Source organism: Oryctolagus cuniculus, chromosome 12 (assembly GCF_051225735.1).
Source record: "Oryctolagus cuniculus isolate XC-2025 breed Fujian yellow rabbit chromosome 12, ASM5122573v1, whole genome shotgun sequence".
In the NCBI taxonomy this organism is placed as follows: Eukaryota; Metazoa; Chordata; class Mammalia; order Lagomorpha; family Leporidae; genus Oryctolagus; species Oryctolagus cuniculus.
This window is the reverse complement of record NC_142878.1, coordinates 63,898,398-64,129,935: the sequence shown is the minus strand read 5'-3', so window position 1 is coordinate 64,129,935 and position 231,538 is coordinate 63,898,398. Positions and strand designations below refer to the sequence as shown.

General features: G+C 47.5%; 8 protein-coding genes, 1 non-coding gene and 1 pseudogene across 31 annotated transcripts; 4 read left to right on the top strand and 6 right to left on the bottom strand.

Annotated features, from left to right (window-relative positions):
• Positions 1-7,399: 7,399 nt before the first annotated feature.
• On the top strand, positions 7,400-20,857 carry PPP1R14D (protein phosphatase 1 regulatory inhibitor subunit 14D). Its single transcript, XM_002717976.6, has 4 exons — positions 7,400-7,776; positions 20,112-20,195; positions 20,373-20,405; positions 20,559-20,857. Exons 1-4 carry the CDS (start codon positions 7,519-7,521, stop codon positions 20,622-20,624), a joined length of 441 nt encoding a protein of 146 aa, XP_002718022.4. The 5' UTR covers positions 7,400-7,518; the 3' UTR covers positions 20,625-20,857.
• A 1,106-nt stretch (positions 20,858-21,963) lies between these two features.
• On the bottom strand, positions 21,964-27,381 carry ZFYVE19 (zinc finger FYVE-type containing 19). 3 transcript variants are annotated; one of them, XM_089310070.1, is made up of 12 exons: positions 27,242-27,380; positions 26,506-26,611; positions 25,973-26,094; positions 25,744-25,797; positions 25,235-25,353; positions 24,992-25,137; positions 24,592-24,700; positions 23,523-23,732; positions 23,065-23,144; positions 22,688-22,786; positions 22,431-22,558; positions 21,964-22,354 (listed from the first exon to the last, which is right to left on the bottom strand). In XM_089310070.1, exons 6-12 carry the CDS (start codon positions 25,049-25,051, stop codon positions 22,276-22,278), a joined length of 765 nt encoding a protein of 254 aa, XP_089166196.1. In that variant the 5' UTR covers positions 25,052-25,137; positions 25,235-25,353; positions 25,744-25,797; positions 25,973-26,094; positions 26,506-26,611; positions 27,242-27,380; the 3' UTR covers positions 21,964-22,275. The 3 variants fall into 3 exon arrangements, with proteins under 3 accessions (XP_089166196.1, XP_008267407.3, XP_017203628.3); XM_008269185.5 differs by lacking the exon at positions 26,506-26,611 and having other exon boundaries at positions 27,242-27,381; XM_017348139.4 differs by lacking the exon at positions 26,506-26,611 and having other exon boundaries at positions 27,222-27,361.
• A 108-nt stretch (positions 27,382-27,489) lies between these two features.
• DNAJC17 (DnaJ heat shock protein family (Hsp40) member C17) lies at positions 27,490-65,674 on the top strand. 4 transcript variants are annotated; one of them, XM_002717978.6, is made up of 11 exons: positions 27,490-27,762; positions 52,931-53,000; positions 54,009-54,067; positions 54,301-54,388; positions 57,386-57,477; positions 57,717-57,813; positions 58,352-58,395; positions 58,727-58,801; positions 60,016-60,096; positions 60,547-60,657; positions 65,487-65,674. In XM_002717978.6, exons 1-11 carry the CDS (start codon positions 27,685-27,687, stop codon positions 65,607-65,609), a joined length of 918 nt encoding a protein of 305 aa, XP_002718024.2. In that variant the 5' UTR covers positions 27,490-27,684; the 3' UTR covers positions 65,610-65,674. The 4 variants fall into 4 exon arrangements, with proteins under 4 accessions (XP_002718024.2, XP_089166197.1, XP_089166199.1 ...); XM_089310071.1 differs by having other exon boundaries at positions 27,642-27,853; XM_089310073.1 differs by lacking the exon at positions 27,490-27,762 and adding an exon at positions 28,097-28,180.
• C12H15orf62 (chromosome 12 C15orf62 homolog) lies at positions 62,302-63,870 on the bottom strand. The gene has a single exon (XM_008269184.5). The coding sequence runs from the start codon at positions 63,413-63,415 to the stop codon at positions 62,843-62,845; it is 573 nt and encodes a 190-aa protein (XP_008267406.1). The 5' UTR covers positions 63,416-63,870; the 3' UTR covers positions 62,302-62,842.
• An 82-nt stretch (positions 65,675-65,756) lies between the features above and the next one.
• On the bottom strand, positions 65,757-72,074 carry GCHFR (GTP cyclohydrolase I feedback regulator). Its single transcript, XM_002717979.6, has 3 exons — positions 71,447-72,074; positions 67,551-67,645; positions 65,757-66,121 (listed from the first exon to the last, which is right to left on the bottom strand). The coding sequence occupies exons 1-3, from the start codon at positions 71,480-71,482 to the stop codon at positions 65,998-66,000; spliced, it is 255 nt and encodes an 84-aa protein (XP_002718025.1). The 5' UTR covers positions 71,483-72,074; the 3' UTR covers positions 65,757-65,997.
• Positions 72,075-80,436: 8,362 nt separating this feature from the next.
• On the top strand, positions 80,437-97,287 carry RMDN3 (regulator of microtubule dynamics 3). 9 transcript variants are annotated; one of them, XM_089310067.1, is made up of 13 exons: positions 80,437-80,498; positions 80,955-81,046; positions 83,030-83,222; positions 84,739-84,882; positions 91,252-91,525; positions 92,232-92,334; positions 94,685-94,745; positions 95,577-95,652; positions 95,742-95,819; positions 96,008-96,106; positions 96,292-96,345; positions 96,448-96,528; positions 96,657-97,287. In XM_089310067.1, the coding sequence occupies exons 3-13, from the start codon at positions 83,032-83,034 to the stop codon at positions 96,708-96,710; spliced, it is 1,215 nt and encodes a 404-aa protein (XP_089166193.1). In that variant the 5' UTR covers positions 80,437-80,498; positions 80,955-81,046; positions 83,030-83,031; the 3' UTR covers positions 96,711-97,287. The 9 variants fall into 9 exon arrangements, with proteins under 9 accessions (XP_089166193.1, XP_089166192.1, XP_002717834.2 ...); XM_089310066.1 differs by having other exon boundaries at positions 96,424-96,528; XM_002717788.6 differs by having other exon boundaries at positions 80,853-81,046.
• A 427-nt stretch (positions 97,288-97,714) lies between these two features.
• Positions 97,715-140,617, bottom strand: RAD51 (RAD51 recombinase). Of its 2 annotated transcripts, XM_008268782.5 has the most exons (10): positions 140,357-140,617; positions 134,049-134,137; positions 131,392-131,529; positions 123,213-123,330; positions 119,654-119,745; positions 109,545-109,639; positions 100,441-100,554; positions 99,254-99,383; positions 98,918-99,039; positions 97,715-98,511 (listed from the first exon to the last, which is right to left on the bottom strand). In XM_008268782.5, exons 2-10 carry the CDS (start codon positions 134,133-134,135, stop codon positions 98,388-98,390), a joined length of 1,020 nt encoding a protein of 339 aa, XP_008267004.1. In that variant the 5' UTR covers positions 134,136-134,137; positions 140,357-140,617; the 3' UTR covers positions 97,715-98,387.
• Positions 140,618-142,354: 1,737 nt separating this feature from the next.
• On the bottom strand, positions 142,355-142,537 carry LOC127484092 (small nucleolar RNA U3; annotated as a pseudogene).
• Positions 142,538-143,440: 903 nt separating this feature from the next.
• On the bottom strand, positions 143,441-223,325 carry KNL1 (kinetochore scaffold 1). 9 transcript variants are annotated; one of them, XM_008269188.5, is made up of 26 exons: positions 222,948-223,325; positions 216,877-216,930; positions 215,541-215,580; positions 212,497-212,556; positions 205,109-205,170; positions 194,880-194,932; positions 194,610-194,643; positions 188,191-188,228; positions 185,528-185,580; positions 180,117-185,000; positions 177,662-177,800; positions 177,218-177,285; positions 174,446-174,544; positions 172,900-173,015; positions 163,468-163,558; positions 162,710-162,826; positions 162,041-162,128; positions 155,959-156,036; positions 154,879-154,918; positions 151,236-151,337; positions 150,360-150,460; positions 148,544-148,612; positions 147,797-147,906; positions 146,675-146,793; positions 145,935-146,057; positions 143,441-145,073 (listed from the first exon to the last, which is right to left on the bottom strand). In XM_008269188.5, exons 2-26 carry the CDS (start codon positions 216,909-216,911, stop codon positions 144,959-144,961), a joined length of 6,834 nt encoding a protein of 2,277 aa, XP_008267410.2. In that variant the 5' UTR covers positions 216,912-216,930; positions 222,948-223,325; the 3' UTR covers positions 143,441-144,958. The 9 variants fall into 9 exon arrangements, with proteins under 9 accessions (XP_008267410.2, XP_008267411.2, XP_089166190.1 ...); XM_008269189.5 differs by having other exon boundaries at positions 147,797-147,876; XM_089310064.1 differs by having other exon boundaries at positions 194,610-194,672; positions 222,948-223,322.
• Positions 223,326-223,390: 65 nt separating this feature from the next.
• On the top strand, positions 223,391-223,472 carry TRNAS-GCU (transfer RNA serine (anticodon GCU)). Its single transcript has one exon. It is a non-coding gene; the product is annotated as a tRNA-Ser (tRNA).
• The last annotated feature ends 8,066 nt before the right edge of the window (positions 223,473-231,538 follow it).

Genomic DNA, 231,538 nt, shown 5'->3' with positions numbered 1-231,538 from the left:
TGCGGACCTTTTCATGACGTCCTGCCCCCCCCCCCCCCCCCCGCCTCCAGCCCTGTGAGGGCATTCTTCTCAGTTTGTCACCTGGAGCAGCTGTTCTTCCATCTTGCTGCCAAGGATCATTTTCCTTGCTGAACTGCAGCATCCCGCAGCCGCCCTCACCAATGGAACCTGGAGTCTGTCTCCCATTCTCTGGGGTGTCCGGGGTGTCCCACAGGCTCTGCATGGTGAGAATGAAGAAACCACCCTGAGGTTACTGGGAAGAAAGGAAGTTGTGAGTTAGTTCCTGCCTTCCCCAGCAGCTTATACACACCAGCTCCCCAACAGGGGAATATTACATCACCATGGAGTTATCATTACATCATTGTGCACACCCTTCCAAGCAGCTACATGTATCAAGCACTGACAATGCCCAAGCCCTGCCCATCTATCACCCTATATACTCAAAACTGACCAAGGGAGTAGGCACCATTTTTGTCCCCATGTTACACACATAAACAAACACGCTCAGGCAGGTGAACTTGGCAGGACATACAGCAGGTCAGAGGGAGAGTGGGGAGTGGAGCCTGCACTAGGCAACTCCATTGCTTTGGTCCCTAAACACTGGGTTTTATGGCATCTACGACTCTGACTTCATCTGGAAGGTCTGCCCTCAATTCAACTTGCCTGGACCAAAAGCTCATTATGGGGGTGTGCATTGTGGTGCACCTGCATCCCATCCTCGAGTGCCTACTTTGAGTCCTGACAACTTCCTGCGTCCTGCTACTGCTCCTGGAACACAAGAGGTAATGGTCCAAGTGCTTGAGTTCCTGCCACCCATGTGGGAGACTCAGGTGGAGTTCCTGGCTCCTGGCTTTGGGCTGGATCAGCTACAGCTGTTGTGGGCATTTTGGGAGTGAACCAGCAGATGAAAAATCTGTCACTTTGCCTTTCAAACAAATTAATTAAATCAATTTTAAAAAAAATGTGCTGTGAGTCCCCTCGGAAACTCATATTGGAATCTGATTGCCATCGTGGTGGTGGCGGGATGTGGCGCCTTTAGGGGGTGATGAGGTCGCTAAGAGATATCAATGCTTTGTGGGGAGGAGGACTGAGAGCAGGTGGCGCAGAGCCCGCGGGGTCCTCATGTTGTGCTGTTCCATGTGTGCCCGCTCACCCTTGTGCTCTCCACCCGTGTTAGGGACAATGTGTAATCCCCTGCCAGATGCAGCCACCTGATCGTGAACTTGCAGCCTCCAGAACCAAAAGCTGAATAAACTTTCCTTCGTAGGCTACCCCGTCTGTTCCAGCAACAGAACGCAGAGGAAGTGTCTCCTAGACAGGATTGCTAATGCTCTGGCAGCCCCCAGGCTGGATCCCTCCTTGTGGAGAGGTTTGCGATCTCTGTAAAGATCTTACAGGTCAGGCTGAGAGATGGGGTTGGGTGGGGGTTGACCTTGTGGGCTTCAGACTCAGTCTACTGGCTTTAGCTTTCAACTGCCACTTAGCATTGGTGTGGGCTTAGGCAAGGTTGTTTTGTTTTAAGATTTATTTATTTGGGGCCAGCACCATGGCTCACTTGGCTAATCCTCCGCCTGCGGCGCCGGCACCCCAGGTTCTAGTCCCGGTTGGGGCGCCGGATTCTGTCCCGGTTGCTCCTCTTCCTGTCCAGCTCTCTGCTGTGCCCAGGAGTGCAGTGGAGGATGGCCCAGGTGCTTGGGCCCTGCACCCGCATGGGAGACCAGGAAAAGCACCTGGCTCCTGGCTTCGGATCAGCACAGCGCGCCAGTCGTAGCAGCCATTTGGGGGGTGAACCAGTGGAAGGAAGACCTTTCTCTCTGTCTCTCTCTCTTTCTCACTGTCTAACTCTGCCTGTCAAAAAAAAAAAAAAAAAAAAAAAAAAAAAGATTTATTTATTTGAAAGGCAGAGTTACAGAGTGGTGGGAGAGATCTGCTGGGTCACTCCCCAGATGGCTACAGTGGCAGGGGATGGGACAGTCTGAAGCCAGGAGCTAGGAGCTTCTTCCAAATCTCCCAGGAGGGTGGCAGGGGCCCAAGGACTTGGGCCATTTCTGCTGTTTTCCCAGTCCATAGCAGGGAGCTGGATGGGAAGTGGAGCAGCCGGGACTGGCGCCAGCGCCCATATGGGATGCCGGCACCGCAGGCTGTGGCTTTATCCACTATGCCACAGCACTGGCCTGTAGGTAAATTTTTTAGCCTCCCTGAGTCTTGTCCTCCTGGCATCAGTGGTGGGGCTCTTACAGAGGTATTTCAAAACAATTTGTGGAAAATGGAATTGAAAGATGTTTACTCCTTCTCTTTCTGTAATTCTGAGTTCAAAATAAATAAATCTTAAAAAGATAAGTGCTTCAGGGCAAAAAATATTTGAAATCAATGCAGTCTTTTCATGAACTTTTTGAAGACTCCTTTGCATAGGAAAAAAAAATCTAGAAGGAAACTTGCCACAGTGTTAGTAATGGTGGGCTTTGTGTTGCCACAGTCCGGATAAGGTTAGGGTGTGCGTCGCAGAGTCCGTGTGCTAGGAGCTCAGTCCCTCGGCTTGCTGGTGTGGAGGTGGCAGAGTATGTGGAGCCTTCTGCAAGGTAATCGGGCATGGAGAGCTGGTGTCATATAGTGAATTCCGTCTTCTTTTTTAAATTAATTAATTTATTTGAAAGCAGAGTTACAGAGAGGCAGAGTCAGAGAGAGAGACACACACAGAGGTCTTCCATCCACTGGTTCACTCAAATGGCTGCAATGGCTGGAGCAGAGCTGATCTGAAGCCAGGAGCCAGGAGCTCCTTCCAGGTCTCCCACACAGGTGCAGGGGCCCAAGGACTTGGGCCATCTTCTACTGCTTTCCCAGGCCATAGCAGAGAGCTGGATCGGAAGTGGAGCAGCAAGAACTCGAACTGACACCCATATGGGATGCCAGCACTGCAGGCCATGGCTTTACCTGCTATACCACAGCGCCGGCCTCAAATTTGTTCTTTTTTTTTTTTTTAAGATTTATTTTATTTATTTGAAAGAGTTACACAGAGAGAGGAGAGGCAGAGAGAGAGAGAGAGAGAGAGAGAGAGGACTTCCATCCTCTGGTTCACTCCCCAATTGGCTGCAACTGGCCAAGGCTGTGCCCATCAGAAGTCAGGGGCCAGGAGCTTCCTCTGGGTCTTGCACGTGGGTGCAGGGGCCCAACGACGTGGGCCGTCTCCTGCTGTTTTCCTAGGCCACAGTAGATAGCTGGATCGGAAGTGGAGCAACCGGGACTTGAACTGGTGCCCATACGGGATGCCAGCACTGCAGGCGGCAGCTTTACCCGCTAACGCCATAGCGCCAGCCCCAAGAAAAGTTTCCAAAGTAAACATGTTTTTCTTTTCTTGTAAAAATTTTTGGCAAGAGAAAGAAAAGACATTTGCGAGTAGCCTAGTCCTGCTGGGCTCTGCCTGCTGCCTAGGGGAGATTCACCCTGCACCTGTGCCAGCCCGGGAGGCCGGGGAAGACACCCTCCCCTCTACCCAGCTCCGTGCCTCTTTGCTTCCCTGCCCTGCTGTGGCCCTGTGGTCCTGGTGGCCTTCTCCTCGCGTCTTATCTTGGGTCTTGAGTTACCTTATCCCGGGCGCACTTATTGATGAATGGAAATGCGTACAGAGGCCAGGGAGGGGCCGTGTGTCAGTGCTGAGAGGGAAGACTATAAAGAATGGGTGTGACTCATTTCTGTGCCATTGAGTTTGACAGTGTCCATGCCCTGTGCTCATGCAGAGTCTCACCATCCCCCAGCTTACAGACAGCGGGCTCAGAGAAGCTCTGGGCCTGAGCCACTCCGTCCCTGTGTAGGCGTCCATGAATCTGCATGTTTGTGTGTCCCCAGTCCATCACCAAGGTCTGTTAACTATTACCCCTAACTGGTTCCCCAGTCTGTACACCTCTCCCCATCACCTCCTCCCAGCGACACCTTCCCTGTCGAGCCCTGCCGCGGTGGGCTCCTGGCTGCTCCCCAGTCCTTCTATACCCTCGCACCCTCCTCCCGTACAGCAGCCTGGGTGATCTTTTTGCAATTGTGATTGAACGTGCCAACCTGCCCGACAACCATTGCTTAAGCCCTGATTGCCCAATGCCTTAAGATGGAGACAAAACTTAGCGTTTGCTCACAGGATGTTCCAGAGCCTCCACCTCTTCTCCTGCCTCAAGACTCCCTTCTCCCTCCACTTCCTCTCTACTCCAGTCCTGTCAACCCCCCTTAGTCCCTGTACTCACCATCCTCCTGCCACGGGGCCTTTTTTGCATGTGCCTGCCGTCTGTCACACCTTTCCTTCTCACCTCTGTGCCAATCCTTCAGAACTCAACCCAAATGTTATCACTCTTTGGGTCACTCCCTCACTAGGCATTCTCTCCTTTATTAAAAAAAATATATTTATTTTATTTACTTGAAAGGCAGAGTAATGAGGAAAAGGGGGGGAGACCAAGACAGAAAGATCTTCCATCTGCTGGTTCACTCCCCAAGTGACCACAACAGCCAGGGCTGGGCCAGGCCAAAGTCAGGAGCCTAAAACTCCATCCTTGTCTCCATGTGGGTGGCTTGGACCCACATACATGAGCCATGTTTCGCTGCTCTCCCAGGGAGGTGGAGCAGCCAGGACTTGAACTGGAGCTCATACAGGATGTTGGTGTTGTTGGCATAGGCTTTACCCACTGGGCAACAATGCAAATGTTTCACTAGGCATTCTTTTTTTTTTTTTTTTAATTTATTTGAGAGGTAGAGTTATAGACAGTGAGAGAGACAGAGAGAAAGGTCTTCCTTCCGTTGGTTCACCCCCCAAATGGCCACCACAGCCGGTGCGCTGCACCAATCCGAAGCCAGGAGCCAGGTGCTTCTCATGGTCTCCCATGGGGTGCAGGGCCCAAGCACTTGGGCCATCCTCCACTGCACTCCCGGGCCACAGCAGAGAGCTGGACTGGAAGAGGAGCAACTGGTTCACTAGGCATTCTTACAGCACTTTCTAGGTTTTCTTCAAGTCGCTAGGTGATTGCAGCTTGACGTCTATTTGGTTGATAATGTTTGTGTTCACAGCAGTTTGTGTTCTTGGAGTTCCCTGAAGGCAGGAACCCGTCTTTCTGCTTCTCCAGTCTGCAGCACTGAGGAGCACAATGCTAGGCTTGCTAGAGGAGCTCACGAAATCTTTGTTCAGTGAGAGAGCTGATGACTGACCAAAACCCAGGGACTCTTCCGATCTGCTTCCCTTTCCCAAAAGGGGCCCCAAGCCGCTGGGACCTAGGAAGGAGAAGAGGGAGGATCTGTCATCTGAATCCCTGCGGTCCCCGAGTGTCAACGTGACAGCTGAGTCTACAGCAGGCGCTTTAGGGGGCTTCCTCCCGGGCTCTTCCTCACCTTTCCAAAGAGGGCCAGGAGCGAAGCTCAGGGCCGGCCTCTGCTCCCCAGGCCGCGCCGCGAGGACGGGGAGCTGGGGAGGTAACGAAAGGAAGGGAATGAAGGCAGGTGAGAGGGGCCTCTGTTCTGGACACCGCGCCAGGTGTTCCCCAAGTCACCTCGTTGAGTCCTCCCTATATGCCCATTCCACAGATGAGAAAACAGACTCAAACAGAATGTGAGACCTGAGCAGGGTTGGAACACAGATGCAGGGCAGTGCTGAGTTCGAATTCAGATCTGTCAGTCTTCCTCCAAAGTGCTTCCAAGGTGCCCCACTTGCCTCCCAACCCTCAATCACCTCCTCTACCCAGTTAACTCAGGGTCTCAAATTCCCTGGTTAGAGACTCATCCTACAGTGAATCTTTTAGTTCTCTTTCAGAGTCAGAGTAGGCTGAAGGACGTTGATGTATTGGAGACAGAAACTCAGCATCACGGGGACGACCACTGCAAGGTGCAGAAAGACGCCCATGAACGCAAGTTGGCGTGTGGAGGTGAAGGCAGTGAGGGACTGGGGATGAGCGAGTGCATCGTCATCTTCCATGTAGAGGAGATAAGAGAAACCTTCTAACTGACACATTCAGAAAGAGATTACGCAGAGGTGACCACGGGAGAACCAACATCAGAAGCTGGGGGGGAGGGGGAGCGCTGCCTCTGGGGAGAAGAGAGAAACCATCATTTTTAGTTGTTTGACCTTTTGAGCTGTTCACTTTAAAAAAAAAAAATCAATGTTTGTCTGTTCTATAACTTCAAAAAAAAAGCTCAGAAACTTTTGTTATAAAGAACTAGGCTGAGGCCGGCGCCGCGGCTCACTAGGCTAATCCTCCACCTAGCGGCGCCGGCACACCGGGTTCTAGTCCCGGTCGGGGCACCGGATTCTGTCCCGGTTGCCCTTCTTCCAGGCCAGCTCTCTGCTGTGGCCCGAGAGTGCAGTGGAGGATGGCCCAAGTCCTTGGGCCCTGCACCCCATGGGGAACCAGGATAAGTACCTGGCTCCTGCTATTGGATCAGCACAGTGCACCGGCCACAGCGGCCATTGGAGGGTGAACCAACGACAAAGGAAGACCTTTCTCTCTGTCTCCTCTCTCTCTCACTGTCCACTCGGCCTGTCAAAAAAAAAAAAAAAAAAAAAAAAAAAGGAACTAGGCTAACAAAAAACTAAATAAACAAAAACGCGCTCCTTTTCCAATGCAAGTCCATCTACAAGTGCTAGCCCTTGACGCTGGGTGGAGGTCGGGGCTGTAGCTGTGTATGGGAGGGGTCTTCCTCCTCTGTGGCAGGAAGGACTTGAGGCAGCAAAGGGTCATGGGAGAATAAATGTGGCTTCCTACACAGTGGCTCTGGGGAAGGGGTGTGGACCACACCTGACAGATGGGGCCAATGGCAGCTCACCTTTGGCCACACCCAGGTACAAGGGGGTGTGGACTCTGGGAGGACCACAACAGCTATAAGAGTACTTCAGAACGTCTATGGGAAAATGGAACGAAAAGATACATTTTGGTACAAAAAAATGAAATCCATGCAGATTTTTCCATAATGTGCATCTCCACATTTCCATTGAAGACCCCTCACAACCACCCTCCAACTCCATCTACCAGCTGAGACTCTGCCCCTCCAGTGCCATGCTCAGAGCAGGAACCCCTGCCAGTTGGGGCTCCTGCTCCTGCAGGATCTGTCTCTGGCCGCAGCTCCTCGGGGCCCAGAGCAGATCTTGTCTCAGGAAGGTGGGCTGCAGAGGGGTCTCAAGCCAGTGACTCAGGCCCCAGTGATCGGCTCTGGTATCAGAGCTGGCCAAAGAAGGTGAACGTCTGCTTCCCTCAGGACCCACGCCCCTGGCTGCTAGACTTGTGCATGTCTGCTGTTTATGTCACTTTGCACAGTAGTAGGTGCAGAAAGAGAGGCTGGGGCACGGCTCTGGAGTGCCGCTTGCTGGCAGGCAGGAGCCAGGAGATTGGTATTGCCAGCCCCAAAGACCTGTTGATCTTTGACCCTGGCGCCTCCCAGGGAGCTGTGGCCCTCCCCGCGCCTGCCTGCCTTCCCCGCGGGCCTCTCCCTCATTCCCCTCGGTGCTCTCGCTCTGACTGGCAGTTTCCCCAGCTCCTTGCCCTGGCCAGTCCTTCCATGCTGTCTTCCAGACCTACTTCCTGCGAGTCTCCCAATCCAGACGGGGAGGACCCAAGTAGGAAGGTCCAGTGGACTTCTGAGAGGAGGAGGAGGACGTCGTCCACAGACTCAGAGTCAAGGTCCCACTCGGACCCCTCCAGGGTGCCCAGGTCCCGGAGGTCCAGCCGGCTGACGGTGAAGTACGACCTAGGGCAGCTGCAGCGCTGGCTGGAGATGGAGCAGTGGGTGGATGCTCAGATTCAGGAGCTCTTCCAGGTGGGTAGAGTGGTGGCGTGTGGGAGCAGACAGGGCTCTGCTCAGACAGAGGCAGATGCCAAGGCAGGGGCTCCCATGTGTCTTTGCTTGCTCTGCATCCTCAGTACACATACATGTCTACAGCTGCACTGTCCAGTGCTGTAGCTGTCGGCCACGTGTAGGTACTGAACTGAGCTAAAATGAAGCAAAGGGGCAGGCATGGTGGCGCAGCAAGTGAGGCCGTCAATTGCGATGCCCCAGTCCCATTATCGGGAGTGCTAGTTGGCATCTCAGCTACTCTGCTTCCCATCTAGTCTTCTGCCAGTGCATCCTGGCACTGCAGCAGGTGATAGTCCCAGGATTGGGGCCCCTGAATGGAGTCCCTGGCTCCTGGCTTCAGCCTGACTCAGCCCAGGCTGTCATGGGCATCTGGGGGAATGAACCAGGCAGTAGAAGAGCTCTCTGTCTCTGTCTGTTCCTCTGCCTTTCATGTCAATGAAAATAAATAAAAATGAAACATTTAAAAATATGAAATGCAAATAAAAACTGCGGCTCCTGAGTCGCACTAGCTACTTTTCAGGTACTAAAAGGCCTCACGGTGCTGGTGGCTCCTGCAGGGTCAGCACACAGTCGTTTCTGTCCTCCCCGAATGGACAGTGCTGGGCAGGAGAGTGAGAGTAACCACGGGGGTGCACTGCTGCCAGGCCCTGGCCCGCCTGACCCTGGCTCCGACGCACTGCCCTCAGCTGCACCCTGGGGAAAAAATGGGTCTCGGCCCTGGTCACTGGAAGTGGCATTTTCTTGCATGGATGTCTCCACACCCGGATCCTAGAGTAGTGACGGTATCACTTCAACAGCAGCAGTAACCTTTTGAGCACTTCAGCTGCACGCAGGGCCTGCCGTTAAGCGCTAGCATGCATTCTTTCATTCAGTCCTCCCCACAACTCCCCTGGGTGGGAGCTCTTTTACAGCTGGGGCAACGGAGCTTAGAGACAATGAGTAACTTGCCCAAGGTCACGTAACCAGGAAGCCACGGAACCCGGAGCTGCAGCTAGAGCTCTGGCTGCATAGCTCTGGCTCTTAATCAAACAGCCAGTGCTTCTTCATACCTGAACCACTTAAAAAATTATTTATGTATTTACTTGAAAGAGTTACAGAGAGAGAGGGAGAGACAGAGTGAGAGATCTTCCATCTGCTGGTTCACTCCCCCAAATGGCCCCAATGGCCAGGGTTAAACTAGACCAAAGCCAGGAGCCAGGAGCTTCATCCTGGTCTCTCATATGGGTGCAGGGGCCCGAGCTCTTGGGTCATCCTCCACTGCTTTCCCAGGTGCATTAGCAGGGAGCTGGATTGGAAGTGGAGCAGCTAAAACACGGACTGGTGCCCATATGGGATGCCGGTATTACACGGGGAGGCTTAACGCGCTACGCCACAATGTCGGCACCCATACCTGAAATACTTAGGGAGAATAATGCATGGCTCCATCTCAACTGGATTTTGCATCTACTAGGGTGGGGCCTGGACACTGGACATTGTTTGATAAGCTTCCCGTTGGTTCTGAGGTGTGGCAATGTGGAGAACCATTCCACCCCGTCAGGGTACCAGGAATCTTCCTCACCTACAATATACGGCCCTTGTTTCTCTTCCCTCTTGACACAGGTCCTGTCTTTTCTTTTGGGGACTGCAAAGGCATGTGATTCTTGTGTGCATAAGGGCTGCCGGCAGTGCTATGCCTAGGCCTGGGGACAAACGATACATGTGGCCCTGTGTGTCTAGAAGCTCTCTGGGCTCTGTGGCTACGTGGTCCAGGTGTTGATCTGAATGTCCCGGCAGCATCCTGAGCCCCCTAGTGAGGTGGGGGAGCAGTCCTCAGAGCTGAGAGCCAGAGGCCCACTCTCTCTCCTGCTGTGTCTGCTCCCTCTGCCCTCCACAGCTTCCAGTGCTGTCCAAGGGCTCAGTTGTGAGTTCCGATAGTTTGTTGTGTGCTTGCTTGGAAAATCTCATATTTCCCACACCCCAGGGCAAATCCTGCCAGGCAGCAGAGAGAGACAGTAGCCAAACAGCCTTGTTTTGCAAGGTGAAGTTGGAGGTGGGGGTAGGGAGAAGCTGCACGGAAATGAACCCGTAACATTAGAGAACAGAACGTGTGGCAGGACCGCTCCCAGGCCATGACCGGAATAAAATGACTGGCCTGTGGTTGCCATGGCAATTGTCCAAAGGTGCCAGGTGGCAGTTCCTCTCCCAGTCTCTGCTCCCTGCAGCAGGAAGTAGCTAAGTAGCTGGGCAGCCCCAGGTGCCTGGCCATCTTGGGCAGAGGGCAAAGCCACACAGTCTCAGCCGTACCCTGCTCCAGTTGGACCCTCAGAGAGCCCCGCCCTTCCGTGCACCTGCCTTGGACTGTCTGACCGGAATGGTTATGGGAATGCACCACTTCATTTGTTGTTTCTTGGGGCCCAGCCTTCCTTTGATGGAGGGCCCCACTGCTCCTGCTTGGGTGTGCAGCCTGACCTGGGGTCTTCAAAGGAACCAAGTCTGGGGACACAAACAAACTTGAAGCCCTGAAGCTGCTGTTGTCCTGGGGGAGTATGAATTAGACTTCTAAACAGGAATGGGAGCATCATCAGTTTCTCTGATTTTAATGAGATCCTCACTCAACAACGTGCACCCCTCTAATCTCCATCCTCTATTCCCTGCCTCCGTAGAGCCAGACTCCTTAAAGGATGTGCCCACACGGACAGCCTGCATTATCTGGCTTCCACGCCCATCTTTCCATGGAGCGCTCTGGCCAAGGCCACCAATCACCGCCTTGGGACTAAATATAATGTGTTAGGCATACCAGAGTTTGTTTGTTTTTAAGATTTATTTATTTATTTGAAAGGCGGAGTTAGAGAGAGAGGGAGAGACAGAGAGATCTTCTATCCATTGATTCTAGATAGTCACAAAGGCCAAGGCTGGGCTAGGTGAGGCTGTCTTCTGCATTGGTAGTGGAGCAACCGGGTGTTGAACTGGCGTCTATATGGAATGCCAGCATTACAGGCAGTGGCTTAACTCACTGCGCCACAGTGCTGGCCCCTAGCCCCCAGAGTTCTGATGCACTCCTTTCCTGTGTTTCCACGATCCTGTCTTTTCCTGGTAGAAAATCGGGATTTTGATTCATCCCATTTGATATGGTGACTTTATAAATAATGAGCTATTGGGGGCCTGTCCTGTGGCATAGCGGGTAAAGCCGCTGCCTGCAGTGCCGGTATCCCAAATGGGCTCTGGTTCAAGTACCGGCTGCTCCACTTCTGATCCAGCTCTCTGCTATGGCCTGGGAAAGCAGTGGAAGATGGCCCAAGTCCTGGGACCCCTGTATCCACATAGGAGACCAGGAGGAAGCTCCTGGTTCCTGGCTTCAGATTGGTGCAGCTCTGGCTGTTGCGGCCAATTGTGGAGTGAACCAGCAGATGGAGGACTTTCTCTCTCTCTGTCTCTCTGTCTCTCTCTGCCTCTCCTTCTCCCTGTGTGTAACTCTGACTTTCAAACAAATAAATAAATAAATAAATCTTAAAAAAAAAAAAAAAAAAAAACTTGAACCAAAAAAGAAAACCAAAAAAATACTTGAGGGAAAGAATATTTGGTCCGTGATTTGAGCCTGAACTCTCGGTACCTGTCTGCAGTGACAAGCTTACTCTCAATCATGCTCGTCCCTCAAAGTCAACAGAAGGTACATACACGTCTGCTGACTGTTATAAATGACACGGTGATGGCCCAGGGGGTAGCACTGATACTTCTAAAAGGCAAAGTTGCCATCTTCATAGTTTCTCTGTTCTTCTGCCTGCCCCTACCTTCCCACCTTCCAGTTACACGCATACAGCACTGGACCTTGTTCACAGGTTGCCAAGGCTCTGAGCTTCATTGTGGTTGGTTTATTTTACTTATATGTCTTCAACTAATTTTCTAAAAATTCAGTGTCAGATATGTTGTTAATTCCATCCAGTAAAGTTTTCATTTAAAATATTGTATTTTGGGGGGCCAGTGCTGTGGCGCAGCAGGTTAAAGCCCCAGCCTGAAGTGCCGGCATCCCATATGGGTGCTGGTTCCAGTCCCAGCTGCTCCTCTTCTGATCCAGCTCTCTGCTATGGCCTGGGAAAGCAGTAGAAGATGGCCCAAGTCCTTGGGCCCCTGCACCCACATGAGAGACCAGGAAGAAGCTCCTGACTCCTGATTTGGATTGGCCCAGCTCTGGCCATTGCAGCCTTTTGGGGAGTGAACCAGCAGATAGAAGACCTCTCTCTCTCTGTCTCTTCCTCTCTCTCTCTCTAACTCTGCCTCTCAAATAAATGAATAAAGATTTTTAAAAAATTATATTTTTCATCTCTGTGTTCTCTATTAGGTCTTTCTTGTATCTACCATTTTTCTCAGTACTGTGTTCATGTTTTCCTGGTCTGCTAATTCCATCATCTCTCTCATTTCTGGGTCTGCTTCTGCTGAGTGATCTTTCTCCTGGATTTAGGTTATATTTTCCTGCTTCTTGGCATGACAAGTGATTTTTTATTGGACCAGACATTGTGAATTTTATGTTGAGTAACTGGATTTTTATTTATTGATGGATTGATTTTTAAATATTTATTTATTTGAAAAAGAGCGAGCACTCTCATCCACTAGTTCACTCCCTAAATAACCCCAAAGGCTGGGGCTGCACAGGCTCAAAGCCAAGATCCAGGTTTTCACTTGGGTGGTGTGAACCCCATTACTTGAGCTATCACCATTGCTTCCCAAAGTCTGCATTAATAGGAAGCTGGAATCAGGATTCAGAGCCAGGCACTCCTATAAGGGACATGGATGTCCTAACCAGTATCTTAACCACTAGACTGAATAACCTGCCCTGAGTAATTATTTGTTTGTTTGTTTGTTTATTTTTAATTATTTATTTTATTTGAATGGCATAGTTACGGGGAGGGGAGGGAGGGAGAATCTTCCACCCCTGGTTCACTTCCCAAATGGCTGCAATAGTTCGCGTTGAGTCAGGCCAAAGCCAGGATCCAGGAGCTTCATCTGGGTCTCCCACTTGGGTGCAGGGGCCTAGGGACTTGGGCCACCTTTTGCTGCTTTCCCAGGTGCATTAGCAGGAAGCTGGATCAGAAGCAGAGCAGCCGGGGCTCTAACTGGCACCTATATGGGATGCTGGCATCACAGGCAGTGGCCCAACTCACCATTCCATAGAGATTGGGTTTTTGAAGTCTTCCTTAAAAAAATGTTGGACTTTGGTGTAGTAGATGCTTCAGTTTGAGGACCTGAGGCTTGCAGTTTAGTCTGGAGTGGCTTTAATCTAGGGAGTAACGCACCCCTAGCAAAGAAAGCAGGACCCCTTGGAGGTTTCAAGTGAGCTCCCATTTGATCAGTAATAGCTGGCGACTCTGGCTGGTTGGGTTGTGATTTGTGCTCTAGTCCGGTCTCGTGAAGCTGTGCCCTATGAATGTGCATCTTAGTGTGCAGCCGACTCAAGAGAACCTTGTGCAGACTTGTGGAGATCTCTTTCTTCTTAACTCCTTCCTCAGTGGAACTCTGCCCAGCAACTTCCGGCCACTTCAACCTCCCTGACTCTGATCTCTGCCACGTCAGTCTTTCAAGGCCACTGTGCTCTGCTCAGGTCTTTGCTTCTGCTCTGAGGTCTGGAAGTGGACTCAAGGAAGAAATACTCAGTGATGCTGGAGTTTGCAACCTACACTACCAGTTGTTCAATGCTGGATAATATTCTTCGTATATGTTGTCTGCTTTTCTAGTTACATAAGTTGTAAGACTAAATCTGGTCCTTGTTTCTGCATCATGATCAGAAGCATAACTGTGCCGGCGCTGTGGCTCACTAGGCTAATCCTCCGCCTTGCGGCGTCGGCACACCGGGTTCTAGTCCCGGTCGGGGCGCTGGATTCTGTCCCGGTTGCCCCTCTTCCAGGCCAGTTCTCTGCTGTGGCCAGGGAGTGCAGTGGAGGATGGCCCAAGTGCTTGGGCCCTGCACCCCATGGGAGACCAGGATAAGTACCTGGCTCCTGCCATCGGATCAGCGCGGTGCGCCAGCCGTGGCGGCCATTGGAGGGTGAACCAATGGCAAAGGAAGACCTTTCTCTCTGTCTCTCTCTCACTGTCTACTCTGCCTGTCAAAAAAAAAAAGAAAAGCATAACTGTTTAATTAATTATTTTAAAAAAATATTTATATATGTGAAAAGCAGAGTTACATTGAGAGAAAGAGAGAGAGAGAGAGAGAATCTTCCATCTACGGGTTCACTTCCCAAGTGGCTACAATGGCTGGGTCTGGTTCAGGCTGAAGCCAGGAGCCTGGAGCTCCATCTGGATCTCCCACATGGGTGCACGGAACCAAGCACTTGTGTCGTCTTCCACTGCTTTCCCAGGTGCATTAACAAGGAGCTGGATTGGAAGCAGAGCAGCTGGGACTGAACGGGTGCTCCTGTGTGGGCTGCCAATGTCCCAGGTGGCAGCTTGACTTGCTTCATCTCAAAGCCAAACCCTAGCTGGTGAATTCTAACTCAGCCTTCGGTTCTTCGATTAGAGTTCACTTCCTCCAGGAAGCCTTCTGGCTGACCAGACTTGGTCAGGTGGCCCTCTTGTGTGTTCCCATAGTAGCTTATCACCATGTATCATAAATGCCATTTCCCTTCGTAGCCCTCAGGAGCCTATAGGCTTCTAAGGGGCAAGATCATATCTGTGTGTCTTGTGGTTATGACCCCAGCACTCGTTACAGTGTTGGGCATGTAGCATGCACTCAGTAACTAAGCATCGAATGCATGAAAACTGAATAAGATGAGCTAGAGATCAAGGAAATATTGGGAAAAGACTAGAGCTAAGGATGAAAGGGCCAACTTAGGCATTATTTATTTTTAAAAAGGTATAGAGGGGCTGACACTGTGGTGTAGCCAGTAAAGCTGCCACCTGCAGAGCTGGCATCCCATATGGGTGCTGGTTCCAGACCCAGCTGCTCCACTTCTGATCCAGCTCTCTGCTACGGCCTGGGAAAACAGTGGAAGATGGGCCAAGTCCTTGGGCCCCTGCATCCACGTGGGAGACCAGAAGGAAGCTCCTGGGTCCTGGTTTTAACCCTGGGCCAGCTCCGGCTATTACAAGCATTTGAGGAGGGAACCAGCTTATGGGAACTGTCTGTCTTCCTGCTTCTCAAATAACTGACAAAAAAAGAAAGAAAAAGAAAGAAAGAGAGAGAGAGAGAGAGAGAGAGAGAGAGAAAGAAAGGAGGGAGGGAGGGAGGAAGGAAGGAAGGAAGGGGAAAGGGAAGAGAAGAGAAAAGGGAAAGGAAAGAAAAAAGAAAAGAAAGGAAAAGGGGAGGGGAGGGAAGGAAGGAAGGAAGGGGGGAGGGAGGGAGGAAGCAAAGCAAAGCGAAGTGATAAGGTAGCGGTTCTGGAAGTGCTGTCTGATGGCCCATAGAGGTTCCAAACACCCTGTCCGGGATTCTGTGCTCGTTTCCGGATAGTGGGAAGAAGTTTGCCATTTTCACTGTGCACTTATGAGGCAAAAGCAGTGGTGGCTCTTGGCATAAGTCAAAGAAATGGCACTCAAATGGTCTTCACTACCCATCATTGTCACTTAAGAAGTCCTCAGTTAAGCAGTAAAAATTCTGAATTTTGTTGACTCTTGACCTCACATCTTTTCAAAAAGTAGACAATTTTTAGAGCAGTTTTAGTTTCATTATGAAATTTGAGTGGAAAGTACAGAGTTCTTGTGTACCGTGTCCCCATACCAGCGAGTCTCAGCAGCCATTGATATGTTTGTCACTATCAGTGAACTTACCCTGACTTATCACTATTACCAGAGTCCATGGTTTAAGTTAGGGTTCACTCAGTGTTGCATTTTCCGTGGGTTTGGACAAATGTATATTGACACGTATCCATTGTTATGGTATCATGCATAGTTTCAATGCCCTAAAGTCTTGTTGCTCTGTCAACTCATACATCCCTTCTCACAGACCCCTGGCAACCACTGATTTTTGTTTGTTTGTTTGTTTTTAAGATTTTATTTATTTGAGAGAGTTACAGAGAGAGAGGGAGAGACACAAAGAGAAAGACCTTCCATCTACTGGTTCACTCCCCAAATGGCTGCATCAGCCAGGTTTGGGCCAAGTTGAAGCCAGGAGCCAGGAACCAGGAGCCAGGTCTCCCTCATGGTTGATAGGGACCTGCGCACTTGAACCATCATCTGCTGCCTTCCCAGGCACATTACCAGGAAGCTGGATCAGAAGCTGAGGACCTGGGGCGCAAGTATGGGATGCTAGCATCCCAAGCGGCAGCTTAACCCGCTGCACCACACTGCTGGCCCAGCCACTGGTCTTTTTATCTTTCTCCACAGTCTTGCCTTTTCCAGGATATCATATAGTTGGAATCATACAGTGTATACCCTGTCCAAGTTGGCTTCCTTACCTTAGTAATATAGATTTAAGCTTCTTCCGGGTTTCTTCATGGCATAGCTCATTTAGTTTCCACACTGAACAATAGTCTGTTGTCTGGATGTGCAGTAGCTTATCCATTGACTACTGAAGGCCACCTTGGTTGCTTCCAAGTTTTGGCAATTGTGAATAAAGCTGCCAGAAAACATCTACGTGCAGGTTTTTGTGTGGGCGGGTTTTCTACGCATTTGGGTAAATATCAAGGATTTGGTAAGAATATGCTTAGTTTGTAAGAAACTGCCAAACTACCTCCAGGGCAGCTGTAGCATTCTGCATTCTCACCGACAGTGAGAGTCCCTGTAGCAACGCATTCTCCCCCGCGCGTGGCGCTGTCAGGGTTTTAGATTTTGCCATTCTAGTAGGGTGCAGTGGTGTCTCATCGTTGTTTGAATTTGCAATTCCTGATAATGTTGAGCAGGTTTTTTTTTTTTTTTTAATTTTATTTATTTGTTTGAGAGGTAGTTACAGAGACTGAGAAGGAGAGACAGAGAGAAAGGTCTTCCATCCGCTTGTTCACTCCCCAAATGGCCACAGTGGCTGGGGCTGGGTCAGGCCAAAGCCAGAGGCCTGGAACTCCATCAGGGTCTCCCACATGGGTGCAGGGGCCCAAGGACTTGGGCCATCTTCTGCTGAAAATCTCTTATAAAATTTTATCATAGTGGGGTGGCACTGTAGCTCAGCTGGTTAAGATGCTGCCTGTGATACTGTCATACTATATGAGCAGGGGTTCGAGTCCTGGCTATTCCACTTCCAATCAAGCTCTCTGCTAATGTACCTGGGAAAGCAGCAGAAGATGGCTCAAGTACTCAGGTCCCTGCCATCCACCAGGGAGACCAGATGAAGCGCCTGGCTCTTGGCATTTGTTGGTCCAGTCCCGGCCATTGAGGCCATCTGGGGGAGTGAATCAGTGGATGGAAGATCACTCTCTTTCTCTGTAACTCTGACTTTAAAATATTTTTTTTTTGACAGGCAGAGTGGACAGTGAGAGAGAGAGAGACAGAGAAAAGTGTCTTCCTTTGCCGTTGGTTCACCCTCCAATGGCCACCGTGGCCGGCGCACTGCAGCCGGCGCACCACGCTGATCCGAAGGCAGGAGCCAGGTGCTTCTCCTGGTCTCCCATGGGGTACAGGGCCCAAGCACTTGGGCCATCCTCCACTGTACTCCCAGGCCACAGCAGAGAGCTGGCCTGGAAGAGGGGCAGCCGGGACAGAATCCGGCGCCCCGACCGGGACTAGAACCCAGGGTGCCGGCACCACAGGTGGAGGATTAGCCTATTGAGCCATGGTGCCGGCCTGAAATAAATTTTTAAAAAAATCTTTTTGGAAAGAGGAACTATTTGGGGCTGGCGCTGTGGCACAGCGTGTTAAATCCCTAGCCTGAAGCACCGGCATCCCATATGGGTGCTGGTTCTAGTCCTGGCTGCTCCACTTCCAATCTAGCTCTCTGCTATGGTTTGGGAAAGCAGTAGAAGATGGCCCAAGTCCTTGGGCCCCTGCACCCGTGTAGGAGACCAGGAAGAAGTTCCTGGCTCCTGGCTTTGGATCGGCACAGCTCCGGTCATTACAGCCAATTGGGGAGTGAACCATCAGATGGAGGACCTGTCTCTCTCTCTCTCTCTTTCTCTCTCTCTCTGTCTCTCTCTCTCTCTCTGCCTCTCCTCTCTGTGTACTTTCAAATAAATAAATCTTAAAAAAAAAAAAAAGAGGAACTATTTGTTTATTTGCAAGGGAGATAAAGTGAGCAAACTCCCACCTGCTCGTTCACTCCTCAAATTCCTGTGACTGCCTGGGCTGGGCTGGCCTGAAGCTGGGAGCCAGGAACTCAAATCTACACCTCCCGCGTGGGTGGCAAGAACCTAACTATTTGAGCCATCACTGCCTGCCAGAGTCTGCATTAGCAGAACGCTGGAACCGGAGCCAGAGTGGGTTTATCAAATGCAAGCACTCTGATCCGGGCTGTGGGCCAGATGCCCAGCTCGAAGAACAGCTTTACTGAGACATGACTCGCATGCCCTAGAGTTCACCTACCTCAAGCGTCGGCTTCACCATTTTTTGTGTCTTCATGGGAGTTACTCACAATCTCATTTTAGAACATTTTCTCCTCCCAGAAGAAACCCCACCCGTGCTAGTGCTCCCACCCCACTCCCACCACCACCTTCAGGCCTCGGCCACCACTCACCTTCCTGTCTCTGTAGGTTTTCCTCTTCTGGACATTGTCTACACATTGACCTATGTAACGCGTGGCCCTTTGTAACTGGCTTCTTTCACTAGCCTGTTTTCAAGGTTAATTTGGGCTGTAACTTGCATCAGCACTTCATACCTTTGTATCATCAAGTGATATTGTAAAGTTTTACAATATTTTATTCACTCATTCGTCAGTTGATGGACATTTGGTTGTTTTCCTTTCTGGCTACGATGAGTACTGTTGCCGTGACATTCCTGTGCAAGTTTTTGTGTGGACTTTTGTTTTCATTTTTCTTGGGAACAGACCTAGGAGTGGAATTGCTGGGTCACACAGCACACAGTAACTGTATTTAATGTTGTAAGGAACTGTCAGGGTGTTTTTCAAATCAGGTACAGCATTCTACACTTATCACCAATATATAGAATTTTGATATTAAATGTAGGTGCTCTTTTTATTCTTTAATTTTTAAAAATTTTAATTGGAGGCCGAGGTTGTGGCATAGTGGATTAAGCCATGGCCTACAGTGCTGGCAGTCCATATGGGCGCTGATTCGAGTCCTGGCTGCTCCACTTCCAGTTCAGCTCTCTGCTATGGCCTGGGAAAGCAGCAGAGGATGGCCCAAGTGCTTGGGCCCCTGCACCCACATGGGAGACCTGGAAGCTCCTGGCTCCTGGCTTTGGCTTGGCCCAGCTCTGGCCATTGCAGCCATTTGGGGAGTGAACCAGCAGATGGAAGACCTTTCTCTGTTTCTCCCTCTCTCTCTCTGTAACCCTGCCTTTCAAATAAATAAAATAAGTCTTCAAAAATTTTTAAATTAATTTTATTTCAAAGATAAAAGGGGACGGGAGAGAGGAAGAGGGTAGGAGAGAGAGATCTTCCTTCTGCTGGTTCAGTCTTCAAATGCCCACAAAATCCAGGGTTGGGCCAGGCTGAAACCAGGAGCCTGGAACTCATTCTGGACCCCACACATGGGTGACAGGGACCCAAGTTCTTGAGCCATCACCTTCTGCCTCCCAGAGTGCACATTAGCAGGAAGCTGGAATTGGACACTAGGCAGGCCCCAGTGCAGGCACTCCAACGTGGGCTGTGGGCATCTGAAGCCGTGATCTGATTGCTGTCCCACATCACACACCCCTGGATACTCTGTAAAGCACTATTTCAGGTAGAAGATGGTAGGGGTTCAGTAAATGTTTGCTGAATAGAAAAGTAAGGTTTTTTTTTTTTTTAAGTTTTATTTATTTATCTGAGAGGTAGAGTTGCAGACAGAGATGGGGAGAGACAGAGAGATCGTCCATCTGTTGGTTCACTTCCCAAATGGCCAGAGCTGAGCTCAACCTGAAGCCAGGAGCCAGGAGCCAGGAGCTTCTTCCAGGTCTCCCATGCAGGTGCAGGGGCCCAAGCACGTGGGCCATCTGCTACTGCTTTCCCAGGTCATAGCAGAGAGCTGGATTGGAAGAGGAACAGCCAGAAAACGAACTGGTACTCATACTGGATTCCAGCACCACAGGCAGAGGCTTGGCCTACTGTGCCGTAGTGCTGGCCCTAAAGTACTTTTACTTTCTGAGTAAGGTGAGGAAAAGGGCTGAATGTGGGAGGAAATTGGCGGGTGATGTGGGAAATTCAAGGGAGATGGGGTGGGAGATGGGTGAACCCCTGACCATAACCTCCACTCCAACACCAGCTGGTCAGGCCCCTCTGAGACTTGTTTGCGATTCCCAAACAGGATGAGTCAGTGACTGCTGACATTGAGATTGACCTGGAGGCTCTCATAGAACTCTCCACAGAGGAGCAGAAGACTCAGTTGGAGGTAGGCTCGGGGTGGAAGCTGGGCTCCCATCCAGGGCAGTCCAGGAACCCAGGCTCTGCCTACTTGGTTGGAGTGGGAAGTCCCAGTTCAGAGGACAGAATTCTTAGGCAACTGAGTGGGGGGCTCGGGCGAGAGCACTGTGGCTCAGGGACCCCATCTCTGCTCTTTCCCACCCAGGACCTTCTCCGAAACTGTCCCCGCCCCACGGAGGTAAGGGATGTGCTGCTGGCGGTGGGAGAAGGGAGCTAATGGAGGGCGAGGCTTGGCCCGGGCGCCTTGGTCCTTCCCCTGCTGTGGGGAGCTAAGGAGGGCAGTGCAGCACATGAGACCTCACGCCTGCTGTCCCTCGTGTGTCTTCCTCAGCATTTCATCTCAGAGCTGCTCAGCCAACTCAAGAAATTCCGGAGACTCAGCCGGCCTCAGAAATAAGCCTGGAGACACGATGCTTTGCCAGGCCTCCCTGAACCTCTGCATCCCAGCTGAGGGACACAGCGCCTCGGGACACGGGCAGAGGACACCGAGGACAAGGAGGGACATTTGTACACCCGGTCATGTGCACACAGCTGGCTTCTGTTGGCTGGGCTCCGAGAGCCACTTAAGGCTGTTCCCCAGTGCTTTTCTTGGCTGCCAAATGGATAAAACTTTTAGGAGCATCAGCTAAATGGAGTGTGGAGTATCTCTGTGCAGAGGAAGAGGGGAGGGAGAGGGTGCAGTGATACCCTGGAATGCCAGCGTCCTAAGTCACAAGGCTGTGCCCCACACTGCATCCATCCATCCATCCAAAGAGGACAGTCACAGCTCAGCTGCAGAGAGATCACAATCCAGCGAGGCCCAGCGGCCGTGCCAAGAGCCGACACACAGCATACTGGCATCACCAATGGGAGGGCCCAAGTGGCAAGGACTAGCTTCATATCCCAGAATGGAGTAACAGGAAAAATCTAGCTCAATCTGGGGCTTCAGAGAAGGCTAAACTTCTTTTTAAACAAAATTTTAATCATTTTCACTTTATTTGAAAGGCAGAGAGACAGAAAGAGATCTTCACCTGCTAGTTCACTTCCCAAATGCCTGTAACAGCCAGTGCTGGGCCAAGACAGAGCCAGGAGCCCAGAACTCAGCCCAGGTCTCCCAGGTGTGCAGCAGGGACCCAAGGATTTGAGTCATCACCTGCTGCCTTCCAGGGGGCACATTCGCAGGAAGCTGGATCAGAAGCAGAGCTGGGGACTTGAACCAGGCACTCCAATATGCGATGTAGGCATCCCAAGCAGCAGCCTAACCACTGTGCCAAAAGCTCACCCCAGACCTTCTTGTTCTCACAAATGAGGCAAGAAGTCTTAGGCTAAGAACTCTCCTTTGAGCTGGTTCCAGCTGGAGGCAGGAAGAGAAAAACCTGGGTGATGCAGAGAAAGGTGAAGGGTACAGACTGAGGTCAGGGGAGTTGTTGGAAGACAGACACCAGAGCTGGGTGACAGGCAGGCTGGAATGGAACTTCCTCCGAGGCAGGAAGCAGGTATGTATGCACGGTTTGAGTACCAGAGAAGCTGAGATCCAAGATGGTGCGGCCTGGTGGCTAAGCTGGGCTGCCCAGAGCCTGAAGCACAGTTCAGGTGCCTGAATATTCATGCTTACTTTGTAGGCCGTCACCAGGGTGGGTGGGACTGTTCCTGTCTGGAGAAGCTAACAGGATGGCTCCTTCATTCCACAGGACTGCCTTTATACCCTGCCCCACACTCAGGCCGCCTCTCGCCTCTCTAAGAGAAGAGATACCGGATGCAATGAATCAACACACTTTATTAGAGCCACTAGATGCCAGCGGCTGGCCCTGCGCCCTGGAGCCAGGTTCCAGGGCTGCTCCTGAGATCTGATCTTTCCCTGTTGGGCCTTTCACTTCCAGTCTGGCCTTCGCCTCCCTTCCGCTCCTCCAGTCGCTGTCTCTGATGGAGAACCTACGTGCTTCCAGGGGCTGGGAGGCTCAGGGAGGGCTGTGGCCTTCATGACGCTCTTGCCATGGACGCCCCGAGGCCGGGCCCGGAGGTGGGTGTGGCAGCCTGTAGTTCTGCTTTCCCAGGAGGCCCGGGTGTCCTCAGTGCACTCGGCCCGTGTGCGGGGGCCGGTAGGCAGATGTCTGGTGCTCTTTTAGCTCAAAGGCATCATGGCCCTCCCTGAGAAGGAAGGGGTGCAGGTCAGGGACCCAGGGTGGCTCCCGAGCCCTCCCCAGGACGTGGCGTCTGCACCCACCGGAAGCAGCGGGCACAGTAGAGGTCTCCGTCGCAGCCTGAGCAGCGCAGGGTGGCATCCTCGTTGCAGATGCAGCACCAGGGAAGCTCCTCGTCCTCAGCCTCAGGCGTGGTGGCCTTGGCCTGCGCCTTCAGGGACCAGAGGGGACAGGGCAGGAAGGTCCCTGATGCAGTCTGGGAGGCAGCTGGGGGAGCAGTCAGCCAGGCAGGGAGCAAGGCTGGGCTGCATGGCGCACGGCTGTCGGGGGGTTTCCTTACCTCAGGCTCTGCCCTACAGGCTTGGGCCCGGGGTCGGGGAGCCGGCCGTGCGGGGATGTTGAAGCCACTTGCCTCATCCAGGGCCGCTTCCTCAGTGAGCTGTGTGTAGGGCAAAGAGGTCCCACTCCCGGCCCCGCGCCCAGGCTCCCCCTCTGCCTCCCCCCTCAGCCCATCTTCCTTGATCTATCGGCAGTAGCTGCTGATTCCCATCTCAAGGGACGAGGGGCCAGGTCTGGGTCAGAGGGCCAGTGGAGTCCCCAGGGGGCTGGGAGCCAGGGTGGCTGCGCATGCAGCCCGCAGGTGGAGGCAGGGTGAACAGGGCCCGGTGGGTGGTGTACAAGGAGGCAGAGAGACAGGACGAGGCAAGCCTGGCCCACCTGCTGCAGGACCCTCTGGATGGCTGTCTCCTCATCCTCATCGTCGTCGCTGTCTGGAAGGCGGTAGTCCTGTAGGGTCACTAGAAGTGGGAGGGGGCCAGAAAGGGGGAGTGAGGGCCGGGGACTCCACCCGAGTGGCTGACTGCTTGCCTCCTGCGGCTGGTTTGGTTCCCGGGGCACCTGTTCCGGAGCTGAGAAGCCTCCGCAGCCCCTCTGATCAGAGCGGTGCCCTAACAGGCAGAACCGGGCCATCAGTGATGTGGCCTTGAGGGCTGGGGGTGGAGCTGGTTCTGCCTTAGTGCCCATATGGACCAGAGGCCCCCACCCTGATGGCTGCCACTGATTCCTCAGTCACTGCTTTGCCCCAGTTCTGCCTCCAGGCAGGACATGACGCAGCTCTGGGCACACGGACACCAGCAGCGAGCGAGCCCTGGCAGGGCAGCAGCGCCAGCCTTTACCTCTCTCTGGGTCCTGTCCCCGCAGCACAGCCAGCCGCTTGGCAAGGGCCAGGATCCGCTCCTGCCTCGTGTTCTCCTCCCGTAGCTCCATGGCTGCCTCGGCCAGCAGCCTGCTCTTCTCCTCGTCCAGGGATGAGCTGGCCTGCCGCTGGGGACGAGTGCTCTGGCTCCCTGGGCCACCCTGGTTGAGGTCATTTTGGGGACAGGCAGCTGGAAGGAGTAACGTGGTCAGGGAGCCAAGGCCTTCCAGGTCCTCTGCTCACTGAGCCCATTCCTCAACTACTTAACCACCATCACCAGCTTTCTGTTCAGCACAAGTGTCTGTGGTCCATCTTCAAATACACTGGTGTTTCCTCCTCTGTTCCAACTGTCTTTCTCCACCACCGCCACCCCCATTCACCTGACATTTTAACGTGTGGACCTTGGCCAGGAAAAAATCTCTCTTTCTCTTTCTCTCTGTAATCACCTTTCAAATAAATCAATCTTAGAAAAAAAAAAAAATGCTCTGGGATGTGACGTCATCCCAGGTTGAGAACCACTGCTCCGAAGGCTTTAAGCAGCACCATCCAACAGAATATTCTATGACGATGGAAGCGTCATTCCGCAGGTTCTCTGCCTACACGTACGTGATGGGAGCCATGAGCCAATTTTACATTTTATTTAGTTTTAATAAAGCTAAAGTTAAATAGTCTCTTGCACCTCCTTGTCGTCGTCATGATCCTCATCTCAGAACAACCACTGAGCACTTACTATGTGTGGTCCCCAGCACTGCTGGATTATCTCAGGTACACACCGTGAAGTCGGTTGCAATGGCCATACCTCCATTTCCTGACAGTAAAGTGAGACTGAGGCCGTGAGAGACACACGCCTAGGCTCCCAGAGCTAGTGTGTGGCAGAACCGGGAAGCGCTGATCTAAAGTCCACACCCTTAACGACCAGGCTAACCCTGGCTTCCTCGGGCAAGCACGCAGGAAACGGCAGCTGCTCCGGCGAGTGTCCCTTCCCCCGATTTACATTCACCTGGGGAAGGAGGGGAGGCAGGTCCCCGGGGGGCCGATGCAGGGCTTACCTGGGCTGTCTCGCTCCCAGCGCTCATCAATAGCCACCTCAGCTGCCAGCTGCGTTAGCAGGTCCTGTGTCTGCTGGGCCTGTGTCCTGATGTCTGGGCCCTGATGTGCCTGCCCAGACGAGGGGAGCTCAGTGGGGAGTGAGGTAGGGAGAGAGCCACACAGAATGGCCGAGAATCAGCCTGGGCTGGACCAGAGCCCAGGGCAAGGAGCCGAATCCAGGGCGTACTGATTAAGCAGGACTGGCGGTCCCCAACAGGACAGAGGGTCCTCTCTGTCCTGTTCCACCCGGTCCTGCTGCCCATGTCCGAGGCTCAGAAGGTAGAGGTGGGCATATGCATATCCGGGCTCCTGCCAGGCCCTTGGCCTGGGAAACTTTCCCTCCAAGGCTGTAGCACTCACCGGCTTGGGGGTCTGAGAAGGCGGAGCTCTGCCTTGCAGTAGAGCAAGCCGTGTCTCCATCTCCTGGGTGGAAGGGATGGAGCCCTGGGGTTCATCCTTGAGCGCGGCCAGCCGTGCCTCTATCTCAGCTTGCGAGGGCACCGACTCTGGAATAGGCGTGGAGGACCCAGGTAAGGACCGGAGGAACCCCAGTGTCAAAGCCTTGGACCATGTCCTTTAGGCCTCCTGCCTGCCCCCACTCACTAGGCTTGTTCTCCTGGCGGAGTCGGGCCAGGCGCTCAGCGATGACCTGGTCTTGCTGGGTGAGTCCTTGGCTCCGGAGGGTGCTGGACTCCTGCTTGGCTCCCAGGGCTGCCACGCGCCTGGCAGGATATGAGAGAGGCTCTCAGAGAGGCAGAAGGGAGGAGTGAAGGCACCCACTGACTGCTTCCAGTTCAGATCATCTCTGGGCACCTAGGGAGGCCTCGGATGGGCAGTCTCCTGTGGTCCTTGCTTGTGTCGCCCTGCTGCCCAAGCCAGCCGACCGGCCAGAGGGTCTGAGAGGGAGAGAGCCACCAAGGGCCTTTCCCAGAAGATGATGGGCTGCTCTCTGAGCACAGTGGCTTGAGAGGGGGCAACCTCCTGGCCCTATGCTCGTCTGATCTGGAGGCTGGGAGGGGAGGCCCACCCGTTGGCTCATTTCCTTTTTCTGTCTCTCCTTTCTGGGGCGACGAAAGGCCAGAATCCCGAGCTATTCCAAACCTGACACTTACTTCTTATAGTTTTGAGGTGGTGACCACTTGGAAGCATTGGCAGGAGAAGACCCACTATAGAGAAAAAAATCAAGAAATTTAGTGTCGGAAGTCCTGCCACCCCACCGGTCAGTGTCCACTGCCCTCAGACACCCCCTGGGTGACCTCCAGCCGCAGAGCACGAGGCTGTGAGGGCTGGCCTATGCCGCTGCCATGCTGGGCTGGCTCCTCACCCAGCCAGGCCTCCTACCTGGTGAGGGCCTCATGGCACTGCTTGCAGACTTTCTGTTGCGTATTCCCAGCACGAGGTACCACTGCGCTGAAGCGAAGGCAGCTGGAACAGAAGGCTCGCCCACAGTTCTTACAGCCACACTACAAGAAACACAAAGCAGGAGGATCCTCCTCCCGCCCGTACCCCGAAGGCTCTCCAAGCACAGAGAGAGGGAGAGAGGAGACACTGAAGTTGTGACGGGCTGCTTGGAGGAGGAAGAGGAGTGGGGTCCCTAAGGTGTACGGAGACAGGGGTGAAGGGGAAAGCAATTGCTCGGTTTCCAGCCTCACTCAAATCAAATAAAGCTTCATGCAAAATCCCCTGTTTTCTGATGTCTTCGATTCCCTGACACAGCACGCAAAAGATGGCCAGGCAAAGCCCTTTGCTTAGGGCCATGGGATTCTTTCACAAAGACAATGAGAGAGTTCCCGGCCTCCGCCTTCTCTGCTCCAGAGGGCAACTTGGCTCTGGATGGGGGGGATAACAATAGCTTGCATTTATTAAGCACTTACTGTGTGCCAGGCACTAAGCTCAGCACATAGCTTTCATCATCTGGCTGAATCCTCAATGATACACACACGTCATCTGACCTGATCCTGATGGCCACCAGTGTCACCACTAGTTTAGAGGGGGCAGAGAGGGTGCCCAAAGTCACCCCGTGAAGGAGCCAGCAGAGCTCCTTGACTCCCAAACCCAGGCATCTACTGTAGGTCTGCTTCCCTCGGTGCCATCCATGCAGCCCATCTGTTTCCATCACTTCCTGATTGAGGTGCCCTGGCCACAACCGAGGTTGCACTTAACCAGGGGAACTTAGCAGATCAGTGCTGAGGACAAGAGAGCCTCCCCCGCGCGCCCTGGGGGCGGGGGCGGGGGGGTAAGTGCAGGCTGCAGGATGGGACTAACTGGCACGGTGTGATGGACAGGGTCATCGGGCGTTACACAAGATCGGATGGGGAGAGGGAAACAGCCAGACTCTACACTAGGCGGAAAGGCACAACTTTCCAACAACGGCAGCAGCGTGCTTAACAACTTATAGGCTACGTTCATCTACAGCAACTCACTGGACCCTCACGAAAACCCCGAACGCGAGAGTGAGAGCCCCACTTGGGAGACAGATTCAATGATGTCATCAAAACCACACAGCTGGAAAGCGGCCTTGAAACCAAGTCTTCGGACTGCAAGTCCCGTGCTTTCCCCCGCACTCCGCGTCCTCCCTGGCCCTTCAGACCTCGGGGAGAGAAGACTCGCCTCCTTCTTGAAGAGGGTGAACTTGACAGCGCAGCAGTAGCATCTGTTCTCCATCGTGGATCCCGGCGCGTCACGATCCGCAAAGTGGAGGCCACGCCCACCCGGTCCAGGGCCCCTGGGACCCTCACCCTACGTCGCCTAGCCCCACACGCCCCCTTCAAGCGATCGGGCTGTGGCCTGGGGCGGGGACTCAGAACGCCCGCTCTACCAACTAGCCAGGGAGCGGCGGCGGCGGCGGCGGCGGCGGCGGGGCGGCGGCGAGTGCGGGGCTGCTGGGAATCGTAGTCCTTTCATGACTGCCACCTCCACCAGAGCCAGTCAAGCCGAACCTAGAACACAATTCCCAAGAGGCTAAGCGCCATCTGGCCCGCTCGCATCCGGCAGGCCCTGCGTGCGCTTAGACTCCTGGGAGTTGTAGTACGAGTCAAGTCAGGGCTGGAACCATGGCGGTCACCAAGGAGCTCTTACAGATGGACCTCTACGCGCTACTAGGTATTGAAGAGAAGGCGGCGGACAAAGAGGTGAGAACGGTGGAGAAGAAGGCCGATCCTGAGCGGTCTGGAGGCCCTTCCTGTGCTGGCGCCTCGCTCGCCGCGGGCACCTGCTTTCCAGGTTCGGCCGGGCCCTGGGCGGGGAGCGAGGGGCTGCCCGACGAGCTCGCAAGGTGGGCCCCCAGACCTTTCCTGGACGCTCTGAGAACCTCACGGGGAGGGGACGGGGAGCACAGAGGTGTCCTTGCGACAAGTGTCCATGCTCGCCCTGTGGCTTCTGCGTGGGAGAGGCCGCGGGGTGAGCCTGCGGGGTGGGGGAGGCCCAGCCTCCTCTCTGCGCCTGCGCAGTCTCAGCCTCTGCGTCCGCTTCGGGCTTGGCTGTGGCTAAAGGCGCTTCGTTTCAGTCTCTTTGGCAGGCTGATTTAGCTCCACCTGGAGTGGAAGAAAGGTCAGCCCTCGAGGTTTCTCCACTCCCACTTCATCACTTCTTGGCGGTGTGGCCTTTGACCCACTCTAGCCCAAGGGCGCTTTCGAAGTAGCAGGTGTTCAGGTATTGGCTTTCACAGCACCTGCTAGTAAATGGGCCAAGAAGGGAAGGGTCAGAAGGGCAAGGCGGGTGGCCTGGGGTTCCTCTTCCCATGGGGGCTGATGAAGGTGCCAGGGTGTGAAACCGTGATGAAGCAGGGGCTTATCGCCCCGCATCGCGGTAGTAATTCTAACACCGTAGCAAGGAGAGGCAGATAATTGATGGGATGAAAATTAATGCCCACTCTGCCCCTGTACTTCTGGATTTCCCTGCTCAGGGGCTGAGCGAGCTCTGAGAAGAGGAAACTGGGGCGGAGAAGCCAGGAGACCTAGAGAGTCCCTGAAAAGAGGTGTTGCCATCCTGCTCAGAACTGTCTCCTGCAGCTGCAGCTGAAATCTAGAGTGGCTGTGGGGATGTTCTACCCAGGCTGAAAGCACCTGCTCCACCTCTTATAATTCTTAATATTTCAGTATTAGTTGTGCCTAACACCTGCGTAATGCTTACTGTATGCCAAAGAGTATTCCAAGTACTCTATATTTGTAAGTTGTATAACTAGTACTTTATTAATAGTGAGAAAATATTTGGGACATTTCACACAAGACCCAGCCAGTGTGAAATCTGGAGTTTGGAACCCTGAAGTTGAGAACTCTTGAGGAAGACAACTGGGAACCGTTGAAGTGTATTATAGTATTAATCAGAGTGGTCACATAATAGGATTTTCAGTAAAACGTTCAACATCGGTGTGCGGAATGGCCATGGAGGGCAGTGGTGGGTGGCTGTTGTCCAGGCAACAGACTAAGCTGGGCACTGGTTGCTGAGAGTTCTCACTCAGGTGAGATAAGAATATGAGAGAAGGCTCTGCATGAAGGGTGACAGCCACTGCTGCCTTTTAGTAGGGGAGGCAAGTTCCGTGAACAACTAATTCAAGGGGCACGTGGTGCATTCCACAAGACAGATAAAGCAAAATGCTATGCATGTTCAGAGTAGGCCAGGATTGCTTCTGGATTGGGAGAAGAGGTGGGAAAGTAGGGAAGGCATTTGAGGCTTTGAAAAAGGGGCAGGATTTGGACAGGTGGAGGTGGAAGACTGGCATTCCAATAAAGGAGACAGTGTGCATAGTCCACTTTGTCTAGAGCACAAGCTAGGAAGTCATAGAAGGTAGGCCTTGAAACGTGGTGGCATCCTCAGAGGCCCAGCCTGTGGCCCTGTTTCTTAGTAACCAGTTCTCCTTTCCGGCACTTATTTCAGTTGGCAACCATTTGTTCATCTGTGTGATTCTTCGTCTCGTGCATACTCCCCTCTGTGCTCCGGTCTGGTAGATGATGACTAATACATAGTAGGCTCTCGGGAACTATTTGTTTAGTGAATGATGTAGCAGCTACAGAGATCACTGCAGCAACTTGACTTGAGAATCAGGAGACCAGGGGCAGTCACTGTCTCTCTCAGGACCTGACTTTCCCCAAATGGAAAATGAAGGAGTAAGGCGAACTGTGGTTTTAGGGATCCAATGGCCAATGGCCTTTTTAAAAAATGAATTAAGAATGCTTTTCAGGTTTTCCAAGATTGTAAAAACAAACACAACTCAATAACAAAAAAACAATTCAAAAAGTTTAAAAAGATTTATTTATTTATTTGAAAGGTAGAGTGACAGGGTGAGTGTGACAGCAAGAGACAGAGAAATCTTCCATCCACTGGTTCACTCTCCAGATGCCTGCAATAGCCGGTGATGGGCCAGGCCAAAGCCAGGAACCAGAAACTCCATCCGGGTCTCCCACATGGTGGCAGGGACTCAAGTACTTGGGCTGTCATCTGCTACTTCCCAGGCGCATTAGCAGGGAGCTGGATCAGAAGTGGAGCAACTGGCACTCAAATTGGCACCTCTGATAAGGCATGTGGATGTTGCAAGAGGTGGCTTAATGGGGCTGCCACTGTGGTACAGCGGGTTAAAAGCCTGGCCTACAGCGCCGGCATCCCACATGGGCACCAGTTTGAGTCCCAGCTGCTCCACTTCCAATCCAGCTCTATGCTATGGGCTAGGAAAGCAGTAGAAGATGGCCCAAGTCCTTGGGCCCCTGCACCTGCTTGGGAAATCTGGAAGAAGCTCCTGACTCCTGGCTTCAGATCCGCCCAGCTTCTATTATTGCAGCCACTTGGGGAGTGAACCAGCAGATAGAAGATTCTGATTCTCTCTCTCTCTCTCTCTTTCTCCCTCTCTCTGTAACTCTTTCATTTAAAATAAATCTTTTTTTTTTTTTTAAATTTTTTAAAAAAGGGGTGGCTTAATATGCTGGGCCATGATGCCTGCCCCAAATGTACCACATTTTGTTTATTCGTTCATCTGTTGATGGACATTTAGGTTGTTTCCACCTTTTGGCTGATGTGAGTAATGCTAGTATGAACGTGGGTGTACGGATCCGTTTTACTTTCCACTTTAAATTCTTTGGGGTGTATCCAGAAGTGGAAGTGCTGAGTCACGTGGTAATTCTGTGATTAACGTTTTGAGGAACTGCCTTACATTCAGCCTTCCCACCAACAGTGCATATGAGCTTCTATTTTTTTGTATCCTCAGCAACATTTCTTTCCTTTTTTATAAAAAAGATTTATTTATTTATTTGAAAATCAGAATTAGAGAGATCTTCTATCCCCTGGTTCACTTCCCAGATGACTGCATTTTTTTTATGTTTATGTATTTTCATTGTATTTGAAAAACAAAGAGAGATCTTCCCTCTGCCGGTTCACTTCCCAAATGCCCACAACATCCGGGGCTGTGCCAGGCAGAAGCCAGGAGCCTAGAATTACATCCAGTTCTCAAACGTGGGTGCAGGGACCCAAGTACTTGAGCCAGCATCTGCTGCCTTCCAGGGTGCAGTAGCAGGAAGCTGGATAAGAGGCAGAGGAATCAGGACTTGAACCAGGCACTTCAGTGTAGGATGTGTGTGTCTAAAGTAGTGACTTAACCCCTGTGCCAGACACCCACCCAATGCCTGGTCCTTCATAGATGGTCAGTAAATCCTTGCTGGGTGACTGACTGAATAAGGATTATTGTTTTGTTGTTGTGGATGTTGCCCTACAACCACCATATATTATAGAGCTGACCCCTGATCCTGGTGATGGGCTTATCAGTAGGATTTCTGGTAGTGAACACCAGCACCAGGGCCTCCAAACTTTTTGCATTGGCAGTGGCGGGGGTGGGGTGGGGTGTTCAGCTTCCAGCAGGTCCTCATCATACTGGATGAAGATGTCTTTGATCTCCACATATTTCTTTCCTTTTTTTTTTTTTTTTTTTTTTTTGACAGGCAGAGTGGACAGTGAGAGAGAGAAAGCTCTCCCTTTTGCCGTTGGTTCACCCTCCAATGGCTGCCGCGGCTGGTGCACCGCGCTGATCCGAAGGCAGGAGCCAGGTGCTTCTCCTGGTCTCCCATGGGGTGCAGGGCCCAAGGACTTGGGCCATCCTCCACTGCACTCCCAGGCCACAGCAGAGAGCTGGCCTGGAAGAGGGGCAACCGGGACAGAATCCGGCGCCCTGACCAGGATTAGAATTAGAACCTGGTGTGCTGGCACCGCAGGCGGAGGATTAGCCTATTGAGCTGCGGCGCCGGCCCAATCTCCAAATATTTCTGGTATCAGGCTGCAGGGGTTTGGAGATGGACTGGTGGTAGCATGAATCTGAGCCACATGACTACCACCCTTCACCCTTCACTTGGACATGGATGTCCACGCCAGCAAATTGTTCCGTGCCCAGAAGCAGAGCAGGCTGCAGTAGCTTGTACTGTGCCATGCGCGTGGCTCAGTCATCTTCAGGGGCTTCCTGTTCACCTTGATGAGGCCGTTGTCCCATATGCAGCACGTCCGAAGTCCTGAAAGGACTGTAGCGGGCGCTTGGATGGCATGGCTCCGGCCGCACTGCAGAGACCCTTGCAGCGAGACCCCACAACCTGAAAAGGAAACTTGGGGCCATCCAAACTGCGCAATCTGCACAGGTGCTATGTTTTTGTTTTTGCTTTTTGTGATTATTGTTTTCTTTTTTTTTAAAGATTTATTTATTTATTTGAAAGTCAGAGTTACACCGAGAGAGAAGGAGAGTCAGAGAGAAAGAGAAAAATCTTCCATCTGCTGGTTCACTCCCCACTTGTCCGCAATGGACGGGCTGTGCCAATCCAAAGCCAGGAGCCTGGAGCTTACTCCAGGTCTCCCATGTGGGTGCAGGGACCCAAGGACTTGGGCCATCTTCTACTGCTTTCCCAGGCCATAGCAGAGAGGTGGACTGGAAATCGAGCAGCTGGGATTCGACCCACTGCCCACATGGGATGCCAGCACTGCAGGTGGAGGCTTTACCTGCTATCCCATAGCACCAGCCCTAGTTATTGTTTTCTTAGGAGTATTATTTTATGACTAAGTGGAATTACTAGACCAAAAACAATTATTTTTACAACATTTTGATTCATAATGAAAATGAGTTTTATTTATTTAAAAGACATAATTTTTATTTTATTTAAAATTTATTTAATTAATTTATTTTTTTACCTAGAAACCTTTTATTTAAAGTATACAAACTTCATGCATTTCATACATACAAATTTAGGAACATAGTGATTCTTCCCACCCTTCCCTCCCTCTTGCAAGAGGCATAGAAATTTTGGGGCGGTTGTACTTTGACTTCCACCAGGTGGGTAGGAGGGCGCTGGCCTCCCTGCCCGCAGTCTTGTCTCAAAAGCAGGGTGCTAAGTGTGCAGTGCTGTACCCACAGCAGGAAATGCTGAACCTTTATGAAACCAACCTGGATACAGTTCTCCCTGGTTCTTTTTTGTTTCCTTTCCCTTTCTCCAGGTGTTTGTCCACAAACAACATTTTCTTTCTATTTTTAAAGATTTACTTATTTATTTGAAAGTCAGAGTTACACAGAGAGAGAAGGAGAGACAGAGAGAGATCTTCCATCTACTGGTTTACTCCCCGCTTGGCTGCAATGGACGGAGCTGTGCCAGTCCAAAGCCAGGAGCCTGGAGCTTACTCCGGGTCTTGCCGTGTGGCTGCAGGGTCATCTTCGGCTGCTTTCCCAGGCCACAGCAGAGAGCTGGATTGGAAGTGGAGCAGTTGAGACTCGAACCAGTGCCCACATGGGATGTTGACACTGCAGGCGGTAGCTTTACCCACTACGCTACAGTGTCGGCCCCTTGATGTATCTGTTTATTTAAAAAGCAGAATGACAGAGATACAGAGACAAATCTTTCATCTGCTGGTTCACTCCCCAAATGTGTGCAATGGCTGGGGCTGGCCAGCCTGAAGTCAGGAGTCTAAAACTCCATCCAGGTCTCCTGTGGGTGTCAGGGGCTGGAGTTCTTGGGCCATCATCTGCTGCTTTCTCAGGCCCATTAGCAGGAAGCTGGATTGCAAGTGGAGCAGCTGGGATTCAGCCAGCACTCCCCAGACCTATCATTTTGAAATGCACAGGCTAACATTGGTAATTCTCCTAGAAGTTCACATTTTCCAGTCAGCTAATGATTTCTTAGAAAAGCTCTTAGTATAGAAGATAACAGTTTTTATAACGACTCTTGGCAAGTAAGGCCAAGAACTCTTGCTTGGTGAGCATCTGTCACGTTGAGAATGGGTGGAAATCCTAACTGGAACATTGAGCAATGTTGGGGATTGTAAATGTGCCTTTATAAGCACCTTTGTACTTATTAGCAGTTATAATTAAGAAAGTGGACCTTGGAGTCAGATTGCCTGAATACTGACTGACGACTTACCTAGTCTGTGACCCTGACAAATAATTAACCTCTCTGCCCAAATGGGAATGACGATAGCATCGTTGTGAGGCTTGGTCCACCTAAGGCACTTAGCACAGTGCCTGGCACAGTGGGAGTGCTCACTTTCCCAGGTAACTCTTGCTGTTGTCATTGTGGTTCTGTCTCCTTCACACCTCACATGAGCCACCCCAGCAGTGTCCAACATTGCCCTCTATCCCTTCCCCCTTTTACTCATTCCGGTCCTGGCAGGTAAGTGCAGATTCACCTAACAGCACCCCGGTGATTTTCACTGGGGCGGTGGTCAGGGAAGCGGGAAGGGAATCATAAACAAAATGAGGCTCACAGAGTTCACTGTTTAGTTCCCTAAGTTAATGGAGCCTGGCGTTGTGGACAAGGTATACCACATGGCTGTGGTTGAGATGTTCCAGCTGAGTAAGCCATCACTCCTGCTTTCTGACAGCTCACATAGTGTAGTGAACAACGGGCCCTGAGGTAGAATGAAAGTGATTCTATAAAGGTATTCAAGGAGGGCCGGCGCCGCTGCTCACTAGGCTAATCCTCCGCCTGCGGCGCCGGCACACCGGGTTCTAGTCCCGGTCGGGGCGCCGGATTCTGTCCCGGTTGCCCCTCTTCCAGGCCAGCTCTCTGCTGTGGCCCGGGAAGGCAGTGGAGGGTGGCCCTAGTGCTTGGGCCCTGCACCCCATGGGAGACCAGGAGAAGCACCTGGCTCCCGGCTTCAGATCAGCGTGGTGCACCGGCCGCAGCGCGCTGACCGCGGCGGCCATTGGAGGGTGAACCAACGGCAAAGGAAGACCTTTCTCTCTGTCTCTCTCTCTCACTGTCCACTCTGCCTGTCAAAAAAAAAAAAAAAAAAAAAGTATTCAAGGAAAATACTGTAGGAATAAAGAGGAAGACATTCGTATGGTTGGCAGGATCAGGGCAGACTTTGGGAAGAGCTGTTTCTGTGCATACCTTGAGGGGCAAAAAGAATGTATCACAGCAGAGTTGGAAAGGATCTTCATGGTCTTTGACTCTCTTCATTTTTATTTAAAAATTTTAAAGGATTTATTTATTTATTTATTTGAAAGGCAGAGTTACAGAGAGGCAGAGGGAGGCAGAGAGAGATCTTCATCTGCTGGTTCACTCCCCAGATTGCTGCAATAGCTGGAGCTGGGCTGATCTGAAGCCAGGAACCAGGAGCTTCTTCTCGGTCTCCCATGTGGGTGCAGGGGTCTAAGGACTTTGGGCCATTCTCTGCTGCTTTCCCAGGCACATTTGCAGGGAGCTGGATTAAAAGTGGAGCAGCTGGGACTTGAACTGACACTCATATGGGATACTAGCACTGCAGAGGGTGGCTTTACCCACTATGCCACAGCACCAGCCCCTGTTTAAAACTTTTTAAAAAATCTATTTTCGGGACCTGCATTGTGGTATAGTGGGTTGAGCCACTGTTTGCGACACCACACTGGCATCCTATATCAGAGTGCTTATTCGAATCTTGGTTATTCTGATTCTGAACCAGCTCCCTGCTAATGTGCCTGGGAAAGCAGTGGAAGTTTGCCCAAGTGCCTGGGCCCCTGCCACTCATGTGAGAGACCCAGATAGAGTTCCAGGCTACTGGCTTCGGCCTGGCCCAACTCTGACCATTACAGCCATTTGGGGAGTGAGCCAGCAAATGGAATATCCCTTTCCATCTCTACCTCTCAATCATTCTGCTTTTCAAATAAATAAATCTTTTTTTTTTTTTTTTAATTTGACAGGCAGAGTTAGACAGTGAGAGAGAGAGACAGAGAGAAAGGTCTTCCTTCTGCTGCTTCACCCCCCAAAATGGCCACTACGGCCGGCGTGCTGCGCTGATCTGAAGCCAGGAGCCAGGTGCTTCCCCCTGGTCTCTTCCATGCGGGTGCAGGGGCCCAAGCACTTGGGCCATCCTCCACTGCCTTCCCAGGCCACAGCAGAGAGCTGGACTGGAAGAAGAGCAACCAGGACTAGAACCCACCGCCCATATGGGATGCCGGTGCCGCAGGCAGAGGATTAACCAAGTGAGCCACGGCGCCGGCCCTCAAATAAATAAATCTTTAAAAATAAATTTATTTTCGAGGCCAGCACTGTGGCGCAGCAGGTTAAAGCTACTGCCTGCAGTGCCAACATCCCATATAGGTGCCAGTTCGAGTCCCGGCTGCACCTCTTCTCATCCAGCTCTCTGCTATGGCCTGGGAAAGCAGTAGAAAATGGCCCAAGTCCTTGGGTCCCTGCACATGCTTGGGAGGTCCAGAAGAAGCTCCTGGCTTTGAATCAGCTCAGCTCTGGCCATTGTGGCCATCTGGGGAGTGAACCAGTGGATGGGAGACCTCTCTTTCTCTCTCTCTCTCTCTGCCTCTCTGTGACTCTATCTTTCAAATAAATAAATAAATTTATTTTCATCTGCTTGAAAGGCAGCGTGATAGAGCAGCAGAGAGCCAGAGGACCAGACAGAGATATGTTTTATCTACTGATTCAGCTCCCAGTTGCCTGTAACAGCCAGGACTGGGTCAGGCCAAAGCTGTGAGCTCATAACTCCAACAGAGTCCCACCCAAGTACCTGAGCCATCATCTGCTGTTTCCCAGAATATGTGTCAGCCAACAGCTGAGACTCCAACCAGGTGCTCTGCTATGGTGTGCAGGCATCCCAGGTGGTACACCAAACACCCATCTCTGTCTTCTTTTTACAGATAGGAGGATGGAAGTCCAGAGAGGTTGTAAAACCTGTCTTAAGACCATCCAGGAAGTGAATGTTGGGCCCAGAGCAGAGCCCTAGTTTTACATTCTTTCCAGTGCTAAGCAGCCTTTCTCTTCTGTCTGTAGAACCTTGCCTTCCATTGGAAGCCCTTTGAAGGACATGCAGCTCATTCTGTCTTGGCAGACATTACTTGATGAGTCCAGGTGCTTGAAAATGCATTTTGAGGCCGGCGCCACAGTTCACTAGGCTAATCCTCTGCCTGTGGCGCCGGTACCCTGGGTTCTAGTCCCGTTGGGACGCTGGGTTCTGTCCCGGTTGCTCCTCTTCCAGTTCAGCTCTCTGCTGTGGCCTGGGAAGGCAGTGGAGAGGGCCCAAGTGTTTGGGCCCTGCACCTCATGGGAGACCAGGAGGAAGCACTGGCCCCTGGCTTCAGATTGGTGCAGTGTGCCGGCCGTGGCAGCCATTTGGGGAGTGAACCAACAGAAAGAAGACCTTTCTCTCTGTCTCTCTCTCTCTCACTGTCTAACTCTGCCTGTCAAAAAAAAAAAAATGCATTTTCACTCACTCTTTTTCTTTTTTTAAAAGATTTTATTTTTATTTATTTGAAAGACAGTTACAGAGAGAGAGGTAGAGACAGAGAGAGAGGTCTTCCATCTGCTGGTTCATTCCCCAGATGGCCACAACGACCACAGCTGGGCGATCCAAAGCCAGGAGCTTCTTCTGGGTTTCCCACGTGGGTGCAGGGGTCCAAGGACATGGGCCATGTTCTACTGTTTTCCCAGGCCATAGCAGAGAGCTGGATCGGAACAGGAGCAGCCGGGACTAGAACCAGCGCCCATATGGGATGCCGGTGCCGCAGGGCTTTAATCTGTTGTGCCATAGTGCCAGCCCCATTGACCCACTCTTTCAAAGCTTAAATTTTGAGTCTATTAATCAGGGAGACAACCAGGCCTAAAAACTTAATACTGACGTTTTTAGGGAGGGAGTTATCTTATATCACATAAGTTCCTTTATCTGAGTGCTTGCTAATACATTTATTTAAACTACATATTCCTCATATGCCTTAGAATGTGATGCATCGACATTGTTTCTTACAAATGTAAGAAGAATCAATTTTGTAGACAGAAAAGGCTTGGAGGAGCAGCGTGAGCAGGCGGGAAGTAAAAACTGTCTGTTGTGACAGGGAATGGGGCATTACCCAGGGCCTGCTGGGATATGAAGAGATGGAGCTGACAAATGTGGTGGGTTTGGGTTCTAGGCCGTGGGTAGTTAGGCCTGACCCGAGGCTTCTGGGGCTGTTTCTGCATTTGAGGGGTGCCAGATACAGTCTCCAGTCTCCAAATGGAGGCTTTCCTAAAGCGTCTTATCTCCAAACTAGGCGCTGAAGCACGCAGCCTGGCTTCACACAAAAATAATCATCCCTTCGCCAAGGCCCTACCAGCACTGGGCGGATCTAGGAGCCAGCCTATAAGTCTTCTGGGTATCTTTCTGATGGTTAACTCTCTCCTAGCTGAAGCTGTCTGGCTGGGGCTCTGGAGTTTTGAAGTTACCTGGTTCCCTGCTAAGTCAAAGGAGTGATTCATGTGTGCCTGTAAGCTGTAAGCTATTCATTAGCATTCAACATAATACCTCACATTTATGTGACACCAAAGTGCTTTCACACAAATTATCTCATTTGATGTGATCTTCAAAACAAGCCTGTGAGGTTGACAGGGACTATTAGCTCCAATTTATAGATGAGAAAGCTAAGGCTCAAAGAGTTTAATTGATTTGCCCAGCATAAGGTGGCTTGTAAACGCAGAGCCCCTGCCCGAACCTGAATCTTCTGTTCTTTCGGGGCTGTTTCCCTGAGCCCATACTTCAGGAGCTCGTAAGACAACAAGCGATGGTCTATGGGCCTTGAGAGCCGCAGGACTCTGTCTGTGACACACCGAGAGTGTGTAGTTACCTGTGAGTGTAGTTACCCAGCTGGGGTGAATGCCAAACTGGACAGCTTGAGAAAATGTGTTGAAATTTATGGTAAAACTGCTCAGCACAGGGGCCAGTGTTGTGGTGTAACAGCTAGAAGCCGCCCATGTCACCCGCATCCCATATGGTTTCCTGGCTGCTCCACTTCCACTCCAGCTCCCGGCTAATGGCCTGGGAAAGAGCAGTGGAAGGTGGCCCCTGCACCCACGTGGGAGACCCGGAAGAAGCTCCTGGCTCCTGGCTTCTGCCTGGCCCAGCCCTAGCTGTTGCGGCCTTTTGGGGTACAGAAGATCTCTCTCTCTCTCCTCTCTCTTTCTCTCTGTTTCCGTAACTCTGAGTTTCAAATAAGTATATAAATCTTAAAAACAACAACAACAATAAAAAACCTACCTGGTACAGTTCCATTCCAGCTAAGGTTTTCAAAGCATTTTCTATTTGCATGATAACTTTTCTTATTTTTGCTGTTACCAATTTTTGTTATTTTCTTCAAATCAACTCCTTTCTTTTTTACTGGCATAAATTTGTCTATAAAGAAAACCAATACATGAAGGGGGAAAAAGAAAGAAATGAATGAGATGCAGGAAGTGTCGGGCTCCTACCCCACTAGGGGAGAGCAGAGACTGGGCAGAGAGAGTATCTCTGGGGCAGACCCAGCTGTCTAGGGGTTGAGTGACAGCAGACAGCAGGGAGAGGTGAGAGGCAGCCGGACCAGGTGTCTGGCAGCTCAGGAACAGGGGTGTGTGTCCAGGGGAATGTGCAGAATCTACAATCTGAGAGAAGAAAGTAGGAAAGGAGAGAGCTGAGAGAGCTGGCGCTGTGAGGTGTGGTTCCTCCGGGATCAGTTCAGGGCCGCCAGCAGGCCCCCGTTTGGGGAGTACTGGGCTGAGGGGGTGTGCTGGGGGGGTGGTGACTTGGGAGCAAGCCAGTTTCTGCAATGCCCAGGCATTTGGGGATTTCTTTGTGGTGCTCTCTCAGTGTGGGCCGTCAGCTACAAGGAACAAAAGTGACTTCTCTTCCAGGCAGCGGGAATGCCTAGGTCAGTGTCTAGAGCTCTGCGGTTTGTATCCTGCCTGTGACATCAGGCAGTCCCGCAACCTGGTGTTCCCCCTGGTGAGGGGATGAGGAAATGTGGGCCTCCCTGGCTGGAGCAGCAATGACTGCCCACGTCCCATTACTGGAACTGGGGCCTGGGAATGGGTCTGCAGCTGATTCACCCTGAGGTTTGTTCATTCAGTACCTGTTGTCATGCAGAGCTGCCTCCTGGGTGTCCTCCTTATCTGAGACCAACCTACTGGCCTGGCTTTGGAGAACCAGGCCTAATTACTGGTATCACTTACTTCCCCGGCTCCAAGTTCTATTATAAGAAAGGATGACAGCCTTTTAAAAAATAATGATCTCTTCTTTGTAGGGCACCTTTCTTTTAAGTTAATGATGGCTGTTTTCTATTTATTGGACCCCTCAGTGCCTTGCCTTTTTGAGTGAGTCAGGATCCTTGGAGCCTCTGCTGTGTCCGGGGCAAAGCCCAGTGGAGGCGGCTGGAGACGCAGCTCCGAGGCCCCTGCTGCGGGCGCAGGTTGCCAAGTGGTGGAACCAGTTATGGAGTTTCCGGGGAAGGGCCTGGTGGCTGCCAGTGGGTTACTCCTTCCTCCTCAAGATGCGGGCTGTGGGGGGATAGCGTTCCGTTCCCACCATGGTTGTCCTGACAGTCTGCTTTAGTAAATTCTTCCCTTTTCCAGTCCAATTTTTCTGGACGTGTTAGCAGGTAAAGGGGAAGTTGCGCGACAGTGGCAAGGTCTCCAAGGGTCAGGACAGCACCCACTTCCTTTTACTCCCCAGTGCGCCTGAAGTAATTGACATACTTGAGCCTCTTCTCATCGTGTTTGTTGGCACCTTTCATTCCACAGATATTTACCATGTGCCCACTAAGTGCCACATGCTGTTCCATGTACTGTTCTGGGCCCTTAAGAGCAGCAGGACTCCCTGCCCCCTAAGCACATTCACTGGAAGGGAAACCCCCATAGCTTCCTGCACCTGTGTGCTCTCATGTGCGCTACATTATAACCAGCTTCTGTGGTTTTCCAGACCTTGCCAGGAAAGAAACGGAGGTAAGAAGCATTCTTAGGGAAATGCCAGCATCTGGCACAAGGGAAGTGATGACAAAGCTAAAAAGTAGAGTGTAAGATCATCACCCAGGCAAGCCTCGGGAAAGCCCAATTCTCTACTGTCGGTAGCACGTGGATGTGCTGTTCTGTTCAGTAGTTCGTGTTTGGATCATAATCTTGAGGCCTTAAGATCGAATAATGTCACCTGGTACCCCAGGATAAGGAAAGGGAGGGTAGGCAGTGAGATGGTAGAAAGGTGGCAGGAGAAAGACCAAGCTCATGCCGGTGGAGTCTACAGTCATCTGAGATCTTTGTCGTTGCGGCCTGGGCCTTAGAGACAGCCTGGTCCTCTGAAAACCATGGTGTGGTCTGGGGTCTTTGGGTGGAAGCCTCTGAACCGTCGTCACACCATTCCTCCTCTTTGTGAAGTGTCAGGAAGGCAGTTGTTGCCCAGTGCCAGAGGTCAGGGGATTTAGAGGACGCTAGTAGGAAAAGAAGGAAAGCTGCACCGTCTAGGAGCCTTTGGCAGTTTTCCGTGGCTGCTTCAACTCTGACTAAGTGACTGCAGATCTGCAGGCATGGTTTCACAGAGGATCTTCCAGCCTGGAATTCCTGAGTTATCACAGTCCTGTCTGCATCCTGCAACAACACATGGGTGTTCCCTTTATTTGTTCTGCTGAAAGTCTCCTGCTTCCCAGCTTTTCTTTTTTTCAATGTTACATTAACCTTTCAGTCTTTTTTTTTTTTTTTTTTAAGATTTATTTATCTATTTGAGAGGCAGAGCTGCAGACAGAGAGAGGGAGAGACAGAGAGAGAGAGGTTTTCTTTCCACTGGTTCACTCCCCAAATGGCCTCAACATCTGGGGCTGGGCTGATCTGAAGCCAGGAGCCAGGAGCTTCTTTTAGGTCTCCCACATGGGTGCAGGGGTCCAAGCACTTGGCCATCTTCCACTGCTTTCTCAGGCCATTAGCAGGGAGCTGGATTGAAAGTGGAGCAGCCGGGACTTGAACCGGTGCCCATGTGGGATGCTGGTGCCTTAGGTAGAGGCTTAACCTACTTAACCACAGCACCAAACCCTTCCCCAACTTTTCATAGTTAAGAACAATACTGTTTGTGCCGGTGTTGTACAGCAGGTTGAGCTGCCCTTTGTGGTGTCCACATCCCGCATGAGAGTGCCAGTTTGAGTGCTAGCTGCACTTCCAGTCCACTTCCCTGCTAATGCACCTGGGAAGGAAGTGGGAAATGGCCAATACATGGTCCCTGCCACCCCTGTGGGAGACTGGGATAGAGTTCCTGGCTCCTGGTTTCAGCCTGGCCTAGCCTTGGCAGTTGCCATTAAGGGGTGAGCCAGTGGAAGGAAGAGCTCTCTCTCTTGCGTGCGCACGCGCGCTCTCTCTTTCTGTCTCTCTCCATCACCATGTCATCAAATAAATACATATTTAAAAAGAAAAATATTGTTGCACCTATTGACCCTGTATCCAGCCTCTTTTGGCTCATAAGGTAAGATTATTTGATAATAAACAATATTGATACTGGAAGCTTTATCAAAGGCTTGCTTTAGGAGAGTTGTATTTACATGATGAGAAGTTCATCAGGCAGCAGTCACTCCAGGAGGACTAGACAAAGCTGGGGATCTAGTTTGTAACATAAAGCACCAAACTCCAGGCCAGCTCTTTAAATGAAAGTCAAAACTGGCCAGGCCTTCCAGGCTAAAACTGAGGAATGGGCCCTGCCCAGGGCGGGCTTAGCAGCTAAATATAGTGATAACTAGTTCATCAGGACAGACACACTTGACCAGCATTCTTAGGTCATGGGGTTCCAGTTCACAGTCACACTGGAGGATCTCAGGCTACCTTACTCTTTGAACGAGAGTGTTTTAGAGAGCTGGGAGCTAACCAAGGATTGAATTGTAGGACTCATCTCCACCGCCTCCCCACCCCAGTGGGCCTGAAACCAGCCCTGTCCACCTAGAGAATCCAAATTGGATTGACTTGCTCCAGCTCTGTTCCCATCAGATGAGCATCCCCCGGGCTGGCGTGGCTGTTCAGCCCCCTTCCAGGAGCTGGGGTGGCAGGGGAGAGGACTAGAGCTTGTCCCAACTGCCTTGTTTTTGGCAGGTGTGTTATTTCCTATAACACTTCTAGCAGCCCAGATGTAGTGCTTACTCTTCCAACTTTGTAGTTGAAGGATCTAAGGCTGAGTGAAACACAGTAATTTGCCTAAGCTCATGCTATGAGTATGTGGAAGATTCTGAATTTGAAAATATATTCCTAAGACTCTAGAACCTTCATTCTTTCCATGAACTGTACTGCCTCCTAGCTCAGAATAGTAGAAAGGAGTTATACAAACTGTTCCTTACCAGTTTTTTGTTTTTTACTTGAAAAGTAATAGAAACTTATTGTAAAAAATAAATATCACCTAGAAGCCTCTCCGTCTGCACTGCCCCTGTGTCTTCCTCTGGTGAGAAGAGAACGTGTAGCTGCATTGGCCATCTCTGGTGCCACCCTGGCAGAGGTGTATCCCTGGGTGACAGCCTGCTGGACTCCCCATCTGGCCTCTGATGGCACGTGTAGTGGCCACTGTTCTGAGTTTGGCTGAAACAGAACAGTTTCAGTCTAAAATAATGACTGTGGGTTTTTCACTGAATGGATTTTCTGTATCATAATGAACCCTTCATTATTTCATAGTCTCCTCATTTATGAAATGAAAACATCAATAACTTAAGCCACATGGGGACTTTGGCTGTTATCCACTGGTTTCCCAGCAGATTATCAAGGTGCTGGAGTAGAAGTGGAGCAGCCGGGACTCGAACTGGTGCTTCGATATGGGATACTGCATGGCCAGCAGCAGCTGAACCTGTTGTGCACAACACCAGCAGATAGGCAGATATTTCCCTCAGTTTTCATTTCCCCTATCTTTTAATTTTGTTTATGATTTTTTAGCCTAAAAAAGTTATCAGAGTTTTCCTAGTTGAATCTGTTCATTGTACATATGTGTGTGATTTCTTCCCTTGCTCTATGCTTAGGAATTTCTTTCCCATCCTGAAAGTAGGTTAATAAGTCTCACCATTTTTTTCTTTTAAGAGCTTATAGTTTTATTTTTTATAATTAATGTTTGAGTGCATCTGGAGTTATTTTTTTAGAAGATTTTATTTATTTATTCGAGAGGTAGAGTTACAGACAGTGAGAGGGAGAGACAGAGAGAAAGGTCTTCCATCCGCTAGTTCACTCCCTAGATGGCTGCAACGGCCGGAGCTGTGCCAATCCGAAGCCAGGAGCCAGGAGCTTCTTCTGGTCTCCACACGGTTGCAGGGGCCCAAGGACTTGGGCCATCTCCTACTACTTTCCTAGGCCATGGCAGAGAGCTGGATTGGAAGAGGAGCAGCTGGGACTAGAACCGGTCCCCAAATGGGATGCTGGTGCTGCTGGCAGAGGATTAACCTACTGAGCCACAGCACCGGCCCCTGGAGTTATTTTAGAATATGGTTTGAGATGATGATCTTTTTCTCCACTTAGTGCAATAAATTTTGTTTTATTAATATTTTATAGACATTGCTTTCTTTTTTTAAAGATTTTATTTTATTTATTTGACAGGCAGAGTTACAGACAGTAAGAGAGAGAGAGAGGACAGAGAGAAAGGTCTTCCTTACGTTGGTTCACTCCCCAAGTGGCCGCAACAGCTGGAGCTGTGCCCATCCAAAGCCAGGAGCCAGGTCTTGCTCCCAGTCTCCCACACGAGTGCAGAGGCCCAAAGACCTGGACCATCATCCACTGCTTTCCCAGGCCACAGCAGAGAGCTGGACTGGAAGAGGAACAACTGGGATTAGAACTGGCGCCCATATGGGATCCGGCGCCACAGGCAGAGGAGTAACCTAGTGTGCCATGGTGCCAGCCCCATGCTTTCTTTTTTAAAGTACCCCCCCCCCTTTTTTTAATTGTTATTTGAAAGGCAGAGTTATAGAGAGAAGGAGAGAGAGAGAAAAAGAGAGAGTTATCTTCCATCCGCTGGTTTACTCCCCAAATGGTTGAGGTGGCTGTGGCTGGGCCAGGCTGAAGCCAGGAGCCAGGAGCTTCTTCCAGGTCTCCCACATGGGTGCAGGGGCCCAAGCACTTGGGCCATCTTCTTCTGCTTTTCCCAGGCTATTAGCAGGGAGCTGGATCGAAAGTGGAACAAGTGGGACTCGAACTGGTGGAGGCTTTATCTGTTACACCACAATGTTGGCCCCGTGTAATAAATTTTAATAGCAACTTTTACCATATACTGGGTTTTTTTTTTTTTTTTTTTTTTTTTTTTTTTTTTTTTATTTTTTTTATTTTTTGACAGGCAGAGTGGACAGTGAGAGAGAGAGACAGAGAGAAAGGTCTTCCTTTGCCGTTGGTTCACCCTCCAATGGCCGCCGCGGCCGGCGCGCTGCGGCCGGCGCACCGCGCTGATCCGATGGCAGGAGCCAGGAGCCAGGTGCTTTTCCTGGTCTCCCATAGGGTGCAGGGCCCAAGCACCTGGGCCATCCTCCACTGCACTCCCTGGCCACAGCAGAGGGCTGGCCTGGAAGAGGGGCAACCGGGACAGAATCCGGCGCCCCGACCGGGACTAGAACCCGGTGTGCCGGCGCCGCTAGGCGGAGGATTAGCCTACTGAGCCGCGGCGCCGGCCCATATACTGGGTTTTTACACTTATTAGTTTGTTTCTTGGCCAGATTCATATTCCATTAATTTTGGCTGCTGCTTTTCTTTATGATACATTTTTGTAGCAGACAGAAAATGTCAAGGTTCAAGTTCTTTGGGCTCGGGAACCCAGTAAGTTAGCCATGCTGGGTTATTGCCCTTGCATGCAGGAGGCTCTCCTCATCTGGCCCTGCTGAGAACTGACGCTGTGGTGCTTTCCCTTCTCATGGTTGCACTCTGTGTTGTGAATCACACACACCGTATGAATCACATTAACTTTCGTGCGTCTTCCACATCATTACCTGAGCTACCTTTATCATCTTTTTAAAAGAGATTATTTATTTGAAAGGCAGTTACAGAGAGAGGAGAGAAAAAAAGAGGAGAGAGACAGAGAGAGAGAGAGATGCCTTTCATCTGCTGGTTCACTCCTCAAATGGCCACAATGGTCGGGGCTGGGCCAGGCTGAAGCAAGGAGTTTAATCTGGGTCTCCCATATAGGCTGCAGGAGTCTAACTTGGTCCATCTTCCGCTGCTTTCCCACGTGCATGAGCAGGGAGCTGGATGGGAAGTGGAGCAGCCAGGACTTGAACCAGTGCTCATATGGGATGCCAGTGTTGCAGGCAGTAGGTTAACCTGACCTGCCACAGCTCTGGCTCCCTTTATCATTTGTAGTCCTTGTTTGCTTCTCCTCTTGAGCCAGATTGCAATACTTTGCCTGTTATGTATACCCTCATTGCTTAGAAGTTCTTTAGCCAATGACCGTGCAATAAAATCTGTTTTTTTGAATATTTCTTTTCTTACATTTTTTTTGATTGAAGTTTTCTAATGAATGAAAAACATCCTTTGACAAAAAAGTAATTTTTTTTTTTTTGACAGGCAGAGTGGACAGTGAGAGAGACAGAGAGAAAGGTCTTCCTTTGCCGTTGGTTCACCCTCCAATGGCCGCCGCGGCCGGCGCGCTGCGGCTGGCGCACCACGCTGATCTGATGGCAGGAGCCAGGTACTTATCCTGGTATCCCATGGGGTGCAGGGCCCAAGGACTTGGGCCATCCTCCACTGCACTCCCTGGCCACAGCAGAGAGCTGGCCTGGAAGAGGGGCAACCGGGACAGAATCCGGCGCCCCGACCGGGACTAGAACCCGGTGTGCTGGCGCCGCAAGGCGGAGGATTAGCCTAGTGAGCCACGGCACCGGCCCAAAAAAGTAATTTTTTTTTTTGAAGAGCAGAGTGACAGAGAGGGGGGGAGAGAGAGAGAGAGGGATCTCTTGTTTGCTGGTTCTCTCCCCAAATGCCTGCAACGTCCATGGTGGGGCAGGTGGAAGCCAGAAACATGCTCTCTGATCCAGGTCACCCTCACGGGTGACTAAGTCCCGGGAACTGGGGCCATCATCTCTTGCTCTCCCATGCACATTAGCAAGGGGCTGATCGGAAGCAGGGTGGTGTCAGGTGTGAGCGTCCCGAGCCGTGTCTTAACCTACTGCGCTACAATGCCTGCCTCAGAAACCATTGTTTTTGTTTCTGTGTCTTATTACAAGTGTGTCTCTGTCTTTTCACGTCCTTTTCTGTTCTCGGTACCTTTTCCTCATTAAAGCAAAACTTTTCTGTTTCTTCCCTAAGCTGGTCTGAGGCTTGAAGAGGGAATCTGCTCTTCTACCCCTGCCAGGCTCTCTACTACTTGCTTTTTTTTTTTTTTTTAAGATTTATTTTATTTTATTTTGAAAATTTATATTTATTTGACAGGCAGACTTCAAGAGCAAGAGACAGAGAGAGATCTTCCAATAACTGGTTCACTGCCCAAATGGCAACAACAGCCAGAGCTGGGCCAGGCTGAAGCCAGGAGCCTGGAACTCAACTCCATCTTCTCCCGCGTGCGTGGCAGGGGTCACCCTCCACTGCTTCCCCAGGCGCATCAGCAGAGAGCTGGATCAGAAGTAGGGCAGCTTGGAGGTGCTGGCGCCGGGCCATAGCAGGCAAAGCCACCGCCTGCAGTGCTGGCATCCCATATGGGCACCAGTTCAAGACCCGGCTGCTTCACTTCTGATCCAGCTGTCTGCTATGGCATGGGAAAACAATAGAGGATAGCCCAAGTGCTTGGGCCCCTGAAGGCGTGTGGGAGACCCGGAAGAAGATCCTGACTCCTGGCTTCAGATCAGCCCAGCTCCAGCTGTTGCAGCCCTTTGGGGAGTGAACCAGCAGATGGAAGACCTCTCTCTCTCTCTCTCTCTCTCTCTCTCTTTTCTACCTCTGCTTCTCTGTGACTCTGCCTTTCAAATAAATAAATACATAAATAAATCTTAAAAAATAAAAAAGACGCAGCTCAGACATTGCTTCCTCTGGGAAGCCTTCGAGGTTAAGTTGGTTATTGCCTTCTCTGTGTTCCCTCTGTGAGCGCTCTGAAGACACATACTGAAGGCAGATGATCGTCGTTGTCCTTGGTGGCGTCTTTGCTTTGCAGTGTCCTTCCCCTTCCGTTGCAGGGAACACGCGTGACTTTCCCTGTGTTCCATTTCCAGATCAGCCCTGCTTGTGCTGGGTGTCCACCTGCAGACCCGGCTGCAGGGCTCAGGTCAGGGCTGCATTCAGGGGCTCCAGGAGAGCTCTCCTGCCCTCGACACCCCTCCTGGGAACACCAGCCTCATGCTGGCTTTCTGCACTCACCTCTCTCCCCGTTAGTATCTAGCCAATGAGACTGGTCATCTTTTCTCAGGAAATATAGGATCTTCAACTCCTTACATATTATATTATATTATATTATATTATATTATATTATATTATATTACAGGCAGAGAAAAAAAAATAGAGAGAGAGAAAGAACTAGCTTTTGTCCTCTGTTTCACCCCCAGATGCCTACAATAGCCAAATCTAGTCTGAAGAACCCGAATTAGATCTTCCATGTGGGTGGCAGGAACTCAATTACTTGAGCCATCCCAGGGTCCACATTAGCAAGAAGCTAGAGGGAGTGGAACCCAGGCATGAGCATCTTAACTGCTAAGCTGAATGCCTCCCTCGCACCTTTAAAAAGTGGTTTGGAAATTGAGGCACAGGCTCAGCCTAGAGGGAATGGGGGACCAAGGAGACATCCAAGTGATTGGGGAAGACGTGTTTGGTTGTCATTATTGGAAGTGTGGGAGGCTGGACTGGTGAGGGAAGGGTGGGGGTCACTTAGGTGGAGAGAGGTAACCTGGGTGTGGTTGTTGCAGTTGCTTCAGATAAAATGGTGGTATCATTACAGACATCTGTCAAAGGAACAGATTCAGGAAAGAGAATTGATAAGGAAGCATATTAACATATGTAGATTGGCCGGTGCTGCGGCTCACTAGGCTAATCCTCCGCCTTGTGGCGCTGGCACACCGGGTTCTAGTACCGGTCGGGGCGCCGGATTCTGTCCTGGTTGCCCCTCTTCCAGGCCAGCTCTTTGCTGTGGCCAGGGAAGGCAGTGGAGGGTGGCCCTAGTGCTTGGGCCCTGCACCCCATGGGAGACCAGGATAAGTACCTGGCTCCTGGCTTCGGATTAGCGCGATGCGCCGGCCACAGCACGCTGGGCGTGGTGGCCATTGGAGGGTGAACCAGCGGCAAAGGAAGACCTTTCTCTCTGTCTCTCTCTCACTGTCCACTCTGCCTGTCAAAAAAAAAAAGTAGATTAATTTCCCATTATTATACATAATTGATTTTATTCAGTTTGAATAATCTTGTTCCCCTATTTAAGCAAACAAAATTTTTTTCTGATATAGAACATCCAAAATTAAGTATAACACACAAAACTTAATATCATCTCATTAGAATAAAACCCATGAAATATTTTCCAAAAAGAAAGGAAGATGAAGGGGGTCCCTCCACGCCACCTACTCCTGCTCCTTTGCTCCTGCTCTCTTACTGGTGCTCTCACTTTTCCCTTTTACTTCCCCTCTCAGATGTACAGAAAAGAACATAGGAACCAGTTTTTTAAAAAAAGAATTATTGGGGCCAACTCTGTGGTGCAGTAGACTAAACCTCTGGCTATGGCACCAGCATCCCATATGGGTGCCAGTTTGTGTCCTGGCTGCTCCTCTTCCTATCCAGCTCCCTCCTGTGGCCTGGGAAAAGCAGTAGAAGATGGCTCAAGTGCCTGGGTCCTTGTACCTGTGTGGGAGACCCAGAAGAAGCTCCTGGCTTCTGACTTCAGATTGGCCAAGCTTGGGCCATTGCAGCCACTTAGGAGTGAACCAGCAGATGGAAGATCTCTCTCTCTCTGCCTCTCTGTAATTCTGCCTTTCAAATAAATAAATGGAAAGAGAGAGAGAGAGAAGGGAAAGGGGAGAGAGAGAGAGAGAGAGAGAGAGAGAAAGGGGAGAGAAGAGAGGGAAGAGGGGAGAGGAGAGAGAGTTCTTCCATCTACTAGTTCACTCCCCAAATGGCAACAACAGCCAGGACTGGGCCATGCCGAAGCCAGGAGCCAGGAACTCCATCCAGGTTTCCCATGTGGGTGACAGTAATGGAAGATCTCCTTCCCTCTCTCTGTAACTCTGCCTTTCAAGTAAATAAATGAATCTTAAAAAAAATAAATAAATAAAGGGTCATAAAATATAAAAAATGTTAGAAAAAAAAGCTTACTTTAAAATGAGAGGGAAATGAAGCTGGGGTAATGAGAGAAAAGAGAGGGAAAGAGAAAAGATAGGGGTCTGAGGAGCAAAGACGACCTAGTAACTTCAGACGAACTAGAAAGTGGCCACCTCCCCTTCCCTTCCCATGCTTACTTTTTGACAGTGAAGCAGAGTGACTGAGAGATCACTGGGGTCGGGAAGGTGTGTGTAGGTGAGCAGACAGGAGGGTGGGAGGGCACATCTTTTTTTTTTTTTTTTTTTTTTTTTTTTGACAGGCAGAGTGGACAGTGAGACAGGGAGAAAGGTCTTCCTTTACTATTGATTCACCCTCCAATGGCCGCTGTGGCCGGCGCACTGCGCTGATCTGAAGGCAGGAGCCAGGTGCTTCTCCTGGCCTCCCATGGGGTGTAGGGCCCAAGCACTTGGGCCATCCTCCACTGCACTCCCTGGCCACAGCAGAGAGCTGGCCTGGAAGAGGGGCAACCGGGACAGAATCTGGGACTAGAACCTGATGTGCCGGCGCCGCAAGGCGGAGGATTAGCCTAGTGATCCGCGGCACCAGCCAAGGGAGGGCACATCTTTAACCTCACTGCCGGTCCTGGGAGCCTCTCTTGCTGCCTCCTGCTCAGTCGGGGAGCCAAACTGCTTGGGCTGCCCTGGCAGGTGAAGGTGTGGTGCTGCTCTGGCCCAGCAGGTGGCAGCATACCTCCATGTTCCTGGCCTAGGTGGTGCCTCTGCCGGAGGAGTTGAGTCAGACACCTGCCCAGCAGGCCCTTCTCTGGTAGCCACTGGCTGCTTGCCCCTGAAGGTCCTTTAGCACACTTGAGAGCTGAAGTATTTCTCTGAGAAGACTGGGAAGCCATTCTGCTCAGCTGTTCCTCCCAGGGGGCTTGAGCAGTAGGTAACCTGCACAAAGGCTCAGGAAGCCGAGGCCAGAGTCTGGGATTCTGTACTCCGTGTTCACTTGTATCAGCTATGTAGGTCATAGGTGAAACAGCCTGGTAGCTAGGTTTTTGTTTTGTTTTAAGATTTTACTTATTTATTTGAGAGGTAGAGCTACAGATACAGAGAGGGAGAGACAAAGAGAAAAGTCTTCCTTCTGCTGGTTCATTCCTCAAATGGCTACAACACCTGGAGCCAGGAGCTTTTTCCAGGTCTCCCACGTGGGTTCAGGGGTCCAAGCACTTAGGCCATCTTCCACTACTTTCCCAGGCCATTGGCAGGGAGCTGGATCAGAAGAGGAGCAGCTGGGACATGAACCCACGTCCTTGATGCCACAAGTAGAGGCTTAGCCTACCTTGCCACAATGCCAGCCCCTAGGTTTGTTTTATAATAAGAATATTTCTATAATAAGAAATTTTTTTTATTAAAAAAAACTTCTTGGGGCTAGCACTATGGCATAGTAGGTTAAGCCACTGCCTACAATGCCAGCATCCCAAGTGAGTACCAGTTCAAGTCCCCGCTGCTCTACTTCCTATTCAGCTCCCTTCTGATGCACCTGGGAAAGCAGCAGAAGATGGCCAGTGTACTCGGGCCATTGCCACCCACGTGGGAGACCTGAATGGAGTTCCAGTTCTGGCCATTGCAGCCATTTGGGGAGTAAACCAGCAGGTGGAAGATCTCTCTCTCTCTGTCTCTCCCTCTCCCTTCTTCTCTGTCATTCTGCCTTTTAAATAAATAAATCTTTTTTTAAAAAGTTTTTAAAATATGCATTTATTTGAAAAGCAGAGTGACAGAGGTAGGTAGGTTGCAAGGTCAGGCTGAAGCCAGGAACACAGAAATCCATCCAGCTCTCCTATGTGGGTGGCAAGGAGCCAAGTACCTGGGCCATTGCCTGCTGCATTAGCAGGGAGTTGGATAGGGAGCATGGAATAGATGGGACTCAAACTAGGTACTGTGGTATGAGATGTAGGTGTTGCAAGCAGTAGCTTAACCCCCTATGCCACAACACTGGCCCCTTCATAATTTTTTATTTTTATTTTTAAAGATTTATTTATTTATTTGAGAGGCAGAGTTACAGACAGAGACAGACAGAGAGAGAAGTCTTCTATCCTCTGTTTTACTCCCTAAATGGCTGCAATAGCTGGAGCTGAGCCAACCTGAAACTAGGAGCTTCTTCTGGGTCTCCCATGTGGGTGCGTTTTAAAGATTTATTTATTTGAAAGGCAGAGTGACAGAGAAGGGGAGAGAGAGATCGATCTTCCATCCCCTGGCCCACTACCCATATGGTTGCAATAGCTAGGTCTGGATCAGATCAAAGCAAAGAGCCAGGAACTTCATCCTGGTCTCCTACATGGGTGGCAGGGGTCCAAGCACTTGGGCCATCATCCACTGCCTTCCCAGGCTCACCAGCAGGAAGTTGGATGGAAGCAGAGCAGCCAGGACTCAGACTGACGCTCCAACCTTTCATAGGGTTTTTTTTTTTTTTTTTTTTTTTAATGAGCTTTCCAGTTGATGGAGATTTGACTGATGCCTGTGGTAGATAAAAATGGGTAAGCAGTGCTGCAGTGAGTAGTTTACCTCTGCACACCCAAATTCCTAGTGCTGCGTCAAAGGGAAAGTATGTTTTAAACTTGATGGCTAAACATTCTTCCAGAGAAGTTTGCCCAGTCACATGCCCACCGAGGGTTTGTAGGGAGTACCCATCTTCAGGGGGCTGTAGAGAAACCTCTGCCCTTCCAGGAACCCCTTGCCACATCTGTAGTGCTGTGGGAAGGGGCCAGGCCCATCTCTTGGGTGGCAGTGACTGGTGCCCTCCACAGGTCTCTGTCCTCCGTTGCAGACCTGCACAGTGGCTTTGAAGTGGCAGCCAGCAGCCTCTCTCTTAGGTGGGCCTCAGACTTCCTGTTGTCCCTGGGGTGAGAGTGAATGACCCTGTGTTCTGACTCTTCCAGGTGAAGAAGGCGTACAGGCAGAAGGCCCTCTCCTGCCACCCAGACAAAAACCCCGATAATCCCAAAGCAGGTGAGACCCTCCTAAGGCCACGGGGAAACAGAGACTTGCTCACCTGGGCATTGCATTTCCCGGCACACAGGTGTGTGAGTGCTATGGAGGGTGGCTGCACACAGCCTGGCTCTGGGCAGTGGGTGCCGGGGCTTCACAGGTTTGGGACGTCTGGCCAGTTGCTGTTGTACTCACCTTTCCTTGCTGGTCTGTCACCTGCTCTTGGCTTTTCTACCATCCTGTAGCTTCTTAGAATTGCCTTTCCTGGGCTGGCGCTGTGGCGTAGTGGGCTATGCCTCTGCCTGCAGTGCCGGCATCCCATGTGGGCGCCAGTTCTAGTACCCACTGCTTCTCTTCTGATCCAGCTCTCTGCTATGGCCTGGGAAGGTAGTAGAGGATGGCCAAGTGCTTGGACCCCTGCATCCGCGTGGGAAACCCGGAGGAGGCTCCTGGCTCCTGGCTTTGGATTGGCCCAGCTCTGGCTGTTGTGGCCATTTGGGGAATGAACCAAGATAGAAGACTTTTCTCTCTTTCTCCCTCTTTCTGTAACTCTACCTCTCAAATAAATAAACAAAATATTTAAAAAAAAAGAAAGTATTTTCTTTCTTTAAAAGATTTATTTATTGATTGATTTGAGAGACAGGAAAACAGAGAGAGAGCGAGAGACAGAGACAGAGGGAGAGGTCCCATCCACTGATTCACTCTCCAAAGGCCTGCAATGGCTGGGACGAGGCCAGGCCTAAGCCAGGAGCCAGGAACACAATCCAGATCTCCCACATGGGTAGCAGGCACACAACTACCTGAGCTTGGTAGGTCACTGTTGCTTACCAGAATGCGCATTAGCAGGAAGCTGGAATAGGGAGCAGAGCCAGACCCTGAGCCCAGGTACGCCAGTGTGGGAAGCTGGTGTGTCGCAGCGCCTCTTAACTTGTGTGCCGGAGACCTGTCCCGAGGTGGTCTTTTGAGGGAGTACACTGCCACCACGTGTAACCACCATTTTCTCCTCTCTCGTTTTGATCCTGTGCATAGCTGAGCTCTTCCACCAGCTCTCTCAGGCCTTGGAAGTGCTGACCGATGCTGCGGCCAGGGTAAGTGCGTCTTCCTTACCTGAACTGTCCTCGTGGTAGAGAGCGTCCTGCCCTTTACCTTCATCCTCTGCCCTCTGCCCTGTGGCACCGTCCTTGCTGTCTGAGCCCTGGAGACCCCGTCACCAGGCTGCTGCCCCAGTGGTCTGGGGCTAGGAAGCAGGACCAGGAAGATGACAGGCCTCTGTCTCTGTTCTCCGACTGAATTGCTGCTCCGTGTCCCTCTGTCCCACCAGGCTGCCTATGACAAGATCAGGAGAGCCAAGAAGCAGGCAGCAGAGAGGACCCAGAAACTTGATGAGAAGAGGAAGAAGGTGAAGCTTGGTAGGTCCCCCGGGCAGCTGCTGCCCTTCACCGTTTCCGTTCACCTCCCCCCCTTTCTTCCTGGACGTTCACTACAGCAGCTCCAGGCTTCTTGGCCCAGACTCGGGGCCAGACTCTGTTCTGAGAAGCTGGATCCTGAAGACACTGTCAGGAATGATAATCATGATAATCACCAGATTGCCTGTTGGCTGAGCAGTGCGACAAGAGCTTTAATTGTCACACCAACCCACTTTTATAGGCAGAGAAGCTGGGACACCAGAAGTTTAAGAACCTGCCGGGGCCGGGCTGTGAATTCATGGAGTGTGGGATTGGCATTGGCTTTCCCTGGGCCAGGCAGGGTCTTTTTATTTCTTCCAGGTTCACACCTGCCCAGAGATTTTACTAAAGCGGTGCAGCTCTTCTCTTTGCTAACAGCTTTATTACAATATTCTTTGCGTGTCATAACATCCACCCATCCCATGCGTGGTGTTCAGTGATCTTTAGTAAAGTTATAAATGGTGCTACTATGTTTGTAAATCAATTTTAGAACATTTTCATCAACCCAGTAAGACTGGTTCAAGCCTTATTTACTCATTTTTTCCCTCTGTATTAAATATAGATATTCAATATCTCTGTGTTAGTGCACATTCATACATGTACATGCATAAACTCATACATCCATTTCTTTCTCTTTTTTGTGGAGGTTTTTTTTTATGATCAATTCCAAACATAGTACAGGGAAGATGGAATGAATATGAAAAAATATTTTATTTCCCCATTAAACACTAAGTCATATTATTCAAAATGTGTTTCAAAATCCTTAGCCAGATAACCAATTCCAGTCACTACTTTAGTTTTAATGTTCACCAAGAAAATAGTCAAGTAACAGGAAGCCATTATGAGAAACCATCTAGAGAGAAGAGCTACATTGCTGTCTATAACTTAGCTTAGCAGATTATTCTCTCAATATTTAGCAAGTTTGCTTCCATTAGTTTATAGTGGCATTAAAATAAATGTATAATTTCAGAGTCAACATTCCTTTCACTATGAACATAAAACTTCTAAAGACGGCTGTGAGTTGGGGTACAGTAAGGACTGTGGCTATAGGGACTGTTCAAAGCCAGAATGACTGGCAGCCTTAGAAAGGCATGAACTGTATACACACTTTCAGTATGCTACTGTTCCCCACATTTTTTTCTTGGCGTACTTGTCTCATAATATGGTATAAATAATTTCCTCAGATTTGAAAAGATAGTCAAGATGAACACATTTTCATCTTCATTTTTTTTTTATTTTATTTTATTTTTTATTTATTTGACAGGTAGAATTATAGACAGTGAGAGAGAGAGAGAGACAGAAAGAAAGATCTTTCTTCCATTGGTTCACTCCCCAAATGGCCGCTAAGACCGGCGCTGCGCTGATCCAAAGCCAGGAGCCAGGTGCTTCTTCCTGGTCTCCCATGCGGGTGCAGGGCCTCAAGCACTTGGGCCATCCTCCACTGCCCTCCTGGGCCACAGCAGAGAGCTGGACTGGAAGAGGAGCAACCAGGACTAGAACCCACTGCCCATATGGGATGCCGGCGCCACAGGCGGAGGATTAGCCAAGTGAGCCACGGCACTGGCCCCTCATCTTCATTTCAAAATAACTCTAAAATGAAAAAGTGTCTCACATTTGTTAAATATGTTCTAGAGATGAACTTAAGTATTTTCTTCACTACATGTATAATTTTCTTAGTGCCTCATTGCAATCAGTTTGGCAATAAGACCTCTCTAGTATTCCATGAAAAACTGCATTCAATAGATTATAAGATTGTTATGTGTGCACCCAAATTCTTATATACTACAACAAAGTCTAAAAAATGTGTGGCCATTCATCAACACCTTTGCATCCATTGTTGCAAATAACCTCACATATGTATTTAATTCAAATTTTGTGGAGAAAGGGTACAAAATAAATACTACAGTATTTCTTCAACTCTATTTAATGCTGCCTAGAGTTAGATGAACAGATTAATATTACTAAGAGGAAAAATCAAATGGTTTTAAGGTCTGTTTTCCAAGTAGTTAGAAAAATTTCACAAAACAAAGAGCCTGTGCCAACACATCTTTCTTGTAGTGTAATATAATTGCTGATAGGAGGTAAAGCTGCACGCAGTTAATGCACACATGAGTATAAACAGGTATGAGACACCACTAAGTCACTGTCTGGTGAAAGACTTCTCAGCTGAAGTATCTGGGAACAGGATTATGGGAAGTGAGAAGGGGTGAACAGGTTTCCAGTGGGAATAACTTTTATGGGCCTTGCCATTAGCATTGACTTATATGTAACAGTCCACCAATACAAAAAGGGATATCCTTTCCAACAACATCCATTTCTTTATCAAGGGAAAGGAAGTTTGAGGTAACAGAAAGGAAAGTAGTAAGCCCCAGGCCTGAGAGAAGCGTCGTCACGGCAGCTGGCTCGGCACAGGCCCCGCAGCGAGTTTCTGTGAGAAGGTATAGGGTGCTCAGGGCTGTGGATGCTGCCTCCTTCGACCCGCCCATCCCGTGGGAGCCTCTGGATCAGGCCCACAGGGAGGCTTAGAAAGGAGAGCGGCGTAGGGGCAGAGGAGACGGCGAGAGCTCGAGTGCAGTGGTGGGGAATGAAACAGAGCCAGGGTGAGGCCTCAGGTCAGGCTCTGGTGCCTGACTGCAGGCACGAAGGCCAGGAGTCCTGCCTGGCTCTCTGCTGCTGCCGCAAGCACCTGCACCTGTTCCCGGAGCGAGCCAGCCTGCTTGTCGTGAGCCGTTCTCACCCTTCCAGCCCCCGGGCTGCTCTGCTGCCCGTCCTTCCTCTGTGCTGTGGCTCTTCTCCACGGGCGAGGACTTGGGGACATGTGGGCACTGAGGGAGGGGTGGGGTCCCTGGATGGCCTCGTCCCGCGCGAGGCTTCGGGAAGCACCAGAGCTGGGGTGGGCTGAGGCTGTGGAAGAACTGCGCAGGCCAGCAACTTGGTCATTCATTCAACCCTTGTGCCTAGACCTGGAGGCCCGGGAGCGGCAGGCCCAGGCCCAGGCCCAGGGCAGTGAGGAGGAGGACGAGAGCCGGAGCACCAGGACACTCGAGCAAGAGGTGAGCATCCAGGCACACTAGCACCAGGGCTGTGGGCAGGAGGAGGAGGAGGGATGTGGGTGGCTGGTGTGGCAAGGAGGGCCTGCTCTTTCCACCTTCCTCTGGGGCAGCGGAGTGCCTTGTCCCCCCGACAGGTTGCTGAATCCTAGCAGGTGGTGCCTCCCAGGGACCTTTACAAGGGGAGCCAACCTGGAGCTGGATCCAGGCAGAATTGTCACCCTCCACCCCCCACTCTGCAGATTGAACGCCTCCGAGAAGAAGGTTCCCGGCAGTTAGAAGAACAGCAGAGGCTGATGCAGGAGCAGATGCGCCAGGAACGGGAGCAGAGACTGAGAGGTGAGAGCCATCGTGCCCCGATCCGTGTGGCTCCGCAGTGCCCAGAGCGGCCGCACTGGTGCTCAGTTGAGTTGCTGGAACCCTAGGAGCATCCATAGCTCCTGTCACATGCCCCTGCCCCTTCTTCCTACCACTTCTCTTGGGCCTGTTTGCTTTTTTTTATGCCTGAGATGGCCTGGCTGTGGTTGTGTTGTTCCTGGCAGAGGTGGCTTTCTTATGGAGCAAGTCCCGGAGGGAGGCCTTGGGACACTTTTTCAGTGGAACTGGGTGGTCTGTCTCTGCCTCCTGCTCCCACAAGGTGTTCCTAGCCCTTCGTCTGGAGAACACTACCAGGTGACCTCCAGGAGGGCTGTGCAGACCACACCTGGGTGGCGGCTTCTCTGGGAGTGGGGGTGGGACTGCATCCCCTTGGCCCACCAGGCCCCTCACCAGGGCAGGTGTGACCTTGCTAGGTCCCTCTGGCCCTGGCCTGCATCCCCTCTGAGAGAACCTCTGACTCCCGTACGTTCTTCTTTTCCTCTTTTCCCAACATTTCTAGGAAAGGCAGAACATTGTGAAGCCAAAGGAACCCCTAAACTAAAGGTGAGCTGAGGCAGGGTCTGCGGGCCACCTGCCCCGCCTCCCCGCAGCAACAACAGAGGCTCCCGTGGCTCGAGGGGCTGCTGGAGGCCAGGACTGCCTCTCAGAGCTCCCCACAAAAGGCAAGGGCACCGCACACCCCGGAGCCCTCTGCGGGTGCGCCTCACAGCGCAGGAAGCGCTCTGGAGCGGGTGCCTCTTGGTTTTCAAGGGGACAGCCGGGTTTGGGTGGTGCGTCCCAGGTCACCGGTGCTCGGAGATGAGGAAGTGCCTGCTCACTTCTGGGGTCTGGTGCTGGTCAGCGCGGGTGGTGTTGAATGGTGCTGTCTTTTCAGCTAAAGTGGAAGTGCAAGGAGGACGGGTCCCAAGGTGGCTACTCCGAGGACGTCCTCCTGCGGCTTTTGCAAAAGGTCTGCCCCAGTGACTTCCCTTCTTCCCGTCCCCAGTCTGCATCTCCGCCCAACCCCAGGGTCCTCTGTGCCCGAACTCTCCTTAACATCTCTACCGGCTGTGTGTGTGTGTGCTTTTTTTTTTTTTTTTTTTCTGGGAGCGGGGCTGTCTTGGCTGATTTCTCCCAGGTCCTGGTCTTCCTTTCACTTGTGTTGCCACGTGTGTCTCTCCTCTGCCTCTGTCTGGCCCTTACCTCCCTTAGAAGCACAGGGCGTGGCTGAGTGTGTGTGTGGGGGGTGTCTGGCACAGGGCCCTCCCCCCACCCTTCCCCTGCTGTAGCCCACTGAGGCATCCATTGCCAGGACGCCAGTCCAGGTCGCCAATCTTGCCTTAGCTCTACTTTGCTGTCCTGTATTACTTGAGGAAAAAGTCTGTCTGGGACAGGTGTTCAGTGTAGCAGTTAAGGTGCCTGCACCCCGCGTCAGGGTACCTGGTTCAGTCCACTGCTCTAGCTCCTGATTCCAGCTTCCTGGTAATGTGGACTCTGGGAGGCAGCAGCTGAGGGCTCAAGCAATTGGGTCCCTGGCACTCAGGTGGGAGACCTGGATTGAGCTCCTGGTTCCTGGCTTTGGCCTCAACTTGGCCCAACCAATGTGGCGTTTAGAGTGGACCAGTGGAAGGAAGCTTTCCCTCCCTGTCTCTCAAATTTAAGAAAGGGAAGGAAGGAAAGGAAGGAAAGGAAAGAAGGAAGGGAGTTTAAAAACACTCTTTCCTTGGGCGGGCATTGTGGCATGGCAGGTAAAGCTGCCACCTGCGATGCATCCCATATGAGCACTGGTACATGTCCCAGTTGCTCCGCTTCCAGTCCAGCTTCCTGCTAGTGGCCTGGGGAAAGCAGTAGAAGACAGCCCTGCCACCCACATGGGAGACCTGGATGACACTGGCTCCTGGTTCCTGGCTCCTGGCTTCGGCCTGGCTCAGCCCTGGCTGTTGCACATCTGGGGAGTGAACCAATAGTTGGAAGATCTCTTTCTCTCTCTTTTCTTCTGTGTGTCTGAGTTTCAAATAAATAAATAAATCTTAAAAAACAAACCAAAAAAACCAAACGCGACCTTCCTATTTCTGCTCTGGCCAGCAATGGGGTTATCCGCAGCTACAAGTACTGTGTGTGCTCCCTGGGCTGAGCTGGGCTAATGGCTGAGCCATGCTTACTGGGCTCCCTTTGTCCCCACAGTATGGTGAGATTCTCAACCTGGTGCTTTCCAGTAAGAGGGCAGGCACTGCTGTGGTGGAGTTTGCGACTGTCAAGGCTGCGGTGAGTGCCTTGTCATCTAGGGCAGCAGCCCTATCCCACGGGCCCCAAGTTAGGCTGTCCACTCCCAGGGCATCTCTGGGTCTGTACAGAGCCAAGGCTCCCCCGGGGCCCCTGACCCCTAGCACAGCTGGGGGAGTGCTCCGGGATGAAGGGGAGGCCCAGTGACTTTCAGGTTTGGGACAGCTGGCTCCACACCCTCTACCTCACTCTCCAGGTTGGAGGCCCTCACACTGCCTTCCCAGCCTTGTGGTCCTCGCTCCCCCAGATGAGCAGGGCCTCCCCCGTCCCGAGAAGGGTTGGAGCTTCAGCACACCATCATTTTCAGCCTGTTGAGGTTGCCGGCTCTGCTCGCAAGACCAGAATGCTGGTTCCATTTTTCCTGTGGGCTTGGGGGAGCCGCTCTGTGGCTGATTTGATGATGGCACTAGGACCGGATGCTCTGTTTGGCAGGCGCTGGCTGTGCAGAATGAAGTGGGCCTCATTGATAACCCCCTGAAGATTTCCTGGCTGGAGGGACAGCCCCAGGGCGTGGTGGGCCCTGGCCACCCAGGACTGTCAAAGGTGAGGAGAGAGGCCTCACCCAGCTGGGCCTGCTCCAGGCTTGGGGGTCCTCTTCCTGTTTGGGCTTCTCTGGGGGCACTGTCTATCCAGATATAGCCGAGTGGGACTGGTCGGGCCACTAACCCAAGCTGGAGGCCTGTGGTTCTGTTGGCCTCTTTCCCCCCTGAAGGCCCTGCCTGTGGGCTCTACCCTACCCAGGGTTCTTAGGCTTTGCTTTCCCGCCACTTGGGGCTCCTGGTGGGCTCTCCTCCTCACCCAGAGGGCTCCTGCTGCCTTTGCTTGTGGAGGGAAGCAGCTGGGGCTTGGCTCACCCAGAGCTGCAGGGGAGGGGCAGGTGACCTCGGCAGCTGCGTCCTCTCCCAGCGCTTCAGTTTCCCAGGTGTGAATGTGCACTGGACAGGGGTGACCAGGGCTGTCTCTTCAGAAGCTGTCCTGCTGATGCGGGGCCACCGCCTGCCGTACTCATGAGGGATAGGCCTCCTGGCTGAGGCTAGCTCACTGCCAGCCCTCAGTCCTCAGCTTCCACGAAGGCTCACGTGAGAGCCCCTCCCCTGGCCCTGGCATTTTCCAGTCTGGAGGCAGAAGTGGGGTTGGCAGGGCTTGTGGCCACCCCACCCCCGTCTTGGTGATACCGATTGCTCTGGGGCAAGCTGCAGCCTGGCTCGGCCCTCTCTGGAACAGCCTGGGTGCCTGCGGTCTGCCTCCTCAGCGGGTTCCCAGGGCACTGCTCCCGTGGCCCTCCGCCATGCCCCAGCTCTCCTCCTGCCAGAGCGCTCTGTGAGTGTGCTCAGACCCCGGACAGCGGACCAACAGGAACTGGTTCGAGCCCAACTCGGGACCCAGTTTAGAGACTTCATTCCTACAACTAAGTCCCTGCATTCCACGGCCTCATGGGACACTCCATAGGCTGTGTTAGTTTTATTCTTTGGCTCCTCAAGCCACAAGGGAGGCTTTCAGCTTGGCACCTGGGCCAGGGGAGGAAAGGGGAGGCTATGGATAGGGCCTGTGGAGGCAGTGATGTTGCAGCCTGCCCTCCCCTCTGCCAGGCTCGAAGAGGCCTGGGTGTCAGAACCACATCGCCCCGGCCAGGCCGCGGGGTGAGGCAGAAGCACAACCTACGGCCCTGACCTGGCTGGCAGGCCCATCGTCAGAGGTTCGGGCAGGGCAGAGCTCCCCCAGTCCCGGTGGAGGGTTCTGGAGACCAGCTGTTGCCTCCTCATGGTTGAGAGTCTACCCCGATTCAGGCTTTTCTCCCAGGAAGGGCATCTGCCACTGTTCAGCTGCATTTCCCAAGAGCTCCATCACCAGTACTTATGGGAATTCCCCAAAGCACCTGATTACCAACCGTGCCTGTGGCTTTGGCTGCCACTGCCTAGAGCTGCCTTCCGTGGCACTGGGGACTGCTCTGGACAGCTGTGTTGACAGGCTGCTGATCATCTGAGTTATCACTTATGTCACTATTGGCCTGCCTTTGCATCCCCTGGATGCTTGTCCCTTCTACACGCCACTGATGGCCTAGGCCCAAGGCCAGTGCTGTCCAGTGAAACTTAACCCCAGGATGTTAATGTTCATCCTGTACCCTCTACTGTTGCAGCCATTAACCATGTGGAGTTGCTGGACATTTGAAATGTGGGACTGAGGAACTGAGTTTTGTATTTTATTTTATTTCAGTTAATTTCAACAGCCAGATGTAGCAAGTGGCTGCCACATTGGACAAAGTCAGGCCTGTCCCCCATCTCCCCTCAGGTCTTCCCACCCTCCTCTTCGGCCTGGGCTGGACCAGTTTTGCCCAGCATTGTGCGGGGACCTGTGTGTTGACAGTGGCTTCAGAAGGGGCCGGCGCACGGCACGATCGGTTGATCGGTTCTGCCCAGTCTGAGTCCTCCCATTCCGTGACTTGCCCTGTGCCACCCTCCCACTCTGCAGGCCTTTGCCGGGTTCCTGCGTTGCAGGGTGTGGCTCCCTTCCCTGGCTGCGCCAGCTTCCTTCAGGCCTCCTGCCAGGAAGTGGCCCCTCACCATTTCTGACTTGCCTCCGTACCTTGCTGGGGTGACCTGAAAGACCACTCAAGTCCAGGGGGCAGCCGTGGCCCTCGATTGCCATCCCTGCCTTTTCCTTAACCACGACTTGCGTCCGCAGCCGCTAGCCCCTTCATCAGCCCAGCTCTGCTCCGCCCAGCCCCCATTCAGGAGCTGGGCTCACTGGGAAACTGCTCCCTCAGCAGCTGCAGAACTTCCTCCAGGAGTGACACCCCCAGGTCCACCTTGAAGGAGAAGAAGGGATCGTTGAGGTCCGGGCCAGGCGGCCCCTGGAAGGGGGCAGTGTCCACAAGGTCCTCTGAGGAGTGGTGGAGGGGGGCTGCCAGGGAGAGCGCCGAGGGCAGGGTGGCCGAGTAGGCAGCAGTGTAGGCGGCTGGCGGCTCCAGGATGTTGGGGCAGCTGGAGCTCTCTTGGTAGAGGCGCGGGGGCTTGGGTGGGGCCAGCAGGGTGGCCCGGGGCTGCTCGTCCCCCCACAGCGGCAGGCGCCGGCCATCCGGCCTCCCTCGCAGCTCTCTGATGACCTCTCGGTTGCTGTACTCCTCGTGGTCACCGCCAGCCGTGCTGGCCTGGCTGAGCACACTGCCCTGTCGCCAGAGTCGCCGGGGCCGCCCCAGGGTCAGCCGCTTGAAGAAGGGGGCGTTGCGGAAGGAGCCTTTCCGCCAGGTCTCCATGGGACCCCGGGAGCCAGCAGGCGGGCCCTGCACCCAGAAGCCCAGCATTCAAGAGCAGCCAGCGACCACTGCGTCCCTCTGGAGCAGTGAAGCCAAGGATCAGGGAGCCACCCTAGTGGGCGGGAAGCAGGGGCCGCGGGGCTCGTGCTCTGCAGCCCTGGGCCAGCATCGTGGATGGTGAGCGGAGGCCCCAGGAGGAGGCTGCTTTTTTGTTCAGGAGAGCAGAGAGCGGCGATTTTCCCACGGGGCAGGAGTGGCCTGGTTACTTGATAGGGCAGTGGAAAAACCCCAGAGGAAGGAGCATCACTTACGGAGCCGGAGCTGGAGCCAGGCAGCACCAGGGTGGCAGGGACGGGTCTTCTTGGCAGCGGCAGCCGCAGCCACCCTCCTTGCACGGGCGGGAGCCGATGGGCCCCAGCTCGCCCGGTCCCCAGCCTGTGCAGGGCAGTGCAGGGCTGCGCCCTCTCCGCTGGCGGCCTGGGCCTCTGATGAGTGGCTTGGCTGTTTGTGGCAGCGTGCGGCCGTGGGGCCGCGTTTGTGTTCTCAGCTGACTCAGTCAGGTGGGAAGCCAGCTTCCTGCTCTGAGGTAATTGTGGCATCCCGTGCAGGGATGGGGCAGCCGCAACCAACACCCCAGGGCAGTGGAGCGCCCAAGATTCCTCTGGGGGCAGCCCTGCCCTGTGTCACCAGGCCACTTCCTGTCGCTTCCCAGCCCCACCACCGCGGCCCCCCAGCGTGTCTGGGTGGGAGGAGCCCAGGGAGGTGGGAGTTAATTGATGGCAGGCTAGGCAGGGGAAGGAAGAGACTTGTGGCTAGTGCGGCTGACTCAGCCCTGGGTGACAGGCGCTCTCATTTGCTGGGCCCGCAGGAATGGGGAGGGGGGAGCAGCCCCATAGCTCTACGGGCTCCACGCCTCCCAGGGCGGGGCTCTGGGCAGGCAGCAGGTGAGTCTGAGTTTTCTTGTCAGGGCGGCTGCCAGCATCCAGCTTGGTGGCTCAGCTTCCTCATAGTCCCTCACTTTGCCCAGGCAGCACCCTGGCAGGAGGGGGCGGCCAAGGCCAGACACCCCCCCACCCCCGCCGTCGTGTGCACACCCCTCCTCCCCTGCTGCTGGGCCTTTAGGGGAAAGGGCTGCCGGGAACTCTCAGCAGGCTCTGTCTGGGCCGGCACCGAGGCTGGGGGGGGTGGCTCCTGGGCTCCCAGCAGAGTAACACTTCCTGTTTCTCTACACCCCTGACCCCAAACCAGTTGGCCAGGGCCTAGCATCTGAACCCCAGCCACTCCCTTCCGATTTCCTGGCTCACTGGCCACCAAACTTTCCTCCTGGCTGTTGGGCGCCAGCGTGGTGTGCCACTGGGTGGAGCCACGGCACCTCCAAGCCCTGCCCTGGCTCGCCCGTGCTGGCTCTGGTGGGCGGCACTTACCCTAGAAGCCCTTGCGACCACAGGATTGTTTCGCGGGGAGGGAGGAAGTGATTTAATTTGCACTGCAGACCTTATCAGGGCTCTGCTGTTGAGCTGGTTCTCCAGCCCACAGCCTCGGCCCCCCTCCCCAGGTGGCTGTTTGTTATTCTTTTGATTATTAAAATACAGCACTCCTTAATCCACTGCACTGTGCTAGCAAGATCACAAAGGAGCCGGGAGCCCTGGTGTGTATTTTAGAAGGCACGCCGGCCTCACGCTGGCTTCCATCCTGGGGTGGGGCAGCGCCCTCTGTTCGGAGGGCAGGGCTCCCTTTTGCATCCTCAGCAGCAGCCAGGCCACCGGGAGGCCAGGCAGCAGGGGCGGGGCCGGCTGCAGCCGTGGCTGCCAGAGGTGGGAACCTGTGCGGGCAGAAGCCACGCTGGGCAGGTGAAGGGCCAGGGGGCCGGGCTGGAACCCCGGGAGAGGGCCGCAGCCGATGCAGGTGGGAGGGGCCTGGGGAAAGGACGTGGGGGATCTGGCCGAGGAGAGCCCCTGCCGCCTGGGTTCCAGACGGCTGCCCTTCGAGCTTTCCCTCCCGCCAGCCTCCTCCCTCCCGACTCAGACCGCAGCTCTGCCCGGGCCCTGTCCGTTGAGCCTGGAGTCTGTGGGGCTCTGCCTGGCTGCTGCTGACCCTGCCTTGTCCCCTCCTTCTCCAGGGCTCAGTGCGGTCGGAGAGGGACTACGAGAGCCTTGTCATGATGCGCATGCGCCAGGCCGCTGAGCGGCAGCAGCTGATCGCCCAGATGCAGCAGGAAGACAAGGAGGCGCCGCCCACGTAACTGCAGCACCGGCCCCCGACCCGCAGCCCCTTTCTTAAGACTATAATAAACTTTTGTTTTTAAAAGAGTTCTTCTTCCAGCCCCACCCCCGGGGAACCCTGGGAAGTGGATGCGAGGCGCAGCACAGACAGAGCAGAGGAGGCCCGCTGGGCAGAGCCTTTTATTGAGGGAGGGGGACTAGCTTCCAAGGACCCGGGCCTGGGGCGCCCTCCACTGGGGCCCAGCTGCTGACAGGGGCAGCCAACCCACAGAGCACAGCTGGTCAAGGCCAGGCCTGAAGCTGCAGGGCAGTTGGGAACACGGGGGCAAGGGCTGCTGCCCCCATCCCCCCAGGCCGGCTGAGTCGAAGAAGGAGACGACTGGAAATGGGGCAGCCCCTCCGTGAGAGTCACTCCTTGTGCAGGCACCACACCAGCGTCTGGCCCACTCCAGTCATGCTCAGCACCCGGAAGCCCCTGCGCTCCAGCTTGTCCAGGACGATGCGAGGAGGGTCATTGACGTAGTACTCAGAGCTGCAGAGACACCAGCGCGGTGGGTGAGGCGCTCCACAGAGCAGGCCCCTGCAAGCTGGGATCCGCTGCCGGCCAGGCCTGGCCAGAGCTCTCGTGGTAGAGACACACGGGCCAGGTGCTCCCTAGCGTGTTGCCCTGCCCCTCCCCTGCCAGGCCTGTCCATTGTGCCATCTCATTCATTCCTCCCAGCAACTTAATGATGCCACCATAGGAGGGTACTCAAGAGGTTTATGAAGCAAAGGAATGAAATGGGGCTACTGTGGTACAGCGGGTTAAGCCGCAGCTTCTGAGTGCTGGTTCTAGTCCCAGCTGCTCCGCTCTGACCCAGCTTCTTGCTAATGCACCTGGGAAGGCAGTACATGATGGCCCACGTGGGAGAGACCAGATGACGCTCCTGGCTCCTGGTTTTGGCCTGATCCAGCCCTGGCTGTTGGGGCCATCTGGGGAGTGAACAGCAGATGGAAGACCTCTCTCTCTCTGTGTCTCTGCCTTCCAAGTCATTCATAAAATTTTTTTTTTTAATTAAAAAAATCAGTATTTCTTGGTGCAAGAAAATTCTGAAATCCATGGATAGATTTTCTTATACATCCCATGACCTTTTTGAAGACCCCTGGTATTCTCGAGAAAACAGAGGAGTTGTGTGGGTTGCCCAGCGGCACACAGTAGACCGCATGTTGGTCTGACAGCAGCCGTGGGAGGCTGGCGCGGGTGCTGTTCAGGAAGAGCGGCTGCTCTCCCGGGGCGCCCTGGCGGGGCCGTCCCCAGCGCGGGGCAGGGTGGTTTCTCTCCTTTCGCGTGTAACTGACACTGCAGGTGCAGGAAGCAGATGAGGAGCGCAAGCCCCGACTGGGCTTCTAGAGGCAGATGCTCCACGGCAAAGCGAAGGGGCTGGCTTCTGTCTCCAACCTCGACCCTCGGGGCTGGGTTTGGCTCCCTTCTCTTTGCCTCCTGTGACCTGGGACTCCTTTCAGCAGCTCCTCTGGAGCTCTAAGCCTGTGTAGCCGGAGTTTCCCCTGCCTAGTGGGTAGGAAGGGGTCACGGCTTAGACACGGCGCTGGTGCGAGTGACGCCGAGGGAAGCAGCCCTGTCCCAGCCGAGCCGGACTCCTGCTCTCTGGTTGCTAGAGCTTAGCTTAGTGACCCAGCCAGCTCTTCAAGACAGAATCCTTCCTCACCGTGTCTTTGCCTGATGGGGGCTAGATGAGAGGGCAGGGCAAGGAGCAGGCTGCTTCCGGCAGCCGAGACCCAGGGAGCAGACTGTTGCGAAGCATGAGCCGCCCTGTGACGGAGGCCAGTGGGAGGCCTCGGGGGGGCATAGGGAGGCCATGGCGGACCCTAGAGAGGACAGGAAGCAGGCAGGGGTTGTTGCCCCTGGACCTGGTGGTAGTGTAAAGGGATCAGGGGCCAGTGTGGGGGCAGCAGCTACTTACAAGTTGTTTCCAAGGACAATTCTCTTGGCGGCTCCCAGATGCTGCATCAGCTCTGGATCCGAGTACTCATCGCCCACCATGGTGGGGCCCACCTCCTGCAAGGGAAGCCACGGTGGCTGTCAGGCCTCCACTCTCCTCTTCCCCTGCCTGCTGGCCCTGAGTGAGCTGCTGATCAAGGCTGCAGGAGACCAGGCCCAGCCGGCACGGGCTGGAGCCCCTCAGGGATGAAGCCGAGCAGCGCTGGGCCTCCCCAGCCCCGCTAAGCTGCACTGGGCATTGCACGGCTGTTGGCACCTTCATGCCAGGCACTGGCACCCACGTCTGTGTACATCAGCATCACCTGGAGGCCAAGAGGTGAAAGCGCATCCATGAACGCTCACAGCGGCACTGGTCGCAGTACAGTGGCTCAAAGGAGGAAACGGCCCCAGCGCTGTCAGCTGGAGTCTTACCTGGCAGTAGGCGGACTCAAGTACAGACACTGCAGTGTGGGTGACCCTGCCGACGCTGGGTAAGTCAAGTGAAGGCGGCAGCGGGAGACGGGAAGCAGACTTGTGGTTACCAGGGGGAAATGGGGAGTGGCTCACTGGGCTGCTTTTTAGGGAAAGTAGAGTAGCTGGCGTCTCCTCTAGCAGCATAAATTGCTTGTTTGATGGTGGGGAGAAATCCCCAATCCTTTTGGGTTACAAAAGTGAGCGGTCGGGGCTGGCATTGTGGCTTAATGGGTAAAGCCAGTGCCTGGATACCAGCATCTCATATGGGTGCCGGTTCAAGTCCCAGGTGCTCCACTTTCAATCCAGCTCCCTGCTAATGTGCCTGGGAAAGGCAAAAGATGGGCCAAGTGCTTGGGCCCTGCACCCAGGTGGAAGCCTTGAAACACGCTCCTGGCTTTGGTGTGGCCCAGCCCTGGCTGTTGTGGCCATCTGGGGAATGAACCAGCAAATCGAAGATCTTTCTCTCCCAACTATTTCTCCCTCTCTCTCTCTTTCAAATAAAAATTTTAAAAAGTGAGATGTGTTGTGGGTGCATAGTAGAAACTGAGTCTGAATTGCTTTCCTTCCATATCTGTGCACACATCATTGAAGCCATATTTTTTTTTTTAAAAAAAAAGAGATGGATAGCACCTGGGGGCACATTGCCAAGTATGGATTTCCCAGTCTCAGTGTGAGTTCCAGGTGATCTAGGAAGGGGCACAGGAATCTACTTTTTTTTTTCTTAATGTATTTATTTTGTTTGAGAGGCAGAGGCAGAGAGAGGGCAGATTCTTCCATCTGCTGGTTCACTCCCCAATGGCTGCAATGGCTGGAGCTGTGCTGATCCAAAGCCAGGAGCCAGGGTCTTCTTCCATGCTTGTGTCTTTCCAGAGAATGCAGGACAGCCCATTTGGGTATCAGCCAGAAACATCAAGCCTGCAACTGATAGTCAACCAAAACCAGCTGAACAAGACTGAGAGTCCACCTTGTTAGCAGATGCACCTGCCCTATTGTCCTACCCTGAGGAACTGCTCATAGCCACATTCGCTACTGCTTTAGACCCCACTAGCTCTGGTCAGCCACTCAAATGGCCCACAGTCTGTGTGCAGTCATGCCATTCCTGATACCATTGTTCCTCATTCCTACCCCTATCTGAGCAAGCACTCCTGTGGTCTCCCGTTTTGAGTGCTGGTTAGTCAATGATGGGTAAGATCCCCTGGGGGACAACCTAAGACAGGCACAGCCTCGTATGGAAACCACATGGAAACGGGGTCAATAATAGTATGGCCAAGAATCATGCCTCCCATTGCTCAAAAATAAATGAAAAGGGGGAAATGTGGTGGAATGAAAAGGCCATGCCAAGATGGCCACTGGCAAGCGAGCATCAGTTACTCAGGAATGGCTTCAGAAACCCCCTGGGAAACCACCTGGCAACAGAGCCTGCCTGGCAACAGGCTGTGATTGGATAGGGCATAAACCTCCCCTTGACTGGATTGGCTGCCTCAGCTATATAAGCTGCCGTACCAACTGAAATAAACGAGTCTGTGGGCTGCTCACTTCTGGCCTGCTTTCACCCAGCTCCCAGGGTCTGTGTGGTGACTCCACGCTTCTTGCCCCCACCACGCTCCTCCTCTCAGAACAAATCCACAGCAACACTTCCAGGTCTCCCACGTGGGTGCAAGGGCCCAATCACTTGGCCCATTCTCTGCTGCTTTCCCAGGCTGTAGCAGAGAGCTGAATTGTGAGATGCTGGTACTGTAGGTGGCAGCTCTACCTGCTACACCACAGCGATGGCTCCAGGAACCCACATTTTAAAATACTTTATGGGGCCTGCATTGTGGCACAGCAAGTTGCCACTTGTGATGTTGGCATCCCATTTGGGTGCCAGTTCCTGTCCCAGCTGCCTTTTTTTTTTTTGTTTTTTTTTGACAGAGTGGACAGTGAGACAGAGAGAAAGGTCTTCCTTTTGCTGTTGGTTCACCCTCCAATGGCCGCCATGCTGCGGCTGGCACACCGCACTGATCCGAAGCCAGGAACCAGGTGCTTCTCCTGGTCTCCCATGGGGTGCAAGGCCCAAGGACTTGGGCCATCCTCCACTGCACTCCCTGGCCCTAGCAAAGAGCTGGTCTGGAAGAGGGGCAACCGGGACAGAATCAATCCGGCCCCCCGACCGGGACTAGAACCCGGTGTGCCGGTGTCACAAGGCGGAGGATTAGCATATTGAGCCGCGGCGCCGGCTGTTCCTCTTTGATCTCTGTTTTTGGCCTGGAAAAGCAGATGGCCCAAGTGCTTGAACCTCTGCACCTGTGTGGGAGACCCGGCAGAAGCTCCTGGCTTCAGCCTGGCCCAGCTGTGGCTCTTGTAGCCATTTGGGGAGTGAACCAGCAGATGGAAGCTCGCTCTCTCTCCTCAATTCTGCCTTTCAAAAATAGTAAATTTCAAAAAAACAGTATTTTATTGGAGAAGTAGAGAAGCTTCCTGTCAGCTGGTTTGCCTCCCAGGTCCCTGCAGCACTGACTTCGGTCTCCCACCTGGAAGGCAGGGTCCATCTGCTTGAGCGGTCACCTGCTGCCTCCCAGTGTGGGAATTAACAGCAAGCTTGAGGCAGGAGCTGGAGCAGGGACCTGAGCCTGGGCACTCTGATTCGGGATGTGAGTGCCCCACTGGTGTCTGGACCACTCGGCCAGATACCCACCCCAGGAACCCCCGTTTCACCTACTGCCCTAAAGGCACACTGCCAACAGACCACCAGGTCCGCCTCTTCCTCTGCCCCGCATCCCCAGCGCATGGGGCTGTGCTGCACAAATGGGGTGGGGCCATCTGATAATTCTGAAGCTCAAAGGGGCCTCCTGGGGCCACCAGCACTCTCTCTACCCGGAGGAGAAAGCGGCGCCTGACTCCTGGATGGCGTCCTCCCCGCCTCTGTGGCCCCTTCTCGCCGGCCCTTCTTTTCCTCTCCTGAAGCCCCAGGGACCGTCCTTGCTGGAGGTGCCCAAGGACGCAGCTGGGGGCTGTGTGCACACCAGGGCTTTGGCACGGCTTTCAGCGCAGGAACGCGTCCTTTTCCTTCCCAACGCCTTCCCTCAGGTTTGTCCACTTTTTTCCTGCCGAGTAGCTCCGTGTAGGGGGCTGGGAGCTGCACGTGTGCCGGCAGGGCTCCCTGCGTCCCCCCACGGACGGCTAGGAGACTCGCCCCGCGGCGCGGACGCAGCACGCGGCCCAGCTCGGGGCCACGGAGACTCCGGGCCGACCGGAGCTCCCGAGTTGCGGAAGCGGGGCTTAGCCCGCTTCCCCAGCTCTCTCCGCCGTCGAGGGGGGCGTGTCCGCGCGGGCTCCGGATCCAGCCTGGGTGGGCACTGCCGAAGGTGCGACCACAGCTCCCTCCGCCCGGAACGGGTTCCAGGTGCCAGGGCAGCCGGTACTCACCGTGCGGATCTGAGTGCTGATGAGCAGGTAGGGCATGGTGCACGCGTCCCGGCCCGGCTCTCAGCTCCTCTCGCGTCTCCTCTGGACTGCGTCCCGCAGCCGGGATCCCGTTACTCCGGCGGCGCCGATCCCGGGGCGGCCGGCCAATCAGGAGCGGCCTGCGATGACGCGCCCGGCGCTCCACCTGCCCGGCCTTGGGGCTGCGGACTTGGACCCCGGGCGGAGTGCGGGCGGAAGGGCGCCTGTGGCTTGGAGGCGCGGTGTAGCAGCAGCCCCGATGTCCCGCACGTTGTGACCCTGCCCTCTCTGCCTGCAACCCTTCCGGACAGGCTCTGGAGTCCTGGCGACTTCGCTGGCCCTTGTGAGGCTGAGCACAGAGCTAGGGCGACCTCGCTGATGGTCCCGGGCTGCAGCCCAGCCGGCCCAGGGACTCTGCCTTGCGCTCGAGGGGCGCGCTCCCCAGATTGCGGAGGTACGGGCTGGGGGCCTGTGACTGGCGCCAAAACCCCACCCCGGGCGCCCCGCGCTGCCGTCCCCTTAGGTTGAGTCTGTGAAGGAACTGCGCGCCGGACCGGGTGACGAAACGGATGGAATCTGACCCTCCCTTGGGGCCGCTTCCCGCCGGGCTGGAGAGACGCGGCGCACGCGCGCTGGCCGGCCGCGCCCGCGGCCAGTGAACGCGGCTCCCCCGCAACCGGGCCCTCGGCGTCCAGGCGGCTGTCTCACAGTCTCACAGCGCAACCTTCCGCTGTGCTCGTAGTGAGCGGGTGTCAGGAGCAGGGGCTGTCACCGCACCCCGGCGCAGTGAGCGCGTCACCTCCTGCGGGCGCCTTGTGCCGTAACCGACCGGACAGCGCCGGGACTGCGTTAGGAGGTCGCACGGGGTTAAGCCCTGGCCTGTGGTCCTCCGAATCCCCGGTTCCTCTAGGGGCACCATGTCAAGCCCCAGCTGCTCCACTTCCGATCCGGCTCCCTGATAATTCACCTAGGAGAGCAGCGGAGGATCCTTGGGCCCTTGCCACCCGCGTTTGAGTCCTGGATGAAGTTCTGTGCTCCTGGCTTGGGCCTGGCCCAGCTCTGGCTATTGTGGCCATTGGAAATTGGCAATGACTCAGTGGACGGGAAAGAGCTCTTTTCTCTGTATCTTCCCCTCTGTGTTGCTCTGTCTTTCAAATAAATAAAATAAATCCTTTTCTAAAAAATAGTTGTTGGTTTATAGGAAGGACTTCTAAGAGTCCTTTTAAAGATTTATTTATTTATTTATTTGAAAGGCAGAGTCACAGGCAGAGGCAAAGAGAGAGGTCTTCCATCCTTTGGTTCACTCCCCAGATCGCCACAACTGCTGGAGCTGTGCCGATCCGAAGCCAGGAGCCAGGAGCTTCTTCCAGGTCTTCCACGCAGGTGCAGGGGCTCAAGGACATGGGCCATCTTCCACTGCTTTCCCAGGCCATAGCAGAGAGCCAGATTGGAAGTGGAATAACTGGGACTTGAACCGGTGCCCATATGGGATGCTGGCAACTCAGGCAGCGGCTTTACCCCCTACACCACAGTGCTAGCCCCAGTTTTTAGAAATTTGATTTATTTGAAGGCAGAGTTAGAGAGAGAGACACACACAGAGAGAACTCTTCCTTCTACTGCTTCACTCCCCAAATGGATGCAACAGCTCTGGGGCTGGGCCAGGACTCAGCCAGGATCCCAGAACTCCATCCGCATCTCCCACATGGGTGCAGGGACCCAAGCACTTGGGCCATCTTCCACTGCCTTCCCAGGTGCATTAGCAGAGAGCTGCATTGGAAGTGGAGCAGCTGGGACTCAAATGGGTGCCCATGTGGGATGCCGGCATTGCATTAATCTGCACAACACCGGCTCCAATAAAACTATAAACGATAAAATGAAATGAACTGCTTTGCAGATTACCAAAATAATCTGCAAAAACTGGCAAAGGAAATATTTTTCATCAATAAAATGAATATTTACAAATCGCTAAATATCAAGTATTGATGTCTAAACACTCTGTTGGGACTGACACAATCACATGTGCGTGCCCTCTGGTGCAGCCAAACCTGCCCTAGATAAGCCTCAGAACACACACACGCAGTGGGATACACGCACAAGAAGCGTCATAGCAGCGCTCTGCAAAAAACCGGAAACTGTTGCCCGCAGTGCCAGCATCCCATGAGGCTGCTGCTCCACTTCCCATCCAGCTCTCTGCTAATGGTCTGGGAAAGCAGCGGAAGATGACTCAAGTGCTTTGGGCCCTGCACCCAACACAGGAGACCCAGAGGAAGCTCCAGGCTCCTGGCTTTAAATCGGCACAGCTCTGGCCATTGCGGCCAATTGGGGAGTGAACCAGTGGATGGAAGACCTCTCTCTCTCTGCCTCTGTAACTCTGCCTTTCAAATAAATAAATAAATCTTTAAAAAAATAAAGAAAAAGAAAAGTGTAGACTAGTAGACAGTCACACAGAAGTGAAGATGTAGGAGCTGGTGCTGGCATCCCATATAGGCTCTGGTTTGAGTCCCAGCTGCTCCACTTCTGGTCCAGCTCCCTGTTAATGCCCTGGGAAAGCAGTGGAAGATGGCCCAAGTGCTCTCCATGTGGGAGACCCAGGAGAAGCTCCTGGCTTCTGGCTTTGGTCTGGCTCAGCTCCATCCATTGCAACCATTTGGGGGAGTGAACCAGTGGATGGAAGATACCTCTCTCTCTCTCTGTACTTCTGCCTCTCAAATAAATGAACAAATCTTAAAAAAGAAAAGAAAAGTGACGGTGCACTGCTTCCCTTATCAAAGTGCCTGGGTCAAGTCCCAGCACCTCTGCTTCAGATGCAGCTTCCTGCCAGTGTGCACCCTGGGAGGCAGCAGGGGATGGCTCAGGTGATGGGGTCTCTGTCACCCACATGGCTCCCGGCTTCAGTCTCGCCGAGTCCTGGCTGTTTTGGGAATTAGGAGAGTGAACCATGGATGGAAGCTCTCTGGCCCTCTTGTCTGTTTATATCCAGGGGGTGGAATTCCCCTGCTTGGTCTGCCTTTCAAAAAAATGAAAAAAAAAAAAAAAAAAAAGTGGCTTTGGGGATGCCGGGATCCCATGTCAGAGTGCCTGATTCAAGTCCTGGCTCCTCTGCTTCCACTTCCAACTCCAGCTTCCTGCTGATGTGCACCCAGAGAGGCAGCAGGCGATGGACAGCTTAAGGACCTGGGTCTCTGCCACCCCATGGAGGATCCAAATTCAGATCCAGGCTCCTGGCTGTGGCCTGACCCAGCCTTAGCTGTTTCAGGCATTTGGGAAGTGAACCAGTGGATGTGACCCAGCAGGCTAAGCTGCCACCTGCAGTGCAGGCATCTCATGTGGAGTCCCAGCTGCTCCGCTTCCGATCCGGCTCCCTGCTAATGTGCTTGGGGGTGGAAAGGAGAGGATGCACAAGTCCTTGGGTCCCTGCATGAAGCTCCTGGCTCCAGCCTGGTCCTGCCCTGGAGCCGTTTGGGGAGTGAACCAACAGATGGAAGATTCTCTCTCTCTCTCTTCTCCTTTCTCTGCCTCTCCCTCTCTCTCTGGAACTCTGCCTTGCAAATAAGTAAGATAAATCTTAAAAAAATTTATGTGGGTATCATGGCATAGCAAGTTAAGCCACTGCCTGCAATGCCGGCATCCTATATGAGTGCCAGTTTAATTCCTGGCTGCTCCATTTCTGATCCAGCTCCCTGATAATGGCCTGGGAAAGCAGCAGAAGATGGCCCAAGTGTTTGGGCCCCTGCACCCATGTGGAAGACCTGGATGAAGTTACTGGCTCCTGACACTGGCCTGTCTCAGCCCAGGCCATCGTGGCCATCTGGGTAGTGAACCAGCAGATGGAAGATTGATTTTTCTCCTTCTCTCTGGGTAACATGACTTTTTTTTTTATAAAGATTTATTTATTTATTTGAAAGTCAGAGTTACACAGAGAAGGAGAGGCAGAGAGAGAGAGAGAGAGAGAGTGAGCAAGAGAGAGAGGTGTCATCCATTCACTGGTTCACTCCCCAATTGGCTGCAACGCCCAGAGCTGAGCTGATCCGAAGCCAAGAGCCAGGAGCTTCTTCTGAGTCTCCCATATGGGTGCAGGGGCCCAAGGACTTGGGCCATCTTCTCCTGCTTTCCCAGGCCATAGCAGAGAGCTGGACCAGAAGTAGAGCAGCTGGGATACGAACCAGTGCCCATATAGGATGCCGGCACTGCAGGCAGCAGCTTTACCCTCTGTGCCACAACATGACTTTCAAATAGATAAATCTCTGAAAAATTATAACAAAAGTAAGGGCATGATAAAGTGTGTACATATAATAGGGAGAAATTCCTCTGAGAGAGAAGGGAGGTAGGCAGGGTAGAGAGGCTGGGGTGGGGATGTGATGGTCTCCTCCACTGAGAGACAGGGGCACAGGCTTAGAAACATATTGGGGTGGGTGTTGTGAGGCAGTGGGCTAAGCTGCCACTTGGGACACCCACATCTCATATCCAGAATATCCTGGCTGCTCTGCTTCCAATCCAGTTTCCTACTAGTGCATCCTGGGAGGCTTGACCCCTGCCACGAATACGGAAGACGTGGATGGAGCTCCTGGCTCCTTGCTTTCACCTGGCCCAAGCCTGGCTGTTTCAGGCATTTGGGGAATGAACCAACAGATGGAAGATTCCCTCCCTCCCCACCTTTCAAGTAGATGAAAATAAGTAAGCATTTTAAATATATATTCCTATCTTTATACATGTATTGTTAATGCTCTTCTGTAGCCACTATGTATATATGTATTTATTTATTTTAAAGATTTATTTATTTATTTGAAAGGCAGAGTTACAGAGAGGCAGAGGCAGAGGCAGAGGCAGAGGCAGAGGCAGAGGCAGAGGCAGAGGCAGAGGCAGAGAGAGAGAGAGAGAGGGAGGTCTTCCATCCACTGGTTCACTCCCCAGATGGCTGCAACAGCTGGAGCTGGGCCAATCTGAAGCCAGGAGCCAGGAGCTTCTTCTGGGTCTCCCATGTGGGTGCAGGGGCCTAAGGACCTGGGCCATCTTCTGCTTTCCCAGGCCACAGCAGAGAGCTGGATTGGAAGTGGAACAGCTGGAATTCAAACCAGTACCCATATGGGATGCCGGCACTACAGGCGGCAGCTTTACCTGCTATGCCACAGCACTGGCCCCACCGCTATATATTTAATACAAACACAATTTTAAAATAAGAATCTTTGGGGCTAATGTTGCGGCACAGTGAGTTAAGCTGCTACCTGTGGCACAGGCATCCCGCATCAGAGCGTCAGATTGAGTCTTGGCTGCTCCACTTCTGATCCAGCTCCCTGCTCCTGCGCCTGGGAAAGCAGCAGAAGATGGCCCAAGTCATTGGGCCCCTGCACCCGTGTAAGAGAACTGGATGGAGTTCCAGGCTCCTGGCTTCAGCCTGGCACCCCCTGGCCAGTGCAGCCATTCGGGGAGGGAACCAGGAGATGAATGATTCTCTCTCTCTTTCTCCCCCCTTCTCTTCTTCTAGACTGTTATTATGCCTTTCAAATAAATAAAATAAATCTTAATAGAATAATAATCTTTTAAAGTGTCAGGAGCCGAGGGTATTAGACCCAAAGGGTAAGGCCACCATCCCAAGGCGTTGGATTTGTCACCTGTCTTGGAACAGCCGGGTCGGTGATGTTCAGGGTCGAGGGCAGGACAGGAGTTGGGGGCCTCTCCTGCTCACCTGTCTCAGGCAGGCGGTGAAGCGGGAGGGGAGAAGGCGGTGGCTGTGCCTGTCGCGCGCCTCCCAGGCTGGGCTGCATTGGCGGAGCTCTGCTGATGCTCACAAGATAGCACCGTCCCCAGCCCGCGCCGCCTGCCCGATAGCATCTTTAATATCCAGGGGGAAATGAATTCCCCCGCTCGCTCCGCCTGCCTGGCCTGGCCTCTCGCCAGGATCACCACCATCAGTTCCGGCAGCACAGCCGCCTTCCCCAAGAAAAGGGGCGGGGCGGGGGACCGTGCTCGTGCGGCTGAGCTTTGCATCCTGTCTGAGGAAGGGCCTACCCCCACTGCCCCCCTCAGTGGCGCTTCCTCGCTTTGGTCCCCCGAGCCTGTAGCGCAGCGGCCAGGAGGTGAGTCAGCCACAAGCCGCGGCCGGGAAGGGCGAGCGGTCCCGGGCCCGAGCGTCACGGAGCAGAGAGTGACGGAGCCACCCATCGGAGCCTCAGGCGTGAAGGGGGATGCAGGGTGAATTCCACCACGCGGGCGGCTGGGGAGGTTCCCCAGAGGGAACGAGTTTATTTCTTCTAAAGTATAGTTCATATTTGTTCTTGTTAATGTAGTACTGTAAAAAATGGAAACGAGACTGGAAAAAGATACAACATTTCTTGCCACCAAAGCAAGTGTAGTTCAATCTCTTGGACTATCCCAAAAGGTGCGAATTGGACTGAATCTTAATGAAGAGGAAGAATTACCGAAGTTCTATTTCTGACATTGTAGGGTGTATATCAGAACTTTTACATTGCATTTTTTTTTTTTTTTGACAGGCAGAGTGGACAGTGAGAGAGAGAGACAGAGAGAAAGGTCTTCCTTTTCTGTTGGTTCACCCTCCAATGGTTGCTGCGGCCAGCATGCTGCGCTGATCCGAAGGCAGGAGCCAGGTGCTTCTCCTGGTCTCCCATGGGGTGCAGGGCCCAAGCACTTGGGCCATCCTCCACTGCACTCCTGGGCCACAGCAAAGAGCTGGACTGGAAGAGGGGCAGAATCTGGCACCCCGACCGGGACTAGAACCCTGGGTGTCAGCACCGCAGGTGGATTAGCCTAGCCAGCCTACACTGCATTTTTGAAAGGCAGAGTGAGGGAGAGGGAGAAGTTCACTCCCCAACTGCAGGCAACAGCCAGGGCTGAGGCAGGCTGGAAGCAGGAGCCAGGAATTCAGTTTGGGTCTCCCATGTGAGTGATGGGGCCCAACAGCTGAGACAACACACGTTGCTCTCCGGGATGCGGTACCAGGAAGTAGAGTAGGGGGACCAAGACCCACACGCACTGGGATATGCCAGGATAGGGAACCTGGGCGCCCAAGTAGCAGGGTACAGGGCTGCCCACAAAGCCCATGGCACCGCACCTGCTTTTCTTCTTAACAATGTTGCTTTGATTCCTTTTTTTTTTTTTTTTTTGACAGGCAGAGTCAATGAGAGACAGCGAGACAGTGTGAGAGAGAGAGACAGAAAGGTCTTCCTTCTGTTGGGTTGCTTTGATTCTTAACAATGTACCTCTACACTCAAGTGTGTAAACTATCTCCCAGTTAGAAGGTAAATGCATACAAGAGAGTCAAGAATTTGGGGAGGACTGGCCTAGATGGTTCGGCTGTTGCTAAAGTCAATTTTCACTTGTAAACAATGTTGATAAAATTGGAATTATAGTCCATAGTTTCTTTACCTGCTTTTTATTTTTATTTTTTTAAAGATCTATTTATTTGAAAGTCAGAGTTACAGAACAGAGGGAGAGACAGACAGAGATCTTCCATCTGCTGGTTCACTCTCCAAATGGCTGCAATGAAACCAGGAGCCAGGAGCTTCTTCCAGATCTTCCTTGTGGTTTGCCGGGGCCCAAGGACTTCAGCCATCTTCTGCTGCTTTTCCCTGGTCATTAGCAGGGAGCTGGATAGGAAGTAGAGCAGCTGGAACATGGACAGGTGCCCATGTGGGATGTCTGTGTGGGGTGTAAAGCTGCCATTTGCAATGCCAGTGTCCCTTATGGACACCGGTTCAAGTCCCTGCATCAGCGTGGGAGACCCGGAAGAAGCTCCTGGCTCTGGCCTTTGGGGCCATTTGGGGAGTGAATCAGTAGTTGGAAGACCTCTCTCTCTCTCTGCGTCTCTGTAACTCTGCCTTTCAAATAAATAAATCTTAAAGAAAAAGGCAGTTGCACAAAGTCACAAGAGTGAAATGGACCATACAGTGATCTGTGAGGGGCAGGGGTCGACACTCACGGTGGTTATGCAGACATTTGCTGACCCCGCGTCTGGCTGGAGCCTCTGCCCTCCTTCGGATCCAGCTCCCTGCTAATGCACCTGGGACTGCAGCAGGTCATAGTCCAAGGATTCAGGACCTTGCCATCCATGTGGGAGACTAGATGGAGTTCCTGGCTCCTGGCTTTAGCCTGGCCCAGCCCTGGCTGTTGTGGGCATTTGGGAAGTGAACCAGCCAGCGGAAGATCTCTCTCTCTCTCTCTCTGCCTTTTGAATTAGAAAACAAAACAAAACAAAACCAAAACCAAAAAATTATGGGCCACTGGTGGAAACACAAAAAAACTGATTAAAACACATTATAAATAAAACACAAACATCCCCCACTGACATTCAAACCGGTTTAAGCAACCGGATGTCAAGTTTCAGCCTCACCCCAAATCGCTATCATTAGAGAAATAAATTTCACAGATCCTATCCATTCTGGAAACGGACATTTCCAATTCCGTTCCTGGGTAAGGTACAACGCAGCGACGCTAGGCCCCAGACTGACGGCTCGGCGCTGGCCGTGCGCTGCTGAGCGGAGGCTCAGGTGCCAGCTGGCGGGAGCCGGCCCTCCGGACTCGGGCCGCCGCGAAAACCAGCCACAGGCGCGGCCGTCAGTCCTCGGTAAAAACCCACACGCTATTAAATTAAGCCGAAATGGACCGAAGTCCGAACGGCGATGCTGAGGGAGGCGAGCGAAGGGGTCGCGGTAGGCAGGAGCGGGACTGTGCGGGGCACAGGTGGCTGGTGGGGCTGAGGAAAGCGGACGTCGGCTCGGCCAGACCGCGGGCTTCCTGCTCCAGCGCCGGCCAAGTCGTCTTCTAGCTCCCTCCGCCTTCCTTCTCCCCCTGCGCTTCCCTCCTCCGCGGTTTCTCTTTCCCGCTCCCCGCAGACCACACCCCTCCGGCCGGCCCGAGACCCCGCCCCCCGGGGAAAAGTCCGGGCTGGAGGCGGAGCCTCGTGAGGTCATCTCCCTGCGCCCTCCTACGGTGAGTGGAGCTCGTGGCGCCGTCTCATTGACGTCGCGGTCATTGACAGCGTGAGGCAGCGGCGGCTGCTGCCATGGTGGTTGGCGGCCGGGTAAGGGTCGAGTTAGTTGATCTCCTGCCGGGCTAGGGGACGCCGGGGAAGCCAGGCGTTTGCAGCCAGGGAGGCGGGTTGTTGCTTGCAGCGTCGTGAGGCTGACTACGCAGGAGGAGGACTCTGTGGTCTGGGTCAAGGGGTGTGTTGGATGGGGGGCTCCGTTTGGGCTGGGTGAGGGGCGCAGTAGTCAGACCCAGGGACTGGCGGAGCATTAGGGTCCGGATAAGGGTGAGGGTAGTCGGGAGTTCAGGGTCTGGGCGAGGGGAGTCTCCTGGAGTGGGTGGCCCAGGCTCACGAATCTCCCTCCTCCTCCCCTGCCTGCCTGCTCCCGGTGGCTTTCGCGGGCTGCAGGTGCAACATGTCTAGACTGGGGGCTCTGGGCGGCGCCCGGGCCGGGCTGGGACTGCTGCTGGGCGCCGCCGCCGGCTTTGGATTCCTGTGCGTCCTTTACAGCCGGCGGTGGAAACGGACTCAGCGCCATGGCCGGAGCCAGAGCCTGCCCAACGCCCTGGACTACGGACGGACTCTAGAGCCTGGACGCCAGGGTAGGAGACCCAGGCCGCTGCAGACTGACGGGCCTGGAGGCAGGGGGAGGGAGGGGCTGCCCGAGGCTTGCACTTTCTTGGAAAACTCATTGAAAAGGAAATCTGTCCTCTCGCTCCGCGGTGCTCTTTCCTCTATGCAGTGGCTAAAGTGAAAAGGCGGCTTCGCTTTCGCTTGTGGTTCTGGCTGCAGGGGTGCTTCTGGGCATTAAAGGCACCTGTCTGTGTTGGGTGAGGTGTGGAGCAGAGGAAGAGCCCCAAAGAAGGCAAAAGGAATAGCTAACCTTGTAGGAATTAAAAGTCTGGATATTGATATTCTCCGAGGAAACTCGGAGGCAAATCCGTTTTTTAACTTTCTTAGGAGGAAATTGAGATTGATAAAGATTGTGTAACTTTTCTGAGGTCATCACAGAGTAAGTGAAGTGGCAAGGTTGGGCCCTCTCACCTGGTGCAGTGGACTTGCCACAGCCTGGTGCTGGGCACGCACGCTTCATGCAATGGAAGTGGAAGGTGCTGGAAGTCAGCCACGGCTGAAATGAGTAGTGCTCTTAGTTTTGCAAAACTTCGCACTCACTGGTTTGAGCCAAGCATCTACGACCGGTTCAAGGCCGCTGCCCTCCCCTCCCCCCACCCTTTCACCTTGGTGTGATGGGGGAGCGCTAAATCATCTCGCCCTGTGTTAATTGGGAATGAGTGTTTCCTCTAATCCATCTCACCTGGTTTGGAAGCGGCTTTAGAGTCAGCATCCGATTGCAGCAGCTGCCAGCGTTCTGTAAGCTGGCGGTAACCCAGTATTGCAAGGGTGCTGGTCTTGCCTGTCCCTTCCGTGGGATTTGTTTGCACTTCAGCAGTTTTTCCTCTACTCAGATCAGGAGAGAGTAGCCCCCTTGCCAGCGATCTCTCTTGCTCTGCATTGTTGAACATTGCTGGGTGTGTATTGTAGGCTGGCCTCAATTGTTACTGGATTTCCTTTATGCTTGCCTGGACACCCTTGAACTTGTGTGTCTTGCTCCTCTGGTTTTTTCTGGTTTTACGTTTTCCAGTCGCCATAGGCAGCTGCTAGCATTTCACTGCTGGAATTTACTGACCCCTGGATCCAGCGTCGGGGCAGTGGGGCTTGGTCGTGGCGTCTGGAGCGGCTTGGATGGACTTTCTCCAGGGCAGCTTTCTCTTTGCTCCTCTCTCATATCATTAAATGAGGCTGTCAGGAGCTCAGTTTTCCTTGTTCTGTTGAAGTGAGAGATGAGAATGTGGGTGCGCTGTGTGACTTTTGCAGTTTGGTGCGGGATTGATGGCCTGGTGTTTGGCCATCAGTAAGGTAAGGTCGTGTGAAGAAACTCGAGCAGAGCGGCTGCCCTTCCTCTAGGTGCTGGACTCCTGAAGCGTTTCACCTTATCTGCCATCTTGCACAGCCTTGCTCAAGGACCCCGGCGTGCAAGGCTCTAGGAGCGGAGGGCTCTTGTTTAGAAATTGGGGCCTTCTGGCCGGCGCCGCAGCTCACTAGGCTAATCCTCCGCCTTGCGGCGCCGACACACCGGGTTCTAGTCCCGGTCGGGGCGCCGGATTCTGTCCCGGTTGCCCCTCTTTCAGGCCAGCTCTCTGCTGTGGCCCGGGAGTGCAGTGGAGGATGGCCCAGGTGCTTGGGCCCTGCACCCCATGGGAGACCAGGATAAGTACCTGGCTCCTGCCGTCGGATCAGCGCGATGCGCCGGCCGCAGCGGCCATTGGAGGGTGAACCAACGGCAAAGGAAGACCTTTCTCTCTGTCTCTCTCTCTCTCACTGTCCACTCTGCCTATCAAAAAAAAAAAAAAAAAAATTGGGGCCTTCATCTTTTTCTGGGTAGTTGGGTGGGACTTGTTACCCTGACGTCGCCGTGAATGTCTGCTCACTGCTGAGGCTCGGGGTCTTCTCTACATTGCACTGCCATGTGACGGGAGCCTTCTGGAAGGCTGGGGCGTCACGGCCTCCTGTTCCCGTTCCTGCAGCGATGCTGCTGCGGGCCATCCCAGGGGAGGCTGGCGATGCTGCGGCGCTGCCCGGCCCGGCGCAGGGAGGGCAGGAGAAGGTGCTGGACCGCCTGGACTTCGTGCTGAACAGTCTGGTGGCGCTGCGGCGGGAGGTGGAGGAGCTGAGGAGCAGCCTGCAGGGACTGGCGGGGGAGATCGTTGGGGAGGTCCGGTGAGTACGCGGCCTTCTCGTCTGCTTTGTCTCCTACCTCCCAGCGTCCTCTTGCCCTTTGGACTTTTTAAGCCGAGGTGTGTTCCGGCCTTTGCTGTCTGTCTCTAAGGAAGAAGCCAGTTGGGTAACCGCCAAGCTAAGTTGTGGGGAAGCTGTGCGTTGGGTGCCTTACATTGCATACGCTGCTTCTGGGCCTTCAGGGTCTGTTGTGATGGCTGCAACCTTTGTACTGCCTAATCCAGTCCACCCACGCGGCTGGCCCAGGAGCTGCCGCTCTCACTGTCGTAGTGTGGAGGCCCAGGATTTTCTGTTCTTGGCCTTTCCCTCCTTAGATGATTATTTGAGCAGAGTTTACAGAGTAGTGGAGAGGAGGAGACAGAGCTTCCGTCCACTGGGTCACTCCACAAATGGCCTCAACAGCTGGAGCTGGGCTGGTCTGAAGCCAGGAGCTTCATCTGGGTCTTTCATGTGGGTGGCAGGGGCCCAAGGACTTCGGCCATCTTATGCTGCAGAGAGCTGGATCAGAAGTAGTTGAGACTTGAACCAGTGCCCAATTTTTATTTATTTATTTATTTATTTATTTATTTATTTATTTATTTATTTATTTATTTTTAAATAGTTGAAAGGCAGAGACAGATCTTCCAGCCACCGGTTCACTCTGCAAATGGCTGCAATAGCCAAGGCTGGGCTGGGCTGGGCTGGGCTGGGCTGGAGGCAGACCCAGCCTCGAACAAGTGCTCCAATAAAGCTGTGCTTGAATCTGCTGCTTCCTGACACCGACCCTTGTTCTTGGCACTCTTATTTTTTTTTTTAAGATTTATTTATTTGAAAGTCAGAGTTACACAGAGAGAGGTCTTCCATCCACTGGTTCACTCCTGAATTGGCCTCAGTGGCTGGAGCTGAACTAATCTGAAGCCAGGAGCTTCTTCCAGGTCTCCCACGTGGGTGCAGGGACCCAAAGATTTGGGCCATCTTCTTCTGCTTTTCCAGGCCATAGCAGAGAGCTGGATCAGAAGTGGAGATGTTGGGTCTTGAACCGGTGCCCGTATGGGATGCCGGCACTGCAGGCGGTGGCTTTACCTGCTACACCACGGTGCTGGCCCCATTGGCCCTCTTTTTTAAAATATTTATTTGAAAGACAGCATTAGAGAGAGTGAGGGTAGGGGAGAGACAGATCTTCTGTCCATTGGTTCACTCCCCATATAACCTCATTGGCCAGAGCTGAGGCGGACTGAAGCCAGGAGACTGGAACTCCATCTGGGTCTCCCACATGGCTGCAGGGGCCCAAACACTTGGGCCATTTGCTGCTGCTTTCCCAGGAGCACTAGGAGGGAGCTGGATTGGAAGTAGAGCTGCTGGGATTCAACTGGTGCCCACGTGAGATGCTCACGTTGCGGGCAGCTGCTTAACCCAATGCACCGGCTCCCCTTGGCCCTTCAATGAGCAGCAGCAGTGAGAGGCACGCCCATGGCAAGCAGAGGGGCTGAGTGGAGCTTTGAAATTGCGTATTTTCCAGATCGCACATGGAGGAGACTCAGAGAGTGGCTCGGCGGCGAAGGTTCCCGTTTGCCCGGGAGAGGAGCGACTCCACTGGCTCCAGCTCTGTCTACTTCACGGCCTCCTCGGGGGCCACGTACACAGATGCAGAGAGTGAAGGCGGGTAAGTTGCTGCTCCTGGGGCAGCTGTGGCTGCGGCCAGCTGGTAGAAGTATTACTCAGTTCAAACTGAACTGCTGTCATTCATTGTTGGAATAAGGTGAGGCCATAAAGCAAATTCTGAAGAGTTGAAGACAACAAAATCCCACCCAACTGATGTAATTTAGGCAAAGGGTGTTGTTAACAGTGGCTAGTGCTTGCATCTGTTTTCCTGAGTCCGCTTTTCTCCAGGTACTCTGGTAGACTTTCTAGTATTTTGGGTATTTGTCATGGCTTTGAAGGCATTCCTTTCATTTAACTTTTTTTTTTTTTTTTAAGATTTATTTTATTTATTTGAAAGACAGAGTTACAGAGAGAGAGGTCTTCAATCTGCTGGTTCACTCTCCAGGTGGCTGCAACAGCCAGAGCTGCACCAGCTAGAGCTGCGCTGATCTGAAGCCAGGAGCCAGGAGCTTCCTCCAGGTCTCCCACGCTGGTGCAGGGGCCCAAGGACTTGGGCCATCTTCTACTGCTTTCCCAGGCCACAGCAGAGAGCTGGATGGGAAGTGGATTAGCCAGGACTAGAACCGGCGCCCATATGGGATGCCGGCACTTCAGGCCAGGGCTTTAACCTGCTACGCCACAGTGCCAGACCCTTATTTAACATTTTTATTATTTTATTTGAAAGGCAGGCAGAAAGAGATCTTCCATCTGCTTCTTAACTCTCCTCAATGCCCTGAACAGCCAGGCCTGGGCCAGGTTGAAGCCAGGAGCCTAGAACTCAGTCTAGATCTCCCACATGGATGGCAGGGACCCAAGTCCTTGAGTCATCACTGCTGCCTTCCAGGGTGTGCATTAGCAGGAAGGCGGAATGGGGAAGGAGTGCAACCTGAATCTAGGGACTGGAGGGGATGTGGGCATCTCAGATGGGCTCTTAACTCCTGTGCCGACTGCTTGGCCCAGGGCCTTTGATTTTAAAACCCTAGTCCCATTTTGAGGCTTTGGTTCCGAGGGTAGTCCGATGCCGCCTGTGCAGCACCTGCCCTTGGCTGCTGCTAGCTCCTCTCGCCCTGTGGCCTGCAGGAGCTTTAGAGGCCGACCTCTCCTTGGTGGCCTCTGCTGACCCTTCTTCCTCAGAGCAGAGCGTGGAGCAGAGAGCAGCCCAGCTCAGCAAAGCCAGTGACTGAGGAGCCGCCCGGAAACCAGCTGTTCCAGTGGAGTCTGCAGGCTGTCCTTGAGCTCAGCATCATTAGTGCCAGCTGGTTCCTTCTCCCTCTGGGAGGCGCTGCGGGCACCGTGCAGTGTCTTCACGTCATCCTCACGGCAGCCATGACACAGGGACCGCTCGTGTTTCAGATGGAGCTTGAGGTTAGCCAGGTCTGATGGCCAGCCCGGGGTTGCACAGCTCCCAAGTGCAGACTGAGTTTACGATGAGTCCCATTCTCCTGACAGCTGGGAGAGTGTGCTCTGAGGACTGGCTCGATCATCAGGGCACTCAAGGCCTTTCACAGGGATCTGCAGCAAATAGCCCCGGGGAGTTCTTCCCATTGACACAGCTGCCTCGGCTCACTTCGTTCAGCCCTCGGACTTGAGTAGTCTCAGTTTTGTTTACTTGTTAGGCTGTTCTGCCTGTCTTCATCTGGTTTCCTAGGATTTTTTAATTTTTTTTTTTAAGATTTTATGTATTTATTTGAAAGACAGTTATACAGAGAAAAAGTGAGGCACAGAGAGAGGTCTTCATCTGCTGGTTTACTCTGCAATTGTCTGCAACAGCTGGAGCTGTACCGATCTGGAGCCAGGAGCCAGGAGCTTCTTCTGGGTCTGTCATGCAGGTGCAGAGGCCCAAGGACTACTGCCTTCCCAGGCCTCAGCAGAGAGCGGAATCTGAAGTGGAGCAGACGGGACTCGAGCTGGTGTCCATATGGAATGCTGGCCTGCAGGCGGTGGCTTTACCCACTATGCCACAGTGCCGGCCCCAGTTTTCTAGGATTAAGAGTAACTACTCTGCTTTCTCTGTCACTGTCAGTGGTCACCAGTGCTGGATTTGATTACTGTTCAAGTACCTTTTGAAGCAAGAAGTCTTGAGGAAGAGTGCTGGTCTCTTGTTGGTGACCACTGTGGCTTGGTCTTCTCGTCCCTACAATCTATCCTCAGGGACTAGCAGAAGAGGCCCTTTTCTGCTCAACTGACGCAGTAGCTCTGGGCCAAGAGATGATTCTAGAAGCTGTTTTGAGAGCAGGAGGCAAAAATCTAAAAAAAAAATTTATAGATTTGAAAGGCAGAGTGACAGAGACAGACACCAATCTGTTCTCTGCTTCACTCCCCAATTTGCTGAAACAGCAGGGCTGGGCCAGGCTGAAGCCAGGAACTCCATCTGAGTCTCCCATGTGGGTAGCAGGGGCCTGAGCACTTGGACCTCCCTCTATTGCCTTCCCAGGCACATTAACAGGGAGCTGGATTGAAAGTGAAGCAGCTGGCACTCAAACCAGCTCTCTGATATGGGATGCTAGCATCCCAAGTAGCAGCTTAAACTGTCCTACAATGTCTGCCCCCAAAATCAATTTGACACATCTGGATTCAAAAGAGAGGAAGGGGCCGGTGCTGTGACATAGTAGCTAAAGCCGCTGCTTGCAGTGCCGGCATCCCATATGGGCACCGGTTTGAGTCCCACCTATTCCACTTCCGATCCAGCTTTCTTTTTTTTTTTTTTTTTTTGACAGGCAGAGTGGACAGAGAGAGACAGAGAGAAAGGTCTTCCTTTTTGCCGTTGGTTCACCCTCCAATGGCCGCCGCGGCCGGCGCGCTGCGGCCGGCGCACCGCGCTGATCTGATGGCAGGAGCCAGGAGCCAGGTGCTTTTCCTGGTCTCCCATGGGGTGCAGGGCCCAAGCACCTGGGCCATCCTCCACTGCACTCCCTGGCCACAGCAGAGAGCTGGCCTGGAAGAGGGGCAACTGGGACAGAATCCGGCGCCCCGACCGGGACTAGAACCCGGTGTGCCGGCGCCGCTAGGCAGAGGATTAGCCTAGTGAGCCGCGGCGCTGGCCCCGATCCAGCTTTCTGCTATGACCTGGGAAAGCAGTAGAAGATGGCCCAAGTCCTTGGGCTCCTGCACTCGCATGGAAGACCCAGAAGCAGCTCCTGATCTCCAGCTGTTGAGGCCAATTGGGGAGTGAACCAGTGGATGGAAGATCTCTCTCTCTCTCTCTCTGTAACTGACTTTAAAATAAATAAATCGTTAAAAATAGGTGACAGTAGACATTTGAGACTTAGAAAATTCCTTTACAACCCAAGTAAGCAGCTCACACAGGTGGGGAATTGATGTTTGGACATTGTAAGGGGGTAGATGGGTCCATAGCTCTGCCAAAGATTAGCATACACAACTCAAGCTCTCACTGATGATTTTAAAGACTGTACAAACTTCTGGAGTCGGCAAGGGCCAGAGTGGTTAGCCCTGGAAGTTTGTGGGTGCTTCAGTGAGGTATTCACTGGGACAAGAGCCACAGGGAGGTGTGTAGGGCTGCCAGCCACCTGTGATGAGGCATAGAGAGTGGTTCCAGCGGGCTCAGCTCCTGAGCCAGTCTCAGGGTATGTGAAGGTCAGTGGCGGTACAAGATTACCTTAAGTGGCTGGTATCTGAAACAGTGGGTATGGTGAATAATTTGTTGCTATGGATGATGCCACATGGAGAGAATTCTGGGAAGAATCCACACACTCTGACAGAACTTTGTGCATGTGGGCCTTGAGGAAGGAGAGTTGCTTTGAAGGGTGAAGGGGGTGAGGTTGTCTTGTATTTGAAAGGGAGAGAGCAGATCTCCCACCACTGGTTCACTCCGCTGTGCCTCCAACAGCTGGGGTTGGGCTGGTTCAGGCTGAAGCCAGGAGCTCAGCCTGGGTCTCCCACGTGGATGGAAGAACCCAAGTGCTTGAGCTGTCGCAGGTTGTGCGTTAGCAGGGAGCTGGACTCAGGGGTGGGGCCAGGGCTTGAGCACAGGCACTCTGATATGGCAGGCAGGCAGACCAAGTCACATCTTAACTGCTGCACCCAACACCCACCCCTAACTTTTATTTGCAAGGCAGAGGCAAACAGCTCCCATTCGTTGGTTCACTCCACAAATGCCCGCAATAACTGGAGCGGAGAGGAGGCCAAAGCTGGGAGGCAGGAGCTCAATCCAGTCTCCCCGCGTGAGTGATGCAGGCACTGTGCCGTCATCCACAGGAGTGGCAAGCTGGATGGGAAGCTTGGAGCAACCGAGACTCGAGCTGGCACTGATAAGAGAAGCAGGTGTCCCACGCTGCCTGTGGGTTCTCCTTAAGGAATGGAATCAGCAGCTTGCCACTCTTGCCCAGAGTCCCTGGGTCTCTGGCCCACTTTGGAAGTGTGAGCCGCCTCAGTTCATGGGCCTGCAGGGCCTTGTTAAAGCTCCCTGCTCTTCCTCGGCAGCTCTCAAAGCCTTCCAGTCTGTTAGAAGGGCTGCCCCCTCTCTGGTGAATTTCCTCAAGGGCTGAGTTGGCAGTTCAGGAGGTCGGTGTGAGAATGGGATGGCGTGTGATGAATCTCTTCTGGCCCTGGAAGCCCATGGGGTGCACCTGTTGCACTGGGGCACAGCTCCTGAGATGGCCCTGGGTCCTCACTGCACCTGCCTCACATGGCTCAGCTCCCACCGTGTGCCAGCAGGTCCTTCCTGCTCCTTGGCTATTAAGTCCTGCCTTTAGGACCCAGAGGGAAGGCAGTGTTGCAGGACTTCCATTCTGGCTCAGCTGCCCTGGGAGCCTGCTGATGCCTGTGTTCCTGCAGGGCGAAGAGCTGTGGATTTTTCCTGTGAGAGCTGGAGGCACGGAGAGAGACTCTTGCTCGAATTCCTGATGGGCTAAAGCTGCCTTCAAGCCAGCAGGGAATAGGGTGTCCCTCTAGCAGAGGGAGAGCCTGAGGTGCAAGGTCTCTGCTCCAGATAAACTACTCGCCCACTTGGCCTTTGGGCCTGGCTGGGCGGAGCCGAGCGGTTGGAGGCTCCCGTTCAGGGTAGGCCTGTGAACTTGGTTGAGTTTGTCTAGGCTGCCCCTCAGCACCCAGTTGGTTATGAAATCTGGTGCCACTTTCCTTGTCCCTCCTGTTTCTCAAGTGTTAGTGTTAACCGCTAGCGGGGAAAGAGACTCGTAGATAACCTCTCGGAAAGCAAGGTTAAGGCAGGAAGGTTGCAAGTCCCCTGCAGATTCTTGTAGATGTTCCCGGCGCCCCCTTTCAGACTGGAAGCTCCTCTAAAGAAGCAGTCGGCGTGCACCGACTGGGCGCCAGGTTTGCTGGCTCACCTGGTGCCTTCCAGAGTCAGTGTCTCCTACAGCCTGTCTCTGGCTTTCTGGATGAGTGCGCGCTTTTGTGGGCAACATTCAGCCATAGTTTAGGCTGTCTTATGTTGACTTTCTCTGGTCTCTCCTCCAGCCCTAGGAAGCCTGTCCTTATCTCTCATTCCAGGGAGGAGAGCGCACCCCAAGATGGCCCTGTGGTCCTCCCCGTGCTTCAGCCCTGACGGAGCCTGCTCACTCAGCCTGGAGGCCTCTCTCCTGTCTGCTTCTGGCCCCTGAAGTCCTACCTTATCCCCTGCTCAGTTCTTGTCTTGATTTACTATCCAGACCAGCTGCTGTTAGAGGCCGAGATCCAAGAGAAACTTGGCTTCCGTTTTTGGGGGCCCCTAGGAATCACCTTACTCATGGCAGCCCCAGAGAAGCCTTCCGGGGGGGCGGGGGGAGTATTTCCTCCTCTTTGGCTTTCAGCTAGAGTGGTCCCTACCATGCTCATCTTTAAGTTCCCAAGTGCTGCTCCTGTTTGGGTTTCAGTCTGGTTGTTTACTCAGGTCAGAGGTACAAGCTGAATTGAGAAAGTGGATTATGTGTGGCTGCCTTGGCCTCTGGGGCTGGCATCCACCCATGTTGGTTTTGGCAGGTGCCTTGGGCTGATAAAGCAAAAACGATGAACAAATCCTTAGCCTGGTGATCAGTCTAGCTCAGATGAGCTCCACTTACATCTTAAGGTTTTTATCTTAAAGCATTTCTATTTATAAAAAATGTTTCCTAATTATACATTAAAAGATAAAGGAAGTTTTTTCCTCTGCTCTTTGAAATTGACTGGCAGCATTTTGTATGTATCTTCCTGGGCACTGTGGTGGTTTTTTGTTGTTGTTTTTTTGGCAGATTTGGTTGTAGCTAAGAGGGGGTTCTCACCTTGGCCCTGACAGGCTGGTTACTGTTCCTCTCCTGGCTCATTTTCCCAGCCCATAGTCCCATAGAAAGTTTCCTTTGAAGATTGGTACCTGCCCTGAAGAGGGAGGAGAGATTCTTGTCTTGTGCTCTGTACAGAGTGCCGCATGGAGTACCTGTCACTTATCTCTCTCTGCCAGTTACACAACAGCCAATGCCGAGTCTGACTATGAGCGGGACTCTGACAAGGACAGCGAGGACGGGGAGGATGAAGTGAGCTGTGAGACTGTGAAGATGGGGAGAAGGGATTCTCTGGAGCTGGAAGTGGAGGCAGAGGCAGCTTCGGGTCCTGCTGGAGACGCCTCGGACCTGGAGGATGTCCTGCCACTCCTGCAGCAGGCGGACGAACTGCACCTGGGCAGTGAGCAGAGCAAGCGAGAAGGCTTCCAGCTGCTGCTCAACAACAAGCTGGTGGTGAGGCCCCAGCTGCCGGCTGCTGCTCCCCCCCCCCCCCGGCTCTGACCTGCAGGGGACATGGGGAGGGAAACAAGGGTTTAGATGGCTGTCACCCGGGTTGTATATCTTCCCCCTGGAAGCCCAGCATGGACCCTGGAGACTGTCCCAGAGCTTCCTCTTCTGGGGAGGAGGAGCTAGAACTCTGCCTTCTGTAAAGGACTGCAAAAAGACCTTGACCTCTCACTGTGGGGGCAGGGAGGGGAGTGGGAAAAACTGGAGTCTCCCCTCCTCCCCATTCGGTTTCCCTTGAGGCAGAGCACAAGCTGCCTGCCCAACTTGAAATTTCCACAAGGAACAGCTGTATAGGGCATTCAGCCAGTTCTCTCCTTCTCGGGTTCACTGACAAAATTTATGTCTACCCATGAATAAGTGACCCCATCCCCCAGGTCACCTTTCCCTTGTCTTGGGCAGTTCCACTTTTCATGTCACCAAAAGCTACCTCTTGCTGTGCCTGTCGTCTTGGGGCTGACCTTTCCTCCTGGCAGTATTTGAAGGCCAGGATGCCCTCACCCCGCAATTGTGCAAGCTGTTGGCTTGAGACAATGTGTCATCAGGGAAAAGCTGGGCTCAGGGGCTGGCCTGCTGTCCCAGATTGTAATACATTGGCTTGGAAGGCAGGGTGCGGAGGGAAAAGGGGTCTCAACCCTTTCTGTTTGGTTTGCAGTACGGAAGCCGGCAGGACTTCCTCTGGCGCCTGGCACGAGCCTACAGTGACATGTGTGAGCTCACTGAGGAGGTGAGCGAGAAGAAGTCCTATGCCCTGAATGGTAAGTGTGGGCAGGTGCCTGGTGGGAAGATGACTGTGGAGGGGTGCGTGGGACGGGGAAATCACCCTTAGGGCAGCTGTGGTTCAGTTTTGAGAGACAAGCTCTATCCTCTCCAGGAAGGACTTTGCTTCCTCCCGGGATGGAGAGCAGACACATCTTGTCTCTGTACACGGTGACTAACACAGGGACACATGTTTTCGTGGGTTGTGTCACATTAGCATTATTTTCTGTTCTCATTCTCCCGATTACAAAGAGGGGGCTGAACTGTCTGTCTTAACCAAGATTCCTAAGTAGCAGTAAAACCCATCTGGGGTTAAGTCACAGAAGCTATGGGGCAGGTGTTGTAAGAATGTAATGAGTGGGCTGTTGCTAATCCTCCGCCTGCGGCGCCGGAACACCGGGTTCTCGTCCCAGTTGGGGTGATGGATTCTGTCCCGGTTGCCCCTCTTCCAGGCCAGCTCTCTGCTGTGGCCCAGGGAGTGCAGTGGAGGATGGCCCAAGTGCTTGGGCCCTGCACCTGCATGGGAGACCAGAAGAAGCACCTGGCTCCCTGGCTTTGGATCAGAGTGGTGTGCTGGTCACAGCGGCCATTGAGGGGTGAACCAACGGTAAAGGAAGACCTTTCTCTGTTTCTCACTGTCCACTCTGTCAAAAAAAAAAAAAAAAAAGAAAAGAAAAGAAAAAAGAATGTAATGAGTGGAGTGTGTGCAGTGAGCACCCAAGAGAGAATTTGGGAAGTTACTACTAGCTTGTTCCCGAGATCCACTTGACAAGTCCCTGGAAGGTGGGGTGCACCTGCAGAGTCAGGCTCAGAGCTTGACCTTGTCATAAGAGGATCTTAGAACTTCAAAAAGTTAACTAAAGTGGATTTGTCTACTTTCATCAGTACAGTCTTAGAAATGTTACTGAAATTTTAATACTGTGAATCTGACAACACTTAAAGATCCGCATTCTAAACACTTGTAGAATTCAGTTGATAAAGATGTAGCTTTTATTGATACCCTCAGAAATCCTTGTTAAGTCTTAACAAAGGGTGTTTAATTATTGTGTAAGTTTCTGCTTGCCCTCTTGAGCTCCAGGTCTTAGGATTCCCATCAGGTTTTGAGCTGATATTTGGACTGCTGGGTAACAATAACCTGTTCTTTGTCTCAATCATTGCCATTTCTTACTGATCACCAGAATGAACCCTGAAGGCAGAGGTGGGGATGTGGTTTGAGGAACAGGCAGAGCCAGCACCAGCACCCTGGCTTCCTGGGTTTAGCACCCCTGGGCACAGTACTCTATTGCTTGAGGTCAGGTGACTATCAAAGTATCTCTGAAGGCCCTACTCAGGGATTGTGACCTTGAAAAACCAGCCTATGGGTCTAAAGTTCATTTTGTTCTATCTCTAGAGGCTGGGATCGGAGGCAGTGTCTACACAGCACTGTCTGCCTAGACTGGCAGGAACTGGTTGCTTCATCCTTCCCTAGTTCCCTAATGAGATAGTACTTTGAAGGAGACAGAAATCCCGAGTCAAAGTCCCTCACTGGTGGAGATTTTGTTTGGGAAGGAATCCATCACCTCATCAGCTGTCCTAAAAATGTACCTGCTGTATAGATAATCAGCCGTAATTACCATCAAATATGAGATGGGTCAGGTTAGCCAGCCACCACACCAACCATCCCAGCTGTGCCATGTTCCTTGTGTTCCCCTATGAGACCTGTTTTTATTTAAGGAGATGTCCCATTTTGTAATGTGTTCTTTTCTCCACTGTGTGAGCATGATGGCTCTGGGCTGGTTCTTGAATTGCAGCCTCTTTACTCCACAGGTTCCTTGTGGGAGCCGTGATTTCTCCATGTTAGTCTTTAGTGCATAGAAAATTTGGGTAAGGTTAGCAAAAACTGTTTCTGGTCAGATCCCTGTTCATTGGGCTCTTGTGAAGTAGTTTTAGCTTAGAGGCATGATTCATGTTCTTGGATTTCAAAGCTGTGAGCCTTCTCCCCAGTCAAGTGCATTTGTAGCTGGAATTTCAGTTTGAGGGGTTAATGGATGTCCTGAAGTCATGTCACAACCCTCCAGAGTAAGGTCAGGGAGTTTCTTTTTGCCGTTGGGGTCTATACATTTGAAATGATAAAATCTACTTCATGCGTATCAAGTGGTGCTTGTAGCTGGGGCTGCTGCTGTGACACTGGATGGCCAAAGCAGAAATCCCATGAAACTGAATGCAGCTTGCTTTCTGCTCAAGTTCATGACTGTTTCCAAACGAGTCCAAGTTGGGTGTGGACTGGTGAGAGCTAAAGCAGTCATTTTCCCAACAGCCCTTCTGTGGAAGTATACCCGTGCCAACTCTGGATCTACCTTTGTTCTACAGGAAAAGAAGCAGCAGAGGCCGCCCTGGAGAAGGGGGATGAGTGTGCTGTGTGTCACCAGTGGTAATGACACCCTTGGGTTCTGGGCAGAGCCAGCAAGAGCCACAGGCGAGCCCTGTCTTTGCCCTGGCCATAGAGCATTCACTAGCGGGACCAGCAGAGGGCGCTCTAGCCTGTGTCTTTCAAAGGCTTCACACTATTCTCACCCTCACCCCCCTCCACCCCCAACCTGGGACCAAGGAAGTCTTATCTGGGAGGGGAGTTCCTTGGGGGTGAGGTGTGGAGGGGGAGTGTAAGCTTTTTTTTCTGCTGCGGCTTAGAGAACTGAGTAACTGTCTACGAGTCATTCTAGCTACAGAATTGGTGGGTTCTTGGCTCCTCAGGGTAGCTGGGACAGTTTGCAGCTCCCTTGTTCTGCACACGCACTCCTTGCCTCCAGCTGCTGTCCCTGGCTCATGATGGACCTTGGCTTCTTTGCTTGATTGGCATCAGGGAAAGTGGATGTGAGTTCACCCCTAGGAAGTTCACTGGTCCTCCCAAGTCCCAGTGATACACCTGTATGCATCCAAGGGTAAAGAAACCCTTTTAGTCCAGAAGATAAGCAAGAACTCCTTGTCAAGTTTTTATGACACTTGGGGCTATACTCTATTAGGGCCAGTCTGAGGGATTGGTCTGAGACCTTGTATTTCCTGTGGGGGACTCACCTAGAATATACTGGATAATGGTAAGCCTACCACTGTTTCTGAAGAATACTAGAGGGGATCATGCGTCTATGAAGATAGGGAATTCACATACAGGTAGAAATTCTGCTTCAAGCTCTAGTTGCGGGTGGAGCTAACCTTGCTGTGATAAAGCCAGTCCTTGTCCCTGAGCTTGCTGCGGCTTCCCCCGTAGGTATGCAGTGCTTTGTGGTCAGCTGGCTGAGCATGAGGGCATCCAGAGGCGTATCCAGAGTGGCTTTAGCTTCAAGGTGAGAACAGGCTTCTAGCGCAGGTCGCCTGCTCTGTCCCAGACCCCGTGCATCTCTGGTGCCCTTTCATATCTGCACTTCCCCCTCAGGAGCATGTGGACAAAGCCATTGCTCTCCAGCCAGAAAACCCCAAGGCTCACTTTCTTCTTGGCCGGTGGTGCTACCAGGTGAGTTACATTACAGGGCTTAACGTCAGTGGTCCTGTGACACTGATCACCTTCCTCAAATGAGCAGGGTCCTTGGTCTGGCTCAGTTGCCATTTATTTTAAATGTTCTTGTTATTGGTAGTTGACCTGTTAGACCTTAAGGTTGTTTCTTATAATCTTTTGTTTACACTTTGATCTTTTGGTGGCAGGTCTCTCACCTAAGCTGGCTAGAAAAAAAAACTGCTACAGCCTTGTTTGAAAGCCCGCTCAGTGCTACTGTACAGGATGCCCTCAATAGTTTCCTAAAGGTATCTGGGAGGGGTGGAGGGCAGCCTAAAATGCCAAGGACATTACTTAATACAAGAAATTTCTGGCATGGAGCAACTTGGTCTACACTATGGGAAATCTGGAAACCATTAAAGAGAACATAAAATCAACTCGAGCCTGACTTGGAACTGGGCACCTTACTGAAATGCATTCTTCCCTCTTTCAGGTTGAAGAACTACAGCCAGGATTTTCTAAAGCAGGAAGGGTGTATATTTCCAAGGTAAACTCACTCGCCTACTTTAACAGGGATGAACATATTCATACCCGTCTAGTCCCCAAATACTACTACTGCTCCCAGAGTTTCACTTTCATCTCTTGTCAGTGCTACAGAGAACTAGGGAAAAACTCTGAAGCTAGACGGTGGATGAAATTGGCCCTGGAGCTGCCAGATGTCACTAATGAGGTAGTATTTTTTGAAGAGCTTTCCAAATAAAATCATCACATGATCTTTTCAGGAAAGAAAATCTTCCCCTAGGAAACAAGACCGTCCTTGCACAGGCATACAGATTTAGATTTGTTTTGTCTCCCTAGGACTCGGCTTTGCAGAAGGACCTGGAAGAATTAGAAGTCATCTTAGGAGAATAACCACATTTCAAGGGCCTTCATGACTTGAGGGAAATCACAGCTTAAGGGAAAACTTTCCTTAGACCCCACTGAGATCATGAAACCAAGTGAGTGGTTTAAGGCATGTCTCAAATCCTGAGTCTGAGCACCACCGCCACCTGCCCGTCCCCAATTTGTTCTAATCTCTTGCCTCATCTGAAACTGGGGAAGTAGCTGTGACCTAGGTTTTTGCTATTATCCCCCTTAGTGAATTCTTGAAAAATCAAGATAGGTGGAGCCCTGAAGGCTGCTTGAGCTTTTCCAAATGCGGGTGAGGTGGATGAGCTTCAAAGAGCTATGGGAACAAAGCACAGGACTTGTAACGCGCTCATTTTTTTCACTGATTAATATTAAATACCTATAAATACAGTTCTAAGATACCCTATCAGGGCAAAAAGGAAGGTCAGAGCAGCCCTTGTCATCTACAACAGGGGGTCTACCTGAACTCTATGGCTGAGGGGCTGGACCACTTGACTTCCAAAGTCTTAGCAGAGGGTTTATAAGCGTTGCCTGGAATATATTTTGGTACAGACTTCAAATAAACCAAATTTGAAGTGACTGTTTTCCTTTCTCATTTATCAGCTCTTTAGGTCATTGCAGACAGGCAGAAAATTCAGCTTAAATAAGGTCTACCAGGTGTTCCTTCTCCTCTCCCGTTCATTCCTAGGCCTACCAGTACAAAGCCTAATTATACATAGAAGAAAAACACTCTCCATTACTTTAGGACTGAGATGGCTTTGTAAGAACCAGCCTTTCACTCCAGAATCTGTCACTGTGGTCTTGTTATCTGAGATACCCAGAAATAGTTAAGGAACATTTTGGGTGAGATCTGGATCAGAAGTCCTAACTAGTAAAGGCAGTAAACCCTGACTTCAGGAAAATACAGTATCCTGTAAACTTAGTTACATTTAAGTTCCTGGGACATTGACAAGGTAAGAAGAAAAATATCTCAAATCCCTGAAGCACAATAATATGGGTCAGTAGCAGACATTCACAACATGAGATTTATGAAATAAAACAAAGGCCACGGCATATGTTTTCCATTAGGCTGAAGGACACACATTAAATCATGTAAATGTAGGATTGCCTTTGAATGCAACATAACCCAATCACCCCCACCCAGTGCCAGAAGGGATACTATGGAAACTAGCTTGAAGTATTTAGCTTGCACAAGACTGTAGTAAATGTGCTGTCTAGAGTCAGACAACTACTGTGTTAGCAGTTTCACACTGAATCTACTTAGTCTGCCACTAAAATGCTTAATTCATAGCGAAAGACCAAGCAAGAAGATGGTAAAAGGCCAGCAGGCCCACATGCCAAGTTCCTTAACATTCTTAAGAGTTGAGGCATAAATTTAAAATTATTTCTGATTGGGAGACTCATCCCCTTTGCTGCACAGTTCAGGCATTATGCTTTATTACCATTTCTCAGAAGAGAGTTAGGTCTCCCAGCTTTAGTTCTCTTAGAGACCTATAATTGTCCAATAAACATTTCGGATCAGTTTGTGTGACACTGACCATCAGCTAATACAATAGGTGTTTTTCCAGAAGTCTCTTCCTGGCAGTCACAACAGGAAGACAGCTGTGAAGAATCCCCCAAGGAGCAGTCCTCTCGTTAGGCTGTAGCACTTAAGGTTTATCACCGGAAAAAAACCAATGTTCATTCTTTGGCATCCCCCACTCCATCTGCATTGATGGCAAACATGGCCTCAGCTTCAGGAAGACAAGGAGAGTCGTAGATTTTGCAGATTCTGGTTTCCCCTCTTCCTTTCCTCAGGTACAGTCTGCCCCAAAACAGAGCAAAGCACCAAGTTATTCAACAGCTCCCTTCCCAGCATGACAGACTACAGATCTTTTAGACATGTATACTTTCTAGCAGGACTTTGGCAGCCTTCTGTATACCTTAGTGTGCTTCTAATCTGGAGGAATCCAGCTCTGCTCCCGCAAAATGAAACTCTTATGCCTCTCCTTGTTATATCAATTATTCATATTTTCTACACTTACGGATTTTTAATTCTTTTATGAACTGAAAGCAAACACATGTACTAAGAAGAGCATGACAATGAGATTTTGCAGAATCTAATTAAGTCCTGGTGAAGCTACTGTTACATAAATGGAAATGTTACAACCATGCCTACCTCACAGCTAACATGACAACCCAAGAAATATCATCTACCTCATTTACCTTACCTGGTTGTTGATGCATGGGCTATGATATTTCCTCCAATAGGCTTTTTAGGATCTGCAGCAAACATGGCTGCTCCATCCACTTGGGCTACCACCTGGTTGGTGATGACCACTGCTACACCAAACTGATGGGGAAAGGATAAACATTACTTTTGGGCCAGACATTCCATGAACTTTCACACTGCTACCAGCCCCCCCCCCCCCCCCAAAGCAATGACTGACGAATATCTTTCCTAATAGCTTGATAATCTAAGGCACTGATTTCCTGGCCTCCTGGCAAGGCTCCTAGAATCTCTGAGCACTGCAAGTAAGCATTCCTTGTCTCGACCCGTAGCTTACCTCATCAGCAAGTCGCAGAAGCATCCGTAGAAACCTGGCCAGGTGCATCTGCCTGGCTGAGAGCTCACCTCGACCCGAGTAGTCTGTTCTGTAGAGGGCGGTGGCACTGTCTACGATAAGCAGTGCATACCTACAAGGAACAAAGACCCCATGAAACCTGTTTCTACCCTGTCAGATTCTGCTCCCTTCTTCATTACCCTACAACATCATAGTTTGACTTGGATGTAGACTTCTATTAAAGTATTTCTGCAGCATTCAAATCTGAAGCACTGTTTAATTAGGTAAAACAGCAAGTTCAGGTAGACATGGTTGCTTTTTCTTCTTTTTAAAATATTTATTGACTTTATATGTTGTTCTAGAATCAAGCAATAGTCTAGACCCAAAACAATATGGAATGGCCTCCTAGTTTTACATTTATGTATTTTTAAAGATTTATTTATTAGGGGGCCAGTGCTGTGGCATAGCAGGTAAAGCCACCACCTGCAATGCCGGCATCCCATATGGGTGCCAGTTCAAGTCCTGGCTGCTCCACTTTTCATCCAGCTCCCTGCTAATAGCCTGGGAAAGCAGTGGAAGATGGTCCAAGTCCTTGGGTTCCTGCACCCACGTGGGAGACCCGGAAGAAGATTCAGGCTTCGGAATGACACAACCATTTAGGGAGTAAACCAGTGAATGGTAGACTTCTTTCTCTCTGCTTCTAACTGCCTTTCAAATAAATAAATAAATCTTTAAAAAAATTTATTTATTTGAATGGAGGGGGTCGGGGGAGGGAGAGTGCCAGGGAGAAAGATCTTCTATCTGCTGGTTTACTCCCCAGATGGTTGCAGTGAGGACCCCAGAGTTCCCTCTGATCTCCCACGTGGGTAGCAGAGGCCCAGGTATTTCAGTCATCCTCTGCTGCTTTCCCAGGCGCATCAGCAGGGAGATGCATCAAGAGCAGAACAGCTGGAACCTGAACTGGCACTCCAGTATGGAACGCTGGTGTCACAAGCAGTGGCTTGGCCTGCTGTGGCACGATTCCAGCCCCCAGACTTGACTTTTAAAATTAGTTTGACCTAAACCACAAAACAGGGGCATCAATACAGGAACTAAACTTACAAGCTGCTAGCAATGTGGTCAAACAGCCTGTAGAAGATTCAGGGTAAAGTCTTTGGGAACACCTTTAGTGTTTTCTACTGAGCACAAACCTGGACTCTACCATCATGGCTGATGCTTGATACAGGAGCTGGGTCTGGTGGTCTGTGTTGAAGCCCCGAGCATAGGCTACATTATCCAGAACATCGCTGCCAGAGAGGCCATACCTAGGAGAGAGCAGAGAACAGTTTTGGGCTATATACAGAACTCAGACGGAAAATTCATCTCTAATGCTTACATTGCCTGGAAGAGCAGGTAAGCAGCGGCGTTGACAGAGGTTTTGGGGACACAGAATGTAACTTCCTACGTCAGGAAGCTTAGGCAAACTACGGAAAGATGATAGCAGCAACTACTTTGGAGTAGATCTACCTGATAAGATTTCAAGACAAATCACAGCTGTTCTTTGAGGACTCCTGAACTAGACTGAACATTTTCCCAATATAAGGTAACAATATACTACTGGAAAAACCCAAAGCGCGTGACAGAATTTGGAGGAACAAAAATAACAAATCAGAGATTAATTAAATCCACGTAAACTGTTAATATGAGAAATAAAACCTTCTAAATAAGGACTCCAGGCTGGCGCCACGGCTCAATGGGCTAATCCTCCACCTGTGGCGCCGGCACACCGGGTTCTAATCCCAGTCAGGGCACTGGATTCTGTCCTGGTTGCTTCTCTTCCAGTCCAGCTCTGGTGTGGCCTAGGAGTGCAGTGGAGGATGGCCCAAGTGCTTGGGCCCTGCACCCGTGTGGGAGACCAAGAGAAGCACCTGGCTCCTGGCTTCGGATTAGCGTGGTGCGCCGGCCGCAGCGGCCATTGTGGGGTGAACCAACGGAAAAAGGAAGACCTTTCTCTCTGTCTCCCTGACTGTCCACTCTGCCTGCAAACAAACAAACAAACAAAAACAAAAAACAAGGAAACAAGGACTCCAACCAATAAGTTCAAGAAAGTAAACACTTTTTTTTTTTTTTGCTTTTCTTGTTGGTAGCTGGTTTACATAGAGTATGTGACATTTATACATCTAATATAATTGACACCAAAACAAAATTCATGTCTGAATTTTCTTCCTCTGAATTTTTTTTTAAGATTTTATTTATTTGAGAGGTAGAACTACAGACAGTGAGAGGAAAAGACAGAAAGGTCTTCCTTGCGCTGGTACACTACCCAGTGGCCGCAACGGCTGGAGTTGCACCGATCCAAAGCCAAGAGCCAGGAGCTTCTTCCCAATCTCCCACACGGGTGCAGGGGCCCACGGACTTGGGCCATCTTCTACTATTTTCCCAGGCCACAGAAGAGAGCTGGATTGGAAGTGGAGCAGCTGGGTCTCAAACCGCTGTCCTTATGGGATGCCGGTGCCACAGGCGGAAGATTAACCTACTGTGCCATGGCGCCGGCCCCTCCTCTGAATTTAAAATCGGCAAATGAGTATCTTCTGTTTGTAATGTCACCTAAGACATGAATGTTCCAGATGGCTCAAACTGAATTTCTTATTAAATGTACCAAAACAGAACTCCATTTCTTCAGTGGAGGATGGTCAAGTCCTTGGGCCCCTGTATCCACATGGGAGACTTGGAGGCCCCTGGCTCCTGGCTTTGGATCAGTGCAGCTCCAGCCATTGAGGCCAGTTGAGGAGTGAACCAGCAGATGGAAGACTCTGTTTAACTCTTTCAAATAAAAGATTCAACGGAATGCCTGTACTTTGCCTGCATCCCATATAGGTGCCAGTTCGAGTTCTAGCTGCTCCACTTCTGATCCAGCTCCCTACTAATGTGCCTGGGAAAGCAGAAGATGGCCCAAGTCCTTGGGCCCCTGTACCCAAGTGGGAGACCCAGAAGAAGCTCCTGGCCTCAGTCTAGCCCAGCTCTGGCCATTGTGACCCTTTGGGGAGTGAAGGAAGATCTCTCTGCTTCTCCCTCTTTCTCTCTCTAAAAAAAAAAAAAAAAAAAATTCTCAAACAGATGTGATTTTCTCTCTCTGTACTACCAGGAAACATTTGGGCTTTCCATGGCATTTGTGAAGAGCTACTTTGAAATTCTTTTACTAATTACAAATTCCTCAAGGAAAAGAATGGGTCTTTCTACCTACCTAGTATGTTTTATATAGCTAGTAAATTCTGAATATAGCTTTTATCCACAACCAAAAAACAGAGATTTGTGTATCATCACTCTAACCTACGTAATGTTCTCATATTAATGTCACCTGCAATCACATCACAATAGTCCAAAGTATAACAGCGACCCTCTTAGTGACAGTTCAAAAGAGAATGTGTAAGTGAAGGCCAGGAGTGGTCATTGTGGCACAGCGGGTTAAGCTGCCACTGTGATGCACATATCATCTGGTAATAGAGTACCAGAAGTCTCAGCTGCTCCACTTCCGAGGCCAGGAAAGCAGTGGAGGATGGCCCTAGTGCTTGGGCCTCTGTTATCCATGTGGGAGACCCACATGGAGTTCCCAGGCTCCTGGCTTCTGTATGGCCCAGTCCCAGCTATTGTAACCACTTATGGAGTGAACCAGCAAATGGAAGCTATCTCTTTTACCTTCTCTAGCTCAATCTCTCTCTCTCCTCTTCTACTTTTCAAATAATTTTTTTTTTTTTTTTTGACAGGCAGAGTGGACAGTGAGAGAGAGAGAGACAGAGAGAAAGGTCTTCCTTTGCCATTGGTTCATCCTCCAATGGCCGCTGCGGCTGGCGCACCACGCTGATCCAAAGCCAGGAGCCAGGTGCTTCTCCTGGTCTCCCATGGGGTGCAGGGTCCAAGTACTTGGGCCATCCTCCACTGCACTCCCAGGCCACAGCAGAGAGCTGGACAGGAAGAGGGGCAACTGGGACAGAATCCGGTGCCCCGACCGGGACTAGAACCCGGTGTGCTGGTGCCGCAAGGCGGAGGATTAGCCTATTGAGCCGCAGCGCCGGCCAAAATAAATCTTAAAAAAAATGAAAAATACAAAATGAAACTCAAAGTACTGTAATTCTTTGAGCTATGTTCTATGTTTACAATTCTAGAATGAGGATAAGCAGTATGAGGATAAGCAGATGGCATGAAGATAGTTTTAGGATCCCAACCGAATAAAAGTTTTTTATATTTAAATCACAGAAGTATGAAGATTCAAGAGGCTTACATACAATTCTGAGCAATCCTACTAGTTTTGCTTCCAGAAACATTGATAAAATCTACTAAGAAGGGGAGGGTTATCTTTTTGGTCTCAGAACATAGATTTTTTTTAAAAATGATTTTTATTTATTTGAAAAGCAGAGTTACAGAGAGAGCTTCATCTGCTGGTCCACTCCCCAATGACCCCAATCGCCAGGGCAGGGTCAGAAGCCTAGAGCTTCATCTGGTCTTTTAGATGGGACTCACACCAGCACCCACAAAGGAAGCCAGCCTCGAAGGCAGCAGCTTAACCTACTGTGCCACAACATCGGCCTCAGAACATGACAAGTTTAGCAGAAAAATTTACCAACTCCTTTTTTTTCCAGCAGCACTCACAAAGTAGAATATATTCCAGAAGAAGGACATGAAATTTTCAATTCCTAAAATGTGGAAAAGGTTGGCTAGAAGTACCATCCTCTCTCCTAAAGTTTAGTGACCTTATTTTTTAAAATATTTATTATATTTGAAAGGCAGAGGCAGAGTGCAAGAGAGAGGTCCTCCATCTGCCAGTCCACTCCCCAGATGGCTGCAACAGCCAGAGCTGGGCCAATCCAAAGCCAAGAGCCAGGAGCCTCCTCCCACTCTCCCACATGGGCGCAGGGGCCCAAGGACTCAGGCCATCCACCACTGCCCTCCCAGGCCACAGCAGAGCGCTAGATTAGAAGTGGAACGGCCAGGACCTGAACAGGTGCCCACATGGGATGCCAGCGCTGCAAGCGGCGGCTACACCCACCATGCCACAGCCCCGGCCCCAAGTGAACCTTCTCAAAGGTAAGAATAGGTAAAGCCACCGCCTCCAGTGCTGGCATCCCATACAGGCATTGGTTCGAGTCCTGACTGCTCTACTTTCAGTCCAGCTCTTTGCTAAGGCACCTGGGAAAGCAGCGGAGGATGGCGCAAGTCCTTGGGGCCCTGCACACGTGTGAGAGACCCGGAAGAAGCTTCTGGTTCCTGACTTCGGATCGGTGCAGCTATTTGGGGGAGAGAACAAGCAGATCAAAGACCTCATTCTGTCTCTACCTTGCTAACTCTTTCAAATAAATAAAATATTTTAAAAAACCCAGGGGCTAGCGTTGTACTGTAGTGTGTAAAACCACTGCCTGATGTCATGAACCCAGGTGGGCTTTGGTTCAAGTTCCAGCTACTCTGCTTTTGATCCTGCTCCCTGCTAATTTGTCTGAAAGCAGTGGAAGACGGCTCAAGGACTTGGACCCCTGAACCAATGTGGGAGACTCAAATAAGGCTCCTGGTTTTTACCTGGCTCAGGCCCAGATACAGCTATTTGGGGAGTGAACCACTGAATGAACGATCCCTCCAACTCTGCCTTTCAGATAAATAAATAAACCTTAAAAAAAAAAAAAAAAAAAAAAGTAAGTATAACTTAGAAATTCCAGGGGCCTGGCGCTGTGGTGTAGCAGGTAGCCACTGTCTACAATGCTGGCATCCCATATGTGTGCCAGTTCGAGACCTGGCTGCTCCACTTCTGATCAGCTCTCTGCTATGGCCGGGGAAAGCAGAAGATGGTCCAATTCCTTGGGTCCCCACACCCACGTGCGAGACCCACAAGAAGCTCCTGGTTACGATCAGCATAGCTCTGGCTGTTGTGGTCATTTGGGGAGCAAACCAGTGGATGGAAGACCTCTCTCTCTGCAACTCTGCTTTTCAGATAAATAAAAAAATAGATATTTTAAAAAAAAATTGGAGCTCCTTTTAAAAAACAATCTCAGGTTATTCTTAATAGGTAGGTAAGTTTGTAAAACTCAGTTCTATCACTTCCAAAAGGTTTATCTTTCTCTCATAGTACTTAACTTTCAAAAAAGATAGTGACTCTACTTAGCAATTGTGTCCATGGCTTTCAAACTTCAGCAAGTATCAGATTATCTGGAGAGCTTGTTAAAAACAGATTGTTGAGGACTGGTGCTGTGGTGGAGTGAGTAAAGCCACCACCTGCAGTGCTGGCATCCCATATGCCAGTTCGAGTCCCGGTTGTTCCACTTCCAATCCAGCTCTCTGCTATGGCCTGAGAAAGCAGTAGAAGATGGCCCAAGTCTTTGGGCTCTTATACCCATGTGTGAGACTGGGAAAAATCTCTTGACTTTAGATTGGCGCAGCTCTGGCTGTTGTGGCCATCTGGGTAGTGAACCAGCAGATGGAAGACTTCTCTGCCTCTCTATAACTCTGCCTTTCAAATAAATAAATAAATAAATAAAATCTTATAAAAGAAAAAAGATTGTTGGACCCTACTTGCACAGAGTGGGGATCGAGAATGAAATTTTTTTTTTCTTAAAGTTTTATTTATTTATTTGAAAGGCAGAGTGACAAAGAGAAAGAGATCTTCATCTGTTGGTTCAGTCCCCAAATGGCTGCAGTGATGAGGAATGCACAAAGCTGAAGTCAGGAGCCTAGAACTCCATCTGGGTCTCCCACATAGGTGGCAGGGACCCAGGCACTTGGGCCATCTGCTGCTAGTTTCCTAGGCACATAAGCAGGGAGCTGGATTGGAAGACGAGTAGCCAGGACTCAAACTGGCAATTTGTTATAGGATGTCAGCATCACAGGCAGCAGCCTAACACACTGTGCCACAATGCCAGTCCCTAGAGAATTTTTTTTTTTTTTTTTTTTTTTGACAGGCAGAGTGGACAGGGAGAGAGAGAAAGGTCTTCCTTTACCGTTGGTTCACCCCACAATGGCCGCTGCGGCCAGCGCACCACACTGATCCAAAGCCAGAAGCCAGGTGCTTCTCCTGGTCTCCCATGCGGGTGCAGGGCCCAAGCACTTGGGCCATCCTCCACTGCACTCCCGGGCCACAGCAGAGAGCTGGACAGGAAGAGGAGCAACCGGGACAGAATCCGGTGCCCCGACCGGGACTAGAACCCGGTGTGCCGGCGCTGCAGGTGGAGGATTAGCCTATGGAGCCGCGGCGCCGGCCAGAGAATGCATTTCTAATAACTTCCCTGGTGATACTACTGCAGCTATTCTGAGGACCATGTTCTGGGAATCCCTGAGCTACAGTAACCTGAATGTGGGTTAAACTTCTTCAACCAGGCATGGCAAAAAATTAACTAGTGAGGGTGTTCAGTTATGAATCGAAATTATTAAAGAGGGCTTATGATTTTCTCAGAACCATAAAATTAAACACAGTAGAGGGATGCGTGTTGTGGTACAGGTGATAAGTAGCCACCTGAGATGCCTGCATTCCTTATCAGAATACCTGGGTTTGGATTCCAGCCTCCAGCTAGTGCCTACCCTGAGAGGCAGCAGGTGATGGCTTAAGTTCTCGGGTCCCCTTCACTCATGCGGGAGCCCCAGACTGAGCTCCTGGCCTCCCTTGCTTGGCTGTTGCAGGCATCTGGGGAGTGACCAGTGGATGGAAGATCGCTCTCGCTTCCATTATCTGACTTTCAAACAAATAAATAGATCTTTAAAAAAAAAAAAAGATCAAAATGACAGATTTAAAAAAAAGTGGATTCTGGGGGCTGGCACTGTGGTACAGTAGGTTAAGCCTCCACCTGAGATGCCAGAATCTCTCTCTCTCTTTTTTTTTTTTTTAAAGATTTACATATTTAAGAAGCAGAGTTACAGAGAGAAGGAGAGACAGAAATTAAAGCTCTTGCATTCACTAGTTCACTCCTCAAATGGCCACAATGACTGGAGCTGGGCAGATTCAAAGCCAGGGGCCAGGAGCTTCTTCTGGGTCCTCTACATAGGTGTAGGGGCCCAAGCACTTGGGCCATCCTCTGCTGCCCTTCCCAGGCCACAAGCAGAGCTGGATTGGAAGAGGAGCAGCCAGGACACGAAACGGCGCCCATATGAAATGCCAGCATTGCAGGCAGCAGCTTAACCTACTACGCCATGGTGCGTAGTGAATCTTAAAAAAGCAAAAAGTGTATTCTGGGGGCCAGTGCTGAGGCACAGCAGGTTAAGCCACTGTTTGTGACACCAGCATTCATATGAATTAGTGGTTTGAGATACAGCAGCTTCACGTCTGATCCAGCTACCTGGTAATGCACCTGGGAAAGCAGCAGAAAATGGTCTAAGTACCTGGAAGGGGAAAGGAAAGTGAACTAATCATAAAACTAGAGAATATTCTTTTTTTTTTTATTTGACAGGTACAGTTACAGACAGTGAGAGAGAGACAGAGAGAAAGGTCTTCCTCCCATTGGTTCACTTCCCTAATGGCCGCTACGGCCGGCGCTGCGCTGATCCAAAGCCAAGAGCCAGGCACTTCCTCCTGGTCTCCCATGGGGTGCAGGGCCCAAGCACTTGGGCCATCCTTCACTGCCCTCCTGGGCCACAGCAGAGAGCTGGACTGGAAGAGGAGCAACCGGGACTAGAACCTGGCGCCCATATGGGATGTCAGTGGTGCAGGCGGAGGATTAACCTAGCGAGCCATGGCGCCAGCCCCCGAGAATATTCGCAATTTAGGCAGGTTCCAACTTGAATGTGACATCTCAACATGCAATTAAATTCTATTTATTCACTGAGCATCAGTAAAATTTGTGGTCAAATTAACCATTTGACCCGAGGCCAGGCAAAATAGGTAAAACAATTTTGAAAATTTATTTGAAAGCTGTATTGGGGGATACAGAAACTCAAATTCTTCACCAGCTTTACTGAAGTTTCCTTAATATATTTTCAGAGATGTACAAACATCATTACAATCCAATTTTAGAACATTCCCATCACCCTAAAAGAGCTCTCAAGTTGATTTGCAGTTACTCTGCATTCCTACCCCCAGTAACCACAATTCTACTCTCTATAGATAAATTCTACTTATTCATTTACCTACTGATGGACATTTGGGCTGTTTCCTGTTTGGGGCTATTGCATTGACACTATAAACATGCCTGTACAAGTCTTTTTTGAGGACATGTTTTATGACTTGGCACCATTTTATACTCTTGCAAATCATGAGGGTTCCAGTTTCTCCACACCCTCCCCAACATTTCTTACTATCTTTCATTATGGCTAGCCCAGTGGGTATAAAATGATACCTATAATTTTATTTTTCTCTGATGCCTAATGACATTGACCATCTTTTCATCCATTTATCTGTCATTTATATACACTCTTTAGAAAACTGTTCAAGTTCTTTGCTCGTTTTTCAGTTGGGTATTCTTTTCACTGTTAGGCCATAAGTGTTCTTTATATATTCTGCATGCTATTGCAAACTTTTTCTCACATTCTTTTTTTTTTTTTTTTTTTTTTTTGACAGGCAGAGTGGATAGTGAGAGAGAGAGAGAGACAGAGAGAAAGGTCTTCCTTTTGCCATTGGTTCACCCTCCAATGGCTGCCGCGGCCAGTGCACCACGCTGATCCGATGGCAGGAGCCAGGTACTTCTCCTGATCTCCCATGTGGTGCAGGACCCAAGGACTTGGCCATCCTCCACTGCACTCCCTGGCCACAGCAGAGAGCTGGCCTGGAAGAGGGGCAACTGGGACAGAATCCGGTGCCCCGACCGGGACTAGAACCCGGTGTGCCGGCGCCGCAAGGTGGAGGATTAGCCTAGTGAGCCGTGGCGCCGGCCTTCTCACATTCTTGAGGAAATCTTTTTAAATCCTTGAGAGTATCCTTTAAAGTACAAAAGTTTTTAATTTTGATGAAGTGCAAAATGACTTTTTAATCCATTAATTATTCCTTATTTATTTATTATTTCCTTCTGAGGCTGTATCTAAAAAAATCTTTGCCACTTAAAGGCACATAAAACTTTTCTTCTAAAACTTTTATAGTTATAACTCTTGCATTTAGATCTTTCACTCTTCTGAAAAACAAAAACACATACACATACACACAAACCCAAAAATGCAGTCAAAGGCACGAACGTATTCCAAGTTCATAGCAAAATGGAATGAAAAGAATGCCAATTTCCCATGAGCTTTCTGAAGCTCCCTCATAGAATTCTGGAATGTAGAATAACAGAAGAGACATTCTTTAGCCAACCAACCCAGGTAATCACTAGAATGACAAGTGTGACATACAGTCTCATCTAATTTAGTAACCTACCTCTCAGCCACTGCTAATAGCCGTTCTGGCCTAAAGGTACCCTCGGTATCAATGTACATGGCCTTTCCTTCACCTCCACCTCGGTCAATGGGAAGCTAGAGAGAACAAAAAGAACAGTGGAAATCAACACTACATTTCTGACATAGCTGGTCAAGTGTCTTCCATCTTCAATATGGCTAAGGGTAAAAAACACTTGAAAATAACACTCAAGTGTAGGCAGGAGGTACTCCCTTCTTAACAGAAATACAGCTAGCAGCAGACACAAAGCTCATTGAGTCTCATAGCACATAAAACTAGAGTCTTGTCAGTTGGATGCTTAGAAATATTGTCCCAAGTAGGTGACAACATTCTGAAATGACTGCATGTCAATACAAGACTGATGAATGGGTTGGTTCTATGGTATAGTGGGAAGGGGCCACCTGCAATGCTGACATCCCATATGGGAGCCAGTTCGAGTCCCAGTTGCTCCACTTCTGATCCAGCTCTCTGCTATGACCTGGGAAAGCAGTAGAAGATGGCCCAAGTCCCTGGGTCCCTGCCCTGGCTTCAGACTGGTGCAGCTCTGGCCATTGTGGCCAACTGGGGAGTGAACCAGAGGATGGAAGACCTCTCTCTCTCTGCCTCTTCTTTTCTCTGTGTAACTCCAACTTTCAAGTAAATAAATAAATAAATCTTAAAGACTGATGAAGAAGAGGACAAACATTTGGAATGCCATTTACTTTTGGTTTAATCAACAGGGGACCCTGATCCAATAAACAATTAATTATAGCATGTCTACAGCAAATTTACACTTCATTTCATTGCACACAATTCTGAGTATTACCAAGGAGCTTGTCAATGCCCCAGGACCACCAACGGCAAGTTTAAAGTGTGAGCAAGAAGGAGCTAGTGCTGTGGTGTAGGGGATAAAGCTGCCACTTGCAACACTTGCATCCCACATGGATGCTGCTTGGAGTCCTGGCTGATCCACTTCCAATCCAGCTCCCTCCTACCACACCTGGGAAAGTGCTTGGGCCTCTGCACTCATGCAGGAGACCAGGGAAAAGTTCCCAGCTTCAGCCTGGCCTAGTGCCTGCCATTGTGGGCATCTGAGGGAGTAAATCAGCAAATGGAAGATCCCTCTCAATTTAGCTCTTTGTTTTATTTATTTTAAAAGTTTATTTTCATTTGAAAGGAGAGTTACAGAGACACAAACAGGATGACACTATAGGTAGAAGCTTACCCTTCTATACCACAGTGCCAGCCACCAAATTTTCTTTCTTATATTTGAGGGAAAAAATTTCAAAACTATATAAAGAACTACATGCTTGCATTAAAAACTCAAACAGGCGCCAGCACTGTGGCACAGTGGGTTAAAGCCCTGGCCTAAAGTGCCGGCAAACCCATATGGGCGCTGGTTCTAGTCCCCGCTTCTCCTCTTCCAATCAGCTCTCTGCTATGACCTGGTATAGCAGGGGAAGATGTCCCAAGTCCTTGGGCCCCTGAACCCATGTGGGAGACCCGGAAGAAGCTCCTGCCTCCTGGCTTTGGATCAGCGCAGCTCTGGCCATTGCTGCCATCTGGGGAGTGAACCAGCAGATGGAAGACCTCTCTCTCTGTCTCTACCTCTCTGTAACTCTCTTTCAAATAAACAAAATAAATCTTTAAAAACAAAAAAAACCAAACAACTCAAATACAGAAGTATAGGATGAAAACTGAAAGTTCTTCTCCACCACTCACCACCTCTCCCAGATGTATCCTTCTGGGTATTTTTTTTTTCTTTTCTTAAAAATTTATTTTATAGGGGCCAGTGCTGTGGCTCAGCGGGTTAACGCCCTGGCCTGAAGCACCAGCATCCCATATGGGCACCAGTTCTAGTCCCGGCTGTTCCTCTTCCTATCCAGCTCTCTGCTATGGCCTGGGAAAGCAGTAGAAGATGGCCCAGGTCCTTGGGCCCCTGCACCCGCGTGGGAGACCCAGAACAAGCTCCTGGCTCTTGGCTTCGGATCGGCGCAGTTCTGACTGTTGTAGCCAATTGGGGAGTAAACCATCGGATAGAAGACCTCTCTCTCTCTCTCTGCCTTTCCTCTCTCTGTGTAACTCTGACTCTCAAGTAAAAAATAAATAAATCTTAAAAAAATTTTTTATTTTATTTTTATTTGAAAGGCAGAGTTACAGAGAGGGAAGACCTCTTCTCTTTGCCTTTCCTTCTCTCTCTGTGTAAATCTGCCTTTCAAATAAATAAATAAAATCTTGTTTTAAAAAAAAAGAGAGAGAGAAATCTTTCATCTGCTGGCTCACTCCCCAGAAGGTCACAACAGCCGGAGCTGGGCCAATCTGAAGCCAGGACCCAGGAGCTTCTTCCGGGTCTCCCACATGGATGCAGGGGCCCACGGACTTGGGTCATCTTCTGATGCTTTCCCAGGCCATAGCAGAGAGCTGGATCGAAGTGGAGCAGCATGGACTTGAACTGGCACCCATATGGGATGCCAGCACTGCAGGTGGTGGCTTTAGCCACTACACCACAGCGCCAGCACCCTTCCTAGGTATTTTCTATGCGTTTTCATATAAACACAACTTTTATGTGCTTCTATTGCTTACTATGTGACCTTGAGATTATTCTGTTTCCTTTTCTGCAAAATGTAGGTAAAACCCACCATATAGGATTGTCTTAAAGATTAACTGATTCGCAAAAATGTTTAGCAATATGCCTAATTTGGGGGCTGGCACTGTGGCGTAGCAGGTAAAGCTGCTGCCTGTAGTGTTGGCATCCCAAATGGGCGCTGGTTCGAGTCCCAGTTGCTCTACTTCGGATCCAGCTCTCTGCTGTGGCCTGGGAAAGCAGTAGATGGCCCAAGTCCTTGGGCCCCTGCACCCGCATGGGAAACTCAGAGGAAGCTCCTGACTCTTGGCTCTGGATCAGCACAGCTCTGGCCATTTCGGCCAATTGGGGAGCGAACCAGTGGATGAAAGACCTCTATCTCTTTGCCTCTCTTTCTGTGTGTAACTTTGACTTTCAAATAAATAATCTCTGGGGGGAAAAAAAGAATGCCTAATACACAGAAAGCACTCTGAAATTTTTTCTGTTTTTATAAAGAAGGTTTAAAAAAATTGTTTTAAATTTATTTGAAAGGCAGAGGGAGGGAGACAGAGATTGTCCATTTGCTGGTTTACTTCCCAAATGCTAACAGCCAGGACTGATCCTGGGCAAAACCAGGAGCCAGGAATTTCAACTGGGTCTCCCACATGAGTAGCAGGGACCCAAGCATTTGACCTATCATGTTCTGCCTCCCAGGGGCAAGTTAATAAAAAGCTGGATTGGAAAAGGAGGTGGGACTTGATCTCAGGTACTCCAATATGGGATGCAGGTATCCTAAGCAGCAGTTTAACCTGCTACACAACATTCACCATCTGGAAGGCTTTCTTAATTCGGAAAGGCAGAAATTATATCATTTGACAAATTGGTAGATAAAAATCTATCATGGTAACACTGCATGGAAGGAGCAAACAACATGTGCACAGCAAAAAGAGAAAGATTCAGAACCTTTGGTCAAGCAGACACCCAATTCCTTGGAGAGGAGGAATTCTAGACACTCTAGGGGCTAAGTCTCCAGAAAATAAGATGAATGAGGTTCACCTTCCTCCACCTTTTGGTACCTTTAGTGCTATTAAGAGAGGGGATTCTTTCCCAAGTGGATGGACCTTCTTGGGCTGAGGGAGGCCACAGCATAAATAGACAGATGACAGCAGGGAGTAGACAAAGTCCCAGGACACTGCGAGGCCAGTCGCAGCCCAAGGCTCACAGAAGTCTGTTCTCCAGCACACTTTGTTCCCTACACTGTGTCCTCCATTTAAGTTATTGGGTGGGGAAAAAATGAAGTCAGCTGTCTAAATAAATGTTAAAAAATTACCAAAATTTAAATCTTTTTCTTATTTTATAATTACACATGCTGTTTCTCACTGTTACCATATAAATAATGCTACGGTATGAAATCTTTTTACGCTTATCCTTGGACATCTGTGAAACATTCTGTTGTAAGACAAAATTTTCTGTCTACCTGTCCAAAAAAATAAATAAATAAATAAATTTCTGTCAAAGGACAGGTGCTTCTCGCTCTTCAAAAGGCTGCAAATGGCTGGAGCTGGGCCTATCCAAAGCCAGGAGCTTCTTCCAGTTCTCCTACGTAGGTACAGGGGTCCAATCTGGGCCATCTTCCACTGCTTTTGCAGGCCATTATCAGAGGGATGGATCAGAAGAGGAGCAGCCGGGACAGGAACCAGCTCCCATATGAGATGCCATCGTTGCTGGTGGAGGCTTAATCCATTACGCCACAGTGCTGGCCCCAGGACATGTGCTTTTAAAACTGGTACTTCGGCACTGGTGCTGTGGAGAAGTAGGTTAATCCTCTGCCTGCGGTGCAGGCATCCCATATGGGCGCCAGTTCCAGTCCTGGCTGCTCTTCTTCTGGTCTAGTTCTCTGCTATGGCCTGGGAAAGCAGAAGATGGTGGGCCCCTGCACCCGCATGGGAGACTGGGAGGAAACATCTGGCTCCTGGCTTCGGATCGGCGCAGCTCCGGCTGTTGTGGCCATTTGGGGAATGAACCAGCAGAGACAAGACCTTTCTCTCTCTCTCTCCCTCTCAAATAAATAAATCAATCTTAAAACAAACAAACAAACAAACCAAAACAAAAAAAAACCTGGTACTTCTGTTGGGCCAGTGCTGTAATAGATTAAGCCATCACTTGGGATGCCCTCATCTCACACTGGAGCGCTGATATAAGTCCCCCATTATGATCCAGATCCCTACTAGTGTACCTGGGAAGCAGCAGACAACGACATAAGTGTCTGAGCCCCTGCCACTCATGCGAGAGACCTGAGGAGAATTCCTGGCTCCTGGCTCTGGCCTGACCCAGCAGCAGCTGTTGCAACCATTTGGGGAATGAACCAGCAGATTGAAGGTATCTGTCATGCCATGTCACTCTGCCTTTCAACTAAATAAATTATTCTTTTAAAATAAAGTAAAATTGACACTTAGGTTAAACTGTCATCTCAGATTTGTAAAGTTATTTAGCACTTTGAATAAGCATGGGCTGTTTATTTTTATAATCTATCTGTAGTTCTTAGCTTTATTTAACCTCACTATTAGAACTTCAATATAGTGGAGGTTTTAATTCATTTAGTTGAAAACATCTAAACAATGAGGGCAAATACTGTTTAGAACTAAGTAGTAACCTAACATTTCTTCTATACCTATAGTTCCAGGTTAGACTGGCAAAATATAATGCTTTCTATTTTTAATGAATTAAAATTTTTTCTCAGAAAAATAAAAAAATCTATTATTCAGCCACCTCCAGATTACTTATGATATACAGAGTTGCCATGGCAACTGGGGATAATGTATACTATACTCTAAATGTTTATTCTGCATGAATCCCTCTCAAAACAACATAGGGAAAACATTTCTATTTAAAAAGGTCATACTTCATTTCAAACGACCCATGTCAGGCTCTTTTAAACAATTCTATTTTCCTTAGGTATCAAATTTCAAATGGTGCTCAGGTAATAGGTATGGCTTATCATCACCTTTCCTCTTCTCAATGCCTCCTCCCTTATTACCCTAAAAATTTTCCAGCACACCTCTCCCCTGTCCCCAACCTCAAGCCTACACACACACTTTCTTCCTCAGGACTATTTACGAGGAAACAGTAATGGCTTCGGTCTACTTGATAATGAAATCCTAACTTGGGGGCCAGTGCTGTGGCCGCTGGTTGGAGTCCCAGCTGCCGCACTTCTTATCCAGCTCTCCGCTTTGGCCTGGAAAAGCAGGAGAAAATGGCCCAAGTCTTTGGGCCCCTCCACCCACATGGGAGACCTGGAAGAAGCTCCTGGCTTCAGATTGGCGCAGCTCTGGCCACTGCGGCCATTTGGGGAGTGAACGAGTGGACAGAAGACCTCTCTCCCTCTCTCTGCCTCTATGTAACTCTGCCTTTCAAATAAATAAATAAATCTTTTTTTTTTTTGATAGGCAGAGCGGACAGCGAGAGAGACAGAGAGAAAGGTCTTCCTTTGCCGTTGGTTCACCCTCCAATGGCTGCCGCGGCCGGCACGCTGCGGCCAGCGCACCGCGCTGATCCGATGGCAGAAGCCAGGTACTTATCCTGGTCTCCCATGGGGTGCAGGGCCCAAGTACTTGGGCCATCCTCCACTGCACTCCCTGGCCACAGCAGAGCTGGCCTGGAAGAGGGACAACCGGGACAGAATCCGGCGCCCTGACCGGGACTAGAACCCGGTGTGCCGGCACCACAAGGTGGAGGATTAGCCTAGTGAACCGCGGCGCCGACCGAAATAAATAAATCTTAAAAAAAAAAAAAAAAAAAAAAAAAAAAAAATCCCAACTGTTATCTCACTAGACTTATGGTGACGTTTTGGGCTACAAAGAAAAGATCAGTGAACTGATCAAACACTGAATACTAAACGACAAGTGAAAGAGATAAAAAGTATGAAAAACAGGAGATAAACTTTCATTCCTGAAAGAATCAGAATTCTACCTCAAAAAAATGGCATTTGGAGTATGCTGCTGTGGTGTAGTGGATTAAGCCACCAGTTGCAACAATCAGTATCCTACAAGGGTGCCAGTTCAAGTCTCAGCCACTCCACTTCCAATGTAACTCTCTGCTAATGCATCTGGGAAAGCAGCAGCAGATGGCCCGAGTGCTTGGGCCCTGCCACTCACATGGCAGACCTGGATGGAGCTACTGGTTCCTGGCTTCAGCACCACAACACTATCCGCTGCCTAAATATCAGATTAATATTTTTTGGGCTGAGGGATATTTTTATTGGTAATTTTCTTTCAATCTATTCAACAGGTCTCTTCCAGATTCTTTTTTGAGAAGATGAGAGGGAGGCAGAGTGCCATGAGCACTCCCATTTGCTGGTTCTCTCTCTAAATGTCTGCAACAGTCAAGGCAGAGTCAGGCCAAAGCCATGTCAAAAACTCAATCCTGTTCTCCCAGGTGGGTGTTAGGGACTCAAATATTTGAGTCATCACCTACTGCCTCCCAGGGTGTGCATTAGTAGGAAACTGGATTGGAAATAGAAGAGTGCCCGGCGCTGTGGTGTAGAGGGTAAAGCCGCCAGTTGCAGTGCTGGCATCCCCCATATGGGCGCTAGTTTGGGTCCCAGCTATTCCACTTCCAATACAGCCCTCTGCTATGGCCTGGGAAAGCAGTGGAAGATGGCCCAAGTCCTTGGGCCCCTGCAACCGTGTGGGAGACCCAGAAGAAGCTCCTGCTTCTAGGCTTCGGAACAACACAGCTCTGGCCGTTGTGGCCAATTGGAGAGTGAACCAGCAGATGGAAGACCTCTCGCTCTCTCTCTCTGCGTAACTCTTTCAAATGAATAGATAAATCTTTAATAAAAAAAAAAAAAAAGAAAGAAAGAAAAAGAAATTTGAGTAGCTAGGATTCAAAGCAGGCAATTTGATATAGGATATAGGCATCCAAGTGACGATTTAACTGCTGTGCCACACACTTGCCCCAAATAAGGGCATTTGAACCACTGCCCTGCTAGGCCAAATGCTTGCCCCCAGGATATTTTAAATGGTTTGGTTATGCTACTGTTCTGTAGGAAAACTAAATGATCCCTACTCTTTACAGAAAAAACTTTCAATTTACCTATACTGAAGACCTTCCAAAATATGGTCTTAATGTATCTTTTTAAGGTTTGTCTCCCACAACATTTCTTTTTCCCACAACCAGGCAAATAGGTTTATTCACTGTGTTCTCATATATTATACCTCCCCATTCTCTGAACTCCTGTTCAACCCATTCCATAAATAAATGCTTTTAACTTCTATACTCACAACTTGCGTCACCCCCACCCCCCACCCCCCCAGCCCCGGCCAATTTAGCATTCTTCAGGGTCAATTATCCGCTCATGCTCCAGGTCTGTGGTGGAATGAGAAGGCCATGCCAAGGTGGCCGCTGGTAAGCGAGCATCAGTTACTCAGGGATGGCTTTGAATCCCACCTGGCAACAGAGCCTGCCTGGCAACAGGCTGTGATTGGTTGGAGCATAGACAACCCCTTGACCAGACTGGCTGGTCTTGCCTATATAAGATGTTGTACCAACTGAAATAAACGAGTCTGCGGGCTGCTTGCCTCAAGCCTGCTTTCACCCGACTCCTGGGGTCTGTGTGGTGACTCTGTGCCTCTTGCCCCCACCACGCTCCTCCTCTCAGAAAGGAATCCACTGGAACATCGTTGAGAAATCAACTGCAACACAGGTCCAGTATCTTTTCTCCATAAAATAGTCCATATTTACTCTAGCAATCTCTCTTCTCTTCCTTAAAATATTTAAGATACTTCCTCTATACCATTCACTTAACAATGTATCAGGGGGCTGGCACTGTGGTGTGGTGGGTAGGGCCGCCACCTGCGGTGCTGGCATCCCATATTGGTGCTGCTTTGGGTCCTGGCTGCTCCACTTCTGATCCAACTCCCTGCAATGGCCTCGGAAAGCAGTGGAGGATGGCCCAAGTTCTTGGCCCCTCCACCCACATGGGAGACCCAGAGGAGGCTTCTGGCTCCTGGCTTCGGATTGGTGCAGCTTCGGTTGTTGCAGCCATCTGGGGAGTGAAGCGGCAGATGGAAGACCTCTCTCTCTCTCTCTCTCTGCACCTCTCTATAACTCGACTTTCAAATACATACACAAATCTTAACAACAACAAAAATCTCTCAGGCATGCCTTAGACCATCTATTCTATTACTTCTATCCATTCACATACTTATTGAGTATTACTGAGTGCCAAGCACTGACTTAGCACTAGCAATATAGCAGGGAACAAGCCAGTTATAGGCTCCACCTTTATGAAACTTTCAAGAGCCCAAGTTCTGAAGTCTTGGTTGATGCCCGTATTAGCTACTTAAATGCAATACGAGATTAAACACTTGAGTTGAATTCACACATGAATGGGAGCATAAGGAAAAATAAATGAAGGGGTTTGGGAAGTTTTTCCCTAATGGAAGAGATAATAGGCATATCTGCAAACCAGTGAAGATAATCTAACAGATTTAGAACAGAAAATGGAAGAGTGGCAGAAGACGGTAACCAGATCACACTGGCAGAATGGGCCTGTGAAAGGAAAAGGGATAATTTCTCCATTATAACCCAAGATAAGAATAGATGGATACAATGCTGATGGGATTTATAGATTTGATATGAACAGCAGGTTAGGTCACTGGCTGAGTGATGGCTGAAGGTTTGAGGAGGCAGAACAAAAATATGAGACAGTTGTTTGAATTAAGTGGGAACAAGTATCTAGAACTCATCAGATTTTTCAAGTTGTAGTAAATGCTAATCTAAAGTCTGTCATCTTGAATTTAAAATGAAGTCAGTCAGTTTTATGGTATGATTTTTTTCCCCATTATGATTAGCTTTTGGGTACAGGCAGTAATAACATGGAGTTCATCCAAAGTTGGCATCTTTTCAAGAAGGTATGTTAACTGAAGTATTTGTAGTGGATTTTTTTTTTTTTTTTTTTTTAGATTTATTTACTTGAAAGTCAGAGTTACACAGAGAGAGCAGCAACAGAGAGACAGAGAGAGGTCTTCCATCTGCGGGTTCACTCCCCAACTGGCCACAACAGTTGGAGCTGCGCCGATCCGAAGCCAGTAGTTTCTTCCAGGTCTCCCACGTGGGTGCAAGGTCCCAAGGACTTGGGCCATCTTCTACTGCTTCCCCAGGCCATAGCAGAGAGCTGGATTGGAAGTGGGGCAGCTGGGTCTCAAACGGCGCCCTTATGGGATGCCTGCACTGCAGGAAGCAGCTTTACCAGCTACACCACAGTGCCAGCCCCAGTGGATTGATTTTGATGATGAGTTAAATCCTAGACTGAAGAAGAGAGCAGGTAAAGCCCAGAGATGCCTATTAGATGTTAAAGTATTTGGAATCAAAGATCTGGAAGCTTCTATGAGGTAGAAGAATTCTACAGTACAAGTATCTTCCAAACAGCTATAGGATCCTTAAGAACAGAGAAAGTACCTTTTACATACATCCCAACAGATGCTTACAAACGTCAAGAATCAGCTAATTCTAGCTGATCTGATTACCCAGGTCCCCAGCAGCTCACCTGGCATGTTACAGCCAGTGTATGACAGATTTGGGTCTTCCCGGTTCGAAATTCTCCAAACATCTCAGTGATAGATCCAGTCTCAATTCCACCTAAATGAGCGGTAAGAAACACTTCTCAGAAAAATACAAATGTGTACAAAGTAAAATCACAGAAATATTCTCAGAGCTTGTAAGAAAGATGCTTACATAATTTGGAAACCCAATTTCCAATGAGCAATAATTTTTTAAGACTTATTTTGAAATTATAGATTTATAGATACCTGCAAAGAAATGTACAGAAAAGTTCTTTCTGCACACTTGTCATCTAGTTTCCTCCAATGTTAACATCTTGCATGACTACAGTATACCACTGTTACCAGAAAATTGACATTGGTACAATCCAGAGATTATGCAGATTTTCCTAGTTTCATATGCACTCATTTGTGTAGATTTATAGTTCTATACAATGTTATTGTATTTGCAGCTTCATGTAACTTTGACCACAATCACAACATAGAACTGTACTTCTGGAGGCTGGCACTGTGGCAAAGTAAACTAAGCTGCCGTATGCAACACTGGCATCCCATATGGGCGCCAGTTTGTATCCTGGCTGCTCCCCTTCTAATCCAGCTCCTGGTTTATGGCCTGGGAAAGTAGTGGAAGATGGCCCAAGTGCTTCGGCCCCTGCACCCATGTGGGAAACATGGAAGAAGCTCCTGGCTCCTAAATTTGGGTGGGCCCAGCTCAAGCTGTTGCTGCCATTTGGGGAGTGAACCAGTGGATGGAAGACCTTTCTGTCTGTCTCTCCCTCTCTCTGTAGCTCTGTCTCTCAAATAAATGAAATCTAAAACAAACCCCAAAAAACTGCTATAGTTTGAATGATTTAGCCCTCTATTTATGCAGATATTTAAATCCCAAGGTTGTGAGAGGACAGATTGTAGGTCATTGTGGGGTTGTGCCCTCAGAAAGTAATTCAAGGAAGACTGTTATAAAAAAGCTTGGGTTAGAAGGTAGGCACTTGGCACAGCAGTTAAGATGCTGCTTGGCACCTGCATACTATATCAGAGTGCCTGGGTTTGAGTCCCAGCTCTGCTTCCTGTTAATGGGCATCCTGGAAGGCAAAGATGATGGCTTTAGTACTTGGGTCCCTGCCACCCATGAGGGAGACCTGGATTGAGTTCCAGGCTTCTGGTTTTATGTGGCCCAGTCCTGGCTGTGGTGGGCATTTGGAGTGAACCAGCAGATGAAAGATGTTTCTGTATCTTTTTTTTAAAGATTTATTTGAAAGGCAGAGTTACAGAGAGGTGCAGAGAGATAAAGAGAAAGAGAAAAAGAGAAAGAGATCGATCGATCTTCCATCCACTGGTTCACTCCCCAAATGGCAGCAACGGCTGGAGCTGGGCCAATTTGAAGCCACGAGCCTGGAGATGTCTCTGGATCTCCCACACAATGCAGGGGCCCAAGGACTTAGACCATCCTTGTGGCTTTCCTAGGCCCATTAGCAGGGAGCTGGATTGGAAGTGGAGCAGCTGGGACTTGAACTGGTGCCAATATGGGATGTGGGCACTGCAGACAGTGGCCTTACCTGTTATGCCACAGCACTGACTCTGTCTCTCTTTTTCAAAAAAGCCTGATTTGGGCCCAGCCACTTACTCTCCTTCCTGGCTTACCAAGTAATCATTCCTCTACACAAGCTTTATCCTTCCTATCTGACAGTCTCATAGGAGGCCAAACCAATGAATCCACTTCATCTCAGAATTAAATCTCCAAAACTGGAGTAAAATAATTTTTTCTCTTTATTATAAAGTTGTGTGCCTCAACTACTTTGCTGTAGTAATGAAAAGCTAATACCATTGCAAATTATTAAGCTACCATTGACAAGAAAGTTATAAATAACAAATACTTTTCATCATGTAATATAGACAGTAAATGGTAGAAGGAAGAATATAGGGAGAGCTAATGTAATTTTTTTGTAGGTTTATTTATTTGAGAGCTTGTTTGGAGGTTCTAGCAGGGGAGCACAGCTACTTGTATACCCTTGACCGAAAACCGGTCCTCCTCTAGTGGGGAAGGTCATCCTCTTCGACCAAGTGCGCAGCTTTGGGAAGGACACACATGGAGTGGTGAGGGAGGAAGGGGACACCTGCCTAGCCAGCCAGATCAGTCGAATCAACCCTGGCGATCAATGGGGTGACAGATGTCACAGCTAGATCACCCTCACATCCAGGTTTATTTATTTGAAAGGCAGGGTGACCAAGAGGAGAGACAGAGAAACAGATCCTCTAAGCACTGGTTCACTCTTCGACTGGCTGCAAGACCAGGACAACACTAGGCTGAAGTCAAGAACTTGGAATCTATCTGGGTCTCCTTCACGGGAGGCAGGCACACAAGTACTCGGGCCATCCTCCACTGCACTCGTAGGCACACCAACAGGGAGCTGGATTGGAAGTGGCGTAACCAGGTCTTGAACTGGTGCTTATATATAGGATGCTGGCATGGCAAGGCTGTGGCTTAACCCACTGTACCATAACACCAGCCCCTAACACTCAAATTTGACTATAATTCCTGAACCCATGCTATTTTGTACCCCCCAAGGAGGAGAAAATGCGAATAATTTAATAGGTACAGAAGGGTAAAGAACCAAAACTAACTTTGTAGCAATTAGTACAGGTATGCTCCCAAAAGTTCAAAACTGTAGCGTTCCTCATAGTCCTAAACATTATTGTACTGTACAATAAATAGTATTCAAACACAGAATGTTGTAACCAGTCATATTTCTTAACTTTGTGGTAGAGGAGAAACATAAATTTACAGTTATTTCCTTAGACAGAGAAATCTTATTCTCGGAATACAACATTAAAGAGATTAAAAATAAGTGTTTTTTTTTTGTTTTTTTTTTTTTTTGTTTTTTTTTTTAAGATTTTGTTTGTTTATTTGAGAGGTAGAGAACAGGAGAGACAGAGACAGGTCTTCCATCAGCTGGTTCACTCCCAAGATGGCCGTAATGACCGGAGGTGGGCTGATCTGAAGCCAGGAGCTTCCTCCAGGTCTCTCACACAGGTGCAGGGGCCGAAGCACTTGGGCCATCTTCCAATGCTTTCTTAGACAATAAGCAGAGAGCTGGATCAGAAGAGAAGCAGCTGGGACATAAACCGGTGCCTATATGGGATGCTGGTGCCACAAGATTAATTTTATTTTCTTGAAAGGCAGAGTTAGAGACACAGAGAGAGAGAGAGATCTTCCATCCACTGGTTCACTCCCTAAATAGCTGCAATGGCTGGGACAAGCCCAGGACAAAACCAGGAACCAGGAGGTTCTTACAGGTCTCCCACACAGGGACCCAAGCAATTGGGCCACCCTCCACTGCCTTCCCAGGCATACTAGCAGGGAGCTGGACTAGAAGTGGAGTAGCCAGAACTTGATTAGGCACACACGGATGACAGCATTGCAGGAGGCACTATACTGCCCACTATGCCAGCCCCTTACATGAATCTCTTATGCAAATATTCTAGTTTTGTTTGATGGCCTACATGTTTTTATAGCTAGAGCTCACAATACAGGGTAAGGGATTAACATACCTTGAAGTAGTTTGTCAAGCTCTTTGGAGCCAGTAGTAATCTGTATGATCTCTGATCGTCTTTGGTGGAATTCAGTTGCAGTGGTAAAACCCATTGGAACCAATTTAGCTGCCTCAGTCTGAGAAAAATAAAAATGTTAAATCAATAAAAACTCAGGTTCAATATCTCTTATTTGAAATACATGGAACCATTAGTGTTTCAGATTTTGGAATATCTGCAGACTTTACTGGTTGAGCATCCCTAACGTGAAAATCTGAAGTATTCCAAAATTCAAACCTTTTTAATGTCACATTAGCATTCAAAAAGGTATGGAATATTTTGGTTTTAGATTTTCATATTAGGAATGTGCAAATGTTATTAGTAAAACAAGAACCAGGGAAAAGAGAAAAATATCTAACAAAATTTCCAGAATGATTTCTCTTTCAAAAGTAATTGGGGGCTGGTGCTGTGGCATAGAAGGTGAAGCTGCCACCTACAGTGCTGGCATCCCATATGGGTGCCAGTTTGAGACTCATCTGCTCCACTTCCAAACCAGCTCTCTGCTATGGTCTGGGAAGGCAGTGGAAGATAGCCCAAGCCTTGGGCTCCTGCACCCATGTAGGAAACCCAGAGGAAACTCCTGGCTTTGGATCAGCCCAGCTCTAGCCGTTGAGGCCATTTGGGGAGTGAACCAGCGGATTGAAGGATTGAAGATCTCTCTCTCTGCCTCTGCCTCTCCAAAAAAAAAAAAAAAAAAAGTCATCATGTGGGTGGGCTGGCATTGTTGGCATTGTAGCATAGTGGGTTAAGCTACCACCCGTGATGCCAGCATCCCATATGGGTACTGATTTGAGTCCCAGCTGCTCCACTTCCAATCCAGCTCCTTGGGAAAGCAGCAAAAGTACTTGTGCTCCTGCCACCCATGTGGGAGATCCGGAAACTCCAGCCTCCTACTTTGGTCTGGCCCAGCTCTGTCTATTGTGGCCATTTGGAGTGAACCAATGGATAGAAGATCTTTCTCTCTCACTCTCTCTTTGTAATTCTTTCAAATAAATAAATTTTAACCAAAAAAAGGCATCATAACCCAGAAAGTGGGTTGTGGTAGGTGTTCATACACAGGCAGGTCTGTTGCCACCAGCTAATATTTTCCTGGGGTCCTTACTGGATCCCATAAGGCCAGAAGAATTATTGCCAAAAAAAGAAATGTTGTTTGTTCCATGGAAATAAAGACAGGTTCAGCAAGTGTCACTTTATTTTTATTAGTGAACACTTCACATGAGAAATGTTTTGAAACTGAACAATTGGTTTCAAATACCTTCAAATGCCTTTCAAATAAATAAATCTGATGAAACAAAGCTCTGACAAGGCCTAAGAGAAAATCCTGCAGCATTTTTTCTAACATTAAAAAAATGAAGTCTAGAGAGGGATAACACATAGATTTTAGGGAGCCCTACTGACTTAGTCAATATCACAACCTTTAAAAAAAAAAAAAAAAAAAAAAAGAGGGGAGGAACAAGAAAAGGCTGACCGGGCCTCCAGAGATGGGCAAAAATGTCCCAGCTCCTGGCAGCTGTCCTGTGGTCTCCTCCCAAGAAGATGAACCATGAACCAGAGACAATGGACATTCCCAGCCTGTGCTTCAAGTGTGACAACACAGGACACTGGGCACAGGACTGCCCCACACCTGGTCCTCTGCTATGGCCCTGCCCATAGTGTGGTGAGGGACACTGGGAGGTAGACTGCCCATCCTTGCACCATCAGAGACAGTCAATCGTCCAACTCCCTCCTCCCCGAGGGCCTTGGCGATCTTCTGGGACTGGCTACAGATGACTGGTGCAGCCCTGGGACCTCAGCCCCTTCCACGACCATAGCCACCACCTCCGAGGAACCCAGGGTAACTGTCCAGGTAGCAGTTAAGCCTTTATCTTTTATCAATACGCGGGCTACCTGTTTGGTCCTGCTGGCCCATAATGGGCAGACCTTCCCTTCCCATATTTGAGTTACGGGCATTGATGGTCGGCTTCATCAGCCACCTACCACAGGGCCACTTCCATTCACTATCTTTGGGTCTCCGGTTACACATAGTTTTTTAGTCATGCTCTCCTGTCCTACTCTCTTACTGGGTCGAGGATCCTCACCAAGTTACACTTCTCCCTATCTTTCTTTCCCTTCTCTCCCAACTTGTCTTTTCTCCTTCCATTAACTGCAATCCTGACTACCTCACAGCAGACAAACTCATCTCTCTAAGAACTCCACCTGCCCTGGACCCGTCTTCTCCCTATGGCCCTAACTTGCAACCAAGCCACTCCTTACGCTCCCATCTTTCTCAGCTCCTTTGAACTCACGTATGGACGGCCTTTTCTCTTAGCAGACCTTCCTCCTCTCCAACCCCATCCCCAAGATTATCTACCCATTCCTCACTCTGTTAAGACAACTCCTCTGAGAACATGCCAACAAGGGTCTTCCCCAACCTCACTCTGATCCTATTATCCATACTATCAGACCTGGGGACTGGGTCTTTCTCAAAAATTCTCATCCACAGGCTCTACAGCCAAGATGGACAGGTCCACACCTGGTGGTCCTCACTACTCTGACTGCTGCCACAATTTCCAACATCCTTCCTGGATACATCTCTCAGCTTAAAAAGGCACCTGCTGCTGTGATTTCCACTTCATCCAATACACATCCTACAACAGACAAGTACTCCTGCCAACAGGTGGGTCCCACCAAGATCAAGATCACCAGATCATCACCCCTTCCTGTAATCCCTGAATAACAATTCCCTAAGTATCAATATGCACCCTATCCCTCTCCACCGCCTTTTTCTGCTCCTCACATTCACCTCAGCCCTTTCCCTTCCTAAATGTACGTGCCGCTCCTGCCTCAGCTACGTTTCAGCTGTGTTATGACTCCAAAAAACAACCATTCCAATGTTCCTTCACTGGATCACCAGTAATTGAGGTAACTGCCAGTCCTGGTGGAACTCTCAGAAGTGGCTGCTTTAACAAATCCCCGGAACAAAGGTCTGTATGACACCAACCACTCACTGGGGTTATAGCGCTGGGGAAGGGCGCCAGGACTTTAATCAACAACAGGAAGCTGCTAGGGTTAAGAAGGTGCTCAAAGATCTGGGAAAAAACTTTTCACAGGTAACCATTCAATGGTGACCCTTATCACCTCTCCCACAAAGACCCAAACCACCTCACCTTCGGTGCCCTGACTGGCTCTCATGTCTCCTCAATCGACCAGCTCCTCAATTCATCCAACAACTCTCTGGCTGATGGTTGCTTGATTTGCTCCACCCTGTAACCTTCCTTTACAACTAATGAAGTCCTGATAAACTCTACTCTCTCACCCACCAATGAGGCAGTCTCCCTTAACATCTCCCTCACCCAAAAGGCCTATATCAGTGTTTCAATCTAACCTCATCACATCCCTTGACCCACTGTCCTCTAATCCTTTTTCCAACTCCACTCTACAATTCCACGACCCCTGTAACTAAAGGGGATTGCTTAACTGGAGGCCACTTCTTCCAGTGTGGGAGCTCCCTGTTCTGCTGCCTGCCGCCTAATGCTACTGATACCTGCATTCTAGTACAATTACTGGAATTACCTCCCAGAGGTCTCTGTTGTGCCCCAAGACCAATCTTTTCCTATACCAGTTTTTCAAAACACCTGCTTTAAAAGGGATATAACTGTCCTTCCTTTCCTAGCGGCACTGGGCGTTCTTACAGGAGTGGGTACAGGGGTTGCTGGCCTAACGCACGGTGCTACTCAGATACAACAGCTAACAAACACCATGAATGTTGAGCTAGAACAAGTTGCAGCCTGCATTATAAATCTGCAGGACCAGATTGACTCCCCAGCTGAAGTAGCCCTCCAGAACAGAAGGGCATTAGATCTTTTATTAGCAGAGAAAGGGGGAACATGTGTATTTCTGGGAGAACAATGCTGCTTTTTTACTAATAAATCTGGAGTGGTCAGAGACATGGCACAACAATTTAGAGATCATATTGCTAAGTGACAACAGGAGACTCCAGGGCAGCAAGGATGGGGCCCACTAGCCTCTCTCCTCCCTTGGCTTCTCCTGATTCTGAGACCTGTAATAACCATCAGTATTATACTTCTTTTTGCCCCATGCCTACTCCACTTCATACAGGACTGAATCAGGAGCATCAGCGCCCAGACATTTAACCAGATGCTACTGAGATATTACAGCTACCAGCCACTCCCATCAACCTCATAAATGAATACTCCACCTTCTAGCCTGGCCTAAAACCCACTCTGCGCCCCCTCAGCAGGAAGCTGCTACTTCCTATAACAAAAAGACTGGAATGTGAGAGCCCTGAATCCACATGGGTGTGGACATCAAGACATCTCCCCCACTCTTTCCTGGCATCAGGAAAACAAAAACACAAAGGTGCTGTGCACCTGGAGAGCCTCACCGTTCCCACAATTCCCAGCTATCAATCAGGGAAACATCCTGTGCCTCCTGGTACCTATCACTACCCCAGCTATAGGCAGTCCCAGAAACTCCCTGTTTCAGGGACATCTTGTCTCCTGATATCTGGTACCCTTTCCAACTGCTCCAGCCTGCATCCCACATCCCTTTGTTAGGCCGCTCCAACTCATCTCCCACTTATCTGCCCCCTCCCTTGACACCAATTCCCTATAAAGCCCCCAGCATTACACATGAGCCCTGAGCTCCTCTCCCTCTGAGGCTGCTCCTGGCAGTTCTTTGCCCTAATAAAACTCTTTCTCTACTCAGCGTAGTCTTGGTTGTCGTTCTCGGTCGTGGTTGAAAACCCTAACATCACCTATAACACTGGCATCCCAGATGGGCTCTGGTTCCTATCCTGGAGGAACTTCCACTTCCGATCCAGCTCCCTAGCTAATGTGCTTGTGAAAGCAGTGAAAGTGGCCCAGGTGTTTTGGTTCCTGCACCCACGTGGGAAACCTGGATAGAGTTCCTGGCTCCAGCCTGGACCAGCCCCAGCTGTTGTGGCTATTCAGTGAGTGAACCAATGGATGTAAGATCTACCTCTCCTTCTCTCTTTGTAACTCTTCTTTCAAACAAGTAAATAAATCTTAAAGACACAAGGGTTGGCATTTGGCACAGAGGTGAAGATGCTACTTGGTACACTCACATCCCATGGTCAAATGCCCAGGTGCACTCTCAATTCTGGCTTCATGCTGATGTGCACCCTAGGATGCAACAGTTGATGGCTCAAGTCGTTGGGTCCCTGCCACCTACGTGGGAGACCCAGAGTGAGTTTCCATATGCAGGCCTTGGCGTGACCCAACCTCAACTGTTGCAGGCATTTGGAGAGCAAGTCAGAGGACAGGAAATCTCTGTCTCTTGACCTATCTCTGCCTTTCAAATAAAATAAAAGTGTAAAAACTTCAGAAAACAAAGGCAAAAATAAAAATCACTCACATTCTTATCACCCCATAATAACAACATTAATATCTTACTCAATTTCTCCCATGTACTTTCTTTACATAAATCTAAACATAAACACGTAGTAAAAAACAAAAATCAGAGTGCGAGCTTTCATCCAGCAGTTAAGGCACCCTTGGCTCCACATCTAAGTACCTGGGTTCAGTATCCACTTTGGCTCCTAGTTCCAGCTGCCTGTTGAGAGCTCATCCTGGGAGGCAGTGGTGATGGCTCAATTAAATAGGTTTCTGTTGCAGTTGATTTCTCAACAATGTTGCAGTGGAGCATGGTGGGGGCAAGAGGCAGGGAGTCACCACACAGACCCCAGGAGTCAGGTGAAAGCAGGCTTGAGGCAAGCAGCCCGCAGACTCGTTTATTTCAGTTGGTACAACATCTTATATAGGCAAGACCAGCCAGTCCGGTCAAGGGGTTGTCTATGCCCCAACCAATCACAGCCTGTTGCCAGGCAGGCTCCGTTGCCAGGTGGGATTCAAAGCCATCCAATCACAGCCTGTTGCCAGGCAGGCTCTGTTGCCAGGTGGGATTCAAAGCCATCCCTGAGTAACTGAGGTTCACTTGCCAGCGGCCACCTTGGCATGGCCTTCTCATTCCACAGCAGGTTTCTGCCACCCATGTGGGAGAACTGAATTGAGTTCCTAGACACTAGCTTCAATCCTGATCCAGTCCTTACTACTGTAGGCTTTTGGGGAGTAAATCAGATGTGTCTCAAGAAAACAAAAATTAGGGGCAAGAATTTAGCTTAGGGTTAAGACACCTGCATTCTGCATTGGAGTGCCCAGGTTCACCTCCTGGCTCTGGCTTCCTGACTCCAGGTTCTTCCCAATGCAAACCCTGGGAGGCAGCAGCAATGCTGAAGTTAACTGTGTTCTTGCCACCTTTGTAGGAAACTTGGATACAATTCCTGGCTTAAGCCCAGCCCAACCCCAGCCACTGCGGCTATCTGGGGGAGTGAATCAGTAGATAGGAACTCTGTTTCTCATATAAATACTTAAAAAACAAGCAAAAATCAAATATATTTGTACACACCCATGTATACACTCCTAAATGTTTTGTTCTTGTATCGTGAACATTTTATCAGTAAAATCCTACTAAACTGTTTTAATAATTTCATACTAATGAATATTTCTAAGATAAGAGATCATAATCTCTAATAAGACAAGGTTGGCCGGCACTGTGGCTCACTAGGCTAATCCTCCGCCTTGCGGCGCTGGCACACAGGGTTCTAGTCCCGGTCGGGGCGCCGGATTCTGTCCTGGTTGCCCCTCTTCCAGGCCAGCTCTCTGCTGTGGCCAGGGAGTGCAGTGGAGGATGGCCCAGGTGCTTGGGCCCTGCACCCCATGGGAGACCAGGAGAAGCACCTGGCTCCTGCCATTGGATCAGCGCGGTGCGCCGGCCATTGGAGAGTGAACCAACGGCAAAGGAAGACCTTTCTCTCTCTCTCTCTCTCTCTCTCCCACTGTCCACTCTGTAAAAAAAAAAAAAAAAAAAAAAAAAGAGAAGGTAAACACCAGTCACTAACAGTGGGAGTATAAACTGGTAGTCAATTTGACAGTTATTTATATCAAATCCCATGATAATACAACTCTAAAGAAATTATGAATTCATGCAAGGAGTTATATACAAAGTAAGAAAACTTATTTTGGGGGCCAACATTATGGCATGGTGAGTAAAACGTCAGCATCCCTATGGGCACCAGTTTGAGTTCTGGCTGCTCCACTTCTGATCCAGCTCCCTACTGGTATGCCTGGGAGGGCAGTGGAGGATAGCCCAAGTGCTTGAGCCCAGGCACCAGTGTGGGAGACCTGGAAGAAACTCCTGGCTTCGGCCTGGCCCTGCTCTGACCATTGTCACCATTTGGAGAGTGGACCAGAGGATGGAGGATCTTTCTCTGTCTTTCCCTTTCTCTCTCTGTAGCTCTGACTTTGAAATAAATAAATATATATTTTTAAAGATTTATTTGAAAGGCAGTTACAGAGAGGGAGAAAGAGAAAAGTCTTCCAACTACTGGTTCATTCCCCAAATAGTCGTAACAGCCAGAGCTGGGCCAATCCGAAGCCAGGAGCCAGAATCTTCTTCCAGGTCTCCCACACATGTGCAGGGGCCCAAGGATTTGGGCCATCTTCTGCTGCTTTCCCAGGCCATAGCAGAGACCTGGGTCAGAAGTGGAGCAGCTGGAACTTGAACTGATGCCCATATGGGATGCCAGTACTACAGGTAGTGGCTTTAACCGCTACACCACAGTGCCACCCCAAAATAAATAAATCTCAAGAAAACAAAAATTTGCTGACGCCGCGGCTCAATAGGCTAATCCTTCACCTGCGGCACCAGCACATCAGGTTCTAGTCCCGGTCGGGGTGCCAGATTTTGTCCTGGTTGCTCCTCTTCCTATCCAGCTCTCTGCTATGGCCCAGGAGTGCAGTAGAGGATGGCCCAAGTCCTTGGGCCCTGCACCCGCATGGGAGACCAGGAGAAGCACCTGGCTCCTGTCTTCAGATCATCGCGGTGCGCCGGCCGCAGCGTGCCAGCTGCAGCGGCCACTGGGGGGGTGAACCAACGGAAAAAAGACGACCTTTCTCTCTGTCTCTCTCTGTCCATTCTGCCTGTCCACAAAAAACAAAACAAAACAAAACAAAACACCTTAATTTGTTAAACAGGTTGACTGGAGAAATGAGGTAGATTTTGCTACACCCTTTGTACTATTCCCTCTAGTGCCTCCCTGGGTCACATAAACCGTACTCACCAGAATTTTATCAGCTTTTGCTTCACTAATTCCTTTAATGTTTATTAACTCCTTCTTTGGTGCATAGGCAACAGCCTCCACAGTATGAAATCCAGCTTCTTCCAATTTCTTCACATCATTGGCATTTATGCCACATTGCTGTAAGTGAAGAAAGCCAGGGATAAATTTAAGATTTGGTTCTCTTATCTAACATGGATACAATGTGCCCTACCCACCTAACAGAGGTATCTAAAACTTGCATTATATGCAACAGCTTTAAGAAGTGGACCCTGCTCATGAAGTTACAATGACAAATTATCAAAACCAATAGTTTGAAACTAGCACTATACAATGTATATTAAAATGGATTCTTATTAGGAATTGGGATTAAACCAGTACCCTCAACCTTTAATGACTGTGACTCTCAATGATCTGGGCCCTAAAAAAGCCACTTTAAACCAGTTGTCTTCCCACCCTTTGTACATCAAACATACACAAAGAAAATGGTGTTTTATACTAATCTAAGATGAACAGATAAAGCTGCTCCAGAGCTGAGGGGAGTACTATTCTGGTATATCTATACCTTTTTTGTAGAATAATAACTGTAGAGCTATGCTGTAGCCAGTGACATTAAGAATGGTGAGGAGCCAGCATTGTAAAGTCAGCTCTCTGCAATGCTGGCATCCCATATGGGCACTGGTTCATGTCCCAGCTGTTCCACTTCTGATCTACCTCTCTGCTAATGCACCTGGGAAAACAGCGGAAGATGGCCCAAGTGCTTGGGCCCCTGTCACCTATGTAGGAGATCCAGATGACTCCTGGCTCATGGCTTTGGCCTGGCCCAGTGCTAGCCATTATAGCCATCCAGGGAGTGAATCAACAGATGGAAGATTTTTTTGTTTTTCTTTCTCTCCCTAACTCTGAGTTTCCAGTAAGTAAATCTTAAAAAAAAAAAAAAAAAAAAAAAAAAAAAAAAAAAGTGAATACTACTTTTTGTTACTAAACATGACTACTTTTATACTACTCCTAACAATCCACAACCAAAAACACCTCTTCTTCCCTACACATAAGGTCGGCTTTGGTTTTATTTGTCACTGAAACTATATCTTCTGGGAAAGCAAGAGTTAGTGGAGGGATGTGTACATATTTGGGATTCAGGGAATATTTAGGAGAGGAGAAAGATCAGTATTTCTCAACAGAAACCATGTGTTTATTATTATTAATACTATTAATATTTAAGCAATAGCCATGTGTGAGTATGATGATGTTCCTGGCACCCAAACTTATGACTCTGAACTCTTAAATGTCTATCACAAATTCATTAAGTAACTCACAGAGTTTTGCAGCATAGTTGGAGATGGGAGAAATATGTAATAGGAGACCTACGAATCAAACCTTTCTCTGCTTCACCTCCGCCTTCTTTCAGTCCAAGTCAGCTGCACTTACTCTGGGGCTTTTAAAGCACAACAGGCAGAAATAGTGCAGGGCCCCAGCTCTGGTGCTTAATGTTCTCATGCAAAGTCCTAAATTGGAGCTTGGCTCTTTTTTATTATTTTTTTATTTTTTTTTATTTTTGACAGGCAGAGTGGGCAGTGAGAAAGAGAGAGACAGAGAGAAAGGTCTTCCTTTCGTCATTGGTTCACCCTCCAATGGCCGCCGCGGCTGGTGCATCGCGCTGATCCGAAGCCAGGAGCCAGGTGCTTCTCCTGGTCTCCCATGGGGTGCAGGGCCCAAGCACTTGGACCATCCTCCACTGCACTCCTGGGCCATAGCAGAGAGCTGGCCTGGAAGAGGGGCAACCGGGACAGAATCCGGCGCCCCGACCGGGACTAGAACCCAGTGTGCCGGCGCCGCTAGGCGGAGGATTAGCCTAGTGAGCCCCGGCGCTGGCCGGAGCTTGGCTCTTACACCTTAAAAACTCCTAGCCATACTTCCTGTGACGGCTATCTTGCTGCTAACTTCTGCACAGATCTAGATCAACAGAGGGAAGCTGCTTCTCTCTATGCTCTGCATAAATGACCCAAGGCACTGTAATTCCTTAAACAAAACTTTCAGACTTTGTACAAAGAGCATAAATAGTCGACCATGGAGCCGGCGCCACAGCTCAATAGGCTAATCCTCCGCCTTGCGGCGCCGGCACACCAGGTTCTAGTCCCAGTCGGGGCGCCGGATTCTGTCCCGGTTGCCCCTCTTCCAGGCCAGCTCTCTGCTGTGGCCAGGGAGTGCAGTGGAGGATGGTCCAAGTGCTTGGGTCCTGCACCCCATGGGAGACCAGGAGAAGCACCTGGCTCCTGCCTTCGGATTAGCGCGGTGCGCTGGCCGCAGCGGCCATTGGAGGGTGAACCAGTGGCAAAGGAAGATCTTTCTGTCTCTCTCTCTGTCCACTCTGCCTGTAAAAAAAAAAAAAAAAAAGTTGACCATGGGATCCTAGGCTATATGTTCTGATAATTCGGCTCTGAAAAAGGAAAACGGTAAAGTAGGAAGAGAATCATTGACAAAACAGACCTGACCACATATAGCTAGCAATGTTCAAGTCTTTTAACAGGATCCTTGACAATCCTCCTGAAACTGAATTTGGGACTTGACCGTAGTACTAAACCTTTGTTTTATATAAGATGGTGGTATTTCCTAGGAAGTCTAATAAAATATAATTCCAAATTTAGCAACCAAGAACATACCTCTAACCGTGAAACAGGCTGTGGGCCAAAGCTTTCTTCTTCTACCGAAGTATCCGCATTTGCTTCGAGCTGCATCTGCATAGCCATCACTGAAAAATACAGATGGCTCTCAGTATAAATAATGGAGAAATTTCATGGAGATAAAGACAAAGCTACAGGCACTAGTTTGTGGCACAGTGGTTTAAGCTGTTAGTTATGACACTAGCTTCTGATCGGCTTCCTGCTTTTGCACCTGGGAAGGAAGTAGATGATGCCACCAATGTGGGAGACCCAGATGGAGTTCTGGGCTCCTGGCTTTGACTAGGCCCAGTCTGAGCCATTGTAGTCATTTGGGAAGTGAACCAGTAGATTGAAGATGTCTTTCTCTGTCTCTACCTGTTACCCTGCCTTTCAAATAAATAAATCTTAAAAGGAAAAAATAGAAAAAAAAAATACAGCTACAACCTTAACTTTCAGCAAATCTCTGAATTACACCTGGGCCTCCATATTTGTGACTTATGCAAATCTAAATATTCATGATAAAAAAATTGCCCCCGTAATGTGTAGTCTTTTTTGTCATTATTCCCCAAACAATACAGTATACCTATTTATATAACATCTACGTTGTAATAGGTATTAAAAGCAAAGTAGAAATGGTTTAAAGTATATGGGAGAGTATCTGTGCTATATGCAAATATGATTGTCATTTTACACAAGGATCTGAAACAACTACAAATCTTAATACCTGAGGGGTCCTGGCCCCAAGTGCCCCAAGAATATAGAATGACTGTACCTGACTTCTGATTTAATCATTGTACTCATGGCATCTAATCATGACCTACATCATGGCAGGAAAAAGAACAAATCTCCCTAGAGCTTTCCTCTCCATCTATCTACCTAGTTAGTTGCACTAGACTTTCCAGAAGAGCCAGGACAATTCTGCTTCTTAAAGGTGCATATCTTAACTAGATCAATTACACCTCCCGAGCCCCTGCTTTATATTCCTTGAGGGCAGGGGCCAGGTCTTAGTATTTTTATATACCTCTACCTACACCTCATATCTGGAAAAAAATAACCCAACCTTGCTTCAACTCGACTCAAAAATAACTAAGTGTTCTTACAGATAAATGGAAAGCAACTGATTGGACAAAGACACAGCTTAGTGGCTAACACTTTTCATTAAGAAGCTCCAAGTTCCAACTAGTTGTAGGTAGTTTGAGAAGCCTGCCCACTAGGGGTCATTGTACCCTTCCCTTCACCTTTCCACACAGAAAGCCAAAATCCATTATGTTAAATCTCTATGCCCAGCTAAACATAGAACACACACAGGCAACAAACAGGATGTTGTAAACATATCTACCCAACCATTTTTGAATATGCATAACCCTTCCCAGAACTTCTCCTACACTTAAAGAATATGTTCAATTTCCCCAGAAACAAGCTGTATAAAACCTGTAACTCATGTCTGTTCAGGAAGTCTGGGCTTTGGTCATCAGACAATATTGATTCTTCCTTGGCCAACCCAAATATATTCCTTTCTGCGTATGGCTCAAATCATTGTCAGTGTATTTCTACTGGTATATCACTAAATAAGAACCGTGGGGGGGGGGGGCTGGCACTGTGGCATGGCAGGTTAACCCTGGCTTGCAGTGCTGGCATCCATATGGGCACCAGTTCGAGTCCCAGATACTCTACTTTCAATCCAGCTCTCTGCTATGGCCTGGGAAAGCAGTAGAAGACGGTCCAAGTCCTTGGACCCCTGCACCCATGTGGGAGACCCAGAAGAAGCTCCTGGCTTTGGATAGGCTCAGCTTCAGCTATTGTGGCCATCTGGGGAGTGAACCAACAGATGGAAGACCTCTCTCTCTAACTCTTTCAAATAAATAAGGAAAAAAAAACCCGTTGGGTTTTCTGCTGATTATATGATGGCACATCAGAAATATTAGGTGGGGGCCGGCGCTGTGGCACAGAGGGTTAATGCCCTGGCCTTAAGTGTTGGCATCCCATATGGATGCCGGTTTGGAGACCTGGTTGCTCCACTTTTGATCCAACTCTCTGCTGTGGCCTGGGGGTTGGGGGGGCAGTACTAGATGGTTCAAGTCCTTGGACTCCAGCACCCACGTGGGAGACCTGGAAGAAGCTCCTGTTCCTGGCTTCGGATCGGCGCAGCTCTGGCCACTGTGGCCAACTGGGGAATGAGCCATCAGATGGGAAGACCGACCTCTCTCTCTCTGCCTCTCCTCTCTCTCTGCAACTCTGACTTTCAAATAAATAAATACATCTTTGGGGGGAAAAAAAAAAGAAGAAGAAATGTTAGGTGTTTGCTAAATGATTATAGACTCTTTAGGACTATGAAAGGTTAAACTATTTTAGTTCTGTTTTCTTCCAGTAAGAGGAGCATGGGGGTTAGAGGACTATTAAAAGATATAGAGTGGTGACCCACTCTATATAAGCTCCATTCATGGTAGAGAAAGAACAAAGAGATTAGGGAAGCACCTCTGGGGGCTGGCTTGAGGCATAGCAGGTTAAGCCTTGGCCCAAGACACTGGCATTCCATATGGGTGCCGGTTCGAGTCCCAGCTGCTCCACCTCCAATCCAGTTCCCTGCTAATGTGCCTGGGAAGGCAGCAGATGGTCCAAGTGCCTGGGCCCTCCACCCACGTAGGAGCCCCAGAAAAGCTCCAGGCTCTTGGCTTCAGGTCTGGCCCAGCTCGGGCTGTTGCAGCCATCTGGGGAGTGAACCAGTGGATGGAAGATCTCTTCTTGGCTCCTCTCTCTATAACTCTTTCAAATTAAAAAGAAAAAAAAAGGACGCCCCATCACAAGCAAGGATCATAGCTTATAGCCATACTTTAACTTCCAACAGGAGTGTATGGAATTTAAAGATCACTATTTTAGTCAATGCCAGACTTCAGTGAATAAGCAAATAAAGCAGGTAAATACCCTGATCACTCTGAAATCTTCAATTTAATTGTAAAGTCTATTCCTAAAATAAAATTATTATGCTAAAGTTAAGATTGGTCAGCCTGGGGCCAGAGCTGTGGCATAGTAGGTAGGCTAAGCCTCTGCTTGTGGCACTGGCATCCCAAATGGGTGTTGGTTTGTGTCCTGGCTGCTCCTCTTCAGATCCAGCTCTCTGCTTATGCCCTGGGAGAGCAGTGGAAAATGGCCCAAATACTTGGGCCCCTGCATCTGCACGGGAGACCCAGAAGCTCCTGGCTTCGGATCAACACAGCTCTGGCTGTTGTAACCATTTGAGTTTAACTCTGTAACTTTTTCTCAAGTAAATAAAATCTTGGGGCCAGCACTGTGGTGTACAGGGTAAAGCTGCCACCTACAGTGCAGGCATCCCATATGGTTGTTGGTTCAAGTCCCGGCTGCTCTACTTCCAATCCAGCTCTCTGCTATGGCCTGGAAAAGCAGAAGATGGTGCAAGTCCGTGGGCCCCTGCACCCGTGTGGGAGACCCAAAAGAAGCTCCTGGTTTTAGACTGGCACAGCTGTAGCCACTGCAGCCATTTGGGGAGTGAACCAGTAGATGGAAGACCTCTCTCTCTCTCTCTCTCTCTCTCTCTTTAATTCTGCCTTTCAAATAATAAAATAAACCTTTGAAAAAACTTTAAAAAAAAAAAAAAAAGATTGATGGGGCCAGTGCTGTGGTGCAGCGGGTTAAAGCCCTGGCCTGGGGCACCAGCATCCCATATGGGCACCGGTTCTAGTGCTGGCTGCCTCTCTTCCAACCCAGCTCTCTGCTGTGGCCTGTGAGGGCAGTGGAAGATGGCCCAGGTCCTTGGGCCCCTGCACCCACGTGGGAGACCTGGAAGAGGCTCCTGGCTTCGGATCGGCATGGGTCTGGCCGTTGCGGCCATCTGAGGAGTGAACCACTTGATGGAAGACCTCTCTCTATGTCTCTACCTCTGTGACTCTGTCTTTCAAATGAATAAAAAATAAATCTTAAACAAACAAACAAAAAAGATTGGTCAGCTTGCGGGGCTCGTGTTGTACAAAGCAATGCTGGCATCCCACTGAGTGCTGGTTCCAAGCCCCAGCTCCTCTGCTTCTGATACAGCTTTCTGCTAATGCACTTGTGAAGGCAGCAGAAGATGGCCCAAACACGGGGCCCTGCTACCCTTGGATGGAGTTCCTGGCTCCTGGTTTCTGCCTGACTCAGATGTGGCTGTTGTGGCAATCTGGGAGTGAACCATTAGATTGAAGCTCTCTCACCCTCTCTCTGTTGATCTACCTTTTAAATAAATAAATAAAACTTGAAAGAATTCTTCCTTAATACATACAAAATGTGTATATGTAAACAACTATGCATGGATTTCAAAGTTGATTTGCAACAAAATAAACTCCTTATTTTAAATTCCACTTCCCATGAACTTTCTGAGGTACCCTCTCTCATCTGAGGACAGTCTGACAGATAGGAATTCCAGGGCATGTTACAGAGCAGCAGGTTCAACACCCGCTTCCGAACACCTGCATCCCATATTAGGGTCAATCTTGTCTCCTGATTCGGCTACCTGCTAATGTGCTTGAGAAGGCAGTGGAAGACAACCCAAGTGCTTGTGCCCCCTGCCACACAAATGGAACACCAAGATAGAGTTCCTGGCTCCTTGCTTCAACCTGGCTCAGACCTGGCTGTAGCAGCCATTTAGGGGAGTGAACCACTAGATAGAGGATCCTTCTCTCTCTCTCTGCCTTTCAAATAAATAAGTATATTCTACCAAAAAAAAAAAAAAAAAAAAAGATGAATTCCACACTTGGAGGCTTGACAGACAATGCTGGATGACCATCTGGTCTGGCTCAAGTACAGATCTCTTAGCAGCAGATTTAGCATACTGAGTTGATAAGAATGCCATGTATCAGAATCAGCTGAATGCAACAGAAAAACCTCCACTGTCTAATTTATGAAAATACATTCACTGCAGAGCAATGGGGAAGGATGGTCATCTCAGTAAATAGTACTGGGCCGACTGGGTAGTCTTGCAGAATAAAATGGACTTGATCCCTCTCATATCACAGAAAAAAAAGTCAATTTCCAATTTAGATTACAGATTTAAATTTAAGAGGTAAAAACAATCATAACCAGACCAGGAGAAGCACCTGGCTCCTGCCTTCGGATCAGCGCGGTGCGCTGGCCGCAGCACAGCAGCCATTGGAGAGTGAACCAACGGCAAAGGAAGACCTTTCTCTCTGTCTCTCTCTCTCACTGTCCACTCTGCCTGTCCAAAAAAAAAAAAATATATATATATATACACACACACACATATATATATAAAACCATGGGAAAGAGAAAGAATTCTTCAACTGGATACCTAGTGTGATAACCAAAAAGGAAAAGACTGAAAAACTGGGCTACACTTACACTCAGAACTTCTATCCCTCAAGATACCATTAAGAGAATGAGAAGTCAAATAAAGAAAATATTTACCATATAAAACTGATGGCTGTTAATCAGAATATAAAGAATGCCTTCAAACCAGGAGGAAAAAGATAATCAGTAGAAAAATAGGTAGAAATTGAATAGCCACTTCACAAGACGTCCAAATGGTCAAGAAACATATGAACAAATGCCTAACCTCATCAATATCAGGAAAGTTAAAATTTAAGCCACAATGAAATATTACTATTTACTAGAATACCTAAAAATAAAAAGAATGACGAAGATCAAGTGTTGGCAAGTATGTGGAAAAAGTAAACTCTCAAAACTTCTGGTGCATTCATACAAAATTCAAAAACAGCCGGTATTCGTTAATGTTATACACGGTTAACAGAAGAGAGAAAATAAGCGACAAGGGGGCAGAAGAGAGGCTGCTGGGGTGCTGACAGCATTCTGTTTGACATGCATGATTACACAGGTGTATTCATTTTGCAATAATCGCTGTATATGCTTGGGACGTGCGCGTTTCTATATTGTGTTTCAGTCCACTTTAGAAGGCTTTCTGCGTGCCAAATCCCACTTCGGAAAATTTCCTAGGCACCATATGAATGCTTTTCCATCTAAAGCATGAAAATATCTTTCTGGCAACTTAAGGTTGGTACTTTGTAAGCAGAAAATGGTGTCATGGACAGACGGAGCAGAACACGGAAATGCAGGCGGCGTGAAACAGCTGTGACTACACTGCTCAGGACAGGCGGCCGCCGGGACTCTCCACAACGAGCCCCAAGTCCGTTGGGCGCAGGCACGCCCCGGCTCCGCCATCTTCCGTTTTTTCACCAGGAGATCCCAAAAGCCGGCCGAGGGAGCACAGGCCCCTGTCTGCGCCCGGTCAACGAGAGGAGGAGCCGCGGCCGTGGAAACAGGCCAGGCCGGCGACTTACACTCACCTGGGCCTACAGCGTTGCTCGCTCGGGCTTCTGTCCGCTGATCCGGCGCGCGCTCGACCCCCGGAGGGCCTCGGCCCCGACCCGAGACCCACTTGTCCACGCCTTGCTCCGGCCCTCTGCGAACAACCTCGGCGAGTTTCAAATCCAACCCCGTGACCAGCGGAAGGTTTCAGCTCCCCTCAAGACCCGGTCAACACAGCTGGTCCTGCGGGGCGGCTTTCGGAAGTCCCGCCAAAACCCTCAGGGCGGCGTCACGCACGCGTCGGCGTCGCGCCGCCCCGCCCCTCGCGCTCCGCCGGCCGCCCGAGCTCGGGGCCGTAGGGAAAGGGCTGGGGGGCTTGGCACCGCGTGGTGTTATGAGTTTCCCACCTCCCTTAAACGCAAGGACTAATCAAAACTTTCTAAATCGCCACCTTCTTGTCTTCACGAGATGGAGGACCACAACTCCCAGGAGCTGGAGTGGTGGGGCCGGGGCTGTATCTCCCGGGAGGCGCCGGTGGGCGCTCTGACTTCCGGGAGACCTGTTGGTTGTGTCTGTAGTTCTTTGAATGTGGGCTTTTGGTTCTTCTGGGAGCTGTAGCCTGGAGCCGAGCGCTTTCCAGGCCCCCGACAGGGGTGGAGTTGAGGAATCTGTGGCAGATGGATGAAAATGGAGCTAGCAGAGGGGAGAAAGAAATGTCTCCGTGTCTGTCATCTGCAGTGACTTACTGGAGATTGGCAGGACCCCAGAGGAAGGAGGCGCAGAATTTGAGAAGGCAAACCTTACGGTTTACCAGGACGTTCGTCCTGTGATTCCGATTTTGAAAGCTGGGTAGAGTTTTTGGGTGAAGAAGCAAGCGGTGGAAGACATAAAAACAGTGCAGTGTGGGCTTGCGGATAAACTTTGTGCAAGGAATAGTGTTGTCTGATGAGGAAGAATGGAGACCAGGAAAGTTACATTTAGTTCAAGCTAAGAGGTGTAAGGAGCTTTGGTCTTTACTTTGGGAAATAACGAAGTATTTCTTTTAAAGTCAGAGAGAAGGGGTTCTTCCATCCGCTGGTTCACTTTCTTTGGGCTGGGCCAGGCCAAAGCCAGGAGCCACGAACTCATCAGGGTCTCCCACGAGGGTGACAGGAACCCACATAATTGGACCATCATTTGCTACCTCCCAGGTTCATTAGCAGGTTGTGGAGATGAAGCTCCTGGCACCTGGCTTCAGCCTGGCCCAGCTCCTAACCTTAACGCCATTTATGCTGCGAAACCAGCAAATGAAAGATCTATCTGTCTCTGTGTAACTATGCCTTTCAAATGAATAAAACAAATCTGAGAAGAGGAGGGGAACAGAGGAAGAACTTCATCCCAAGCACTCTGATGCTGGCATCCCAAGCATCCGCTTTTAGCTGCTGTGTCAGAACACTGACCCCCAAATAATTCAGTTTTAAGATGAGTCATAGGTTAGATTTACTTTTCCCCCTACTACTACTATTTTCTGTTTGTTGAGTGCTTTAAAGTTAACAGCTCACACCATCCTCTTGCCATCATCTCGTGGCATTAAAAAACAATTTCAAGAAGGAGCAGAGACAGCAAAAATCCATTCAGAAGCTTGTGCAATATTTCAGGCCAGAGTTGAAGGCTTAAGTTAGGGCATCGACAGAGAAGATTCAAGAGCCATTCTAGACCTAGGAAAAATCTTTAGTAATTTAGTGATTAACTTAGATAGGGCCTAGGATTACAGTAAACTATTTTCCATACAAAAACTACCCACTTTCGCCCAACCCCTTGTTCATACTCTTTCAGCTCAAAAAGTCTACAAAACCACAGTCCTTTCCCCACCAGTGAGGTCACATGACTTTGACCTTTCCAGTCACAACTAAGCGACCAGCAGTGTTCATTTAATCCAAAATGGGCTATCTATATTCTTGCTCCTGGAGATTAAAATTGGGATTTAGAGTCAAGTCTAGTGAATAAATAAAATTCATTTTCTTTCTGTTTAGACCAATTACACAAATGGAAACCACTCCAACTGCATTCTGTCTCTTTTATTCTCCCAGAGAAAGGTAAGAACTATCATCAGTGGCAAATGGCAGTTGGACCAAAGCAACACCAGCTTCATACTCAGGAGAAACAGCTTTGTTTCTTCCTCATATATTCAGAGAGCCTTCCCTAGTAGCTATAGAAACGATGCCTTAATGTAAAGTCTTCTCTAAAATGAACTGACTAGTTTTTAATCTCTTTCCTTCAAAACAATCCACTAAGAACTTGGAGGGGCCAGGGCTGTGACATAGTAGGTTAATCCTCCACCTGCAGTGCCAGCATCCCATATAGGCGCTGGTTCAGGTCCCAGTTGTTCCACTTCCGATCCAGATCTCTGCTATGGCCTGGGAAAGCAGTAGATGGCCCAGGTCCTTGGGCCTCTGCACCCATGTGGGAGATCTGGAAGAAGCTCTCAGCTCCTGGCTTTGGATTGGCACAGCTCTAGCTGTTGTGGCCAATTGGGAAGTGAACTAGTGGATCGAAGCCCTCTCTCTCTCTGCCTCCCCTCTCTCTCTGTGTAACTCTGCCCTTCAAATAAATAAATCAATCTTAAAAACAAAAACAAAAACAAAAAAAAAAACAAAAAAAAAACAAAGAGGGGCAGGCATTTGTCTTAGCTGCTGAACCATCCATGTCCCATATCAGTACCTGGGTTTGCTGGCCAGTTCCAACTTCCTTCTGATGTAGTCCTGGGGAGGCAGCAGGGATGGCTCAAGTAAATGGGTACCTCACCTATGTGAGTTCCAGTCACCTGGATTTGGCCCTCAGCGTAGCCTAGGGGATGAGCATGGGGATGAGCAAACAGATGGGAGCTTTCTGTCTCTCAAATAAAAAATAACAGACTCTTCAAGAAACTCAAAATAGTTTTCTTTTACTGTGTTTCAGGGACGTGAGGATAGCTCTGGTTTGTACTTGGGCCCTGCCACTCATGTGGAAGACCTGGATGAAGCTCTGGGCTCTTGGCTTCAGCTTGACCTGGTCCTGGCTGTTGCGGCCTTTCAGGTAAATAAATCTTTTTGATACATGGTCAAATACTCCTCACTTAATAAAGACATATTATTTACAAAGGATTTCAAGTAACAAATTTAATGTGCAAAAAATAATCTTCTTTCCAATTATTGAAAGATAAATTTCCAAACAATTTTATGAAAATAGCCAATGCTCTCAACAAAGAAAAATACAATACAAATAGGTAGGTAAATATTATAATCACATCCTCCAAACCCAAGGAAAGCAAGAGACCATCATTATAGGCCAAATCATCCTTGCAGCTAGTTCTTCCAGGTTACCAAAATGCATAAAATAAAAACCTCTACTTTTTACGACTTACAGAAGAAAGAAAACAAAACTCCAATAAGAAAGCTAACTTAAGTTTCATGGGAAATTGGACCATACTTATAACTTTAAAAGTTTTTCAAGGATTATATTATTATATTATATAGGGAACACATATTAGTTTTCATAGCAAATGAATTTTGACTTTTGAAGCTTAAAAGACCATATGATCTTTGGACTTTATATCAGATGTAGAAACCAAGAGGGAAGATAATACTCAAAGGGACCCACAGGACTTTAACCTGATCCTAAGTAAACAGTAAATTTTAAGACAAATCAGTTTAAGAATGAAAATATTTTTGTTTAGAATTAAATATAAGAGAAACAATTATCATGATTAGGATTTGACAAAAGTTTGGGTAAAAGTTATTTCATATTTGTCTACCTCATAGATAATATTGGTCACTTAATAATCAATGGATATGCTTATTTTTAAATGAGGAGGGTGTACTTTCAGGAAAAATACTTATTAATAAGTTTATCCAGGGTGTGATATTGTGTTATGTCATTATTTAATAAATGACAATTGATCTTTTTGCTATTAAGTTTCCTGAGAAAGATGGAAACTAAGCAGAAAGGTATTTCTCTATCCACTATATGATATATACATCTTCTTACTATATCACAAATACAACATTAATATATTTACATACATACTGGGCCAAAATGAATTTACTCTGCTTAAAAAACTATTCACTGGGAAAACAATAGACATCACAAAATAAAAAGCAAGGCCCTCAAGAAAAGATGGTAACAATTCAAATAGCTGAATACTATTTGCTTTTTCTTAACATTTCTGACACTGAGAAAAAGGAGGAATAGTTGTTTGTAAACAGACATGTTTCTATTTCAGAAATATCTGCTAGTAAAAGCCAAGCTACCTAAAAATCCTAGTTCTGTATATGGGCAAATGGCTAATGTTTTTGTCAATGGTAACTTCTCCTATGCTTAAATGTTCCTCTTTAGGACAAAGCAGAGAGCAATACTTTAGCCAGGGGAAATTTTCCCTAAGTGTACTACTACTTAAACCTTTAAACAAAAATGAGCAACTTGGTTACAGAATATTTGAGGCCTTTCATCACCCCCTGATTATACAGATTTGAAAACTACTCAAACATATCAATTATAACATCATCAGTGGGAATTTTACTAGGCTTCTATGACCTAAAGATAAAGGTTAAACAGCAATGAAGACCCTGACACAATATCATTAAGTGCATGCTGCTTGCTTGTTACAACTGTGGTCCATGGATTTAGTGGTAGAAATGGCAGTCCTGAAACAGATCTTGGTAAATTTGCTTGACCACATTCTTCAAATAGTTGTCCTCCAATGACACTTTGGATAGAATGGTAGCAATTTCATCTTGGCTGGAAAGAACGAAAGGTTAATTACTTTTTCTGGGAAGTTGTATTTATATCTTCCATTCAGCTGAATGCATGTTCTTGGGTAGTCTTCTTAGTTTCCTAAGAACAAATGCGTATTTCTGGAAATAACCAGGCTGTTTAGTTTAATATGAGATTCCAAAAGTAGACCTGAGAACAAATTCTGTATGCAATTGTGAGGCATTTTAATCTAGCTTATTTCTTCAGCTATAAAAATCTAAACTGTTGGTGTTCGCTGATAGATTTAAAGTGAGTCCATTTTAAACTGCCATCTTCCAATCTGTCAGCAACATGTCTAAAAGGTCACAAAATTTATCACTGTATAGTAGTAATGAGACATTTTTGTTCTGCTTCCACCAACTAATTGAAAAAAAAATATTGTGACTACACAGAAATTATTTTTTAAAGGCTATAGAAGTTGCTTAAGGGAAATGAGCTTATATATAGCATTTTTCCCTTTTTGATTCCTGTTTTAGGCAGGACTGTTCAAAAACTAAAGCAGATATAAAAGAATAGATCAACGGTTTCTAGTTCCCACTGAGTGCAGCAATGAAAGTCACTGACTTTAGGGGTCAGTGTTGTGACATAGTGGGTTAAGCTGGCTCCTATGATAGCAGCATCCCGCATGGGCACTGGTTTGAATCTTAGCTTCCCCACTTCCAGGCCTTAACGTGCCTAGGAAAGCAGCAAGAGGCCCAAGAACTTGAGACTCGGCACTCACATGGGAGACCTGGATGAAGCTCCCAACTCTGGGCTTTGGCCTGGCCTAGTCTTACCATTGAAGCCATCTGGGGAGTGAACTAGTAGATGGTGAAAAGGGAGTTAACCTGCTGGTCTTTTACTCACCCAGTGTTCCCAATGTGATTTTGAATCATAAAAGGTAATGGGACAGATGGATAATGGGCCGAAAGAGACAAAGTTATCTCAAACTTTGCAAATGCTGCAGAGCTGGCAAATAAAAGTGTCAATCTGTAAAAGATAAGATTTATAATTAAAAATACAGGACAGATTACAGTGAAACATATTCATCATTTACACTGACTTATGAAACTTAGGTAAACATTTTTTGAAGGTAAAACATTTGGAACAAGGTGTTATAATGATTACTTTTCATTGTTAGCTATGAAGCATATTAGTAAGATAAATTATTTTAATGAGCTTCTGATCTTCTGTCTCTCCATAATTCATCTTTTAGAGTTCTAACCCCCAATACCTTGGAATTTGGAGATCAGTTAAGATGAGATCCTAACGAAATAAGAGGTACTCTAATCCAATATGACTAGTGTTCTTATAAATAAGGGGGAAATTTGGACAAAGACATGTATAATCAAAGAACACTGTGAAGATGAAGGCAGAGATTAGGGATATGTATTTACAAGCCAAGAAATACCAATGATTGCCAATAAGCCACCAAGCATTAGGAGAAAGGCATGCGAGAGATTCCTTCTCCATGGTCTTTATAAAGAACTCTGCTGATACTCTGATCTCAGACTTCTAGCCTCCAGAACTATGAGATGATAAATTTCTGTTATTTAAGCCACTTGATTTATAGTACTTTGACAACCCTAGGGGACTAACACACTTACTCAGTGTTTTTCACATCTATGTTCATTAGGTTGTAATTTGTTCCCCATCTCTTCAAAAACTCAATCTCCTCTCCAAGGAGTCTGCAATGGTTCACTACCAATGAAAGTTCTTGAAGCATCTAGGAAAAATATTTGATGAGATTATGAAAACATTTCAATTTTTTTTTTTTTTTTTTTAGATTATTTACTTGAGATGCAGAGTTACAGAGAAAGAGAAGGAAAGACAAAGAGAGAGAGAACTTCCATCTGCTGGTTCACTCCCCAAATGGCCTCAATAGCCAGGGCTGGGCCAGGCCAAAATCAGGAGCCAGGAGCCATGAACTTCCTCTGGGTCTCCTACATGGGTGTAGGGACCCAAGAACTTGGGCCATCTTCCTCTGCTTTCCTAGGCATGTTAGCAGGGAGATGAATCAGATGTGGAGCACCCAGGACTCAAACTGGCACCCTTATGGGATGTCGGCACTGCAGGCTGCAGTTTTAACCTGATGAATCACAGTACCAGCACCCAACATTTCAAGATTTAATGGCTATTTTAAAAAGAAATAAAAAAGCTAAATGATTGAATATATCATTTCAGGATACTATATTAAAGGTATTCGGAAAGCTCATGGAAAATGTATATTGTGAAAAAACTATGCATAAATTTCAATTTTTTTTAAAAAAAGATTTATCTATTTACTTAAAAGTCACAGTTACAGAGAGAAAGAGGGAGAAACAGAGGTCTTCCATCCATTGGTTCACTCTCCAGGTAGCCACAATGGCCAGCACTGGGCCAGGCCAAAGCCAGGAGAGAAGAGCTTCATCTGGGTTTCTCATGTGGGTGGCAGGGGCTCAAACATTTGGGCCATGTTCCACTGCTTTGCCCAGGCTGTTAGCAGGGATCTGGACTGGAAGTGGAGTAGCTAGGACACCAACTGGCACCCATATGGAATGCTTCTCAGATGGCAGCTTTACCCACTGCACCATAATGCTGGCCCCAAATTCCAGAAAATTTTTGCAGCAAAAATTTTATCCTTTAATTCCATTTTCCAAAAAAAAATTGAAGTAAAATGTAAATTTTCAGTTCTGATTCTTGAGATATTTAATGCTAATTTTTCTTTAAATACTGCAATCAGGCTTTACCTTGGGTACTTGATGCTGAGTGGTACATTTCTTCTTCCAGGATTCCTGTTCCTCAATATACTGGAAAATAAGCTTATGAACTAAAAGGGAGGAAGGAGGAGCTTTACTTTCTGGGGGAAAAGAAAATCAAGAGCAGGGTATTATTTATTATACATTTATATGATATTGTCTAAAAATACAAATTTATAAATCAAAAAATCCCTAAAACTACTAGTACATAAGTATCCTCTTCATTTTTATTTTCAAGCACAATTATAACACATATGGAAACATGACATTCCTGCTATAACAGATTTTTATCATATACAGATAGTATTTGGTTAAGAGGATAGGTTCAAATGTAATATAAACTTGGGTTTAAACCCAAGATTTCTTTCTGTCTTTAGTGATCCAAAATATAATACTTAAAATTTTCTGATCTTTCCCTAATTTGTAAGATGAAGAATAATTCCTTCCTCATAGTGTTGAAATTAAGTAATACACATTCTCAACACGAAGTACTTATAATGGTAATTTTTAAATTATGAAAATTGCTACTATTAATCACTACTCAAGGCCTAGTAATACTAAAAAATAATTTCTTTTAAAACTTATCTAATATATGAGGTATTACCCCAGAAATCATGTCTACTCACAAGAAAAATTATTATTATTTAAATTTAACTTAAAAGTGAAAGCATTCTTAAGGCATAATTTATACCTGCAAAATACCAACAAAGTTTTAAAGGCTTAAATGTTTAAACTTACCATCTAACAAAGACTGAAAATTCAACTCAGTAATCTTTCTACAGGCCTTGTCCAGGAAAGGGAGACCAACTAGGAAGAATCGGAAAAAGGACTGTATTTGTTTTTACTGTATTATTTTACTTTCTAAATATCTGTATTTCTTGTCATCATTTTTTAAACAAGATTTATTTATTTATTTGAAAGAGTTATGGGGGGGGGAGAAAGATAGAAAGAGAGAGGAGGAGAGAGAGAGAGTGTCTTCCATCCACTGGTTCATTACCCAAATGGCTGCAATGGCCAGAGCTGAGCCGGTCCAAAGACAGGAGCCAGGAGCTCCTTCTGGGTCTCTTTTGTGGGTGCAGGGGCCCAAGTGAACCAGTGGATGAAATTTCTCTGTATCTTTCAAACAAACAAACAAACAAACAAATAAATAGTTTAAGCAATAAAAATCAGTATGTTTTACTGATGATTTGCCTAGGTAAACTTTGAGGAAATAAGATATAGGAGAATTTCTAAAGTTTTAATTTTGGACCTGAATCGAAGGTGATGATATTCATTGAAAAAAGGAACTTACTGATTAAAGAAGAACGACCTAAAGGTATTGACAATTAGGAGATTCCGGCAAAACAGCTGGGACTCTGTCTAGTGGCCATATCATAATTTCTACCTACTTTGACAAGTCTACGTATTTTTTTTTTTTTTTTTTAAGATTTACTTATTGGCCGGCACCGCGGCTCAATAGGCTAATCCTCCACCTAGCGGCCCCGGCACACCGGGTTCTAGTCCCGGTCGGGGCGCTGGATTCTGTCCCAGTTGCCCCTCTTCCAGGCCAGCTCTTTGCTATGGCCTGGGAGTGCAGTGGAGGATGGCCCAAGTGCTTGGGCCCTGTACCTCATGGGAGACCAGGAGAAGCACCTGGCTCCTGCCTTCGGATCAGCGCAGTGCGCCGGCCGCAGCGTGCCAGCTGTGGTGGCCATTGGAGGGTGAACCAACAGCAAAGGAAGATCTTTCTCTCTGTCTCTCTCTCTCACTGTCCACTCTGCCTATCAAAAAAAAAAAAAAAAAAAAAAGATTTACTTATTTATTTGAAAGGCAGAGAGTTAAAGAGAAAAATGGGGGGAGGGAGAGAGGGAGGGAGGGAGGGAGAGGGAAGAGGGAGAGGGAGAGGGAGAGGGGAGAGGGGAGAGGGGAGAGGGGAGAGGGAAGGGGGGGGGAGAGAGAGAGAGAGAGAGAGAGACAGAGACATCCTCTATCTGCTGGTTCACTCTCCAAATGGCCACAAAAGCCAGGGCTGAGCCAACCAAAGCCAGGAACCTTTAACTTAATCCTGATCTCCCATATTGGTAGCAGCGAAACAAGAACTTGAGCCATCTTCTGCAGCCTTCCCAGGTACATCAGCAGGGAGCTAGATCAGAGGTGGAGCAGCCAGGACTCAAACTGGTATGATAGGTCTATATATACACACAAAAACTTCCAATTGACTAATTGACTAATTCTTACATACCGGAAGAAAAAAAATAGTCAAAAATTATCAGCCATTAAAGTACACTTTCTACAACAACATATAAAGAAAAAAAGGAACCCTGAACATTATTTGGATAGGCAAAATTTTATCATCTAATGTAATTCAACAAAAAGTAATTTTTAGTAGTGGCATTTTTATTCTTCATCTAATAAAATAAAATTCAATTAACACTAAAGTGATTGACTCTTGTAAGATTTTCAGCAGTGCTTTTATCATGTCAATAGTTACTATTGTAGTAAAGTAAAATTTGAATCCTGAATGAATGTAGCCACTCATTTTTCTACAAAAGATTATTTTACTTGTGCTACTCACCTACTGGCTCTCCAAAGGTAATGGTGAGTTCTATTGTGTCATAAACAAAGTTGAATACAGCTTGATCATCACTCCACTCAATGACATCCCATTCAGACAAACTGGAGAGAGATAAACAAGATAAAAAGTACATATATTTTTTAAGATAAAAGAGAGAGAACTGATACCACACAAACAGTACCAAGAGCAGTTGCTGGTGTTTTTCCATCAGATTTGGAGATAATGTTTTAACTTAAATATTGTGATTGTAAAATAATCTTAGTTTATTGAAAGAAATAAGAACTTAATTTTCAACTATATACCAGAGAAAAACCAAGTCTATGCAGTGGAAAGGATTACATGTTTTTAAGTTATAATTCCATAGTTTTCTTACTCTGTATATTTTCAGCTTAGCAAGGGGTACACTAACTTTCTGAGGCTGCACCATACTACAGGTTAAAAACTTTGTGGCAGGAGCAGGAGCTGTGGCACAGTGGCTTAAAGCCCTGGACTGCAGCACCAGCATCTGCTATAGGCAGTGGTTTGAGTCCCACATGAGCCACTTCCAATCCAGCTCCCCTGCTAATGCGCCTGGAAAAGCATTGGAGGATGGCCCAAGGATGGCCCAAGGCCTTGGGTTCCTGCACCCAAGTGGGAGACCTGGAGGAGGTTCTTGGCTTCCAGCTTTGGATCGGCTCAGCTCTGGACATTACAGCCATTTGAGGAGTGAACCAGTGGATGGAAGACCTCTCTCTGTAACTGTCTTTCAAATAAATAAAATAAATCTTAAAAACAAAACCTTGTAGCAGCATATTAAAAACCAATCAACTGTTCCAGCAGGTTTACATAACCACTGAGACACAGGATAAAACACAAATGACACTTGCTCTTTCTTACCTCAACTGATCCAGTAGTTCCTTAGTTCTACTTGTTTGTTTTTGCATCAAGTCTATTTGAGCAAGGGTCTGCTTTCTCTGTATTTCCAGTTCTGAAAGATTTCTGCAAATGAAACCAGGTATTCACAGAAACATAAGTTCTTTGCTAGAGAATTCAGACTTTAATTTGTACATTTAAAACATTTTTATTTATCCATTTGAGACACAGAGAGACAGACAAGTAGAGGTAGAGGTATAGAGAGACTGATATTCCATTTTTGGATCCATTCTCTACAGCGACCAGGGGTGCTAAAGCCAGGAGTCAGGAACTCAATGCAGGTCTCCCACATGGATGGCAGGAATCTAACCTCTTTAGTCACCACTGCTGCCTCTCAGGGTCAGCATTAGCAGGAAGCTGGAATCAGGAGCCAGAGGCAGGTACTGAACCTACGCACTCTTATACTCTGATATGTGATGTGGGTATGCTGGTTTATAACCACCAAGCCAAAGTTCCAGCCCCAGACTTTATTATTTTAAAAAGTTTATAATAAGGAGTCACATGCTGGCTAGCTCCCCAGAGAAGTAATAATGAAAATGAATGGCATCCATTTCTAAATTCTTGGTTTAGTTTGATTTTTGAAGATGTACTTATTTATTTATTTGCAGTGGAGGGGGAGAGAGAGATATTTTTTTTTAAATAAAGATTTATTTATTTATTTATTTGAAAGGCAGAGTTACAAAGAGGTGGGGGGGAGAGAGAGAGAAGGGGAGGGGGAGAGGGAGAGAGAGAGGGAGGGGGAGAGGGAGAGGGAGGGGGAGAGGGAGAGGGGGAGAGAGAGGGAGAGAGAGAGAGTGTGAGTCTTCCATCCTCTGGTTCACTCCCCAAATGGCTGCAATGGCCAGAGCTATGCCAATCTTAAGCCCTGAGCTGGAGCTTCTCCCAGGTTTCCCACGTGGGTACGGGGTCCAAGGACTTGGGCCATCTTCTGCTTTCCCAGGCCACAGCAGGGAGCTGGACTGGAAATGGAGCAACTGGGACTCGAACCAGTGCCCATATGGGATGTTGGCACTGCAGGAGGTGGCTTTACCTGCTAAGCCACAGCTCCGACCCCGATAGAGATCTTCTATTGGCTGGTTCATTCCCCTGAAATGGCTGGGGCCGGTCCAGTCTGAAGCCAGGAACCCAGAACCCCTGGGTCTCCCATGTGGATGGCAGACAGCCCTCCACTGCTTTCCCAAGCACCTAAGTAGAGGACTGGAAAGAACTGTAGCAGCCGTGATTCAAACTGGTACTCCCACATGGGATGCCAGCATTGCAGGTGGCAGTTTAGCTTGCTGTACCACAACACTGGCCCTACTTTTGATTTTTTTTTTTTTTTTTTTTTTTTTTTTTGACAGGCAGAGTGGACAGTGAGGGAGAGAGACAGAGAGAAAGGTCTTCCTTTGGCCGTTGGTTCACCCTCCAATGGCCGCCGCGGCTGGTGTGCTACGGCCTGCGCACCGCGCTGATCCGAAGGCAGGAGCCAGGTGCTTCTCCTGGTCTCCCATGGGGTGCAGGGCCCAAGCACCTGGGCCATCCTCCACTGCCTTCCCGGGCCACAGCAGAGAGCTGGCCTGGAAGGGGGGGCAACCGGGAAAGAATCCGGCACCCCGACCGGGACTAGAACCCGGTGTGCCGGCGCCGCTAGGTGGAGGATTAGCCTAGTGAGCCGCGGCGCAGGCCCCTAGTTTTGATTTTTGAAAAGCATTAGACAGCCGGTGCCGCGGCTCACTAGGCTAATCCTTTGCCTATGGCACCGGCACCCCAGGTTCTAGTCCTGGTTGGGGCGCCGGTTCTGTCCCGGTTGCTCCTCTTCCAGTCCAGCTCTCTATGTGGCCCGGGAAGGCAGGGGAGGATGGCCCAAGTCCTTGGGCCCTGCACCTGCATGGGAGATCAGGAGGAAGCACCTGGCTCCTGGCTTTGGATCAGTGCAGTGCGCCGGCTGTAGCGGCCACTTAGGGGGTAAACCAACGGAAAAGGGAGACCTTTCTCTCTGTCTCTAACTCTGCCTGTCAAAAAAAAAAAAAAAAAAAAAAAAGGCATTAGACTAGAAGAAGCAGATCTTTTTGGGGCTGGTGTCATAGTACAGCAGGTTAAGCCACCACCTGTAACACAAGCATCAGGTTTGAGTACCAGCTACTCTACTTCCAATCCACGTACCTGCTAATGTGCCTGGTAACACAGTGGAAGATGGCCCAACTATTCAGGCCTCTGCCACCCACAGGAGATCCACACAAAGTTCCAGGCTTCTGGCTTAAGGCTTTGCCCCATCCTGGCTATTGCAGCCATTTGAGAGTGAACCATAGAATGGAAGATATCTTTTTGACTCTCTCTCTCTGTAAATCCATCTTTCAAATGAATAAATAAATCTTAACAACCAAAACAGAAGTAGATCTTTTTAGGAAAGGTGTAAATCACTCTCTCAAAATAGGAACCATGAAGACATCTGGAATTCACATGTAGCATTATTAATATTAAATAATATATTTTATTTTATGATAAAACAAGCACAAAATATTTCAAAAATATGCTGACCTTAAAACTGACAAATGCAGTAACTTTGTTGCCTGTTTGGTTTTGCTTAATTTGTAGAGCTAAACAGAATTTATGCTTTGTTAGTCATTTTGCTAGCATCAAATTTAATTTCAGCCCAACATTATCACCTTTCAAATTAATGTTGTCAATTGGAATTTTATGGTTTTTTGCCTTGTTACTTGTACTTCATTTCTTTTCATCTTAGATTTGAATATGATTTGTAAGCCTAAAAAATATACACTTCATTTTACAGTTATTTAAGTATTGAGCATCCCCTAATCTGAAAATCCAAAGTGTCTTGGTACTCAAAATTTTTAGATTTTGGAACATTTCAGATTTTGGATTTTCAGATTATAGATACTCAACTGGTGAAGCACATGCAAGGTTCTAAAACCTTAACTCAGAAACACTTCTGGTCTCAAGCATTTTGAATATGGGATTCACAACTTCACAATATAAAAACACTTTAATGCTAGGTTTACTTTCTTTGAAAGGATCTTGATAATATTCAAGCTTGGGAAATACTGCCTTGGATTAATGCCCAATAAACAGTAACAGCTTTGAGAATATTATAAATAAGATGGATGCCAGAGTTCAATGCAAAGTAAAGTGTAAGTTCTAAGTTTTTAGCTAATACTCATGTCCCCAGTCCTTTTTGTCAGTCTCTGAAGACAGGAAGTCATTAAGTTTTGAGAAATTTAGCAAGACGCTTTTTTTTTTTTTTTTGGACAGGCAGAGTGGACAGTGAGAGAGAGAGACAGAGAGAAAGGTCTTCCTTTACTGTTGGTTCACCCTCCAATGGCCACCGCGGCCGGTGTGCTGCAGCCAGCGCACTGCGCTGATCTGAAGCCAGGAGCCAGGTGCTTCTCCTGGTCTCCCATGGGGTGCAGGGCCCAAGCACCTAGGCTATCCTCCACTGCACTCCCGGGCCACAGCAGAGAGCTGGCCTGGAAGAGGGGCAACTGGGACAGAATCTGGTGCCCCGACTGGGACTAGAACCCGGTGTGCCGGCGCAGCAAGGCGGAGGATTAGCCTAGTGAGCCACGGTGCCGGCTGAAGATGCTTTTTAATACTAGGATTGAAGACTGACCTTTGAAGCTCCTCTTCTTCAGTTTTTAGCTGTTCCAATTCTTTGAAAACAAAACAAAGGACATATTAGAATGCTGCTAGAAAAATCATGTTTTATTGAAAATTTTATTTGACTAGCAGTAGAAGATGGCTCAAGCCCTTGGGCCCCTGCACCCACATGGGAGATCCAGAAGAAGCTCCTGGCTCCTAGCTTCGGATCAGTGCAGCTCCAGCCATTGGGGCTAATTGGGGAATGAACCAGGGATAAAAGACCTCTCTCTCTCTCTGCCTCTCCTTCTCTCTCTGTGTAACTCTGACTTTCAAGTAAAATAAATAAATCTTCAAAAAAAATTGACTTTAAAAAAAGAAAATTTTATTTGACTTAATCTCACTTAAATACAACAGAATTTTAAAAAGTATGAACTTTTTTGGCAACAAAATAGATTTTAAAGTTAATTAATTAAAATCAAAATAAATTAATTAGATTTAATTGATTGATTTTAATTTTTTTAAAGATTTATTTATTTATTTGAAAGGCAGAAACACAGAAAGAAGGAGAGAGACAGAGAGCTTTTATGCACTGGTTCACTCCCCAAATGGCTATAACAGGCTGGGCTAGGCCAAAGCCAGGAGCTTCTTGCAGGTCTCCCACGCGGGTGCAAGGGCCCAAGTACCTGGGCAATCTCCACTGCTTCCCCAGGCACATTAGCATGGAGCTGGATTGGAACTGGAACAACCAGGACTTAAACTGGCGTACATATGGGATGCTGACAGTACAGGCCAAGGCTTAACCTTCTACACCACAGTACCAGTTCCAACTTTTTTTTTTAAGATTTATTTTATTTACTTGAAAAACACAGTTTTGGAGAGAGAGAAAGGGAAACACACACACTCACACACAGAAAGAGTCATAAGTGAAGCACCAGGACTTGAACTGGTGCCATTGGGATGACTGCATCACAGGCAGCAGCTTAACCAGCTTTGCCACAATGCTAGCCCCTAAACATACCTTTCAATTCTGTTTTCCATGACCTTTTTGACGTACCATCATATAATCAACTCAGAACAGAAGCACATTTGTGTTATTAACTAATTCAGTTACCTTTCTCTGCAGCTCTCATTTCAGAACTCCATTCTTCTATAGGATTCTCTTTCTCTTCATCTTCCAAATTATTAGTTTCTAAAAGAGACAACATGCATTAGAATAACTCAGTTAATAATATATTATTAAACATTAGACAGATAGTTGGTCCCAGAATGAAGCACTGGGAATATTCCACAAAATACCTACCTTTCCCTGCCAATAAAACACTGAAGTATAATTTCACATACAGATTTGAAGTGGCAGATCAGTGAACTTTAAGTCATACAGCAGTGATTTCCACTAGCATCTTCTCACTCTGAGACAGAAATTGTTAAATATATAATTTGCATGTATGAAAGTTATTGTTAGGCAACCCCCATGGGCTAAGTAGGAACAAACATACATATAAAAATACATGAATGAAATGGACACTTAGCATACAGGTTAAGATGCTATTGGGGAGGCCAGAGATGTGACACAGTGGGTTAATGCCAAGGCCTGCAGTGCCAGCATCCCTTATGGGTGCCAGTTTGAATCCCAGCTGTTCCACTTCCAATCCAGTTCCCTGCTAATGCACCATAAAAGCAGTAGAGGATGGCCCAAGTCCTTAGGCTCCTGCACCCATGTGGGAGACCTGGAAGCTCCCAGCTTCTGGCTTTGATCTGGTCCAGCCTCAGCCATTGCAGTCATTTGGGGAGTGAACTAGTGGATAAAGGATCTCTCTGTCTCTCCTTCTCTCTAATACTGCCTTTCAAATAAATATTAAATCAATCTTTAAAAAAAGATGTTGGCTGGAACTGTGACGTAGTGAATAAAGCCGCTGTCTATAGTGCTAGCATCCCATATGGGCACCAGTTTGTGTCCCGGCTGCTCCACTTACGATCCAGCTCCCTGCTGTTGCTTCTGTAAAAGCAGCAGAGGATGGTCCAAGTCCTTGGGTCCTTGCACCCATGTGGGAGACATGGAGGAAGCTGTTGGTTCCTGGCTTCAGACTGGCCCAGCTCCAGCAGTTGCAGCCCAACATTTGGGGAGTGAACCAGCGGATGGAAGATCTCACACTTTCTGTCTCTTGTTTTATGTAACTCTTTCAAATAAATAAATAAATCTTAAAAAAAAAAAAAAAAAAAAAAAAAGATGCTACTTGGGAGGCTCACATCTTATTTTAGAGTGCCTGGGTTCCAGTCTCAGCTCCTTTCTCAATTCTAGCTTTCTACTAATACACACCCCGGGAGGCAACAGGTGATGGCTCAATTACTTGGGTCCTTGTCAACATGTGGGAGACTTGAGTTCCTGGCTCCCAGCTTCAGCATGGCCCAGAATTTGGCTCAGCTCTCTGTCTGCCTCTCAAATAAATAAAATAAATAAATGTAAAAATTAAAAAATATATAAACACATTTAAATTTGAAATATAGGAGTCAATCCTTGCTCTGGTCCCACCAAGGCAATTGGAGGCCAGACTCAAAATTCAATAAATATACATCAGGCTAATTCTTTTAAATAAAAGATTTATCTATTTATTTTAAAGAGTTACACAGAGAGAGGAAGACACACACAAACAAAATCTCATCTGCTGGTTCACTCTCCAAATGGCTACAATTGGCCAGCCCTAAAGCCAGCAGTCAGGAGCTTCTTCTGGATCTCCCACTTAAGTGCAGGGGCTCAAGCACTTGGGCCATTTTTTGCTGCTTTCCCAGGTGCATTAAAAGGGTGCTGGATCAGAAGTGAAACATCTGGGACTTGAAACAGTGCCCATCTTGGATGCTGGTGTCTCAGGTGGTGGATTTTACCTTACAGGCCACAATGCCGGCCCAAGCAGGCTAGTTTTTAATTTGATCATTTTGTATGGCCCATGAATGATGTTATGGATATCCAAACAGCCCCTTTCCATTTCCCTATAACTAAACCAAATTTAGATTTTACCATAAAAATACCTTTACTTTTTATTTTTTATTTATTTATTTGACAGGTAGAGTTGTAGACAGTGAGAGACAGAGAGAAAGGTCTTCCTTCCATTGGTTCACCCCCCAAAATGGCCGCTACAGCTGGTGCTGCACCGATCTGAAGCCAGGAGCCATGTGCCTCCTCCTGGTCTCCCACATGGGTGCAGGGGCCCAAGCACTTGGGCCATCCTCCACTGCCCTCCCGGGCCACAGCAGAGAGCTGGACTGGAAGAGGAGCAACCAGGACTAAGAACTTGGTGCCCACATGGGATGCTGGCGCCACAGGCGGAGGATTAACTAAATGAGCCACGGCGCTGGCCCCTACTTTTTCAAAAGATGTATTTATTTATTTATTCGAAAGACAGAGACAGACACAAACACCCATACACATACATGGGTACTGATTGATTTTACATCCACTGATTCAGTCCCCAGATGCATGCAACAGCCAGGGTTGGGCCAGGTCAAATTGAGGAGCCAAGAACTCCATCCAGGTGCTATATGTGGGTGTAGGAAACCAAGCACTGGAGCCATCATTTGCTGTCCCAAGGGGGTATTTGCAGTTAACTGGATTTGAAGTGTAGAAGATGAGACTTGAATTAGCACTCTAAAATTTGAGGCAGGCATCCCAAGTGGGATCTTAACTCACTGTGCCACAATGCTGTCCACATTTACTCTTGAGCTATACGAATCATAGTGTAGCGAGTAAAGCCGCTGCCTGCAGTGCCAGCATTCCTTATGGGTGCCAGTTCAAGACCCGGCTGTTCCATTTCTGATCCAGCTCTCTGCTATGGCCTGGGAAAGCAGTAGAAGATGGCCCAAATCCTTGGGCCCCTGCACCCGCATGGGAGACCCAGAACAACTGGCTCCTAGCTTTGGATTGGTGTAGCTCCACCCATTGTGGCCATTTGGGGAGTGAACCAGTGGATGGAAGACCTCTCTCTCTCTGCCTCTCCTTCTCTCTCTAACTCTTTTTCTTTTTTTAAAGATTTTATTTATTTATTTGAGAGGTAGAGTTAAAGACAGTGAGAGGAAAAGACAGAGAGAAAGGTCTTCCTTCTGTTGGTTTACTCCCTAGATGTCCTAAATGGCCGGAGCTGCGCCAATCTGAAGCCAGGAGCCAGGTGCTTCTTCCTGGACTCCCACGTGGGTGCAGGGAACCAAGGACTTTGGCCATCTTCTACTGCTTTCCCAGGCCATAGCAAAGAGCTGGATCGGAAGAGGAGCAGCCAGGACTAGATCCGGTACCCATACAGCATGCTGGCGCAGCAGGCGGAGGATTAACCTATTGCACCATGGTGCCGGCCCCGTAATTCTGTCAAATAAATAAATAAATCTTAAAAAATATAAATAAAAGATGGGACACATGTGAACATATTTTTAGAAATGAAGAGGTCTGAATATGCATGAGAAAAGGGAACATGAGTGATATAAGATTCCTGAGAAGACAAGAGGGGTGAAGTAAAAGTATAGATGGAAAGATTAGTCTTAGGGAAAAGAAAAGAAATTAATTAATTAATTTATTTATTTATTTTTGACAGGCAGAGTGGACAGTCAGAGAGAGAGATAAAGAGAAAGGTCTTCCTTTTGCTGTTGGTTCACCCTCCAATGGCCGCCACGGCTGGCGCACCGTGCTGATCTGAAGGCAGGAGCCAGGTGCCAGGTGCTTCTTCTGGTCTCCCATGGGGTGCAGGGCCCAAGCACTTGGGCCATCCTCCACTGTACTCCCAGGCCACAGCAGAGAGCTGGTCTGGAAGAGGGGCAACCAGAACAGAATCTGGTGCCCCGACTGGGACTAGAACCCAGTGTGCCGGCGCCACAGGCGGAAGATTAGCCTATTGAGCCACGGCGCCAGCTGAAAAGAAATTTTAAAAAGTAGATATACAAAAACCTTTTTAAGATAATATTTAATTATAGACAGACAGAGTTATGGGGAGGGGGAGAGACAGAGAAAGATCTTCCAAAAGCTTGTTTACTCCCCAAATGTCCACAACAGGCAGGGCTGGGCCAGGCTAAAGCTGGTGGCCAAGAGCTTCATCTAGGTTCTCCATGTGGGTGGCAGAGGCCCAAGCACTATAAAGTGAGTCATCTTCACTGCTTTCTCTGGTGTATTAGCAGGAAGTTAGATTGGAAATGGAGCAGCCAGAACTGGAACTGATGTCGATATGGGATACCATAGTTGCAGGTGGTTGTTCAACCTGTTATGCCGCAATGTGAGCCACTCTTGATTTTTTTTTCTTAAGATTTATTAACTTATTTATTTGAAAGGCAGAATGATGGAGAGAGAGGGAGGAAGAGAAGAAGAAAGATGAGGAGGAAGAGAGAAAGAGATCTTCCATTTTCTGGTTTAACAGCCAGTTCTGGGCCAGGCCAAAGTCAGTAGCCAGGAACTCCATTCTGGTCTCCCACATGAGCCCACATGAGCAGCAGGGGCCCTAAGCACTTGAACCATCCTCTGTTGCCTTCCCAAGCACATTAGCAGGAAGCTGGATAGAAAGAGGAGGAACAGGGACTTCATCACTTGGATATGGGATGCTGGCATGAAAATCTGCTGCTTAACCCACTGTACCACAATACTGGTACAGGTTATGGTTTAATGTGCTGAGCCACAATTCCAGCCCCGTATCTTTTTTTTTTTTTAAAGATTTATTTACTTATTTGAGAGTCAGAGTTACAGAGAGAGAGGAGAGGTAGAGAGAGAGAGAGAGAGAGAGAGGTCTTCCATCCACTGGTTCACTCCCAAATTAGCCGCAACGGCCAGAGTTGAGCCTATCCGAAGCCAGGAGCCAGGAACTTCTTCTGGCGGCCATTTGGGAGGTGAACCAACGGAAAAGGAAGACCTTTCTCTCTGTCTCTCTGTCTCTCTCACTGTCTAACTCTGCCCTTCCAAAAAAACAACAACAAAAAAGATAATTATAAAATGCAGATAAAATACAGGGTCTCCAATGTGGGTGCAGGAGCCCAAGGAATTGAGCCATCTTCTACTGCTTTCCCAGGCCATAGCAGAGAGCTGGATCAGAAGTGGAGCAGCTGAGACTCTAACAGGCACCCATATGGGATGCCGGCACTTCAGGCCAGGGCATTAAGCCTCTGCACCACAGCACCGGCCCCCATATCTTTTTATTTTTATTTTATTTTTTTAGTGATAAGTATAGTGTCTGGCATGTAGGAGGTACTCAACAAATACTTGAGGTATTTAATTGGATTTGGGGATCAGGCACATAAACATCAGTATTAGAACAGATGAAAGCATTAGGTGTGAGAATATAGAAAAAAATAAAATCTAGATCTAACAAGGGGTTAGAGAGAGATAGGTCAACAGAGGAGCTAAAAGAATAGAGTCACAAGAGAGCAATATCATGAAGGTTAAGAGAGATGAAAGTTTTAAGAAGAAAAGAACAATCAGCAATGTTAAATGCTTATAGAGGTCAAAGTGGCTAAAACAGTTGAGACAAACCAAATTTGGTGATTATGTGGAATTTTATAATTTTTGAGAAAGCAATTTGAGAAGAACAATACTAACAGGTTGGGTTTACGAGAGGCCAAAATCAAAAGTTAGATAATTATAAAATGGAGGCCGGCGCCGTACCTCACTTGGCTAATCCTCCGCCTGCGGCGCCAGTACCCCGGGTTCTAGTCCTGGCTGGGGCGCCAGATTCTGTCCTGGTTGCTCCTCTTCCAGTCTAGCTCTCTGCTGTGGCCTGGGAGTGCAGTGGAAGATGGCCCAAGTGCTTAGGCCCTGCACCCGCATGGGAGACCAGGAAGAAGCACCTGGCTCCTGGCTTTGGATCGGCACAGCGCGCAGGCCGCAGCGGCCATTTGGGGGGTGACCCAACGGAAAAGGAAGACCTTTCTCTCTGTCTCTCTCTCTCTCACTGTCTAACTCTGCCTGTCCAAAAAAAAAAAAAAAAAAAAAAGATAATTATAAAATGCAGATAAAATACAAGATTATGGTCTAGGTTATGAGGAACTTTCCAGAGATGCATTTTCTTGAGCTTTCTGATTGTGTTATGTATGCTTACAGTAAAAGGGCTTTAATTTGCTCTAATTTAATGGTTCAAGCTAGTGATACAAGTTCAGCATATTGACATCAACCATCTACACTCTAAGGAAACATTTAGATTAAATTGTCTTTTGGAAAATTATTTAAAATACTTTACCTTTTTCCACATCAGTGAGACAATTACTGATCTTCTTAAGTATGTCATCCATCTCATCTATCCTTATCTGAAGTTTCTCTCTCTGATTCTAAACACAAAACATTACAGTGCATAAAGTTAAACATCCCAATAAAACATTAGAAATAGCTCTAATTGGTAAAATAACTGCTATGTCTTAATCATGAAAGCAGAAATCTTAAAACAAAGGTCAAAGCTTCAAATCTGAACTAATGAGTTGTATTGCTCTAAAAGTGAATATTGCATGTGGCATTTCCTATACTTATTTGTCATGGGAAAGTTTTTCATGCACAGTTTTTTAAAAGGATGATCACTGAGAAGTGCAACTTTAAACACAAGTACACACAAATATAGCTGGCATGGACTATTGGGAAGATAATACTATAGTCTTTAGCAATGGGAGCCTAGAATCCCATACGTATAATGGATAACAATATTTCACATGGAAACACAGGCTTATAAGTCACTATATTTCAGTGTTGCTGAAGATGCCAGGATTTGCCACTTCAGAACATTTGAACCTCACCTTTTATGAACATTTGCCCAAGTCTCATTTTCATGTCTCTTAAGGAACATTGTTCATATTCTACAACCATTATAAAGTAGTTTTAATCGTCCTTTCTTTCTTTACTGTTAACATTCTTAAATTACCTGAGCTGAGTGCACCAGCTTGCTGTACAGAGCCACTTTTCCTTGGTGAGTGAAGACTTTAGTCATCTTGGTAAAACGTGATTTTATTTTGTTAAGGTAAATCCCAAAGGCCTTCAGCTGTAAGGGAGAGTTAAAGAGTACACTGCACTAAAACAAATGAATCAGAAAAGCAAACAGTCTGGGAAGGGTTTTCAGTTGCCATGTGCTAGACTTTGCTATTCTCACACTGTGTTTCCTGTGGCAAGACACTTATCATTTGGGAACTTAATTCCATGTAATTGTTTAAGAACAAAACCAAAGATTTCAATTTGGACTGATGTCTTTAATTCATTTATTCATATAGATATGAGACAATGACAGGCTCTTAGTTAATGAAACACTTTTTTATATTAGGTTGATTCACTTACATTATGAATTAGAAAATGACAGTCTTTTAATACATTAGGGAACATATAAAATGGCTTGTTTATTATTTAACCAATTCAAGTCAGTCTTTTCTTCTATATTTAATTGAAAGGCAAATGGAAAGGAAGAAACTCCAAATAAGCTCCAAGTATATTTCATGTTAAATTGATCACCACAAATTTGGAAAGATTATAATATTAACAGTCTAGTATATAATTAAATAAGACATTGGCCGCATATTACATTTAAGAAATAAGTTGAAGAACTTATCAGTAATTATTGAAAACTATTTTACAAAAATGTTGTGCAAAATGTTTCTGCTGATTCTCATTCAGAAAATGAGAGAAAAGTACCTCTTCATCGGAGCAGCATCTCATTTTTTCCCACAGGTTTCTATTTATATCAGTTAACAGTTTATCTTGGTTCAATGCAGAAAGCTTTAATCTAAAATACAGAAGTTAATTAGAAGAGAGTTTAGAAGCTACCTTGAATGAACTAGCTTAAATCTATGGGCATATTCAATTTAGTTATTCTTACTTTTTTTCTAAACAAAAAGAGAATTCAGCCAAGAAATATGGCTAGCCTGAAGAATAGCAGCTTAAAAAATATTATTTATTGAGGCTGGCTGGGTTTAAGTCGCTGCCCGCAACACTGGTATCCCATATGAGCACAGGTTCAAGTCCCGGCTGCTCCACTTCTGATGCTGTTCCCTGTTAATGCGCCTGGGAAATCTGCAGAGGATGGCCCAAATCCTTAGCTTCTGCACCCATGTGAGACCCAGAAGAAGCTCCTGCTCCTGGCTTCGGCCTGGCCCAACCCCGGTTGCTGGCAGCCATTTAGGGAGTGAACCAGAGATTAGAAGACCTCTCTCTGTAACTCTGCCTTTCAAATAAATAAAATAAATCTTAAAAAAAAAAAAAAAGTCATATATCAGTGCAGGCAATTAGCCTAGAAGTTAAGATGCTGACTTAAAACATTGTTACATATCAGAGTACCTGAGTTTGATATTTGGCTCTAGCTCCTGATTCTAGCTTCCTGCCAATGTAGACCCCTCCTCCAGTGGTGATGGCTCAAGTAACTGGAATCCTATCATTAACATGGGAGACTTAGAGTTCCTGACGCTCATCATCAGTTCTAGGCATTGCAGGCATTTGAGGACAGAACTAGCAGGTAGGAGTGCTCTTTTTCTCGCTGATTCTCTCTTTGCCTCTCAAATTCTTTTTTTTTTTAAAAAAAGAGAATGTTAGGGTCAGCACTGTGGCAGAGTGAGTTAAGTTGTGGCCTCCTGCAGTGCCAGCATCCCATACAGGTGCTGCCTAAAGTCCTGGCTGCTCCACTTTTTTTCCCCCAGACTTTTTCCTTTTTTTTTTTTTTAGAGACTTATTTATTTATTTGAAAGTCAGAGTTACACAGAGAGAGGCAGAGAGAAAGAGAGTTCTTCCATCCGCTGGTTCACTCCCCAATTGGACGCAACTGCCAGAGCTGCGCCGATCCAAAGCCAGGAGCCAGGAGCCAGGAGTTTCTTAAGTCTTCCATGTAGGTGCAGGGGCCCAAGGACTTGGGCCATCTTGAACTGCTTTCCCAGGCCATCAGCTACTCTACTTCTAATCCAGATCTCTGCTAATGTGCCTGGGAAAACAATGGAAGATGGCCCAAGTCTCTGGGTCTCTGTGCCCATGGAGGAGATCTGGAAGAAGCTCCTGGTTTCTGGCTTCGGCTTGACATAGCCCTGGCCGTTGTGGCCATTTGGGAAGTGAACCAGTGGATAGAAGATCTCTGTCTCCTTCCCTCTTTCTAGCTTTGCCTTTCAATTAATAAATATTAAAAAAAAAAAAAAAGAATGTTATTGATATCTTTAAAAAACCATTCTCTCAAAAACAGAATTTGAATCTCAATGTATCAACCTGTTTCAATATGAAAACTTATGGCTTATGAAGAATCCTTAAGTTTTGTTAATCCTTAATTGTAATGAAGTTGTAGCTATTATTCAAAGTAAATTTCCCAAATAAGATCAAAATCACGCCGGTGCAGCGGCTCACTAGGCTAATCCTCTGCCTTGCAGCGCCGGCACACCGGGTTCTAGTCCCGGTTGGGGCGCTGGATTCTGTCCCGGTTGCCCCTCTATCAGGCCAGCTCTCTGCTGTGGCCAGGGAGTGCAGTGGAGGATGGCCCAAGTGCTTGGGCCCTGCACCCCATGGGAGACCAGGAGAAGCACCAGGCTCCTGCCATCAGATCAACGCGGTATGCCAGCCGCAGCGGCCACTGGAGGGTGAACCAACGGCAAAAGGAAGACCTGTCTCTCTGTCTCTCTCACTGTCCACTCTGCCTGTCAAAAAAAAAAAAAACAAAAAACAAAAAACAAAACAAAACAAAAAGATCAAAATCACAATTCACTTTTACAGAACAGAATTTACAAAATGGCAAAACTGTTATAATATCAATATATTAGTTTCTTGTTAAAAATAAAGGATATAAAATTTCTAGCAGAGTTAGAAGATAGTATATACAGGTTCACAGGTATGAAATCAAGCAGTAGAACAAATCTAAACATACTGCTAAGTTAAAGATCTCATTTCATTCAAAATAAAACATTCTCAGACAAATCCTGAGACACCTAATTCTCGAACACTATAAAGATAGTAGATTTACAGTATTTATGAAGGGACAAAGCAGAAGCAGGTGACTCCGAAGTGTTAAAAAAAATTTTTTTTAGATTTATTTATTTACTTGAAAGGAGTAGTTACAGAGAGAGAAAGCTCTTTCATCAGGTGGTTCACTCCCCGAATGGCACTAATGGCCCAGTCAAGTGAAGTCAGGAACCAGGAGCTTCCACTGGTTCTCCCAAGTAGGTGGCAGGGGCCCAAGCACTGGGGCCATCTTCCACTATTTTCTCATGAAACATACATAGGAAAGCTGAAGTGGAGCAGCCAGAACCAATGCTCATATGGAATACCAGCATCGCAGGGGGCAGCTTAACACACCGAGGCACATAACACAGGCACCTATAGTTCTTTCTCCCCAGAGGAAAATTAATTTAATATCTAACAATCTCCTGTAATTATATTCTAGAATTTCAGCTTTTCTTCAGTTCTGAATCTTTCTGGGTTTCTGTTCAACACTACTTTTAACTTTATTTTTACTTATTTGAAATGCAGAGACACACGGAGAGAAAATAGAGAGTGAGAAATGAGTGAAAGAGAAAAAGATCCTCCGCCTAGCGGCGCCGGCACACCGGGTTCTAGTCCCGGTTGGGGCGCCGGATTCTGTCCCGGTTGCCCCTCTTCCAGGCCAGCCCTCTGCTGTGGCCAGGGAGTGCAGTGGAGGATGGCCCAGGTGCTTGGGCCCTGCACCCCATGGGAGACCAGGAAAAGCACCTGGCTCCTGGCTCCTGCCATCGGATCAGCGCGGTGCGCCGGCCGCAGCGCGCCGGCCGCGGCGGCCATTGGAGGGTGAACCAACGGCAAAGGAAGACCTTTCTCTCTGTCTCTCTCTCTCACTGTCCACTCTGCCTGTCAAAAAAAAAAAAAAAAAAAAAAAAAGAAAAAGAGAGACAGAAATCTTCCAGCCCATGGTTCATACTCTAAATGCCTGCAACAGCCAGGGTAGGTCCAGCTGAAGCCAGGAAGGAGCCCGGAACTCCATCTAGGTTTCTCTCATGGGCAGCAAGGACTCGAGTACGTGGGCCACACTAACTGCTGCCACTAACTGCTGTGTACAAGTAGGAAGCTGAATCAGAAGTGGAGTAGCCAGGACTCAACCCAGGCACTTCATATAGGATGTGAGTATCCCAAGCAGTGCCTTTCACTTGCTGTAACACAACACCCATTCTATTATCTTTATGTTCTTAAACCCAAATGTACATTCACTGCCACTTAAAAAATAAAGGAAATAGGGGCCAGTGTTGTAGCAAGGTGGGTAAAAGCCATCGCCTGTGACACCAGCATCTCATATGGGTGCTGGTTGGTGTCCTGGCTAAACCACTTCTGATCCAGCTTCCAGCTAAAGGCCTGCGAAAAGCAGGGGAAGATGGCAAAAATGGTTGGGTTCCTGCCACCCGTATGGGAGACCTGGATGAAGCTCTAGGCTCCTGGCTTCAGCCTGTCCCAGCCCTGTCCATTGTGACCATTTGGGTAGTGAACCAGCAGATGAAGATCTCAGTCTCTCCCTCTTCCTTTGCTAACTCTTTCAAATAACTAATCTTTTTATTTTTTATTTATTTTTTAAAAGATTTATTTATTTATTTGAAAGAGTTAGAAGGCTGGTGTGGCGGCTCACTAGGCTAATCCTCTGCCTTGCGGCACCGGCAACCCGGGTTCTAGTCCCAGTCGGGGCACCGGATTGTGTCCCGGTTGCCCCTCTTCCAGGCCAGCTCTCTGCTGTGGCCAGGGAGTGCAGTGGAGGATGGCCCAAGTACTTGGGCCCTGCACCCGCATGGGAGACCAGGAAGCACCTGGCTCCTGCCTTCAGATCAGCGCGTTGCGCCGGCCGTGGTGGCCATTGGAGGGTGAACCAACGGCAAAGGAAGACCTTTCTCTCTGTCTCTCTCCCTCACTGTCCACTCTGCCTGTCAAAAAAGAAAAAAAAAAAAAGACAGAGAGAGAGGTAGAGACAGAGAGCAAGGTCTTCCATCCAGTGGTTCACTCCCCAGACTACCGCAATGGGCGGAGCTACGCCGATCTGAAGGCAGGAGCCAGGAGCTTAGGAGACCAGGAAAAAGCTCCTGGCTCCTAGCTTCAGATTGGCTCAGCTCTGGCTTTAGCAGCCATCTGGGGAGTGAACCATTGGATGGAATACCTCTCTCTGCCTCTCTTCTCTCTCTGTAACTCTTTCAAATAAATCTTAAAAAAAAAAAAAAAAAAAGGAGATAAATTAAGATATGAAGATTTATAACTGCCTCAGTGAACAGATTTTGTGCCTTCTGTTTTTAGCACTTTATCACATTTTACTGATTTCTGCCATTCCACTTCCTAGATTATGGAAAAGGTCTGTTTATGTTGTCTCTCTCTTTTTTTTTTTTTTAAAGATGTATTTATTTATTTGAAAGTCAGAATTACATAGTGAGAGGGAGAGGCAGAGAGAGACAGAGAGAGAGAGAGAGAGGTCTTCCATCCGCAGGTTCACTCCTCAATTGGCCGCAATGGACGGAGCTAGTTCGATCCAAAGCCAGGAGCCAGGAGCTTCTTCTGGGTCTCCCACGTGGGTGCAGAGGCCTAAGCACTTGGGCCATCTTCTATTGCTTTCCCAGGCCATAGCAGAGAGCTGGATCAGAAGTGGAGCAGCCAGGACTTGAACTGGCGCCCATATGGGATGCCGGCACTGCAGGTGGTGGCTTTACCCACTACACCACAGTGCCGGTCCTGTCTCTTTTTAAAATGTGCCAATACTGTACTTTATTTATTTATTTATTTATTTTTGACAGGCAGAGTGGACAGTGAGAGAGAGAGACAGAGAGAAAGGTCTTCCTTTGCTGTTGGTTCACCCTCCAATGGCCCCCGCGGCTGGAGCGTTGCGGCCGGTGCACTGCGCTGATCTGAAGCCAGGAGCCAGGTGCTTCTTCCTGGTCTCCCATGCAGGTGCAGGGCCCAAGCACTTGGTTCATCCTCCACTGCACTCCCAGGCCACAGCAGAGAACTGGACTGGAAGAGGAGCAACCGGGACAGAATCCGGTACCCTAACCGGGACTAGAACCCAGGGTGCCAGCGCCGCAGGTGGAGGATTAGCCTATGGAGCTACGGCGTCAGCCGAGGCATTAATCTTACAGCTTTTTCAATACTAACTAGTTCATTTTCATAATGTTGTTGAGGAATCAGCACTTTCTGCAGAAGTTTCACAGGAAATTCGTGTGTACTTGGGTGTTCTTTTTGTGTATTTGCAAAAATTTTATTCACTCTGTTAACTTTTTCATTATTCTCAATGTTTATCTTACAATTAGTGGTAACTGGCTTTGCTTTGTGTTTAGCCTTAAAGATATTTTTGGCTGGATATGTGAAATATGTTCCTGGACTTTGCCCTTTTAATTTGTTCTTAGTCATTGTCTTCTGTACCACGTGCAGCTGCCTGAGCTCCAGGTAATGCCCGAAGTACTAAAATTGTATCTTAAATTCTACTTTTAAGACCATACAATTTTTTTTTTAAGATTTATTTGAAAGGAAGAGAGACAGAGACAGAGAGACAGAGAGACAGAGAGACAGAGAGAGAGAGAGAGAGAGAGAGAGATTGTTCATCTGCTGGTTTAATCCCAAAATGGCTGCAATGGCCAGGGCTGGGCCTGGTCGAAGCCAGGAACCAAGTGTTTCTTTTGGGTCTCCCATGTGGGTGTAGGGGCCCAAGTATTCAGGCTATCTTCCAATGCTTTCCTAGGTGCATTAACAGGGAGCTGGATCAGGAATGGAGCAGCCAAGGTTCGAACTGGCACCCATATGGGATGCTGACAGTGCAGGCAGAGGCTTAACTTTCTGTACCACAGTGAGGGGTCCAGATCATACAATTTTTAAAGATTATTTTTTTTTTGTTTGTCAGAATGCTTCCACACTTATCATACTAGATAAGTATGATACAAATACTACTTTTAGTTATAAATTCTTTTTTCAAATCACTGATTTGAGAGAGAGAGACAGTGCATACATATACTAGCTAGCCAGCTCCCATCTTCTGGTTTATTTCTCCATGCCGATAAAAGCCAGGGGGCTGGGGCTGGCACTGTGGCCTAGCGGGTAAGGCCGCCGTCTGTAGCACCAGCATCCTATAGCACCGGTTTGAATCCCAGCTGCTCTGCTTCCAATCTAGCTTTCTGCTATGGCCTGGGAAAGCAGTAGACAATGGCCCAAGAGCCTGGGCCCCTGCACCCTCGTGCGAGACCTGGAATAAGCTTCTGATTCCTGCCTTCAGATCGGCACAGCTCTGGCCATTGTGGCCATCTGGGGAGTGAACCAGCAGATGGATGACCTTTCTCTCTCTTTCCATCTCTGCCTCTCTGTAACTCTGCCTTTCAAATAAATAAATCTTAAAAAAAAAAAAAAAAAAAGCCAGGGTGATGAAGTTGGAAATTCCATTCAGGTTTCCCACGGTGGTGGCAGGAACCCAATTAACTTAGCCATCAGTGAAAATTCTGCTGTAACTGAGGCAATCTTCTTGGCTGGCTGGCTTCAATCTGAACAGGATTTTGTGGAAATTTGGGGAACGAATCAAAAGATGGGAGCTTTCAGTTATTTTCTCTCTTCCTCTCAAAACAACAACAAAAAACCTCAGAAAACAAATATTCTTATATCTACTTTGAAATCAGTCTGAAGCATTTACATATTCCAAAAACAAAGAGCTGTCTTCTGGGTAAAACCATATTCTTTTACAAAGGAAAACCAAGTGCTAATGTGATAAAATTATAAACCTAATAGGAAACTTGATTTAAGGTACTACATATAAATTTCTACTAACCGGGGCAAGCATTTGGGCACAGAAGATCCGGGTTCTAGTCCCAGGTCTGCTTACAATTCCAGCTTCCTGCTAATTTGCACACTGGGAGGTAGCAGGTGATGGCTCAAGTACTTGGGTTCCTGCCACTCATGTGGGAAATGCAGATTGAGTTCTAGGGTCCTGGCTTCAACCTGGGCCAGCTTTGGATGTTGCAGGCACTGGGGGAGCAAACCAGTAGATGGAAGATCTTTTTCTTCCTATCTCTCTGTCTTTCAAATAAGTAAAATTTAAAAATAAAATATGAAAATGTACTTTCTCCTTTAGAAGATATTTTCTTAGGGCTGGCACTACAGCATAGAAGGTTAAGATTCCACTTGTAGTGCCAGCATCCAATATGGGCTCTGGTTTGAGTCCTAGCTGCTTCACTTCCAATCCAGCTCCCTGCTAATGCCCCTGGGAAAGCAATGGAACATGGCTCCATTGCTTGGGCCCCTGCACCCACATGGGACCTGGAAGAAGCTCCTGGCTCTGGACTGGCTTAGGACCAGCCATTTGGGGAGTGAACCAATGGATAGAAGATCTCTCTCTCTCTCTCTCTCGTCTCTATTTCTGCCTTTCAAATAAATAAAAAATAAGTCTTCTAAAAAAAAAAAAAAAAGATGCTCTCCCGCAAGTAATATTTATAACCATTTTTTAAAAAAGATTTATTTATTTATTTGAAAGTCAGAGTTACAGAAGGCAGAGGTAGAGAGAGAGAGAGGTCTTCCATCCACTGGTTCATTCCCCGGATGGCCACAATGGCCAGAGCTGTGCTGATCCAAAGCCAGGAGCCAGGATCTTCCTCTGGGTCTCCCACATGGGTGCAAGGGCCCAAGGATTTGGGCCATCTTCTACTGCTTTCCCAGGCCATAGCAGAGAGCGCGACTGGAAACGGAGCAGCCAGTACTCGAACTGGTGCCCACCTGGGATGCCGGCATTGCAGGTGGTAGCTTTACCTGCTATGCCACAGTGCCAGCCCCTCCTGCAAGTATTTTATTATAATCTAATAATTAGTGTTTATTTTTATTGAGCATGTATTTCTTGCTAAGAATGGTATGAACACATTAAAAGAATTTTTTAAAAGTTTCAAGGGGCTGGTAAGTTGCTGCCTGCAGTGCTGGGTGCCAGTTTGACTCCCAGCTGCTCCACTTCCGATCCAACTTTCTGCCTGGGAAAGCAGCAGAAGATGGTCCAAGTCCTTGGGCCCCTGCACTCACGTGGGAGACCTGGAAGAGTCTCCTGGCTCCTGATTGGAGCAGCTCTGGCAGCTTCGAACATTTAGGGAGTGAACCAGAGGATGGAAGACCTTTCTCTCTCTCACTCTCTTTCTCTGCCTCTCCCTTTCAAATAAATAAATAAATCTTTAAAAAAAAATGTATTTGAAAGGCAAACAGAGACAGACAGGCAAACAGAGAAAGCGACCAGCTCTGGTTCATTCCTTAAATGCCTACAGAGGCTGAAGTTGGGCCACACTGAAGCTGGGAGCTGGAAACTCAACCCAAGTCTCCTATGAGGGTAGCATTGACCCAGGTAGTTGAGTTTTCACTTGCTGCCTCTTAGTGCATATTATCAGGAAGCTGGAATCAGTAACAGAGCTAGGACTTGAATCCAGGTTCTCTAATATGGAATGTGGGAATTCCAATTCCAAGTTGCATTTTTTTTTTTAAGATTTATTGATTTATTTGAAAGTCCGAGTTACACAGAGAGAGAGGTAAGGAGAGATGTCTTCCATCTGATGGTTCATTCCCCAGTTGGCTGCAATGGCTGGAGCTGTGCCAATCCAAAGCCAGGAGCCAGGAGCTTCTTCCGGGTCTTCCACACGGGTACAGGGGCGCAAGGACTTGGGTCATCCTCTACTGCTTTCCCAGGCCATAGCAGAGAGCAGGATCGGAAGTGGAGCAGCTGGGACCCAAACTGGTGCCCATATGTGATGTTGGCACTTTAAGCCTAGGTGTTAACCCACTGTGCCATAGTGTCGGCTCCAAGCTGCATCCTGACTGTTAGGCCACACACCTGCTTCTGAAAACATTTTATATACAATATTTCTACTGTTTATTTTTACCTGTAAAGTAGGTATTATAATCCCCACTTTATGGATGCAGAAATGAAGGTTAAATTACTGACCCAAGGTTGTTGTATTCAAGTGTTGTATTCAATATTCAGCTTCAACATATCTGATTACAAAAGCAAAACACTCTCAACCATGTCACACCATCAGTTAATGCCATCAACTTTTTCCCATGCCAGTGGTATTTTAATGAAAATCTTACCACAGACAACTTGCTGATCAACAAAAACTGCACAAACAGAAAAAAACAAAATCAAAGATTTCTTACTCTTCAATCTTCTGGCGAAGGACCTCACAATCTTCTCTATAAATCTCTATCTTGGGTCCATAAACATACTGTCTTAACATCAGGTCCTCTGGAGTAGGTGTTGTGCTTATAGTAAACTGAAAAAAAAATAATCATTCCCTCAGAACTGATATCTTTTTTTATTATTATTTGACAGACAGAGTTAGACAGTGAGAGAGACAGAGAGAGGTCTTCTCTCTGTTGGTTCACCCCCCAAATGGCCGCTACGGCCAGCACTATGCCAATCCGAAGCCAGGAGCCAGAAGCTTCTTCTTGGTCTCCCATGTGGGTGCAGGGGCCCAAGCACTTGGGCCATCCTCCAATGCTTTCCCAGGCCACAGCAAAGAGCTGGACTGGAAGAGGAACAACCGGGACTAGAACCTGGCGCCCATATGGGATGCCGGTGCCACAGGCAGAGGATCAACCAAGTGAGCCACGGCCCCGGCCCCAGAACTGATATCTTGAGGCATGCACCAGTATTAATTCAAGTTTCAGAGTGGTTAATTTTTTTTTAAGGTTTTTTGTTTATTTATTTGAAAGGTAGAGTCATAGACAGAGACAGGGAAAAACAGAAAGGTCTTCCATCCACTGGTTCACTCCCCAAATGGCCCCAACTGCCAGAGCTAGACTGATTTGAAGCCAGGAGCTTCTTCCAGGTCTCCCACATGGGTGCAAGAGCCCAAGCATTTGGGTCATCTTCCACTGCTTTCTCAGGCCATTATCGGGGAGCTTGATCAGAAGTGGAGCAGCCAGGACTTAAATCAGCCCTTATGGGATGCTGGCGCCACAGGTAGAGGCTTAACCTACTTTGCCACAGCACCAGTACCACAAGTTTTTCTATTAATCTTTTAAATTGAGTTTGTCGATCTGCATTATTTAAATATTCTATTATTTACATATTTTTACTTTGAAAAATGCTCATTACAAACTTCTAAAACATATTTTTCTGTAATCAAAAAATTACCAAACAAAATATATGGCAAGGTACTAAAAAATTACAATTTTGCCTTTCAAAATCTATGATCAAAAAAGTGTACCACAGAGGCCAGTGTTGTGCATAATGATTAAAGCTGCAGCCAGTATCTCACATGCTCACATGGGTGCTGGTTTCAGACCTGGCTGCTCCACTTCCAATCCAGCTCCCTGTTAACTGGCCTGAGAAAGCAGCAGAACACGGCCAAGTGCTTGGGCCTCTGTATCCACGTGGGAGATCCAGAAGCTCTTGAATCCTGGCTTCAGCTTCATGCAGCCCCTGGCTGTTGTGCCATTTGGGGAATGAACCAGTGGACAGAAGATTCCTTTCTCTCTCTCTCTTCCTTTCACTGTGTAACTCTGACTTTGAAATAAATTAAACAAAGAAAAAAATGTATCACAAACGTGTACAATACAGGAAACTTTCTATAGAAAAATCTGTTTTCTTTGATTTTTTTTGTTCTTGAATAAACACTTGATTTAATGCTGTCTTGTTATAAAAAAAGTATAATACATTATAGCTGAAATAACTATATTACCAAGAAATTGCACTTACTTTGGCTGGGAGATTGCTCTGTCGGGGTTTCTGTATCAAGATGTGGACTTGAAGAAGTATAAAGAACTCCCTTACTGTTATTCTCCCATCTTTGAGTTTCTGAGAAAAGAGACAACAGTTTGTGTGACTTTTCAAGGTAAGTACAATCTGACTATAATCACCTCATCTGCTTCTAAATGGCTTAAAGCACTTTGTATATTGCAAGTTATACACAAGGACAGATTTAACATTATTTCTTAAGGTTATTCAACAACAGAGTTAAAATTTTTTGTTTTTGAGATTTATTTTATTGATTCAAAAGGCAAAGTGACAGAGAAACAGAGGGAGAGACAGAGAAAGAGATCTTCCATCCTCTGGTTCACTACCTAAATGGCTGCATCAGCTGTGGCTGGGCCAAGCCAAAGTCAAGAGCCTGGAATTCCATTCGGATCTCCCACGTGGGTGGCTAGGGCCCAAGCACTTGGGCCATCTTCCACAGATTTCCCAGGAACATTAGCAGGAAGCTGGATTGGAAGTGGAGCAGCTGGAACTTGAATCAGTGCTCTGATATGGGACGCCAACATTGAAGGTGGAATTCAACCAAACATACCACAATGACAGTCCCAAAGTTAGCTCTCTTCCTCTGCTTCATTCCCCAAATGCCTGGAATGGCTGGGGTGGGCCGGGCCAAACTGGAGCCAGGAGCCAGGAACTTAATTCAGGTCTGTCACATGGGTGGCAAGGGCTCAACTACTTGAGCTATCATCTGCTGCCTCCCATCACCTAATGCTTCCTGTATTAGCAGGAGGCTGGAACTGGGAGAGGACCTAGGACTTATACACTGGCACTCCAATATGGGAGGTGAGCATCCCAACCAGTATCTTAAATGCTAGGCCAAATGCCTGTCCCACATAAGTTGTTTTTTTTTTTTTTTTTGGACAGGCAGGGTGGACAGTGAGAGAGAGACAGAGAGAAAGGTCTTCCTTTGCCGTTGGTTCACCCTCCAATGGCCGCCACAGCTGGCGCACTGCGGCCAGCGCACCGCGCTGATCCGATGGCAGGAGCCAGGTGCTTCCTGGTCTCCCATGCGGGTGCAGGGCCCAAGCACTTAGGCCACCCTCCACTGGACTGGAAGAGGGGCAACCGGGACAGAATCCGGCGCCCCGACCAGGACTAGAACCCGGTATGCCGGTGCCACAAGGTGGAGGATTAGCCTAGTGAGCCGCGGTGCCAGTCTTTTTTTTTTTTTAAAGATTTATTTATTTATTTGAAAGTCAGAGTTACACAGAGGGAAGGAGAGGCAGAGAGAGAGAGAGGTCTTCCATCCGATGGTTTACTCCCCAGTTGCCCACAATGGCCGGAGCTGTGCTGATCCAAAGCCAGGATCTTCTTCCGGATCTCCCACGGGGGTGCAGGGGCCCAAAGACTTGGGCTGTGTTCTACTGCTTTCCCACGCCGTAGCAGAGAGCTGGATCAGAAGTGGAGCAGCTGGGACTCGAATCGGCGCCCTCATGGGATGCCAGCACTTCAGGCCAGGGTGTTAACCCGCTGCGCCACAGTGCCAGCCCCCCCCCCCAACATAAGTCTTTTAATCATCATTTCTACTTGCTATGGTACAGATGTTTGTCTCCTTCAAAGCTCATGTATAAACTCAATAACTCCAGTCATATGTTAGTGGCATTTGGAGGTGAGAACTTTAGGAAGTAATTAGGATTAGAAGAGTTCATGGGCTGGCGCCGCGGCTCACTAGGCTAATCCTCTGCCTTGCGGCGCCAGCACACCGGGTTCCAGTCCCGGTCGGGGCGCCGGATTCTGTCCCGGTTGCCCCTCTTCCAGGCCAGCTCTCTGCTGTGGCCAGGGAGTGCAGTGGAGGATGGCCCAAGTGCTTGGGCCCTGCACCCCATGGGAGACCAGGAGAAGCACCTGGCTCCTGCCTTCGGATCAGCGCGGTGCACCGGCCACAGCGTGCCAGCCGTGGCGGCCATTGGAGGGTGAACCAACGGTAAAGGAAGACCTTTCTTTCTGTCTCTCTCTCTCACTGTCCACTCTCCCTGCTAAAAAAAAAAAAAAAAAAAAAAAAAAAGAGTTCATAAGGGCGAGGTCTTCATGGCTTTGTAAGAGGAAGAGACTCCAGTTAGCAAGCTTGTTCTGTCCGTACCAGGCAGAAGGCCGTCATAAAATATTAAACAGAAGCTACAGCCATGTTCTTGGACTTCCCAATCTCTACAACCTAGTTAAATTGGGACTGGCATTGTGGCATCACGGGTAAAGCTGCTGCCTGCAGCACCAACATCCTATACAGATGCCAGTTCGAGTCACAGTTGCTCTACTTCTGATCCAGCTCCCTGCTAATGTGCCTGGGAAAGTAGTGGAAGATGGCCCAAGTGCTCAGGCCCCTGCATCTATGTGGGAAACCAGGAAGAATCTCCTGGCTCTTTGTTCCAGCCTGGACCAGTTCTGCAGCTCTGGCCATTGGGGCCGTGTAGGGAGTGAACCAGCAAATGGAAGACTTCTCTGTAACTTTGCCTTTCAAATAAATAAAATAAATCCTTAAAACAAAACAAAAAAAAAGAACCTAGCTAAATTAACCTCAGTTCTTTGTAAATTATCAAATATGTTGTATTCAGTTATAGCAACAGAAAATAGACTATGATAGTAATCCATACAGTTGTTATGCTGAATCCTCAACAAAGAAAACTAATCTTTCTGCATATTTTAAATATTTTATAACTTAAGACAAAATGAAACAAGAAAATTAGTTGTATTAGAAATGAAAAAATACTTTTCACATACCTCCCTTAAACTCTCTTCACAAATAGTATCTCTGATAAACTGTGATTCCATTTGACTATTGCGGTGTGCTAGAAGTTGAGCAAATTCATGTGATGAACAAGTCAAAATTAAACTGTAAGCTTAATTTTAGTTATCTTTCAGATTTAGGGGTGGTTCATAGTCTTGAAGCCATCCACTGGGATGTTTCTGGGAAGACAGTCAGTCTTCAGACACAGTCTATTACAGTTTTAAGGTTTTAATCACTCTTTCCCCTCTGAAAGAAAATCACTATTCCTCTGCAGTATACCACTTCTCAATTCATTAAAATAACTATTAAAATAAATATTAGATTATTTATCAACTCTATTTTATAACATACAATATTCAATTATTCCTTAAACTGAAATACATTTATTATTAGTCAAGTAAATGGGGGCTATTATTTAGCTTTCATGAAGATCTTACTGCTGAAGTCCAGAGATGTCCCATCAGCCTTGACTGAATCCAGAGAGCTGCTGCAAGTAGACGGAGTCCTGCTCAGGCTTTTTATCAATACACTGTTGGCATTTTTATCTATATCCCTTTCAGTATGGTGATCAAAAACCTGAAATTATCAATCAAGGGACATCATCAGAATAGTTAGGACAGTGTATAATGATAGAGACTAAATACTTATTGAACATTCACAAAAATACTAATTCTATTTTTTAAAGATTTATTTATTTATTTATTTATTTATTTGAAAGAGTTACACAGAGAGAGGAGAGGTAGAGAGAGAGAGAACAGGGTCTTCCATCTATTGGTTCACTCCCCAATTGGCCGCAACGGCTGGAGCTGCGCCGATCCGAAGCCAGAAACTTCTGGGTCTCCCACATGGGTGCAGGGGCCCGATGACTTGGGCCATCTTCTACTGCTATCCCAAGCCATAGTAGAGAGCTGGATCGGAAGTGGAGCAGCCGGGTCTCGAACCGGAGCCCATATGGGATGCCAGCGCTTCAGGCCAGGGCGTTAACCCACTGGGCCACAGCGCCGGTCTCCCAAAAATACTAATTCTAACATAAAACTTATCTATAATCCCTACAAAGTATCTGAAAGAATCAGAATAACAGGCAATTTAAACCTTTAATCAGAAATAATTTTATTACACTGAACAGTTTCTTAGATATATCTAAATCACAGGCAGATCCTATAATCTACCTCATGTTTACCTATCCAGCTGTTCAGCTACTAACCATCAGCATCAGGTCTATCACACTGCAGAAAATCAGACTAGAATACTGGTTGTAGGTGGTGGCCAGCACTGTGGCATAGGGGGTAAAAGTCATTGCCTGCAGTGCCAGCATCCCATATGGGCACTGGTTTGAGTCTTAGCTGCTCCACTTCCAATCTAGCTCTCTGCTGTGGCCTGGGAAAGCAGTAGAAGATGGCACAAGTGCTTGGGACCCTGCACCCGCGTGGGAGACCCAGAAGAAGCTCCTGACTCCTGGCTTTGGCCTGGCACAGCCCTTACTGTTGTGGCCATTTGGGGAGTAAACCAGCAGGTGGAAAATCTCTGTCTCTTCCCTTCTCTCTGTAACTCTGCATTTCAATAGATAAAAAAATATATCTTTAAAAAAGTTCTTTAAAATAAATTTTAAAAATTATTACTTTGAGATAATGGGCTTGACTAGGGACTTTCCCACTCACTAAAGAAATGGGCTCTCAGCTTCTACGTATCCTCATCAGCCAAGAGAATTCAGTCAAGCTTTTCTTCATGCAATAGTGGTAACAGGAATGTTTTTTACTCCTCAAGTATTTATAATAGTGAAGATGTCTTTTCAAACTATACATGAGGGGGGATCTTCAAAAAGTTCATGGAAAATGAAAATTAGGGGGAAAAAATGCATGGATTTCAAAAAAAATTTTACATCAAAATAAATTTATCTTTAAGATTTCTCCATAAACGTTCTGAAGTCTTTTCATATATACTTCCTAGAGATTTTTCAAAGCAATGCTGACAAAGTCACTGAAGGCAAAACAGATATTTAGAATTTCACAATTTCAACACTGGTTAATTTAATCTTTAAAAGATTTTTTTATTTGAAAGACACAGTTACAGAGAGAAAAGAAACAGAGATATCTTTTGCTGGTTTACTCCCCAAATTGCCACAATGGCCAGGACTGTGCCGAAGCCAGGAGCTTCATCTGCATCTCCCATGTGGATATATAGGAGCCCAAGTACTTGGGCCATCTTCCACTGCTTTCCCAGGCATATCAGCAGGAGCTGGATTAGAAGTGGAGTATATGCAACTGGAAACAGCACCCATATGGGATGCCAACGTTGCAGGTAGTGGTTTAACTCACTATGCCACAATGCTGGCTCCAACAATGTTTAGTTTGGTACAACTTTCCATTTAATTTTTGTAATTGTCACTTTAAACTGTTTTGATGTCTACCTGCTAGCTTAGTATTGAAGATAGGAGTATTTCTCCAGCCTTATATATAGGAATAATTAATTTCTGCTTACCTAAGACTAAAATTAAAATTTAAGAACTCCATAGTTAAAAAAGCAAAATCTAAAACCGGTGCTGTGGTGTAGCAGGTTAAGCCACCACCTGCAGTGCTGGCATCCCATACGGGTGCCGGTTCAAGTCCCGGCTGCTCCACTTCCAATCCAGCTCTTTGCTATGGCCTGGGAAAGCAGTGGAAGATGACCAAAGTGGTTGGACCCCCTGCACCTGCATGGGAGACCGAGAAGGATCCTGGTTCCTGGTTCTGGATCAGCACAGGTCCAGCTGCTGCAGCCAACTGGGGAGTGAATCAGTGGATGGAGGACCTCTCTTTCTCTGCCTCTCCTCTCTCTGTGTAACTTTGACTCTCAAATAAATAATCTTAAAAAAAAAAAAAAAAGGCAAAATCTAAAGGTTCAACACAGGCTCACCTCTTGATCTTGTGTAGTATCACTAAGCTCAATCTCTGTTTTTCGGATTTTTTTCTCATTTGGACTATCTTCTTTTTGTACCCAGGTTCTTTTTTGTCGATTGCAGGTTTCTTCCAGTTTATTTTCAGATGGTGAACTCTCCTTTTGGTATGTTTCAATCAAAGTTTTGTCCTCAATGTCTACACATACGGAGTCCAAGGAATTAATCTCACCCGGGTATAATGGAAGGTTTTCCTCATTTATATACTGAGATGGACTTAAATTCAGTTTAGCTGCAACAGATCCAGTGCATGGATCCTCGCTGGAGACAGGCTGAGTTTCTAAATGATTTAAATCAGTTATATCTGCTGGAATCTGTTCCAGGTCATCAGTAACAGTAACACCACAATTTCTCTTGTTTGGCAATCTGGGCAAAAAGATTCCCAAAGAGCATCTCCTCATTTTATCTTTAACAGCAGTCTTTAATGGGACAGGGGTGGCTTCAGCTTCTTTATGAGAACTTTTATTTTCTTCACCTTTAGTATCGTTCACGTTGCTGGAGACTATATTATGTATTTCTGTAGCTTGCACTATATTCTTACCATTGTATGTCTCATTTCCTAATTTAAGTGATTGTTCTGAAGGAGGTGATTTATGAACAGTTTGGAAATCTAAAAACCCTTCAGTTTTTCCATCCAAATTATTCAGATTTTGTTTGACACTACTAAAACATGGAGCATCAGACACAATTACAGGATCTGATATTTGTCTAGCACTACAATGGGTCTGAATGACTTGCACAGTCAAGTTTGACTTAGCTGTTTGACTGTTTTCCTTCAGTTCTTTGCAGGCTATGGAAAACTGCTTCTTCTTATTGAGTATTTTGGGCTTGTTTTCATACGTGGATGCAAAGGAAATTCCTGTAACAATATTTAAACTCTTATCTCCATCTTTAGGCAATTTCACATCATTTTGACTGATAATACTCTGTCCTTTTTGAAGCAATGGAGGTTGCTGAGTTGGGAGGTGAGGCTCAGAAGCAACACAAATATCAACCAAGCCCTCCATTTGATCCTTTGGAAGCCTAAAAGATACTCGCTTTGAGTTAAGTTTAGTCATCTCCCCCAGATTTTGGCTATGAATCAAAGTTTGATTAGCTAATAGATTTTGAGGCTCTTTAATCAGATCCTGATCTTTTGGCAGTGTTATGGCACAGTGTAACTGTCCTTTGGTATTGGTTTGAATAGCTTCTTGTTTCTCTAGCAAAGGGCAAGGAGTAGAGAGGGTCAGCCCATCAGATGCCATGTTATGTTCACAGGGTAAACTGTCTGCAAAAGCAAGATCATTTTGCATTGGGCAATTATTGGCTTTTTCCTTATCTTTACCACACAAGGACATGACATTTCCCTCTAAATTATTAAAACAGGAAACATTTGGTAAACAGGAATAATCATTTGATCCACAAATAGTAGTTACATGACTGCTTGTAAAATCCACATTTTTTCTATCTGTACTATCTAAGTGACAGCTTTCAACTATAGCTTTTTCCAGTGTATAGGCCTGACCCACACCTTTCCCCATGACCTCTTCATCTGTAGCAGCTCTACAAGATTTCATGGTTTCCGTTTCACTTTGATCCCCAGACAATATATTAGTAGGAACAATGGGTATCATATGATGCTCTTGCTCAGTGTGAAGAAAAGTTTTGTTTTCTGTTGCCAGTTCTTGTTTTTTAGGGATTTCCTGAACACAGCTATTTTTCTTTTCCTCAGGAAAAGAACTGTTTAAGTTTTTTTCTTTTGCTATCCCAAATTTAGGGTTCTCATGAAATATTTTCTCTGTGGCTTGAAAATCAATGAAAACAGTATGGGACTTGGTGACTTCCAGATCATTTTGATTATCCACAAACACTACAGTTTTGTCCACTGGCCTAGTAGTTGTTTCATCTGGTAAGACCGTTTTACATACTAAGGCAGTTGTGTGACTTCTAGTAATCTCCATGTCATCCTGTCCACATGAATACAAAATAGTTTTAGAAGTTCCTGTTGAAGGCACCAAATGGAAATCTCTATCTTCCAGGGCACTTCTGTTATTTATGTCCATCATACAAATCTGGGTGATATCCAGATCATTTTTATCATTCTCTGGAAATACAATGGTCTTGTCATTTTTGAGCCTAAGGCTTTTTCTTCTCTGACTTTTGCCAGGTAGAAGTTCATTCAGAAATCCAGGCTTCTGGACATCTTTGATATTTTTCAGTGTGGTTGATTTAGACACTTCCATGTTATCATCAGTTATAAATGCTGTGGCTCTCTCTGCAGGATCACTATTCGGCCTTTCCTCCAGTACTGTTAGATGGCTGCCTTTTGCTGCTTTATGATCACTTTTATCACATTCTGGAAAGAAAACACTCTCCTCAGCAGTGTATGTCACTTTTGATTGTCGTAGGCTTTTCCTTTTAGATAGTTCAACGTCAGGTCTGCCTTGAAAGTCAATGAAAACAGTGTGACATTTTGTCATTTCTAATTCATTTTGGTCATCGACAAACATTACAGTTTTACCCATAGCAGTTATTTCATCTGGTAAGACAGTTTTACATTCTAAGGCAGTCGTGTGACTTCTAGTAATCTCCATGTCATCCTGCCCACATGAATACAAAATAGTTTTAGAAGTTTCTGGCAAGGGCACCAAATGGGAATCATGTTCATCTAATGGAGGCTTATGGCTTATTTCTACTGTGTAACTCTTGGTGATATCCATATCATTCTCATCCCCCTCTGAAAATATAACAGACTTATCATGCTTTAGTCCACCAACACTTTTCCTTCCACGACATTTGAGTTTTTTATTTTCCTTCAGAAATTCAGGTTTCTGCACGTTTTTGTCTTCTGACACATCCATGATATTATTAGATACAAACATTCTACTTTTCTCTATAGGACTTTTATTACATTTTTCAAGTTTTATAGTTCTCTGTTTGCTTACTGCTACCTGGTTAGTAGTATGTTTTAAATTAGTCTGATCAAGTTCTTGTATTTCAGAAGGACCAAATCCAATGACAACAGTGTGGCTCTTGGTTAGATCCATATTTTGTTCCTCCTCTGAACAAATAATCATCTTCTCATGAGAATAGTCAGATGTGCAGTCACTTACATTTTTCTTCAGTGGTTCAGGCAGTTTAGAATTTTGGCCTAGTATAGATTTCACTGTGTGACTATTAACAGCAGTATTACAAGTTTTCATGTCAGATTGTTCTTCTGTTGAATATAATGGCTTCATGGTAGAAAACAAAGGCTGTTCACTTGAAACTGTATCTTTATTATTTGTCAGCGTTCTTTGTTTATCAAGAACTCTACCAGAGTTGACAATATTATGATTTGTTGCTATGTCCTTAGATATTATGTTTGGTTGTTGGGATGGTTTGATATGACTTTTGGTTATTTTCCCCCATTCTTCTGAAGTGTTTTTACTATGAGAGTTAGACTTACTGATATTCTCTGGCACTAGATTACTAGATGCAAGAGGACTTTGACTTTCTAAGTTATTTATAAGACCTTCAGTCAAATCCATATTTTCACCAGCTAAGAGTTCAGTCTTTTCATTGGTTAATGAAATAGATAAAGGATTTGCCAAGTTCTGCTGCAATTTTTCCTTTGGCACAAGAGGAACTGAGCTAAAACTTACATTTATTTTCCCATATTCTGACACAGTTATATGATTTGAGAGTACAATTTCTTTCTCAGATATTGGTGCTGCAGTTATTTGTACATTTGTCTGATCTTGTTTTAAAATTTGATTATCTATTGCAACTGTGTGACTCTTGGTAATGTCCATGTTATCCTCTTCTGAATAAATCGTTTTCTCTAGGAGAAGAGGGATGCCATCTGGATTGGGACAAATTTTGGAATTACCATCATGGTTTGGCAAATTTTTCTCTTCTTTCATACCTGAGAAACACTTGGTCAGTTCCATGGCATCATTACAACTAGAATAAAAAACTGTCTTATAACCTTGAATAGATGGACTAGAACATATGGATTCTGGTGTTGTGGCCAAAGTTCTAGTATCTTGATTGGAAGTCTGTGTGATGGTGTGAGTTTCTGTCTCTATAATGTGGCTTCTGGTAATACATATTGTGTCTTCAGGGTTTAAGGAAGGGTTTTGAAAAGCAGCATTTGGTTTATTCTTACAGACTGTTTTCTTTCCTGGAACTTTAGTTCCATAATCTGTTATAACATTCATCATGACATTCTGAGTTTGATTTTCTATTTCAGATAAATTAGGTGCTAAGGGTAAAATCTGGACAGTGTGGTTAACTGTCAAGTCCATTTGGTCATTCCCATAAATTGTACTATCACCTTTAAATTCCCTTGAGTTGGCCTCATTGGATGTGGGAATCAATGTCTGAATATTGGCTGTATGACACTGGGTGAAATTCATCCCATCATCTTGTTCTCTAAAGATTCTAGTCATATTGCTACTATTCTCAGCTACATTAACAGGTACATACATTTGATATATAGAAGAGGCACTATTTGCTTCTTTGGAATAAATAGGTATCTCACAATTTTCTTTATCAGGCCCTGAAGAAAAAGAAGCATTGTATTTGCCTGTTTTCAATCTTTTTATGAAGTCAGTGCAATTTATTTTCTTTTCCGAAGAAGCGTTTTGATCCACAGAACAATTTGATTTTTTCATTCTTGAGTTCTCAAGGTGGTGTTTTAAGTCAGCCAGAAATGACGTGGTGTCTATCTTGGTGGACTTTTCACTTTTGGTACAATCTAAAAGGTCTCTGGTAATCATCACAGTGTGACTTGCTGTTAAGTCCATATGGTTTTCATCTAAAAAGATGACTGTCTGGTCACTTGCATGTTTCCTTTCATGGTTGTGTTCTATAGTTGAAAACTATAATGAAGACAAAATGTAAGAAATCAGATCAAATGTAAACTTCTATACAAATAATCCTCAGTGATGGTTTCATGATACAATGATTTATTTAAATCAACAGTATAGAAAGTTTCACATAATTTGCTATTAAATTTTTTCTAAAGCCTGTGAATAATTTTACTTTTTAGTGTTTTGAGACAAATTAAAAATTCAAGGTTAATTATACACCCACTAGAAAAATGAAAAATACTGACAACACCAAATATAACCAAAATCAATTGAATAAACTGAATAAGGATCTACATTGTAACAAAATCCTGAAATGATTTATATACTCATTAAAATTTAAGAAGTCTCGGTATAATAAATCTCATTATTTAAACTGGCAGTAATTTTCTTGGTTAACTGGAAAGGTAAGGAAATCTTTCAAGTTCAGATTTATTTTGGTAATTCATCCCTAAATCATGCCATTCCCTTTACCCTTTAATTCTTAAGTTTTAACTGTAAAGAGAGTAATAAATGAGGGCACCTGCATGAATTCCTACCTCTCTCTGTTGCATCTGGGTCTGAATGGGAGCACAAAGCAATGTATTCATCCCTATTGATAAAAAAGAAAAAGTTGAAATCAGAAAAAACATGGATGTATTACATCACTAAGAGCCTGGCTTTCCTTCTGTTTGGATCTCTTCCCCCGCCGCCTTTCTATTTTTAACTTGAACAGTGTGACAGATAGAGAGATTTTGTGTCTGCTAGTTCATCCCTTAAATGTCCATAATAGCCAGGGCTGTGCCAAGCTAAAGACAGAAGCCAGGAATTCCATCCAAGATTCCCACACGGATGTTAAGAACCCCAGTATTTGAGTCAACATCTGATGCCTTCTATGTGCATTAGCAGGAAGCTGGTTCAGAAGTAGAGGCGGGACTCTATCCCAGACACTCCAAAATAGGCTGTGGAAGCTTAACTCTCAGCACCACAATGTTCACCCCTTGTGTGTGTTTTTAACAGTTAAAAGTATTTATCAGTTAATAGGCCCTTCATAAGGACTTACACATTAATTTCATTAAGACTTCTGATTGTCCTCTATGATGACAATGAAATCATGATTACTACATCCTCTGTGTGATAAAAATAGTTTTAGAATATGATTTTAAAGGTAGAAAATTTGGTGCTGGTGTTGTGACACAGTGGGACAAACTGCCGCTTGCCTGGCATCCGATATCATAGTGAAGATTTGACCTTTGGTTGCTCCACCTCTTATCCAGCTCCCTGCTAATGCCCCTGAGAAGGCAGTGGGTGATGGCCCAAGTCCTTGGAACCTTGCACCCCCGTGGGAGACCTGGAAGAAGCTCTTGGTTCCTGGCTTTGGATTGGCACAGTTCCAGCCATTGAGGCCATCTGGAGAGTGAACCAGGGGATGGAAGACCTCTTTCTCTCTGCCTCTGCCTCTCTCATTCTGTCTTTCAAAAAATAAATAAATAAATCTTTAAAAAATAAATACATAAATAAAAATAATTTTAAAGAGACCTTAGAGCAAACTTCAAAATAATTAATTTTTTAATTAAAGTTTATATATCAGGTTTCTATTCCTTTATTCAACAAATATTGATCCAGACCTTTTATATGTGGAAAAAAAAATTATCTACTAAGGCATACAAAAGACAAAATTTCTGGACTCAATGATTTTGTAGTTTAATAAAAGAGTCAGATGAAAAAACCTAAAATACAATGTGAAAAATTCTAAAACTGAGAAATAGAAGAGATATGAAAACACAGAATATAGTGACTAACTCTGTGGTTAGAGAAAGCTACATTTAAATCAGTTTCTGAACTATTTAAACTAATTCGTGATAGAAAATGAACCCAAACAACTGTAAATCCTCAAAACAGCCTTACTTAAAAAAAATGTCAACTGAACTAAACCCTGGGTTAGTACCATAGTTAATTTACATTAGTTTGCAAATTCCTCTACTGTCATAAACTGTAACAGTTTGCAGACTAGCTACTTTGAATAGTACTGGAGTTAAACGAAGTACAAAGCTAAGTGACAGGCAAATTAGAGCAGGAAAAGCATTTTAGGTAGATAAAATAGCATTCATAAATTCATACAGACAGAAAAAATCCATACAAGGGATTGTAAATAATTCATCATGGGTTAAAGCACAGGATACCTATAACGGAAAGGAGATATGGTTGGAGAAGACAAACCAAATAATAAAGGACTCTATAGGACAGTGCTGCGGTGTGTGCTTTATCCTGTAAGCAAAAAAGCGTCAACTTACCATTTTAAATGGAAGTCAACATAAGCAGATTTAGAAATACTAAGAATGGATTGCAAGAATAAGAAACTAGGAGCCAGTGCTGTGCCCTAGCAGGTAAAGCCACCGTCTATAGTGCCGGCATCCATATGGGTGCTGGTTCTAGACCCGGCGCTGCTCCACTTCTGATGCAACTCTGATTTGGTCTGGGAAAGCAGTAAAAGATGGCCCAAGTCTTTGTGCCTCTGCATCCACCTGGGAGACCTGGAAGAAGCTCCTGGCTCCTGGCTTCAGATCAGCTCAGCTCTGGCCATTGGGGAGACCTTTCTCTCTTTCTCTGCCTGTTTGTAACTCTGCCTTTCAAATATATAAATTCTTAAAAAGAAACTAAACACAAAAGCCCAGGAAAAACTAACGAGGGCCTGAATTAAAGCAGTGGATGGAGGACTTCTCTCTCTGCCTTTGCCCCTCAGTAACTCTGTCTTTCAGATATAGAAATAAATCTTAAAAAAAAAAAAGTTATAAAGTATTTATGAAAGTCCCAGTGGGAGACTTTGTGTAAGTAACAAAGATCTCTACATTTCTGTCCTGGCTTAATTACATACTACTTTTTAAAAAACAAGAATTATTTATCTGAAAGATAGTTACAGAGGCAGAAGAGGAGAGAGAACGGAGAAAGACAAAATAGTATCTTTCATTTGCTGGTTCATTCTCCAAATGGTTGTAATGGCTAGGGCTGAGCCAGGATGAAGCAAGGAACTGGAACTCCATCTGGGTCTCCCCTACATGGGTGGCAGGCTGCTTTCCCAGGGAGCCAGATCAGAAGCAGAGCAGACTCTGATATGTGATGCTGGAGCTGCTGGCTGGGGCTTAACACAGCGTGGCAAATGGCTTATCAAGGAATCTGGATGCAAAGAAAGGTGTATATTCAAAGTATTTCTGGTCATACTTACCAGTTATCTCACAGTAATTATCTTCTGAACTCTTACTCCTAAAAAATTAAAAAGTATTTTTATGATCTAAACCCTAAACAATTAGTAAGATTCACAACAGCTGAAAGAGTAGAGAAGGTGAAAGTTTATAGTAAGGTGACTAGCAGAAAATTACATCTTTTTAAAAAACACATCTTTTTTAAAAACAGTCATCTAATACTGGCTGAAAAATAACGAAACAAGTAAAGGACTCTTTTGAAAATGGCCTTCATGGTTTGTTAATTTCAAGTATGCTTCTCACTTAAAAAATGAGCTCACTTTCTTCACTTAAAAAATAGGGGGCCAGTGCTGTGGGGTAGCAGATAAAGCCACCGCCTGTAGTGTTGGCATTCCCATATGGGCACCAGTTCAAGTGTTGGCTGCTCCACTGCTGATCTAGCTCTCTATTATGGCCTGGGAAAGCAGTAGAAGATGGCCTAAGTCCTTGGGCCCCTGCACCCACCATGGGAGACCTGGAGAAAGCTCCTGGCTCTGGATCGGCCAAGTTACAGCCATTTCAGCCATTTAGGGAGTGAACCAACAGATGGAAGACCTCTCTGCCTCTGCCTCTCTGTAATTATCTTTCAAATAAATAAATACATCTTTTTTTTTTTTTTAAAGTAGTTCATTTCTAAAAGTTTAGCCTTAAAAAAGTTTAAAAGGGGTCGGTGCTGTGGCATAGAGAGTAAAGCCATCACCTGAAGTGCCACATCCCATATAGGCACCAGTTTGAGTTCTGGCTGCTGTTTTTTTGTTTTTTTTTTTTTATATTTATTTATTTGAAGGCAGAGTTACAGAGAAGCAGAGGCAGAGAGAGAGAGATGTCTTCCATTCTTCCATCCGATGGCCCACTCCCCAGATGGCCACAACGGCCGCAGCTGATCTGATCTGAAGCCAGGAGGCAGAGTTTCTTCTAGGTCTTCCACGCGGGTGCAGGGGCCCAAGGACTTGGGCCGTCTTCTACTGCTTTCCCAGGCCATAGCAGAGAGCTGGATTGAAGGAGGAGCAGCCGGGACTCAAATCGGCGCCCATATGGGATGCTGGCACTGCCGGCGGTGGCTTTACTCACTATGCCACAGCACCAGTCTCGGCTGCTCTATATCTGATCCAGCTCTCTACTATGGCCTGGGAAAGCAGTAGAACATGGCCCAAGTCCTTGGGCCCCTGAACCCATGTGGGAGACCTGAAAGAAGCTCCTGGCTTCTGGCTTTGTATAGGCTTAGCTACAGGCATTGTAGCCACTGGAGAGCGAACCAGCAATAGAAGATCTCGCTCTCTCTTTCTCTGCTTCCATCTCTGTAAGTTCCATCTCTATAAAAAAAAAAAAAAAAGGTAGGAAGCTAACTGTTGGTACAGATATACTTGTACAGTAGATTTTAATAGCCTAAAGTGGATCTTCATGTAATTTCATCAAAAGTGCTATATGACATATTAAGTGATTCCATTTTTGTATTTTTTTTTAAGATAAAGAAAGAAAGTTTGCACTTAAGACATATATAGATAATCCTGCAAGGACAGTCAAAATTTTCAACAGCAGTTAACTACGAGGAGCAGGTCTTGTGGGAAGAGGGAGTGATTTATTTGAAACCACAAATACTATTTTTCCATTTCTGCATCTCAACAGCTTTAATTAAAATTTAAGAGTAATATATTCACATAGTTCAAAATTAATAAGCTATAAAACCAACATGTATCCTCTAGCAAGGCTTTCTCTTCTGTAGGTGATCTTAATTATTTCCAAAGATATTTTATGCAGATATAAATTAATCCATACACTAAGGTCTTCAAAAAGTTCATGGAAAAGAGGGACTATGAAAAAAACTACAAATGGCCAGCGCCACAGCTCAATAGGCTAATCCTCCACCTGTGGTGCTGGCACACCAGGTTCTAATCCCAGTCGGGGCGCCAGATTCTGTCCCAGTTGCTCCTCTTCCAGTCCAGCTCTCTGCTGTGGCCTAGGAGTTCAGTAGAGGATGGCCCAAGTCCTTGGGCCCTGCACCCGCATGGGAGACCAGGAGAAGCACCTGGCTCCTGGCTTTGGATCAGCGTGGTGCGCCGGCCGCAGTGGCCATTGCGGGGGTGAACAAACGGAAGGAAGACCTTTCTCTCTGTCTCTCTCTCACTGTCCACTCTGCCTGTCAAAAAAACAACAAAAAACAAACTACAAATGGATTAAAAAACAAGAATTTTTAAAATATTTACTTGAAAAGGCAGAAGAGAGAGAAGAAAGACAGAGATGTCGTTCATCCACTAGTTCACTGCCCAAATGGTTACAACAGCTGGGGCTGTGCTAGCTGGAGCCAGCAAATACATCAGGGGGTCTCCCACATGGGTGGAAAGGACCCAAGTACTTGTGTCATCACATTAACAACAAGCTGAAATTAAGAGTAGAATGAAGACTCAATCTCGGGGCCGGCGCTGTGGCGCAGTGGGTTAACGCCCTGGCCTGAAGTGCATGTATCCCACATGGGTGGGGGTTTGAGACGGGCTGCTCCACTTTTTTTTTTTTTTTTTTCTTGACAGGTAGAGTGGATAGTGAGAGAGAGAGACAGAGAGAAAGGTCTTCCTTTTGCCGTTGGTTCACCCTCAAATGGCCGCCCTGGCTGGCACGCTGTGGCCGGCGCACCGCGCTGATCCGAAGGCAGGAGCCAGGTGCTTCTCCTGGTCTCCCATGGGGTGCAGGGCCCAAGCACCTGGGCCATCCTCCACTGCACTCCCTGGCCACAGCAGAGAGCTGGCCTGGAAGAGGGGCAACCAGGACAGAATCCGGCGCCCCGACCGGGACTAGAACCCGGTGTGCCGGCACCGCAAGGTGGAGGATTAGCCTAGTGAGCCGCGGTGCCGGCCTGCTCCACTTTCAATCCAGCTCTCTGCTATGGCCTGGGATAGCAGTAGAAGATGGCCCAAGTCCTTGGGCCCCTGCACCCGCGTGGGAGACCCGGAGGAAGCTCCTGGTTCCCGCCTTCGGATCGGCGCAGCTCCGGCTATTGCAGCCATCTGGGGAGTGAACCATCGGATGGAAGAACTCTCTCTCTCTGCCTCTCCTGTCTTTGTGTAACTCTGACTTTCAAATAAATTAATTAATTAAAAAAAAAAAAAGACTCAATCTCAGGCACTCATATAGGGGATGCAAGCACCCCAAGTAGCATCTTAATTACTGAGCCAAACAATGTTCAATTATTTCCCATTGCTTGTTCACTCCCCAACCCTGTTCAAGTTTTTAAAAAGTATTATTTATTTAGTTATTCGAAAGGCAGACAGAGAAACAGAGAAAAAGAGAGATCTTCTATGCACTAGCTCACTTCCCAAATAGCTGCAATGGCCAGGGCTGGTCCAGGCTAAAGCCAGGAGCCTGGAACTCCATCTTTGTCTCCCATGTGGGTAGCAGGAGCCCAAGTTCTTGGGCCATCTTCTGCTACCATCACAGGTGCATCAGCAGGAAGCTGGAACAAAAGGAAGGTAGCTGGGACTCAAATCAGCACTCAGATACAGGATGCCACTCAGGCAGTGGCTTTACTCGCTATGCCACAGCGCTGGCCCCAGCTGCTCTATTTCTGATCCATAAGTTTTATTTTGATTTTATTTGAAAGATAGAGAGAGACAAAATTACAGAGATCTTCAATCAATTACCTAAATGCCCACAACAGCACGGGATGAGTCAGACTGAAGCCAGGGGCCCAGAACTCAATTTGGATCTCACACATGGTAGCAGGGACTTAAGTACGTGAGCCATCACCTACTATTTCCCAGGTTGCATATTTGAAGGAAGCTGGATCAGAGGTAGAGGAAGAAGGATTGGAACCAGGCACTTCAATATGGGATGTGGGCATCCCACTGTGCCAAAAACCTGCCCCTCAAATAAGTCAGTCTTTAATTCTATTGTTCGGCCGGCGCCACAGCTCACTAGGCTAATCCTCCGCCTTGCGGCGCCGGCACACCGGGTTCTAGTCCCGGTCAGGGCGCTGGATTCTGTCCCAGTTGCCCCTCTTCCAGGCCAGCTCTCTGCTGTGGCCAGGGAAGGCAGTGGAGGATGGCCCAAGTGCTTGGGCCCTGCACCCCATGGGAGACCAGGAGAAGCACCTGGCTCCTGCCATCAGATCAGCGCGGTGCGCTGGCTGCAGCGCGCCGGCCGCGGTGGCCATTGGAGGGTGAACCAATGGCAAAAGGAAGACCTTTCTCTCTGTCTCTCTCTCTCACTATCCACTCTGCCTGTCAAAAAAAAAAAAAAAAAATTCTATTTTTCCACAAACTTCTTGAAGTACTCTTGTATTTGTATATCAGTATACCCAGATAAATATATATACATGCAGATACTTATAAACATTTTTCCTCCTTTTAAATAAGTGGTAATACACCATGTAGTTGGTTTTGCATCTTGCTTTTTATCCTAATAAGGCTGAGATTTTTCTATTTCATATATTCAAAGAGAATGTGATTTTTGCTAGCCACACAGTAGCCAATTACATAGAAAATACAAAATTTATTATACCAGACCCTTACTGATAAACCTTTATTTTTAATATCATTTGCTATTCCAAAAAGACTTCATTGAATAAAATTATCTGTTCACCATTTCAAACATTTACAAGTATACTGGTAAGAAAAATTCTTAGACATGAAATTGCTGAGTAAATGGGCATGTGTATTCAAAATTCCAAATGATATCAGGGCTGGCGCTGTGGTGCAGCAGGTTAACATCCCGGCCTGAAGCGCTGGCATCCCATATGGGCACTGGTTCGAGACCCAGCTGCTCCACTTCCGATCCAGATGTCTGCTATGGTGTGGGAAAGCAGTAGAAAACGGCCCAAGTCCTTGGGCCCCTGCACCTGTGTGGGAGACCTAGAAGAAACTCTTGGCTCCTAGCTTTGGATCAGCACAGCTCCGGCCATTGCGGCCAACTGGGGAGTGAACCAGCGGATGGAAGACCTCTCTCTGCCTCTCTTCTCTCTGTGTTAACTCTTTCAAATAAATAAATAAATATTTTTAAAAAATATTCCAAATGATATCATATTGTCTTTTATAATTTATACCTGTGGGGAGCAGCTCGGACTAGACTGTTACTGGAATTAAGACTTATTCTATGCATTTGCTCTCCCACAATATGGCGCTGGGAGAGAAGAAAACAGCTTCTACACAGCTGCCTCCAGTTCAACTAATAAACTGTAGGACTTGCTCCTGATTGGAGGAGAGCAGCGTACTCGGCGTGTGGGCAGCCGAGTTGGGATTGGCAGAGGAGGACTATAAAGGAGGAGAGAGACGGCATGCACCAGGAACATCTAAGGGGAACACCTGTGCAGCCCCCGAGAGAGCCGGCCGGCGGTGTGCTGCTCCCCTGCGGAAGTGGGGAAAGCGGCCAGGGGGAACCGCCCTTCCACGGAGGTGGAAGGGACAGTAGCCAACCCGGGAAGAACCAGCAGCAAACCCGGGGAGGGCCGAGCAGACGAAAGAACAGCGCAGGGTTTAGTGTCGTTCCTCCATGAAGAGGGGGAGCGACAATACCCCCACTAGTGATAGTGATCTTTTTACCTGCATCCTTAACCAATGAGATTAGAAAACATTTCAAGATAAGTCTAAATTTGTATTTATCTTATGAGAAATAAAGAGGAGCATATTGTCATTTCAGATTTTTGATTTCTGGATTAGGAATGCTCAACTGGTCAAGTCTATGCAAATAATCCAAAATCCAAAAAAATTCTTTACTTTTTTTTTTCTTTCTGTTTTTTTTTTTTTTTTTTTTTTTTTTTTTTTTTGACAGGCAGAGTTAGACAGTGAGAGAGAGAGACAGAGAGAAAGGTCTTCCTTCTGTTGGTTCACCCCACAAATGGCCACTACGGCCGGCGCGCTGCCTCGATCTGAAGCCAGGAGCCAGGTGCTTCCTCCTGGTCTCCCATGCGGGTGCAGGGGCCCAAGCACTTGGGCCATCCTCCACTCCCTCCTGGGCCACAGTAGAGAGCTGGACTGGAAGAGGAGCAACTGGGACTAGAACCTGGCGCCCATATGGGATGCCTGAGCCGCAGGCGGAGGATTAACCAAGTGAGCCACAGCTCCAGCTCCCCCAAAAATTCCTAAATCTGAAGCATTTCTGGTCCCATGCATTTTGAATAAGGGATATTCAATTTATATTTTTAAATTTATATTAATATTATATTAAGAATAAGGCTGAATAAAGAAATTTCACTTAGTTTCCATTGTATTCTCATAAATTTTCATACTATTAAAATAACTGTAATGCATATATACTTATCATATATAGCAGCATGTATACTAACTTGCAAAGGCTTTTTTTTCACAAAGTATTTCAGAAAATGGATATAAATACAAAAAGAACATTTTTTAAAAAAACTTCACTTAATAGGAATAAACAACTTTTAGAGTATAATTTGAATATGATCCTTACTTACTGTATAAATGGAACATTTTCTTTTGCTTCTGTTTCTACAAATGAGATAGCAATTAAAGATACACTGATAAAGCATTAGAAAAATTATACAAAGACATTACCAACATTTAAAATAAAGAAATTATTAACTACCCACCCTACTTTCCATCCCCAAGATTCAAGATATACCTTTCAAATCATGGCCAATAATTTAAATCAATTATCTGGTTGAGTAGCCACAGTAACATTTTAATGAAAACAGATTTAGTAAGGACTGTAGTAACATACTTACCTGTGACTTCTGATTTTCTTCCTATTTTCATATGAGATTCTGTCTGGAATACCCTAAAAGAGAATATAAATATTCCTGAAGATATTCAATTTTTAATGAGAATTTTACAGTGTTACAGACTGTTTTGAGCTACATCAAGATAGTACTTTGATTTCAGCTTCCTCTATTTTTTGCTATGTCATACACTGTTAATACTACATATGTCAAGATTAATTTGCCATATTAAAGTCTGTCAAGGGCAGGATCTGAGGAGCCAGATACAACAGCCAAGCAGGAAAAAGATCACAACAACCTAAGCTCAGCTCACCAGCTGAACCACTGGGTTCGCTGCTGAGATGAGGCTGACACTGTAAACCTGCTCAGGTGACATGAGGCCCATGGTTGTTGATATGTCATTCAGTTGTATCACACCTTAAGGGTGTTTCTTAATCAGCACTTCTCAAGATGGTAAACCTATCCTATGACAGGGAAATACAGGAGACTGGGTTGGCACAATTTTGTGGTGTCATAAAGGTGCAACAGTGAATAAGGATGCTTTACAGCAGCTACAGATTCCATGGTCAAAGTGTACAATGCTATCTCAGGAGATGAATTAATGACCTTGGCTCATAAACTAATTGTCAAGACTCTGGATTTCACACACGGTAACTATTAACTGGAGAACAAGATAAACTGTTAGACATATATCTTTTGAACAAAAATGAAGGAGAACCCAAGGAAAATCAGTGATTACATTTCTGGTATTAAAAAGGCTCTATGGAAGATGGCTGAAAAGGGTATAGCCACACTAACTTAAGCTGCTCTAGGATATGAAAAGTCAAATGAAAGACTGTTTCCAGGGCTCTGACTGGACGGAAAGTTTTGGCAAAGAAGTACAACAACTGTGGGGAGCAAACCGGACTAGACTGAGTTACTGGAATTAAGACTTATTCTATGCATCTGCTCTCCCACAATATGGCGCTGGGAGAGAAGTAAACAGCTTCCGCACAGCTGCCTCCAGTTCAACTAATAAACTGTAGGACTTGCTCCTGATTGGAGAGCAGCGTACTCGGCGTGTGGGCAGCCGAGTTAGGATTGGCGGAGGAGGACTATAAAGGAGGAGAGAGACGGCATGCACCAGGGAACATCTATGGGGAACATCTAAGGGGAACACCTGTGCAGCCCCCGAGAAGAGCCGGCCGGCGGTGTGCCGCTCCCCTGCGGAAGTGGGGAATGCGGCCAGGGGGAACTGCCCTTCCACGGAGGTGGAAGGGATAGTAGCCAACCCGGGAAGAACCAGCAGCAAACCCGGGGAGGGCCGAGCAGACGAAAGAACAGCGCAGGGTCCTGTGTCGTTCCTCCGCGAAGAGGGGGAGCGACATAATGGTGCCATGACTCGGATAGGAAACCTAGCTCAGATAGGAAACCTAGGACGGATAGCAAACTTAGGAGGGAAGAAACGGGAAGAAACGGGAAGAATTGGGAAAATACCGGAGAGAGAGACTAGCAAACAGCCTAGGGAAAAGCCGGACGAAAAGGGTGCCGGAAGAAGCTATTGAAAGCCTAGGCATAGACTCGGATACGGACTACGGGGGGAAGCTGGGAGAAATCTCTAAGGTCGAAAGCGAAAGTGAAAGCTAGAACAAACAGACTCGGATGCGGACTGTGGGGAGAGGCCAGGAGAAATGAGGGAGGAGTATTGTTGGAGGAAAGCTTGGGGAAACATACCGGGTAGAGAAAAATGTTAGGGAAATTGAAGCCGTGGGGGGCAGGCCAAGGCGGACACGAAAGCCACTTTGGGATTCTCAAGTTAGCCCGGGAATGGGGGGCGAAAAGTTGAAACCAGAAGCTGAAACGTAAGCCAGATTGGGATCCGTCTGATTAGCCCGGGGAGCAAAGGACGGGAAGCCAAACCGTGGGGCGGAGACGTATGCTGGGTTGAATTCGCCAGGCTAGCCCGGGGAACTTAGATTGAATGCTAGTGGCGGACACGTAAGCTACGCTGTGTTACTCGCGGAAGCCGCCGCGTGCAGAGAGAGCACGGGGCGTGAATAGATAGGGAACGGGGCTGGCGCGAGGCCGTGGTGCAGACGCGAAGGGCGTGGAGACCGCGGTGCGCGCAAAGCCGAGCCGCACAGATGAGAGAGGCGCTGGCTGAAGCGGCGCAGAGCCGGGAACCCGCCGGCGGGGCGAGGTGCCGGGAAGCTGCAGGGATAAGAGAAATAGAAGTTTAGAAGCAAAGTGAGAGAAATAGGAATGCTGGAAGATAGAAGTAAAATGGGAGAAATAGGAATGCCCGGAGATAGAGAAATAGAGAAATAGAAAGGCCTCCCTACAACACTGCAATGTGAGAGCTTGGATTCGGTCTGCCTGATTTAAGGCGGTAAGCACCAGCAAGCAGCTCGACCAAAGTATGAGCTGCAGGTCACCGAAGATAGGCACGAACCAACACTAATAAGTCTCCCCCACAATACGGCAATGAGAAAGCTTGGATTCGGTCTGCCTGATTAAGGCGGTAAGCGCCAGCAGGCGGCTCGACCAGAGTATGAGCCGCAGGTCACCGAACACAGGCATGCATCAGTGCCTAGAAACCTCCTCACAACATGGCGAAGAGAGGACCCGGATTCGGTTTGCCTGATAGGACTTGTAAGAACCTGTGGCAACTCTAGCAAGTAGAGCAGAGTGTGTGCCGCGGGACACCAAAGACAGGCGCGTATCAACGCCAAAAAATAAAAAGAAAGGGGGATCTGTGGGGAGCAAACCGGACTAGACTGAGTTACTGGAATTAAGACTTATTCTATGCATCTGCTCTCCCACAATATGGCGCTGGGAGAGAAGTAAACAGCTTCCGCACAGCTGCCTCCAGTTCAACTAATAAACTGTAGGACTTGCTCCTGATTGGAGAGCAGCGTACTCGGCGTGTGGGCAGCCGAGTTAGGATTGGCGGAGGAGGACTATAAAGGAGGAGAGAGACGGCATGCACCAGGGAACATCTATGGGGAACATCTAAGGGGAACACCTGTGCAGCCCCCGAGAAGAGCCGGCCGGCGGTGTGCCGCTCCCCTGTGGAAGTGGGGAATGCGGCCAGGGGGAACTGCCCTTCCACGGAGGTGGAAGGGATAGTAGCCAACCCGGGAAGAACCAGCAGCAAACCCGGGGAGGGCCGAGCAGACGAAAGAACAGCGCAGGGTCCTGTGTCGTTCCTCCGCGAAGAGGGGGAGCGACAAACAACAACAATGACAAAGACATCATGGGATAAGAGGAGAGAAGACAGAGACACTGCTGCAGCCAGCTGTGTGGTACAGCCAGCTGCTGGTTATTAACTGCCATCTTATGTCAAGGTAGGAAGAAACTGCTGCATACCCCACTGCTCTGAGTTTTGATTAAGACGGAATTCCACAGTCATACACTGACTATTACTTGAGCCCAGAGAGCTGACTGGGGTCTGAGCAAATGCTGGGCTTGGAGCAGGGAAGCCACGTTGTTTCTTTCCCTTCCTAACCTGCACAGAGCATCATACTCAGCAGTGAAAAGTTGTGAAGCGCTCCTCTGTTCTGATCCTACCAGCACCACAGTCAGAATCAGGACAATGTATGGACCAAAGGACAGGTCCCCTGCATCCTGCAGCTGTGGTGGTTTTTGGGCATTAGCTCCAGAGCTATGCTCACACATTTTATGTGAGCCAGGAGAATTTGCCTTAGCTTTTGGGAGATAACACCAGAAGCAGCCCACAAAAAAACCTGCTCCCAGCCTGGGAGATCTGGTAATGACCCCACTATAACCCTGCAACATCAGGACTGTAAAAATTTGTTCTAAATTTCTCGGTGCCACTGGAATCTACCTGGTGGTCAGAGGTAAGAACCTGCCTGCATTCTACCTCTCTGAACTCAAACCCTCTAGAGTAAAATTTCCTGCATACCTTATAGTCACCCTACAGGACTAGAACAGGGTTCAGTTCACATCCCCTAGTACTAGGACTAAGGTTACTGGTATTATAAGCCACAGCACCAACTGGACTATCTTAGCAGGATCTGAGGATGGGTCCATCTGTATCACAAAGTCCTAGAGCCACAGCAATTGGTGTAACAAACTCTGGCATCACTCAAGCTTGCCAGTAGGGCAAAGGGGAAGCCAATTCTGTCTCAGCTGCAAGAATAAGGCCCTGGCTATTAAAATCGCCAGGGAAACTGACACCAAACTCTCTATGGACCAAAGAATCACACCCAAGGAAACCCTTATTTATCTCAAAACCACACTTCTAACCCTATGAACTGCAGCAGACTGAACCACTGTGTGACTTACAGACATAGTTGACATCGATTAAGACAAAAGAAATCACTCAGAGATTACACTCCTGGGCTCACCTAGAACCAAAGCTAAAGCAAAAGCCAAGTGATACCCTGCATTCCAGCTAAACCATAAACTCTTCCAATAAAACCCACTCCATAAAGAAGAAGGGACAAGTACACCAAATGTGCAGATGTCAACATAGGGACACAGGAGACATGAAGAAGCAAGGCAGCATGACGCCTCCAAAGGAACACAGTAATCCTCTAGAATTAGATCTTGAATTGAAGGAAATCTATGAAATAATAGATACAGAATTCAAAATGATTTTAAGGAAACTCAACAAGATGCGAGAAAATACAGACAGAAAAAAGAAATGAGGCCGGCGCCGCGGCTCACTAGGCTAATCCTCCGCCTAGCGGCGCTGGCACACCGGGTTCTAGTCCCGGTCGGGGCGCCAGATTCTGTCCCGGTTGCCCCTCTTCCAGGCCAGCTCTCTGCTGTGGCCAGGGAGTGCAGTGGAGGATGGCCCAAGTGCTTGGGCCCTGCACCCCATGGGAGACCAGGAGAAGCACCTGGCTCCTGGCTTCGGATCAGCGCGGTGCGCTGGCCGCGGCAGCCATTGGAGAGTGAACCAATGGCAAAAGGAAGACCTTTCTCTCTGTCTCTCTCACTGTCCACTCTGCCTGTCAAAAAAAAAAAAAAAAAAAAAAAAAAAAGAGGAAATAAATGAGTGATGTGAATGATAATATTACTAATGAGATAGAACTCATTAAGAAGAACCAAGTAGAAATTTTGGAGATGAAATAATCAATCAATGAAATAAATAATACAATTGAGAGCTTTTTAACAGCAGAATGGAACAAGTAGAGGAAAGAATTTCTGACCTTAGGACAAGAATTTTGAAATAACCCAATCAGACAAAAATAAAGAGAAAAAAATTAAAAGAATGAAAAAGTTTATGTGAAATATGGGATACCATTAAATGACCAAATAGTCATTTATAGGTATTCCTGAAGGAGAAGAAAAGGAAAGAGGCATTGAGAACCTACTAAATGAAATAACAGTTGAACATTTCCTATGTCTTGAAAGAGACATGGACATCTAGGTACAAGAAGCTCAAAGAACCAAACAGACTCAACCAAAAAAGGTTTTCTCCAAGCCATATTGTAGCCAAACTGTCAAAAGTTAAAGACAAGGAGAGAATCCTAAAGACAGTAAGAGAAAAGCATCAAATCACATAAAAAGAAAAACCAATTAGATTAACCTCAGACTTCTCTGCAGAAACCCTACAGTCCAGAAGATAGTGGGATGATATAATCAAGGTCTTAAAAGAAAAACACTTCCAACCACAAATATCATATCCAGCAAAGCTATCCTTCAAAAATGAAGAAGAAATAAAGTATTTTCCAGATAAGCAAAAACTGAGAGAATTTACCACCACCAGACCAATCTAACAAGAATTTCTGAAGGGTGTCTTGCACTGGAAGAAAACATTAAAACACATGACACCAAATTTACAAACTTTGCCATTCAAATAAATACTTAAAATTTTTTAATTAAAAAAAGTATGAAGTCCCTAAAAAACTCTACAATAATGGAATACAAAAAAAATTTAAGGATTAATTCAAGATCCCAAACAGTCAAGATGGGATATGGCCATTATCTAGTAAAGTCAATGAACTTCAAAGATAAAAATCTATTATACATGTGGCAAAACATTTAGTTAAAATACCTGAGTTTCATTTTGAAGTACATGGGTTTGATACCCAGCTCTGGCTCATATCTCCAGCTTCCTGCCTATGCAAACTCTGAGAAACAATGGTGGTATCTCAAGTAATTGGATTCTTGCCGCCCATAGGGGAGACCTGAATTGCATCATAGGCTGCTGGCTCATTCCAGGTATTAGAGGCAATTAGGGAGTGAAGTGGAGGATAGGAAATCTTTCTTTAAAAAAAAATAATAATAATCTGAGGCAGCCTTACAAAGATATTTGTTTATGGTGGGGGAGAGGAATCATGTGTTCATAAACTTAGATAGTTTACATAAACATGTAATGCCAGAATGCAAGAAACCACATTAACAAGTTCCTTAAAGAAAGAAAAAATGGAGGCCAGCGCTGTGGCTCACTTGGTTAATCCTCCGCCTGCGGCTCAGGCATCCCATATGGGCGCCAGGTTCTAGTCCCGGTTGCTCCTCTTCCAGTCCAGCTCTCTACTGTGGCCCAGGAGGGCAGTGGAGGATGGCCCAAGTGCTTGGGCCCCTGCACCCGCATGGGAGACCAGGAGGAAGCACCTGGCTCCTGGCTTCAGATCAAGGCAGTGCGCCAGCCATAGCGGCCATTTGTGGCGTGAACCAATAGAAGGAAGACCTTTCTCTCTGTCTCTCTCTCTCACTGTCTAACTCTGCCTGTCAAAAAAAAATTTTTTTTCCATGAGCTTTTTGAAACTTCCTCATATGTAGTACAACTTAAAGAAATGTGACAGATGCTCTAATGCTATGCAAGGGGCAGGATATAACTAAAAACAATATGAAGAAAATGAGGAGAGGGTGGCACTATGCACCATAGGTTAAGTTGCTGCTTGGGATGAATGAATCCCAATCTAGAGTACTAGTTTGAGTCCTGGATACTCTGTTTCTGATTCAGCATCTGCTCATGCAAATGGAAAGGCAGTGGACAATGGCCCAGGCATTTGGGTCCGTGCCATCCATATGGAAGACCAGGATGGAGTTCCAGGCTCTTAGCTGTACCCTGGTCCAGCCCATCTACTGAGGCCATTTGAGGAGTGAACCAGCAGATGGATGATTTCTGTTACCTTGCCTTTCAAATAGATTAATTTTAAGGGGGGTGGAGAATGAGGAAGGGGAGAAAGTGGGATGGAGAAGAAATATGCAAATTGCCTCATTTATTGTAACTGCCAACAGATATAAAATGATGAAATTTTAATAGAAGCTTAAAATATTTACTAGTATAAAAGTATATTCTTCACTAAAAATGGATTAGGGAAAGGATACAGACTAATTTTACTGCAGCTTATACAAGGTCAAACAATATACAAAGGTATACCAGGCAAATGAAAAAAAAAAAGCAGAGTAAAATTTGAATATCAGTCTAGGCAGAATTTGGGTTAAAAGCAATAAAATTTGGGTTAAAAGCAAACATGATTACTTTATAATACTAGAAAGTACAATTCCAGGCTAGTGTTGTGGTGCAGTAGATTAAACCATTGCCTGCAAGAATCCCATATCAGAAGATCAACATTGTGGTGTAAAGGGTAAAGCCAACACCTGTGATGCCAGTAACTACCCAAGTGGGCACCGGTTCCCGTCCTGGCTGCTCTACCTCCGACCCAGATCCCTGATAATGGTCTGAGAAAAGCAGCAGAAGACTGCCCAAATGTTTGGATCCTTACAACCTACATGGGAGGCCCAGATTAAGTACCCAGATCCTGGTTTCAGCCTGGCCCAGCGCTGGCCAGTGTGGTCATCTGGGGAGTAAACAAATGGACAGAAGATCTCTCTCCCTCCCTGACTCTCCTTCTCTTTCAAAATAAATAAATACATCTTTAAAAAAACAAGAATCCCGGCTGGCGCCGTGGCTCAATAGGCTAATCCTCCACCTTGCGGCGCCGGCACACCGGGTTCTAGTCCTGGTCGGGGCGCCGGAGTCTGTCCTGGTTGCCCCTCTTCCAGGCCAGCTCTCTGCTATGGCCCGGGAGTGCAGTGGAGGATGGCCCAAGTGCTTGGGCCCTGCACCCCATGGAAGACCAGGAAAAGCACCTGGCTCCTGCCTTCGGATCAGCACAGTGCGCCGGCCGCAGCACGCCGGCCGCGGTGGCCACTGGACGGTGAACCAACGGCAAAAGGAAGACCTTTCTCTCTGTCTCTCTCTCTCACTGTCCACTCTGCCTGTCAAAAAAAAAAAAAAAAAAAAATCCCACACAGGAGTACACATTCAATTCCTAGCTGTTTAATTCCCCGTTAAGTGTACCTGGAAGGCAGTGGAAGATGATCTAAGTGCTTGGGCTCCTGCCATCTCACCCATGTGGGAGACCAGGATGAAGTTTCTGGCTCCTGGTGTGGGCCTTGCCTAGACCTGGAATTTTTTGGCCATTTGGGGAGTAAACTGGCAGGTGAAAGATCTCCTTTTGTCTCTCCCTCTCTCTCTGTCACTCTACCTTTCAAGTAAATGAAATAAATTAAGAAAAAATTCCTATTGGTGCACAGCAAGTGAATCCACCACCTGAGACATCAGCATCCCATAGGGGTGCTGATTCAAGTCCTGGCTCCTTCTTCTGATCCAGCTCCCTGCTAATGTGCTTAGGAAAGCAGTGGAAGATGGCCCTAGTCCTTGGGCTCCTGCGTCCCTGGGGGAGAACCAGATGGAGTTTCAGGCTCCTGGCTTTCACTCGGCCTAGCCTTGGCATTTGGGGCCAATTGGGGAGTGAACCAGTGGATGGAAGATCTGTCTCTCCCTCTCTCTGTAACTCTTTCAAATACAAATAAATCTTAAAAAAAAACAGAAAGTATAATTCCAAATAAAGATATAATAGTGATGACCATGCACCAATCAATGAACACAGATAGCACCAACATTTTTTTAAAAAGATTTATTTATTTATTTGAAAGGCAGAGTTACAAAGAGAGAGAAGGAGAAGCAGAGAGACAGAGGTCTTCCATCTGTTGGTTTACTCCCCAGTTGGCTGCAATGGCCATAACTGTGCCGACCCGAAACCAGGAGCCAGGAGCCTCTTCCACGTCTCCCATGTGGGTGTGGGGGCCCAAGGACTTGAGCCATCTTCTACTGCTTTCCCAGGCCATAGTAGAGAGTGGGATTGGAAGTGGAGCAGCTGGGAATTGAACTAGCGCCCATATGGGATGCCAGCACTGCAGGCTGTGGCTTTACCTGCTACACCACAGCACCAGCCCCAGCACTGCTGCTCCTCCGCACGCGGAGGAGCCGCACCGGACCGGGCGCTTGTTGTTCCCCTTTTTTTACAAGTCCTTTCTATAGTAAAGTAAGAATAAGTAAACAGCAAACTCCCAAAGCAAGAATGAGTAGAGAGAAATGAGAAAGAACGAAGTAACGAACTTCCCCGCGAACTCTCCAACGCACTCTCCAACCAACCCACACCACCATGCCGTCTCTCTCCTCCTATATAGTCCTCCTCCGCCAATCCCAACTCGGCTGCCCACACGCCGAGCATGCCGCTCTCCTCCAATCAGGAGCAAGTCCTACAGTTTATTGGCTGAACTGGAGGCAGCTGTGTAGAAGCTGTTTTCTTCTCTCCCAGCGCCATATTGTGGGAGAGCAAATGCATAGAATAAGTCTTAATTCCAGTAACTTAGTCTAGTCCGAGCTGCTCCCCACACAGCACCAACATTTTTTTAAAAATTAGAAATACAAAGATATTATGAGATATACTATCAATGAGAGAAATTTATCTTTCATGTAAGATTCAGGTCTTGTTCCTGACTTTAAGAAAGTGCTTGGAGTTGGCACTATGGCATAGCAAGTTAAGCCATCATGTACAGTGCCGGCTTGAGTCCCAGCCGCTCCACTTCCAATCCAGCTACCTGCTAATGGCCTGTGAAAGCAGTGGAAGATGGTCCAAGTGTTTGGGCCCCTGAACCCATGTGGGAGACCCAGGATGGGGCATCTGGCTCCTGGCTTTGGATTGGCCCAGCTCCAGCCATTGCGGCCATTTGGGGAGTAAACCAGCAGATGGAAGATTTCTGTTTCTCTTTCCCTCTGTAACTCTGCCTTTCAAATAAATAAATCTTTAAACAAACAAAAAAATAAGCTTTCAGTGTTTTCCTTTTAAAAATAATGCTAAATAACAAGTTTTACAAAACAATTCTCTAATACTAAATACAGATTATTCAAATCATTACAAACATTTATTTTGACACACATAAATGCATTATCTATACTATTCTAATCATTTTTCTTCTCAACTTACTTTATAGTATCTGCAAAGCTGACTCGGCGAGAACTCTTCTTACTTCTGAAAGCATTGGATTCCTAAGGGTAGAGAATATACAGTGTAATTCTTAATAAAACTACTATAAATTAGGCCTCCAGAGTACTTTAGACAGAGATCAAGTCTTATTTTGAATTAATTTGATATAATTTTCCAAAATATCTCAAGGTAGAAACACTGAACAAACATGAATATGATTTTTTCAACATGAATGATATTAGCAATAATGACAAATGACACAGAACAAGAAAAACAAAGACAGGGGCAAAACAAGTAACATGTTGCCTGTTATGGCAACATAGTATTTTTTTTAATTGTGGTGAAGTACATATAACATAAAATTTACCAACTGGACTCTCCCTATACTTTTGGAGATTACTCAACTTTTTACGTGTGTATAGTAACAAACACTTAACACTAATTTACCATCATAACAATTTTTAAGTGTACATAGTTCAATAGTGTTAAGCATATCCACACTGTTGTGCAACTAATCTCCAGATTTCTTTTCATCTTGCAAAACTTTAACACTGTACTCAATAAATGACAATTCTTTTTTTTTTTTTTTTTTTTTTTATTTAAAAGGAAAAGTTACTCAGAGGCAGAGGCAGAGAGAGAGAAAAAGGTCTTCTATCCACTGGTTCACCCACCAATGACAATGGCAGGAGTTGCACTGATCCAAAGCCAGGAGTCAGGAGCCTCCTCCGGGTCTCCCACACTGGTACAGGGGTCCAAGGACCTGGGCCATCCTCCACTAATTTCCCACGCCACAGCAGAGGGCTGGATTGGAAGTAGAGTAGCTGGTTTTGGCCGGCGCCACAGCTCAATAGGCTAATCCTCCGCCTGCGGCGCCCGCACACCGGGTTCTAGTCCAGGTCGGGGCGCCGGATTCTGTCCCAGTTGCCCCTCTTCCAGACCAGCTCTCTGCTGTGGCCAGGGAGTGCAGTGGAGGATGGCCCAGGTGCTTGGGCCCTGCACCCCATGGGAGACCAGGGGAAGCACCTGGCTCCTGCCTTCGGATCAGCGTGGTGCGCCAGCCACGGCAGCCATTGGAGGGTGAACCAACGGCAAAGGAAGACCTTTCTCTCTGTCTCTCTCTCTCTCACTTTGCCTGTCAAAAAAAAAAAAAAAAAAAAAAAAAAAAAGGAAGTGGAGTAGCTGGGACTTGAATTGGCGCCCATATGGGATGATGGCATCGCAGACAGCGGCCCTATCCTATGCCACAGCGTCAGCCTTATGACAATTCTTCAATCCTCCCTTCTCCAACCCTTAGCAACCATCATTCTATTTTTGGTCTCTAAATTCGATTGTTCTAGCTATCTCATATAAATGGAGTGATATATCTGTCTTCTTCTTTTAAATATTTATTCATTCATTCATTCATTTGAAAGGCAGCATTACAGAAAGAGAGGAAGAAACAGAAAGACATTGTCTTTCTGGTGATTCATTTCCCAGATGATCACAACTGCCAAAGCTGGGGCAGGCTGAAGCCATGAGCCAAAAATTCCATCCTGGTCTCCCATAGTGTGGTAGGGGCCCATGCACTTAGGCCATCATCTGTTGCCTTCTTAAGCACATTAGCAGAAAGCTGGATCTGAAGCTGAATGACCAAGACTCGAACTGGCACTCTAATACAGGATGCTAACATCTCAAGTGGCAGCTTTACCCAGCTGTGTCACAATGTCAAGTCACTATCTTTGATTTCACTTAACATAATGTTCTCAAGGTTCATCCATATTGTAGTATATATTGAGATTTTCTCCTTGTTTAAGTCTGAACAATATTTCGTTGCTAGTATATTTAACACTTTGCTTATTCATTCATCCATCATTGCACACTTGGGCTGCTTTTCTGTTGGCTACTATAAATAACAATGCTATGCATATGAGTATAAAAGTATAGTCTCGAGATCCTGTCTTTTGGACCCTTGTTGTAGCACAAAAGGTTAAGCCACAGCTTGTGATGCTGGCAGGTTCTAGTCCTGGCTGCTCTGCTACTGATCCAGATTCCTGCTAATGTGCCTGAGAAAGCAGCAAAAGATGGCCCAAGCACTATGTCCACACCATCCATGTGAGTAACTAGATGGAGTTTCTGGTTCCTGGTTTAGCCCTGGCCCAACTCTGGCTGTTATGGGCAATTGGGGAGTGAGCCAGCAGACAGAAGATCTTTCTCTCTTGGTCTTTTTTTTTTTTTTTTTTTTTTTTGACAGGCAGAGTTATACTGTGAGAGAGAGACAGGGAGAAAGGTCTTCCTTCCATTGGTTCACTCCCCAAATGACCACCACGGCCAGCGCTGCACCGATCTGAAGCCAAGAGCCAGGTGCTTCCTCTTGGTCTCCCATGTGGGTGCAGGGGCCCAAGCACTCCACTGCCTTCCCGGGCCACAGCAGAGAGCTGGACTGGAAGAGGAGCAACCTGGACTAGAACCCAGCGCCCACATGGGATGCTGGCACCGCAGGTGGGGGATTAATCAAGTGAGCCATGGCATTGGCCCCTGGTCTCTCAAATAAATTGTAAAAAATCCTGGGTCAGCACGTGGCAGAGTAAACTAAGTTGCCTCCTACAATGCTGGTATCACATAGTAGAGCACTGGTTTGAGTCCTGGCTGCTTGGCATCTGATTCAGCTTCCTGCTAATGCTAATGTAACAGAAGATGTTGGAAGCACTTGGGCCCCTACCACCATGTGAGAGACCTAGATGGAGCTCCGGGCACCTGGTTTTGATCTGGTCTAGCCCCAGCTGTTATGGCCATTTGGAGAGTGAACCAGTGGACAGGAGCTCTGCCCCTGACTACCCCATCACTCTGTCTTTTAAATACATAAATAAGGGACCGGCACTATGGCGCAGCGGGTTAAAGCCCTAGCCTCAAGTGCTGGCATCCCACATGGGAGCCAGTTCTAGTCCTGGCTGCTGCTCTTCCGATCCAGCTCTCTGCTATGGCCTGGGATAGCAGCAGAAGATGGCCCAAGTCCTTGGGTCCCTGCACCCATGTGGGAGATCCGGAAGAAGCTCCTAGCTCCTGGCTTCAGATCAGCTCAGCTCCGGCCATTGCGGCAATCTGGGGAGTGAACCAGTGGATGGAAGACCTCTCTCTCTGTCTCTACCTCTCTCTGTAACTCTTTCAAATAAATAAAATAAATCTTAAATAAATAAGTAAATCTTAAACAAAAAATATCCTGTTTTCAATTCTTTTGGGTATATACCCAAAAACAGAATTATTGGGTTATATGGTAGTTATGTTTTTGATTTTTTGAGGAGCTGCCATACTGCTGTCTGTAGTGGTTGCATTATTTTATATTCCCACTAACATCGCACAAGGGTTCTAATTCTTGTCATTTTTGCTTCTTGGATAGCTATCCTAATGCATATAAGGTGATAGCTCACTAGTTTTGATTTGTATTTCCCTAATGATCAATGACATTGAGTACGTTTTCATTATAATACACTTTTTATTTACTTTCCCCACTTTCCTCTTTAACAAGAGATAGTATTTCCACTCAATAGATACCAAACACAAAAAACAAGTGTCAGTGAAACAAAATCTACAGAGAATTTTGCTGTGTTAACTGCAAGTCTGGTTACAGACTTGGCAGACATTTGCCTTTCCTGCCATTCTCACACATATATCCCAAAGTTCAGAAATGCTTATTTAGTCCCAAAACAAGATGTAAGCTGTTGAATCTATAAGTACTTATATATGATATCCCCTGTCTAGATAGAAAGCCCCTCATTCTTTTTCCCCCCATAATTTTTAAAAAATTTATTTATTTATTTGAAAGGCAGAGGTACAGAGAGGCAGAGGCAGAGAGAGAGAAAGGTCTTCCATCTACTGGTTCACTTCCCAATTGGCTGCAATGACCGGAGCTGCACTGATCCGAAGCCAGGAGCTTCTTCTGGGTCTCCCACACTGGTGTAGAGACCCAAGGAGTTGGGCCATCTCCTACTGCTTTCCCAGGCCGTAGCAGAGAGCCGGATAGGAAGTGGAACAGCCGAGACTCAAACCAGAGCCCATATGGGTTGCCGGCGCAGCAGACTAGGGATTTAACCAACTGCACCACAGCGCTATAGTGCTGGCCCCGTGCCCCCATAATTTTATTAAAGTTTTTTTTGTGTAATATATTAAAAAGTAGAAAAAATTTATAGTGAATGTTCATATACTCATCATCATATACAATTAGCATTTAATATCTATGTTATTTGAAAGGTAGAGTGACTGAGAATGAGCGAGAGACAGAGATAAAGAGATCTTCCATTCCCTAGTTCACTCTCCAAATCACTGCAACAGCAAGGGCTGGGCTAGGCTGAAGCCAGGAACTTGGAACTCTGTCCAGGTCTCGTATTGGTGTGGCAAGAGCTTAAGTACTTGGGTCAGCTTCTGCTGTTTTCCTGGTGTATAAGCAGGAAACTGAATAGGAAGCAGAACAGTTGGGACTCAAACTGGCAGATATGGACACTGGCGTAGCAGGCAGCAGTTTAACCCACTGCACTACCATGCCAGCTCCACAATTAATATTTAACCGTACCAGGGCCTGTGCTATGGCTCAGTGGGTTATAGCTGCATCCTTCAGCACCAGCATACCATATGAATGCCAGTTCAAATCCCAGCTGCTCCACTTCTACTCCAGCTCCCTGCTAATGTGCCTGAGAAAGCAGTGGAAGATGGTCAAAGTGCTTGGGCCCCTGCATCCACATGGGAGGCTGAGAAGAAGCTCTTGGCTTCTGGCTTTGGCCTGGCCCAGTCTTGCTCATTATAGCCATTTGGGAAATGAATCAGCAGATGTAGGATCTCTCTCTCTCTGTAAGTCTGAATTTCAAACAAATAAATAAATCTTCTAAAAATTTAATCATACTAGCTTTATCATAAATCTATAAGCCTCTTTATTTGGTTAATTCCTATTTATAGCAATGTAGTCTTGACCTTAATGTGACAAAGAAAATAGCACTGCCATGGTAAACAGACTAACAGTGACTAATTTATTCCTTAGTGAAAAAAAAAGGAAATCTGAAATTTGTGTGTATATTGGAATGAGCACTAAACTAGAAATTAGAAGTTTGTGTAGAACTACTTTTGTGGGCTTAGACAAAACATTTAACATCTTTGGACCTCACAGATCTCATGGATAAGAAGAAGGAACTAAATTGAAGATTACTAATGAAGTCTTATTGATTTTAAAGCTCTACATGTATATAAATCTATAATTTATCCACTCAACATTCAATCATTTAGAAACAAAAAATATATACACATATCAAATCCAATGTTGGGTGACAGAAAAATGGTGGCAAAGTAAAGTTCCTATTCTACTGAAGATTAGATTAACAGCAAGACAGATATTAACACAAAAATTCACATATTTTCACATATATATATAAAACTCAAAGTGTGAAAGGTGCTATGAAGGATAACAACAACAAAAAAATACTAATTTAGTCTTAGTGTCAGGGAAGATTTCTTTGAAGAAGTACATTTATGTTGAGACTTCAAGGATTAGTTAGAAGTTAGCCAGAAAAAGTTGGGTAAGTGGTCAGTACTGTGGTGCAGTAGGTAAAGCCACTGCCTGTGGTGCCTGCATGCCATACAGGTGCTGGTTTGAGTCCCAGCAAGGCAGAACATGTGCAGGGGCCCTCATGCAGGAAAACATCTGATACATTTGAGAAATAGGAAGATTGGAGAAGACAGAGTACAAACCTGGAATGAAATGGTCTTCAAAGCTATATGCATTTTGTCAAACTTTTGTACTGAAAGCTAACTTTGTACCAGATAGAATAAATTTTAAAGATTTTTATTTATTTATTTGACAGGTAGAGTTACAGACAGTGATAGGAAGAGACAAACATATCCTTCTGTTGGTTCACCCCCCAAATGGCCGCTACGGCTGGAGCTATACCGATCCGAAGCCAGGAGCCAGGTGTTTCTTCTTGGTCTCCCATGCAGGTGCAGGCGCCCAAGCCCTTGGGCCATCCTCCACTGCCTTCCCGGGCCAGCAGAGAGCTGGACTGAAAGAGGAGCAACCAGGACTAGAACCGGTGCCCATATAGGATTCTGGCGCGGCAGGTGGAGGATTAGCCAAGTGAGCCACGGCACCAGCCCCAGAATAAATTTTAAAAAATGATAAATTTCCTGCCCTCAGGGAGTTCTCCATTTAGAATGATTAGAAGGGGGCCAGCGCCATGGCTCACTAGGCTAATCCTCCACCTTGCGGCACCAGCACACCGGGTTCTAGTCCCGGTCGGGGCGCCGGAGTCTGTCCTGGTTGCCCCTCTTCCAGGCCAGCTCTCTGCTGTGGCCAGGGAGTGCAGTGGAGGATGGCCCAAGTACTTGGGCCCTGCACCCCACGGGAGACCAGGAGAAGCACCTGGCTCCTGCCTTCGGATCAGCACAGTGCGCCGGCCACAGCGCACCAGCTGTGGCGGCCATTGGAGGGTGAACCAATGGCAAAGGAAGACCTTTCTCTCTGTCTCTCTCTCTCACTGTCCACTCTGCCTGTCAAAAATAAATAAATAAATAAATAAATAAATAAAATAAAAGAGGAATTTTAAGATTTATTACTTGAAAAACAGAGTTACAGACAGACAGACAGAGAGAGGGAGAAAGAGATCTTCCATCTACTGGTTCACTCCCTAAATGGCCACAACAGCCAGAATGGCCAAACAGAAGCCAGGAGCCTTGGACTCCATCTGGGTTTCCCATGTGGGTACAGGGACCCAACTACTTGGGCCGTCTTCCACTGCCTTCCCAAGCATATTAGCAAGGAACCGGATTGGAAATAGAGCAGCCAGGACTTGAACTGGTACTCTGATATGGGATGCCACTGTCTCATGGGGCTTAACTTGCTGTGCCACAATACCAGCCCCAGATAAATAGGAATTAAGCAAGTACACAGGGCTACAGATTTATGATAAAGTATGATAAAATGTTAATTGTAGAATCCACATGATAAATATAATAGTAAAATTTTAATAAAATGTGGAGAAAAAAAGAATGAGGGTTTAGCATCTGGATAGAGGGACTAACATATATACATACTTACAGACTCAACAGTTCATGTCTCATTCGGGGATTAAGCAACATCAAATGTTGGGATACATGTGTGAGATTGGTGAGAAAGAAGGTTGGTAAAGTAAATTGGTGTTAAAATTCATAAATGCCAGCATATTTAAGTGTTTGGGATTGAACCTGAAAGCTATGGCATGTTTACTTTTATATATTCAATTGAGAATCATTTACGATACCCTCTCTTTATTTAGCTAATAAAGTTCTTAACTATTAAAATATAGTGCTCACTTTGGCAGCACATATACTAAAATTGGAACTATTAAAATATCACAAAAAATAGTAACCAAAAAGCATTTGCTTTAGAAGCTTACCTGCACTGTTTCATTCCCACCTCTGAGGTCTTGAAGAGGACTCCTTGGGGGTTTTAAAATCTAGAGATAAGTAAAATAGGTTATTCAAGAAAATCTGGCATATCTATTAATAATCAGTTTATTTCAAGTTACACCACAGGTAGAAAGCTAAAATTTCCATAAAAGTCTCTGAAACTCAAATTCATCCTGCTCAGTGTTACATCACAGGGCAGATTTAAATATCAAGCAGCAGGCAGTTGACCTAGAGGTTAAGACTCCACTGGGGGCACCTATTCCTGTCCCAGCTGCCCCACTTCCCATCTACCTTCCTGCTAATGGTCTGGGAAAAGCAGCAGAGGATGGCTCAAGTGCTTGGGCCACTGCCACCATGAGGCAGAAGCTCCTGGCTCTTGGCTTTGGCCTGGCCCAGTGCTGGCTGTTGCAGCCATCTGGCAAGTGAACCAACAGATGGAAAATCTCTTTTTTCTCTGTTTTTCCCTGTCTCTCTATAACTGACTTTAAAATAAATAAATCTTAAAAAAAAAAAAAAAAAAGACTCCGCTGAGGATACCCACATCTCATATGAGATACCTGGGTTCTAGTCCTGGTTCCACTCCCAATTTCAGCTTCCTGCTAACACACACTTCCTGCTAACACTGGCAGGCAGCAGGGGATGGCTCATATAGTTGGGTTCCTGCCACCCACATAGGAGACCACCTAGATTGATTTCCTGGCTCCTAGCTTTGTTCTGTTCCAGCCCTGGCTGTTGCAGGCATTTAGGAAGCATATCAGTGGATGGGACCTCTCTCTGTCTCTAGCCATTGCAGGCATTTGGGGAGTGAAACAGATAGGAGCTTTCTGTTTGTTCATTTCTCTCTGTGTCTCTCTCTGCTGCAGGCATTGGGGGAATGAACCAGCAGATGGGAGTGCTCTGCCTCATAAATCTTTTAAAATTAAGATAAAAATTGACACTTATCCCCTTCTCCCTGCTCACCCTCCTCAATTATTGTGCCCATTCTTTTTAAAAACAATATTTATTAATTTGAAAGATAATGTAGCAGAGAGAGGGAAAGACGTGATCTTTCATTCACTGGGTCACTCTCAAAATGGTTGCAACAGTTTAGGCTGAACCAGACCAAAGGCAGGAGCCAGGGACTTCCTGCTGGTCTCCCACATTTGTGGAAGGAGCCCGAGCACTTGGGTCATCCTCTGCTGCCTTCCCAGGTACATTAACAGAGAGATAAAGCAGAAGTGCGGCAGATAGGACATAAACCAGCACTCATACTTGGAATGCCAGTATCGCATACAGTGTCACAACACTGGCCTCTTTTTTTTTGTAAGATTTATTTATTTAGGGGCCAGCGCTGTGGCTCAGTGGCTTAACACCCTGGCCTGAAGCACTCGCATCCCATATGGGTGGTGGTTCGAGTCCCAGCTGCTCCTCTTCTGATCCAGCTCTCTGCTATGGCCTGGGAAAGCAGTAGAAGATGGCCCAAATCCTTGGGTCCCTGCACCCGCGTGGGAGACCCGGAAGAGGTTCCTGGCTCCTGGCTTCGGATCAGCGCAGTTCCGGCCGTTGCGGTCAATTGGGGAGTGAACCAGTGGATGGAAGACCTCTCTCTCTCTCTGCCTCTCCTTTGTCTGTGTAACTCTGACTTTCAAATAAATAAATAAATATTTTAAAAAAATTATTTATTTATTTGAAAGTCAAAGCTACAGAAATGGAAAGACGAAAGAGAGAGACACCTTCCATCTACTGGTTCATTCTCCAGATGGCTGCAATAGCCAGAGCTGGGCTAGGCCAAGGCCTGGAGCCAGAGGGTTCATACACATCTCCTATATGGATGGCAGGGGCCCAAACACTCAGGTCATCTTCCGCTGCTTTGCCCAGTCCATTAACAGAGAGCTGGATTGGAAGTGGAACAGCCAGGGCATGAACCAGTCCCCCAAATGGAATGTTGGCATTGCAGGCAGAGGCTTTACCAGTAAGCCACAACACTGAGCCCCCTGCCCCCCAATTTTTTTTTTTTTTTTTTTTTTTTTTATCTTGAAGAAACAAATACTAATCTTCAAATAGAATGTGAACCTGGAAGTAGGGACAGTTAGATGTACCACAATAATCACAGGGAGAGGGACTTTCTGTCAATGGGAATCACCCAGAGGAAACAGCAGAAAAAGAGAAAGGAAATTCTAGTACTGGTGACAGTGCTGGAACCTTAGGTCAGTGTCCCGAAAGCCACCCCTATCTTTGGATTTTTCAGTTTCATAACCAAATACATTTTGTCCTTCAGTCAGTTTAGGTTGCATTTTTGTGTCTTGCAAAAGCTTTGGATACCAGGTTGAAAATATTTTTAAAATAGCTTTATTTACTTATTTTTAAAGACGCATTTATTTGAAAAGCAGAGTGACAGAGATCTCTTCAATCTGCTAGTTCATCCTAAAATGTCTACAATAGCCAAGGTTGTTCTAAGATAAAGCCAGGAGCCAGGAATTCCATCCAGGACTCCTATATGAGAGGCAAGAATTCAAGTACTTGGGTCATCATCCACTGCCTCCCAAGCTCATTAGTAGGAAGCTGGATCAGAAGCATGGGTAGCTGGGACTCAAATCAGGTATGTGGATACAAGATGCAGGCATCCCAAGCAGGAGCTTAACTCATGGTGCCACAATACCGTCCCCCAAATAGCTTTATTGAAATATAATTTATATAGCATAAAAAAAACCACATTTTATAAAAAGAATTTTAGTAATTTGTTGGGACTGTGTAACCAAGTTAAATATTTACCCAAGAGCAACAGGAAGTCAGTTGGAATGGAAAGATAAAACCACAGGCAAAATTACTATGGTAGGGCCAGCCTCCGCCTGCAATGCTGGCATCACAAATCAGAGCATCTAGCCACTGGGACCATTTGGGGAGTTAAAGATGTCTTTGTCTCAGTCTCTCTCCCTCTGTCTCTGTCACTCCCTTTTGAAAAAAAAAATAAAATACATCTTTAAAAAAGAATTTCTATAGTATATAGTTATCATTTAATAAAAGGTAACAATTATTAACAAGTGTTTCTTACTGAGGAATGCCGTCTTCTAACAGGTCTCTCTGTATTGTCACTGAGAGGGAAAAAAAATGTATACAAAGGTAAAAGACTGAATTTCCAAAAGTCATCATCATAGCACTCTTAAATTGGCCATTGCTTTCACTTAGCAGTGTAGCTAGCAAAATTTATATTATAGTACAAAACATGTTATAGTACAAAATTTTAAATTAAATATTTAAAAACAGTGTTTTTAAATATATATATTATCCAACACTATTTTTTGACCAACAGTACACTAATTTATCATATTTACAAAAGTACAATTATAAGGTAAATTAAAAATAAATCAAGAGACTCTAACTCTAGTCTTATTACTGTGTGATTTTTAGACTAGGTTTTGAAAATTCAAAGTCTACAAAGTACAAGCAGATAATTTGTTAGGTTTAAGAAAAATAATTAGTGTTAGGACTAGAATGATCTGGAGAATTCCTCCCTGGTCCACAGGCCATAGTAATTATTCTGCCTTAGTTAGGTGTTCCAAGCATGAAGATGAGTGCCATGTTAACACCCTTGATTTTTCAAGAGAAGTTGAAAATTCAACTTTCTGTTAAATCTTGAGATTTTGAAATTTTGGCAATAAATCAAAAAACAAAAAGTATATAGGCCGGCGCCGCGGCTCACTAGGCTAATCCTCCGCCTAGCGGCGCCGGCACACCGGGTTCTAGTCCCGGTTGGGGCGCCGGATTCTGTCCCGGTTGCCCCTCTTCCAGGCCAGCTCTCTGCTGTGGCCAGGGAGTGCAGTGGAGGATGGCCCAGGTGCTTGGGCCCTGCACCCCATGGGAGACCAGGAAAAGCACCTGGCTCCTGGCTCCTGCCATCGGATCAGCGCGGTGTGCCGGCTGCAGCGCGCCGACCGCGGCGGCCATTGGAGGGTGAACCAACGGCAAAGGAAGACCTTTCTCTCTGTCTCTCTCTCACTGTCCACTCTGCCTGTCAAAAAAATAAAATAATAAAAAAAAAAAAAAAAAAAAAGTATATAGGCAAAAATAATGGTAGTAGTGTTTGTAGGCTGCAAACAGGTTAGCAATTTGTGATAGAAACTTCAGACAAATAATTTCATTTCTCTGAGCCTCAATCTTTTCACACTTAAGCTGAAGAAGTAGAAGGTGGTGTAGTTTCTGAAGTTCTTCTCAGTTATGACTTTAGATGAGTTTATATAAAGATATGGTAAGAAGTACTACCACTTTGAAACATTTACTTCTTTTCCTTGGAACACAATTGGAAAAGAATTCAGAAGTTATCGACTGGTCTTACTAGATATAAAAACATCTTTCTCTATAACAATTGAAGCTACACTGAATGAACTTACTTTTCTTCATTTGCCTCTGAAGTCACTCCATCCATTTCTGAAGAAAACCTTTTTCTGTAACAAATACATAATATCAGAAAAAGTGAGAAAGGAGGAAGAGAAATTATGAGCTAAGGAAAAATCAAGAGCACAATTGTGACTTTAGGCTTACTTTCTGAGGAAAGACCAAAAAGGAAGGAAAAAAACAACATCATGAGTTCTAAAACATAAAATAATTTAAGGAGTTAAAAGCACTTTATTATAATTACTACTCCTGGAAAATCCTCAATATTCATGATAAAATCAGTGATTGACTCTGATGGAGAGATTCAAATCAAAATTTAGCCAATTTACAATAGTTTATGGGCTATATAATAATTTAATCCCCAAGTGGAAGTCAATCAGATATCTAAAATGTAAATTTGCATCATATACATTTTTGTTAGGAAAATAAGTACTCAGCCAAAAAAAACCCAAATAAATATAATGTTTTAGGAGTGGGTGTTTGGCCCAGTGCTTAAGTTGCTGCTTGGAACACTTGCATCCTATGTTCAAAGGCCTGGTTTGAGTTCTGGCTCTTCTACTTCCAACCCAGCTTTCTCCTTATGGACATCCTGGAAAGCAGAAGGTGATGGCTAAGATACATGGATTCTTGTCACTGACATGGATCTCCCACTCTCTACAACTCTGCCTTTCCAATAAATTAATAAATGTTTAAAAAAAATAAAGATTTTACAGAGTTACAGACAGAGAAGGAGAGACAGAGAGAGGTCTTCCACCGACTGGTTCACTCCCCAGATGGTTGCAGTGGCTGAAGCTGAGCAGATACAAAGCCAGCAGCTTCTTCTGGTCTCTCATGTGGGTGCAGGGGCTCAAGCACTCGGGCCATCTTCTACCGTTTTCCCAGGCCATAAGCAGGGATCTAGATTGGAAGTGGAGCAGCCGGGACTCAAACAGGAGCCCATTTGGGATGCAGGCATTATAGGCAGTAGTTTAACCAGTAGCTGTATTAGCATTTTCAAAACACTAAATTAAAACCATATACAAAAACTTTTAGAATCAATGCTGTGACTTTTAGCAATAAGAAAATAGGTATCTACCCTAATCAAGGGAAAAATAAAAATTCTTCACAATGAACCTGAACTTCAAACTGTGATAAATGGCAGTTTATTTTTACTATCACTGAAGTCAATTAGCTGTCAATGTATACACAATAATGAGCACCATCTAGGATTTGATTGCTGATCTTGTACTTTTGTCCATGCTTATTCATTCTTCTGGTTCTACTCACCTTCTGCTCACAAATAACACCTCATACCTACTTAAAACATTGTGCCTTTTTATAAATATTTTAATAAATGACTGGTTACATGGTTTGTTGTTATTATGATTTATTTGAAAGACAGGGTGACAGAGAGATCTTCCATCTGTGGGTTAACTCACCAAATGCCCACACATTGTAGGGCAGAGCAAGGCCAATTGGCAGTGGTTTAACCTTTTTTTTTTTTTTTTTAACATTTTTAACTTTTACAAAGAGAGACCATGTGAGGGCAAGACACAGAGAGAGAGACCTTCCATCCATTGGTTCACTCCCCAAATGATCAAAAACCACAGGAGCAGGGCTGGCACTGTGGCACAGCAGGTTAAAGCCCTGGCCTGCAGTGCCGGCATCCCATATGGAAGCCAATTCTAGTCCTGGCTGCTCCTCCTCCAATCCAACTCTCTGCTATGGTCTGGGAAAGCAGTAGAAGATGGCCCAAGTCCTTGGGCCCCTGCACCCACGTGGGAGACCCAGAAGAAGCTCCTGGCTTTGGATCAGCGCAGCTCCAGTCGTTGCGGCAAACTGGGGAGTGAACCATTGGATGGAAGACCTCTCTCTCTCTCTGCCTCTCCTCTCTCTGCGTAACTCTGACTTTCAAATAAATAAATATATTTTTTAAAGAAAGTACATCTTCTGATTCACCTATAGATTTAACCCAATGGGAACACATGGGAGGGAAATGGGAAATCTAATTCTCATGCTGTTAGCAGATGGAAGACGTCTCTCTCTGTCTCTATCTCTGTAACTTTGTCTGGACCAAGGTGGAACTCCAACCAGGTCTCCCATGTGGGTGGCAGTGGCCTAAATACCAGGCCCATCTTCCATTGCTTTCCCAGGCACTTTAGCTAGAAGCCAGATTGGAAGTGGAGCAGAGCAGCCAGGACTCCCAACCGCTGCTCATATGGAATGCTGGCATCCCAGATGGTGGCTAAATCCAGTATACATAAGCAGCTCCTTGCATTCCAATTTCCTCTTTCCAAAAGCAACAATTTTTACTTTCACTGATTATTTTTGTATTTACCACACTAACTTTTTGAATTTTCTAGCTTTAGGAATTAAACTGTCTCCCCAGAGTGGGAGATGAAAATTAGGCTTCTTTTCCTAAAACCACCTCCATCACACAAACAAAAAAAGCAGATAAATACAGTATAAGAAAGGAAAGATCACATGCCAATCTCCCTTCATAACTTGAAAATCCTAAATAAAATATTAGTAAAAGGAACCTAGCAATTTGTAAAAAGGATACAATATCATGGCCATGTTTGTCCTAACGCAGAAATGCAAAATTGGTTTAACATTAGAAAATGAACCTTGCAGGCTAGCACTGTGGTGCAGTAGGTAAAAGCCCTGGCCTGAAATCCCGGGATCCCATATGGCCGCAGGTTCTAGTCCTAGCTGCTCCTCTTCCAATCCAGCTCTCTGTTATGACCTGGGAAAGCAGTAAAAGATGGCCCAAGTGCTTGGGCCCCTGCACCCATGTGGGAGATCCGGAAGAAGCTCCTGGCTCCTGGCTTCAGATCAGTGCAGAACTGCCACTGCGGCCATCTCTGGAGTGAACCAGCGGACAGAAGACCTCTCTCTCTGTCTCTGCCTCTCTTTCAAATAAATAAAATAAATCTTAAAAAAGAAAAGAAAAGAAAAGAAAAGAAAAGAAAAGAAAAGAAAAGAAAAGAAAAGAAAAGAAAAGAAAAGAAAAGAAAAGAAAAGAAAAGAAAAGAAAAGAAGATGAACCTTGCAATTCATCATACTGAAACATTACAGGTGAAAAATCATATGATCATCTCAGTAGTTGAACAAGCAGCTCAACCAGGGCAAGCCTTTGGTACAGTGGCTTAAAGTAACTGCTTGAGACAACTGCATCCTATATCAAAGTCCCTGGTTCAGGTCTCAGCTACCCCATTTCTGATCTAGCTTCCTGCCAATGCACATCCTGGAAGGTAGCAATTGATGGCACAAGTGCTTGGGCCCCTGCCAGCCTTGTGAGAGACCCAGAGGGAGTTCTAGGCTCCTGGCTTCAGGTTGGCCCAGCATTAGCAGCGTTTGGAGAGGTTATATAATAAACCAAAACTAAATAAATTTTAAAAATTTAAGAAAGTTTGATTAACTTTAACATCCTTTCCATCTTCTTTTAACCCAACAGAGTGCCAATCCATATGGGAGACTGATGGAATTCCAGGCTCACAGCTTCAGCCAGCTGAGCAATTTGGGAAGTGAACCAATGGATGGAAGATATCTCTCTCTCTCTCTCTCTCTCTGTCACTTTGCTTTTCAATTAAGTAAATCCTTAAAAAACAAATAAATAGGCTGGCACTATGGCTCACTTGGCTAATCCTCTGCCTGTGGCGCCAGCACTCCAGGTTCTAGTCCCAGTTGGGGCAGCAGGTACTAGTCCTGGTTGCTCCTCTTCCAGTCCAGCTCTCTGCTGTGGCCCAGGAAGGCAGTGGAGGATGGCCCAAGTGCTTGGGCCCTGCACCCGCATGGGAGACCAGGAGGAAACACCTGGCTCCTGGCTTCAGATAGGCGCAGCGCCGGCCGTAGTGGCCATTAGGGGAGTGAACCAATGGAAGGAAGATCTCTCTGTCTCTCTCTCTCTCACTGTCTAATTCTGCCTGTCAATAAATAAATAAATAAAACCAAACAAAGTAGGAACAGAAGGTAAATTAACAGTAACTATCTAAAAAACAAATAGCAAGAGCTACCATTGTGACACAGCTGTCTACGACATGTACATCCCATATGAGTATCAGTTTGAGGCCTGGCTGCTCTGCTTTGGATCCAGTTTCCTGCTAACGTGCATGGGAAGGCAGCAGAGGACAGCCCAAGTGCTTGGGCACCCTGCCACGGATCTCGGTGACCAGCAGTAAGTTCCTGGCTCCTGCCTTCAGTCTGGCTCAGCCTGGACTGTTGTGGCATTTGGGGAGTAACCCAGTAGATGGGAACTCTTTCTGTCTTTACCCTTATCTATCATTCTGCCCTTCAAATAAATAAGTCTAAAAAAACAAAAAGCAAATTATGTATTATCAACATGATACAGATAATGAAGGGCGCAGCGTACGATCTGATTCCAAGGTTTGAGAAGTTATACAGTGTTCAACAGATATACATATCCAATTAGTAACTGTGATTACTTAAGAAAATAAATTTGTATTCTTCAATTTGTGCATTTTTTTTCCAATGGCTATTAAGTTGTTAGGACATAAATACTGAATAAGCTTTTTGGCACCAACTACTTAATAAATGGAACTAGTAGGTATTTCTTCTGACCTAATGGTGTCATAGATCAAGAAATTCTGGAAACTTCTAGTCTAAATAATCCCTTGTCACTGAGCCAAATTAGCTCTTAAACTAAACGCAGTTCTCATATTTAACAGGTGTATAAAACAAAACAAACCACAATAAAACAAGAGTATGTGACAAGGACCATGCTAGTGACCAATGCAGCCAGGGAAGCCAGTTGTATTTATTACACAATCTGGCTCCTTTGCCTATACCACCAACATCTAAACTTAATATTTTTCACTATCCAGTGGTACAGATGCTAGACCTGTGTTAACATAGTAGTTATTTAAATTCTAATTAATTGAAACAAAATTTATAATTTAGTTCCTGGTCACAACAGCCATGTTTCAAGTGCTCAACAGTCACATGTGGCTAATGGACACTGTTGGATGAGGATATAAAACATTACCATTACCGTGGAAAGTTCTACCATCAAGACCCAGAGTGTCTTCTACAGTGTCTGATTTGGCATCAAACATATATCATTAATACTACCACCTCCAGCATTTTTACTCAGCTTACATGTGTTTCTCATCTCATAAATATGAACTGTACTACTCTGAACTCCATCTTTAATTCCCCAAATCCTACATTAACTTCTCCCTTCCATAAACCATCGCTCCAAGTTCCACTCCAAATGCCACTTCTCCAAGAAGCCTTGTTACACTAATTATTGCCCCTTCTACGGTTAGGGGCTGCTCCCAGCCCTAGCGCAAGACAAGGAGGAACCCAATACTGGGCTCAGGAACGCGACTGTTCCAATTTAACGGAAGAAAGAACCTCAATCTTAGTACCTACAGTCAGCCTCTGCTTTGGTCTTCCATCACATCCTTTATCACGCCCAAGACACTTATCTTTAAAATCCCAATGGGCACCTGCCCCCGGCTCCTTCACAACTCCGTTATTTAAAATGAACAGCAAGAAAGGGTGCCTTAACCCTTAGTTTGAATAATGGATAGTCAGATTTTTAAAAACTAATTTGTGGCACAGCAATCTTGACTTTGGTCACGTTACACTCGCAAAACACCTAAAAGTCCGTTATGCGCTGCCAGCACTCGCATTAAAAACACTGTAGATAAAGAACTTAAACCCTACTTATTGCTGTCACTTCATTAAAGCCAAGAAAAGCTTAAGCCAGAAGCAGACACAGTCGTGGGCTTCCCCGGGGAGGGCGGCGGGGGTGAGGAAGAGTCCGCGAACCCCGCGCGGGCCGGCGCGGACGTCCGGGGAGCCGCCAAGCGGACACCAGGGCCGGCCCGAAGGCCCCCGCGGTGGGTGGGAAAGTGCTAGGAAAGTAGGAGGTGGCACAAAATGCAGGCCGAGGCGAAGAAGCGAAGCGCCCAGCGCCCGCGGTGGAGACGTCGGATCCACGCCCGACGCTCTCGGCGGCTGCCCAGCCGAAGGAGCGTCCCCACCTCCCGCCGCGGGGCCTTCAGAGCTCTCAGACAAAACCCCAAACCCAAACCCAGAACGAAAAGGTCATCCTGCTTACCCTCCGCGGCCCACCTGCTGGACTTGTTTGGGGTCCGCGCGCTCCTCAGAAAGGACGTCACCTCACAACGCCCAGACAGGCTGAGTGAGCTATTCAAATCTAACCGCCTAGCTGATGCGCATGCGCAATGCCGCTCAGCGCGTCGCTCCGCCCCTTAGACGCCGGCCCAACCCCTCTGCAAAGACTGGTTTGATCAAACTTCTTTCTTTCCCAGCCTCAGAATAGATTTTATTTTCTTCAAGTTTATCTCATCCTCTACGAAACTAAATTTTCTCTTCCTCAGTGCAGATCCCGCACATCATGGGAGCGGCCATCTTCTTTCGATTACTCGCGACAGAAAAAAACGGACCTTGGCTTCCGTACAAAATGGCGGCTTCCATAACTTTACGTCACATCCCCCTGGTGTTACTCCCTATAGCTAGCAGGAAGGGGTAGGCTTCTGGGACGAGGTGGCCGAGTGGTTAAGGCGATGGACTGCTAATCCATTGTGCTCTGCACGCGTGGGTTCGAATCCCATCCTCGTCGAAGGCAGGTTTTTTTTGCTTCCGATTTTTTAATTGATGAATGTAATTGTAGAGTTACAATTAATGTAGAATATTCTGTTCGTAAGTTACTAGTGATACTGTTACAGTGTCCTGTTTTAAATAGTTGAAATACGGCTTTTGGAGATTTCAGTATCTGCTATTGAAAATGGAAGGACAGAGACTTTCAGGGATTCCCGTGCTGGATTTCATTTGCCTTTATATAAACAACAGCGAATGGAATTCCACGGTTGTTACCCACGTATTTATTTGTAAGTTAAATAAATTATTAATAGTCTAATAAATATGAAAACAAATAAAATAAAATACAAAGAAAAGCAATGATATGAGAAGAGATCCATCAGCCTCCGCAGCGTGCCACAGGGGCCACAGCAGAGGTCAAGGGGCCTTTCAGAGTCACCAAGGAGATAGCAATGTTTTCCTTGAACTAGGACCTGCTCTCTCTCCACAACATCTGTGCAGACGCCAGCCCTACTTCTTTCGCTGGAGCAGGCTTCTGCCCTCCCCTCCTTACTTCCCACCTTGGCATTGTGTGGCTGGATCTTGTGCAGCCTTACGTTCTGCAGCTCCCTGTTCCATTTCCCCTCATACATTCTGGGCCTTTGCACCCTTCCTAAATGCTCCTGCAGCCGTCTGGATTTTCTCTAGCCCTGGCCAGGCTGGATTTAAGTTGCCCGTCAGTGCTGCCACCTCTCTAGCAACCGGAAGGACTGCATCACTTTCCCGAGTTTTGTCAGCTTCTTCCAAGGATGACTTCCTTTGGAAAATCCATAAGGTGTATCAGTGTGACCAGTCAAGGGTGGGTGGATCATTTACACAAAGGAAACTCATCAGCTGAAGACGTTTGGAAATAAAACTCACTGGAAGTATCTGAAGAAAAAGAAATTGTGAGTTGGGAGCTCACTTTTCTATTCCTCAGATCTTTGCCTGCCTTCACTTTGAGTTTCTTTTATATGAAATAACAGTAAGACTTGCTATGATAGTTCTATTTGTCTCCTATTCTATAAAAACTGTGCTGCTTTTCCCTGTTTCTAAGACAGTAAAGTAATCAACAGCATTGCCTGGTCACTTGAAAGATGAGAAAGATGGGGTGTACTTGAATCAGTGATGGGAAAAAGGCAGTGAGAGAGTTAGCGGCGCCATCTAGTGGAGCAGCTGCACAAGCCGGACTCGTACAAGACTGGTCTATAGGAAGGTCTCTACTTCGGAAATTCATCAGCAAAGTATAGCTCAAAGAAACTGTTCTCAACACCAGAATTTTCCCTTACAAGTACAATTCTGAACTATTACAAGATCCACGCACATGCACTCTTGAAAGACTACAAGAAATAACCGTTGCACAAATACGTAACCAAGATTTTCCAGCTCTCTTACTACTGGACTGACAGGAGATAGATCTTCATTCTCTAGGTCCAGCTTCAGAAAGATCCATTCTCTCTCTCTGAAAAATGAGGTTCTCTGGGAAGAAGCGTCCAGTGTTAGTGTTCAGTGGAGAATGGTCTGCAGCCGGGCAGACCACTGTGTGCTAGAGCCTTTGTAGGACATGGCTCTGAAGGAAGAATGTTGTTGCTGTTGTGCCTATGATGTATTTATTAACTCTCTTAAGAAAATCCAGACCCTCGGCCCCAAGGCTTGCAAAGACTGGATTTGAGAGGCAGGCAATGATGGAAATGAGTCCAGTCCGCTCCCTACCTTCAGGAAGTGTGGTCCCACTGGGTAACCATCCCGAGGAAAACAGCTATGACCAGACCAGGAGATGTTCACAAGAATCCAAGCATTTTTTTTTTAAGTCTGCAACAGCAACCCAAAACGTTTGCTCAAATCATTCCCTGAACCGCATGCTATGATATGAAAACATCCACCTTGCTATAACAGCTTCTTCAAATGCTCACTGAGCTGAAAACTACATAACTTTATCATATTGAAGATCGGTAGAGCAGAAAACTGATATCCAGTTTATAGTAGCCTTGCTTAGGAATGAATGAACACCAATAGTGCAGGGGGAACAGGGACTAACACTTGATGGCATATCCTACAGCGAGGTAGCCACGGGCAGTTAGCAAACCACCAGTTACTCCAGTCCTTCTCATCGCATTAAGGTCTCAGATGCTCTCATTTTTCCACGAGAAACCTTGGGAATGGAAATAAAACCGAGCCAAACCCTGCTTCAATGGGGTGAAGCTGAGGGAGCCCTTAAGTCAATAAAGCTCCGAGACGGTGATCACCGACTCCATGCAGTTCTAAATGGAAGCGGTCATCCTCCTTCAGATTGTGAACGCATGCAGTAGTTTTTCACACTTCTCTTTGGGCCAGTAAAGAAATAAAGGGTCAGTGGCTTGGAGCACTTTTGTTTCTTTGAGATTCTGACTTTCTCAAACACGCGTATCTGAGAGTTTGCACTTATGTTTATTAATTCTAGATCAAAAGCACCATGCATTCTGAACTATGACAGCATACCATAGAACTATAGTGGATTATTAAAAAAGACCTAGTCACCTAAATTGCCCGCTTTCTGTTGATAGCCAATAACAGCTATGGAATTAAAATTCTGAGTAACTCTTGAGTAATACAGAAACGACATCTGAGAAAAAAATTGTTTTGTCTTTTTGGTCTAGCTATTTAAAAAATATTTATTTGAAAGCCAGAGATATATATATATAGAGAGAGACTGTGCTGTGTTTTCAGGCCATTTCCCTAAACTGGGACATCTATCAATCATATCATCATTATATCCAGAGTCTGGTGTATACACAGGCATACGGCTGGCACTTAAATGCCTGCTGATTGAATTTCACTGGGCATCTGATTCTTCCCAGCCTACGACACCAGAGCTCCTGAGTCGCGGCATCTCAGTGATGCCAGAGTGGCTGGCTCATGGGAGGGAGAAGGGGTTTTCTTGAAGGTGAGCACATACTCAGATCCATGAGAATCCTATATCACTAGGGCTGTTTCCATGCCTCGCAGTTTAGAGCTCCTTATTGAAGCAAAGGCTTCAATAGTCAGTGTCCCTGAGCCATTGGACCCAAGAGTCAAATGTCTCCAAAGCCTTCTTTACATAACCCCTCTTCTATAATTCTTATGTCTCTACTGGGCAACTTCTAACTCACTGCTAAATGTGCCTTCCTCCAGGAAATATGTTCTGACACTTCAAGACAGAATTAGTCCTATCCCTGCTGGTTTCCTTTGTATTTTGCATATTTCATCATGTGTGCTCCCCCAGGGCAAGAGGCAGGCATTCATCTCTAAAACCCAACATTAAATAATGTTTGGGATATAGTTAGATGGTTAACAACCAGCGTGGAGCTCTAAACTGTAAACACAATTGCTTTTCCGCACTCACAGTATTACTGCTCAGTATGTGCTGTGCGGAGACTCTGGATTACCCAGAAGACACCTGAAAACAAACATCTGGTTCTCTGAGTATTCCAAACAAATAGGAATACTCAGACAAACATATAACAGGTGTACAACAGAAGGACAGAAAAAACCTCCTGCTTAAACAGAAGTCAATGGGCTTTCCAGGCAGAATTGCAGAACAAGAAACAAGCAGTAAGAACTTCATCAATATGACAAAGAATTTATAAAAAGTCCACAGCTAATATCATATATAATGGCAAAGGGCTGAAAACTTTCCCCCTAAGATCATGGATATGACATGGTGCCCACTTTTACTATGCTATCTCAGTTCAACATTGTACTGGAAACTCTATCCAGAGCAATTAGACAAGAAAAAAAGGAATAAAAGACATCTAAATGAAAAAGAAGTAAAATTATCTCTGCTTGCAAATGACATGGCAATTCCTAAGGAAACCATTAAAAAACTATTAAAGCTAATTAACAAATTCAATAAATTACAGAATACACATTCAACACACAAAAATTAGTCATATTTCTACACAAAAGAGATAAACAATATAAACATGAAATTAAGAAACCAATTCTAGGGGCCAGTGCTGTGGCTCAGCAGGTTAACGCACTTGTCTGAAGCACCGGCATCCCATATGGCCGCTGGTTCCAGACCCGGATACTCCACTTCCAATCCAGCTCTCTGCTATGGCCTGGGAAAGCAGTAGAAGATGGCCCAAGTCCTTGGGCCCCTGCACCCACGTGGGAGACCAGGAAGAAGCTCCTGGCTCCTGCTTCGGATAGTTGCAGCTATGGCTGTTGCGGCCTTCTGGGGAGTGAACCAGTGGATGGAAGACCTCTCTCTCTCTGCCTCTCCTTTCCCTGTTAATGCTTTCAAATAAATAATAAAAAAAAGGTCTTTAAAAAAATTCTATTTAAAGTAGCATCAAAGGGCAGGTATTTGGGGACTGTGGCTAAGATACAGCTAGGGAAGCATGTGAGTGCCCTGGGGTGTCTGGATTTGAATACTGGCTCTGCTCCTGATTCCAGCTTCTGCTAATGTGCACCCTGACAGGCAGGTGAACACTCAGGTAGTCCCTGCCACTCACACAGGAGACCTAGATTGTCCTGACTCTTAACATCAGCTATCCAGCTCAGCCCTGGCCATTGCAGGTATCTGGGTAGTAGACTTGCAAATGGGAATTCCCTGTCTCAATGTCTGCCTCTCAAATTAAAAAAAAAAAAAAAAAAAAAAAAAAAAAGAAGCCCCACAATGAGCTATCATCTCATAAACAATAGTATGACCACTACCAAAACCAGAAAAGTGTTGGCAAGGATGTGGATAAACTGTGTAGTGTTGGTAGGATTATAGGGCAGTGCAACCACCATGGAAAACAGTATGGGGGCTGGCGCTGTGGTGCAGTGGGTTAACGCCCTGGCCTGAAGTGCTGGCATCCCATATGGGTGCTGGTTTGAGACCCAGCTGCTCCACTTCTGACCCAGCTCTCTGCTATGGCCTGGGAAAGCAGTAGAAGATGACCCAAGTTCTTGGGCCTCTGCACCTGCATGGGAGATTCCTTGCTTCAGATTGGCACAGCTCCGGTCCTTGCGGCCAATTGGGGGGTGAACCATTGGATGGAAGACCTCTCTCTCTCTCTCTCTCTCTCTCTCTCTCTCTCTCTCTCTCCCCTCTCTGTGTAACTTTGACTTTCAAATAAATAAATAAATCTTAAAAGAAAAAAAGAGAAAACAGTATGGAGGCTATTTGGATGTGCCTTAAAAGATTAAAAATAGAATTACTTTAAGATCCAATAATCTCGGGGTTTGTGCTGTGGCGTAGCAGGTAAAGCCACTGTCTGCAGTGCCAGCATCCCATATGGATGCCAGTTTGAGTCCCAGCTGCTCCACTTCCAATCCAGGTCTCTGCAGTAGCCTGGGAAAGCACTGGAAGATGGCCCATGTCCTTGGGCCCCTGTATGTGCATGAGAGACCCAGAGGAAGCCCCTGGCTCCTGGCTTTGGATCAGTGCAGCTCCAGCCATTGTGGCAAATTGGGGAGTGAACCAGTAGATAGAAGACCTCTCTCTCTCTCTCTCTTTCTCTCTCTGCCTCTCCTTCTTTCTCTGTGTAACTTTGACTTTCAAGTAAATAAATAAATCTTAAAAAAAAAAAAAAAGAAAGAAAGAAAAGAAATACTGAGAGCATCTTCTAAAAAAAAAAAAATCCAATAATCCCACCTCTGGAATTTTCTCCCATTCTGTAGACTTTCCTTTTATTTATTTTTAAAAAAGATTTATTTAGGGGCTGACTGGTGTTGTAGGTAAGCCTGCAGTGCCTGCATCCCATATGGAAGTTGGTTTGATTCCTGGTTGCTCCTCTTCCAACCCAGCTCCCTGCTGATGTGCCTGCGAAGGCAGCAAAGAAATGGCCTGAGTGCTTGGGCCCCTGCACCCATGTGGGAGATCCAGAGGAAGCTCCTGGCTTTGGCCTGGCTCAGTTCCAGCCTTTGCGGGCATTTGGGGAGTGAACCAGTGGATAACACGCTCTCTCTGTAACTGTTTTTCAAATAAAATAAATCCTTTAAAAAAAGATTTATTTATTTTGAAAGAGATACAGAGATGGAGGGAGAGAGGGAGAGGAAGCTTCCATCTACTGGTTCAGTCTCCGGACAGCTGCAATGGAAGTGGAGCAGCCAGGACTTGAACTGGTGTCCATATGGGATGCTAGTCCCTCTTTTCACATTATTGATAGTGTACTGGGTTCACAAAGTTTTAATTTTGGTGAAGTCCAATTTATCTATTTTTTTATTTTGTTGATTGTGCTTTCAGTGGATTCTATGAATCCACTGCAAGTTCAAGGTCATGAAATTTGCCCCTATCTCCCCCACCCCTGCTTTTTGGGGTAAGATTTATTTATTTATTTGAGAGGCAGAGCTACAGAGGGAGAGACAGAGAGAGAGGCCTTCCATCTGCTGGTTCATTTCCCAAATGGCCATAACAGCTGGAGCTGGGCCGATCTGAAGCCAGGAGCCAGGAGCTTCTTCTGGGTCTCCCACGCGGGTGCAGGGTCCCAAGCACTTGTGCCATCTTCCACTGCTTTTCCAGGCCATTAGCAGGGAGCTCAATCAGAAGTGGAGCAGCAGGGACTTGGCATGCTCTAAGGGATGCTGGCACTGCAGAGGGAGATTTGTCCTACTACACCACAGTGCCACCCCCTATATTTTCTTCTAAGAATTTTATTATTTTAGTGCTTACATTTAGGTATTCAATCTATTTATAGTTGACTTTAAAAATTCTTTTTAGTTTCAGAGGCTGAGAGAAGGAGCTCTCATCTGCTGGCTTATTCCCCAAATGTCTACAATGGCCTGGATTAGGCAGGGTTGAAACCAGAAGCTGGGAACTAACTCAATTTAGGTTTCTCATGTGGGTGGCAGGGACCTTATTACTTTAGCCATCACTGCTGCCTCCCAGGGTCTGCATCAGCAGGAAGCTGGAATGAGGAGCTAGGGCCAGGAATCAAATTTAGGTACCACAATAGGGTATGTAAATGTCTTGATTAGTGGATAAAGTCTGCCCCTTAGTTGACTGTTTATATATGACTTTAGGCTGGGGGCAGAGGATGGGGATCTACCTTCATTCTTTTATTGTGGATGTTATTTTCCTAGCACCATCCACTAGTTACCAAAAGGTAATCTTTTCCCCATTGGATGGTCTTGGTAATCTTGTAAAATTGACTGGCCTTGGATTTTTGGATTTATTCTTAGACCCTGGATTCTAATACACTGATCTGTGCATCTGTCTTTATACTAGTGCCATTCTTTCTTGAATTATATTTCCCTAATGATTAACAATGTGGAGCATTTTTTCATGTGTTTATTGGCCATTTATATGTCTTCTTAGGAAAATGCTTATTTAAGTCCTTTGCCCATTTTTAAATTGGGTTATTAGTTTTTAATTCATAAGGATCTAGTATATACAACACTTAAAATATAACAAAAAGACTAACAATCCACTAATGAGATACCAGTTCATTCTTACTTAGATGGGTATAATCAAAACAAAGGAAATTAACAAATGTTGGTGAGGATGTGGAGAAATTAGAACCATTGTATATTGCTGATAGAAATATAAAATGGCTCAGTTGTCATGGAAAAGCTTGTTGGTTCCTCAAAAATTAAGCATAGGGGTAGGAGTTCGAAGAAGCAACTAAGATGCTGTTTGGGATGCCTTGCTTCCCAAATCAGGGCCTGGTTCTACTTTCAATTTCTGTTTCCTGCTAATGTGCACCCTAGAGGCAGCAGATGCTGGCTTAATTCCTTGGGTCCCTGTGGGAGACTTGGATTGAGTTCTTGGCTCCTGGCTTCAGCATGGCCTAGCCCTGGCTGTTATAGACATTAAGGAAGTGAACCAGCAGATAAAAAAAAAAAATCTGTCTCTCTCTGCCTTTCAAATACAATGAAAATAATATTTTTTAAAAAGTTAAACACAAAATTACCAGGATGTGTACTGTGGTACGATGAGTTAAGTTGCCTCTTGGGATGCCCACATCCCACATTAGAGTGCCTAAGATTAGGTCCCACCTTGACTTCTGATCCAGCTTCCTACTGGTGTACCTGGGAAAGCCGTGGAAGATGGCCCAAGTATTTGGGTTCTTGCCACCCATATGGGAGACTTGGATGGAATTCCTGGCTCCTGGCTTCAGCCTG

Coding starts and splice junctions, on each gene's coding strand:
- PPP1R14D (XM_002717976.6), top strand. CDS start 7,519: ATGCTGTCTTCCAGACCTACTTCCTGCGAGTCTCCCAATCCAGACGGG. Junction 20,196..20,372: donor AGCAGAAGACTCAGTTGGAG/GTAGGCTCGGGG, acceptor TTTCCCACCCAG/GACCTTCTCCGAAACTGTCC. Junction 20,406..20,558: donor ACTGTCCCCGCCCCACGGAG/GTAAGGGATGTG, acceptor TGTCTTCCTCAG/CATTTCATCTCAGAGCTGCT.
- RAD51 (XM_008268782.5), bottom strand. CDS start 134,135: ATGGCTATGCAGATGCAGCTCGAAGCAAATGCGGATACTTCGGTAGAA. Junction 131,530..134,048: donor AGCCTGTTTCACGGTTAGAG/GTATGTTCTTGG, acceptor CTTCACTTACAG/CAATGTGGCATAAATGCCAA. Junction 119,746..123,212: donor GCTTGACAAACTACTTCAAG/GTATGTTAATCC, acceptor CCGCTCATTTAG/GTGGAATTGAGACTGGATCT.
- ZFYVE19 (XM_017348139.4), bottom strand. CDS start 27,284: ATGCTACTGCTGCGCTGTCAAGTTCACCCTCTTCAAGAAGGAGGCGAG. Junction 26,095..27,221: donor GCGAGTCTTCTCTCCCCGAG/GTCTGAAGGGCC, acceptor TGTTTCTTGTAG/TGTGGCTGTAAGAACTGTGG. Junction 23,733..24,591: donor CTGGGAGCGAGACAGCCCAG/GTAAGCCCTGCA, acceptor TACTCCTTCCAG/CTGCCTGTCCCCAAAATGAC.
- C12H15orf62 (XM_008269184.5), bottom strand. CDS start 63,415: ATGCTGGGCTTCTGGGTGCAGGGCCCGCCTGCTGGCTCCCGGGGTCCC.
- KNL1 (XM_008269188.5), bottom strand. CDS start 216,911: ATGGATGGAGTGACTTCAGAGGCAAATGAAGAAAA. Junction 177,286..177,661: donor GACATCTCTGGACTTCAGCA/GTAAGATCTTCA, acceptor CTCAACTTCTAG/CACACCGCAATAGTCAAATG. Junction 162,129..162,709: donor AGCTGGTGCACTCAGCTCAG/GTAATTTAAGAA, acceptor TTTTGTGTTTAG/AATCAGAGAGAGAAACTTCA.
- GCHFR (XM_002717979.6), bottom strand. CDS start 71,482: ATGCCCTACCTGCTCATCAGCACTCAGATCCGCACG. Junction 67,646..71,446: donor TCAGCACTCAGATCCGCACG/GTGAGTACCGGC, acceptor CTTCCCTTGCAG/GAGGTGGGCCCCACCATGGT. Junction 66,122..67,550: donor ATTGTCCTTGGAAACAACTT/GTAAGTAGCTGC, acceptor GTGTCTCTGCAG/CTCTGAGTACTACGTCAATG.
- RMDN3 (XM_051822503.3), top strand. CDS start 80,860: ATGTCTAGACTGGGGGCTCTGGGCGGCGCCCGGGCCGGGCTGGGACTG. Junction 81,047..83,029: donor TCTAGAGCCTGGACGCCAGG/GTAGGAGACCCA, acceptor CCGTTCCTGCAG/CGATGCTGCTGCGGGCCATC. Junction 95,653..95,741: donor AGAGTGGCTTTAGCTTCAAG/GTGAGAACAGGC, acceptor CTTCCCCCTCAG/GAGCATGTGGACAAAGCCAT.
- DNAJC17 (XM_002717978.6), top strand. CDS start 27,685: ATGGCGGTCACCAAGGAGCTCTTACAGATGGACCTCTACGCGCTACTA. Junction 53,001..54,008: donor CCCCGATAATCCCAAAGCAG/GTGAGACCCTCC, acceptor TCCTGTGCATAG/CTGAGCTCTTCCACCAGCTC. Junction 58,802..60,015: donor TCCTGCGGCTTTTGCAAAAG/GTCTGCCCCAGT, acceptor TTGTCCCCACAG/TATGGTGAGATTCTCAACCT.